General features: G+C 50.1%; 15 protein-coding genes and 1 long non-coding RNA gene across 51 annotated transcripts; 7 read left to right on the top strand and 9 right to left on the bottom strand.

Annotated features, from left to right (window-relative positions):
- Window positions 1-440: 440 nt before the first annotated feature.
- LOC122386589 lies at window positions 441-2870 on the bottom strand. Its single transcript, XR_006257405.1, has 3 exons — window positions 2639-2870; window positions 2118-2157; window positions 441-1581 (listed from the first exon to the last, which is right to left on the bottom strand). It is a non-coding gene; the product is annotated as an uncharacterized LOC122386589 (long non-coding RNA).
- Window positions 2871-30903: 28033 nt separating this feature from the next.
- Window positions 30904-32850, bottom strand: LOC122386588 (E3 ubiquitin-protein ligase SINAT3-like). The gene is made up of 2 exons (XM_043375917.1): window positions 32365-32850; window positions 30904-31796 (listed from the first exon to the last, which is right to left on the bottom strand). Exons 1-2 carry the CDS (start codon window positions 32647-32649, stop codon window positions 31635-31637), a joined length of 447 nt encoding a protein of 148 aa, XP_043231852.1. The 5' UTR covers window positions 32650-32850; the 3' UTR covers window positions 30904-31634.
- Window positions 32851-35145: 2295 nt separating this feature from the next.
- LOC122386592 (major facilitator superfamily domain-containing protein 6-like) lies at window positions 35146-49809 on the top strand. The gene is made up of 10 exons (XM_043375919.1): window positions 35146-35265; window positions 41844-41983; window positions 44973-45095; window positions 45515-46174; window positions 46406-46533; window positions 46853-46979; window positions 47248-47392; window positions 47824-47975; window positions 48440-48613; window positions 49160-49809. The coding sequence occupies exons 2-10, from the start codon at window positions 41845-41847 to the stop codon at window positions 49246-49248; spliced, it is 1737 nt and encodes a 578-aa protein (XP_043231854.1). The 5' UTR covers window positions 35146-35265; window position 41844; the 3' UTR covers window positions 49249-49809.
- A 630-nt stretch (window positions 49810-50439) lies between these two features.
- Window positions 50440-61101, bottom strand: LOC122386586 (tetraspanin-9-like). 14 transcript variants are annotated; one of them, XM_043375906.1, is made up of 4 exons: window positions 61061-61101; window positions 55342-55454; window positions 51694-52909; window positions 50440-51047 (listed from the first exon to the last, which is right to left on the bottom strand). In XM_043375906.1, the coding sequence occupies exons 3-4, from the start codon at window positions 52411-52413 to the stop codon at window positions 50946-50948; spliced, it is 822 nt and encodes a 273-aa protein (XP_043231841.1). In that variant the 5' UTR covers window positions 52414-52909; window positions 55342-55454; window positions 61061-61101; the 3' UTR covers window positions 50440-50945. The 14 variants fall into 14 exon arrangements, with proteins under 14 accessions (XP_043231841.1, XP_043231839.1, XP_043231846.1 ...); XM_043375904.1 differs by having other exon boundaries at window positions 61004-61096; XM_043375911.1 differs by having other exon boundaries at window positions 51694-52685; window positions 61061-61087.
- On the top strand, window positions 59004-59420 carry LOC122386591 (tetraspanin-9-like). The gene has a single exon (XM_043375918.1). The coding sequence runs from the start codon at window positions 59004-59006 to the stop codon at window positions 59418-59420; it is 417 nt and encodes a 138-aa protein (XP_043231853.1).
- LOC122386585 (serine/threonine-protein phosphatase 5-like) lies at window positions 60139-67687 on the top strand. 5 transcript variants are annotated; one of them, XM_043375898.1, is made up of 9 exons: window positions 60139-60183; window positions 63068-63143; window positions 63444-63685; window positions 64043-64193; window positions 64757-64878; window positions 65230-65500; window positions 66112-66562; window positions 66950-67031; window positions 67336-67687. In XM_043375898.1, the coding sequence occupies exons 1-9, from the start codon at window positions 60154-60156 to the stop codon at window positions 67393-67395; spliced, it is 1485 nt and encodes a 494-aa protein (XP_043231833.1). In that variant the 5' UTR covers window positions 60139-60153; the 3' UTR covers window positions 67396-67687. The 5 variants fall into 5 exon arrangements, with proteins under 5 accessions (XP_043231833.1, XP_043231836.1, XP_043231835.1 ...); XM_043375901.1 differs by lacking the exon at window positions 60139-60183 and adding an exon at window positions 61361-61402; XM_043375900.1 differs by lacking the exon at window positions 60139-60183 and adding an exon at window positions 61411-61443.
- A 15809-nt stretch (window positions 67688-83496) lies between these two features.
- On the bottom strand, window positions 83497-91876 carry LOC122386573 (serine/threonine-protein phosphatase 5-like). 3 transcript variants are annotated; one of them, XM_043375865.1, is made up of 9 exons: window positions 91597-91876; window positions 88041-88116; window positions 87499-87740; window positions 86991-87141; window positions 86306-86427; window positions 85684-85954; window positions 84622-85072; window positions 84153-84234; window positions 83497-83848 (listed from the first exon to the last, which is right to left on the bottom strand). In XM_043375865.1, exons 1-9 carry the CDS (start codon window positions 91612-91614, stop codon window positions 83789-83791), a joined length of 1473 nt encoding a protein of 490 aa, XP_043231800.1. In that variant the 5' UTR covers window positions 91615-91876; the 3' UTR covers window positions 83497-83788. The 3 variants fall into 3 exon arrangements, with proteins under 3 accessions (XP_043231800.1, XP_043231802.1, XP_043231801.1); XM_043375867.1 differs by lacking the exon at window positions 91597-91876 and adding an exon at window positions 89740-89772; XM_043375866.1 differs by lacking the exon at window positions 91597-91876 and adding an exon at window positions 89468-89571.
- A 277-nt stretch (window positions 91877-92153) lies between these two features.
- Window positions 92154-94952, top strand: LOC122386574 (probable 39S ribosomal protein L49, mitochondrial). Of its 4 annotated transcripts, none has more exons than XM_043375868.1 (5): window positions 92154-92241; window positions 92540-92623; window positions 92932-93103; window positions 93585-93709; window positions 94500-94952. In XM_043375868.1, the coding sequence occupies exons 2-5, from the start codon at window positions 92561-92563 to the stop codon at window positions 94644-94646; spliced, it is 507 nt and encodes a 168-aa protein (XP_043231803.1). In that variant the 5' UTR covers window positions 92154-92241; window positions 92540-92560; the 3' UTR covers window positions 94647-94952. The 4 variants fall into 4 exon arrangements, with proteins under 4 accessions (XP_043231803.1, XP_043231804.1, XP_043231806.1 ...); XM_043375869.1 differs by lacking the exon at window positions 92154-92241 and adding an exon at window positions 92285-92337; XM_043375871.1 differs by lacking the exon at window positions 92154-92241 and adding an exon at window positions 92330-92372.
- Window positions 94953-95069: 117 nt separating this feature from the next.
- On the bottom strand, window positions 95070-110330 carry LOC122386572 (UTP--glucose-1-phosphate uridylyltransferase-like). Of its 3 annotated transcripts, none has more exons than XM_043375862.1 (12): window positions 110214-110330; window positions 109371-109428; window positions 101057-101191; window positions 99680-99970; window positions 99191-99396; window positions 98686-98792; window positions 98206-98324; window positions 97731-97869; window positions 96789-96926; window positions 96319-96485; window positions 95879-95983; window positions 95070-95494 (listed from the first exon to the last, which is right to left on the bottom strand). In XM_043375862.1, the coding sequence occupies exons 2-12, from the start codon at window positions 109392-109394 to the stop codon at window positions 95387-95389; spliced, it is 1539 nt and encodes a 512-aa protein (XP_043231797.1). In that variant the 5' UTR covers window positions 109395-109428; window positions 110214-110330; the 3' UTR covers window positions 95070-95386. The 3 variants fall into 3 exon arrangements, with proteins under 3 accessions (XP_043231797.1, XP_043231798.1, XP_043231799.1); XM_043375863.1 differs by lacking the exon at window positions 110214-110330 and adding an exon at window positions 109969-110113; XM_043375864.1 differs by lacking the exons at window positions 109371-109428; window positions 110214-110330 and adding an exon at window positions 104192-104278.
- An 8684-nt stretch (window positions 110331-119014) lies between these two features.
- LOC122386571 (metastasis-associated protein MTA3-like) lies at window positions 119015-127878 on the top strand. Its single transcript, XM_043375860.1, has 13 exons — window positions 119015-119427; window positions 119705-119772; window positions 119917-120010; window positions 120640-120827; window positions 121392-121618; window positions 121880-122180; window positions 122365-122581; window positions 122909-123013; window positions 123477-123740; window positions 124123-124350; window positions 124654-124749; window positions 125440-125572; window positions 127606-127878. The coding sequence occupies exons 1-12, from the start codon at window positions 119400-119402 to the stop codon at window positions 125508-125510; spliced, it is 1887 nt and encodes a 628-aa protein (XP_043231795.1). The 5' UTR covers window positions 119015-119399; the 3' UTR covers window positions 125511-125572; window positions 127606-127878.
- A 20410-nt stretch (window positions 127879-148288) lies between these two features.
- Window positions 148289-155430, bottom strand: LOC122386568 (TAF6-like RNA polymerase II p300/CBP-associated factor-associated factor 65 kDa subunit 6L). 2 transcript variants are annotated; one of them, XM_043375855.1, is made up of 9 exons: window positions 155143-155430; window positions 153710-153934; window positions 153189-153432; window positions 152658-152800; window positions 152040-152219; window positions 151538-151654; window positions 150911-151062; window positions 150411-150525; window positions 148289-149477 (listed from the first exon to the last, which is right to left on the bottom strand). In XM_043375855.1, the coding sequence occupies exons 2-9, from the start codon at window positions 153914-153916 to the stop codon at window positions 148938-148940; spliced, it is 1698 nt and encodes a 565-aa protein (XP_043231790.1). In that variant the 5' UTR covers window positions 153917-153934; window positions 155143-155430; the 3' UTR covers window positions 148289-148937. The 2 variants fall into 2 exon arrangements, with proteins under 2 accessions (XP_043231790.1, XP_043231791.1); XM_043375856.1 differs by lacking the exon at window positions 155143-155430 and adding an exon at window positions 154092-154168.
- Window positions 155431-156138: 708 nt separating this feature from the next.
- Window positions 156139-214991, bottom strand: LOC122386570 (dynein heavy chain, cytoplasmic-like). Of its 4 annotated transcripts, XR_006257402.1 has the most exons (77): window positions 214899-214991; window positions 213185-213484; window positions 212677-212776; window positions 212196-212369; window positions 211787-211913; window positions 211152-211280; window positions 210700-210886; window positions 210149-210369; window positions 209707-209828; window positions 209235-209499; window positions 208259-208443; window positions 207673-207932; window positions 207224-207462; window positions 206771-206905; window positions 206215-206417; window positions 205712-205867; window positions 200502-200619; window positions 200175-200327; window positions 199639-199755; window positions 199168-199289; window positions 198703-198886; window positions 198248-198361; window positions 197736-197952; window positions 197229-197440; window positions 196677-196871; window positions 196164-196373; window positions 195666-195812; window positions 195193-195365; window positions 194782-194949; window positions 194284-194449; window positions 192950-193135; window positions 192396-192635; window positions 191728-192090; window positions 191324-191447; window positions 190873-191110; window positions 190387-190570; window positions 189930-190076; window positions 189550-189615; window positions 189156-189188; window positions 187677-187775; window positions 187179-187315; window positions 186740-186917; window positions 186187-186393; window positions 185498-185866; window positions 185031-185190; window positions 184609-184796; window positions 183922-184080; window positions 183434-183550; window positions 182854-183047; window positions 182193-182454; window positions 176435-176626; window positions 175958-176138; window positions 175393-175637; window positions 174849-175057; window positions 174382-174541; window positions 173802-174003; window positions 173258-173453; window positions 172867-172984; window positions 172475-172582; window positions 172167-172274; window positions 171507-171836; window positions 170975-171139; window positions 170436-170582; window positions 169866-170016; window positions 169368-169579; window positions 168855-169037; window positions 168295-168521; window positions 167778-167937; window positions 167139-167431; window positions 166816-166908; window positions 166457-166577; window positions 163661-163855; window positions 162231-162536; window positions 161605-161928; window positions 158632-158829; window positions 157352-158329; window positions 156139-156297 (listed from the first exon to the last, which is right to left on the bottom strand). XR_006257402.1 is itself a non-coding variant. In XM_043375857.1 (76 exons), exons 2-76 carry the CDS (start codon window positions 213426-213428, stop codon window positions 157898-157900), a joined length of 13950 nt encoding a protein of 4649 aa, XP_043231792.1. In that variant the 5' UTR covers window positions 213429-213484; window positions 214899-214991; the 3' UTR covers window positions 156139-157897. The 4 variants fall into 4 exon arrangements, 3 of the variants coding, with proteins under 3 accessions (XP_043231792.1, XP_043231793.1, XP_043231794.1); XM_043375857.1 differs by having other exon boundaries at window positions 156139-158329; XM_043375858.1 differs by lacking the exon at window positions 189156-189188 and having other exon boundaries at window positions 156139-158329.
- A 2370-nt stretch (window positions 214992-217361) lies between these two features.
- LOC122386584 (zinc finger CCCH domain-containing protein 14-like) lies at window positions 217362-229208 on the top strand. 6 transcript variants are annotated; one of them, XM_043375891.1, is made up of 15 exons: window positions 217362-217402; window positions 219678-219800; window positions 220143-220304; window positions 220517-221155; window positions 221558-221892; window positions 222198-222473; window positions 223447-223741; window positions 224153-224284; window positions 224645-224759; window positions 225056-225256; window positions 225617-225840; window positions 226204-226348; window positions 226560-226714; window positions 227460-227551; window positions 227916-229208. In XM_043375891.1, exons 2-15 carry the CDS (start codon window positions 219719-219721, stop codon window positions 228027-228029), a joined length of 2967 nt encoding a protein of 988 aa, XP_043231826.1. In that variant the 5' UTR covers window positions 217362-217402; window positions 219678-219718; the 3' UTR covers window positions 228030-229208. The 6 variants fall into 6 exon arrangements, with proteins under 6 accessions (XP_043231826.1, XP_043231828.1, XP_043231825.1 ...); XM_043375890.1 differs by having other exon boundaries at window positions 217381-217455; XM_043375893.1 differs by lacking the exon at window positions 225056-225256 and having other exon boundaries at window positions 217371-217455.
- A 925-nt stretch (window positions 229209-230133) lies between these two features.
- Window positions 230134-242845, top strand: LOC122386582. Of its 3 annotated transcripts, none has more exons than XM_043375888.1 (16): window positions 230134-230251; window positions 230532-230721; window positions 233671-233888; window positions 234167-234342; window positions 234638-234799; window positions 235321-235503; window positions 235791-235955; window positions 236267-236691; window positions 236961-237102; window positions 237402-237493; window positions 237771-237886; window positions 238311-238499; window positions 239765-239812; window positions 240268-240392; window positions 240736-240933; window positions 241268-242845. In XM_043375888.1, exons 2-16 carry the CDS (start codon window positions 230621-230623, stop codon window positions 242057-242059), a joined length of 3132 nt encoding a protein of 1043 aa, XP_043231823.1. In that variant the 5' UTR covers window positions 230134-230251; window positions 230532-230620; the 3' UTR covers window positions 242060-242845. The 3 variants fall into 3 exon arrangements, with proteins under 3 accessions (XP_043231823.1, XP_043231822.1, XP_043231824.1); XM_043375889.1 differs by having other exon boundaries at window positions 230153-230251; window positions 230532-230795; XM_043375887.1 differs by lacking the exon at window positions 230532-230721.
- An 809-nt stretch (window positions 242846-243654) lies between these two features.
- Window positions 243655-245972, bottom strand: LOC122386581 (sulfotransferase 1E1-like). Its single transcript, XM_043375886.1, has 4 exons — window positions 245869-245972; window positions 245327-245637; window positions 244685-244970; window positions 243655-244371 (listed from the first exon to the last, which is right to left on the bottom strand). Exons 2-4 carry the CDS (start codon window positions 245635-245637, stop codon window positions 243937-243939), a joined length of 1032 nt encoding a protein of 343 aa, XP_043231821.1. The 5' UTR covers window positions 245869-245972; the 3' UTR covers window positions 243655-243936.
- Window positions 245973-247904: 1932 nt separating this feature from the next.
- On the bottom strand, window positions 247905-262101 carry LOC122386580 (neogenin-like). The gene is made up of 9 exons (XM_043375885.1): window positions 262032-262101; window positions 261527-261614; window positions 254532-254828; window positions 251622-251775; window positions 250947-251083; window positions 250441-250622; window positions 249718-250051; window positions 249179-249394; window positions 247905-249065 (listed from the first exon to the last, which is right to left on the bottom strand). Exons 2-9 carry the CDS (start codon window positions 261588-261590, stop codon window positions 248551-248553), a joined length of 1899 nt encoding a protein of 632 aa, XP_043231820.1. The 5' UTR covers window positions 261591-261614; window positions 262032-262101; the 3' UTR covers window positions 247905-248550.
- Window positions 262102-266645: the final 4544 nt, after the last annotated feature.

Below are 266645 nucleotides of genomic sequence, written 5' to 3'. Positions count from 1 at the left end.
TTTGGTGCATTCGCCAACGACCCGTCGTGAAAACGGCTATTAGTGTGTTTGGCGGTGACTTCTTCACACCAACCATTTGCAAAGCTGCCCCATGATACTCAGTCATTATTTGAGTTATTTGGTATCAGGTTTAGTTCAAGTATCAAGTATTAGTTGTTTATCTTACTTTATAGTCATTCATCTGCTTCATGCATATCTATCATTTTGTACCAGTTATTCGGCCGTTAGAGGGCAGACAGGAACTTTATCGTTTCCTCTCCGCGTCCGCTCTTTGATGACGTGAACCGTTCTAAACAGCCCCGGCTCCACATGGCTTGAGCTCATACCATGGGATAACTAATTGGCACGCTGTCCGACGAATTATCATTCCATAACGCGTTAGTGAGCTGAGATCAAAAGATAGGCATTACAGTCGGAACCAAAATATGGAAAAGTCATCATAAAGTGCACATTTGATATATTGCCAAGTGCAAACTACGACCAAAATGGCATGCAATAAAACATTTTTGAGACGCAAGCACCATTGGTATGTAACATTGATTAACCCGTGTACCGACACAAACGCGGAAAAACTACCACCGCCAACTAAACTGAATATATGTAGGTATAGGTAGGTAAGGAAGGCGAAAGAAAAAGACGTCAAACTACATAGCAGACAACAGGTGTAAGTCCCCAAAGCAAAAAAAAAACTTCCAATCTCCTACTCCTCCTTCCTCGCCCTTCCTTCATGGTCTTCTTCTTTTTTCTAGTCTTCTTCCCTTTCCCATCTCCTCCTTTCACTGCTTCTCACTCCTTTCTCTTCCTCTTCTCCATATATCATCGTCGCTAGATCGCATGTCATTTTTTTGTCTTATGCAACATTAGGGGCTTCCTTTATAGATAATGACAACGTTACCCAGAAGTGCAGTTTTTACATTAATGGTAAAAAGAAATAGATTCAAGATGTGGCTATTCTGTGAGCAGCCAAACTGATTACGTTAAATGACAAATGTAAAAGAAGATGAGTAAAAAGTATTAGACGAAATTGGGCTACACAATTTTTGCCATCCAACTTTCAGTCAAGATATCTACAGATATAGATATCTGTTAAAGACATTAATATCCCATAAGGACACCAAAGAAGAGTCATTATTTCGGAAGCGTTATCCCAAGTCCAACTAAGCACAGCAGGTCCGCGTATGACAAAGGGTAAGATAGATGAAATCGCAGCGGTAAACATACCACTTGCCATCGGCGGCAGAAACATACGCGCAGTTATCGCAGTTATACGGCTCGCATCCGCTAAGGTTTGGCTGATCCTCATGCCAGTTGGTGTAGGCTGGAGCAGAGCCGTCAGAGGTGACGAAGGAATCCAGCGTCGTCGTGCCCCGGAGTCCGATCCGGCACCCAAGGAGCTGGACGTCACACACTCAGCACACTGGTTCTCGGCAGCGGAGGTGGGGAGCGCCACTTCGGCACCCAGGCTGGCACAGAGCGACACTGCGTCGGCGTAGGAGATGAGAGAGGAGTTCTCGTAGCGCCAGCAGCTGCCGCCGCAGAGGGTGAACCCCTCTGGACAAACGCACGTGTCAGCGTCGTTATCTGAAAAGGAACAGGGGTACGCATGAGCTATAACTTTGTGTGTGTGGGGTGTGTGTGTGGGGGGGGGGGGGGTGTGTGTGGTGTGTGTGTGTGTAGTCCGTCTGTTATATGGCCTTGGTCCGTCTGTGAAGGCCTTAGCGAAGATGCAAGACGAGCATTGATAATAAAAACAATTTAAGATAAGTAAACTTTGTACCGGACTATACATAGTAGCCTTATAGGAGATAAGAGGGATTTTCTTGAAAACGGGTACCTTTAGGTCTGTATTAGTATGTACATGTATTACCTGTGCCTGTATTAGTTCCCGTATTAGTAAAGTAATCTTGCCCCTAGGTACAACCACCGGTAGATAAACGGCGCATAACTTTGATTTTGAATGAAAGCTTGAATATAACCGGCTTATGTCTGTCACCAGAGGACAAACACATTCTAACCGAATGTTGTGGAGTATGAACCAGCATCAACGCAAAACCATTACCTCTGCGTACTAGCGACACTTGACATTACGTTTGTGACCCACATTCATAGGTACTCACCATTACATTCCTTGGTGTCATTATAATTGCACGCGGCCTCCTGAAACAAATACATATATTGTGTTTGTCATACATGCCCAATAATTTTTTCAAGGAAAAGGAGCAAATCTGCCGTAATGTTACTTATATACATCATTGCAATGTGAGTATGCATAATGGTTGTTGGAAGGTCCCAATTAGAAGGGATGGATGAACAATACCAATTTAACACATTAGTCACAGTATAGTTTCTATCGACCGTGGCAGAAAGATGGAGCGAGTGACCTCACTTATCCATTGCCTCACACTCATGCTCCGGGATGCTCACACCAAGAGGTACGGTAGGATCTGAATGTTCATTCAATGGAGCTGAACAGTGAACTATAGCAAATATAGGCAGTTCATTATTACTTGAAGTTTTTATACTGTAAGCAGTGCACAAATTAGAGATTTATTAGCAGTGGCTGTTGCTTGGCGGGACTAATACGTTCAGGTCAATTAGTTCATACATAAACATGGTTCATCACTGAACATGACGTTACCTCGCTGCTGCTGCCGCTCTCCTCGCTGCTTTTTTCTCCCCCTCCGTGGCAGCCGTAGGCGTGTCCTCGACCTCTTCCGCAGCCTCGACCAGCCTCTACCGCTAACATCAAAACAGAACCCAAAAGAACGGCAATGAGAGCAGATCTGAAACTCATCATGGTAAAATAAGAGAGATGTTTAGACAAAACCGACTATTTGGACTGTGTCGTACTGAAGTGGAGCCTCAGCTGTGCCACTGTGCAGCTCTGCGCTTCTTTTATATCTGTCTGTCCTTCTCGGGTCAGCGGGTATGTACTGCACAGTATGCGATATGCGACAATACTGTGTCCGGTCAAATGTCCAGGTCACGCTGGTTAATTTGTGAAAGAATGGACCATGAAAGCCATGAATGCTGCAAACGGCCGATTGTGAGAATCTAGGATACACGTGGAGTGGGGCCCGGGGGGTAGGGGATGGGGAAGGGGTCGAGTTGGGGGGGGGGGTCTTTGGGTCCGTTTTGGGTGGGGACAGATTAACGAGTCGGATGGGAGGAGCTGGTGTTGGAGGTTGTAGCAGGCATTAGAACAGTTTTTCACAAGAGGTGTCACAGGTGTGCGCGAATTTTTTTTTTTAGCCCGCTGCCAGTGTTTCAGAATCAGTTTGAGGTATAGTTATATAAGAATTAAGTTATACCTACCAAGGCGATAAATACCAAGTGGCGTCACGAGAAATTACGCGCAGGCTGGCTGCCATCATGATGTAAACACTTACGGTAGTTGAAAAGCATTTATGAGATAATATTATGCAGAGGCGGATCCAGCTCAGAGTTTTTGGGGGGGAGGGCAAACCATAACAATTTATCGATTCTTTCCATGCATCGTCCATAGGCGTAATGTTAAAATTATGCCGTTTGGGGGGGGGCAAATGCCCATTTTGCCCCCCCCCCTGGATCCGCCACTGATATTATGCATACAAATTATATTGTTTCGTTTAAGCGTTCCCGAACTTTACGAAAAAAATACTCCCAAAACAACAAATTTATTCAAATGGTTTCCTCAGAAAAGGTACACAATTCACACGATCACGTCACCGAAACCGAACAGGCAGGTATGCTAGTGACTACGGCCTGAATTATTCAAGATTTGTGTATAAAATCTATGTACTCATGCTTAATACACCGGTGACAGGGTAACCATGGCACCGTTATCAATATTAAGTTTCAAAGCAATGGAACTGACGATAAAGCTGCAGCGCGACCATTTGCTTTTTTCTTGAGTTGTGGTCAACCGTTATCTGATGACTTGGTCTTAGTTGACCCGGTAGCCAAAACTATGTATGTAATATTTTCAGGCTATGAGAAATAATTAAATGCTTAAGCGCCCAAAACAATGACGCTAAATGTCACTATTCTTAATAACACATTCAAAACAACGGGAAGGAACGTATTTAAACACCTCTAGCAGGGCATGGTTAAATTCAATAAATTCGCCATTCGCTGGGCGTCAAAACCTTCAACATGCTTAATTTTAGTGATAATCAGGTTAAATTAAGAGGAAAATAGCAAGTGGGCCGTATCCTCCCCTTGACTCGGGCTTAAACTAACATATGATATGTCTGATTGCTTAGTTAACCCGCGCCCTGTTGGGGGAAGGGGAGGGGCGAAACAGGCCCCCCTCTCTGTGCTTTCGATATCTGCTAAAGTGTTGCAGATTACATTGTAGTCAATCTTTCAAGACCTTTCCAAGCACCAACTTTACACCTTGTGAGCAAAAATTTTATAACGGGCTATGACAGGTTGACCACAAATGACGTCAGAATGACGTCATGTTCTGTCATTTTGTCTCTTCAAAACAGGTTTACGAGAAGAGCTGTCACACTCAGGCCTACAGTTTTGAAGGCACAGAAACATGTTTAGCACAAAAAAGTTGTGGAATTATCAGTGCCACAAAAGTTGCAATCTCGCTATTTTTTCCTATTTTTTTGCTTTAGATTTTGACCTCAAAAGTTGAATAACATATTTTTTTAGATATAATACCCTATGATTTACGACAAAAAAAAAATACAGTAGGTACAAACGAACAGACGGACTGTGCTAGAGCGGGCTTCAACCTGAGGGGGTCGCTAATCGGAGCATTCGCCCTAAAACTGATAAAGACACACATCCACGATACATATTTTTCGGTATGTACAGTCCACAGCAGAAGTAATGTGGGGTTTCAGTCATGGGTATGTTCTGCTTCTGAAGCTTAGGAACGATTAGCCAGACTACAATGAAACTTTGAATGTAGCTTATATGTATCGTCACCCTTGCAGCTGCAACTTTAGCTATTGACATCTTCTTTTCGATCACTCCGCATTAACCCGCGCCCCGTAGGGGGGGCCGAAACGCCCCCCCCCCCCTGTCCTTTTCGGTCGATATCTCCTAAACCGCTTCAGATATCGCCACCAAACTTTCAGGACCCCTCCGGGCATCAATTTTACACATTGTGACCAAAAATTTTTCCACAGGCTATGATAGGTTGGCCACAAATGACGTCAGAATGACGTCATGTTCTGTCATTTTCGACCGAATAAAGACCTTCGCGAGAAGACCTGTCAGGCCTACAGCTTTGAAGCTACAGAAAAATGATCAAGACATGAAAGGTGTAGAATTGACAGGGCTACAAAACTGCTGTCTCGGATTTTTGAAATTTTTGAGTTTTGAACCCCAAAAATCAAAAAAACATTTTTTTGGATATATTAGCCAAAAAATCCAAAAAGTTTTTTGAGTTTAAAAAAACGGAATATATGTGATAGTACCTACCGTCTTCTATCTACATACCGAATTTCAGATCGATACCTCGTTTTTTGGCCAAGTTATAGCGAAAAAAAACTTCAAAATTGATGACGTCAAATTTTCAAACTCAATTTTTTGCAGTTCTAGACCTCGTAGAGCAAAACAAAGACCACCATTAGACTCCCCGTGACAAGCTGCATCGAATAGATACCCATTTTATGCAAAAATATCAACTTTGAAATTTGACCTTATTTGACCTGACCTTGACCTGACCTTCACCAAAACGTGACCTAGGCTGGCCCCAAAGGCTGCCTAACCCACATAATCGCATTTGTCATGTAAAATGGACCATAAAACATGTATCACACGACACTTTCATATTGTGATCCCGGTGACCTGACCTCGCTGTGACCTGACCTGGTATCAGTGACCTCAGATAGCAAAGTATGTGTTTGACGAACAATGTACCATCGATGGTTTTCAATAAATTACCAATTAACTCGATTTCACAACACATTTCTTGAAATGCCTGTGAACGGTGAAAATCTGACCTTTGACCTGACCTGTGACGTCATCGGTTTGACCTAGGTCAATGAAATTTGGTCACAAGGTAGTTCCCGGGTGGGGCTATCGAACGCCGTTTGAATTTTGAAAATCGGCCGGTAACTTTCCGAGATCTTAGGGGGGGCCGAAACGCCCCCCCCCCCCCCTACGGGTGGTAGGGTCCGCCGGTAGCCCTACGGGGCGCGGGTTAAACAATCGCCAGTCAAAGCCAGCCGTTGAGATTGGTAAAACCCTACATTACTTTAGCGGTGGGCTGTACATTTGCTTCCTGGTCAGGTGATGTCACCGAACTGTGATTCGGTGGGTGTGACGATTTGGACCGAAGGTAACCTGCAGAAACCTTCGTGAAAAAAAAATGCGCAGGCTGCTCAGTAAGAAGAAGTAAGTATACGTGCATTCCAAGTTTATCTCATTCTTAGAATTAAGTGGTTGAAGGTGCATATAGGTACATGTAGCTACATAGTACATATGTCATATAGGTATGTAATATGTATCTTTCTTACTTCTAAATACGTCTTTAAGTTGACATCAAATGTGAATATTCACAGCAAATATGTATGTACTGTTCTGACTTCTGTATAGCTATGATATTCCTATCATGCGCATTAACATCTGCGCAGTTGGACTCATCTCTCTGTAGCATTCCATATTTTACGACTGATCTCATTACGAAACAATGTACCATATAGAATGCATCAGATTGAATCAAGCTTCCGCTGCCGCTCAGTCATATTGCACGGCTCTGAAAACGGAAACGTTCTCGCTGACGGCATGTTCATTGTTCATTGTTTGCTCCGCGCATCCACCTATATATTCAAACATTTTTTCCTACCGATGTCATGAGAGACACACCCCTGCGCAGCTATGAGCTGCGCTGAGGCCGCCTTCCGTTTGCCAGCCGTGTTCTATATGTATACCTACTTAGAGTGTGAAAACTTTCAAACAATAATGAATTGCATATGTTCTATAGTTGGGCTGCATTGAATGAACATTCAGAACCTTCTGTACCTCTTGGTGCGAGCAGCCCGGAGCTATAAATAGGGATGAGTGAGGTCGATCGTTCCATCTTTCTGCCAAAAACTATCCTGTGACTACTCGTAACGTGTTCAATTGTTATATGTTTAATATCCATTAATCTAGATTGAGACTTTCTAACAACCGTTCTGCATACTCACATTGCAATGAAAGTAACATAGGTACAGCAGATTTTTTTTTTTTTTTTGAAACGATATTGACAGGGCATGTATAACAAACTCAATATACCTGTGTATTTTTTCAGGAGGTCGCGTGCAACTACAATGATACCAAGGAATGTAATGGTGAGTGCCTTTGATTGTGGGCTACAGAGTGTCATATGTCGCTATGGTATAGTAGGTTGTGGAGGCAATGGTTTTGCGTTCATGCTCGTTCATACGCCATAGGATTCGGTTAGAACATGTTTAACTGTTTATCCCTTGGTGATAGATAAAATAAGGACCGGTTCCTTTTATGCTTATCTTCAAAATCAGTGTTATAGCCGTTAATTTAACGTGGTAAATGTTGATACCTAGATAAGTACCTATTTTCATGAAAAAAAAATAACGCTCAATTCCTATGAGGCTCCTTGGAGTTTCGTCACGAAGGTAACTTATGTATATTTAAAGGTAGTGTGCCACCTTTGAAAGATTTCCCATTTTATTTTTCCTAGGATAAGAAGCTTCTGTTTTTACCTAATATCGCAAAAAAAGCAAAAATGGGCCTGGAATAGTGCCTTTTTCGCCTAAAAGTTTATCGGTTTTTCGATATGTATAACAACTGTAGTGGGCTGACCTGCAAACAGGCGTCGGCAACAATCGCGAATGGGGCGCACATGTGACAATAAGCAAAGGTCATTATACAGTTACGACGTACGGGAATGAGTTATCAGCTGTCTAATCGTAGACAACACAATGTCGAATTTAAACTGTAAGCCTGTATTGGTATTGTTTCTTTAATTTGGCTGTCCAACATTAACACGCGCACTGCAGGGGGGGTTGTTTTCAACCCCCCCTGTGGTTTTTTCGCAAATCGCGAGAAAACGGCGGCGCGTAGCGCCGCCAAATTTTGCATACCTGTTCTCCCAACTTTTGCACACCTTGAGTAAAATTTTGACCCCAGGTGACCTATGGTCAGGTCACCAGGTCAGGTCAAGTGACCCTACCTCGAAACGTAAATTTCGAAGTTTGCAATCCCACCAAGCCCACAGTTGTTGAGATATGATCTTGAAACCCACAGGAAATAGTAAAGTCATCACGAGCTACAACTTGTATATCTCGGAATTTTTATATCGATGACCTAAGGTCAGGTCATTTTTGCGACCGGCCCATTATAAGTCAATGGGAGAAATTTCAACTTACTCTGAATGCCATCCTATGACTTCAATACGCTCAGGATCATAGTATTACAGGTCCCTGTTGGTGATTTCACCGAAACATATCACTTATGACCTTTGGAAGGAGATCTCCAGGTCATCTTAGGTCACCTGAGGTCACCAGCTGTTTTTCTTCAATAACTTGAGATTGAATAGAGATAGAGACTCCGTTCGACGTTTATCGTGTTTTTCTCGTCAATGCGGATCGAATGATATGCAACATGACCTATTTCGGTCAGGTCATGACCTTGACCTGAGGTCAATTTTTCAACTTGACCTTTCGAGGTCATATTATATATCATTCGATGCGCCTTGACGAGCTAAGAACGATGGCGTTCGAATCGATCCTCTGTCTTGTGTGCAAGACAAGTTATTCAAGAAAAACTACCGCGAAATTCCTGTTGTGAAAATCGTAGCATTTTATCTTCGGTGACCTCTGGTGACCTCGTTTTTTACCTGACCCAAAAATGATCTTAGTATTTCTTGTAGATCTCATCTCAACCTATCCAACGCCGTTTACCGCTTGTCGCTACGTTGCGCCGTTTTTGAGATCTCAGGGGGGTTGTTTTCAACCCCCCCCCCCCCCCTGCAGTTCGTGTTCGGCTCAGACCCGCTGCAGTGCGCGTGTTAATTTATGGTTTGAAATATTATTTTATGTAAAATAATTGATATGAAACAGCCGTCTCTAAAGTTATGACCCCATTTCACCACACGCAAGTGGCAGAAATGACAATGATCAGCTGACGCATTTTTCTTGGCCGAAGTCAGAGCGCGCGGCCCGACGCACCACCACCGCACCACAAAGTATGAGCAGAAGCCGCGCCCAAAGCCAGGGCCCCGGTAACGTGAGGTAGCCGAGTCGGGGCAGCGTGCGCTGACCCAAGCCGGGGCCGCAGCTTTGGGCGCGGTCTACCGCATCCCCGCGGGCAGCCCCGGGCTATCACATGACACCGGGAGGACGCGCGGCCCCGGCTTGGGTGGGTGGCTATCAAAGCATACAAAAGTGCAGCGTACAATCCTCAAAGCATACAAAATCGTAACATACAACGCGCAAAACCTACAAAACAGGCCAGGTAGGGGACAGTCCAAACGTACAAAAGCGCAGCGTACAAAATTCCAACGTACTAAAGTTAACCGTCCAATGGGTAAAGCGTACAAAAGCAAATCAAACAATGCTCAGAACGTACAAAATTGGAACGTACAATGGCAGATCAAACAAACGCGTAACATACAAAATTGCAACCTACAAAACGAGATGATCGTATCATACAAAATCGCATCGTCTAAAATCGGAAGGTACAAAATGCCTCTGGTTGATGCCGGGTGAATTGATATTTAACGAGTCAGCCACCAGATGGGGTAATGGTGCTGTGGCAGTGGTTTTTTGGAAGCCACCAGGAAATAGAGTGGAATGCCACTAAGTCCCTTAGAAACACGATACTCTGGACGCTGCACCGGCCGGCTATCGACGCTGCGGGCGGTCGGAGGGTGCCGAGGGGAATGGTTCCGAGCAGGCGGGAACACGATACCTCTGAACGCTGCACCGGCCGACTATCGACGCTGCGGGTGCCGCGGGGACCGGTGCCGAGCAGGCGACGAGGAGAAGCGGGCATTAAGACCGGGAGATATATATTATATTGGCGGGTGTGCATATGTAGGTAAATGAGGTATGCAACACCTTTATCCTTGATCACACCCCCCTACCCACGCCCTGCTGGGGGGGCTGTTTGAACAACCCCTCTGGTTTCTCGCGAATATCTAAAAAACGGCGGCTCAGGATGCCACCGTGTTTTGCACACCTTATATCATAATAAGGTGATATAAGGTGGTCATATATCATATCATATATCATAATGATATGATATATGATAATGGTCATATCATAACCATTATGATATAAGGTCATATCATAACCTTATATCATAATGGTCATATCATAACCTTGGATGACCAAAGTCATCCAAGGTCAGGTCACCATATCACTTCAAGTGACCTTACTACATGAAAAGTTTCAATGCCTGTCACAGCTACATCGAGTGGCTGATCACTTTGAAACTTTGAGCAACTGATAAAACAACAGTATATATGTTACAGGCAATGTGTGGAATTAGGCATTCAATAGAATGCCTGACCGACCAGGCATTCTATAGAATCCCTACTATGGACGTCAAACCCCTTGAGACCCCACTTTTTTGCGATAATTTTTAAATGCGTCATCTCTCGTTGACAATATTCTGGCAATGTGTGTTTCAGAACCTGCCGAAACTTTTATTACTAAGATATTTTGACGCCAAACGATTATAAAAGGTACTTCTCATTCACTCGTAATGTTAAATTTCACGGAACGAATCTGCTGTTTGGGTAGAGGCTACGCGCTCATGGGGCGGGGCCACGTAATGACGTCAGCGCTAAGCTCCGCCCTACCCCTCCGGCGCTCCTTGCCCGGCGACCGGTCACTCGCGTCTCTCGCTCCATTCAGGCTTGATGGTGGGCGGTAGCTGGTAGCGGTAGCGGGCGCTGGTAGATGACATTAAGAGCAGATGGCGCTGGTGGCGGGGCTCGAGTGTGGCCAAGCGCAAGCCTCTGCCCGGGCCTGAATTGACCTTAGCATTACGAGTGAATGAGAAGTACCTTTCATAATCGTTTGGCGTCAAAATACCTTAGTAATAAAAGTTTCGGCAGGTTCTGAAACACACATTGCCAGAATATTGTCAACGAGAGATGACGCATTTAAAAATTATCGCAAAAAAGTGGGGCCTCAAGGGGTTTGACGTCCATAGTAGGTATTCTATAGAATGCCTGAACCACCAGGCATTCTATAGAATCCCTAGGCATTCTAGAGAATGCCTGATTTTCAGGCATTCTAGAGAATGCCTGATTTTCAGGCATTCTATAGAATGCCTAGGAAATACACGTATCTTTCCAACAATTTAGTGTAGGTTGTATAAGATTATGAGCACAGACCGATATGTACATTATTATTTTCTGCCTGGCTACCTTTCGGTCAGCTATTATAGTTCGTTTTTTTTTCAAAAGGACGCTGGCTCAAAGTTCAATATCGAAGCTCTCACGTGAGTTTGGGCAGCTTCAGTGTCTGGCCAATAATTTCTTACCGAAAAAATAATCGATTTCAAATTGTGCACGGTAAGTAGCTGGAAATTGTTTCTTAAAAATGAACATACTATGATGACGTCAATGGTGGCAGCAGACACCCAAATGTCCGTGCAATGGGACAAGTGTCAACGAATTTGGGTGAAACTTAGTTTTTCACTGTTGCCGAGCTTATAAACGAGTAAGTGGTTCCGTCCATGATAGTTATAAGTTACATTGCAATACATGTTCGACAGCATGACGTCACCACTGTTCTCATATCTGGTTCCAAAACGCACATATGGAAATTATCGGGAAGAAATCACATGTTAAAATTAGTCGACGTTCGATTTTCTCAGGTTCAGTTTTTGCTCGTTTTGCTCGCTAAAACACGTGCTTGTTCGAAAAACATACTTGGAGCCAGCGTCCTTTTGAAAAAAAACGAACTATAATGTTCATTCAGTCAAATGTTCATTCATTCATTCATGTTCATTCAGTGAAATTTTCCGGTCAGGTATTCAATCTAACCCTATTAGGTCAAATTGTAGATTATTTTTCAGGTTTTCATTCTGAGAGTAGGTACATAGTATTTATCTTAACGCTAGAAAGACGATGGTGGTAATGTCAATATCGGAAACGCTTTTGGTAAAAAAGTTGCACAGAAAAAAGTTTGGTAAATCGTCCATTTTTGAGGGTGTTTGCCCTCTTAATGTCGAACGATCGATTTAGGTCAAACTGGAGAAAACAACTACGAGCCAAAAATGGCCAAAAATTTGCCTGACCTAAAAATGGCTTAGCTATTTGTTTTAGATTTGGCATCCTTTCGAACACTGCCAAAGCATTACTGGTGTAAAATTTCGTAATTTTGACGACCATTCGAACACCGCATGGCCCAGAAGTCAAGCTGGAAGGGGAGATTGAACAACACTTTATCCGGCTCTTGTTACGGCCGGGCCACCGCCCGGACGTGGAGTAGAATAATAAGCCATTTATTCAGGTTATTCCCTGACATTACAGTGTAGGTTGAGCTGTCCATTTATATTGAGAGTCGTTACACGAAGTGCTTATGACGACATAAGATGTGACCTTTTGCTATATTCTTCATCTTCATTTCTAACATCAGAACAAAGCCATCGTCATTCGCAATCACTTTCGATTCAAGCCTACGTTCCACCCACCCAGCCAACACTCTACTAGTGCAGCTTCGTATCTGTAGCAACATAACCCTCCGAGCGATAACCGTTTAAGCGACTGGTTGACCTGTCCCTTGCGCCGTGGCCCTCCCGCGCCAACGGGATTGGATCAGTTGCTGTTTGCGGCGCGCCATTTGGTGGTCGGCATAGCCCAATTTCTCCCTCGCTTCCTCTCATCTCATTGCCCTGAAATGGTGTAAGGTGACGACCGACCTAGGCCAACAAAGAAAATTAGGTAAACAAATAGCATTACCGCCACTAACCCCTAAATTTCGAAGTGTTGTTTCGGAAAATCAAAATACTTAGGCATTCTATAGAATGCCTGGGAGCATTCTATAGAATGCCTGGGAGCTTAAGCCAGGCATTCTATAGAATGCCTAAGCAGTCAGGGATTCTATAGAATGCCTAGGGATTCTATATTCATATGTGAGCCAACCACTTTTTGAGTGGTTAACCTAGCAAACATTGTAAATGTGTTCAATAGGATGTTTACAGTGAGGGTTGAACTTGAAAAGACGATGGGATGGGACCGCGGCCGGAATTAGCGCGACATTGGTGGATTTGCCGCCCTTTCCCAAACTGAGTTAGAATGTTCCACGTAGTTCAGAAATGTCCATGGACCACGAATCTGCAAATATTTTTCATCCATGGTGTACAGCGTCCGCGCCACATCAGCCCAAATACAAATGTGACAAGCATCGTAGACCCGTTTTCGTACGGAGAAAAGTAGCAGCTAATGTAGGTAAGAAAAAATATATATTAGACGCCTTTATCAATATTTTCGGGTTCTAACCTGATAGTTTAGACTATGGGCTTCACGATGGAAAGAAAAACTTATAGCGGAATATATAAATACGCTTCAAATGTTAACCCTCGCATGTGTAGGGGGGGGGGGGGGTCGGATGGACCCCCCCATGGTTTTTCGCGAATAACTCGCGTAAAAAGCGGCCGATCGCGACGAAACTTTCAGTACCCTCACATTGATCAATTTTACACCTACCCTGAAAATTTCATGACCCTGACCCAAATGCCTTTGACCTGTGACCTCTTTTCCGAGACCATGTTTGGCCGGAATCGCGATTCTGCGTATGTCGGCTCGCATTAGACGCGCGTTTGCAAGCTTTTCGTGGTTTCAAACGTTCAAACATGTGATTTGATGTTGCTTCCATGCATTAGGGTGGGTGTCAAGGTCACCTGAAGGTCAGGTCAGGTCATTGACCTTTGGTGACCTCGGGTGACCTCGGTTCACTTTTTCGAGCTGTACATGTTTCTAGGCTAGTTTTTGGAGCTGAATTCGAATTTAGCAACCATTTGAACATTTACGAAGTAGTTTTGGTGCCTTCGTAACATGCTACGAAGCTTTCAGAGGCGGTTGACACGTACTACGAATACCCGTCACGACGCCTACTGGTTGACCTGACCTGACCTGACCCGACCTGGTCTAAATGCTTAAAGACATCATCTGTGATCAAAACTAACACGATATTCGTGATCAGCACCCCGAAAAACCCCTTAGCAGCCACACTTTACGACTTTCTAACAGGTCCCGATTTTCCCGACTTTGGGTCATTGACCTGACCTGGAAGGTCACCCAATGACCTAGGACCTTAAAATTGGGTATCATCGGCTTCCTCTCGTCACGGGCAACACGCTCGTTTTTTCCGCGAAGCTCTAGCTCGATCAGGGGCCAAACGGCAAGGGGGGGGTCCAACCGACCCCCCCCCCCCTACACATTAGAAGCTGGCAAACGCCGCACACATGCGAGGGTTAAGTTTTTAGGTGCTTTTAAAATTGTGAGTTAATTTTACTGTTATAAAAATTCTAGAATGCCGATATAAAAGGTCCCGTTAGGTCGCGCTCTTCTTTTATCAATATGGTCTTTACCGATCAATTGGCTTTCAGAAAATGTATAATTTAGCTGCTTCAGCCTGCTACATCGAAAATGAGGGGCATTTTTGTTTTTACTTCAGGTCGCCGGCGCTGGCCGTGCGCGGTTACCACGAGCCGGCCGGAACCTGGGAGTAACAGATCCTCCTAGGAGTCGAGCAAGGTTGCCAAGTGCCAACTATACTTAATCCTCGCCGGCCGACAAACACGCTGGCGATAGAGAGCTGAAACTTGGCATACCTGACCTTTGATTCAAGCCGAATCTTTTAACACCAACCGCATTTTTGGGTCAGGTCAGGTCACTGACCTATGACGTCATAAAAGAACCTCTGCACGGTCTTCAGATGTCGCAGCTTCGCAACGCCCTCACTGCCAGAGGAGATGTCACAGGGAAATGAAACTTGCAGGATCTAGTATCCATTATGAGTCTCACGATTTGTATATCTCGGATTTTTCCTAAAGGTCATATGAGGTCAGTTTATTTTCGTGACCTCACCATTATAATATAAGTCAATGGGGAAAAATGAAAACTGCTATTCTGGCGCCGGGAACGATCTCCAACTATCTCAAGCACACAGAATCGTGATTTGATGCACTCTTTGCAAGGTTAGATGCGTCACTTTTGCAATGTTGACCTTGTGTGACGTCATTTATGACGTCATCAAGGTCATATTAGTTTTTCGTCAATAACTCTTGATCAAATTAAGCTAGCGAGTCGCGAAAGCCACCAATGGACTCAGGAAGACCTGCCGAATCGAATTATATGCGACATGACCTCTTTCGACCAACTTCGTGACCTAGGGGTGCTGACCTGACCTTGACCTGAGGTCAACACCCTAAGTTGACCTGACCCGAACAAAAAGTATATCATTCGACGCGCCTGAGCGAGGCGAACACGATGCTGCCAAAATCGCGGCTCTGCGGCCGTTTTTTGCGAAGTGTTTCACCAAAAAATGAACCGTACCTTGGGGCACTTGACCTGACCTCAGAGGTCACTGGTTGACCTTGGACCTTAAAATCGGGTACCAATCTCTGCGTTTCGTAACGGCGCATACGCTCGTTTTTTTCCGCGACGCACTAGCTCCACCAGGGGCGAAACGGCGAGGGGGGTCGTACCCGCCCCCCCCCCCTCGGCCGGCGCGTATGTAGAAAACCAATAGGTCCGGCGAGGGTTAAGTTTTGTCCGGAAATATCCGTACCTGCTATCGGAGTGTCTGATACACTTTTTTGACCCTCACTTAATTTGTTATATAGTCCATCAGGCTATCAGATTCCCATCATGGTTTTGGTGGCTACATTATTTGCTTATCGGAATTTCCGGTGCCGTCATGACTTGACCTGGCAGGTGATGCCATCTGATCACGTGACCGAACCGAGTCGAGGTCAACGCAGTTCAACTGATTAATTAATTAATTAATTTATTTATTTATTTATTTATTAAATGACTATTCATTATTTAATCAAATTTACCAGAAATTGCTTCGGAAGTACACCGACTACCATTTGTATGATTCTATCATCCCTTTCATGTGAAAAGCGGGCACGAAACACGAAAAAGTACCGATGTCGCGCTAATTCTCGCTCCGGTCCCATTGTGCATTGTGAGAAATAGTTTAAGTGCCTATGCTACATATTTTGCGACCGATACCCCCTGAACCCGATTACGAATCGCTGACGAAGTTTTGTAAATACAATTTGAAAGCTCCGACCCGAACGATTTCTTGTGGAGTAAAGCTCTCATTCACTTATTACATTAACGTTGGCGTCGCCGGTGCCTGCGTGGTGCGATGAGACTGAACTGAGGGGCCGGACCTACCCGTCTCTTACCTCGGTATCCGGGAGGATTTGGCGTAGTGCGGCCTCGACCTCCGCCAGCTCCTATGGCGTGTGTTCCAGCTCTCCCTAGCTGAAAGACGCCGGAGTTGACGGAAGGAGACAAAGGAAAATTAAGAAAGAAAAAAAACGAAAAACATGAGCGGCCGCCGTCTGACGTGCCAGTCACGCACTGGAGGCGCCCGGCGGCCGGCGCAGTGTCCTCGCCAGGCCGGGCGGGCTGTGTTTGCATACCCGACCGCTGGCGCTTATCTAGCCTCCAATTGGCGCCCGCACCCTCTGTGGCCGGCTCCCTCATATGCCGGGCACCTCCAGGAAACGGGGGGCCGGTTGCACCTCTAACGCCAAGCGTTAATGTATTTTGCACGGAACTGACGTGAAAAGACCATTAACAAACTCCACAGTCCACATCATGTCCTTAAGTGTTACTAAGCTGTTGGTGGCGGTAAACACCCATTTGGATGTCGGCGGTGACGCCTAATGGTTGAGCTGACCTGACCCGACCTACCCAAAATGCATGGATACCTACATCGTCTTTGATCAAAACTAGCACGAAATTCGAAATCAGAACCCCGAAAAACTCCATAACAACCTCACTTTAAAAAGTTAAAATAGGCCACGATTTCCCTGACTTTTAAGTCATTTACCCGAATTGAAAGGCCAACTAATGACCGGCGATTTTAAAATCGGGTAATCGGCTTCCTTTGGTTACGGGTAGGACATTCATGTTTTCGCGAAGCTATAGTTCGGTTAGGGACTGAACGATTGGGGATCCAACAGAATTCCCCCCCCCCCCCCCAATATATGCTAGCGGCTGAAAACGCGGTCACGGAAGGGGTTTCAAAGAGCATACAAACACATAAGTCCTTAATCCTCGCCCGTACTGGTGTTTTGTCAGCCGCGAACGTATATGGGGGGGGGGGTCCGTTGGACACCCCTTTGCCGTTCGGTCCCAGATCAATTCCCTTGGCCCTTGGTTCTTTGGTAATTTCTCGTTATTACTTTACTTACGATCATGCTGAATATATTTGTTACATTGATCTTTCTCGTACGACCAATAACGTACTCGTACTATAAAATGGATGTCACCAATCACCATCAAGTTATACGCCAAAATGTGGGTACCCATAAAACATGTCATATTACACGATATAGCCAACTTTGATTTTCGAGGATATGCTCTTACCTGGATGACCTAACCTGACCTGACATTGACCTTGACCTGACCTATGCTTAGGTGATCCCTGCTTAAATCTGACGCTTGTGTAGCACTCAGATGAAAAATTGTGCACAATCCTGGCAGAGTTTGTTACCAGAGACGCCCAGTTCGAGGTTTAAAGTCAATGCTATTAAAAGCCTAATTTCAGGTGTTTGAAAATAATGTTGAACCGACCTGTGACCTCGGAACTCCACTTGAAGGTACTCATCAGAAGCATCTCGTCGCGTTATTTTGTTTGCTGCCTCGCCCGTTTCGCTGCGCCTCGAGCTATGGGCTATGGGCTATGGGTTCTCGAGCTATGGGCTGGGAAAGTTTACCCCCCCTCCCACCCCCACCCAGCAAGTAGTGTGTGGCGAAATACTCAAGCAACTGCCGGGTTAACCCTCGCCCGTATTGGTGTTTTGCCAACCTCGAACGTATAGGGGGGGGGGGGGTCCGTTGGACCGCCCCCCCCCCTTGCCGTTTGGCCCCTGATCGAGCTAGAGCTTCGAGAAAAAAAAAACAAGCGTGCTGCTCGTGACGAGAGGAAGCCGGGGTGATACCCAATTTTAAGGTCCTAGGTCATTGGTTGACTTTCCAGGTCAGGTGAATGACCCACATGTCTGGAAAATCGGGACCTGTTAGGACATCGTAAAGTGAGGTTGATAAGGGGTTTTTCGGGGTGCTGATCACAAATTTCATGTTAGTTTTGATCACAGATGATGTATTAACCCTCGCCGGCACAGGGGGGGGGGGGTTGATGCAATCCCCCTAAGGTTTTTCGCGAATAACTCACGTAAAAAGCGGCTGATCGCGACGGAACTTTCAGTACCCTCGCATTGATCAATTTTACGCCTACCCTGAAAATTTCATGACCCTGACCCAAATGACCATTGACCTGTGACCTCTTTTCCGAGACCATGTTTGGCCGGAATCGCGATTCGGCGTATGTCGGCTCGCATTAGCCGCGCGTTTGCAAGCTTTTCGTGGTTTCAAACGTTCAAACATGTGATTTGATGTTGCTCCCATACATTAGGGTGGGTGTCAAGGTCACCTGAAGGTCAGGTGAGGTCATTGACCTTTGCTGACCTCGGGTGACCTCGGTTCACTTTTTCGACTTTTACATGTTTCTAGGCTAGTTGTTGGAGCTGAATTCGAATTTAGCAACCATTTGAACATTTACGAAGTAGTTTTGGTGCCTTCGTAACCTGTTACGAAGCTGTCAGAGGCGGTTGACACGTATTACGAATACCCGTCACAACCCCTACCGGTTGACCTGACCTGACCTGACCCAACCTGGTCTAAATGCTTGAAGACATCATTTCTGATCAAAACTAACACGATATTCGTGATCAGCACCCCGGAAAACCACATAGCAGCCACACTTTACGACTTTCTAACAGGTCCCGATTTTCCTTTTGAACCTAGGTCATAAAAGGTCAATGGCCTGACCTGACCTTCAGGTGACCTTGACACCCACCATAATGCATGGGACCAACATCATATCACATGTTTGAATGCTTGAAACCGCAAAAAATACTGCAAACTCGCGTCTAATACGAGCCGACATACGCCGAATCGCGATTCCGGCCAAACATGGTCTCGAAAAATAGGCCACAGGTCAAGGTTCATTTGGGACAGGGTCATGAAATTTTAAGGGTAGGTGTACAATTGATTGACTCGACAGTACTGAAAGTTTCATCGCGATCGATCGCTTTTTACGCGAGTTATTCGCGAAAGACCATGGGGGTGGGGGTCCGTTCGACCCCCCCCCCCCTATATGGGCGAGGGTTAAGTCATTTAAATTTCTTTTGCAGTTTTCAATTTAATTTACGAATTATGTTCCGGCAGCTATGGTCAAAATAAGCAGAATGCAGCTCAATGTACTAAGCGCCACTCCGTTCTCCGGCCCGCAGAGAGCGGGAATGTAAGTCAGGCACGGCCTTGGACGTTTCCTCTGGGGCCGCGCCGTCTGCCGAGGGAGGGGAGACCTTGCCCAGTCTGAGGGAGGGGGACGACGGCGCCACCGGGACGCCCCGTCGCTCCGAGACCGGCGCTCACTGTATAAACAAGCAAAAAACGCTGGCCGTGCAAAGCTTGGCTGTGCTTTGACAGAGGAGACACCTAGCGGAATATTTCGTAACTACGCAAACTTCTAACAAAGATGTCGCTTGAAGCGCAGTTGAGATTGTAGGTTTTGATCCAACTGAAAATTGACATCTCAAGGACGACGAAATGATGTAAATTTATATGAAATGGTTTTGTATGATGCGTACTTTGATTAATGCCATTAATTTTCCACTGCCTTTTTGTGTGAAACGATTTTGTACCTTGCGATTTTGTATGACACAATTTTGTATGCTGCGCTTTTGTATGTTTTGACTGTCCCCTACCCGGCCTGTTTTGTAGGTTTTGCGCGTTGTATGTTACGATTCTGTATGTTTTGATGATTGTATGATAAGATTTTGTATGCTTTGATATGGAGCCGGCTTGGGTCAGCGCACGCTGCCCCGACTCGGCTATTTCACGTTACCGGGGCCCTGGCTTTGGGCGCGGTCTACCGCACCACCTAACAGGCGTGTTCGAAACCGCAGGAGATGATGATGAACGGGTTTATCGAAACTTGATTGGATGAGCATATCGGTAATAGCGATTTCAGTGTGTGCATTTATTGTTCATAGTGGTGTGAAATGTGGTTGGGGTACGACCGACAACCCGTCGGGGCGAATTTCGCACTGGGGTACTCAAAATTTGAAGAATTTAAGACGTTTCCATGAGTTTTGAAGGTATGGATAAGTTCTAAAAATCCGGTTCTCCTTATCTGGGCCATTAACTCCATACGGTCCAGGAAAGCTGGCACACTACCTTTAATTGTCTTTTCATTTTGAGTGTTAATCTTGTGCTGTATTTAAAGGTAGATTTATGCGTACCCCTGTTCCGTTTCAGATAACGACGCTGACACGTGCGTTTGTCCAGAGGGGTTCACTCTCTGCAGCGGCAGCTGCTGGCGCTACGAGAACTCCTCTCTCATCTCCTACGCCGACGCAGTGTCGCTCTGTGCCGGCCTGGGTGCCGAGGTGGCGCTCCCCACATCCGCTGCCGAGAACCAGTGCGCTGAATGTGTGACGTCCAGCTCCCTGGGTGCCTGGATCGGACTCCGAGGCACCACGACGCTGGATTCCTTCGTCACCTCTGACGGCTCTGCTTCAGCCTACACCAACTGGCATGAGGATCAGCCAAACCTTAGCGGATGCGAGCCGTATAACTGCGATAACTGCGCGTATGTTTCTGCCGCCGATGGCAAGTGGTATGTTTACCGCTGCGATTTCAGCTATTTTACCCTTTGTCACAGTAATCGCCACGCACTTTCAGAATGTGGATCGCGCATGATTGTTAAATACAATACAATGCAATACGCGGACCTGCTGTGCTTAGTTGGACTTGGGCTAACGCTTTTGAAACAATGGCTCTCCTTTATTGAGTGTATCAACACTTTGTTGAGATAAATGTGGTCTAATACTTTGTGAGGCCTTACGCCATAGCTTTTATATTTATCAAGTTATACAGGTAGCTTTTGTCAAATTGTCAGGGAACTCAGATTTGTTTTTCATTAGAAAAACACAATTCTAACGAGCAGTGTTTTAACTATTGACAACAAACATTCGGTTATTATTTGCTGCTTACAGATATTAACACAATTTTAGGCTATTCCTTATCAAATTTTCGATAAAAACAGCACTTCCGGGTAACTGTCATTATCTTTAGCATAGATAACAGTAGAACTAACGGAGATCTAACAGGAGATCAGTGATCTTTCTGTTATCTATATCATCGATGCCTTATTGTTATGTATGTCCTTAGGAATAGGTATATGAAGGTGATGTTGCATAGGACGGAAAATGATGGCTTGCGATCTATCATGATAAGGGGAGAAGTGAAAGGGAAAAGAGGGAGAATCAGTGGAAAAAGGAGATAAGAAGACGAATAAAAAAGACCATGAAGAAAAAGCGAGGAAGATGGAGTTGGATGGAAGATGAATGGAGAAGGGGATTGGAAATAATTTTTTGTGATGGGGATTTACATCTGGTGTCTGTTAAGTTGTTTGAAGTCTTTTTCTTTCGCCTTCTTTATCTAATATCTACCCCACCTTATTTGCAGTTTAGTCTGGCGGTCGGGTTGTTGTTGTTTTAGTGTTTTTTGCTTTTGTGTTAGTACACGGGTTCATCAATCATGCATAGTCAATGGGGCTTGCGTTTTGAGAAAAAAAATGTATGGCATGCCATCTTTGGTCGCAGTTTGCGGTTGGAAATATAAATCAAATATGCAATTGATGATTAATATTCAATATTTTGGTTCCGGACTAAGATGCCTATCTTTCTGTTGAGGTTTATTTGCCATTTGGTCTACAGTGCAGCGATATTTCTATCTCGCACTGCTCCGAGATGCAAAGATAAAAATTTATTACCTTTGCATCCCTCTGAGATGCAAAGATAGAGCCTCGAGGGTTCATAGCTAAAAATGAAGAGTTCAAGCATGCTCCAATAACTGAACCATTTTGACTGATGGTTGTTTGTGTATGAATGCTAGTAATTGAAAACAAACTAGATGAATACATTTGGATATAATATTTTACTTTATCAATAATAAACCTCTACATAGAAAGATATAGGATTCCCTATGGCTCACTCGTGGAAGATCGGTTATCTTTTCCTTTCGCGTTCCAGAAAAAAACCTCGCTCCTTCGTCGCTCGTTTTTTCAGTAACCCGCTTGGAAAAGATATCCTTATCTTCCACTCGGAGCCATGAAGAAGCCTCTATATCATTTAATCTCGGCTCACCAACGGGTTGTCTGGAATGACACCTCGCCAAACAACGTGCCAATTAGTAGCCAATGCAATGAGCTCAAGCCATGGGAGCCGGAAAAGGCTGTATAAACAGTGGCGGCGGAACACCTTCAATCAAGGGTTGGGGGCACTGCCAACTTTTGGTCCCATTATTTCTATGCAACGCCTATAGGGCTAATGTTAAAATGCCAAAATCAAAGGGGGCACGGTGCCCCGGTGCCCTCCCCCCGTTCCACCACCTATGTGTATAAAACGGTTTATGTCATCAAAGGGTGGAGGCCGGAGGGGCAACGATAATATATCCGTATGCCGTCTTACGTCCGAATACCTGTCACAAAATAATCGATGTGCATGGGCTAGGTGAATAATAATGAAATTAGATTCAGGGCGCGGGTTAAAGTGATCTATGACTACGTCACGATCCGCTCACGATTCAATGATGCTTTCCACGTAATGAAACTGTCATTAAAATATTTTAACCCTCGCCCGTATTGGTGTTTTTTTTCCAGCCGCGAACGTATAAGGGGGGGGGGGGTCCGTTGGACCCCCCTTGCCGTTTCGCCCCTGATCGAGCTAGAGCTTCGCGGAAAAAACGAGCGTGTTGCCAGTGACGAGAGAAAGCCGATGATGCCACATTTTAAGGTCCTATGTCATTGGTTGACCTTGCAGGTCAGGTCAATGACCCAAAAGTCGGGGAAATCGGGACCTGTGAGAACGTCGTAAAGTGTGGCTGCTATGGGGTTTTTCGGGGTGCTGATCACGAATATCATGTTAGGTTTGATCACAGATGATGTCTTCATGCATTTAGGCCAGGTCGGGTCAGGTCAGGTCAGGTCAACCAGTAAGGGTATTCGTAGTAGGTGGCAACCGCCTCTGACAGCTTCGTAACAGGTAACGAAGGCACCAAAACTACTTCGTAAATGTGCATATGGTTGCTAAATTCGAATTCAGCTCCAAAAACTGGCCTAGAAACATGTAAATCTCGAAAAAGTGAACCGAGGTCATCAAAGGTCAATGACCTGACCTGACCTTCAGGTGACCTTGACACCCACCCTAATGCATGGGGGCAACATCATATCACATGTTTGAATGCTTGAAACCACGAAAAGACTGCAAACGCGCGGCTAATGCGAGCCGACATACGCCGAATCGCGATTCCGGCCAAACATGGTCTCGAAAAGTAGGTCACAGGTCAAAGGTCATTTAGGTCAGGGTCATGAAATTTTCAGGGTAGGTGTAAAATTGATGAACGCGAGGGTACTGAAAGTTTCGTCGCGATCGGCCGCTTTTTACGCGAGTTATTCGCGAAAAACCATGGGGGGGGTCCGTTCGACCCCCCCCCCTGAGGAAGCCGGGGGGGGTCCGTTCGACCCCCCCCCCCTATACGGGCGAGGGTTAACCCTTGCGGGCCGGGGGGGGCGTTTTTCACCCCCTGGCGAATATTTGCGATAGCTCCCAAACACTTAGAGATAGGAAAGCGAAACTTTCAGGACCCTTTTCTCCCGTCAATTTGACATCTTGTGAAGTAAAAAAATTGGATCTAGCCCCCTTGATGACGTCACAGGGTCGATTTTACTAGACCCCTGCACGGCAAACTTCGGCGTCACAGACGCGAACTTCAAATAGCTGCAAAAATTGAGTTTTAGAGATAAGACAAATTACGAGCACGATTGTGTAGCGTTTGACCTAGAGAAAAATAGAAAAATATTTTTGGTGACCTGAGGTCAGAGGTCAGGTCAACGACCACGAAATGTGGTTTTAGTTTTTCGCAAAAACTTCGAAAAAATGGCCCTTGAGTGCGAATGCGATGGCAGAGGTACCATCGCATTCGCCTTGTCAAGCCGCGTCGAATGATATACATTTTGTTTGGAAAAAATCAACTTTTATGTTGACCTCATGAAGCCTCGAATGACCTTTGGTTGACCTTGACACATGAAAGGTCGTTTATAATGGATTCGTACCCGCTGATCACGAATCTGGCATCTATTTTTCTCTAATCCTTCATTTAGAGCCTCCGGATGGCAAAATTGTCTTATTTATAATTACTAACTTGAATCAGTGAAATAGCCTCTAGCAAGGATACTCTTCTGTGGCCTTGACCTCTGAGCAGCCTTGCATCGTAAGCGAATCACAAATAGGGATCTGATAAGCGTCAAAACATTTCAAAACATCCTGGAACTTAGCACGCAAGATGTACGAAAAAGTGCAAAGTTTGAGGTCAATTTTGAGCATGACCTTAACCTTGATCTTTGATTTTGAGCACATTTTCGGAATCCTCAGATTCTCTTCTTTCGTTTGACACCCAATTTTGCCGGTTGTATGTACCTATCCTGCTGTCCTCTAAAACGCTTACTTTGAGATCACTACACATGTGCCGGTTTTTGCCTTTGACCTTGACCTCTGACCTTGAAAATTTACCTGAGGTCAAACATTTTAGGTGCTTTAGGATTGTCTCGTAAGGACCTTTCGTTTGGTATCGCTTTTGTTTCCGTAGCTCCCTTATTTACGGAGTTAGACAGGGGGGGGGGCAAAAACGCCCCCCGGGCTGCGGTGGTTGGGATTACCCGCTGGGCCCGGCTGGGTTAAGAATGCTGCATTAGGACGCTGCATAGCAATTCACTTCAAAGTGTTACGTACGGAAAAAAGAACTTTTCAGCGGCTGTAAACCCAAAGCGTCTGTTCGGCATCGGGCAGGCTGAAACAGCGCCACGCGCGGCAAGTCTTAGAACGAAAGATTCAACCGTCTGTTACTAGGTATCGCTAGTATAGACAGCTCATCTTTTGGTAGCTGAGGTAGAATTGTTCATCGGGAGGCCCTCCCCCCTCCCTCTGACTCCCCTTCATTTATTTATTTGTGGAGCGTCCATATCAACCTGTATTAATGCCTTAGTTTGTCATGATTCCGAAAAAACTTGTGGTTTTGAAACGCTCACGAAAAGCACGAGGCACTTATAACTTCAACTGCTCTGTAACAGTGAGAATATATATTCATTGTATGACAGTTTGACGTTTGTGAAAAGCGATATGTGTTCACATTATCGCTTTTCACAATATATATTTCACCCTCGCCCGCACATGCCATTTTCCCATCCTAGAACGCACATGGGGTGGTTGCCATCCCCCCCGCGCCATTTCGCTCCTGTTGGAGATAGAGCTTAGCGGTAAAGACCAAAAATATTCTTTGGGAAGAGACAAATCTAATGATACCCAGTTTTACCTTCTCAGGTCAGTCATTGACCTTCCAGGTCAGGTCAAACTAAAAAATGCTGCTGTTTTGGGTCACCGTTGGATATCAAGTGCGCTGCTTATCATACCTGTATAGGTACCGATGACGATGCTGTTTTCTGGTGCCAAGCCAGCTAGAAGCTCTTTGTCACACTACTCGACCAGATTTTTGCTGCTGAGGTCATTTCAGGTCAAGTAAGGTCAAGGTCAATTATATGTGTTTGTATGTCTGTGTGTGTCTGTGTGTATACTGATGTGTGCACCGATGGTTTTTGTGTCCATATTACATGAAATCATGATCTGAGAAGCCTTTACCAAAAAATGCAGTCAAATAACTTCACAAAAAGTAGATTCAGCTTGCCTAAAACGCAATTATCTTAGATGACCTAGGTTGACCTTGACCCTGACCTTGACACCTGTACATCGTCGAGCAACATGTTCCATGATAGGAGGGAGATAAGACTGGCAAAAAAGGCCGAAATCAAGGTGTCAAAAGCTCACAAGGCCCATGGCAAACGCAAGATGTTGGGAATTGGCCATTTGGGTCATGACATGACCTGAAAAACAAGGTCATATCTCCGAAACCAAAAATCACGGAAACTTGAAATTTTCAGTGGACATCAAGAAAGGATAGAGGAGCCGCTATACGAAAAATCAGCCTTCTAGCTCTAAAAATGTTGAGTGCAGAGCAGAAAGACTACCTGGGGGGGGTGGCAACCAACCACCCTCCCCCCCCCCCCCCATGTGCGGGCGAGGGTTAACCCTCGCATGTGCGCGGCGTTTTCCAGCTTCTAATGTGTAGGGGGGGGGGGGTCGGTTGGACCCCTCCTTGCCGTTTGGCCCCTGATCGAGCTAGAGCTTCGCGGAAAAAACGAGCGTGTTGCCCGTGACCAGAGGAAGCCGATGATACCCAATTTTAAGGTCCTAGGTCATTGGTTGACCTTCCAGGTCAGGTCAATGACCCAAAGTCGGGAAAATCGGGACCTATTAGAAAGTCGTAAAGTGTGGCTGCTAAGGGGTTTTTCGGGGTGCTGATCACGAATATCGTGTTAGTTTTGATCAGAGATGATGTCTTTAAGCATTTAGACCAGGTCGGGTCAGGTCAGGTCAGGTCAACCAGTAGGCGTCGTGACGGGTATTCGTAGTACGTGTCAACCGCCTCTGACAGCTTCGTAACATGCTACGAAGGCACCAAAACTACTTCGTAAATGTTCAAATGGTTGCTAAATTCGAATTCAGCTCCAAAAACTAGCCTAGAAACATGTAAAACTCGAAAAAGTGAACCGAGGTCACCCGAGGTCACCAAAGGTCAATGACCTGACCTGACCTGCAGATGATCTTGACACCCACCCTAATGCATGGGAGCAACATCAAATCACATGTTTGAACGTTTGAAACCACGAAAAGCTTGCAAACGCACGGCTAATGCGAGCCGACGTACGCCGAATCGCGATTCCGGCCAAACATGGTCTCGGAAAAGAGGTCACAGGTCAAAGGCCATTTGGGTCAGGGTCATGAAATTTTCAGGGTAGGTGTAAAATTGATCAATGCGAGGGTACTGAAAGTTTCGTCGCGATCGGCCGCTTTTTACGCGAGTTATTCGCGAAAAACCATGGGGGGGTCCATCCGACCCCCCCCCTACACATGCGAGGGTTAACCTGACCCAAGGTCACCATTATGAAGAGAAACAATAGATAGAAGTTGTTAACAGTTAACACTAATGTTTTTATGCAACAGGCTGTTACCTGCACCAAGTTTCAAACTTATCACAGAAAAACTACCATCTCCTATTATTGTCACAATCTCAAATTTCATAGAAGCAAAGCTATAGCCACCGAAGTAACGTAATAATTTAGTAATTAAAAAATCATCGGCCGTTTTAGAGTGCATGCGGATACAGGAATGCAATCATATCTCTGGGCCCTCCGCAGACGAAACCGTCGCCGGAACCGTCTGCTATGGTTATCGGAGGACCGCCCGCGCCGGGCTCTCACTGTTCGGCACATTATTCCGGCCGTGCGGCGCCTATGGTCGGGCCGGATGTTGACATAATAGGCCATCACAGCAGTGGCACGGGGCCGTGGAACTGACACTGCTCTCCATAATCAAGTCAGTCCAACGGCAGCTTTGTATTTGTAGCAAGTTGCATTTCGAAGCGCTCTGGCTGACATCAGCTTTAGGTATGCAAGGGAGGACAATGGACATGGCTCCTGTCAGCTGCTGTGAGTGCTGGTGTGCAGGGGAGGACGTGGCTGTGGCTGCCGGTATGTGAGGACATGGCTGCACAGTGCACATTGGCTGCCGGTATACGAGATGAAATGGCTGCACATTAGATGCTCTCATCTGCTAGTACGGGAGGGAACGGCTGCAGATTGGCTGCAGTCGGCTACCGGTACGGGAGGCAATCATGCAATGGCTGCAGATTAGCTGCCTTCAACTGCCCGCATGGGAGTAAATGGTTGAACATCGACTGCCGTCAGCTGCCGGCGCGCCGTAGCGAGTCCGCTGCGCTGGCACACGGCACTGTCGCCCGCCGGATGGAGCTTCTGTCAGAGCCGCCCCAGCTCGAGCTGGCCAACTGCCCTGTCATTGGACGTGCTCGTGTCACAGGGGTCGGTATACGGGTCACTGCTTGCGTCACAGGGGTCGGTATACGGGTCACTGCTGGTATTACAGAGGGTCGGTATACGGCCCACTGCTGGCATTATGCAGGGGGTCGGTATTGGGTGACTGCTAGTATTACAGGGGCTAAGGGTCATTGCTGGTTTTGCAGGGGGCGGTACACGGGTCACTTCGGGGCTTTATATATACATGCCACCATGGTATTACAGTGTGCCAGTAGAGGGTCAATAATGTCACTTTAGGTCATATGGATCGCAGTTGTTACAGGGAGCCAGTATATGGGTCACTTAAGTATCACAGTGGTGTCTGCTTACGGGTTATGGAAGTTACAGTGGGGTACAGGCATTCATCTTCCTTACCACATTTTATTTCCTCCGTTGCTGAAGTGCATGTCAATTGTCGAGTCCCTTGGTTTTCAATGCCAACACTATGACCCTGACTTGGATGCGTCCTCGCCATTACTCACTTGCCGTGGCTCCCATCAGACATCTTGGACTATGTGATGCACCATCGCCCGTCAGAGATGGCACGAGTGACAGCGGCGCGGCTGCCGGAGTGAGGTTCCCGCCCCTCCTCTCTCCCTCTCTCTCTCTCTCTCTCTCTCTCTCTCTCTCTCTCTCTCTCTCTCTCTCTCTCTCTCTCTCTCTCTCTCCACGACTCTACTCTCTTCCTCTGTCCTGTTCTGTCATGCCCCGTCTCTCCTCTTTGTCTCATCCCCTCAGGGCCACGTCAGATGGTGGTCATAGCCGGTGTCACTGTGTCACCTGTCACGAGATAGCCCGTCACCCATCATCAGTTGGTCCGTCACCCGACATAGGCCAGTCAGCAACCTTTTATCAGATGGTCTGTCATCTCTTGTCCCTCATTCCTATGTTTGTTTGTTTTTAAAGCCGTGTACCTATTTGTGTTGTATTTTTCTGTCATCTGCAGTTAACCGCCACTCGTCCCCCACCATCCGCCATCCATTATCCATCATACATCATACATTATCAGTCATACATCATCCGCTATCCGTCTTTCATCATCCAGCGTCAGTCATCCATTACCTGACACTGTGACAGAGCTTCCCATCCGGCACCATAACGAGACTCCCCGCCAGAAGCCGGCTGATCGACATATGGCTATTGCCGGGCCGTTTATTTTCTCTGAAAGGTCATGCAATTTTACGTCGCAAAATAAACGATGTCCGAATTCACAACAAACGTTCCATAGCTATTAAACTGGCAGCTTCCTGCTTGGATTAGGATGATGACTGTTTTCCAGATGGTGGCGTGACGGGCCGGCTGAACGCAATGACGCTCACCTAGTCGTCTCATTCGCTCGCTTCATTTGACTGATAACTTTATGTGATAATGTGCCAACTCCACACTTGTCTCCCAGGAGAGACTCGTAGGAGTCAGCGCAAGAAAAACAAGGCAGAATAGAAGCTAGGCTCACGGGTCACAAGGCTACGTGTCACAAGTCATCAACAACGACAGCGACAACAACAACAACAACAACAACGACTCTCAGAAGACCAACACTGCACCAGATGCCGTCCTCTAGGAGACAGCTATGTAACAGTGCCGATATCGACGCGCTACTGTCACCAGTGACAGGCTGTGGTGACAGTTCTCCGGACTGTGATAGCCGTGGGTGACAGCCACCAGCCCCGGTGGGCCACTAGCCAACAGAGCGGACCGTGTGCGTATTTACGTGTCGTGTGTCCAATTGGTTAGACGGCCGTGACCTGCGGAGAAAAGTCGATATAGAAGACGCAGCAGTGACACCGGAGGGAGAGAGAGGGGGAGGGAGAGAGAGAGAGAGAGAGAGAGAGAGAGAGAGAGAGAGAGAGAGAGAGAGAGAGAGAGAGAGAGAGAGAGAGAGAGAGAGAGAGAGAGAGAGAGAGACAGACAGAGACAGAGACAGACAGAGAGAGAGAGAGAGAGGAGCGGCAGGGTGCAGAGAAGAGGAGTCAACCACAGAATGTAGACTGCTGACTGCTGAGTATATGGTGTTTGATGTGTAAGCATTATGATAATCGGCATTCGCAGTTTTCTGCAGCATGGAAAACAAGGAGAGGCGTGCGATCCGTCACTGAGGTATGGGTGAACGTACTTCTGAGGGAAAGAGGACATGTTTGCGATCGACTCTTACAATGGATAGAATAGGGAGAGAAATTTTAAAAGGAAAGAATAGAATGAGTATCGTGGCATTTGGAGAAGGTCGCGTCGAGTCAGCGCAGTCCCTATGTCACCGTCACCGGGTGCCCTCTGTGTGCAGGTTGCAGAACGCCCTGCCACCGAGATTGAGAGCCTGACATGGTGCCAACTTAAACACGACTCTCCCAGCCCCCCCCCCCTCCCTCCGCTCCGTCCTCATCCCTTCTGGCGCTGTCAACCCAGGTGGCCTTCCAGAAACAGCGGTCATACCGTTTATTGGCGTTTAGCGTTCATAGGCTACTGTAGGTAAAGGCTTTTCACCGTTGTTAATTGCAAATATATGGCTTTGTTCGTTTATAAGCTGTATTTGCAACGGTTTGCAAACAGATGAACATGTGGAATGAAAGACAATAAACCTGAAACAAATAAATGTTTGTCTTAATGCATTTCAGCCATGTTTGACTGAAGGCTGAAGTTGCCTTTCTTCGTCTACGCCCGGACCGGGGCTTCCATAAACAGGACAGGCACAAAAACTGTTTCCTTTATTTTAGTAGAACGCGGCTTATTGAAACACAGATATAAGGTCAAGGTACTGTTATAACAGCGATACCGACACACGCTCTTCATCGTCCATACGTCGGTGATCACTGGCGCTCGCCTAAACTAAAAATACGCTCAAGTACGGCCCTCTCGGTTGGCATCAAATACAGCTACCAGCACCGGTCCCCACTGGCTACCTTCATACGGGAGGATGTTCAGTAATGTTTTAGCGAAAGTCGGCGGAAAAAAGGAGAGACTGGCGTGGCTCTACTAGGAGGCAGGATTCCACCAGCATTCACGTGGAAACGCCTTTTCAACAGTGTGCGATGGTGAATGCATGCAGGGTCGCTGCACCTTTGCTTTGTACTAATCAACCATTCATTTAGATACATTTGCTACTCTGACAGGACGTTTCCATGGTCCATACTATACACACTATCATATGCACCACAATATGCAACATTCAGTGCACAATATACAGCTATTGAGAACACTGTGGCTACATCTCACGAGATGTAAAGAGCGCAAAGCTTTTAACATGACACATGACAAAGAGGCATGCGACAAAGATAAAACATAATCACACCGCTAAGTCGAGTCAAGGCGAATGGGCGATCTCACGAAAACGCATCACTTGCGATATAGGCGGAGTATGACAAAGTACACGCCACCATTTATTTCCCAATTTAGTATCGGCTGGCGTATGTAAGGCGGTCAGTGGGGTCGGAAGGAGCACTGACGCACGTGGGCAGCCATCTCCTGTAGACAGAGCACGGTAGCGCAGCCGTGCTCGTGGTATTCGCAGTGGATCGGCCGGAAGTCGCACACGCTCTCGTGGTGGGGCTTCTCCTTGAGTAGCACCAGCTCTGCGCAGCCCTGTAACGACCCGGAAAACAATGACGGATAGTGGCAGGACACCGGGAAATGGAATGGAGACGGCGTCCGACCAGCAACGGGGAACAAAACAAATATTCGAATACGCAAATAGTGATGACACCAGCGCAAGAAGTTTAATGTTGTTTGTAATGGTATTTGCGTTTAAGCACAAAGCACGCAGACAGCTTATTTTTCGAGCTGCGCGATTCGATTCGAACTATCGACCAGCATTTTTTGTCACTCGTTAGGCATTTCATGCTCTTTTCTAAAAAAAAACATACGCAAAGCGGCAACTATACAATGCGACATCTGCACCTATGTATCTGCACCTAAATGCTATGATAGTATGAAAATCGGCACAGTGATAAGAAGTATTCGCAGCTAAGTAATAGCTAAAAAAAATACCAGACAACGTGTTTGATTCAATGTCACCTCTTACTTTTACCGTGACTTTAAAACTGGAAACTTTATGACCCAACAGTAAAACAAAAAAAAATAGGAAAATTAGAGAAACGTGGCAATTGTACAGACGAACTAAATATACGATGACATAGCGACTGATACCCACCTTTCTCGCGTGTTGGCAGGGGAACTTGATGAGCTGGCTCATCTGCTCCATCATTATGTTGGTCTGGTTGGTGACAGCTTGTTTACAGAGCGGGCACACTCCGCGCACCCGGGGCCTGCACGCGCCGCACAGTGGGTGGCCTTTCTTGCACTGGGGGATCGGCGGCCGCAGGAAATCGCTACACACTGGACAGGTGAACAGCTTCAGCAGGGCCGGGTAGTCGACCGGAGGGCTCGGACGGGCCGGAGACACGCTGCCGTTCACCGGAGTGCCGTTCTGAGCCATCGGAGACGTCGGGACGGCGGGATTTTAGAGGCTCCAACGGACACCGCTGGGCTGATCTTCACTCACTGGTCCTCAGCAAGTCAGCTACCTAGCTGGTTCTGTGAGGGGCTGAGCTTAGTGACTGCTTATTGCATGTGAATATGTATGCCTGATCTTCATTCAGTACGACACACTGACGCGCTCTGCAGCGGTCCCAACACTGACGGACCGAGCGGCCGACGGTGACACAAACCCCCCGAGGCTATAGTTGGGGTCACGTGACCATCCGACGGGGACCACCGACGCCGCTGGCTGCCGCACCGAGCGGCTGTCGCAAACGACGCGGCCAGAGACGGGCGACGGGCGTGCCAGGGTCACCGTTTTGGGCTCATGTTCGGAGAGAGAGAAAGAGAGAGAGAGAGAGAGAGAGAGAGAGAGAGAGAGAGAGAGAGAGAGAGAGAGAGAGAGAGAGAGAGAGAGAGAGAGAGAGAGAGAGAGAGAGAGAAGGGGGAGGGAGAGAGACGAAGAGAAGAAGAAAGAGGCTGTGCTTCATAAGGCTAGATTTTTCTTCAAATAGTTAAGTCAGGACCACCGCAGGATTGTATTTACCTTAGTTTAAAGCAGACTGCTATATTCTAATTTTCCGGTGCAATTCAATAGTAGTTAAGCTGCATTTTGATTTCAAAGTTAACGGTGCACATCATCAATTATGCCTCATGGACTATTTCACACAATAAATCAAATCAACTGTTATGTAACAGAGAAGTTAGATTGCATAAGTCATGCACATTAATGACATCCGCTTCCAAGAGCTCATTGAGCGTATGATTGTTGATTTAGCTATGATCTGACAGAGACAGCTATTATTGTACCGGAAGCTGCTGATGAATTGGGCTTTGGCAGGCTGCCGACTGATCAGAGCGTTGTGAGTTCAACATAAAATATACACCAGTAGGCATAAAATATATGTACCAGTAGGCATGCACTAGACAGTGATCGTGAGGCTGTACGCCGTATATTGCCAGTAACCTCGCCGTTGTTATGGAGAACACTTGAATGAGATTAAATCTAATGGGCTATTTTGTGTTAAGTAGTGGTGTATATCTGTTTCAACACTACCTTATATGAAAGGTATGTCCAGCATCACGTTACGTTTCTCTGATTAATGCAGGGCTCCAGTCCAACAGTAGTCCTTGAATAATCGGTCGCCAGCCGTGCGCACGTGTGTCTCGGAATTAGACGATGAAAGTTTAATGTCGGCACCTCTATTGTTATCAGCGTTATTGTTAGACCTCGGCAAAGGCTGCGTGCACCCATCCAAAGTCAAGGAGGGGGGGGGGCAGTAAGTCGCAGGTACATATGCGTTTAAGTATACTGCGTCATGTTAGATAAAGTCAAACTTGCCCAGCGATACCAATTAAATCACGGAAATCCAGCGGAGCTCAATGCCTAAATAGCTGAGCATTTGTTGGAAAGTCCGATTGATCGTATGTAAAGGAATCAAAGCACCCTAGGTCATTAATCTAAAACAAATAAATCCGAACTGCGTGAAGCCATGGCTGGGTTGTTTCGAAAAATATATACGAGTGTGACGATCTACTGACGATAAACGACTTTTAACGACTGAAGCAACTGCAAGCCAAACCAGGGTGCTCTCACGACAAAAGCACTGTCACGCTTACAGAAGTGGTTATTTAGTATGGGCAGACACAAAAGTACGCGAGGAGGAGCTTGAACACATACCTCGGTATACAGAGGCTTATATTCGACATGTCTGCATGGTCTCTCACAGCCAGAACCCGTGTCTCCCTGAGGCCTTACAGCACAAAATATGCAATATGCAATACGCGTGTTTGGAGGACTTGGTAGTTACTATGCTCTCGCCTTCCTGCATGGTTTGCTTCGGTACAATTAGCTAAAATGCTACAGATATATCCAAGTAATAGAATCACATCACATTAATTTAGAGATCGTTGACATGTCGTGAATCTAAAGAATATCAAATAACAGCGAATGTTACGTTTTACTGAAACGAGATGAAGTCTGTTAATTAACTACTTACGAAATTATTAAATAGAAAAAAGCTCATTAAGCACGGTGCAAGACGATATTCTGTGTACATTTAGTGTTGACAAAACATTAATATTTACCTCTTATATTTACCTTTGAAAGTGACCAAAAATACCCCGATGATTTTAAGACATAGGACTAAATGACATTAATTCATATAACACAAGCTCGTCGTTACGAAAAAGCTGGCATTATAAAACTATTGCTTAATAATAGGCAGATTTTAGAATTATATTGCAGCATCTATTTGTTACAGCTGCCCCTGCGCTGTCAGAAAAAATATCTCGAAAAATATAAAAGCGCAACATACCATGTCACCCCTTGTCTTACGATGTCCTGAGTTGCTGCACCGTCTGAAGGCCACTGAGTGCTCCGGGAAGTGTTGGAGGGCTGCGTGAGGTCGGCGTTAAGAAGGTGTCGGGGAGGGGGCAAAGCGCGGGGCACCGGCGGCGCTCGGGGGCGGAGCGAGACGTCCACATATCGCTCCTCACTCCTGTGACCGCGGCAGAGGAGGACGGCGCGCCGGGTTCAGCCGAGAGATTTCCTTCAGGTTACGTCATAAAACAGGTGGGTGCGAGGTGGATCTTCTTAATGGGCTGATGCGAGGCGAGAATCTGATGAAATTGACTTTATCTGCGGTAGGTTTACTAAACCGTGAGCGAGTAGCATCGAAATTTATTGGCTGAATCAATTGGCTTATTTGGGGCTTTCCCTTCTCCCACTGCGTCTGAAATTGACAAAATTGTGGCGTATTCCGCGCAAAGAATGAAATCCCAACAACTGTTATCGGAAAAGTGTGTTTTAAATTGCACAGAAACTCATAAAATGCGAAATTCAAACACTGGAATTAAAGTTAAGTGTCTGATGTACTGGTACAATTAATTCAAATTATCTTCGATCACTTCTCAATAAATGGAGCAGTGGATTGTTCTTATATTTAGTTAGCGTCAGGCTGTATATAACTACTATACTAAAATTAGAATACCAAAATATATTTAAATCAATTTCCGGTCGTACCCACTATCATGCAATCTGCAGTTATTTAGATCTTTAGTCTGTTCTTCCCGCTGCAGTGAGGCAGTCGTACGGGTTTCCGTTCGACGTACCGCCGTACACCCGTGTACGACGGCACAGTATCCTACACAGTGAATTCAGCGTCCATATGCGTGTGACGTTTTTACAATGTCCTGTAACAATGTTGATGAGCTGTTTGGGAGTATGATTAGCATGAATTGGAGGAAATTCTTGTCGCTTAGTTTCATATATCTATATTACTATTCCAACAGAATCCGTCTGTGAGTCTGTCTGTCTGTGTGTCCGCACGCCGTGTAGTAGGTTCAATTAACCTCGCCTACAGGGCAGACGGTACGGCACAGGGGGCTGAAATTTGCACACCTTATAGGTGACAGAACGGGTCAACGCCTTTTCTAGGTTCCGACTCGCTGGGGTGCACGGTTCGCGCGTGGGGCGCGCCGGAAGAACGCCAATGAAATTTTGATCGGTTCGTAGATCTTCATTGAGAGCCGGGGTCGACAAACTTTGTGAGCTAAATGCATGCCGATCGGTGGCGGGTGCCTCGCATTGGCGGATGGGCAAGTTTTTAATTTGAATATAAAGTGGCGAGAGATTGTGTAGATTTTCGTTGAATGGCAACAGTTTGTGATAGGAATTTACAAATGCACCGCGTTTGTCGCAATGCGCCACAATTATCTGAGGGCGTCATTTTTGCCGCAAATCGCACAGTTTTGTCGAATATGGTTCGATATGGGTGCAATTTGGTGCAAAGATGCATGCTCAGTCACCGGGTGAAAATGCGCCGCGTTTGCCGGAATGCGCCACAATTATCTCAGGGCGTCATTTTTGCCGCAAATCGCACAGTTTTGTCAAATATGGTCCGATATGGGTGCAATTTGGTGCCAAGATACATGCTCAATCGCCGGGTGAAAATGCGCCGCGTTTGCCGCAATGCGCCACATATGCCACAAAGCGCCATTTCCGACAAATACGATTAAGCGTAATGGAATGGCACGAATAGGGGCAGGGCTGGGAACACTTTAAGTCTGATATTTTGGTACTGATTGGATCCAATTATTCTGTGACCTGACATGACCCGGCGGTGTTGGTAGGGGTAGGGGTAGGGTAGTGGTAGGGGTAGGGTAGGGGTAGGGGTAGTGGTAGGAGTAGTAGTAGGGGCAGGGGTAGTGGTAGGGGTAGTAGTAGTGGTAGGGGTAGTAGTAGGGGTAGTGGTAGGGGGTAGTGGTAGGGGTAGGAGTATGGGTAGTAGTAGTGGTAGGGGTAGGGGTAGATGTAGTGGTAGGGGTAGGGGTAGGGGTAGTGGTAGGGGTAGTGGTAGGGGTAGTGGTAGAGGTAGGGGTAGGGGTAGGAGTAGGGGTAGGGGTAGTGGTGGAGGCAAAAGCAGAACAGTGGCCCGGGCTGATCCCAGCTGGACGAGAGGTGACCTATGTGACCTGGCCTGACCCAACGTGACCGGGGCTGACCCCTTTGACCCGTATTGACCCCGTATCACCCAAATTTCATCCAACAACGCCCTCAGAACAGTTCTTTTTTAAATTCTCTTCACATTTCCGTCCATATCTATGCTTCTAGACGACACATCGATTTGAATCGAACACCATTCGAAAGCAAATTGGCTGGTGCCGCAATTTTTTCCTACCACGCAGCAAAGCAAGTGGCGCAGCCGCTTGTCTATACTACTATTTGAACAGGATCCATCTGTCTGTTTGTCTGTCCGCCACGCCGTGTAGTGGGTTCAATTTAGCCGGCCTACAGGGCAGACGGTATATCGTAGGGGGTTGAAAGTTGCACACCTTCTAGGTGACAGAGCGGGTCAGCGCCTTTTCTAGGTTTCCACTCGCTGGGATGCACGGTTTGCGCGTGGGGCGCGCTGGAAGAACGCCAATGAAATTTTGATCGGTTCGTAGATCTTCATTGAGAGCCGGGGTCGACAAACTTTGTGAGCTAAATGCATGCCGATCGGCGGCGGGTGCTTCGCATCGAAGGATGGTGAAATTGATTTTGATAAATGGTGGCGAAAATATGTGTTGATTTTCGTTCAATGGAAACAGTTTGTGATACAGTTATAAAAACGCACCGCGTTTGCCGCAATGCGTCACATTGGTCACAAGGCGCCATTTTTGCCGCAAATCGCACAGTTTTGTCAAATATAGTCCGATATGGGTGCAATTTGGTGCCAAGATGCATGCTCAATCGCCGGGTGACAATGCGCCGCGTTTGTCGCAATGCGCCACATATGCCAAAAAGCGCCATTTCCGACAAATACGATTAAGCGTAATGGAATGGCACGAATAGGGGCAGTGCTGGGAACACTTTAAGTCTGATATTTTAGTACTGATTGGATCCAATTATTCTGTGACCTGACATGACCCAGCGGTGTTGGTAGGGGTAGGGGTAGGGGTAGTGGTAGGGTAGTGGTAGGGGTAGTGGTAGGGGTAGTGGTAGGGGTAGTGGTAGGGGTAGTGGTAGGGGTAGGGTAGTGTTAGGGGTAGGGGTAGGGGTAGGGGTAGTGGTAGGAGTAGTAGTAGGGGTAGGGGATTGGTAGGGATAGTAGTAGTGGTAGGGGTAGTAGTAGGGATAGTAGTAGGGGTAGTGGTAGGGGTAGGAGTATGGGTAGTGGTAGGGGTAGGGGTAGATGTAGTGGTAGGGGTAGTGGTAGGGGTAGGGTAGTGTTAGGGGTAGGGGTAGGGGTAGGGGTAGTGGTAGGAGTAGTAGTAGGGGTAGGGGACTGGTAGGGATAGCAGTAGTGGTAGGGGTAGTAGTAGGGGTAGTGGTAGGGGTAGGAGTATGGGTAGTAGTAGTGGTAGGGGTAGATGTAGTGGTAGGGGTAGTGGTAGGGTAGTGTTAGGGGTAGGGGTAGGGGTAGTGGTAGGAGTAGTAGTAGGGGTAGGGGACTGGTAGGGATAGCAGTAGTGGTAGGGGTAGTAGTAGGGGTAGTGGTAGGAGTAGGAGTATGGGTAGTAGTAGTGGTAGGGGTAGGGGTAGATGTAGTGGTAGGGGTAGAGGTAGAGGTAGGGGTAGGGGTAGGGGTAGTGGTAGGGGTAGTGGTAGGGGTAGGGGTAGGGGTAGGGGTAGTGGTGGAGGCAAAAGCAGAACAGTGGCCCGGGCTGATCCCAGCGGACGAGAGGTGACCTATGTGACTTGGCCTGACCCAAAGTGACCGGGGCTGACCCCTTTGACCCGTCTTGACCCCGTATCACCCAAGTTTCATCCAAAAACGCCCTCAGAACAGTTCTTTTTTTAATTCTCTTCACATTTCCGTCCATATCTATGCTTCTAGACGACACATCGACATGAATCAAACACCATTCGAAAGCAAATTGGCTGGTGCCGCAATTTTTTCCTACCACGCAGCAAAGCAAGTGGCGCAGCCGCTTGTCTAACTTACTATTTGAACAGGATCCATCTGTCTGTTTGTTTGTCCGCCACGTCGTGTAGTGGGTTCAATTTAGCCGGCCTACAGGGCAGACGGTATATCGTAGGGGGTTGAAATTTGCACACCTTATAGGTGACAGAGCGGGTCAGTGCCTTTTCTAGGTTTCGGCTCGCTGGGGTGCACGGTTCGCGCGTGGGGCGCGCCGGAAGAACGCCAATGAAATTTTGATCGGTTCGTAGATCTTCATTGAGAGCCGGAGTCGACGACCTTTGTGAGCTAAATGCATGCCGATCGGTGGCGAGTACCTCGCATTGGCGGATAGGCAAGTTATTAATTTGAATGAAAAGTGGCGAAAAAATGTGTAGATCTTTCGTTCAATGGGAACAGTTTGCGATAAGAGTTTACAAATGCACCGAGTTTGCCGCAATGCGTCACATTGGTCACAAGGCGCCATTTTTGCCGCAGCTCGCACAGTTTTGTCAAATATGGTCCAATATGGGTGCAATTTGGTGCCAAGATACATGCTCAATCGCCGGGTGAAAATGCGCCGCGTTTGTCGCAATGCGCCACATATGCCACAAAACGCCATTTCCGACAAATACGATTAAGCGTAATGGAATGGCACGAATAGGGGCAGGGCTGGGAACACTTAAAGTCTGATATTTTAGTACTGATTGGATCCAATTATTCTGTGACCTGACATGACCCGGCGGTGTTGGTAGGGGTAGGGGTAGGGGTAGTGGTAGGGGTAGTGGTAGGGGTAGTGTAGTGGTAGCGGTAGGGGTAGGGGTAGTGGTAGGAGTAGTAGTAAGGGTAGGGATAGTGGTAGGGGTAGTAGTAGGGGTAGTAGTAGGGGTAGTAGTAGGGGTAGTGGTAGGGGTAGTGGTAGGGGTAGGAGTATGGGTAGTAGTAGTGGTAGGGGTATGGGTAGATGTAGTGGTAGGGGTAGGGGTAGGGGTAGTGGTAGGGGTAGTGGTAGGGGTAGTGGTAGGGGTAGTGGTAGGGGTAGTGGTAGGGGTAGGGGTAGTGGTAGGGGTAGGGGTAGTGGTGGAGGCAAAAGCAGAACAGTGGCCCGGGCTGATCCCAGCGGACGAGAGGTGACCTATATGACCTGGCCTGACCCAAAGTGACCGGGGCTGACCCCTTTGACCCGTCTTGACCCCGTATCACCCAAATTTCATCCAACAACGCCCTCAGAGCAGTTCTTTTTTCAAAATTTTCTCTTTACATTTCCGTCCATATCTCCGCTTCTAGACGACACATCGACGTAAATCAAACACCATTCGAAAGCAAATTAGCTGGTGCCGCTTTTTCTCTACCACGCAGCAAAGCAAGTGGCGCAGCCGCTTGTCTATATTACTATTTGAGGAGGGTGCGTCTGTCCGTTACCGAGGTCCCGACTTGGCGGTGCTTTGCGTGGACTACAGGCCAGACCGTTGCACCTAGCCCGGTGAAATTTGCACAACTTATAGATCAAGGATGCGCGACGTGCCTTTGAGGGGTCTCAGCTCGATTGGATTGATAGGGAGCGCGTGGCGCGTGCTCAAAAAGTGCAAATTCGCGTCATAGACTTTACATGTATAAATCGGATTGCGAAATCGGGCGAAAACGGCTAATTTTGGCCGACACGGGTCCAGTTCCCGTGCAATATCTTGGTGACCAGGGGTCCGACCGGCACGGGGAAAACAGCATCGTGTACAGAATTGAACGGGCTATTGAATGGTGTGCAATGCAGAGGATAGCACGCGCCACGTGCACCGGAGAGGGCACTTTTATTTGAAAAATTGCGGTTTTTGAGGGATTTTGGAATTAATTTTATTTTTAGGTGACCGTTAAACGGAGCGAGTTGGAACAACGCCTGTTGGCAAGAGAAATGTACCGCCTCTCATGGGAAAATTGTGAAAAGCTGATTGATCCAATTCAAGGTGGTACGAATCACGGGAGAAAATGGTGTTTGTCAATTTTGTGCCACTTTGTTTATCAAACTGGTTTTACTCCATAATCTGATATCTTTGGCAGTTAAAAATGGCACCGTTGGAAAGAGCATTCAATTCTGTCCAAGGTTCAGTCTTCACTTTTGCAGGATGAGCAACAGTATTCTTAAAAATGTTAATGTTCCAAACCATTACATTGTCATTTTTAGCGAAATTCATCGATGGCCCTCAAAAGACTTCACGCCAGTTTTCGAATCATTTTAAGCAGAACGCATGATAATACGACACGGGCACCTCGATGCGATGTATCTTTGTTTTATTACAAAATGCTTGGCCGTGAAAAAGCAATCGAACGAAATGGATACCAATCAAATCGACACAGACCAATCCAATACCCACGGGTCAAAAACAACCATTCTTTGCGTTGCGGAGCACGCGGGTAACCCTAGTTTATGCTGTTTCTGATATATCGACACTGGCAGTAGGTATGCACGCGTAGAGTCTTCTTAATACCAGTTCGTTTACATGCATACAGCTAAATAAAACTTATCACCGGGATCTTAGTATATATAGTGTCGTGATAACCATGTATGCCTACTGTGTAGGTACTAGGTAGGTATATACCGCCACAATGTCCCTTATCTCTGTGAGGTCTGAATAATACCGTCCCATTCCAATGCAGTCTTCCATCTGTTGTTGTTCTGTGTTATAAATGGCATGATCTCCTCTCTGGACGATCTGACCTGCTTCTCTCGCCCCGACTCCGACCTGACCTGACACCACTGTCGTTTTCGCTATAGGATGGGAGCCACGGCTGAGGGCAACGGCGTGGCTGAGGCCAATGGGAACAGCGGCCAGCCGCCGGCGCCGCCACGCAAGTGGTATCACATCAACAAACAGTTTATGCCCATCAAACTCATCTACTTCTGCTGCCATGCCGGTAAGAGAGAATACCTTTTGGTAGTTAAGGGTACACACACACAAATAATCCACAATGCGCCTAAAATGCACCTTGGAATAAGTTTAACATTCAGTGTGGTACCAAATGCTAGCCAGAACTCTCCCCCTGTACATACATAGCACATAAGCAACCAAGGAGCGGCACTGCCACGTGCCTTGCCCGGGAGCATTGCTCCTGTGGTTCTATCTTTAGAGCTAATATTATCGTTTGAACGTACAAGAGGATAGGTACACAGTACACACGCAGAGCACACACTTAACGACGGAGGTGTTGTATCACTTATCACTCAATCAAATGTTAGACGCAGCGACGCCTAAACATCATAAGTAAACAATGACAAAAATTGATGAGCGAAAAGATGAATCGACTTTTTCACTCATTTATGCACAGAGTAGAAATTTAGAAAACGGTTACATTAAAACGAGTAACTGATTAAAAGAAAACGCATCAGAGTTAAACATACCTACTTAACTTGCATATTCCATTTCTCTGTCGGTTCAGCCACAGTTTTTTTTTTTACAATAGACCTGGTATGCCCTGAGACCTACCATTAAAGGGACCCTCCCACCTTAACATTAGATTTGAGTTGAGATAGCCAAATTGGTGGCCATGGCCTGAAAATACCGGTTTGGGCACTCACAACATCGAAAAACGCTTTAATTCGGAGATATCGAATTTCAAACTTGCAGTTTTCGGATTCTAAGGGGCTAATGCATTGGCATGCCCCCTTAGAATTTGTGACGTCAGCGGAGATCTAACGATTTTAAATCTTTTACTAAAACGTTTGGTAGCACGCGGTGGTATATGCTGCTTTGCGCGCAACAAATGCCGCACTTTCAAATAAAGTCGCTAGGAACAGCGGAGATCCCAAAAAGTAAACAAAAGTAAAAGTCTAATATCTTGAAAACCGGTGAATATTTTTCGATGAAATTTGGTAGATATTCGTTTTTGCTCTTTCTGAACCGAGCGACATCACTTTCATGCCAATTCATTAAATTTTTTGAAGGTGGGAGGGTCCCTTTAATTTTAGTATTTTACCAATGGCAAAAGCAAAAATGACTTCCCCTCCCCCCTAAAAATAGCCACTAGAGCCTTACCAATTAATTTCAAAATGCCACACCGGTGACTTCAACTGAAGGACGAAAGCTGAAAGTAATGAAATCCGAGCGTGTAAAGATATTGTGAAGCAGATATCTTGTGGCGCAGAGGTCTCGTGGCGCAGATATCTTGTCTCGAGTGTGTGCGTGTGGCCCGTCACTATACAGACCGAAGGGATATGTTGGCGCATCGATAACATGGTTTTGCCGTTCGGTGGCGGAAGCGGGGTCCGTGTCCGCCAACAGTGGGGTGCTCCTCTCCGATCACACTCTCCTCTCCACCCTGTGACCTTGGTCTGGACATGTGTCCTCTCTCTCTCTCTCTCTCTCTCTCTCTCTCTCTCTCTCTCTCTCTCTCTCTCTCTCTCTCTCTCTCTCTCTCTCTCTCTCTCTCTCTCTCTCTCTCTCTCTCTCTCTCTCTCTCTCCCCGCGCCACCCAGGGTGACAGATTGCGGTGACACGAGCCGGCCTACCGGAGGTGCTGTAACAGCGTGCCTCGCCACGGGGGGCGGAGGCGCGCCCACCCGCCCCCTGCGCTACTCGGCGTGTCAGGGGTGTCCGCCATCAGCCATCCCCCGCTGTTTGTCAGTGACTTCCACAGCAACACACCAGTGTCCTCCGAGAGAGACAATGGTTACATAGCTGACGACCTCGAGTGAAAACTAAGATAGAGGATAGGGCGAGGTACGACACTACATGCAGGCACACGTAGGTGTACCCACTTGCGCACACACAGGCACCCGTGCCCCTTCCGCTTCCTGTGCCCCTTCAACGAACACACTGTGATGGCGTTTCAGCTATCTTCGATCGGGAGCAGGACGAAGCGTGCAATCCATGACATATCAAAACTAAACTAAACGCTTATTTCGGCTTACATGCCGCTCACGCATATGTTTATGTGCCGTAACTTCCCATTTTATAATGCAAAATAAAACATAAAATACAGAATATCGAATAGGTAAATCCCAATATAAGCAGCTCTTGTGTCTGCTTCATTGCTATGATTGGTTTGCTTTTGGGGATTCGACTTTTTATTACGCATCAGTCGCCCGTATAGGTGTGGACATAAAGGCAATATTTTGAAGACATAATCATCATCAGCGCAAAATGCAAGTCATTGCACCGGTTGTCTTCTATTGATATTGCTTCACCGTCATCACAGCACATTAGACACTGGTCTGTGCCTGCTTCCGGAGTAGTGGGATCTATCGTCTCTACTTACCTTAAAGATGTCTCAAGTCTCGTTTGAATAACCAAACCATTAGTCACATGGATAGATGACGATGCATAATTCATTCTCCGCTGAAGTTGTCCATCATTTGACAGCAAAAGATGCAACGTCATCTGACACTTGAGACAAATGAAAATGCGTGCTTCTTTTTTGTGACGCCCGTTGACACCTAAACTGGAGGCTCCTGACACCCACTCATCTGTGGCTTCAGCGAGACGTCCTAACAGCATTACGTTATTTCACATAGTCATGATTTAAGCCTCCATTTTATGAAATATGATTATGGCTTTTTATATTTTTCTGCGTTTTCTTATAATTTTCATATACCTATCTACATAACTTGTACATAACAAATGCACCTATAATCAAATGACTTAATGGCAGTTCTTAATTCTTAAGAACTCAAGGTTAAAGGTATAGGTATCTAATTTATCATGAACTCATTCACGAGGTCCAGTTAAACAGCAGTATAGGTAAAATCCAGCTCTTGTTATCAATTTACATCCGTACCTAAATAGATAAATTGTCGCGTAACCGTATATAAAATAGGTACCGCTACAGCCCCTACCGACAATACATATGCCTGTGGAGCGGCGGTCGTTTCAAAGTCTAACTGACCTGTGGATGTTCGTGTTGGCAGCCGGGATCTCGATCCTGCCGCTGCTGACGCTGCACATGACGTCCATCGGGCTGACGTTCGCTGACGTCGCCCAGGTCTACCTCTTCATGCCCGTGGCCAGCTTCCTGGGACCTCCCGTCATCGGTGAGACTTTGGAGTGTGGAGTGTGGGGGACTTGGAAGAATGTGAAGGAGCTGGGGAGACATGGGAATGGAGAAAGCATGGGTTCTGGGGAGACATTTGTAATCGAATTGAAATAGGGCATCGGTGAGACATGAGAAAACGGAAAGACGTGGAACGTCGCGTCGGTGGGAAACACTTCTCGCTGGAAGGACTGTTTTTATTGGAAATTGACTTTCTACCTCAATATTTATTCGTCAAACATCAATATTTCGACACGCTGCGTGCCTTTAGAGCAGGTAGGCAGAAGGCAGCAGGCACTGTAATGTTAGTGATCAAGCTGGAAGGCAAAGGTAGGTCAGGCGACTGAGTCACTGTTGAGTCTCTGCTGAGTCTCTGCTGAATCGCTATTGAGTCGTAACTAAGTCTTTCTCTTCCGGCAGGCTTTCTAGCGGATCGCACGGGCCGAATTCGCGACCTGTACATCGGCTGTCTGGTGATGCACTGTGTGTTCCACCACGCGTTGCTGTTCGTTCCACCGAGTCCACACACCACACCCGAGGCCCTGGCCGCCTCTGCCAACGGCACCGCGCTGTCCTGCACCGACTGGCCGCCGCCCAGCTGTGCCAACCTCACCCGCAGTCTCCACTGTCACCTGGAGTGTCCGCCCGACTCCGAAGGGGAGCTGCTCGCCTGCCCGGCCGGCGACAGCTGCCTGTCGGTCGGCGCAGCTGCCGAGCTGGTGCTGCAGCTGGGTGCTGACGGCTGCCAGCTGCCGGCACTGCTGACCGACAACGTCACGGAGCTGGAGCTGGCGCACGCGGAGCTCAGCTGCCCGGACGGGTGTCGGCTCGAGTGCGCGCCCGGCGATGAACTGCCCATCTCGGACCGGACCACCTACTGGACCTACTTCTTCCTGCGGCTGGCGGCCACGTTCTTCCTGGCACCGGCCTTCACGCTGCTCGACGCCACGTGTTTAGCGGTGGTGAAGGAGTTCCGCTCGCCCGGACAGAACTTTGGACGCCAGAGAGTCGGAGGTATCATTGCCAGCGTGATCATGCCTCCGCTGGTCGGCGCCATTATCGATGCCGTCAGCACCCCCGGTGAGTCAACGACCAAAGCTTTTGTTGTAACTATTTGCACCGAGGCTGGTCAGGGAAGAAATGCTGAATATATGTGCCTAATATATTATTTGCATCGCGTACTTCATTTGTCATTTATACTCGTACCTACTAAGCAAGCATTCAAAAAAGAACCGAGCGATGCAGGCTCTTGACTTGTGTCCTCTAACTCGCTCTCACCCGTTTTTCGCCTGCACCGTCTGCATCCCTCAGGCGCGACCGACTACAGCCCGGCGTTTTACGCGATGGAGATCTGCATGGTCCTCACCATAGTGACCATCTTCGTGTTCCACCTACACGTCTCCTTGCCGGAGAAGGCACACATCGGGCAACTGTTCAAGGTGCGGTGCGGCTACGGTCCATATGCACAACTCACTTGTGCGATAGATATGCATGGTTGTAACCCGATAGCACATCATTGGGAGTACCTATGTGTATATTATAATGCATAGGTATATAAGTCACATATATAATTCAAGCATAGGTACCTGGGTAATAGTCGATTTGTTTTATCAACATTACATGTAGGAACCCACTGATCATACTGATCACTGATGTGCCTAAAACATGAAGTGCTTACTTCTCGTTGCAACTGATAATCTTTGGTCGTCGTCGTCATCCTGCCTTGACTTGAGATGAGCAAACGTCGATTTCTTTCAGGTTTTACGGCGTCCAGAAGCTCTCGTCTTTATTCTTGTGGTGGCCATCTTGGGTTCAATGTGGGGATTCCTGGAGAGTTTCTTATTCGTCTTCCTGAAGAAACTTAAAGCTCCTACCTACATGCTCGGTGAGACCAAGTCTGTATGTCGTGGTAATTAAATTGTTCGCATTAAAACCGACAAGGGATGTAGGCAGCGGCGAAGGGAACATAAAATTCCATCATAAGCTTCTGTGGGCTGCAGCTCACGATTGACTGTTGTCTACAATCCCATGTTTTACAGCCATCAGCCGTTCGGTGTTCTGTTGTACCTATAAGGCATGTTTCCCGTCCCCTCTCATGTTTCGCTTTATACCTACCGTCCGGTCCCAGTTCTGACACTGCGCGTGCTGAGCAGGGCTGACGATGACGGTGGCCGGCCTGGCCTCGATCCCTGCCAACTGGTGGTCTGATGCCATCTGTAGCCGGATCGGACACATCAACATCCTCATCATCTCCTTCTTCGGCTACCTGGCGCGCTACGTCGGCTACTCGTACATCCGGTGAGCCATCAGTCTCGGAACCTCAGTCCGACAGGCGTCACAGGCGGGTGGCCGGGACGGTGCACCGGACAATGGGTGTCCGCAGTGTTCAAGGGCGTTATTGATTCGTGACAGTGTGGTTGTTGGATAAGATTAATGACTTACGTAGAGCTCCATAGACTACTCAATATCATAGACTTCCGTCACTCCATAGACTACTCAGTAATACAGTAGTCTATGCTACCTCACAATCGTTCCCTAGCGGTGACTTCTTGAAGTATTGTTAGGTAGGTGCCTGTTCTTTGCGAAATAAATTGTGTACAGGATTTGACAGCAAACTCAGAATCATGCTCCACACCTCGTCCCCTTTGCCGCCTGAGACCGTTTGATATGCCGATATTTGCCATCTGATAGACTGTGAGGCTGACCATGCTGGATCCTGCTGCCGACAGCAACCCGTGGCTAGCCTTCCCGTTCGAGCTGCTAGAAGTGGCCACTACCCATCTGATGTGGAACAGTGCTGCTACCTACGCAGGCCAGCTGGCGCCACCAGGGCTGCTGGCCACGCTGACAGGCTTCGCCGGAGCCCTTCACTACAGCTTCGGTACGAAGAACCGAACACTAAGCAGAACAGTGGAAAAAAATGCAAACATAAGATCCACTGTTGGATTAGACTCCATCCAGCTTCGCTTCATGGCTATAAGCAAAAACATGTACCTACCTGCTGGAATCTGGATGCTGGCATTGATGAAGCCTAGGTAGAACTGCTCTGACCATAGCAGGTTCAACTCACTGGCCCTGCAGAATCGAGCATGTGACGATGTTGAGTTTAGTACGAAAAACATGCATACCTAACTATACGTTTTTCTGAAATATAATTAGTACAATCGGCCGCTAAATCATTATCCTTTCCATATAATATAATACTTCCATTAAAAGCATCTTTTCTTACCGTCCTTTAGGAAAAAGCAGTCTTGTTTCGGATAACTTCAAGGCTATGATAAGTTCATTACGTGCAGATGACCGTTCGCGGCTGACCGCTGCGCCCGCTCCCCCGCTGCCGGTCAGGCCGCGGTATTGGCAGCTTCCTGGGCGGCTACCTGATGGCGCTGTTCGGCCCCGTGATCGCCATGCGCTCCATGGGTGTGGCCAGCGGCGTGTGCGGCGTCCTCTACGCCCTGGCCTTCTACGGCTGTCTGCGCGGTCACATGACCCGCCGCGAGCTGCGACAGCGACAGAAAGGTACGGTGTGCACTCTGTTCATGTTTGAAGGTACGCTGTGCCGCGGGTTGGCTCGCCGATCGGGCTGTGAGCCGTTCCCGGGTCCCTGTTAGCGGTGTTCCCCGGTCGCTGTCGCTGGTAGAGCTGTCCTCAGGCAAGGGTAGCCAGTAACAGTTACTGGTCCCCAGCAGGGTATATAGAACAACGTCCTCAGCGTCCCTGAAGGCGGTCCTTCTCGACCCAAGGGCCTCTCACCGAGTGAGCTGTCCCGTTGGGTCCCTGAATTCGTAACTCCTGGCTCCCTGAAGGCGGCCCCTCCCGACCCAAGGGTCCCTCACCGAGTGAACTGTCTCACTGGGTCTCTGAAGGCAGTCCCTCCCGAGTTCCCACCCATGGGTCCCTCACCGTGTGGGCTGTCTCATTGGGTCCCTGGAGGCGGTCCCTCCCGATCCATCGTTCCCTCACCGAGCGAGCTGTCCATTGGGTTCCTTCAGGCGGTTCCTTTCGACTCGAAGTCCCTCCCAGTCCCTTCATCTCTGCCTAACGGCTTGGTGTCCTACTCGGCAGCACTGACTCGACAACAGTCGGAGAAGTTCGGAGAGGGTCCACACGAGATGGCCGCGATGCTGGAAGAAGTTGGCATGGCAGCTAAATGAGGTCAGCGCGGATTCGCCGGCGATGGAGACTGGCTGGCCATCTAACCAGACTGGCTGGCCTGTGCCGTGTGCGTCATTTGAAAGTGCGTTATTTTCAGTTGGCTGCCCAGCGTACAGCTCGAGGCTAAATAACCTTTCAGCCCATGCATGAATGCAATTGCGTGCTGCCCGGTGCATTGTTGCAGCATAGCTCAATGTATCAAAGTGGCGCTGCTGGTGAGATTGCACACTTACAAGCTAGCACGCAATGTGAGGTATTAGTTACGAATGCGTAACGATGTTTGGTAAGAATGGGCGCTGCTGATGACGGGACGGCGCGGCCGTCTGCAGCCCAAGTTACTCTCTGGCGTCTAACGTACGCACTAGGAAAGGCCCTGAGTGAGGCAGCGCCGCTCGTAGCTCAATCACGAATGCACCGGGTAGCTGTCGGATAGGATTCCCAGTTTTCACTAACATAATAGACATATAGAGCTGGCGACATGAACCTTTAAATGGTCAAACGCCTGGTTGCGCTCCCTTTTCTTTGCATATACAAATGCCCCTTTTAATGATCCAAGTTCATCTCCAAGTGTGTGAATGTAGGCACTATTCCTAGAAGGCATCATTAATAGGCATTCGATGCGCAAGATGTCAAATGTAACACTCATCAGTCATCATTCTGGTGCCCTGTTACTATCGGAGTTGCAGCGTCTAGCGCTCCAACGTCTAACCCTGCTCATCCATCTACATTCATGCATATTTTAGATAGAAATAAACAGATGAGTGGAACATTGAGTGTTTGGCACGAGTAGCTCGTCACGCGCAAGTGTGACGTTCAATATGTGTTTGTTTTGTTGGGTTAGGTCCTTTCGGTCTGAAAAGACCATTGCAGAGCCGGAAGGATGATAGGAATTAGGGGGTGGCATTGGTCTGGGCGAGCCCTCTGGTGAGTTGCCGGGACTGAGCCCGTCCAGAGGACAGGCCGAGCAGACCCCAAGCACTCAGCACACCCGGCTACGGGCGTCCTCGGCTTACGGGCAACCCCGCGTGGGATAAAGTTGCCCGTCCAACCCGGATCAGGGGGTTGAGACGTGGAGGAGAAGGATTTGACTATTCTGACTTCTGACGGAAATGACGGAACGGTGACGACGTTCAATGTGTGTACCATCACTTTGCATGAGTGTGCGAAATAAGTATTTGCGAGTATCACGCTTGTAGTATGTTCGAAGCATTTGTATTGCTATGGATCACAGCGATGGTCAAGTTCCTATTCACATCACGTGAGACTCAACCCATCCCACCGCCTCTTCTGTCCATCCCACCTTCCCAGGCCCGGAAAAAATCGTGAAAACAATTTTTTGAACCACATAACCGACTGGGGTTATTCCTCACATAAGATCAGCTAAGGTGTTCATTAGGTATAATATAAAGAACGCCAAAATATCAATTTAAGCCAATATGAACTCAGAGCTGAACATAACACCGACATCAAAATTGTGCATCAACTAAAAAGAAATAGGTAGATATTTCCTCGAAATCAAAGAAGCCAGTATGATCTAGCAGTAGGTATACCTACATTCAGTGCCTGGTTTGTAGGCATACCTACATATATGCATGTCTAGTATGTAGGCACTATATGGCTATATATACAATATGCCAAAAGTCCAACCTGCTGACCGGAATCAGCATTCAACCTTCTGCCGATCGCATCGACGTCGTTAGTACGTGCCCCGGTAGTAACGGCCTCGAAGCCTGGGCTTGAAGCGCCAGTTGTTGGGGTTCAACTGATTGGCGTGGTTGTCGAGATCCGCCTGCGTATGCTGGAAAAAGACGTGAAACACAGGTCAGTAAATAACCAATAATCATGGTGAACAGACCTCAAAGCCAGACCTGGCCCTGTGTCGATAAGAGATAAGACTGAGAGCAGGCGAGGACATAAGGTCGAGTGACTGATCTGTGCCAGTATCTTACAATGCTAGCACGCTTTGTTTTGAACTGCACCGGGCCACGACGGCCTCTTTATGGGGTCAAGGAGAAATAACCAACGTCGCAGACACTGGTCCAAGGGTTCCTCGACCCTTATAGTTACTCCGGCCTCCGACCGCGCCAGGTAGCATCAGGTCGAATCGCAAATCTTGAATCCTTGAACTCAGCTCACCAAAATGATCGAATGTTCAAATGGGTGCCCCACGTTTTTTTTTTCTTCAATTGCCTGTCCCTATATGGTTGACCTTCAAGACGGACAAGTGTGAACAACTCAAAAATGAATCTTCAAATAATTAGGTTAATTGTAAACTTTTATTTACGATTGTGATACTTTTATTACGGTTACGATTATTTACGGTTATTTAAATCACGATTATTGACGGCCGGCGACGCATAATTAGGAATGTTCATTGTTCATGTCTTGATTTAATCACACATAGGTAACATTTTATATCGTAAAATAAACGGGAATGTCCTTACCCCGGCGATAAGCGGTTCAGTCGTCGATGTATCTGCGTGGCTGTCGCCAGATGCTGCGCTGCATAGCGTCACGGTGATCAGCAACATCAGGCTGGCGGTAGCCGTGGCCAGCGCCACGGACCAGCGCCTCTGGCCGGCCACCAGCGCCTGCACGGCCGGCGCACAGCCGGCGCTGAACGCGCCCTCCGCGGAGCTGCAGTTGGCCACCGCGGCCCGCTCGCAGCAAGAGTCCGGCACCGTGTCGTTGCCGAGCACTGGCGCCCAGTCGGCGGCGCCGCTGGGTCCACAGCAGCGCAGCGCTCGCTGCACGTGGTCCCAGTCGCGCGCGATGGACGACTTGTTCCGGTACTGCTCCAGCGAGGCGTTCATGGTAGCGGTGACGTGGTCCAGCGTCCCGCCGGCAGGTTCACCAGTGATGTCATCCAGACGAGCAGCCACGAAAAAGAACGCCAGCAGCAGTAGCATGCCGGCGAGCAGCAGCTTAGACTGGCACGACAGCAGGATGAGCAGCAGTAGCAGCAGGCCGGCGCCGCCAAACACGGTCGTCCAGACGTCGCTCGACACACAGAAGTCTGCCCAGATACACTGCCCGCCGTCCAGTCGGGCCACGGCCAGAGCCTCGGTGTCGGCGAGCCGGCTCACCCCGACCCCCAGCAGGGTGCCGGACATCGCCAGCACAGACACGGACAAAAGCGTCACGCAGCAGCAGCCGCACCCCATCGTGGCTGGTCGCGCCGGCGCAGAGCCACCTGCCACTGAGCTTCAACGGGCCGATAGGTGCAGGAAGGTCATCCGCTATCTGTCGCGCTATCTGGCTGGACTTGCTATCGTATCTGTCTCATGTCTGATGTCCCACTGTCTGGCTGTTGCTATCCACCGCGCGGACAGCACGGTCTTCCCACTCAACCCGGCACGGAAGGGGCAGCCGAGTACACGGGCAGGCGAAGGAGCGCCAGGGCCGACCGCACTGGTCCGGGGGGCGGAATCAGAAGCTGCTCGGGCAGGGACATTGCTACGTCGGCACGGTGCTACGTTTCCCGGTCATGACAGCTCATAGAGGAAGACTGAGCTATTTTCTGATGACTTTTTCAGCAGTGACTAGCGGCATCGTACCCTTCAATGAAAATTGAATAACCCTGAACCCGCCCCCCCCCCCCCCCGCTCGATCAAGGCCAAGGGCACAGCTCAGGCATACCCGACCTCTTCCCCTGGCAACCTGCCGGCGGAAAAATATGACTTTAATCACACCACTTTCCCGAACTTTTCTGTTACCATTTAATCCCACGATATGCAAGAGCATAGACAACAGTAGAATGGCAAGATGCAACAATATTAATCGTTCGAGGGCGGATACAGTTGTAGCAAAACAAAAAAAAATTTGCACAGCTCTATTCCTTGAATAATTCTCATCAACGCCTTATTCCTAGTTAAGCGAATTAGTCCACCCTGGTTGAATAAATAAGGCGATTTCGCCAAAAGGTCACGGAATCCCGACCGAAAACGGCCGCGCTCAACTTTAACCCGCTCCCCACTGGGGTCTGCGTAACACGCCCTACTGGGGGGGGGGGGCTATTCATAGCCCCCCTCCTAGCTCCGAAACTACTGGGCCGATCGTCAAAATTCAAACGGCGTCTGATAGCCCCGGAAAAACTGCCGAGCGAGACCTAATTTCATTGACCTCAAGGTCACAGATAACGTCACAGGTCAGGTCAAAGTAAAAATTATTAGCATTTTGGCTTCTTCACGTTTTGGGCTCTGGCCGCCGTCTTACAAGTCATATCAGGCTCATTTTTGGTTCACACACTCGTAAACAGATGCTCTAGATACTCTGAGGGTATCAAACTTGTACTTTGATTTTCAGGTCAAGGTCAGGTCATCACAGGTCACGAAAATATTATATCATCCGTCGGTCACGTGACACATGTTTTATGGTCCATTTAGGCCAAAAATTTCGAATTTGATGTCGTCTGTGTCATTCGAGGTCATTTTGAGTCAAATTTAGCTTAGGTCAGGTCACTTTCAGGTCCAAAAAGGTCAAATTTTGAAGTTAAAATTTTTCAACAAAGGTGTCTATTGGATGCGGTTTGAGCTCAGGAACACGATGGTGCTATTTATATTGGCGTACGATGTGAAATTCGTGCTGAAAAAAAAAATTGATTTGAAAAATTAATAATTATTAATTTTTTGCAATAATGCGTATAACTTGGCCATATTTGAAGATATTTAGCTAAACTTGCTAGAGTTAGTCATAATAATGCGTTCTATCACATATATTCCGGGTTTTTCGAAAAGTCAAAAAAAAATGAAAAAAATGTAAAAATAAAAATTTTGAATTTTATTATATAAAATTTTCGAAATTTTTCAATATTTCGAAAAACCGAGATAGCAGTTTGATAGCGCAGTCTATTCTGAGTCCTCTCATGCAAAGAAATTGGATCTAGCTTAAAAACTGAGCTCTTGGGAGCGATTGCCGTGGTTCAATGTTTTGCGTCGAAATCGGCCGCTCATGACGTCACTCTGACGTCATTTCCGGCCGACCTATGGTAGGTACGAAGTTCAAATTTTGACAATTGATGCAGCCGAAGGTACTGAAAGTTTGGCGTCGATACGTCAAGCGGTTTGGAAGTTATTGCAGAAAAACGGGAGGGGGCTATAAATAGCCCCCCCCAGTGGGGCGCGGGTTAAGGGCATGTAGATTGGGCGGATAGGGTTTCCCAGGTATTGGCTTCAAAACAACGAATTCGGCTCCCGCATGCGTCCAAGTGATCCGCCTCGTTCCTAGTTAAGCTCTAATTAGATCAAGTGACTCATAAGGAGCGAAAAAGCGACAAAAAGCATTGATTTCCCTATGGCGGCGGGCTGGCGGGTTCCCATACGGCGCACCGGCTATTTCCACTTTTGATACACCAAGAATCTTGGACACACCATGGACACGAGACGGCACAAAGCTTGTCACGCCAGCTTGACGTTCAAAGAATGTTCATTGTTCAATGACCACTGAACATGCGTGTGTGAGATGAGCGTTTGGAAGTACCGCGCAGCGCGCTCGTAGACTATTCGACGCATTTTTATCGCTGCGGATCGCGGAGTTCCTATATTGACACTACGTGAGAGCGAGACTACCCATGTCACCGCCTCTTCTTGCCATCCCATGCGGTCCCACCTTCCCAGGTCCGGGAAAAATAGTGGAAACAATTTAGTAAACCATAGAGGGGACTAGGATTATTCCTCGCACAATATCAGCTAGGGTATTAGTATTAACTATCCAAAACACCAAATTTGGGCATCATATGACGGTGACCAACATCGCACTGCGCATCGCAAAACAAATATCTGACATCTTCTCGAAGTCAAATAATAAATATCCCGTTATAGCCTGTACCGATACGGTGCCTGGTAAGCAAGCATGAAGTGGCTGCAATACAAAGGACACAGGCGGCGGAACGGGGAGGGCACCGGGGCACCGTGCCCCCCTTTGATTTTGGCATTTTAACATTAGCCCAACATTAGCCCTATGGGCGTTGCGTGGAAAGAATGGGACCACAAGTCGGCAGTGCCCCTCCCCCCCCTTAATTGAAGGTGTTCCGCCGCTACCAAGGCCGTATATAGGGCCGCTACTGACAAAGCAAGCCAGTCATTAGTCGTAACCTGCTGACGAACGATCTCAAAGGTGGCGTTCACCGGCCGCGAAGCTTGGGCTTGAAGCGCCAGTTGTTGGGATTCAACTGGTTGGCGTGGTTGTCGAGATCCGCCTGCGTGCGCTGGAAAAATACAAAAACAAATTTCACATCATTGTGAACCGACATCAAAGACAGGTCAGGTACAAATAAGAGGGGACCCGTCGAGGGGAGGTAGAGTGGCTTATCCGAAGTCCGAACCATTACTAGCTCTATTAGGGGCTTGAATGTAGTGAGCATGGAATGCCGACACGAGGTGGGAGGGGAGGGGCAGAGGGGTGAGTAGAGACCCGAGGCGTGGCGCGGGGAAGGACATGAGAGCGGCCCGAGTCAAGAGGGGAGGGGACCGGGCCGAGGCCGAGCCCAGATAAGGCACTCACATTACACAGAGGGAGGGAGAGGTAGCACGCTTTGTTTTGCACTGCACCGGGCCACAATCGCTCCGTGATCGGGCGAGGTAGAAATAACGAACGTCGCAGGCACTGCTCCAAGCAAAGCCGTCGTCTTGTTGGGTTCCTGGAGTCTGGAGCCCTAGTCACTCCGGCCAGATAGCATTAGATCGAGTCACAATCTTGATCTCGCATGTCCATAAAGTTAGCGTCGTATTCGTATTCGGATTCAAATTCGAGTAATGATTTCGCTCAAAATTGGCATACAGATAGCCCATGGCACGCTGAGTTCGAAAATGGTGACCTTTTTTTCCTAGGTCAAACCGTTTGACCTTGAGAGGTCAAAATACTGCGTACCCTGTAGAATCTTTGTTTATGGTCCGATTTGAAAAATTCGACCACCAGTGTGTTTGTCTCATCGAGAAGCAGTAGCACATTCAAAAAATCCGAGGTCAAGGTCATAGGTCAAGGTCAAGGTCACTTAAAACGTTAATTTTAGTCCCCGTACCCTGTAGAATCTTTGTTTATGGTCCGATTTGAAAATTTCGGCCACCACCGTGTTCGTCTCATCGAGAAGCAGTAGCACATTTGAAAAAATCCGAGGTTAAAGTCATAGGTCAAGGTCAAGGTCACTTTAAACGTTAATTTACGTTAAAGCGTCCTCTCCGTGGCCGAGTGGATAAAAGCGCCGGAGTTCGCCGCTTAGCCGGAAGTGAGAGCCCGGTTCAAGCCCCGGTGCGGGCGGCCACATTTAGCTCCTACGTGTAATGGCGTGCGTGTCTGTGGCAGGGGCCGCACAGAAGCCAGGTAACGTGAGTGAGCGGAGAGGACCGTGTCCAGTCGTTAGGGCACGTTAAACGTTCGGACAAAATTCTGCCATACAACTGGAATTGCGCGATCGGGTGGTGGGATTAGGGTCAGCACAACAAGCTATGCTTAGTGCGGGCTCTGATTCCTCAAATCCACCCATTCAGCCGTTCGGACTAAATTTATAAAAAAAAAAATAGTCCCCGTGCCCTGTAGAATCTTTGTTTATGGTCCAATTTGAAAATTTCGGACACCACTGTGTTCGTCTCATCGAGAAGCAGTAGCACATTTGAAAAAATCCGAGGTCAAGGTCATAGGTCAAGGTCAAGGTCACTTTAAACGTTAATTTTAGTCCCCGTACCCTGTAGAATCTTTGTTTATGGTCCGATTTAAAAATTTCGGCCACCACTGTGTTCGTCTCATCGAGAAGCAGTAGCACATTCGAAAAAATCCGAGGTCAAGGTCATAGGTCAAGGTCAAGGTCACTTTAAACGTTAATTTTAGTCCCCGTACCCTGTAGAATCTTTGTTTATGGTCCGATTTAAAAATTTCGGCCACCACTGTGTTCGTCTCATCGAGAAGCAGTAGCACATTCGAAAAAAAATCCGAGGTCAAGGTCATAGGTCAAGGTCAAGGTCACTTTAAACGTTAATTTCAGTCCCCGTACCCTGTAGAATCTTTGTTTATGGTCCGATTTGAAAATTTCGGCCACCACTGTGTTCGTCTCATCGAGAAGCAGTAGCACATTTGAAAAAATCCGAGTTCAAGGTCATAGGTCAAGGTCAAGGTCACTTTAAACGTTAATTTTAGTCCCCGTACCCTATAAAATCTTCATTTTCGGCCACCACTGTGTTCGTCTCATCGAGAAGCAGTAGCACATTCGAAAAAATCCGAGGTCAATGTCATAGGTCAAGGTCAAGGTCACTTTAAACGTTAATTTTAGTCCCCGTACCCTGTAGAATCTTTGTTTATGGTCCGATTTGAAAATTTCGGCCACCACTGTGTTCGTCTCATCGAGAAGCAGTAGGAAATTTGAAAAAAATCCGAGGTCAAGGTCATAGGTCAAGGTCAAGGTCACTTTAAACGTTAATTTTAGTCCCCGTACCCTGTAGAATTGTAGAATCTTTGTTTATGGTCCGATTTGAAAATTTCGGCCACCACTGTGTTCGTCTCAGAAGCAGTAGCACATTCGAAAAAATCTGAGGTCAAGGTCATAGGTCATAGGCGTCACCAGACATTTTCGGTTGGGGGGGCAAAATCAAGTTTTGTGTTAAATCTTGCCTTTCCCCAGCCGTTACTCACTCGTTTTACATATCATTCGACGCGCAATGGTGCGAGGAATCCGATGGTGACAAAGTTTTCATTCTAGCTATAGCATGTATTTTTTTACAAAAAAAAATCAAAATTTTGAAATTTCTGAACAAAAACGACCGTTAGAATTACACTGAGTGGCTGCGATTGCCGACGCACTGCAGAGGGCCCCTGTGCAGACTCTCGTCGCTCATGATCATTACCCAGAAGAAGGTGAAAAACGCTCCATTTGAATCGGATCACCTCGCTAAAACCTCCATTCACGCATGCATGCCGAGGTTTTACGTGAAATGCATAGGGCTTATCCCAGCCGCCGATTGTAGCTTAGAATTGGGCATTCGGCGGAGACTGAGAGAGAATGTCGGAAGTGTGAATCGGAAGTACATCATTCATCCTTGCTGCAGTGAGAAGAAGTGTTTTGTTCACTCGAGTGTGAACAAAAAGTTTCTGGTTTTTCGAGTGAAGGGAAGCGCTGCAAACGCGACCAAAAATATTTAACGGAACCAAAAGTTACGCACGGCATAGCGGCAAGGGATCCCTTAGAGATAGGATTGCGACTTCCAGGCCATTTCAGGCCACTCAGGGTCAGTGTGGACAGTCAGAAGCCTGCTTAGGTTCCCGGAGATCGGCGTGGGTCACCCCAAACATTTACGTGTATGTGGTGCTTTAGGGCTTTCCGAGCCTAAGGTGGGCCCGGAAAGCCCTTTAGGGCACACGAGCTTTCAGAAGCCAGTGTGGGCGGCGGGCGCTAAGAGACTAGGCCCAGGGTGAGCCTGGAGCCCTCGAATAACAGTGTGAACCGTCGGGGTCTGTGTCGAATCCTACGTTGGTAGGAGGACATAAGAAACATGTGTTGCGGCCCTCAGAGGGACACGTGAGTTGTGACCCCTCAGATGCCGGGTTGGGGTCAGTAAAGTCTGTCGCCTCAAAAGTTCGGCTGAACTATCATAGGCCAGTTGAGGTTTTCAAAAATTTTCGAAGGCATCCTCAAAGATTCGTGTTGCCCTTCAGAGGTCTACGTATGTATAATGTCCTCAAAGATCCCTGTATGGGCCCTCTAGAGAACATGGACACCAGTGAGACTCTCAGAGGCCGGTTTGGGACGCTGGACCACGTCACCGCTACCATGAACGCCTCGCTGGAGCAGTACCGGAACAACTCGTCCACGGCGCGCGACTGGGACCACGTGCAGCGAGCGCTGCGCTGCTGCGGACCAACCGGCGCCGCCGACTGGGCGCCAGTGCTCGGCAACGGCACGGTGCCCGACTCGTGCTGCGAGCGGGCCGCGGCGGCCAACTGCAGCGGCGCAGAGGGCTCGTTCAGCGCCGGCTGTGCGCCGGCCGTGCAGGCGCTGGTGGCTGGCCAGAGGCGCTGGTCCGTGGCGCTGGCCACGGCTACCGCCAGCCTGCTACTGCTGCTTATCATCGTGATGCTGAGCGGCGCAGTGTGTGACGGTGACGTAGAGTCACAGGCACCACTGATCGTCAGGGTAAGGAGGGACATTCCCGTTAATTTTACGATGCGAGATGCCATGTTTGTTTAAATCAGGATATCAACATTCCTCCCTAATCAATGTCCATAAAGTTAGCGTCGTATTCGTATTCGGATTCAAATTCGAGTAATGATTTCGCTCAAAATTGGCATACAGATAGCCCATGGCACGCTGAGTTCGAAAATGGTGACCTTTTTTTCCTAGGTCAAACCGTTTGACCTTGAGAGGTCAAAATACCGCGTACCCTGTAGAATCTTTGTTTATGGTCCGATTTGAAAAATTCGACCACCAGTGTATTCGTCTCATCGAGAAGCAGTAGCACATTCAAAAAAATCCGAGGTCAAGGTCATAGTTCAAGGTCAATGTCACTTTAAAAATCGCCGTACCCTATAAAATCTTCATTTTTGGAGCTATCCGAAAATTTCGGCCACCACTGTGTTCGTCTCATCGAGAAGCAGTAGCACATTTGAAAAAATCCGAGGTCAAGGTCATAGGTCAAGGTCAAGGTCACTTTAAACGTTAATTTTAGTCCCCGTACCCTGTAGAATCTTTGTTTATGGTCCGAGTTAAAAATTTCGGCCACCACTGTGTTCATCTCATCGAGAAGCAGTAGCACATTCGAAAAAATCCGAGGTCAAGGCAGATAGGCAACAATAACTTGCAGGAATACATCATTTATCTTTCTATTATTCTCATTTAGTGGTATCCTCAGCACCACAACAGATACCTATAGCATTGTTGTACTTTACCTTCACTACATTTGATAACAATTCACAATTTTTAAATGTCAAGAATACAAAAACTGAAGCAGCAGGTAAAAACCATATAATAAATATAAAAGCACTACAACAATGATAATTAGGGGTTTGAAAATTTCATTTTGCCATTTTACACAAATACTGATTGTTTAGTATGCCATTCATGATACAAAAATAACATACAGTGTGATTTCCTCAAAACAGCTTTTACGTGATGGACAGTGGCTCTGTCTTTTTCCCATTCACAAGGTCAAAGGGACAATTTCTTAGTTTTGAGGTAACACTTTTTGCAAACCTACCACATTTTTCTACCTTTTTAAATAAAAATCTCACCGTCATGGGCCTTTTTTCAACCGTAACGATACATTTGAAGTCAAAAGTGTACCAAAATGAATCAAAAAATTGATTCCATGCCCATATTTGGTCATGGCTCCTCCCACCAGAATCAAATTATTGATGCCTCCATATTTTGATTCCAAAAGTCTAGTTTGCCCAACTGATTTGTGGTAAATGGTAATGTCATTTGTTTTGAAGCTTTGTTTTTGGCAGTGGCTCGTTCGTCTGTTCTACGCAATGCTTGTGCTATGACAACCAGAGTACACTGATAGTTTACACTGCACAGTGGCTCATAGTGAACATAGGACATGCACTGTGCACTAGTTATGATTGAGGCGACCTCTGCAAAGCATGGCAATGAGTCTATGAGTTGCATCAGCCAGGGTGACAAGTCTGCACCAGCTACACCAACCAAGCTGGAAAGCTTCATGAGCATGTACCAAACAAGTCCATATATTCTGCTTGAAATTGGTTTCTGATGATAGAAACTGCATTTAAAACAGCAATTACTCCCTTTCCGGCTCTCTGTGTTTCAAGTACCTAATTAGGTAGCTCTAAAGGCTGAGCTACACTACGCGTGACCGTCCAGGAAATTACGTGCGTGATCTGCAGATCTGTGATTGCGAGACTCCCTTGACATCGGTTTCTGCGTTTTTCCAGAATTTCCGTGAATTATTTTATGCTGACGTAATAATAACAACTAATAAATGTTTTCGCAACAAACGCTTACCTAAGTTTGCTACCTTCTATACTATTTCATCAATAATAAATTCATTAGGTAAATAAAACATCAAAAACACATGAAAATTAAAGAAACAATTATCATTTACGTCACTTGGAGGATTCATACGGTGCGCCACCAAGTGCGCCAACAGCTGTCTCATATCACGCAATCACGCAGATTCTGCAAAAAAGTTCGTAGCTCTGAACTTAATATCGGTACGGAACATCCTGACCGTCCTGACTATCCGGCATTTCCTGTACTGAACGTCCGGCATTTCCTTGACTGAATCTGCGTGACCCCAGTGTAGCCGACCCTGTGTATTTCCTATCAGCTGAACTTGACCTGCGTACCAATTTTCTGCAAAACCCGCAAACTCGCAGATCACGGACGTAGGATCCCGCATAGTGTAGCTAGACCTTGACACTAAAATATAATGACAATGATCATGCTGGAGCAGTAGTTCAGCACAAGTGTCTTGTCACAGCCCTCGCAAAATCTGCACCACTGACCATGGCTGTGGAGTCGGAGGTCTGTCGGAGTCGACGGTTCTGCCCGGAGTCGGAGTTAACTCCGCATGGCTCACTATCCGTCATGCCCTGCACCTGTTTGCTTGATACTATGCTCGTTGACCTTTCGAAATTCAAATTTTGTTGTAGAAAGGCCATAGGTAGGTATTCCTGTTTTGGACGAGCGTTTTCAGCGAAAGCAGAAGGCGGCGGATTCTTTAGGACCTGCTTTGAATTCTGCATGCTGTTTATAAAGCATATTTGCGATTCAAGGCCCTGGAAGGCACAAAGGATCTTTTCCAGCAAAATAAAAACATCTCCATTATGAACTCTATTATCATGATACGGACTGTAAGGAAAACGTCCGTAGTCAGAGTCCGACTCCGACTCAGAGAGTCGGAGTCGGAGACGGAATCGATTTTGAAGCCGGAGTCAGAGTCGGAGTCACCCGAAAATCCATCGACTCCGCAGCACTGCCACGTCTGGTAATCCATGGTAAATCCGTAAAAAAGCACTGTAAATTCCGGAAAACTGTGCGACATCTCTAAGTCCGCAGCAAATTGCGCATAGGCAGATTGCCGGTGCGCCTCCGAGATCTCGTCAACGCTACCATGTTATGCAGTCTGGTCATTGGTCGGATGATAGGGGTGGGACGTGCATAAGAAGCTCCGCTTAGTGTGGGCTTCAACTCAATTCATCCATCCAAACATCTGGTCTAAATTTATTACTTATTTGGCCCTGACTGGGCTACGGCGGAACAAGCGCACAGTGGCAGTGCGGAGTAGGCACCAGGCTCTCTTATCGTCTTATCACTGGTGGACTAGCGCTTTTTATCGGTACGGCCGGCATTTGAGTAATCGGAAGGGGGGGGGGGGGGCATGTCGGTAACAGCGTCCTCTGATGCCTGGGTAGAAGCCTGAGAAAGGATCAGTGGCCTGATCTAACCTAAACCAACCTAATCGAAGCTCACGTGCAACACCACTTGCACTTCTATTGCTTTTGGTACTCAAACTTTCCGATTTTCATTTATCTTCATGAAGACGACTTTGCAACATGCTCTCCGAAGTCCGATGAGTGTCCGGTCGCCGTATGTGGGCTAAAGATCACATGATCGTATGCCCTCAGAATGAAAAAGTACAATCGAATGAACCTTAGCATCTACCACAAACATGTGGCTCAAGCTTCGTTGTTTGATTTCGACAAACTTTCGTCAGCATGTATTTTGGAGCCATGAACCAAGGAACCAGAATTACAACCCTCAAAGGCGCTTGGCTCTACATGGCTCTACCATGTCTTTAGGCATCTAATCTGGATTTTTTTTTGTCATCAAACCCGTTAAAAATGCTTTTGATAGATTCCCTGTTCCTTTCACAGACATCTACAAAGTCAGACGAAGATAGAAAAGCGGAGGCAGAGGCATTTAAAACTCAAGCAAATGAACGTTTTACTGGTAAGTCGGGGCACACGAACATGCTTACTTTGGCTTAGCTCATGGAAGAGACAAAACTTCAGTGTTTTGTCACGTAAGTAATGATAGTGTTCCACTTTTCAGAGCAACACTTTATTTTACTTCACCATGTGCTTGTTTTTCAAATCGCAGCAGATTCATTTTATCATGGCTAACAGGGGAGAAACTGTCCTTTCAAGCCTCGGCAGTTGTCCCAGGATTCCCTTGCATTGCCTGACCTGACCGAAAGCAATTGACCTGGTAATCCCCGTCATCGTCCTGACCTGCGTTCTCCACCGGCAGCGGAGTGCTATGAAGAGGCGATCGACTTGTACACGAAGGCGATCGAGCTGTGTCCGAACAGCCACGTGTACCACGCCAACCGAAGCGCCGCACACCTCCGACTGGAGAACTTTGGCTACGCGCTGACGGACGCGTCGCGAGCCATCGAGCTCGATAAGACCTACGTCAAAGGCTACTACCGGCGTGCCGCCTCCTACATGGGCATGGGAAAGTGGAAACAGGCCGAACGGGACTTTGAGAGCGTGAGTAGAATACAGATCGTCGGCGGTGGCTGTGGCGTTGGCCGTGAATGATCCGTAGAAGGAGGGCCATGCGGAGTGCATAATACAGGCATGCTTTAGACCTACTGTACTTACACCACAAACACTGGGTTAAAATAGCATGAATAGTCTCAGAAAGGTAACTCAAACGTCAGTTTTACCCGTGCTTTTTATCACACCCGTTAAATTATAATCAGTCCAATGTGTGTAACGCAGAGCCACGATGTGCAGGCGCAGGCTGTGAGTAACAAATGACCAGACTCCACACACTGTGCGCTCCCTATCATGAGACGGCCGTCGCGTGTCCACCCACTCACCGCCCTCACGGATCTTCCCCAGGTGGTGAAGGCACGACCACGGGACAAGGACGCGCGAGAAAAGTACAACAAGTGCCGGACCATCGTGAACCGACTGCGGTTCGAACGCGCCATCGCGGTAGACGATGAGCCCCAGAAGACGGTCGCCGAACTGATAAACATCGAGTCGATGAGTGAGTGGGCATCTCCCTGTGGTGTGGGGTGTATAGTGTCATGGCTTGGTGAAAATGTGACTGAAACTATCCCTTAGATTTCAGGAAGGAGAGTAGGCCATCAATTCATTCAACTTGTCCTTGTGGCCGCCTCCATATTCTGCCTTGGACCGGCGGCCTAGATCCCTCCGTTGACGCCAGCTGCCGCTTTTCACCGCTGGGACGGCGGGTTCAGTCCTCCTAGACATTGACAGGCCCTGGATAGTCGCCTGTTGGTGGCGGGGTGTGGCCCCTCTCTAGACATTGTCAGGCTCGGGGACGGTGGCCTGTGTCCCCTTTCAGACCCGGGTGGGATCGGGACAGCGGACTGTGTCCTTCCCTAGATTTTAGCCGCGGGCCCTAGTCTGCCGTAATGGGACACCGAGCCGTGCCCCATGATTAGGCAGGCGGGCTGGGAGCGGCGGACTGTGTGTATGTCCCTTTTCAGACACGGGCGAGATCGGGGCGGTGGGTTGTGCCCCTCCTTAGATAGGTGGTTCGGGGCGGCGGCCTCTGTTGCTGACCGTCGCGACCTCTGCCGACAGCGATCGAGGATGACTACGCCGGTCCGTCACTACAGGACGGAAAGGTCACACCCGAGTTCATGGTCGAACTCATGTCCTGGTTCAAAGACCAGAAACTATTGCACACCAAGTATGCCTTCAAGGTATGTTCCGACACCGGTGGAAGGCCTAGGCACGCTGATAGTTTTCCTTATAGTGAACCTAGCCGTTATGACAGATTGTGGTATCTTTGTCGCTATGACATGAGATACGTTGTGTAGCTGGAAGGGTTTCTTACTGCAGTGTTAACTTACGGGGACCACAGTAATGGACAGCCAATGCAGACTTCACGGTTCAGTCTATTCACACTTGATAATGAAGCGTTGTACTTCATTATCGGTGAACTTTGACCGCCCATGCGCTGAGGGGTGGAACCGAAGCTGCTTAGAGATAATGTTCAGACCGACTGACCCGCGGTACCGTATGAAAACAGCCGCCCCCACTGCTCGCCGCAGATCCTGCTGGACATGAAGGAGTACCTGGTGAAGCAGCCCTCGCTGGTGGACGTCTCGATTCCGGCCGAGAGCAAGTTCACCGTGTGCGGCGACGTACACGGACAGTACTACGACTTGTTGAACATCTTCAAACTGAACGGCGTGCCGTCCGAAACAAACCCGTACCTGTTCAATGGGGACTTTGTCGACCGGGGATCGTTCTCCGTCGAGTGCATCCTGACGCTGTTCGGTTTCAAGCTGCTGTACCCCAACCACTTCTTCATGTCCAGAGGTGAGACTGGCTGGAGGGCGTCCATGGCTATTCGGCAGTCGGGATGTACAGAAACGTAGCTCACACATTCATTTAGTGTGTTCGGTTGAGCGAGGTTGTCAGTCTTAGTACATAAGTGTAAGCTGTAACAGTGTGGATATTGCTGCTAGCTTCTGTCCCTGGTTTATTCGCTTTTGGTGGAGCCTTTCATTAGCTTATGAGCTCACGACCTAGGTTATAAATTATCAATCATTATACGGCTGTAATATTTGGTGACAGATAAATATCGGTCCTCTACGTCAGCTCACACTGTCTTTTTTGCCGACCGCGTCGTTGGTTATTAGTATTCAGTGTTTATGTGACGGATTATTGCCATTATCTCGGGGTATACCTACTAGCTGGGTGTCGGATCAGCTGGCACCTTCTGAGTTTTACGTCTTTGTCCTGTATCCCTGCTCTCTGCCTGTGTCTTACGTCCGTTGGTGCGCCTTATCTGTGTTTGTGTTCTTTGTTTGTGTTTTTAGCCTGTAACCTGTGCCCGCACTCCGCGACCTGTGTCCTGTGTCCGTACCCTTTTTCCGCACATTCCTTGTGACCTGGCCAGACCTGACCTATCTCTATTCTTCCGCCAGGTAACCACGAGAGTGAGACCATGAACCAGATGTACGGGTTTGTCGGCGAGGTGAGCGCCAAATACTCGTCCCGGATGGCAGAGCTGTTCACCGAGGTGTACAACTGGCTGCCGCTCTGTCACGTGCTGAACGGACGCGTGTTCGTCACGCACGGCGGACTGTTCTCGCGTGACGGCGTAACGCTGGACGAGCTGCGCGCGGTAGAGCGCGGCCGTCAGCCGCCCGAGGAGGGTCTTATGTGCGAGCTGCTGTGGTCGGACCCGCAGCCGCAGCCCGGCAGAGGTCCGTCCAAACGCGGCGTGGGCTGCCAGTTCGGCCCCGACGTGACGGCCGAGTTCTGCGGGACCAACGGACTCGACTATGTGATCCGGTCACACGAAGTCAAGGCCGAGGGCTATGAGGTGTCACACGGTGGAAAGTGCATCACCGTCTTCTCAGCGCCAAACTACTGGTGAGCGGCGCTGGGGGTCGTACAGGGCTGCTCGACAGGGTGCTGATTCCACATTGATGGAGTAGTGTGGTAAATAGATTCAGTGTAGGTGGAGAATGGTACGCTTTTCAACCCATGTATCGCACCCTTCATTGGTCTTTGGGGTGTTGCTGACAGGTCTTAGCTTGTTCGTTCATTGAATTGCCAAGCTTTGTCTCAAATTTATTTAGTTTATCGCATTGTTTTATAAAAAGAAGATATTCAAATAACTGGCTCGTTCCAAACTCAAGCTAGATCGATTTAATCGGCATCTTGCTCGGAGTTTACGATTGTTTCATAAATATTCCTAAGATCGGAGTTTATTCCTTTTTAAGTCTGGTGACCTCAAACGGCGCTTTTTCTTTCCAGTGACACAATGAACAACAAGGGCGCATTTATCACGTTAACTGGAGGAGATATGACCCCAAAGTACACTACCTACGAGGCTGTGGTAAGCTGCAGACTATTCTCACGAACTTTGTTTGCTTCTTGCTTATACCGTGTAGCTTCTTCAAGCATCCCAGATATCACTTCTGAAGGGATCTGCTTTAATCGAATCGATCGAAAAGCTAAATGGAACCTTCTCGTTTGCGTTCACCTAGTCGTGTTTGCAGAGCGATTCTTTTTGTTTACGACACGTCGTGATGACGTATCAATTGCTGAAAGTCGACAATGAAAGATAAATAATATAGAACAAGTCCCACCTCGCTCCACCCCATCTGAACTTTCCACTGACACCCTCTCCCCCCTTTCAGCCGCATCCGAACGTGAAGCCTATGGCGTACGCCAACTCACTGATGAGCATGTTCGTGTAACGGAGGTCGCCCTAGTCGCTGAGGACGCCGAGCTGGGTCTCGGCTCGGCCGGTGCCGGGCCAGCCGTGCTCGGCACGCGCTCTCCCGGGGCGCGCCGCCCGCGCGGCCGCTCAACCCTCGTTCAAAGTGTGTGACGCGCGCGATCGCCGACGGTTGTCGTATCTGGCCGTCCTGAGCGGCCGACCGGCGGCGCCAGAGTGTGATGACTGCAATGCCGTATCGTGTCTGTATTGTACCGAGGTAGGCGCAGCGCCAGAGGGCGCCGCAATACAATGACCCAGCCCGTACTCCATCTCAGGGTTGTCGAGGATCGGGTGGGAAGGGCTCTTTCGGGCCCTGGGGGATGTGGACAGTACAGTGGACACTGGCACAGTCGGGACAGTGGACACTTGAACAGGCGGGAGACTCGAGAACATTCTGACATCTGGCGGGAGGGACCGGTCCTTCCACTCAATGGCGAGACGTGTCGCGTGATGCAATGTCGAACGCGAGACGTTCATGAATCATGCACACACATTGCTTTCTTCGTCAATTTGATCTCTTTCAACCTCATTGTTTAGGTTTCAACTGTTGCTCAGGCGGTAATATTGAAACGTCAGCATTTGCATTCCTAGCTTGACGCGATCAGTTAGGGCATTTTTCCGGCGACGATCCTATTTGATGCTGCCTTTACGATCGATGATCAGTGATCACTGACCATCAGTAAAAGCCGGACACTTGCGGCAAAAATTGGCGCATCACCATACAATACCTGAATTCTGAGTCGCGATCCATTTGCTACGATTACCTTCACTTCTGTTTCGGCGTTTAGGAGAGGGGGGGGGGGGGGGGAAGTCATACACTCGCGAATATTTTTACTTGTTTCTGCATTTATGCAGGAAGGGGTGTAAGCCATACTCGCAGGATTTGGCCATGATTCCGTGCACGCCCCGTTATTCTGCCCCTACCCTCGCCCTCCTGTCCCTCCCCGCCTTCACCGGCGCTGATCTCAGCCTCCCTGTGCCGCCGGTGCGCCATTAGACGGGGAATTCCCGGACCCGGCCGGAGCGTCTGAAGTTGAACGCTGCAGTTTGTGGGCCGCAGGGCAGCGGCGGCGGGAGCGCTCTCTGGCCTGGGGGCTATAAACGTTGTTTTCTCATGTTTTCCCTCATGATGCCTCTTGCGTATCGTAGGATAAAATGATAACAGAAGAGTTGGGGAAAGTGGTGTGATGATAGTCATATTTTTTGCTGCCACGTTGCCAGGGGGAGCGGTCAGGTGTGCTTGGGGTGTGCCGATGGTCTCAATCGGACGGGGACGCGGACCTGAGTTCGCCCCTGGACCAGCGCGGTCGGCCCTGGCGCTCCGCCGCCTGTACTCCATGCCAATGCCCCTTCCGTGCCGGGCACCGTCCGGTCCGCCCCGACTGCGGCAGCGCAGTTGGAGAGCGGGTTCAGTGGGGAGTGTCTGCGCTCTCCGCGCGGTGGATAACCCAACATCGGGACCTCAGACACATACGATAGCAAGTTCAGCCAGATAACGCGACAGATAGCGGGAGACCTTCCAAGTTCTAACACCATTCGGCCCGTTGAAGCTCAGTGGCAGGTAGCTCTGCGCCGGCGCGACCAGCCGCGATGGGGTGCTGCTGCGTGTTTTTGTTGTCCGTGTCGCTACTGGCGATGTCCGGCACCCTGCTGGGGGTCGGGGTCAGCCGGCTCGCCGACACCGAGGCGCTGGCCGTGGCGCGGCTGGACGGCGGGCAGTGTATCTGGATCTCCGTGAACTTAGCGACGTATACGTATACGTATTCAGCGACGAATTCCAAATCACTTCAGATTCATGGCATGGGTTAAGTTGACCATGCTGAACACGAATATGACATTTATTTTAACTTTTGAGCTGATCGTCATGGTTAAAATCCGGTTTAAATGACAGGGAACCGCATAACGTCGCGAAAATCAAAACCCACGAATTCCAAAGTATATGCAAAATGTAAAGCTCATCTAGATCTAACGTCCGTGGAAGAATCCAAGCTCGTTGCTCAACTCCTTCATGGTTAAAATCCGGTTTAAATGACGGGGAACCGCATAACGTCGCGAAAATAAAAACCCACGAAATCCAAAGTATGTGCAAAATGTAGAGCTCATCCAGATCTAACGTCCGTGGAAGAATCCAAGTTCATGGCTCAACGCCTTCATGGTTAAAATCCGGTTTAAATGACGGGGAACCGCATAACGTCGCGAAAATAAAAACCAACGAATTCCAAAGTATGTGCAAAATGTAGAGCTCATCGAGATCTAACGTCCGTGGAAGAATCCAAGCTCGTGGCTCTTTAACTTCATGGTTAAAATCCGGTTTAAATGACGGGGAACCGCATAACGTCGCGAAAATAAAAACCCACGAATTCCAAAGTATGTGCAAAATGTAGAGTTGATCCAGATCTAACGTCCGTGGAAGAATCCAAGTTCGTGGCTCTTTAACTTCATGGTTAATATCTGGTTTAAATGACGGGGAACCGCATAACGTCGCGAAAATAAAAACCCACGAATTCCAAAGTAAGTGCAAAATGTAGAGCTCATCCAGATCTAACGTCCGTTAAAGAAACCAAGTTCGTGGCTCTTTAACTTCATGGTTAATATCTGGTTTGAATGACGGGGAACCGCATAACGTCGCGAAAATAAAAACCCACGAATTCCAAAGTATATGCAAAATGTAGAGCTCATCCAGATCTAACGTCCGTGGAAGAATCCAAGCTCGTGGCTCAACGCCTTGATGGTTAAAATCCGGTTTAAATGACGGGGAACCGCATAACGTCGCGAAAATAAAAACCCACGAATTCCAAAGCATGTGCAAAATGTAGAGCTCATCCAGATCTAACGTCCGTGGAAGAATCCAAGCTCGTGGCTCTTTAACTTCATGGTTAAAATCTGGTTTAAATGACGGGGAACCGCATAACGTCGCGAAAATAAAAACCCACGAATTCTTAAGAATATGCAAAATGTGGAGCTCATCCAGATCTAACGTCCGTGGAAGAATCCAAGCTCGTTGCTCAACGCCTTCATGGTTAAAATCCGGTTTAAATGACGGGGAACCACATAACGTCGCGAAAATAAAAACCCACGAATTCCAAAGTATGTGCAAAATGTAGAGCTCATCCAGATCTAACGTCCGTGGAAGAATCCAAGTTCATTGCTCAACGCCTTCATGGTTAAAATCCGGTTTAAATGACGGGGAACCGCATAACGTCGCGAAAATAAAAACCCACGAATTCCAAAGTATATGCAAAATGTAAAGCTCATCTAGATCTAACGTCCGTGGAAGAATCCAAGCTCGTTGCTCAACTCCTTCATGGTTAAAATCCGGTTTAAATGACGGGGAACCGCATAACGTCGCGAAAATAAAAACCCACGAATTCCAAAGTATGTGCAAAATGTAGAGCTCATCCAGATCTAACGTCCGTGGAAGAATCCAAGTTCATGGCTCAACGCCTTCATGGTTAAAATCCGGTTTAAATGACGGGGAACCGCATAACGTCGCGAAAATAAAAACCAACGAATTCCAAAGTATGTGCAAAATGTAGAGCTCATCGAGATCTAACGTCCGTGGAAGAATCCAAGCTCGTGGCTCTTTAACTTCATGGTTAAAATCCGGTTTAAATGACGGGGAACCGCATAACGTCGCGAAAATAAAAACCCACGAATTCCAAAGTATGTGCAAAATGTAGAGTTGATCCAGATCTAACGTCCGTGGAAGAATCCAAGTTCGTGGCTCTTTAACTTCATGGTTAATATCTGGTTTAAATGACGGGGAACCGCATAACGTCGCGAAAATAAAAACCCACGAATTCCAAAGTATGTGCAAAATGTAGAGCTCATCCAGATCTAACGTCCGTGGAAGAATCCAAGTTCATTGCTCAACGCCTTCATGGTTAAATTCCGGTTTAAATGACGGGGAACCGCATAACGTCGCGGAAATAAAAACCCACGAATTCCAAAGTATGTGCAAAATGTAGAGCTGATCCAGATCTAACGTCCGTGGAAGAATCCAAGCTCGTGGCTCAACGCCTTCATGGTTAAAATCCGGTTTAAATGACGGGGAACCGCATAACGTCGCGAAATTAAAAACCCACGAATTCCAAAGTATGTGCAAAATGTAGAGCTCATCTAGATCTAACGTCCGTGGAAGAATCCAAGCTCGTGGCTCAACGCCTTCATGGTTAAAACCCGGTTTAAATGACGGGGAACCGCATAACGTCGCGAAAATAAAAACCCACGAATTCCAAAGTATATGCAAAATGTAGAGCTCATCCAGATCTAACGTCCGTGGAAGAATCCAAGCTCGTTGCTCAACGCCTTCATGGTTAAAATCTGGTTTAAATGACCGGGCACCGCATAACGTCGCGAAGATAAAAACCCACGAATTCCAAAGTATGTGCAAAATGTAGAGCTCATCCAGATCTAACGTCCGTGGAAGAATCCAAGTTCATGGCTCAACGCCTTCATGGTTAAAATCCGGTTTAAATGACGGGGAACCGCATAACGTCGCGAAAATAAAAACCCACGAATTCCAAAGTATGTGCAAAATGTAGAGCTCATCGAGATCTAACGTCCGTGGAAGAATCCAAGCTCGTGGCTCTTTAACTTCATGGTTAAAATCCGGTTTAAATGACGGGGAACCGCATAACGTCGCGAAAATAAAAACCCACGAATTCCAAAGTATTTGCAAAATGTAGAGCTGATCCAGATCTAACGTCCGTGGAAGAATCCAAGTTCGTGGCTCTTTAACTTCATGGTTAATATCTGGTTTAAATGACGGGGAACCGCATAACGTCGCGAAAATAAAAACCCACGAATTCCAAAGTAAGTGCAAAATGTAGAGCTCATCCAGATCTAACGTCCGTTAAAGAAACCAAGTTCGTGGCTCTTTAACTTCATGGTTAATATCTGGTTTGAATGACGGGGAACCGCATAACGTCGCGAAAATAAAAACCCACGAATTCCAAAATATATGCAAAATGTAGAGCTCATCCAGATCTAACGTCCGTGGAAGAATCCAAGCTCGTGGCTCAACGCCTTGATGGTTAAAATCCGGTTTAAATGACGGGGAACCGCATAACGTCGCGAAAATAAAAACCCACGAATTCCAAAGCATGTGCAAAATGTAGAGCTCATCCAGATCTAACGTCCGTGGAAGAATCCAAGCTCGTGGCTCTTTAACTTCATGGTAAAAATCTGGTTTAAGTGACGGGGAACCGCATAACGTCGCGAAAATAAAAACCCACGAATTCTTAAGTATATGCAAAATGTGGAGCTCATCCAGATCTAACGTCCGTGGAAGAATCCAAGCTCGTGGCTCAACGCCTTCATGGTTAAAATCTGGTTTAAATGACGGGGAACCGCATAACGTCGCGAAGATAAAAACCCACGAATTCCAAAGTATGTGCAAAATGTAACGCTCATCCAGATCTAACGTCCGTGGAAGAATCCAAGTTCATGGCTCAACGCCTTCATGGTTAAAATCCGGTTTAAATGACGGGGAACCGCATAACGTCACGAAAATAAAAACCCACGAATTCCAAAGTATGTGGAAAATGTAGAGCTCATCGAGATCTAACGTCCGTGGAAGAATCCAAGCTCGTGGCTCTTTAACTTCATGGTTAAAATCCGGTTAAAATGACGGGGAACCGCATAACGTCGCGAAAATAAAAACCCACGAATTCCAAAGTATGTGCAAAATGTAGAGCTGATCCAGATCTAACGTCCGTGGAAGAATCCAAGTTCGTGGCTGTTTAACTTCATGGTTAATATCTGGTTTAAATGACGGGGAACCGCATAACGTCGCGAAAATAAAAACCCACGAATTCCAAAATAAGTGCAAAATGTAGAGCTCATCCAGATCTAACGTCCGTGGAAGAAACCAAGTTCGTGGCTCTTTAACTTCATGGTTAATATCTGGTTTGAATGACAGGGAACCGCATAACGTCGCGAAAATAAAAACCCACGAATTCCAAAGTATATGCAAAATGTAGAGCTCATCCAGATCTAACGTCCGTGGAAGAATCCAAGCTCGTGGCTCAACGCCTTGATGGTTAAAATCCGGTTTAAATGACGGGGAACCGCATAACGTCGCGAAAATAAAAACCCACGAATTCCAATGCATGTGCAAAATGTAGAGCTCATCCAGATCTAACGTCCGTGGAAGAATCCAAGCTCGTGGCTCTTTAACTTCATGGTTAAAATCTGGTTTAAATGACGGGGAACCGCATAACGTCGCGAAAATAAAAACCCACGAATTCTTAAGTATATGCAAAATGTGGAGCTCATCCAGATCTAACGTCCGTGGAAGAATCCAAGCTCGTTGCTCAACGCCTTCATGGTTAAAATCCGGTTTAAATGACGGGGAACCGCATAACGTCGCGAAAATAAAAACCCACGAATTACAAGGTATGTGCAAAAAGTAGAGCTCCTCCAGATCTAACGTCCATGGAAGAATCCAAGTTAGTTGCTCAACGCCTTCATGGTTAAAATCCGGTTTAAATGACGGGGAACCGCATAACGTCGCGAAAATAAAAACCCACGAATTCCAAAGTATGTGCAAAATGTAGAGCTGATCCAGATCTAACGTCCGTGAAAGAATCCAAGTTCGTGGCTGTTGAACTTCATGGTTAATATCTGGTTTAAATGACGGGGAACCGCATAACGTCGCGAAAATAAAAACCCACGAATTCCAAAGTAAGTGCAAAATGTAGAGCTCATCCAGATCTAACGTGCGTGGAAGAAACCAAGTTCGTGGCTTTTTAACTTCATGGTTAATATCTGGTTTGAATGACGGGGAACCGCATAACGTCGCGAAAATAGAAACCCACGAATTCCAAAGTATATACAAAATGTAGAGCTCATCCAGATCTAAGGTCCGTGGAAGAATCCAAGCTCGTGGCTCAACGCTTTCATGGTTAAAATCCGGTTTAAATGACGGGGAACCGCATAACGTCGCGAAAATAAAAACCCACGAAATCCAAAGTATGTGCAAAATGTCGAGCTCATCCAGATCTAACGTCCGTGGAAGAATCCAAGCTCGTGGCTCTTTAACTTCATGGTTAATATCTGGTTTAAATGACGGGGAACCGCATAACGTCGCGAAAATAAAAACCCACGAATTCTTAAGTATATGCAAAATGTAGAGCTCATCCAGATCTAACGTCCGTGGAAGAATCCAAGCTCGTGGCTCAAGGCCTTCATGGTTAAAATCCGGTTTAAATGACTGGGAACCGCATAACGTCGCGAAAATAAAAACCCACGAATTCCAAAGTATGTGCAAAATGTAGAGCTGATCCAGATCTAACGTCCGTGGAAGAATCCAAGTTCGTGGCTCTTTAACTTCATGGTTAATATCTGGTTTAAGTGACGGGGATCCGCATAACGTCGCGAAAATAAAACCCACGAATTTCAAAGTAAGTGCAAAATGTAGAGCTCATCCAGATCTAACGTCCGTGGAAGAAACCAAGTTCGTGGCTCTTTAACTTCATGGTTAATATCTGGTTTGAATGACGGGGAATCGCATAACGTCGCGAAAATAAAAACCCACGAATTCCAAAGTATATGCAAAATGTAGAGCTCATCCAGATCTAACGTCCGTGGAAGAATCCAAGCTCGTGGCTCAACGCCTTCATGGTTCCCCGTCATTTAAACCGGATTTTAACCATGAAGGCGTTGAGCCACGAGCTTGGATTCTTCCACGGACGTTAGATTTGGATGAGCTCTACATTTTCCATATACTTTGGAATTCGTGGGTTTTTATTTTCGCGACGTTATGCGGTTCCCCGTCATTTAAACCAGATATTAACCATGAAGTTAAAGAGCCACGAACTTAGTTTCTTACACGGACGCTAGATCTGGATGAGCTCTACATTTTGCACATACTTTGGAATTCGTGGGTTCTTATTTTCGCGACGTTATGCGGTTCCCCGTCATTTAAACCAGATATTAACCATGAAGTTAAAGAGCCACGAACTTGGTTTCTTCCTCGGACGCTAGATCTGGATAAGCTCTACATTTTGCATATACTTTGGAATTCGTGGGTTTTTATTTTCGCGACGTTATGCGGTTCCCCGTCATTTAAACCAGATTTTAACCATGAAGGCGTTGAGCCACGAGCTTGGATTTTTCCACGGACGTTAGATCTGAATGAGCTCTACATTTTGAACATACTTTAAAATTCGTGGGTTTTTATTTTCGCAACGTTATGCGGTTCCCCGTCATTTAAACCGGATTTTAACCATGAAGGCGTTGAGCCACGAGCTTGGATTCTTCCACGGACGTTAGATTTGGATGAGCTCTACATTTTGCACATACTTTGGAATTCGTGGGTTTTTATTTTCGCGACGTTATGCGGTTCCCCGTCATTTAAACCGGATTTTAACCATGAAGGCGTTGATCCACGAGCTTGGATTCTTCCACGGACGTTAGATCTGGATAAGCTCTACATTTTGCACATATTTTGGAATTCGTGGGTTTTTATTTTCGTGACGTTATGCGGTTCCCCGTCATTTAAACCAGATATTAACCATGAAGTTAAAGAGCCACGACCTTGGATTCTGCCACGGACGTTAGATCTGGATGAGCTCTACATTTTGCACATATTTTGGAATTCGTGGGTTTTTATTTTCGCGACGTTATGCGGTTCCCCGTCAATTAAACCGGATTTTAACCATGAAGTTAAAGAGCCACGAGCTTGGATTCTGCCACGGACGTTAGATCTGAATGAGCTCTACATTTTGCACATACTTTGGAATTCGTGTGTTTTTATTTTCGCGACGTTATGCGGTTCCCCGTCATTTAAACCGGATTTTAACCATGAAGGCGTTGAGCCACGAGCTTGGATTCTTTCACGGACGTTAGATCTTAATGAGCTCTATATTTTGCATATATTTTGGAATTCGTGGGTTTTTATTTTCGCGACGTTATGCGGTTCCCCGTCATTTAAACCGGATTTTGACCATGAAGTTAAAGAGCCACGAGCTTGGATTCTGCCACGGACGTTAGATCTGGATGAGCTCTACATTTTGCATATACTTTGAAATTCGTGGGTTTTTATTTTCGCGACGTTATGCGGTTCCCCGTCATTTAAACCGGATTTTAACCATGAAGGCGTTGAGCCACGAGCTTGGATTCTTCCACGGACGTTAGATCTTAATGAGCTCTACATTTTGCATATACTTTGGAATTCGTGGGTTTTTATTTTCGCGACGTTATGCGGTTCCCCGTCATTTAAACCCGGATTTTAACCATGAAGGCGTTGAGCCACGAGCTTGGATTCTTCCACGGACGTTAGATCTGGATGAGCCCTACATTTTGCACAATTTTTGGATTTCGTGGGTTTTTATTTTCGCGACGTTATGCGGTTCCCCGTCATTTAAACCCGGATTTTAACCATAAAGGCGTTGAGCCACGAGCTTGGATTCTTCCACGGACGTTAGATCTGGATGAGCCCTACATTTTGCACAATTTTTGGATTTCGTGGGTTTTTATTTTCGCGACGTTATGAGGTTCCCCGTCATTTAAACCGGATTTTAACCATGAAGGCAATGAGCCACGAATTTGGATTCTTCCACGGACGTTAGATCTGGATGAGCTCTACATTTTGCACATACTTTGGAATTCGTTGGTTTTTATTTTCGCGACGTTATGCGGTTCCCCGTCATATAAACCAGATATTTACCATGAAGTTTAAGAGCCACGAACTTGGATTCTTCCACGGATGTTAGATCTGGATGAGCTCTACATTTTGCACATACTTTGGAATTTGTGGGTTTTTATTCTCGCGACGTTATGCGGTTCCCCGTCATTTAAACCGGATTTTAACCATGAAGTTAAAGAGCCACGAGCTTGGATTCTTCCACGGACGTTAGATCTCGATGAGCTCTACATTTTGCACATACTTTGGAATTCGTGGGTTTTTATTTTCGCGACGTTATGAGGTTCCCCGTCATTTAAACCGGATTTTAACCATGAAGGCGTTGAGCCACGAGGTTAGATTCTTCCACGGACGTTAGATCTGGATGAGCTCTACATTTTGCACATACTTTGGAATTCGTGGGTTTTTATTTTCGTGACGTTATGCGGTTCCCCGTCAATTAAACCGGATTTTAACCATGAAGTTAAAGAGCCACGAGCTTGGATTCTTCCACGGACGTTAGATCTCGATGAGCTCTACATTTTGCACATACTTTGGAATTCGTAGGTTTTTATTTTCGCGACGTTATGCGGTTCCCCGTCATTTAAACCAGATATTAACCATGAAGTTAAAGAGCCACGAACTTGGATTCTTCCACGGACGTTAGATCTGGATCAGCTCTACATTTTGCAAATACTTTGGAATTCGTGGGTTTTTATTTTCGCGACGTTATGCGGTTCCCCGTCATTTAAACCGGATTTTAACCATGAAGTTAAAGAGCCACGAGCTTGGATTCTTCCACGGACGTTAGATCTCGATGAGCTCTACATTTTGCACATACTTTGGAATTCGTGGGTTTTTATTTTCGCGACGTTATGCGGTTCCCCGTCATTTAAACCGGATTTTAACCATGAAGGCGTTGAGCCATGAACTTGGATTCTTCCACGGACGTTAGATCTGGATGAGCTCTACATTTTGCACATACTTTGGAATTCGTGGGTTTTTATCTTCGCGACGTTATGCGGTGCCCGGTCATTTAAACCAGATTTTAACCATGAAGGCGTTGAGCAACGAGCTTGGATTCTTCCACGGACGTTAGATCTGGATGAGCTCTACATTTTGCATATACTTTGGAATTCGTGGGTTTTTATTTTCGCGACGTTATGCGGTTCCCCGTCATTTAAACCGGGTTTTAACCATGAAGGCGTTGAGCCACGAGCTTGGATTCTTCCACGGACGTTAGATCTAGATGAGCTCTACATTTTGCACATACTTTGGAATTCGTGGGTTTTTAATTTCGCGACGTTATGCGGTTCCCCGTCATTTAAACCGGATTTTAACCATGAAGGCGTTGAGCCACGAGCTTGGATTCTTCCACGGACGTTAGATCTGGATCAGCTCTACATTTTGCACATACTTTGGAATTCGTGGGTTTTTATTTCCGCGACGTTATGCGGTTCCCCGTCATTTAAACCGGAATTTAACCATGAAGGCGTTGAGCAATGAACTTGGATTCTTCCACGGACGTTAGATCTGGATGAGCTCTACATTTTGCACATACTTTGGAATTCGTGGGTTTTTATTTTCGCGACGTTATGCGGTTCCCCGTCATTTAAACCAGATATTAACCATGAAGTTAAAGAGCCACGAACTTGGATTCTTCCACGGACGTTAGATCTGGATCAACTCTACATTTTGCACATACTTTGGAATTCGTGGGTTTTTATTTTCGCGACGTTATGCGGTTCCCCGTCATTTAAACCGGATTTTAACCATGAAGTTAAAGAGCCACGAGCTTGGATTCTTCCACGGACGTTAGATCTCGATGAGCTCTACATTTTGCACATACTTTGGAATTCGTTGGTTTTTATTTTCGCGACGTTATGCGGTTCCCCGTCATTTAAACCGGATTTTAACCATGAAGGCGTTGAGCCATGAACTTGGATTCTTCCACGGACGTTAGATCTGGATGAGCTCTACATTTTGCACATACTTTGGAATTCGTGGGTTTTTATTTTCGCGACGTTATGCGGTTCCCCGTCATTTAAACCGGATTTTAACCATGAAGGAGTTGAGCAACGAGCTTGGATTCTTCCACGGACGTTAGATCTAGATGAGCTTTACATTTTGCATATACTTTGGAATTCGTGGGTTTTTATTTTCGCGACGTTATGCGGTTCCCCGTCATTTAAACCGGATTTTAACCATGAAGGCGTTGAGCAATGAACTTGGATTCTTCCACGGACGTTAGATCTGGATGAGCTCTACATTTTGCACATACTTTGGAATTCGTGGGTTTTTATTTTCGCGACGTTATGTGGTTCCCCGTCATTTAAACCGGATTTTAACCATGAAGGCGTTGAGCAACGAGCTTGGATTCTTCCACGGACGTTAGATCTGGATGAGCTCCACATTTTGCATATTCTTAAGAATTCGTGGGTTTTTATTTTCGCGACGTTATGCGGTTCCCCGTCATTTAAACCAGATTTTAACCATGAAGTTAAAGAGCCACGAGCTTGGATTCTTCCACGGACGTTAGATCTGGATGAGCTCTACATTTTGCACATGCTTTGGAATTCGTGGGTTTTTATTTTCGCGACGTTATGCGGTTCCCCGTCATTTAAACCGGATTTTAACCATCAAGGCGTTGAGCCACGAGCTTGGATTCTTCCACGGACGTTAGATCTGGATGAGCTCTACATTTTGCATATACTTTGGAATTCGTGGGTTTTTATTTTCGCGACGTTATGCGGTTCCCCGTCATTCAAACCAGATATTAACCATGAAGTTAAAGAGCCACGAACTTGGTTTCTTTAACGGACGTTAGATCTGGATGAGCTCTACATTTTGCACTTACTTTGGAATTCGTGGGTTTTTATTTTCGCGACGTTATGCGGTTCCCCGTCATTTAAACCAGATATTAACCATGAAGTTAAAGAGCCACGAACTTGGATTCTTCCACGGACGTTAGATCTGGATCAACTCTACATTTTGCACATACTTTGGAATTCGTGGGTTTTTATTTTCGCGACGTTATTCGGTTCCCCGTCATTTAAACCGGATTTTAACCATGAAGTTAAAGAGCCACGAGCTTGGATTCTTCCACGGACGTTAGATCTCGATGAGCTCTACATTTTGCACATACTTTGGAATTCGTTGGTTTTTATTTTCGCGACGTTATGCGGTTCCCCGTCATTTAAACCGGATTTTAACCATGAAGGCGTTGAGCCATGAACTTGGATTCTTCCACGGACGTTAGATCTGGATGAGCTCTACATTTTGCACATACTTTGGATTTCGTGGGTTTTTATTTTCGCGACGTTATGCGGTTCCCCGTCATTTAAACCGGATTTTAACCATGAAGGAGTTGAGCAACGAGCTTGGATTCTTCCACGGACGTTAGATCTAGATGAGCTTTACATTTTGCATATACTTTGGAATTCGTGGGTTTTGATTTTCGCGACGTTATGCGGTTCCCTGTCATTTAAACCGGATTTTAACCATGACGATCAGCTCAAAAGTTAAAATAAATGTCATATTCGTGTTCAGCATGGTCAACTTAACCCATGCCATGAATCTGAAGTGATTTGGAATTCGTCGCTGAATACGTACAGGGTGTCCCAGAATTACCCGGACATTGTTAATTAGCGTATAAAATAAGGCAAACATGATTGCGCTTTTTTCTTTTTATCGTCCTATAGTCAACTAGGGTGGCTGTGAAATAGCACATGCAATAGATATGCTTGTTACAAGATCAGCCGATAATGATTGAAAATGCCAGCCATTGCTGGTCTCAGTTGTTTTACGGCTCTCCCGAAACTGGGTGAAGGCCTGTTTTCTTTGACCTGTTGCCGGAGGATAATACGATCATATAAGATAAACTTAACATCAAAGTGTTCCCAGGTCATAAGGCATTATCCCCCAAAACAAAAATTGCTGCCTACACCACTTTTGCCGCGTTTTTTACATCTGAAGTGGAGAAGCTCCATGTCTGAACATGGCGGGACCTTTGGCTTCCAACAGATTTGGTTTCCAAAACAAACCCGTTCATGGCCATTTGGTTTACGGCATCCAGTTTTTTTACTGGTAGAATATTACCGCAGTAGTACTCTGTGCTAACGGCTGTCGTTGGGCCATCATATCAAGCCGAATGAGTGCACGGTGGCTCAAAATGTCTCACAATTTGATTTTCGACGGGTGCCTGGCCGTCTCTGCTGTTGGGGCGTTGTAGCCATCTGACGTTCACACACGCCTTTTTCGGGCGGTTCAAATGACAGAATACCTTCGTTAGACCACAAAGTGTGCTTCAACATAATTTTTTGTTGTATATGTTATATTTTTGGGATGAATTGTAGTGATTTTCGCTGCTTTTCCCGTAGTTTTCGCATATTTTTCGGGCGAGGGACCCCAAATTCCAAAATTTTGCGAAGATAGTGGTGGAAAGTAGACTGATGTTCTTTAGATAATCCTGATCTATCGTTTAACTAGTTTTTAGCTGGATCAGTGACGTTTGTTGTCCATGACAAGCAACCACCCGTTTGACAACTGGTGCATGGCCCTTTTTGGCCGAGCCCAAGCTTGTCAATCAGGTTTATCTCTTGCTCTCTCTGGCTTCGTTAGCTGATATAATTGCGCTTTGCTCAATCCTAACTGCTTGCAGATGAGCTGCTGAAGCTCTCCAGCAAAAACCATGCCGAAAGTCCGTTTACAAAGTTGAAAACGGGAGTTGATTCACCATGGTTGCCTATTAGTGGCTTAAGCTGAAAACGGAAAAGGACTACTCTTACTTGACTCTGGATAATACTTGACTCGAGTCGTTACCGGTCACCAAAAGCACACAGTCCCCAAGCTCGATAGCTAAGGGATATCTTATAAAAGTATGATGCTTGTATATCATTAGAATCGAGCGCAATCGTACTTTTAGCCAGAAAATAAATGTCCGGGTAATTCTGGGACACCCTGTATACGTATACGTCGCTAAGTTCACGGAGATCCAGATACACTGCCCGCCGTCCAGCCGCGCCACGGCCAGCGCCTCGGTGTCGGCGAGCCGGCTGACCCCGACCCCCAGCAGGGTGCCGGACATCGCCAGTAGCGACACGGACAACAAAAACACGCAGCAGCACCCCATCGCGGCTGGTCGCGCCGGCGCAGAGCTACCTGCCACTGAGCTTCAACGGGCCGAATGGTGTTAGAACTTGGAAGGTCTCCCGCTATCTGTCGCGTTATCTGGCTGAACTTGCTATCGTATGTGTCTGAGGTCCCGATGTTGGGTTATCCACCGCGCGGAGAGCGCAGACACTCCCCACTGAACCCGCTCTCCAACTGCGCTGCCGCAGTCGGGGCGGACCGGACGGTGCCCGGCACGGAAGGGGCATTGGCATGGAGTACAGGCGGCGGAGCGCCAGGGCCGACCGCGCTGGTCCAGGGGCGAACTCAGGTCCGCGTCCCCGTCCGATTGAGACCATCGGCACACCCCAAGCACACCTGACCGCTCCCCCTGGCAACGTGGCAGCAAAAAATATGACTATCATCACACCACTTTCCCCAACTCTTCTGTTATCATTTTATCCTACGATACGCAAGAGGCATCATGAGGGAAAACATGAGAAAACAACGTTTATAGCCCCCAGGCCAGAGAGCGCTCCCGCCGCCGCTGCCCTGCGGCCCACAAACTGCAGCGTTCAACTTCAGACGCTCCGGCCGGGTCCGGGAATTCCCCGTCTAATGGCGCACCGGCGGCACAGGGAGGCTGAGATCAGCGCCGGTGAAGGCGGGGAGGGACAGGAGGGCGAGGGTAGGGGCAGAATAACGGGGCGTGCACGGAATCATGGCCAAATCCTGCGAGTATGGCTTACACCCCTTCCTGCATAAATGCAGAAACAAGTAAAAATATTCGCGAGTGTATGACTTCCCCCCCCCCCCCCTCTCCTAAACGCCGAAACAGAAGTGAAGGTAATCGTAGCAAATGGATCGCGACTCAGAATTCAGGTATTGTATGGTGATGCGCCAATTTTTGCCGCAAGTGTCCGGCTTTTACTGATGGTCAGTGATCACTGATCATCGATCGTAAAGGCAGCATCAAATAGGATCGTCGCCGGAAAAATGCCCTAACTGATCGCGTCAAGCTAGGAATGCAAATGCTGACGTTTCAATATTACCGCCTGAGCAACAGTTGAAACCTAAACAATGAGGTTGAAAGAGATCAAATTGACGAAGAAAGCAATGTGTGTGCATGATTCATGAACGTCTCGCGTTCGACATTGCATCACGCGACACGTCTCGCCATTGAGTGGAAGGACCGGTCCCTCCCGCCAGATGTCAGAATGTTCTCGAGTCTCCCGCCTGTTCAAGTGTCCACTGTCCCGACTGTGCCAGTGTCCACTGTACTGTCCACATCCCCCAGGGCCCGAAAGAGCCCTTCCCACCCGATCCTCGACAACCCTGAGATGGAGTACGGGCTGGGTCATTGTATTGCGGCGCCCTCTGGCGCTGCGCCTACCTCGGTACAATACAGACACGATACGGCATTGCAGTCATCACACTCTGGCGCCGCCGGTCGGCCGCTCAGGACGGCCAGATACGACAACCGTCGGCGATCGCGCGCGTCACACACTTTGAACGAGGGTTGAGCGGCCGCGCGGGCGGCGCGCCCCGGGAGAGCGCGTGCCGAGCACGGCTGGCCCGGCACCGGCCGAGCCGAGACCCAGCTCGGCGTCCTCAGCGACTAGGGCGACCTCCGTTACACGAACATGCTCATCAGTGAGTTGGCGTACGCCATAGGCTTCACGTTCGGATGCGGCTGAAAGGGGGGAGAGGGTGTCAGTGGAAAGTTCAGATGGGGTGGAGCGAGGTGGGACTTGTTCTATATTATTTATCTTTCATTGTCGACTTTCAGCAATTGATACGTCATCACGACGTGTCGTAAACAAAAAGAATCGCTCTGCAAACACGACTAGGTGAACGCAAACGAGAAGGTTCCATTTAGCTTTTCGATCGATTCGATTAAAGCAGATCCCTTCAGAAGTGATATCTGGGATGCTTGAAGAAGCTACACGGTATAAGCAAGAAGCAAACAAAGTTCGTGAGAATAGTCTGCAGCTTACCACAGCCTCGTAGGTAGTGTACTTTGGGGTCATATCTCCTCCAGTTAACGTGATAAATGCGCCCTTGTTGTTCATTGTGTCACTGGAAAGAAAAAGCGCCGTTTGAGGTCACCAGACTTAAAAAGGAATAAACTCCGATCTTAGGAATATTTATGAAACAATCGTAAACTCCGAGCAAGATGCCGATTAAATCGATCTAGCTTGAGTTTGGAACGAGCCAGTTATTTGAATATCTTCTTTTTATAAAACAATGCGATAAACTAAATAAATTTGAGACAAAGCTTGGCAATTCAATGAACGAACAAGCTAAGACCTGTCAGCAACACCCCAAAGACCAATGAAGGGTGCGATACATGGGTTGAAAAGCGTACCATTCTCCACCTACACTGAATCTATTTACCACACTACTCCATCAATGTGGAATCAGCACCCTGTCGAGCAGCCCTGTACGACCCCCAGCGCCGCTCACCAGTAGTTTGGCGCTGAGAAGACGGTGATGCACTTTCCACCGTGTGACACCTCATAGCCCTCGGCCTTGACTTCGTGTGACCGGATCACATAGTCGAGTCCGTTGGTCCCGCAGAACTCGGCCGTCACGTCGGGGCCGAACTGGCAGCCCACGCCGCGTTTGGACGGACCTCTGCCGGGCTGCGGCTGCGGGTCCGACCACAGCAGCTCGCACATAAGACCCTCCTCGGGCGGCTGACGGCCGCGCTCTACCGCGCGCAGCTCGTCCAGCGTTACGCCGTCACGCGAGAACAGTCCGCCGTGCGTGACGAACACGCGTCCGTTCAGCACGTGACAGAGCGGCAGCCAGTTGTACACCTCGGTGAACAGCTCTGCCATCCGGGACGAGTATTTGGCGCTCACCTCGCCGACAAACCCGTACATCTGGTTCATGGTCTCACTCTCGTGGTTACCTGGCGGAAGAATAGAGATAGGTCAGGTCTGGCCAGGTCACAAGGAATGTGCGGAAAAAGGGTACGGACACAGGACACAGGTCGCGGAGTGCGGGCACAGGTTACAGGCTAAAAACACAAACAAAGAACACAAACACAGATAAGGCGCACCAACGGACGTAAGACACAGGCAGAGAGCAGGGATACAGGACAAAGACGTAAAACTCAGAAGGTGCCAGCTGATCCGACACCCAGCTAGTAGGTATACCCCGAGATAATGGCAATAATCCGTCACATAAACACTGAATACTAATAACCAACGACGCGGTCGGCAAAAAAGACAGTGTGAGCTGACGTAGAGGACCGATATTTATCTGTCACCAAATATTACAGCCGTATAATGATTGATAATTTATAACCTAGGTCGTGAGCTCATAAGCTAATGAAAGGCTCCACCAAAAGCGAATAAACCAGGGACAGAAGCTAGCAGCAATATCCACACTGTTACAGCTTACACTTATGTACTAAGACTGACAACCTCGCTCAACCGAACACACTAAATGAATGTGTGAGCTACGTTTCTGTACATCCCGACTGCCGAATAGCCATGGACGCCCTCCAGCCAGTCTCACCTCTGGACATGAAGAAGTGGTTGGGGTACAGCAGCTTGAAACCGAACAGCGTCAGGATGCACTCGACGGAGAACGATCCCCGGTCGACAAAGTCCCCATTGAACAGGTACGGGTTTGTTTCGGACGGCACGCCGTTCAGTTTGAAGATGTTCAACAAGTCGTAGTACTGTCCGTGTACGTCGCCGCACACGGTGAACTTGCTCTCGGCCGGAATCGAGACGTCCACCAGCGAGGGCTGCTTCACCAGGTACTCCTTCATGTCCAGCAGGATCTGCGGCGAGCAGTGGGGGCGGCTGTTTTCATACGGTACCGCGGGTCAGTCGGTCTGAACATTATCTCTAAGCAGCTTCGGTTCCACCCCTCAGCGCATGGGCGGTCAAAGTTCACCGATAATGAAGTACAACGCTTCATTATCAAGTGTGAATAGACTGAACCGTGAAGTCTGCATTGGCTGTCCATTACTGTGGTCCCCGTAAGTTAACACTGCAGTAAGAAACCCTTCCAGCTACACAACGTATCTCATGTCATAGCGACAAAGATACCACAATCTGTCATAACGGCTAGGTTCACTATAAGGAAAACTATCAGCGTGCCTAGGCCTTCCACCGGTGTCGGAACATACCTTGAAGGCATACTTGGTGTGCAATAGTTTCTGGTCTTTGAACCAGGACATGAGTTCGACCATGAACTCGGGTGTGACCTTTCCGTCCTGTAGTGACGGACCGGCGTAGTCATCCTCGATCGCTGTCGGCAGAGGTCGCGACGGTCAGCAACAGAGGCCGCCGCCCCGAACCACCTATCTAAGGAGGGGCACAACCCACCGCCCCGATCTCGCCCGTGTCTGAAAAGGGACATACACACAGTCCGCCGCTCCCAGCCCGCCTGCCTAATCATGGGGCACGGCTCGGTGTCCCATTACGGCAGACTAGGGCCCGCGGCTAAAATCTAGGGAAGGACACAGTCCGCTGTCCCGATCCCACCCGGGTCTGAAAGGGGACACAGGCCACCGTCCCCGAGCCTGACAATGTCTAGAGAGGGGCCACACCCCGCCACCAACAGGCGACTATCCAGGGCCTGTCAATGTCTAGGAGGACTGAACCCGCCGTCCCAGCGGTGAAAAGCGGCAGCTGGCGTCAACGGAGGGATCTAGGCCGCCGGTCCAAGGCAGAATATGGAGGCGGCCACAAGGACAAGTTGAATGAATTGATGGCCTACTCTCCTTCCTGAAATCTAAGGGATAGTTTCAGTCACATTTTCACCAAGCCATGACACTATACACCCCACACCACAGGGAGATGCCCACTCACTCATCGACTCGATGTTTATCAGTTCGGCGACCGTCTTCTGGGGCTCATCGTCTACCGCGATGGCGCGTTCGAACCGCAGTCGGTTCACGATGGTCCGGCACTTGTTGTACTTTTCTCGCGCGTCCTTGTCCCGTGGTCGTGCCTTCACCACCTGGGGAAGATCCGTGAGGGCGGTGAGTGGGTGGACACGCGACGGCCGTCTCATGATAGGGAGCGCACAGTGTGTGGAGTCTGGTCATTTGTTACTCACAGCCTGCGCCTGCACATCGTGGCTCTGCGTTACACACATTGGACTGATTATAATTTAACGGGTGTGATAAAAAGCACGGGTAAAACTGACGTTTGAGTTACCTTTCTGAGACTATTCATGCTATTTTAACCCAGTGTTTGTGGTGTAAGTACAGTAGGTCTAAAGCATGCCTGTATTATGCACTCCGCATGGCCCTCCTTCTACGGATCATTCACGGCCAACGCCACAGCCACCGCCGACGATCTGTATTCTACTCACGCTCTCAAAGTCCCGTTCGGCCTGTTTCCACTTTCCCATGCCCATGTAGGAGGCGGCACGCCGGTAGTAGCCTTTGACGTAGGTCTTATCGAGCTCGATGGCTCGCGACGCGTCCGTCAGCGCGTAGCCAAAGTTCTCCAGTCGGAGGTGTGCGGCGCTTCGGTTGGCGTGGTACACGTGGCTGTTCGGACACAGCTCGATCGCCTTCGTGTACAAGTCGATCGCCTCTTCATAGCACTCCGCTGCCGGTGGAGAACGCAGGTCAGGACGATGACGGGGATTACCAGGTCAATTGCTTTCGGTCAGGTCAGGCAATGCAAGGGAATCCTGGGACAACTGCCGAGGCTTGAAAGGACAGTTTCTCCCCTGTTAGCCATGATAAAATGAATCTGCTGCGATTTGAAAAACAAGCACATGGTGAAGTAAAATAAAGTGTTGCTCTGAAAAGTGGAACACTATCATTACTTACGTGACAAAACACTGAAGTTTTGTCTCTTCCATGAGCTAAGCCAAAGTAAGCATGTTCGTGTGCCCCGACTTACCAGTAAAACGTTCATTTGCTTGAGTTTTAAATGCCTCTGCCTCCGCTTTTCTATCTTCGTCTGACTTTGTAGATGTCTGTGAAAGGAACAGGGAATCTATCAAAAGCATTTTTAACGGGTTTGATGACAAAAAAAAATCCAGATTAGATGCCTAAAGACATGGTAGAGCCATGTAGAGCCAAGCGCCTTTGAGGGTTGTAATTCTGGTTCCTTGGTTCATGGCTCCAAAATACATGCTGACGAAAGTTTGTCGAAATCAAACAACGAAGCTTGAGCCACATGTTTGTGGTAGATGCTAAGGTTCATTCGATTGTACTTTTTCATTCTGAGGGCATACGATCATGTGATCTTTAGCCCACATACGGCGACCGGACACTCATCGGACTTCGGAGAGCATGTTGCAAAGTCGTCTTCATGAAGATAAATGAAAATCGGAAAGTTTGAGTACCAAAAGCAATAGAAGTGCAAGTGGTGTTGCACGTGAGCTTCGATTAGGTTGGTTTAGGTTAGATCAGGCCACTGATCCTTTCTCAGGCTTCTACCCAGGCATCAGAGGACGCTGTTACCGACATGCCCCCCCCCCCCCTTCCGATTACTCAAATGCCGGCCGTACCGATAAAAAGCGCTAGTCCACCAGTGATAAGACGATAAGAGAGCCTGGTGCCTACTCCGCACTGCCACTGTGCGCTTGTTCCGCCGTAGCCCAGTCAGGGCCAAATAAGTAATAAATTTAGACCAGATGTTTGGATGGATGAATTGAGTTGAAGCCCACACTAAGCGGAGCTTCTTATGCACGTCCCACCCCTATCATCCGACCAATGACCAGACTGCATAACATGGTAGCGTTGACGAGATCTCGGAGGCGCACCGGCAATCTGCCTATGCGCAATTTGCTGCGGACTTAGAGATGTCGCACAGTTTTCCGGAATTTACAGTGCTTTTTTACGGATTTACCATGGATTACCAGACGTGGCAGTGCTGCGGAGTCGATGGATTTTCGGGTGACTCCGACTCTGACTCCGGCTTCAAAATCGATTCCGTCTCCGACTCCGACTCTCTGAGTCGGAGTCGGACTCTGACTACGGACGTTTTCCTTACAGTCCGTATCATGATAATAGAGTTCATAATGGAGATGTTTTTATTTTGCTGGAAAAGATCCTTTGTGCCTTCCAGGGCCTTGAATCGCAAATATGCTTTATAAACAGCATGCAGAATTCAAAGCAGGTCCTAAAGAATCCGCCGCCTTCTGCTTTCGCTGAAAACGCTCGTCCAAAACAGGAATACCTACCTATGGCCTTTCTACAACAAAATTTGAATTTCGAAAGGTCAACGAGCATAGTATCAAGCAAACAGGTGCAGGGCATGACGGATAGTGAGCCATGCGGAGTTAACTCCGACTCCGGGCAGAACCGTCGACTCCGACAGACCTCCGACTCCACAGCCATGGTCAGTGGTGCAGATTTTGCGAGGGCTGTGACAAGACACTTGTGCTGAACTACTGCTCCAGCATGATCATTGTCATTATATTTTAGTGTCAAGGTCTAGCTACACTATGCGGGATCCTACGTCCGTGATCTGCGAGTTTGCGGGTTTTGCAGAAAATTGGTACGCAGGTCAAGTTCAGCTGATAGGAAATACACAGGGTCGGCTACACTGGGGTCACGCAGATTCAGTCAAGGAAATGCCGGACGTTCAGTACAGGAAATGCCGGATAGTCAGGACGGTCAGGATGTTCCGTACCGATATTAAGTTCAGAGCTACGAACTTTTTTGCAGAATCTGCGTGATTGCGTGATATGAGACAGCTGTTGGCGCACTTGGTGGCGCACCGTATGAATCCTCCAAGTGACGTAAATGATAATTGTTTCTTTAATTTTCATGTGTTTTTGATGTTTTATTTACCTAATGAATTTATTATTGATGAAATAGTATAGAAGGTAGCAAACTTAGGTAAGCGTTTGTTGCGAAAACATTTATTAGTTGTTATTATTACGTCAGCATAAAATAATTCACGGAAATTCTGGAAAAACGCAGAAACCGATGTCAAGGGAGTCTCGCAATCACAGATCTGCAGATCACGCACGTAATTTCCTGGACGGTCACGCGTAGTGTAGCTCAGCCTTTAGAGCTACCTAATTAGGTACTTGAAACACAGAGAGCCGGAAAGGGAGTAATTGCTGTTTTAAATGCAGTTTCTATCATCAGAAACCAATTTCAAGCAGAATATATGGACTTGTTTGGTACATGCTCATGAAGCTTTCCAGCTTGGTTGGTGTAGCTGGTGCAGACTTGTCACCCTGGCTGATGCAACTCATAGACTCATTGCCATGCTTTGCAGAGGTCGCCTCAATCATAACTAGTGCACAGTGCATGTCCTATGTTCACTATGAGCCACTGTGCAGTGTAAACTATCAGTGTACTCTGGTTGTCATAGCACAAGCATTGCGTAGAACAGACGAACGAGCCACTGCCAAAAACAAAGCTTCAAAACAAATGACATTACCATTTACCACAAATCAGTTGGGCAAACTAGACTTTTGGAATCAAAATATGGAGGCATCAATAATTTGATTCTGGTGGGAGGAGCCATGACCAAATATGGGCATGGAATCAATTTTTTGATTCATTTTGGTACACTTTTGACTTCAAATGTATCGTTACGGTTGAAAAAAGGCCCATGACGGTGAGATTTTTATTTAAAAAGGTAGAAAAATGTGGTAGGTTTGCAAAAAGTGTTACCTCAAAACTAAGAAATTGTCCCTTTGACCTTGTGAATGGGAAAAAGACAGAGCCACTGTCCATCACGTAAAAGCTGTTTTGAGGAAATCACACTGTATGTTATTTTTGTATCATGAATGGCATACTAAACAATCAGTATTTGTGTAAAATGGCAAAATGAAATTTTCAAACCCCTAATTATCATTGTTGTAGTGCTTTTATATTTATTATATGGTTTTTACCTGCTGCTTCAGTTTTTGTATTCTTGACATTTAAAAATTGTGAATTGTTATCAAATGTAGTGAAGGTAAAGTACAACAATGCTATAGGTATCTGTTGTGGTGCTGAGGATACCACTAAATGAGAATAATAGAAAGATAAATGATGTATTCCTGCAAGTTATTGTTGCCTATCTGTTAACATTACCTGTGAATCAAAATAATGATTAGCCAGCTGATGGGGAATCAATATTATGATTATCTGTTTAAAGTGAATCAATTCCTTGATTGCCTTTCACTACCTATAGAATTCAAATTGTTATGATAGGAGCAATATTATTTTGCTTAGGAGATAGTTCCAGCATTTCTGTTCAAGATCAGGCATGCTCCTTCTTGAAACACTCTCTTATTTTTATGTGATTGGTAAGTTAGAAATGGTCTGCATTTATGCCCAAATATGGTCATAAGGAATCAATCTTTTGATGCCTCCATATTTTGATTCCAAAGGTCTAGTTTGCCCAACTGAAATATAAACTATACAATCATCAATGGATCATTTTCATCAATATGCAAAGCTCAAGTGGAAATGAAACAAAATTATCTTTAATTCAAATTACTCACGTGGTCCTGGTCAGGCATCGTCGCTGCTTCAACTTGTTTCACAAACCACCATCAAACATAACAATCAAACTGTATGCGTTAAAAAAGATGCTTAGCGAAAACGAAACAAAAAACGAAAGGCTGTTGGTACTTATTCTCCAGCAGTGACAGCAGACAGAATCCGCTGGTCCCAAGTCCGCGGACTTTTCCCCACTCCGATAAAAAGCCAATAAATGCCTGCCGATAACCGCGCAGACGAGGTGACAAACAAATCACGATTAGCCGATGATAAGAGCAATCAGAGTTACTATTTCCTGCCGCTAGGAGCGCTAAATAACATGTTTTTATGAGATTTTACAAGTATTTGTTTGCAATTCTCACCAAATAATTTGTTTCTATTGAAAAAGATGACTTCAATCAATTTAGTTCCATCAAATTTAAATATAAAGTCTGTAAAACCGTTTGAATCTATGCTACACAAAAGTTATTTTACTTCTTGATATCCTTAGCTAAACCCAGCCAGTGACACCAACATTTTAGACAAATATCACGCAAATAGGACAAAGTATCTCTGTTCGTTGACTTACGCTTATGAAAGTACAGAGGTCAAATGATGACTGAAGGCGAATCATTGGCGAGTGCATGGGTTCATTTTCCCGCAAACTGGTAAGAAAGAACACAATATTCATAGCATTCTCCATCCACATCTGCACAGCTCCTTCAAGGTTCGGCGCCTTGCTTGCTCCTCGGGCTCCTCCTCGGGTAATTCAATTTCAGCCAGAATTCAGCAGGATTGGGTAGATGTGTGACAGGGACTTGTGTTTGTTATCTTGGATAATATGTTTGACTCATAGTACAGTTGATGGAATATATATTGAGCTATAAGAAGAGAAATTGGAAAGGTTTTTCAAGGTCAATAAGAGTTAAATGACATTTTCTTCACTATAAATTGATTTTCTTTCAGATTTGCTCCTAAGCATTTGTCATGTTTTTAACGCACACAGTCAGGAGACTGGTAAATGCTCCTGCCAGTCATCGACTATGCTTGGTAAGCTGCATTTTAATTATTTTCATACAAATGATCAGAGCAAAAGTATTAATCTCAATAAAGGCACATTTTGCATGTTGATACTTTTTTGCATTCCTGCCTTTCACATTTTCTAATAATTACAATGCTTAGCAAGTCATAGTATCACATAGTACATTACATACATGCTTTGTGAATTATTTTTAACTTCAAATCTATTCATCTTGCAGCTCACATAGCTCAAGCTGCCTCCAGCCTACATTACAGGCTACACCTGTCCTATGTGTCTGCTCTCCTATGCCTAATATGTCTGTGTATCTGCCGGCTAGGCGCGGCGGCTGCTGCACGTCCGCCACGAGCCACCGCCTCCGGCAGAGGCGCTGCCAGCTGTGGAGCCGGTGGATGTTGACTGGAGCCACGTAGAGCGGCTGCTGCCGCGCCGAACGGTTCCCACGCCCACCGACAAAGCGGCCTACCCGTCCGGCTGGACACCTCAGCGAGGTGAGGTCACGGCCGCCGACCGGCAGAGGTCACCGGTCACAAGGAATGGAACGGAAAACAACCGCCCAGAACTCAGTTCAGCTTAGGAATGTCGTGTGCCATGTAGTGTACGTAGCTTATCAGCTCTAGTCTTTGCAGCGACGTAAGCAGTTACGCTGCTTACGTTGCGTTGGGCTCGTTTTATTCGTTAAAATGTGTAGTATGTACCGATTGGGCTGGCACATCGCCTTTCTTTCACGGCTCACGTCACAAACACGCCACTCCCATTATTGTTTGTTTCCGTATTTTTTGCCGCACACCTGCTTCCCGCCGCTGTACTCTTAAACTGGCACCGCTAACACTCTTCACTAGCTCTTACCCGTCCCCAGCCTACCTTTCCATCGCCACATGCCCGACATGCCGTCTCAGCCACCCGGTCTTAGGTCGTGGCCGCCGATCTCCCTACTAACGAGCTGACCCCACCCCCTCCCCCCACCGACAGGTAACCCGTCACTTCCATACTCGGTCCGCCGATCAGTGAACCACATGTTGCCAGTCTACCTGCGCATCATGGAGGATGGCGTCAAACGGCTCACTGTGGTGCGCAACGTCCGTGGAGATATCTGGGTACGAAGGGAAATGTATCTGGACGCGTAAAAAGATACCTTTATTCTGAGTACAGAGGGAAATGTATCTGGGTGCATAGGGAGATATATTCTGGGCACGGAGTGAAATGTATCTGGGTGAATAGAAAGATGTCTGGGCACGAAGGGAGGTCTGGGTGCATCGAGCTATTTGGATACGGAGGCAGCCATCTCGGAACGGAGGGAAAGATCTGGGAACGGTGGGCCGTGGGAGGGAAGATAACTGCCTTGAAGAGAGACATCAGGGTTCCGGGAAAATGAAAGGGTACGAAGGGAGATATGAAACGGTACGGAAGTGTTACTGCAGGAGGCATTCTGGTAGGTACAGCCCACCTCTAAAGTAATGTGCGGTTTTATCAATTTCAACAGATGGCTTCGACTGACGATTTCTAAATACGGAGTGATCCAGGAGTAGACAGCATAAGATAAACTTGCAGCTGAAAGGATGACGAAACATGTAAGCTTCATTCCAAGTTTCATTGTAGTCGGGCAAATTGTTCCTAAGAGACAGATACAAAGCATAACCACGACTGATACCGCTTATTACTTCTGCGGTGGACTGTACGTGCGAGAGATGACAGCTACGCCAGAGGGTATCTATTTATGGTAGGGTTGTGCTGGTCGTGATGTATTGATGACCCAAACTCAAACGAAGTGTTGTGGTGGAGATATGCGATCCTTCCTCTGGCCAGATGACCTAATGACCTCCCTTCCCCAACTCTCGTCTCTTCAGAAGTTGTTTGGTGTTTTAATAAGGTGCTTTCCCTCCTCAGAAGTTGCACGACGAGCTGAAGCGACACCTGGAGGAGGCCAACAGCCGCTACATCGCCTCGCGTGTCAACGAGGTCTCCCTCTACGTCCAGTTCAAGGGGGAGTACGTGCAGCAGGTCAAGGACTGGCTGAGAGAGCGAGGACTGTGAATGACGAGAGATAAAACCCCATCCAGAGACTGAGGGAGACGGAGTGAGAAAAGTGCCGGTGTCTTCAGTCAGGTTTCGTGTGTGAAAAGGGTGAATGAGCATTGTGAGCCATGCCTGGTTTCGCTTTTTTTTTAAGCGCCGCCAAAAGATACGAATTGTCACCGACGTGTTTAGGGGAGCCTTGTGAAGAATATGCTTTGTGGAAGCTGATGTCCATCTACATTCACTAACTGGTACTGTTTGAGTTCGCATCATAGGTGGTATGTCGTGAGCAAAGCGTCCAATAAATGTATGCGTGTATATGAACATGTAAATTTCGTACGGATACATTTGCAGACTAAATCCCCTTATCCATGACTATCCACTGATTATATTCTGACACTCATCCGCCGCCACCCGATCCACAAAATCCACTCCACTGCGTACCATTAGAGAGCGCGTATATTCATTCACCCTGCATACGAGCCTGCTACACACTCTTGTTAAACACACTGTTATGTACACAATATAGCGTGGCGGGATGGCATCATCCCTAGTCTAAAACCCGGGGCAGTCCCGCGCCTGTGTGCGCGCACATAGTCCCAGGTCACCCTTCTGAGCGGGACTGGCCTATAGATTCCATCTGAACCGACGAACCGACGGCTGAGGTTCGGGCAGGGCGCGGCGGGCGCCTACATTGCACGTGGGGGAGGGGCGGTGGCCGGTTAGCGGACGGCCGGCGGGGGAGGAAGCGGGGGCGGCTAGTGGTCGAGGATGCGCAGGTTGCCCGAGATGACTTTGTTCTCGAGCCGCGCGCCGTCCGGGATGTCGATCCGGTCCCCGTGGTTGGCCACGATAATCACCGCGCCCTGCGAGAAGGGGAAGGGCAAACGGCGGTCAGAGAGCAGCAACGAGTAGCCGGCAGCAACGGTCCCAACCAACACCTACCCACCCAAGTCCGGTAGGCAACTGTCAGCCAAAATAATTCCTATACTCATGCCGATCTCGTTGTGTTGGCCAAATTCAGTGCTAACAGAATGAGCTAAGAATACAGCATATTACACGACTAAGTAGTTCATGCAATGAATATGAATACAATGCCATCATCTCAGCTTTACTAACAACTATAGAGTGGAAACAAAACTAGCCTATCTTTCCGTTTTCAAACCCATGATTTCGGTTACTCAGTTGACCAGGAAGCTGTGTGCACCCAACAAGCTGAGGATTCATTGTATAACCGACGGAGTACTGACCCGCAGAGCGATTCCCCGTCCGAAGGTGACGTCTCCGGATACTGTCAGGTGATCCAGCTCCATGATGTCAGGGATCGAGGCGAACCGCTTCAGAAACTCGGCCACCTGATAAACAGGAGCACAGAACGACGCGTGTAACAGCGACGCAAGACAGTTTACACACAGTCATTGCTCACAGCACACGCGACATTAGTGTTATAGTTGTTACGTCATTGGCCAGAAGCATGCAATGATAGGTACATGATTATGACAGTTGCAGTGTTAAGACACACCACATGATGCTTATATGATGACAGTGATGACAGTGACAGTGACAAAGTTATGACATGATACTAAAAGACATACATCACACACTACCACGGTTACGAACATCGCTTATTCCTAGCATCCCACAACAGAAATAATCAGCCCACGTCCCCCATCCCTGTCCGCTCCCTGACCTTGGCGAAGTGGTTAGGCCCGAGTTTGACGAGCGGCGTGGTGGTGAATTGTCTCAGCGGCGACATGACCAAGGTGCCCTCCTGCAGCGTGTAGAGGTTCGACATGACCAGCAGCAGGTCGTCCGTCTTCTTCACCGGCAGGAAGCGCCGCCGGGGCACGTTGATGCCTGCAGGACGAACGGGGTGTAAATATGAGGCCGGGCGGGAAAAACGTAACGCACCGTCAAAGCGACACAAGACCCATCCCGTCACCAATGTGCATACGCCGACCCAGAATGCGATTCCGTTAGCTTCCTATTGTAGCATAATCCCTACCCTATACCTAAACCAAAGCTAAGTCAACCGCATCTTCCATAATACCCACCACACGCAAGAACAATCCTCCTCATGTAACCCTTTGACTCCCTTTCGTCTCCTTGCTCGTAGCGCTCCCTCGCGCGTTCACTTGCGACACCCTCCCGTCCCCCTACCTGTGGCCCCGTTGAAGCATTTCATGGCGGCACCGACGGCCGTCTCCAGCTGAATGACGTTGGTGCCGTTCGGCAGCGTCTTGGGGTTGACGATGATCTCCATGGTCAGCAGCTCCTGCTCCAACACCCGCTTCATCGCTGCCGGAGGGGGACGGCAGGTTAGACGTCAGGATAGCCAGGAGCGCTACTCACATCGGCACTCAGCCTTTTACGGGCAGTGAGGGATTGAGAAACATTGTTGATAAGAATGAAGCTTGAGGTACTAGAAATAAGTCTAAGAATGAAGCTTGAGTTAATGAAAGTACGTCTTGAAATAAGTATTATAAGTATCCTAGCGTATGTACAAATTTAGACAGCACTGTGTCCTGCTTGTAATCGGCCATGACACTCTTTGGTCTGACATTTCAAAGAAAGCCGAGCCGCCGACACCGAGCCCGGCCGTGGCCCAGACATTAAAAGGCTAAAGCCGTGACCCCCGCGGGCCCACGTGTCGATCATACTGGATTCGGAGCCGCAGCCTGGCCCAGAGGCACTCGTGTTACGTTACTATCAGGGCACAGGTGTCTTCTATCCGGGGCGAAGCGTGGTTGACGTATCGGTGATTCAGCCGTCGGAAAGGCAAGAGAGTAGACGCTCCTTTGTGATATCAGGCAATTCTCCGTATGATGTTGCAGCAATATTCTTACTGATTGATCTTATCTTTGCATGATTCGGCGGTTTATTTTTATCGTAGATAAAGTACATCCTCGTGACGAAGCTTCTTTGATTATAGCCGGATTTATACCACTTGTAAAAGTGGGTGTGTTGAAAGTCTCTCACTTGGGATACCTTATCAATAAGACGACCGCTTACTCTTATGACTGAGCGCAAACATGACCGATAACCTTTCCGCAAAAATAAGAACGGAATCAGTGGAGTAAACCGCAACGAACCAGGGTTTACCTTTGAGGTTAATCCACAAATTGTTGGTGTTGAATATCCGGAACTTTTTGACCGACTTGAACTCATCGACATGTTCCTTGGGGACCTGTGCGATCTCGAGCAGTCGTACCTTCTTCATGTACTCGCAGAGCGTTCCTCCCTGGGGACGGGAGAAAAGATGTTAGTTAGGAAAAGATGGCATGACTTATCTAGATGTCATACAAGCGGAGAAAGAAAGACGGTTACGGGGCAGCCTTGGGTACAAACTATCACTGATAAACACATAATCGCACAACACATAGTTGCACACTCATCAGTTTTCATGTGTGCTAAATCTCTGATGAAAATATACAGTCAATTTCTTATCGAAATCGGCGCAGCAAACGCTTGATATATTTTTAGAATCACCATAACGAAGTCACAAACGACCATGCGACTTCCACGAGCCAAGCATTACTGCTGACGGAGAGAAAGGTAATGGGAAGAGCATCCGTACCTTGATATCGGCCCGCGTCTTGTCGGTAACCTCCATGAGGAACTCACAGTGCAGCTCCCCGGAGGGCGGGTTCAGCAGGGAGTTGAGGATCGACCGGTCCACGGTGGCGCCCAGATTATCTGTGAGCGATACACGCACACGGAGTTCGTCAGTGACCGGTCGGGCGGAGAGTGACGGGGCGGCTCACGTCTGCATGGACATTGATCAGCTGCTGGGACTGTGTGCTGCGACAATCGCGACAACGCAACTCTCATGCGTGTAACGGCTTCTTATGCGACTCTCTCACACAACTTCCTATGTATAGCTTATCATGTTTATATCCATTATCCACAATCATTCCCATGCCCTGGTACATCTATATGCTTGGCAGAAGACGAACAGGCCGAGAGAGGACTTTCACAGAACCCACATGGAGGAAATTCATAGCTTTGTGGAGTTTAAAGCTAATGTGTTAAGCCATCAGTCCGGAGCGAGTCGTACCTATGTTGGATATGAAGACATACTCTCGTCCCTCGTCGATGAACTGTTTGAGCAGGCCGGAGTTCTGGAACGACTGGTAAAAGTCGCCGTGACCGGGCGGGTACCACCTGAGGGGAGGAGAGAAAGAGCGTGGTCAGGGTAAACCAGGCTCAGCGGATTGCGGAAGGGTCGACTACTAGCAGGTCCTTCGACTATACCCGCAGTCCGCACTGCTGATGAAATATCTGCCACTTGCACTGACACATCGTCACTGACATTGACACTGATACACCGAGACTGACACGCAGGCACAAATAGATGACATAGACACTGGCAGACACTGACAACGCAAACACTGACAGACGACACACCAATATTGAAACTCCCCCATCATCATCGTTACTAATACTGACATGCGACACCGACTATGACACCCTCATCGACACTGACACACTGACACGTCCAGCTGCAACACCCTCCCACCCACGCCCACTCCACCTCCCTCTGACCCGCCCGCCCAACTCACGCCTCCGGATCGTCGTTGGTGTTCATGGTCTTGGCCACGGGTGTGAGCGTCTCCCGGTTGATCCGCGGGTACTGGCTCTGGTTGAACGTGTATATCTTCACGTTGAAGCCGGTGTACTTCCGCAGCACCTTCTGCGTGTCCTCGTCCGTGTTGAAGGAGTTCATCAACACCAGGGGCACCTTGCAGTTGTAGGTGTTGTTCAGGTGCTGTCCGATAGCGAAACGGGAGAGAACAGGTCAGTGCTCGGGCTTATCACACGGGTCAAGACTCAAGGGTCAATCTCAAAGAGCAGGCAGTGCTGAAGCTAGACTGTCACAAGAGCAGTTTCCAGAGAGTAGACAGCCCAGTGATTCCGTATAAAAGCCTGTCTGGAGACGGGTGGTAGCAACCAGTCCCGGCCTCAGCTCACTTATCCAGACCCCATTCACTTCGCAAATACCCAACCCCCTCACTTCACCCTCACCTCACTTATCCCTCACCCCTGCTCACCTCAATCTGCTGAATGGTCAGGTCGAGGAACGTTAAATCGTTCCGCACCGCGATCAGCGACTTGGGTCCCTGACATCCCATGGACGTGCCCAGGCCACCGTTCAGCTTTACCACCACCAGTTTATTGAGCTGGTCTTTGATCTGGTCCGCTGACGGCTCCGTCAGACTGTCGTACGATCGAATGGTGCCGTCGGTGATGGGCAGGATGTTGTCCCACACCATCTGGGGTCCCTTCTCGAGGATAAACCGAGAAAACAGCCGCTGGAAGCCGTCCATCTGCGACCGGTAGTCCTGGGGGCGGGTAGTGGTGGTCAAATTATGAGTACTGGGATCGGTAGTCCTGGGGGCGGGCAGTGGTGGTCAAATTGTGGGTAATGGGACTGGTAGTCTTGGGGGCGGAGAGTAGTGGTGATTAAATAGTGGGTACTGGGATCGGTAATCCTGGGGGCGGGTAGAGATGGCCAAATTGCAGGTGTTGGGATCGATGCTTGTTAGAGCCAAATCGTAATCAGTTGTGAGAACTGGAATAGATTATCATGGGAGCACATAGCAATGATCAATGGTAAGTACTGCAACCAGCGCTCCTGGGAGCAGATACTAATAGTCAATACGGGAGTTTTCGTGAGCAAGCGGATGGTAATGGCCAATGGTCAATGGTACGAGCATGACCTTCGGCTCTGGTGTTTGGTGGACGGGGTGCCGGCAGGGGCGTTTATCCTTTAAGCCGTTGGTCTTATCGTGCCTAAAGGTGATCTGAATGGCTAGGTCAGGTGGCTGGTTTCATCAGTCCCGGGGCTGGATTACATCAACAAACAGTGTTCACGGCAGATCACACACCGGACACCTAAAGGGGCCCGCTATAACGATAGGGAGTTACCGTTCTAACAGGGGTTCATCAAACAGACTCAATGGGAGAGGTCGTAAGAAGGACAAACGTTACATTGAAGCACCCGTGACCCCTCCAAGAACCCCACATCCTTCAGATAATCTGACGACATTGCTTGGTACATCATTTTTATCACTCCGGTATATCTGATTCGAGTGTGAGTGCCGTGTGTATTTGTGACGTGGGCACGACCACCGAGAGTAGCCACTTGAGGATGGAGAGGCCGGTCATCCCAATCCATGAAAGTCCTAAGACTCAGATTAGTCACCAATTCTCACATCATCCAATACCAATCACAACGTCCACCGCCGCCCCTCCGAACGTCTAATTCTAGAACGCCTACCAGTTTATAAATTCAAATATCTTCCCTTCTAGACACCGGTAGTCGGTAAATCAGTCTCTGTCTAGTGTGCCTTCTTCCACACCGCCCCAGCTACCATCACGCCGAAGATGTAACTACCCACCCCCGCGTTCTCCCTCGCAGAACTCACCTCCCTCAAGCCCTCGGGAACTGTCATCATGAGCTTATCCAGCTCTGTGCCCATCCGGATCTGGGCATCGCGCTTGGTGAGCTCCTTGAAGGCGGTGGCGCCCGAGCCGGAGCCCGTCCGGCGGTGGCCGAAAACCTGAACAGAGAGAGGTGTCAGTACAGGAACACAGAAAAGAGTTCAGCACAGGGGTCACAGCAGGGATATAGACGGTGCAGCCATAAGGGGGCTACCAAAGCGACCGTAACGACCACAGAGCACAGTACAGCACGAAACTGCATCTGGTGGCCAGAGAACACAGGGTAGGTACGAACAGGTGGAACCACGTGTGACAAGAAAAAAAAACTGAACACTCACACAGCCATAGCTACACCAACTCCATACGTGCGCATTATTACCGGAGAGGATCTCGGCACAGGTGTAGAAACGCGTTCTCACTAACGCAGGCGGAATTGCGGGAAAAACATCCCCATCAGCAAACTGGCGCGCAGTGTAACACACCACGCCGGACATTGCGTGTTACACAATGCACAGTATTGTGAATTGTGACGTGGCTGAACAAACGTCAGAAGTAGAGGTGTGACAAACTGCTGATAATCCATCGGTTCTAAGCCAGTACCGGCAGATCTGATAGTACTACATACATCGTGCAGCACAGTTCAGTAACAAATATCGGAATACTGCCGGTAGTTGCAGGAAACTGGCCGATGAGGAACATTTTGTCATTATCGGAATAGCTACGTATTGCCACTGCGTGAAAATTGAGGCAATAAGTCATTATCGGCATTTCATTATACCGGTCAGCGCAAGTTGCACCATTAATCAGCATCCTGCTGAGCCAATGTGGGTACATATATAAATTATGAATACAAGCCACGATTGGCTTATGTCATAACATGTCTACGGTATTTTGGCATCGCTTCGCATTCATCAAAGCCACGATGCCCATTGGCCTATATTTCAAACTACAACAGGCAATGTCGCATCGCACAAATACTATCATACAGAAGTTGAGCCCCACGTTCCAGATTCGCTCAGATCCCGGTCCCCAGTCACTGTCGGCTTCTCCCCTACCGTCAGCAGCAGATCCCAGTGAGACGGGTCCCACGTGGAGCTGATACACTGCGCTGCAGGCTGCCGTTACATGCAGCCGGGGAGGGGAGGTGGCTAAAAACCCAGCAGGCCGCTGTCGACAGGTGCAGAGAGCTACACGGGCAACACGGGAGCGGCACAGCTGGCCGAAACTCCTCCCCTCGACGGCTGTCAGACACAGCCCCCCCCCTTCTATCCCTCACAGAAGCAGCTGTAACAATGGCTATACTACTGGATGATTGTGACACCCAGGCCAGGTGAGGTCAGATCGGGCCGAGCTGTTCTCAGTGCCGCTCGTTCAACCCAATCACGCAGTGAGTCGCCGTTCAGGATCATAGTTCCGTATGCTAATAGAGTTTGCACAGCCAGCAGCACATACCAGGCCAGTACCATCAAACAATGTCTGCCGGCCCGGCGACTGCGCGTGGCCAGTCACCAGCGTCTCCAGGCAGGATAGCCGCCCGCTCGTCCGACCCGTGGCCTTGATGACCAGGCCAGGTCCGCGTGGCACGGGAGGCGCCTGTCGTACGACCAGAGGCGTCGATTGATGGACTGACACCGTGTCCAGACGAGAGCGACCCAGGCCAGGCGCACGCCGCACAAATATACAGGCGGGACGAGCGCTGCCGGCGAGCCGCATGGACTCCGGACCACCAACCGCCCCACATGGCACACTGACCGAGGTCAGTTGCTGGTCTGACAGAATATTGTCTCCAACCGACAGACAGTAGATTCTTAACCGTATGAACCAACCCGACCAATAGGCAGCCCAATCATACGGTCTTTTAGACAGTCCAGCAAGCATTTCAGGCAGGTAGGCACAGTTTTCTATCTCACTGACAGCCTATAGGCTCGGTTCCACCGAGCACCAGTGACATCCTACCGTCACTAATCGTCATCATTCACCAATCGCTCCCGACAGGGACATGGTCCTATCCAGGGTCGGCCGCTGACCCGCACCGCTCCAGCCACCGGATGGACGGCCCGGGAGTTTAATCTAGCATACCAATCGCCGGTCCTGACGCTGCCGCCGGCCACATGACCGTCGAGAGTGGGCGCACCGCCGTCCGCGTACTACGCAGTGCGTGCGCGCAGCCGGTCAGCCACCGTCGCTACTCAAGGTCCAACGGGGGCATAGCAGTGGCCGGTCAATCACCGCCACTAATCACGGATCAGCTGAGGTCACAGACGGTGTCGGGATGCGACGGGCGCTAAGCGAAGCAATTAGCGCGAGGTTTCGGGGGATGATCACTTAAAGAGGGAAAGACGAAGAAAAAAAATGCGATATTTTATTAGCTCATCTTTGAAGTAGATTTGTATGTTCAACCATAAAAGTTATGAGGACCAAAAATCACAAGGGCGGTCTAGACATCAAAAGCACGAACGAATGTTGGACTAAGCCGAACTTTGGTCTTTAGAATTGTGGGGTCACGCTGTTGTAAGAAGCGCTGAACACCATCGGGGAGCAGCCTGCAGTTGCACACGTGTGACTCGCGAAACGCATGAGTGTCCACTGTCCCTTGTCACTCACTCTGCCAAAGGAGGAATAGTGAAGGTAAGCAGACCCCAAAAGCGACCCCCGACGCCGGCTAGCATCACACCTGATCAGAAGCTACAACAAAAGCTGGAAGTTTGACGAACAACATGAGGAGCCACCCAAGCCGACGTCCATGCTTGGAAACTCACCTGATAGGAACTGGCATGGAGTCCCGCGTCGATGCTCACGGTACACTGTGAGTTAGTATCCTCGCCGAGACGGGAGTTAATATCGTCGGTGAATCGAGAGTTAGCAGCTTTCTTAGGCGGTGAGTTAGTGGCGGAGATGCGTTGGGAGTTGACAGCCATGGAGAACCCGGAGTTAGTATTGTCGGCGAGTGGCAAGTGAGTGCCCTCGGCAGGTTGCAAGTTAGTAGCCTCCGTGATTTGGGAGCTAGTATTTTCGGCGGGTTGGGAGATCTCGCCATCAGCGATTGACGAGTTAGCAGCCTCGAGTGACGAGTTATCACTCTCAGCGTCTGTCGTCCCTGTGCCGGCCCGGTTACTCACAGAGTGTGCCGGCATGATGACCACGCGAACAGACGGCGCTAATGGCACAGCTCCGGAGACACCTCCACACACCTCGACAGCGCGTGCGACTGTGGCCCACCGCCGCCCCGTCGCGTCGGCCGTGCGGTATCTACATACTAGTGGTGCAAACATCGAGCCCCATAGAGCCCGCGTAAGGTTCAGTTCGAAACGAGCCTCCGTCCGAATTACCGGTGCTCATCACTTGCGGGTAAACTTTTTTTCGTGAGAATCCTAGAGGATGTACGACAAAAATATTGACCGCAATCAATACCACAAACAGGTCGGTGTTGACTGAAAATAGGGATGAGGACTTGCGGAGATAACTGACGAATTATATGTTGAATGTATCGAATACAGAGACAGACTGATATTAACCCAAAGTTTTATGGTAAAATCGATCTGCTAAGCTGCGTCGAATCTTGTAGGTTCCCTTTACCACCGAGGAAAAACGGATCAAACAAAACGGCATGACTATGACGAATCAGGACAGAATCGACCAGCTGTCCCAAACCTGCTGACAATGTCTCACAAAACCCAAGTGTTTTCTTTCAATACATGCACAGGTGTACTCACAGCCTTACTTAGCCGTCTGAACGTCTTTCCGCCAGTAACACCTTTTACCCTATTGTTTTTGGCGCTTATAGCGTGTGCGGGATATCGCTGGAAAGGACACGACACGGCTGACTTCAACCAGCTGACCCAGGTGCGACAGACTGTCATCGTAAATCAGCAGACGTCAGAAGTGGAACTTCAACTAAGAGCCATTGGAGGCGAGTCACTAATAAGCCAGACTCCAGCCGTCAACTAGCAGTCAAGCAGCCATCAGCCGGCAACTACCGTCCGCCAGCCACCAACCACCAGACAACAACTGTCATCCACCAGTCATCAGCCGTCATCCACCAGCTGTCCATCACAGTCAGTCAGTCACAGAAATCACAGAAATGACAGTCACAGAAATGAGAAATCATCAGTCATCTGCCAGCCATCGGACCGATCGCCGACAGAGGGCCTCCGAGGTGCGTTTGTCTGTTTGTCTAAGGCGGAGCTGTCCAGAGTCCGGCAATGGTGGCGGATCGCGCGAGGGTGGCACACCAGAGTCCTGCCACCCGCGAGGTCGGTATTGGCACACGAGAGTAGTCTGACCAGCGAGGTCGGCAGATCAGTGGTATTGGAAGAGCAGGACCGTCAGATCAGGACCGTGAGACCACGACCGTCAGAAGAGCGCTGCCGCTGTCAGACGAGGACCATGAGGCGGATATTTTCAGACCAGAACAGTGCGGTCAGGGCCGTGAACTAGGACTGTTCTACGTTTTTCCAGCGGTACCGGCAGACCAGTAAGAACGGAGGATCATCGAACGTCTGCCTCTGCTCTTAAGGTCGTCTTTGAACAGGTGAGTAGGCTCAACACAGGGAATGTTCAGAAGCGTAAGACTAATGTCTGGGCAAAGCTTAGTGTGCTAATTGAAGCCGTTTACGCGTGTCTTAGCTGTGTCTCCTGTCAACCGACCAAACAGCCTTTCAGGTTAATTTGCGCACAAAATGAGCTGCTGTCCAACACCACTAAGGCCAAAGCAGATTTCCGGCTCCGGTCTCCCTGCTCCAACCCATCGCCAGCATATTGCGCAGGACCCATCCAGGCTGGAGAGTCCTCCAAGATAAACTGACAGCATGATGAATGATAGGATGAGCAGAGAATGGATTGTACCGGGATAGGGGCGCCCTAGGAAAGGCCGAAATGCTTTACCAGACGAGCAAGATGGCAATGTCCTGAAACCAGGCGTCGCCGGCGGCGACATCTACAATGCTATTAGCAGTCTGCAGTAACTGGTAGTTGCATCACCCGCTACCAGGTGGTCAGAAGACGCCGCAAGGGCGATGAACCGTCCATTTACCATCGTCCAGTTCGGCTACTCTGGGGCCGTGGGGGCGGTGCCCCCACAACTTTAACCCGCGCCCTGCTGGGGGTCCTGGATTTCCACGCCCTGCTGGGGGGGGTGTTTGAACACCCCCCCTTGTAACTCGGCTCCTGGGCCACGTAGCGATACGCGGAAGGCGGCGTTCGAAAGAGCGTAAAAAATAATGACGAAATCACTTCGGTCAATTTTTTGGTCAGGTCAAAGGTCAGGTCACCAGAGGTCATTGAAGGCAAAATTTCGCCGATTTCCAGGTCGAATGTCGAAAATTTCCAAGAAGCCAACGCATAACTCGGGAACCAATAGAGCTACAGCGCCGCGGAAAAGCGCATTCGATAGCCCTATTAACGCCCTTTCTGAGTAATTCTCTCAGATTTGACCTAACGTCAATGGTTTTGCCTGCAGGGGGCAAAAACTGCAAAAATAGCCGATTTTTTTTAAAACAGTTTTTCTGCAATAACTTTTGACCCAAGCCTTGTACGAGCTTACTTTTACCGGCATCGTGTTCCTCTCGTCAAGACGCATCGAATGAACTATAACTTGACCTTGAAAGGTCAACTTGAAAATTTGACCTCAGGTCAAGGTCATGACCTGACCGGAAAGGGTCATGTTGCATATCAGTCGATCCGTATCGTCGAGCTTAACACATCTAAGGCGTTTTCATCGCTCTAGCATGCCTCTATCAAAAGTTATTTGCGAAAAACTGTTAGATACCATTCGTGACCTAAGATGACCTCAGGGCATAAACAAAGGTCACGGACACCATTTTTAAGTTCAGTGTGTCTAAACCACTTGTAATTCGGTGTTTGGGAGTGTTTATAATGTCTTTCATCCAAAAGAGGCGCATTTCAATTTTCTCCCATTGACTTATAATGGGGAGGTCGCAAAATTGACCTGACCTTAGGTCATCGATATCAAAATTCTGAGATATGCATTTTGTACATGCTATTGCTCTTAGCAATCGCTGAAAGTTTCAAAGCGATCGGTCACTCGGTGTAGCTATGACAGACATTGAAAGTTTTTATGAGGTGAGGTCACTTCAAGTGACCTGGTGACCTGACCTTGAATGACCTTGGTCTGAAATTTTCACAACATGTGTAGAATTGATGTATGATAAGGTGTACCAAAAACGGCGGCGCTCCGCGCCGCCGTTTTTGAGATATTCGCGAAAAACCACAAGGGGGGGTGTTCAAACACCCCCCCCCCAGCAGGGCGCGGGTTAAGACGAAATATCGCACTTTTTTGCAAATGTTTTCTTTTTTGATGAAAAGGCCAAGGGATGAAAAATAAGTGGCCTAAAGCCAGTGAGAAAACTAGATTTGGGGAACCCTAGGTCGATCTCAATTTATTATGGCGTAAACACCCCCCCCCCCCCCCCCCCAGTCTGAAAGTAGTTCCCGCGGGCCGCGCCCCTGCGGCAGCCGGCACCTGACTGTCCAAGTGTTCAGGGCCCATTCTCATTTCTCACCAATCTCGTCATCAGCGTGGGCCAATACGTATGATAGGTAAATATTTATCATCATTAGGTAGGTATGTGGCTTAACTTGAGCGCTTTTACAAGAAACCTTAAACTTGAGCAGGTAATTCCGACGATTAAGAGAGCTCGGGATCGCCTACTTGTAAACCCATCTTATAGTTACCCGTCTTATCCATCCGTCTATCCATCCACCCTTCTTCGAAAGTTTGTATACTGTATAGCATTATTTGATCTATCCCATTCAGAACGTCCAGGTTCAGACGTTACATCGGCCATCAGCTGATAGCTTGGTCTTTGCATGGCAGCCTTCTATCGATCAGCCTTTGGCATAAAGCCACATTGACTGAACTCAGGCACAATTTGGCACGAACTCTACCGAGTCACATTTTCAGAAGTCTCTGCAAAAAAAAAAAACTATTAAATTGGCGCGAAGATGTCTGGCACTGCCGGAAATGCCTAACCAAACCTAACGGGAGATCCCACATGCAGCAATCACGCGATCTGCAGCCACCACTCGCTGTTTATAATTTATATCACGCCACCGCGCTGGCACGTCGGCCGGTCAGTCTGATCACGCGCTGCCCCTCCCCCACCCCTCCCCGTTCATGGGGGCCGGTTGGCCGGCGGCCTGGGCGGGGCACTCGGCGCCAACCGAACCGGCCACCGGTCAATGCCATCCGACGGGGGAAGGGAGGGGAGGGGGACGGCCAACTACGCAATAGGGGGTGAGACGCAGTCCGTCGACCAGACTACCGTCGGCGGAATACGGACCATGACATTGACCTTTGACCTGACATCCGGACTGTTGTGATATCATGATACCTTGATGCCGTGTCAAAGTGATACCGGGTGACCGCGATACCGTCGAGGCATCGTGGCACCACAGCTGAGGCCAACGTGACCTGTCATCTAAGGTTACTGACACATGTCATCTTAGGTCACCGTAGCCTGTCACTGGGTTGGGGTTAACAAGGCACGTCACCTAACGCTGTGAGCCTGACACCTGATGTTTAACGTGACCTGACACCTATCCCTTGGCATTGTGACCTGTCACCTGACCCGAGGTCACCGCTATCTGAAAACTAACGGGTGTTAACGGCGCCGGACGCAAGCGGGCTGTCACATCTCAATCCTGCTCAAGCGACTAAAAAAATGAGCGTTGGAAATCGGCTCATGGTTTTCAGACTCAAACGAGACTAAATATTTATCTTATGACCTCGAGTAACCAAGACAACGTCATGCACTTGTTACATAACACTTTTACCGTACCAGAAAGGGACGGACAGCGAGAAACGGGCTGTAATTGAGGCATTAGTCCTTGATCTCCTTTACACAGGACAGGTGACATTTGACCAAAATTTGCACATTGTGACAAAATCATATAGCAAATGGCTTGGAATGCCTGAAGCTGAGTCCATAATCACCTGATGTTTTATCCCCCAAAAAGCACATGCTTTAGTCCTAAAGGAAGTTCATACCAATGCCAACTTCTAGCAAGTACCATGTTTATGTCATGGATGTTTCAGAGACATGTCATTCCTGAGCATGGCATAGATCAACATGGCAAAAGTCAACTTATCAACCTTGGTGAATTGACTTTCCCCATAGCAATAGTGTCAAGAAATAGGTAATTGGGATGCAAGATTGAGATGTGACATCATTCATGCACAAGATACAGCAGAATTATCTACAGCCTAAGTGTCATCTAAGAAATGCAGCTACTCACTTATAAAAAATGTGTTTTTAAATCATTAAATGTTTTATTTACCTTTGCTTCCCCTTCAGATCCCATGACTTCTTGTGATATTGGCTGATTTGACTGTTTCCTGAAAAGAAGATAAAAAATACTGTATCAGCTCAGCTATTCAACAGTTTTTTCAATTCTTTGATAATCCATGATTGCAAGACATGTACAATAATTATGCATTATGCAGGTGAACAGAAACTTGACAATTGTCAAAATAATAATTGCATTATAGCATATTAAGAACAGCATCAGCAGGTTATAAGTGGACTGGTTTGTTCCAGTTCAATAGGTTTCAGCTATCACAATCATCATTAAAAATCTACAGATTTGTTTTTTTCCCAAGCAAACCATGAAACTATACCTAGTGATGGATATCATGTTTACCATGGTAATGCTATTTGATGAAGGCACATGAGCAATTAGGTACCTATCAATAACGCAGTGTTGTCATCACATTAAATGGCAATTAAGCATGATCAATCATGTGACAAGTTGAATTTATCATTACTAGGCATGCAGAAGCCTAGGCAAGTAAGGTAATTAAAAGATCGAGGATGCCTCACATGCCGAGCTATACCCATGACTCAAGGCTGTATCAGTATGGATATACCTCACCCACCAGCCATAGGTATGAAGATCAACACAATTCAAAGTTGTAGGATTATTATCACAAATTGCTGGGAAAGAAAGACATTTCTAAAGCTATTATTTAATGCCATAAAAACATTAAAACACTATCTTGAATTTTTTGTAGGATGGAACTAATTACTAAATTAAGATCAAGATGAAACCATTTGATTGAGACTGAACCTTTCAACTTTAACTTATCCTTTGGCTCGATAGGTCGAGAAATTCTGAGCTTACCTGATCAATCACACAACCCGAACCTGAACCAGCGGGACTCTCGGTGACCCTCCGGCCCGCCCCCACCAGTGACCTCCACCCGCGACCTTCACTCAAGCATATTTACGTCTGGACAACGAGTTGCGGGGAAAAGTGCTGATTGTGTTGCAGTTTTAGGAGCCGGTGATTAGGCTGGATTTTTGGGTTACTTTTTCGTTCCGATTCATGTATTTCATAGTGTTTGGCTTTTGAATATTTTAGTTCTTTCAGATAAATATTACTTGCCTTACAACTTTTGTAAAAACATTTCATTTTTTTATAAGCCGACGTTCAGAGTCCTAAAAATACATCACCACTACAATCATTGTAAACAAACAAATGGAGCACCACTTGGCTCTGTTCCAAGGCCATTTTTTAGTTTATCTGGTGGTTTTCTTGCTCTTGTACGTTGTTTTGTTGGATGTTTTGAATCCCTTAAGATTGACTTATATCAATATCATATTTAAGAAGCATGTTGACTGAAAACAATCTTGATCTGAAGTATCCAGGAGGCTGACAGAGGTCCTGACTATTGAGCAATATCAATATCAGGTTGAACAAGTTATGAAATTTTGGTTGATAAACGCAAGTTGATCGGGCTCATATATCAGCAAGAAAAAGTAAAATTAAAAGAGCTTATTGTCCAAAAACAAGCTATAATATTGCAGACCTTAGAGCAATACTGAAGAGCACGCTGAGCAGGATCATGCCAGAAAATGTTGACTGATGAGCGCATATTGATGTATTGGCATGAATATTGAATGATAACTTACAACAGCAAGATAAATTAGTGATAACTATCAAGTTAAAATCTAGAATAAATGGACTTGGGCAGTTTTACTATGCTTAGATGCTAAGCAGATTGTAATGTGCATCAGGTACTCAGTGTCTGGCAAATGAAACATGCGATCATTCCATTGCTACTGGAGGAGAAAGCTTGGATCACTAAATCCACTTTATGTTGATTTTGATGTTAATCATCATCACTGTATTTTCTGAAAAAAGGATTGTAGTAAAATTGTCAATGTGACAATCCATGCAACGATGTGATCATATTATGTGTTCATAGTCATTCGTGATAGTCATTATTGGTCCAATATACAATGGCAAAGCTCTCAGTCTCAGCGTTTCTTCCTGTGGATGGCCAGCAGTGACTCAGAGCTTAGAAGTATTAGTTTTCTTCACAGGGCTGGGATAAAAAGCACTGAGGGTAATCTTCCACCAAGGAACTCTACTTTGACATGGTATGAGATGTAGGCACAAGTAGGTAGGTGCTCAGTTCCTATAGTCAGTAGTTGTGTAGGTATGTTTAGCCGGGTTAGCTTAGATCAGATTGTTAGTTTTTTATTTGCCAAATGTCCATAAAAATGTGACCTGAGCAATGAGCATACCTGAACCTGACTAACCTGACAGCTGACCTAACCTCAATCATCACACATATTTGCAGCCTACCCAAGACCTGCATGGCAGTAGCACCCAGTTATAGGTAGGAACTCACCCTAACTCAATCTTACCTGCTAACCTTTAACTTGCCAAAAGTTAGCTCACATTGCCAAGCTGTGTCCAGGGAAACAGTCAACTGAGGAACTGGCTCATTGGGTGGCTGGTGTGAGTCTGTGAATTTAAAGTGTTTCTTCTCTGAAGCTGCTCTGCACTGCTGTAGCCTGTATGTCATGTTAGATGCTCAGAAAATGTGGGAAATGATTACTAAGCTACTTTAGTGCTTTGTCAATGCTCGAGACATGAACAAGTTTACAAGTACAGATCCTGCAGGGTACAGCTATGAGTTAGGTGCTAGGTGAGTATGTTATGTGAATGTGCTGTTCCCTGTTTGACCGTAAGTATACAAACAAGCACAGGGTCACATTTATATTCAATCTCCACATAAACATACAACAAAAACGGCCATAGCCTAACCCCGAACACACCACAGATAACTTAGGTAAGCCTTTGAAGGCACAAAAATGTTTTGATTAACAGGACAGGTTTACAATATATCCTCTGTCCTTGGGGGATCTTGCTGCCAAGTTGAGGTATGATGACTGAACTTCAGGATTGATCAACCTTTTCTTAGCCACTGCTTACATACGAGAAAGACCAAATGCTTGTTTGTTTTGATTTACAGGACATGTATACAATATATCCTCTGTCCTTGGGGGATCTTGCTGCCAAGTTGAGGTACGATGACTGAACTTCAGGATTGATCAACTTTTTCTTAGCCACTGCTTATAAACGAGAAAGACCAAATGCTTGTTTGTAAACTGCGTTGAAAATTTAATGATCCACCTTCAATTCTGACATGAAGGCACAAATGAAATAGTTCCCTCTCCTTTTGGAATACACAAAGCAAAATATTTAATAAATTTTAGTGGATGGACTAGTGCAATTAGCATAGCCTTCCCTCAAATTAACTTCTGGCACTGTTGATGAATTACACTGACGCTTATTCGCTTCATATTTTGTAACAAACGCGCTAAAACTGCAATATAACAGCACTATATGCTTCTTGACAAAATGCAATAGTATTAAAAATTTAGCCCTGATGGCATTCATTCTTGGTGGAAACGTAATTACAAAATATTTTGTAGTAACTATTAAATTCCGGCCGAAAACAGTGCACGGTTTCAAAAAGAATCATTCCAATGACGGTCCATTCTTGCGGTCCTCAAATCGCCACTATTTCCGGCCTCTCCAACGCAACTCGTTGTCCAGACGTAAATATGCTTCACTCAAGGCCCTAAAACATAAGGTTGGACGGACGAAGTTTTCTACCAAAAATGTACTAGAATAGCGTACGAGTCAAAGCTATTTCCGTTGTTTCTTTACAAATATGTCGGAAACAAGCTTTTTCTGTAATAAATCATTATTTCGAAGTTAAGCAACCAGTTGCTATAAATTCGATAAGCAAACACTTATTTTCTATATAAAAGCCTAGCTTATATAGTCCAACTCTAGTTGAATAATCAAGTAGCTACTAAATTTTCCAGATGCGACACATATTGCGCACTTCAGACAAGTGCGTTGCTAAGGCGTTGCTAAGGACTCTTTCGCATGTTTTGCTGCGAAGCAAGGCCCCTGCGAAGTTTTTGTTATGAAGTGAGGGAAGTGAGATGGAGAGGCTATTTGATATTTTCTTCTGGTTTTCTAGGACCGTCGCAATTATTTAACTTGACATAGTCTTCTTGCTTTTTATCCGAGGCTTTTTCAATAATTGGTAGATTCTATCGTGGAAATAAAAGGGCCAGCAGGCCACATGGGTTAATGCAAGTCGACTGAGAGTGAAATAAAAGGTAGAAGTGTCTGTTCCATTAGAAATTTAATGTGATGTGATGGAACATGAAGCAACAAGATCAGACGCAAGAACCACCAAATAAGAACCCAGAACCAGCAAGCGCTATGCCATCAAGAGCAGCCATGGTAACGTTTGATTAGCTTTCAGAAAACCTTGGAACTAGACGCCAGACGGTGAGCAATCAAGACATCTTACAAGACCAGTAGTTACTTGAAAACGAGAGCCGCCAGGAAAATCAGTAGATACTTCAATGGCAACACATTTCAACATCTATCTAGCAATGATTTGCACCAGCGAGGTGCTAATGCTATCATTGTGTTTTGTGTCTGTATCCCTAACTGCTTAAAAAATATTTGTCAATAAATAAACAAACAAATAATGCGCCTTTTTCTACTGAAAGTAAGTCCTCCAAGTGGCAAGGGATGAATAATAGAAGGTACCTAATTAATTGCCATCTATTCATTCAATTTATAAATTATAAAGCATAGGCAATTCAGGGCATCGATCGGCAGCGCCCTTACTGCATGGCACTGCAGATCGTCCATGGGTTTCTTGATGACTCCGACTCTGACTCAGACTTTCAAACATCAACTCTGACTTTGATTTCAAATGTCGGCTCTGACCGACTCCGACTCCACAGCCCTAGCAGGTCTGCGGAGGCAATGGATTTTTGGTGACTCCGACTCCGACTCTGGCTTTCAAAATCGACTCTGACTCTGACTCTGGTCAGAACTGTCGACTCGGACCGACTACAACTCCGACTACGGAACCCTGAAAGGTCTGCGGAGGGGATCGAATTTCGGTGACTGACTCAGACTCCAGCTTATAAAATCGACTCTGACTCTGACTCGACGACTCAGGTCAGAACTGTCAACTCCGACCGACTTCATGACTCCGACTCTGAAGCCCTACTGGCAGCCAAGGCCCTATATACCTGGCAGCTATCACGCCAGGGAGCTGCAAATCATATGTTCCGTGGCGGTTTATGGCATTAAAGTCGATAATGCGGCTGAATCGCACTATGAAACACCCTTATTGGCTGCAAGAACCACGAAAGTTAGCGCATCACCACTGGAAAACGTGACAAGATATCGATTAATTGACCCTGGATTTGGATAAATGACATGTTGATGATCATATTAGCACACATTTACATTATCATCTATCTCAAGGTTGCCCTCCAGGGCCCAGTTTCACCAAGCTCTGTTTGGGGTAGTTTCGGCGAAACTACCCCAAACCAGTTTCACCAAATGGGGTAGGTTCTGATTGGCCACTTCCAAACTACCCCATGGGGCAGTTCTTATTTTACCCCAAATTTGCCATGCAAACAGATGCTCACGGTCCGTGAGCATCTGAACAAGCCCATCAATCAGCTGTTTGCCGGCAATTCTACCCCAAATATCCGACCAAAATTACGGCTGACATTCGTGGGGTAATCTGTGAATATGATACGAATTGCGAGCAAGAATTGACAGTAAAATAGTAATAAGAACATATTTTATTGAAGTCCAATCACCTGCCATGTTTGAGTATGCATTATTCATAGCATAGGTACTTCAAGTTTCATCCAAATATTTTACTGCATGTAGCCTGCACCACCTATGCTTGTGATCTGCATTGCAACACCCAAAAGAAGCATTATAGATGTCGCCCATAGCTGAATGCCAGGATTTTTACTTTTTTAACTATTTAAGGTTTTCCTTCAACAGTGACCTTGAATACCGGATGAGGAAGCCTTGAAATATAAACAATAAAAATGCACATTCTTCACGGTGGTTACATGCTGACGATGTGTCTTGTTGAAATGATCATAGTACTTCAACTTGTGTGATCTATTCAAATTATCATTCGAGGTATCATATGCCTTACGGTCAATGTGCAAATATCCAGCAAATGTCAAGACGCCAACAACTGAAATCAAAATAAAAATGCCGTACCTAAATCAGCAAGAGAATGTCGTGCATAACTAGGTAATTCTTATTAGAAATAAAAAGCATATGGTGCAAGTAATTCGTAATAAGCAGTTGTTAAAAATACCAGGCCAAGTGGATTCGATACTTTCCATATCTATTTTTTTATTTTTGTCGCTGTTGTGCATATCTCAATAAAGTTGCGTTAAATGTGCCGTGCATCTGTAGGTACTGTATGTATTTGGTAATGCACATTAGAAATAAAAGCATCTGGTGCAAAAGATTCGTAGTTAAAAGTCGTCAAAAATACCAAGAAATGTGTATTCGATACTATTATAGTAAAACATGCACTAATTTACTAAAACATTCTAATTATGAAACACTAAACATCTAATCTAATCTAAAAAAACATCTATTTTAAACTTCTAATCAGGGGCGGTCGCAGACTTGGAGTTTGGGGGGGCCAACTTGGCAAAGGGGCCCCTGCGCTGACCCGGGGGGCCCGGTGCTAGCTTAAAGGGGCCCACGGGCGTAGTGCACACGGGTGCAGAAACCTAAGCCATGGCCGGTGAAGCGGGGGGGGGGGGTAGGCAGCGGCACCCGAGCGGAGGCTCATTGAGAGCTTTGAGGGTGCACCATGTCGAAAAGGTACCGAAAAGTGCATTTTGAAGCATTGATTATGCCAATAATTCACGCAACTGTGAATGGACTACCGCAAAAATAAAGCAGGCTAACTTTGCAATTTTCTTTGCAAAAAAAAACTTTGCCATTTTTTAAGATCATCGTGCTAAAACTTTTATCAGTGGCTCATCGGTATCTGTTCACACATGTGTTCCGACTCCCGTTTAATCTTTTTTTTCACTTGAGCACAAATGCAAATTTTGAAGACCATTACAGTAGCAAATGCTTCGAAAGACGGATAGTGGGCAAAATATCCTAAATTTGTCGTGCTGCATGGAAAGTAGTGTTGCTGAGGAAAGGGGGTTTTGTTCCAGATTATTGTGGATGCAGAATACATTGTCTGCACTCACTGCAGAATTATTGTTGGTGCAACTGCGCCCACTGCACCCATGGTTCCTACACTTATGGGCCCATCGATAGCGCTTCGGCGATACCTATCGCCTAGAGGCTGCAATGGGGCCCTTAGAGTACGGTGTCAGACCCCCAGAGGCCGGCGTTGGACTCAAGGGTCTGTGAAGGGCCTCAAAGGCCCCAGGTAGGGCCCCAGAGGCTGATGTGGGCCTTCATAAGCAAGTGCGTGACGCCCAAAGGTAAGGCTTGAGCCCCCCAGAGAACATAATAGGGCCATCAGTGGCCGGTGTAGAGACCTCATAGGCCAGTTTGCGGGCCCCTCAGAGGCTAGTGTGGGGCCTCAGGTGTCGCTATGAGGCACTTAAAGACCGGTATGGGTCCTCAGAAGCCGGCATCGATCCTTCAGAAGCCAGTACGGGGCCCTCAGAGGCACATGAGGGCAGTTTCGGTCCCAGAGAAATGGGACCATCAGAGGCCGGTGTGGGTCGTGGGACCTTTAGAGGCTAGTTTGGGCTCTTAGGGGCCAGTTTAGAGCTCTCAGAGACCAGTACAGGGCCTGCAAAGGGCAGTTTGAGACCATCAGAGACCGAATTGGGCACTCAGAGGCTAATATGGGTTCTTACAGGCCAGCATGGAGCCCTCAGAGGTTAGGGTGGGGCCCTAAAAGACCGACATGGGCCGGCTTTGGACCCCAGAGGCCAGAAGAGGGCCCTCAAAGGCCAAGATGGGCCCTCAGACTAAGCCGATGCGGGCCCTTAGAGGCCGGCATCAGGTCTTCAGAAGCCCGTGCGGGGCCCTCAGAGGCTAAGGTGGGTCCTTACAGGCCAACACGGGCCCTCAGAGGTCAGTGTGGGGCCCTAAAAGACCGGCATGGGCCGGCGTTGGACCCCAGAGGCCAACAGAAGGCCCTCAAAGGCCAAGATGGGCCCGCAGAAGCCGATGCTGACCCTTAGAGGCCGGCATCGGGTCTTCAGAATCCAGTGTGGGGCCCATAGAGGCTAATGTGTATCCTTACAGGCCAGCATGGGCCCTCAGAGGTCAGTGTGGGGCCCTAAAAGACCGGCATGGGCCGGCGTTGGACCCCAGAGGCCAGCGGAGGGCCCTCAAAGGCCAAGATGGGCCCTCAGACGCCGATGCGGGCCCTGAGCGGCCGGCATTGGGTCATCAGAATCCAGTGCGGGGGGCCCTTAGAGGCTAATGTGGGTCCTTACAGGCCAGCATGGGCCCTTAGAGGTCAGTGTGGGGCCCTAAAAGGCCGGTATGGGCCGGCGTTGGACCCCAGAGACCGGCGGAGGGCCCTCAAAGGCCAAGATGGGCCCCCAGAGGCCGATGCTGGCTCGACATCGGGTCTTCAGAATCCAGTGCGGGGCCCTCAGAGACACTTAAAGGCTAGTCTTGGGACTCGAGAGACAGAAATGAGGCCACCAGAGGCCGGTGTGAAGCTCTCAGACGCCGGTTGGGCCCCTGAGGCCGGTTTAGGGGCCCTCAAAGGCCAGTGGAGGGCCCTCAGAGGTCAATACGGGTCCTCAGCGGTCAATGTGGACGCTTGACCGCCACTGAAGGGCCCTCAGAGGTCAGTGTAGGACCCTCAAAGACTGGTATGGGAGCTGTTAATAGCTGGCGTGGGTTTCTCGAGCCTCGTGACAATCGAATACGGGCCAGGGCCCCATACGGCCATGGGGGCCCATCGGTTGTTTGGGGGGGGCCAAATGATATGATGGCCCCCCCTGATTTGCCTTTGGGGGGGGCCATGGCCCTGATGGCCCCCCCCCCCTGCGACCGCCACTGCTTCTAATATAAACATCAAATTTACTAAAACACTAATTAATTTTAAAACATTCGATACTATTCGATAATAAAACATGCCTTTGTTCTGTAACCTATCCATCAAGATTCGCGGTTGTGCATTGCATTCCTTTCTCAATAAAGTTTTGAATCTTGGAAACTGAGGTGCCATTGTGCCATCGTTACCAAGGTGATTGGTAGACAAATACAAGAAGCCAAATCAAATGTGTTCTTCATTTCACGCCGTCGTGAAATGAAATTCTCGACCAATCAAAACGTTCCGTTGTTTTGCTGATGCTGCTTGCTTAGCAAACATTCACAAGAGACGCCGAAACTACCCCATGGGGGTAGTTTGAGCTGGTGAAACTGGATTTTACCCCATGGGGCAGAATGGAAATCTACCCCATGCCGAAATTACCCCACTTGGTGAAACTGGGCCCAGGCGGCTCTAAACTATGGCAATTTCCCTATCTTCAACATGTAAATGCCCTCGGGCGTCCTCGTGGTGACGTAGGCATGGGAGTGCCAGTTTGGTAGGAACTAGACTTCGACGCCCCCTGCCTTCACTCACTCCACTCGTGGATGGGATTTGTTTATAGAGATGGTAAAACTGATGATTTTGTCAAAAAACATCATTCGAAACTCACCCTAAGTTCCAAATCATATACAAGAAAGGGGAGCTAACATGGGACCAAAAATATTTGTGAAAACAAATAAGAAACATCTAAGCTGAAAAAGCAAGGTTGATTGTTTATTAGTGGTATTTACAGCTCTATAAAATTTATTTACAAAATTGACGCTCGAGATTCGAAATATACGCACGCAAGTTTTGTTGCTGCCGGAGTCCCATAGCACTGTTGTTGCATGTTTATGTTGATGTGCATGGCGTGCATGGGAAGGGAGCCTGAGCGTGTTTTTATTAGTTTGTATACTATATACCTTGGTGCCTCCTGGGTGGGCTAGCACAAGGCAGTATGGCTAGCATGTATAAAGTTTGACGTATGTGCAGCGCGCATCTTGGCGCCCTAACTCTTCAACAACAACAAAAACAACAACAACAACAACAGCGCGCATCTTGCCAAAGGCGTGTGAAGTGCAGTGTCCTACTTTTGATTTCAGCTTTGTTTTAAGTTTGTATCGGTGGCAACAATGAGTTCAAGCTTGTATCAAGCTGGAGGTAAGTGCCGACTCACCATTGTGATTGGGCTTGTTTGTGGTGACACTGCAGAAGACATTATTTTCTTGTTTCTTCCTAATTTTCATTGCTTTCAAGTTTCAATTCCTATGTAATTTTTTCATTTCATTTTTTAGAGTTTTGTATAACTTAAACTTAACATTTCATTTTCTTGAGCATTTCGAATTCTTGTAATGAAAATATGGATATTATAATGAGATTGGCCCCTTGATTCAAAATATTTATCAACACTTTACAGACAAAGGTATGCCTTTTACAGATTATGTTTACATTGAGACATCATCTACGACCCCATACCAGATTCGGCGGATAGAAGATTTTAAGCTGGTGAGTGTGGAGTGGTGACTGGTGAGCCATAACTGTCAATTCAATTAATATGAGACATTTGTCTTGTTTGTATTACATTATAACACTGGTGTGTGACCTGAAAACATGTGAGCTATTAAGAACCTGTCCCTCCATGCTTTACAGGGAGCTGAGGGCCCTGTGGAGGCCAAAGTGACATGTGTCTACCGCAGGACCAATCTGCCACCCTCCCTCATCTCACTGGCAGACACACTCCATGGTAGATGATGGTTTGTGCATCTATTAGAAATTTTAAATTTTTGAAGATAAGATACCTACCTACCTAATAAAGGCCCTGTGCTGAAGCTCTTCAGTTTCATTTGGTGTGTGAATGATTTGGTATGATTTTGATGACAGGCAGCACCTGATCACTGATCAGTATGTATAGAGGATGCCCTAATCAGATTGCAACCAAAGTTCAGTGGTGTGATTTGTTTAGTCTTGTCTAAGGCAGGCATTTGAACCATAGCCCTCACCTGTTTTGTGATCAGTTGTTTCATTGGTTGATATCTTGTGCCCTTGGGTGGTGTTTGCTTTTGGGGTTGACACATTGTGATCGGTGGTTGTGTATCGTGAGTTACAAAGCCATGTAAATGCATTGTAAAATATGTGCTGTTGTTTCGGCTGGTCGAGCGGTAGAGCATTACCGTCATACAAGGGAACCGTGGGTTACGGTAAATCGAGTGTTGAATATGGCGCCACGGCGGCTGGCCGGCCAGTCAGATCTTGCGGCGTGTAGGTACGTGTCGAGACAATACATATAGTGTATATTTTTACCAAACCTTGGGATATCGCTGATAGTTCTTGCATTCGATGTTGCTGTCACTGACCGATCCGTGACTCCCGCAGCCGCTGACGTGTGGCCGGGCGGTGAGCCGACCGGTCGTGAGGGCGCTTTGCGCCGTCACCTGTCCCGGCAGCGCGAGCTGTTCCCGTCCCGTCAGACAGAGTTGGTGCCGGTGACCCGGATCCGCGGCCGCTGTTCGGTGGGCCTGCTGAGCGGTGCCGAGCAGCCGCACCACTACCTGGAAAAGGAGGTGAGGGACTTTGCCTGCCACTTTCTGGATAGTACATAATTATACTACCGCCATCCGGATGCAGCACTTTAATGGTCCGACACTATCTGAACATGGTGCAGGTCGACTGGCTCACTGGCCACTGCCTACTATTTAGATCTAGCAGGAAGCAGAGAGAATGCCGTTACTGACGAATTTCCCACACTCGAGCAAGTGGAGATGCATTCGAAATCCCAACACACCCAGCCGCGACAAGTCTGACACTACCCGACTGCCCTCCGCCGGCGCGACCCCACCCGACCTCGCCTCACAATCACGTGGTCAGCGGCCGACCAATCACCACGTGGGACCGCGCAGCACGGCACCGCCCGGTAGGCTGTACCGCCATACATTGTGTCGGTCGGGTCGGAAAGCCGACAGCAGACAGCTGAGCTGATTCGCCTTATACATTGTGACATCGTACATAAGACATTACTGAATCATAGTTATGACTCTCATTCGTCCGGAGCATCTACCTCATAAGCAAAATACCAACGAACAAACAAACATTTCAACACGCGGTGACGGAAGCTCCGTTCCTTCCAGAACTCGTTCTACTACTGTCTGCTGTTCGATCCGGCTCAGCGCAGTCTTGTGGCGGACCGTGGGGAGATCAGGGTCGGGGAGGAGTACCAGGCGGCATCTCCAGCAGACCGCTGCCCCCTCCGGCCCGGAGAGCCGGACCTGGAGAGAGCCGAGCCACTGGAGACGCTGCTCTGGACTCCGGGGCGGATCGACGACGCTGAGGTGGACACCTTCCTCAGGCTGGCTCGGTAAGAAGTCGCCGCTGTGGGCTGATGGACTGACCTGACCTGATATGATCTGATTTGCCCCGTTCCTATCTTCTCTGACCTCTGACCTTGCCCATGCCCAATCTGACCCAACCCCAACTAAACTGGCTAACATTATGCGCCAAAGGCAGATGATTGACTTTGTTTTACCATGAATGACCTGCAATATGCGAACTAAGATAGGGGAATCTGAAAGCCCGACCCACTTCCTCCCCAATCTGACCGCCCTCTTCTCCTTCACAGCTCAGTGGGCACCCTGGCACGCGCCCTGGACCCCTCAGTGACCGGTCGGTGCGGCGCCAGTCTCCACTTAGCCGCGGCCGCTGCCGGCCGGGACGCCACCACCCAGCACGCGCTGGACGCGCTCCACGCGGCCGACTACCGCCTTCCAGCAGCTCTCTCCGGACTTGTGGCCGGTCGCCGAGCAGAGCGGCTGACGCTGTGCCGTGATCAGCTGGATGCCTGGACGGTCTCCGAGGCACAGCTGTTTGAGAAGGCTATGAACAAGTGTGGAAAGGCGTTCGGCGATATTCGACGGGATTTTGTGAGTAGCTGGGATGTGACTTTTTTTAGCGAAGGTGGTTGCTAGTTGGCGAATTTTTGTGTGGCTAGCGCAAACACTGGAATGTCAAAACGTGTGTCGATGTTACTCTTTCTTTAAGCAGAGACGAATCTTGATTCGTCGGTCTTCCTCTTAGATCTCCGTAAAAACCCCCTCTCGCCCTCAGCTCCCATGGAAGAGCACTGCCCAGCTGGTAGAGTACTACTACCTATGGAAGACCGCCGACCGCTACCTACGCCGGCGACTAACCAAGGCGGCGGCGGCGTCTGGCCGACCGATCCGCCTCCTGCTGCCCGACTGTGGCCGCTGGGAGGGAGCGGAGGGCGGGCAGATGTCACCCGACCGGGGCCACGCAGGGGGACCCGCCTGCGCCGGCTGCTCCGGTGAGAGACGGGGTCAGGGCGCGGCAGCGGCGGGGTCACGCGGAGATGTACACTCTGGGAGGATGGCGGACGGTGGCGTGCCAAAGGCGGATTTGAGTATGGTTGGAGGGTCAGGGCAGGTCTGTCAGACTCAGGGTATGGTCGGTTTCAGATCACAGTAGGAGTGTCAAGCCAGGCGAATCCGGTGACATACCTCTCAGGGGTGATGTCGACACTTCATACTGTCTGACGACCATCTGTGTGTATTGGTGTATGAATGTCGTGCTCGGTATACTCCTACGCAGCCCTGTTCTCTGACCAGTGACCACCGTTTGTGTGTCTCCACAGCCAGCCGGGCGTCTCGCTGGTTCGCCTGGGGCTGGAGGCGGCTCTGCGGTCCGTGCTGGCTCCACTGGCGGCGCTACGGAGGTCTGCGGCGCCCCCCTACCCGTGGTCAGTTTATGGCTCTCCCTACCGTGTCAGTTTACCGACCCGCCCACCCGCGGTCATTTTGTTGGCCCTGTCAATAATGTGATTAGGTTATAGACTTCATCAATTACCGACTTCAGCAGCTGTTTGGTGTTAACAGACTCCTCTATCTCGCTCAGCTTATATACTCGCATTTCCCTAACCGCGGTCAATTTAGTGAATCCGCCTACCCGCGTTCGGTTTATTTGCTGTTTGCTACCCCAATAATGTGGTCAGTTGATGGACCCAACCCGAAGCGACTTTACCGACGTCCCCACTTTATGCTCAGTTTATAGACTTGCACCAATAATCGTCGTCAGTTTACCCACTTCAGTTTGCTAACTCTTCATCCTCTGGTCAGTTTACTCAGTGTCTGTTGGAGTCAGCTTACCAACTCTAGAAAATGTGGCTAATTGACCCACTCTCATGGTTCTCTGTCTCCCTACAGATGCTTATGCCTCTGCTACCGAGCGGCGGCCGCTCCGGCCGCCCCCGCCCATCCCTCGGCCTCCGGCGGCAGTTCGGACCGGCTGCGCTCGGCGCCGACCGGATGCGGCGGCAGTGGGTCGCGGCCTCGCGCTGCCTACCTTCCAGGTTCGACCGCCGCCGCTGCTGCTGCTGGCTCGTCGGCTGTGCGCGGCGCGTCTGAGACTGAGGAGGCTGGCACGCTGTCCTCTGAGGGCGGTCAGCGGGCCGGCGACGCAGGCGCAGTGTACGTAAGGGGGGAGCAGCCTGGGGTATGGCGGAACGCTTATAACTGGGAAGGGAGTACCTGATAGGCCTATGTATAGACGAATGAGGGATGTATGGGCGCTCTAGGGAGAGATACACACCGAAGGTGTATTTACCGGGACTCGGGAGAGATGTCTCTCTACCGGGGGAGAGGGGACTTCGGCTCCTATTGGCTGGCCTGTGCTCAAATTAGACTAGTATACGCAGAGTTTGGGTATACCAGCGTAGCCTTTTTTCTTGCTCTTCTTGGGCCGAGATGCCATGTGTGACTATTGATAATTACTGCAGTCGCCAGTGTCTTGTGTTCGTAGGCCAGTGCCGGGTCCTGACTCCTGACGCCATCCTTGTCTCTCTTTCCGCAGGTCTGCAGCTGCTCTCGGAGCTCTCAGAAGAGGAGCTGGAGCGACTGGCGGCGGCAGGGGGTGGAGCGGGCTCGTCTGCCGCCCGCCGCCGCCGGCGCTGTCGGACAGAACGTCTCCTTCCGCTGAGGACCGGCCAGTCCGCGCCCTCGGCCCCCGGCTGGCCGGTGGCAGGGGAGCGGGCGCCGCCGCCGGTCCGAGAGGCGTTTCCCCGTCCGCCGAAGGCGCCTGGTGAGTGGGTAGAGTGGCTGGTCATAATGGCAGTGATTGATCCAACCCGACTGGACTGACAGGCGGCCTGGGAGTTCACTGTGAGGCGGTCCTCAGCTGGTTGGTTGTGTCTTCAGTTATATTTACGATATTCAGTGCTCACTTCTAGCTGTTGGTTCGAAGGTTCTGTAAAGATACCTATTGTATGACCAGTGACTCCGTCGCGTTGTGATAACGTTTGTGACAAATCGCCCCAGACCACACAGCAGCAGAGCCGCTTGCCGCCTGACGTGTGTCATCATTGCTTACTCCCCTGTCCGACAGATGGCAGTATCATCTACACCCCAGTACGCAGCCGGCCGCCGACTGCCGCCGGTCGACTCCGCGGACTCTCTCTGGACAGCCCCTCAGCTCTCCCCGGTGAGAGAATAGTATACAGTCTAGTATCAGTCTAGTATCGGTGAGAGTCTAGTGTATGTGATCATCAGTGGTTTCGATAGCCCTTATATAGCGGTTCTGCGAGTCTGAATAGCCCGCTTATTTGGTCTCATCACACATTCATGCACCAGCTAGTCACTAGTGTCTGATGATTTGCAAGTAAGTTCACCGTTCCGTGCTTCTATCCTCAGGATACAGAAATCCTTCTCCTCCACGCCGCAACCCCCTTCCGGGCTGAACAGGCAACTTTATCCCATGCGGGCTGCTCCCTTGGAGCGGCACGGCTGCTCCCGAGGGAGCGCACCCCGTAGCCGGGTGCAGCGAGTACCTTGGGGCTGGGTGGCCCGTCCTCTGGACGGGCTCAGCCCCGGCGACTCACTAGGGTGCCTGCCCAGACCAATGTCTCCCCCTATATCCTATCATCCTCCCGGCTCTGAAATGGTCTCATTGGACCGAAAGAGCATAACCCAACAAAACAAAAAACAAACAAGCAAGTTTATTTATTTATTTGAAATGTTCACTGCGTATTTGATGGTCGGACTACGCATCGGAACTGAAGGTGAATAAATCGCGGGAAAAGAAGGTGCTGATATCTGCTACATAAAATGGCAACATCCCGTGGACGGAGCGGGAGAACGGAATTGAAGACCTCTACGCCTCCGTGTGTTTCAGGTTCGCCGGTGTTGCGGGTGCGTCGGCCCTCCATCTCCCAGACTGCTCACCGGCGCAGCTCGGCCAGCTAACGGCCCGGCCGGCTGGGATGGTCAGGAGCAGGCGTCATTGGTACAGCAGACGGAATGTGGAGGTGAGTTATCGGACCTCTGACACGTGGCCTGGATCTCTAATGCAGCTAGTGACCTGAGGAGGTCAGTCGATGAGTTTCCACCTGGACTGAGGTTAATCATTTGTCTTAGTTCCTCACTAAGGTCGATAACATGGATAATATCTGATTGGGGATGATGGCAAGCAATAGCTTATGATCTCGACTGGGGTCTATCCCTTCTGACTTCTGAGGTGCCCGTTGTTGTACGGCGGGGGTAACAGCTCCTCTCCTGTTCGCTCCTAAGTCCTGTTCCAGCCTGCCTAGCTGTGGGCTTGCCGGTGCCGTGGGCTTGCCAGTGTCATCCCGGGGTCACGTGCTCTCAGCATGACACTGACAGTGGCAGTCGATTGATGACCCTCGGGAGACTATCAATATCCAGTACCCACCATGGACAATAACAAACAACGTTATATAAGTCGCAACAATGCGCCAACGTGTCTCCGCCGTGCTTTCATTAGAAGCCTTATCTGCTGGCCCAGTCATCCGTGGTGTCATCTCTTTGATTAGAACTCAAAGCACCTTATAGCAGCTAAGGTGCTTGAGTACCAGCTGCGCAGATCCTGACATTCTGACCGTCTGATCTTGGCGTTCTAGGTATATGGCGGAGTTGAGGGGGACGTGTGATTGCTCTCATAGACGGACATGGTCTTCCCCGTTCACTGGTTTAATTTTGGCTGTATTGCGTCTGCCTTATGATGTCTCAGATCATGTTTCCAGCATGAGTAAACCATGAGCGTCAAAGCGGTTCGAATCGGTACCCTCCTCCTCCCCCCTACCTCCTCCCCATTAAGAGTCATACAATTCCTCGATTCTTATCAGTATTACCCTCTGCATAGATCATCAAAACTTTAAGCACGATAATAGTTTGCATGTTTTGTAATGCAATGCATCGACAGTTATAAATTGCTATTATTCACAGGCTGAGCCATTATTTTCTATTAGTTCATTCCCATTTATCACGTTCAAGGCTAATGTGCCGTTCAAGCGTTTGACATTGGAATGTGCTTCCTGCGCTGCATCTTCCTTGGAATTATCTGAAGAGGTCTAGGGAATCCTCCTGTGGGCCGTGAACGTAACCACAGCGGCACATGGATAATCTAATAAATGCTACTAGCGATTCCGAATACTGAACCGTCATTAACATTTCTTGCGTCAGAACATTGGCTTCCACTACCAATCTGAAGTCTCCGCCCCCATCCATCCCTCCCTTCGACGGTAGGTATCGTATCGATCTCCCAGACCACTGCCGCCCCCGCCCCCGCCACCCGCCAGCGCGGGGCGACGCGTAGTAGGCGGCTGGCGGCGCCGACTGCGTAGTTCGCATTCTGCAACCGACGATGACCTGCACCGTTGCAGCGAGCCCGCACGCACTGACCTTCCCTCCCCTCTGCTCCTTGTGCCTGCACCTGCGCACTGTACGGGTGGGAGGGGGGGGGGGGGTAGTCTGATGAATGAGTTTACGACGGCCTGCCGTAACTGGACCCATAAGGCATTAGTTCTTGGGTCAGGGAGGTTGGCCTGTGCCACGTGCTTAATTAATGGCTTCCAAACGCTGCCGGAATCTGAATTCTGAATTGAATAATCAAACTTATGTCTTATGTCCAACTAAGAGGACGTGTTTTATTCAGTTGAATTAGTTCTGGTCCTAAAAGTGGATGCTTGGGTCAGGACTCACGACGATCAATGACTTCAGACGTCCGCAACCAGATGATGCAGTTCGGGGAGAGGGACTGTGGCTCGTGTGGCTATAGACAATGTGATGCTATCTGTAAGATATCTGATACCTGGAAAGCTACTCCCCTTAAGCCTTGCCGTCATTATTCGGCACAGCTAATCACTGCTTCTGGCTTGTCATGCGGTAGGTACCCTTTCCACCCCATCCTTCCCAAATAACCCAGCGCCTGGCGCCACACTATCCCAAGCTGACCCTCCCCGCAGGCTGTGCAGTGTGCATTGTGCTTAGATCCTCCCAGCATCGCATCCCAGTGTCATGACTACTGTCTGCTTTGTTCCAGGACTGATAACGTGGCTGACGTCACGGCACCGGCCCGGCGTATGTGACGTCATAGCAACGTCACAGCCTGAGATGGATCGGTTCGGGACTGGCTCTAAATGGCACTTCTACAGGCCATGGCATGCCAGGCCAGGTCAGTCACTCGGGCTGCTGCCATGCTGGTGCTCAGAGGTCGCTCATTTTGATATAAGAGAGGAACAACCACGTCTTACCACCGTGTATTTATTACCTTTTTACCATATGTGACTGATGATAATAAAATTCTGATAATCTGTATCGTCCAATGTTGATTACTATTGACGGCTGATACAAATAGTCATAATGCACACTGCGTATTTTGTGTTAGATGACGGACGAACTCTCACGATAAAACTCTCACGATTCGAAAGGCCAGAGGCGCTTGAATTGTGCGATTATAACTTTTTACGATTTTTATCGCTATAAGGCTGATGCACAAGGCCGTATCTGCTCCAACCAATCCGCCGTGACCTCTCATCCCACCGGTATCACCCTGGTATGAAATGTGTCAGTCATACTCTGCAGGAGACAACTAACCTCTCCCCTCCCCTCCTCTTCCCTCCCTCGCCGTGTGTGGCAGACCAAATTCCCCGTCACCTCTCGATCAGTCGAACATGTATCAACGTGCTACGGTCCGTCTCCAACGATAACAAACACCGTAGTCATGGTCCGAACGGGATGCGATCGCGTCATGTCCGCGCCGGGAGTGTCGTCACATCACGGTTCAAGTGGGATATTCCGCCTCGGTGGGGTGACGCGCCGGGTCACGCATGCTGTCCCGTCACGTCACGAGGGTTACTTTGTGGACCTCATGATCTCATGAACTGCGGCGTTGGAGCGAACCTTTTCTGACGCCCAGGCCGCCAGACATCTATTGATCGGCTTCCCTGGGGCTTCAGGCTCGATCGGGCTCGACCGCCTCGGTTGGGAGAGAGTGCCGATTTACTGGTCAACTAACTGGCCAACTTGGGTGTAAGCTTAGCCAGAGGGGCTAGCAACGGGTAAAAATACCTTCCTGAAACGGTTATTAGACATTGACGCGCGGAAATGAGGTGAAAGGCCGTCGTTTCGGCTCGTCGTTTTATGACGTTATGATGCTATTATGGCTGTGTTGCTGACGTCAGTTGTCACTATGTGGGAGTGACGGGGTGGGGCAAGGTATGCAGAGGTCAGGGGTCACCGCCGCTGCTGCCGGCCCATCCGGTGGTTTTCCACTGCCTTCCTCCTCCCCCCCCCCCCCCCCGTCCACCGGGACCAGAGATATGGGCGTGGCACGGTCGGCGGCCCACCGCGTGTCAGACACTCCCCGTCGTACTCGCTGTTTCCCCAGCGAGTGGGCGGCGTCTCTCAGCCTCTCAGACCGCGGCCGCACCCTCTGACCGTGGCGGTCAGGGGCGAGTCAGTGAGTCGTGACACGCCGTGACTCCGTGTTTACGTTCGCGGCCTCCTCGTGGCTCGTCGGGTCGATGTCGCTCCGAGGAGAGCTCTGATTGGTCGGCGCGCGGCAGCTCCTCCGCTCTCCACCAATCAGAGGCCGGTCCGGTACCGTCGGCGGTCATCGATTTCTGTCGTGTGGCTGACGTAGGCGGCAGAGTCTGCCGACAGCAGTCACGGCGTAAGGTGAGACACGGACCGCGCCCCAGTCAGTGCCGAGCTGATCCACACCGCGAGAGACAGACAGACGGACCACCGAGTGAGGCACAACACCAGTCATGGCGTTTATGGTACCTGTGGTGAAGAAGGAGTGGGACATATACGGCAGTAGCGCCAAGAGCCGGCGAGAGCACGGCGCCCGCTCGGCGCGCAGTCGGACCACCTCTGAGAGCAGCCAGGCGTTCAGCCGCGGCCCCAGCTTCGGCAGCCGGCCGCCGGGCAGCTCGCTCTCCTGCTCTCCTGCCGTCGACGGATGGCCGGCGCGCTACCAGAGCCGCTCCTCGTCGCGGGGCTCGAACCTCTCTCAGACGGCGTGTTCGCCCCCGAACCGGCTGGTGCCTCCCGCTCGGCGACGCAGCAGCCAGCAGGCGGCCGCCGGCAGCCCCTCGCAGAGCGCGCCCGGCTCCTTCTCCGGCTTCCACCATAAGGTGATGGACCGCATGATGCGCGCCCTCCACATGGGTGAGCGGGAAGATTCGCGGAAAGCCTGACAATCAAAGCAGGCGGCGGTGGCGGCGTCCGCTCCCTCCGGGAAGCGGCTGTCCGCTGCCGCCGCACCGTCCGCGGCCGCGACCACCACCGCCGCCGCCGCAACCACCACCGCCGCAGCTGCCGACGAGGAGGATCCTGACTCTGCAGAGGAGGCTCAGGAGCAGGAGGACGCCTCGCCGCCGGACAGCGCGAGCGTGTCTCCCACAGAGGAGAGCGCCGTCTCTCCCAGCGAGGAGTGCACGGAGGACTTGTCGCACGTGATCCTCCAATAGCCGGTGGCGGTGTGCGCGCGGCGCCGGGGCCTAGCCTCGCCGCCGCCTGCTGCGGTGGACGGGAGCGTGATGGACGCGGCGTTGGAAGGCTGTGAGTGGTGTAGAGGGACAGTTACTGGCTCAGCCAGTGCGGGTGTCGCCCCAGGCGGAGTTAATGGAGGCGAGGAGATGCCGCCCGCGTCCTACGGCAAGTACTGGTGTAAGCTGTTGAGTTGGTGTTTGCCTGAATGGATCGCGTCCCGCTGCGCTCGTGCTAGTTTTGTTGCAATGTTTGACGCTGCGTGGCAGTTTCAAAGTTTATGCGTGTTGCGATTTGCGAGCGAGTTTGTTTTTGTTTTGACCAAAGCGTGCTGTTGATACTATGTGCGTATGTGTTTTTATGACCATGACATGATCATTGATCACAATTGTCAACAGGCCATACATAATAAACCAAATCCAAGAACCTAGCTATCTGGCTGCTGTTTCAGTTGTATGGAGTCAGCCGTCCGTCTATCGAAGCACTTAAACTCCGTATCGTCGGGCGGCACGTGCCAGGGGTGTATCGGGCCTCCGTCGGCTCCGACAGCGTGGGTCGTTGTCGCCGACGCCCCTAGTCACGTGACTTGGCGGTCCCGTCGGCGGCGGCGGCGGCTGGCGGTGGGCCAGGTATCGATCGCCGGCGACCAACTGGCGGCAACGGGCCCGGGCCCGGTGCGCAGACAGCGCTGACCTTGGCTGAGGTCATGGCAAGTCTAAAGATGGCACAGATGCCAGGGGAGACGGTTTTGGCAAACCGTCTTGCTGTGGTCGGTATTGAAGGATTGTGATCGACGTGTGTAGGGTAGTCGGTGGCTATAGCAAATAATTTCAAGTATATTTCTTCGGCTTTTAGTACAGGATAAAAGAAGGGTACTTGGTCAATTTATTCTCCATGCGATTAGTCGTGGTGAAGCATGGGGATCGGCAGTTTTTTTTTTTCAGACCTCCATTCGACCCCGACCGCCGACTTAGGTTCGAATACCCGTAATCCTAACACCGCTTTTAGCTGAGGAAGGTAGGCTGTGACCCGAGACCTCTGACCTATGACCTGTTAGTTGTTACCTGTGCTCTCTGACCTCCAGACCTGTGACCTGGTTGCAGTGAGTGGCTATCATGCTGCGCTGCGCAAAGCATTGCATCGATCTTGATAGCCCGGCTGATAAAATGGCACGCCACGCCACAGAACGTTCGGTTTCATCATCCGATATGATGAAAAGAATGAATGGCGCAAGCAATATCGTTAACAAACAATCGTTGATCAACGTGGTTGTACTATTCTACGAGTTTTGTTTTGATCTTGGCTTCATTGAGTGATTCGTAGAACTGTATCAAGAGTTGGATGATGTACCTATCGCGTGGAAAGTGACATACTTGTACTGCGCCATTTCCTTCCATTTCAGAGACGGTGATTTCTTCCTTCGCCTCCTCATTTATTGTCTAACGTCCTTGCCTGGAAAAGAGACCAGTTCCTACTTTTACTGTGTTTTATTTTTTAGGAGGCGAGCGGACTGCCTAAATAATCGTCCAGTGACCTATGGGCGCTAGTAGGCAACTGGCAACAGGTGAGATAGCATGGCAAGATCGACATATCGTTGAGAGACGGCCACTATTTCGCCGTGACACAGTGCTTTGTTACATCAAAATATTTTAATACATGTTAAATAATTTCAACGGACATGGTCGAACGTTCTGGAGCGTTGCAACACGACCTTCTGTGAAGTGGCCACGTGAGATCGCTCCACTTCACCCCCGAAAACCATATCGAGTGGCTGGGCCCCCTGCTCGACACATTTTATCGTCCTATCGGCCGGCACTCATCGCATCAACTAGGACGCAGCAAATGAATGGGCTCATTATTGGCACGGGTGGTTGAGGACCTATTGAAATGTGTAATCTACGATTGAGCTAGGTAGGTGAGAGGAGGGAAGATGTGGAATTTTCCCAACCGGGATGTCACTTTTCTGGTCGGAAAATTTATGATAAGATTGTCTCTTTGTCTGCGGGAGAGAACTCTCAAGTCTCAACTCGTCATACATTGGGCAGTGGCCTGACCTCTCAAACGCCCCCCGCTGGGGAGGAGAGGTGCGGCTGAGCCCACTTGTCAGTCGTGAGACTGGAGCGCACTTCCGACGGCCGGGCGTCGATGATAGCGGCTATCGAGCCTGCAGAATATTGCGCAGGCTTAGCTGAAGTGTGGCGACTCGGAGGTCGTTCCAATGCGTCTGCAAGATAAGTCTGTCGCCTGATGCGCGTCACGGCCTGTCACGGGATCGCGATGTAATCTGTAATCATCCTGATGAGTTTTGTGCTTCATTTGGTGTTGTGCTCGTATCCTAGCAGCAGCGACATACCTGCATCGCTGAGTCGCGATGGATGATATCCTAGTGGATACAAATAGATGCCGTGGATGCAGTGAATTGCGGCAATTACGTGTGTGTGGTATTTGCAGATCATGTCAACACAAGAGACGTCACTGAATCGAGGTGTGACAGAGGCTCGCGCTGAGTTCTCGAGGGAAATCATTGCCTCATCTCGCCACGCGTCTTGTGTTGATGTTGCCTTCCCTGTCTCGTCTCGTTCGTCTCGTTCGTATCGCCCCTGCCTCCGTTTATACATATTGTCACCTGAAATCATTTCCCGCATACATTTTCTTTCTACCTGCAGGCGGCGCGCCCTTCTCAACTCCAAAGCTGCACCCTCTCCTGCCAACATCACGCTGTGGTCATGTGATCCTCCGTGCTCCGGCTACCTGACCCCCCCCCCCCCCCCCCCCAGTGACTCCAGACTTCCGTGTTCGCGTCGGATTCAGAGACTGCCTGGACCAGCCTGTACTGCCCCGGGGCGGGAAGGGGTGGTGCCGGCGGCGTCGGCTGAGGCTGCTCGTGGATGATGCAACGCTCCAACGGGGAGGGGAGGGGTATGGGTGTGGTATGGAGCGGGGCACCTCGTAGTGGACGCCGCCGGGGACTGTCGCTCGATTTTTGATCCATTCAGTATCCGGCTTGTGCCGGTCAGTACCTGACGTCGCGAGGGCAAGCAGGACGTCCAATATCGACGCGGGATTCATTATCAGCCACTAGCCAGGGTAGGCTATTAGAGTCGAGGTTACCTTACGATTGTTCATTATTGGCGGTCTATTTTAGTGAGGGATGGGAGGGTAGTTGATTGTATTGCGCCTTGGACTGGCCTGCGTCTTCGTCGCGAGATTGCGATCTGCGCGTCCGCCGGGGTCATCGGTTTAGTGGCGTTGGCACGGGCCTGGGCAGCCGCTCCGTTGACGTCTGAGCTGGCCCAGCGCTGACTGTGGTCTGGCCCAGCGCTGACTGCTGACCTGGCCCCAGCGCTGACATTGACCTGGCCTCAGCGCTGACTGCAAGTCTGGCCCAGCGCTGACACTTGACCTGGCCCCAGCGCTGATTACTGGGCGGCCAGCAGTGTGACCTCTACCGCGTCGGTGTGGATATCCTGTATATCCAGTAGTAGGTACTAATGTTATCTCGCTTTAAAGGGAGATTATGACCTTTTTCCACAAAATCTGAGTTAGGACCATTTTCTGACAAAACACAACAAGTTATAATGTAAATTAAAACCATTTTGCTCAATTCGGTACCTTGCCGCAAATATCTCAACTTGAAGTCACGTTAGCGGGGAGCGCTGAAAATGACCGTTGAATAAGTACTTACATCACTTTTTGGTACTTGCATGTAATTTTGTAAAATGAGCGTATTCATTACATTTGATCTTCATCACATCTAGTTAGTTAATGGTCGTCTATAGTGCCTTCAAAAGATATTCATGGTTTGGGGGTGGTTTATGTCTAAATTTACGCAACTATTTTTCCTGTTCATCATCTGTCGCCATATGCTGCTATTTTAGTAGCAACGACTCAATTTTGAATCGGTCCCGCCGACTGCACAATAAAAGAAGATAGATACAACACTTTTGCGGCATCACTGAAAAACTTATGCAGTACTGTTATCAAAATTATCATAACACCGTTCGACAAACCTGAAGTCTTTTTGAAATAAATATGCTTGTATTTTTCGCTTCAGGCTCTGAGGCCAAAATAATGAATTTCGTAGTCGCAATCGCAAGATTTGGCTGCGTTTCTGGCGCATGCCGTTCATTTGTGGCGCAAAATAATACTTGGAAACAAAGAAGAGTAGGCACTATGTACCCCCGAATTAGAGTCTAATTAATTCTAAACCGAATTAACTCTAATTCAAATTAGAATCCTTACAACCAAGCAACGACAAGGCGATAACATAAACAAAAACCCAAGCGTCGCTGTTTGAAACAAAAGCGCCATATACTGCGACTTTTTTTTATAGAGAAGGACAACGCATTTCGGTGGGTGTTACCACGGACGTATAAATAAACTGGACTGACGATCCCAATGGACCTCCTATGGAAGATAGTGAAGCCGACAAGGCGCCATTTTACGTTGCCAAAAACCCGTGCTCTGAAAGGTCTACGAACCATCACAATTGGAATTGCGTCTAAACGGATGATCGGATCGAGATGCTGGTGGTACCGTTCGATGGGTAATGCTTTGAGGCAGGTGATGATGCATGACACAGGTCATTCGGTGTCACGTGGCGCGTGCCACGTGCCGACAAAGTCGGGAAGGGCAAAAACCTTTAAGCGACGCTCCAAATTAAACGGTGGACGGCACAGGTGCCAAATTCACAGGTCACATGTCCCGGTGTTTGACCATTACCATATGGTATGCTCGGCAGCAGGGGGTGCGGAATGCACGCGCCAGGGGCGAAAAACATGTTTTGAGGATGCATCCTCCGATTCCGGAAAACCTTGACCTAGGCACACCAAATTTGGCACACCGACACTACTGGACGAGCGCTTTAAGGCGCTGTGCAAATAGATGTGCTGGGGTACACGGTGCACGTGCTGTGCACGTGCAAACCTTTTGATGTTGCACTCTGTGTCACATATACGGGCAGAGCGGGTAGCGCTAGCAAGCTCAAAGTGCCAAATTTACACAGGCCACCCATAATGCATTCCAGCATAGTTTTTGAGCATATCTATCTCCTGGTGGACCCCAAAGGTGCGCTCTGCACGTGCAAAAAATTATCCGCGCCGGGCGGTGGGCATGCTTGGACACCCCATGTAGGTTTATGTAAATATCTCGAAAACGGCGTGGTGGAGCGCCGCCGTTTTTAGCACACTCTTTCATGAATCTTTTTCACACATGCTGCATAACTTTCAGACCCAGGTCACTCAAGGTTAGTTCACCAGGTTACGTCCAAGTGGCCTTACCTTAGGAAAAGTTATAATGCCCGTCATAGCTACACAGACTGAACAATCGGTCTAAAACGTTGGCCTATAGTCGATGGTCGATAGTCGATGGTCGATGGCCACCTATGGTTGATGATGACGACAACAACAACGTTCGTCGGTCCCCCTGGTCGGCTCACCATTTAGGTGCTGATTCATTTGAAAATGGGAGATGATATCACTTTTGCCTACTCCAGTAGGTACCCATCGGCCATCACCCTCACGTGAGGCAAAGGACACAAAACATAGACGAGCGGTGTCGCCTGAAGAAGTTCGTTATGTGCTGGCAATAGCTAGTACCACAGTTTGATAAACAAATCACCAATTATCTCAAAGCAAGAATTGAGAGTAACCGCAGATTGTTTGATACGGTCTTTAAAACGGCAAACCATTTCTTTTGTCAAATTCGGGCTCCAAAACTTTTAGCTACCCAGCAACGCAAATTTACGCTACCATCGCCCGATAGCTCAGCATAGGCATCTTTGTTTCCACGTTGTTTGCGCCTGTAGTGATACTGTACCGCAATACAGGGCTGGGAAACATCCTCGGTGTGTCACCATTGGGAGTTGGAGACCAACAATTTGTCACCATGGGTTTGTCACCAATTCCATGCCTTCAAGCGCTAAAATACGAACAATTCAAGATTTTATGACGATTCTAGAACTTCAATAGACATTGATTGCACAATTACGTCACCAATGCGCAGCATCTCATATGTAAGAAAAATTTCAAACAATGACTTTTTAATGTCTCACGGCTGCAGATGTGATGTTCGCTAGAATGTTCATGTTACTCACACAAAAAAAAGCGCATCGAAGCATCTGCAACGTATACAACTGACCAATATTTACGGTGCACGCCTCCATGGGCGTTTCCAATCGAAACACCGAAACCGAAAGCATCCGGGCGATGAAAGGGTGTCGGCTACTGTTTGAAGCCGACGTAGTGAAATAGGTGAAATAAACGAGAGAAAAGCAGCTTTAAGGGCGCTCGTAATTATATCTAAAGTTTCACAACTCTTGAGGAGAGTGAATCTCGTCAACAAATCTTGAAGTGCAGCATTGCATAATGGCAATTTCCGCAATTATTATAGGTACACCACGATGTAATGAATGCGAAATCCCTGCTTCATATGAGCCAAAGGAAGCTTCATAAAGGAGCTTCATATAACCAAAGGAACACTACAACCCATCAATTTAGGAAACAACATGCCTCAAGAGAACATCATACGAAAGTGCAGAAAAGGGCAATAATATCACTTTTTGTCAAGCTGAATTGCCCCTATTGATTCTGTTCATCTTTCCGGCCTGTCCCCACCAGACTGGAAAACACCCTTGCAATACGCCGGACGCCCGTGAGGCCCTCATGCGCTGAAATTCGGCGCAAGGGATTTTGCGCATAAGTTTCTACTTTCTGCACGATTTGCGCCGAAAGTTGGGTGCCTATTTGTGCCAAAATTAAGCCACTTATATTTAACCCTATTAGTGGCAGGCTCCTGGCTACCCCATATTAGTGGCAGGGGGGGGGGCTGTTTACGACCCCCCCTTGATATCTCGAGATCTAACGGGCCGATTTTCAAAATTCAAACGGCATTCGATTTCGCTCAACGAGATCTACATTTCTAAAAAAAATAAAATTAAAAAATGTCAATAAGGGGGTAGAGGGGGGTAAAAACGGGCAAATTGCAGATACATTTAGACTGTTTATCACGGCCAGGTTTCTGAACCAATCTTAACGCAACTTTTGCCGATCGATAGAGAATGAACCAGGAATTCACATGGATCCTAAAAATATGCATTTTCAAAAATCATAGGCGGATACAGATCATTGAGATTGGGGGTACACAAAAAGTATAGTAAATAAGGTTTTTGTTGGTACTGTTTCTAAAAAGGGTGGCAATGGTCTTGTTATGTTACAATTTTCTCATGAGAGAACGACTAAAATTGTATTGGTCATGCATAGGCGGTGTCAGGGCACCTATGTTGGGAGGTAAAAAATAACCCCCCTTTTTGGACGCCTGGATCCGCCTATTATAGCAAAAACGTGTCAAAAGAGGATGCACAATAACTTTGTATATGTTATCACATGATACCTTTCATTCACTGTTCGTAAAACTGGTGCAGCATCGTGATCTTCGCTAAAATGACGCTTCACGAATAGGACCCCCCAATTCCCAGTGCTCTGGAGCCGCCCCTGGTAAAGTTATGAACTTGAAATTTTCAGGGAATGTGCCCAATTTAGTTTTAGGAAAAGTCAGAAAATTTCAGCATCGTAGCTTCAGCGGTTTCGGAGATATTCCCGAAAAACCTGAGGGGTGGATAAAAACAACCCCCCCCCCCCCCCTGCCACTAATAGGGTTAAAGCACGTGTGCAAATCTACCGACTAAGCCTATATCAACCAGACAGAGCGTCCCGGAGCCTTGAGCGCTCTCCCATGTTTGAACGTCTGAATCAACTAGTGGACCCAACACCACAATACGTGTAGCGCACTGTATCGTGCCGTGGAACAAGGTTCAGGCCAGAAGTTCCAGGGCCACAAAAATCGGCGGAGCGGTGTGTTCGAGGCTGGCATGGGCGTCAGCGAGGGCTGGGCAGCGGAGCAGCACGTGCTCCAGCACATCAGCCTCTTCTCGGCACTCGGCGCAAAGCGCGACGGGCACCGCTTGTCCGGGCACTGCTGGTACGCCGCGGAGGGGAGACAGCCGACCAGGGCCCGCCCTCACCAGGTGCACCGAAACGGCATCCTCCCGGTCGGTGTCCTCCCGATCCTCTCCGGGGATGGGGAGTGGCAGCGTGCTAGCTAGAAGTGGCTTGAATGGTAACTCGGACCAGTTGTCGCGCCATTTGACGCGAGGCCGCACGATGAACCACCCGGGTCAGCGAGCGGGCGTCCGAGGGCAGGGCGGCCCCTTGTTTCGCCTCGATCCCGCAATAGGCAGAAACTTGGGCAGGAACCCACTGCAGGATTACTTCACGCCCCTCGGCGATGTTCAACAAGGTCTCCCATACCTATCTCAGCGCTGAGGGTGGAGGCCTCACTTGGGCGGCCGCTCCTCCACTAGAGGTGTCAATTTCAGAAAACCTTTGTCCAAAGTCCATCCAATGTCCAATGCTTACGTCGATTGTCCGTCCAAAAATGTCCAAGCCAGCCATTTGTCCAAAGATGTCCGACACCTACGCAATAGTTTACACTCAACACTGTTATTTAATTTGCTTTTCATTTACCGTTACAAGCTCAAAAGTGTTAATCATATCGAAAGCTGAGCTTTCTTATAGCCAATCAATGTTAAACACGACTACTTTTTAAAAATGTTGAGGTGTAGCAAGCAATTGTCCAAAGTTGTCCAAAGCCTGCTGCCATTGTCCAACCGAATTCCGAATCGGACATTGGACAAAATCGGAATTCCGAAGATTCAAGTTCCGATTGACACCACTATCCTCCACTGAGTACTCAGGGCGGCTCGTGAGTCGGAGCACGCGACGACGTGAGTCGGAGCATGGAGGACGTCTCGTCCCGAACAGACGTCCCGAGCCTCTCCAGAGCCGCCCGCGGGGCGAATGTGCTGCTAGATCGACCAGCGTGCCGAAAATTTCGGTGAACGCCATTCGCCGAAAAATTATGCGGCCGCCCTGCGCCAAAAATTTCAGCGGCCGCCATGCGCTGAATCCAGCGTACCTATGCGAAGTTACGCCGGACGTGCGCTAAAAATTTTCGGGGCAATCTCGCCACTACGCCGGACATATTCGGCTTAACTTGTACTTTTTCCGGTCTGGTATCCACAATTATTGGCCATGATATTTGTTGGCAAATGAATCAATGAATAAATACCTACCATGTTTATTAAATGTGAGCTATTTGAAAATTTGTCACTTTCTGCCTAACTTATCAATAAAGGGTGCATATATTATACAATGCATCACTGATGCAGTGTCTAGGTGGTGAATTGAAAATATAAAAAGATGCAGGCTGGGAGATTAAGGTCCTTTGTGGCACACCAAGCCCACTGCCTACCCAGCCATACATAGGGCTATACCTATCTAGTTTTACTTTTTGCACCCTCTAAAAACTGGAGAAATTGAGAAAATAAAGATATTAAAGGAAATAAACCATCCTCCTTAGCTTGAAAAAAGAAACCACACAATACTAAGAACACTTTTTTACACAAAATATTTCTACATTACACCTGACCACATGTTGATTCAGGTAAGGTTAGGTTACATTAGGTAAGCTTAGGTCAGCTTAGATTAGGTTTTGTTGTTTTTGCTTGAGGTGTAGCTGTTTTTAAGGAGTGAATGATTATGTGAACAAGTTCCTAGGTTGATATATGGCTTGTGATAAAATGGTGTGGTTTTTATTGAATTTTGAGCAGCCAGCAGTGAGGACAACCTAATGGTGCATCCGATGGGTGGAACTAAAAGCTAAGAAGAAGAAGAAGAAGATGAGCCTAGGCTAGGGTGCAAAAAGGCAATTTCACCATGCAAAGGAAAAATGCATAGTCCATGAAATGCATTCAATGGATTGATACTCCCTCAACATGTAACTTCAAAAGAATTCCGCGAGTAAATTTATCAGGGATGCGGAGCCGTGGAAATTTCAGACGGCTCCGGCTCCGGCTCCGGCTCCGGAGAAAAAAATCGGCTCCGGCTCCGGCTCCGGCTCCGGGTGAAATGTTATGGCGGCTCCGGCTCCGGCTCCGGCTCCGAGTAAAATGGTCCGGCTCCGGCGGCTCCGGCTCCGGCGGCTCCGGCTCCGACTCAGTACATCCCCTACGCAATCAATTAAATACGGGTGGAAGAAAAATTGGATTGGTTATACGCGTTACTCTTTGCCATGACCGGCTCACCGCGTCCCCGCGCAAACGCACCTCGGAGAGAACTGGCAGAACAAAGGGCTAGGAAGCGATGGCATTGGAAACGCAGTCGCCGCGAATCGGAGTTCAGTGAACCATCGTAAGCTGACACCCGTCTCGGCTGCATTGGGGGGTGAGGGGTGGGGGGTGTGTGGGATGAGACGGTGCTGGGAGTCGCAGTCCACGGCACTGGTTTGAAAACAATGGCCGTCACCTGATGACTGGTCCTCATGTTCTGGGGATGCAGTAGACGTGGGGGGGGGGGGGGGGGGGAAGAGCAAACAGGAAGTTGTTTGCGTACTGTGGGATACTGGGGATATTCGGATTTTTTCATTCACTTGATGGCCCATGACGTAAGTACCATATGTTTTACTGCCTTGTACTGTCAAACCGAACTAGGTCAATTATTTTTTCCTCTTCAAAAAATAAAAAGGAGCCGGAGTCGCCCCCTTTTTTGGCGGCTCCGGCTCCGGCTCCGGCTCCGGGCTATATTGTTTCACGGCTCCGGCTCCGGCTCCGGCTCCGGGCAAAATATGCCGGCTCCGGCGGCTCCGGCTCCGACTCCGGCTCCGGCTCCGCATCCCTGAAATTTATCCATTCCACAATTTGCCACATTTCCAGAAAACCAACAAATTTGGAAATTTTGTAAAGAAACTTTTAAAAGGAAAAACATTTTTGGGTATTTTTATGATGTGCGAATGAACTAGCAGAAGCTTGATCTAGCATCATTATAAAATCAATTGGGCTTTGGGTAGGTAGGTACTTTAAACCACCAAGGTAAGTAGTGTACGTATCTCAGACTGATGGGAGAAAATGTAATATCAAGACAACTAGATTTCAAAGTTCATTTTTGTTTTTGGAGGATATTAACTGACATATCAATATCATGAGGCTGATGACATCATAGTGCCTAGTGGAGTGAGTACCCAATGTGTCATCAGTGCAGGGATTACACTGCCATCAATTTTTTTTATATTTGACTGGTTTTCCTCCTGGTGGCCATCCCAACACATATTTGGCTCCTTGAAAAAAGCTGGGTTACAGCTCACCCAACTTGAACTCACCCCACCAAGAAACGTAGATTGTGATGGGCCGCTGACTTGATGAAATAAGGCGCTTATTCTGGTCCAGTCACAGATAAATCAAAAAGGACAAATCACAAGTACCTAATCTGGCAAGGCCGTATCAAAAACGCATCAACTCGCACGCTTGCCTCAAACGCTTCTTATTGTTACTTCGGTTACTTCTATTGCTATTCAAAAAATTTGCCAAGGCCATCTATAGAGCAAAGCAAAACGCTGTTCTGTTTGTCCGTACGCAGTAATTTCCGCCTCGCGGACCAATGAGCGTTGGTGACAGAATGGCGACAAATGGTGACTGTGTCACCATTGCATTGCGTTAGCATGGGACCGCACTGGCTCGTTTCTCAGCCGGACCACTTTGCTTACGTGAGAGTTTTGCTGATTCTGCTCATAGAACACATATGGAGCTCAAACGTTGAGGGACGGTAGAGATGCAACTTTTGACAAAGAAATGTAGAGATGCAAGTAGAAGGTAAAACAAATGCATGCTGCTACTTGCTCGCGTGTTACAGGCCCTACGCAAGATGCAGTCAACATGAGTATGCGACAAGAATGCAGCCTCTCAGTCACAATTTTTGTCACCGGGCACATCATATTTTGTCACCATTTACAATGGCACAATGGCAGCTTTTTTCAGCCCTGCCGCAATAACCATTATCTTCATCTTTCACCCATAGATGGCAGTAGCAGAGCGCCTGCATCTATGCTGTGCCGCAGTGCTTTTACAATACGAACTTAGCATTGAGCAAGCGCGGTGTAATACGATTATGTGGTGGCCTGGACCGGTGACCGCGGCCATAAGAAATGGCTCCAACTTGACTGAGTAGCGGTAAATCAGCATCTGATATTAAGTTATTATTACGAGACCATGTTTGGCCGGAATCGTGATTCGGCGTACGTCGGCGCGCACTAGCAGCGCGTTTGCTGTCTTTTCGTGGTTTCAAGCGTTCAAACACGTGTTGTGATGTTGGTCACATGCAATATGGTGATTGGTGGGCGTCAAGGTCACGTGAAAATTAGGTCAAGGTCACTGACCTTTAATGACCTTGGTTCACCTTTTCGAGTTTTACATGTTTCTAGGACAGTTTTTGGAGCTGATTTGATTTCGAATTTAGCATTCAGTTCAACATTTAAGAAGTTATAGTTTTAGTGCATTCGCAACATGTTACGACGCCATCAGTGGTGGTGGACACCTACTATGGATATTGGATAAGCTACTTTACTATGGATAAGATACTTTACTATGGATAAGATACTTTACGTATACCTATATGGTGCTCTTAATAATCGCCGCCAACGTTTTAGACCGATTGTTCAGTCTGTGTAGCTATGACGGGCATTATAACTTTTCCTAAGGTAAGGCCACTTGGACGTAACCTGGTGACCTAACCTTGAGTGACCTGGGTCTGAAAGTTATGCAGCATGCGTGAAAAAGATGCATGAAAGGGTGTGCTAAAAACGGCGGCGCTCCACTGCGCCGTTTTCGAGATATATTTACATAAACCTACATGGGGTGTCCAAGCATCCCCACCGCCCGGCGCGGATAATTTTTTGCACGTGCAGAGCGCACCTTTGGGGTCCACCAGGAGATAGATATGCTCAATAACTATGCTGGAATGCATTCTGGGTGGCCTGTGTAAATTTGGCACTTTGAGCTTGCCAGCGCTACCCGCCCTACCCGCATGTGTGACACAGAGTGCAACATCAAAAGGTTTGCACGTGCACAGCACGTGCACCGTGTACCCAAGCACGCCTATTTATACAGCACCTTAAAGCGCGTGTCCATCTGTGTCAGTGTACCAAATTTGGTGTGCCTAGGTCAAGGTTTTCCGGAATCGGAGGATGCATCCTCAAAACATGTTTTTCGCCCCTGGCGCGTGCAATCCGCACCCCCTGCTGCCGAGCATACCATATGGTAATGGTCAAACACCGGGACATGTGACCTGTGAATTTGGCACCTGTGCCGTCCACGGTTTAATTTGGAGCGTCGCTTAAAAGTTTTTGCCCTTCCCGACTTTGTCGGCACGTGGCACGCGCCACGTGACACCGAATGACCTGTGTCATGCATCATCACCTGCCTCAAAGCATTACCCATCGAACGGTACCACCAGCATCTCGATCCGATCATCCGTTTAGACGCAATTCCAATTGTAATGGTTCGATGACCTTTCAGAGCATGGGTTTTTGGCAACGTAAAATGGCGCCTTGTCGGCTTCACCTGAATGGAGGTGGTTGCGGGTCCAGTTTAATTATACGTTCGTGGGTGTTACAAGTACTGCAAGTACTGCTTCTTTTTTGCAAAAATAAAAACCTTTTTCACATACGAAAATGTGCTAGGAAATTTTCATATTTTATAGAAACTACAGTAGAAATAGTATAGATGTTGAGTAATTTTTATTTAAGAAAAAAGAAAGCTCATTATCTCCCTTTAACGTGCTCACTGCTTACTTTGCAGCTATATCTTCCAGCTACACGTATAACTGGGATTTATGGTGATAACATGAACAGGAATTCTGTTACGAAGACGGTTAGCAGTCCTGGCTGCAGGCCCCAGCCGGTATTCGTTATCGGCTAGCTGACCTCCCCCGGCTATAAAACAGACCCCGAACTGCTACTGAAGCACAGAAACGAACCGGACCTGGCTGAGCCGGCCCAAAACCAGCCAACAATGGTCCGACCATTTTAGACCACTAAAGGGTCACGCGGTTCAGCTCGCGGTTCAGCTGCGACGAATTCCATTCACTGCATTCTGCGCCTCGGGTCCTGGGCGCTGCCAACGGCAATAAACTGGCGGCTAAGGGCGCGGTGATCTCACTGCGATATCAGTTCGCTGCTGCGTCGCCGACGTCTGTCAACGACAGGCCTGCGCACGGTAGTGTAGTGTCTAGTGCGCTCCTGCCCGCTTGTCTTTGTTTTAGCCGATGTGTGAAACTATGAACAATAAACATGTTCGTAGATCCATCGGTCCATCCCTCCTGCAGTGCCAGAGTAAGACTATTGTCTTTCTTTGGACAGCCAACCAGTGTATTCCTGTTTCTAGCCGGGTCAGCGCCGGTTCCCTGCAGCCGGAAGCGATAGCTGACTGCTGACTGCTGAGTGCCGTACCCGTCCCGTACCCTAACGCCTCGTGACTCGGCCATGCGATATATCAGGCCTCTCGGCTCCGACCCTGCTCCGCGGCTAAAGTTACACCTGCAATCGTAGACCGACTCGAAAGATAGCGAAAGCGATACCATTTCCTCGTCCTTGAGTCAGCATGACAAGCATCGTCGATGTCGGAACTTTTGAATGAGGATTAGCATGAAGAGTTGAGAGTTGGCATGCATTTGCAGTTCGTTAACATTCAGTGTTTATGCATCCACACGACACTGGAGAATGAAATGACATAACGGTTTTGTCGACCTCGAGTATCTTGTAACTTAGCTCAGGGCCACCAGTGCCTTCCAAAGGTCTTCAGAAACGGGACCGTTTGAGAGAAGCTGTCGGGCTAGGGGTGTGAGTAGTCGTGATGGTCTGATCACTGATGTGTAGGTGTGAATCGAGGGTCGCTTTGAAAGGAAACGCCTGGAGGAGCCTGTTGGATTGAGAGTTGTATAGGCCCAAAGAATAAACCGAGCTGCTGTCGCTGCCGAGTGCTGAAAGCGGTCCTCATGAGCTCATGAAAAGAGACGGAGCGGGTGAGGCACTCAAGAGTACCTAGAGTATTAGCGGGTTCGGTTTGATGTAGTCCACTGGGGTGAACCCAGCCAGCAATTTTGCTCCGGGCCCAAGCAGGCTCAAGTGCGGATTGCCCGAGATTTTTAGTCGGGCTAAAGTCGGCTAGGGCTTGGGCTAAAGTCGGCGTATGACACAAATACGCCGACTAAAGCCCATGCTCTGCCGGAGGTATGCCCGCTCTGCGAGCTCCGGACAGCCGTAGTTTAGCCCTAGTTGAGCGACGATTGGGGTTAGCCCGATTTAAGCCCGAGCAGTGAATCCATTTATATAATGGAGATTACTCTGGGCCCGAGCGGGCTGAACTCCGGCAAGCCCACTCTGTGTGCCCTGTCTATCCCGACTTAAGCCATAGAAGTGAATGGGGTTTATACATTGCAAACTGCTGTGGCTTTCCTCGGGTTCGGCTCGAGTGATGGCTCCTGTTTTCTCAAGTCTCGACTTGACTTCATCTTGCTTTTGCTTCACACTGGATCAAGTAGCAAGGAGCAGCCAATGCACTTTCAGCAGGTTGTGCGGTTTCAATTCAATGCATATTTAAAATTGTTACGGTCACTCATATGCTCTGTTAACCGGTCATCGAGGCTCGAGCATTGCAAAAGGAAAGTAGTGGTTGACTTTGATTGAATGTATATTTCAAACGACTACAGACACGTCAAATGAAACACAAATACATGAAACAGTTGACTGCAAACTGCAGCAGTAATATGGTATGAGTCATGAAAAAACGCCATCAAAACTATAAAACAATCACAAGGCCCGCTAGCCTCCCTCCCCGTTCATAATACTTGGTTAAACACTCAACTGAAAGCATAAAGTAAGGACAGCAAGTAATCGCTCATAAGACATATAGCAATAAGCAAACAATCGTTTATAAGGAACTTCACTCTGGTGAATGGGAGCTTTGGAGGCGTCTGGCTCCTCCACACACACACATCTGCAGTAGGTGGTCGGCCAGCTTTCGGCGCAGTTTCCGTATATGTAGGTATACCTACAATTATAAGTAGGCAGTTTCCGCTAAACCACTTGGCGAGGGCGATTGCGGCGTCCACCCGGTCCTGGTTTGTATAACTATTCCATTTTTTGGAACCATTTGCTCTAATGGTACGTACCTGAAAAAGAGATTAATTGGTTTAATTTACATTGCATGTTTGCTTGAAAAATAACTTATTGATGCATTAATACTGTAAAAACACTTCTCATTGATCCGTATAAAATGTTCATTTGATTTTAAATGCGGACAGAGAATGAGCGTGCTCGGTGATAAGTAGATAAATATTTGTGTTTTGTATTTCATTTTCCTGGGTCAGAAGTGATGGTATTTCACAAAGATGTAAAGGCACGGAATGCAGCTTTTCTGAGCGAGGGTATAAGTCGCCAGGCTGAACAGCTATTCAGCTTCATGTTTGATGGCGTCAAACTCAGTCAAAATCATGACGTTTACATACGATCAAGCGCACCATTCAATACACTTACCTACCGTAAAACTCCATGCCAGTCCACTTGATAAGAGCAGTGAGCACTATCCCTTCTTCGCGCTGTCACACTCGTCCAAACATCAACCACCAAATGCTCCAACACCGGTGTGTCGTTTCGTCGCACAGCGCACAGACTCACAAACGCTGCACATGACTGGCGCAGAACTGCGCATGCGCGAACAGCCGAACAAGTATGGCTAAGCTCCGGCTTTACTCCAGTTAGCCGAAGGACACAGCCAGCTTGATCAGCCCGCGCTCCGCCCAAGTTAAGCCTGTTTTGGATGCGCGGGCAGATGTCGGGCTGAGCTACTGCTATCCGCACGTGGGCATAGCTGCGGCATGCCCCAGCTCAGCCCTAGTAAAAAATACATTGGTTTTGATCAAAGTGGGCAAATCCAAGCTAAGCCCAAGCTGCCCGACGCCTGCCACAGTTCAGCCCAAGCGAATTGCTGGCTGGGAAGCCCCACACTCCTCGTCGGTCGGCTCGGGTTCCGTCCGTGCCGTGTAAGGGTCAGCTCGGTGTGGTTCACCGGGACCCATCCTCCCCGAACGTCGGCTCGGGTTCCATGGGTGTGGTCGGCCGGCTAGCTTAGTTTCGGCCGGTCGCCAGTCTGCTCAGGTTCGGCCAGTGTGCTTTACCGGTTAGCTCGAATCCGGTCGCTGCGGCCGATCCTTCCCGGGGTATCAGCTCGACTTCGATGGGACGTGGGTAGGGCTCAGTTTAGGTCGGGGCAGCTCACAGGAGGCCACTCTCGGCGGTCGGCTGGTAACAGGGCGTGTCTCCGGCCTCCGCGGGATAAAAATAAACACCGACCGGTCTGCAGCTTCTATTAGTGAAGTAATCTTGGCAGCGACCGGCGCCGAGCTGGTCGACCGCGCGGACTCAAAGTTGGGGTGGGATGCTTAGCTGAGGGGGGAGCTGAGCCTAGCTGGGTGGGGCACCTTCTGGAGGAAAGTTACTTGGGATAAATAACCAATTAGACATTGATGGTCACTGAGAAGAATGGGGAGGGGGGTAGGTTATGCTGGGAGGTAGGTATGCCCTTTTCAGGACTGACGCTTTGCCAACTTTCCTTCAAAAGCGTGCTAACGGCGCTGAACAGAGTGGGCACTATACTAGGCCGCACTAGTCTTCCAGTTTCCCTGCAGTCCTTAAAACCCTCTGATGTCTTTTCGCCGACCGCCTTCCGCCACTTGGGCCCATGTCCCATTTCCGTGCCGTCCCGCCCGTAACCGATGCGTTGCGGCACAGTATAACTTCAGGCACCCACTACTAGCGCCATCTATGGACGAAACTGACAACTAGGCGGCGCGCCAGCTTTTGAGTCGCGCATTATCGCCCGAATTCACGCATGTTTACGAACAGCTTTGGTAGTGTGGAAGCGTGGCTCTAAGCTGTAGTTCAGACTACAGGACTGTAGATTCAGACTGTAGGACGCTGATTGTGTAGTGGCTCATTATGCTAGAGCGTTTTGTAATGACGCGTAATAATGAGCGCACAATGACCCCGCAGGCTGGCGACGCGCCCTAAAACCCCCGCGAACACAGCGCTTTGCAATACGCAACTGCAGGTAAGGTAATAACTTAATCCTTATCAGCAGTTTAACTCGTAATTCTAATGCATTCTATTTGCATTCACAAATCGTAAACAGTATGTATACTCATAGGTGGCAAATAACTCCGACTAATTACTTACTTTCCCAAGTACCGGGGAATCTGCCTCAATTGCATTGTCCTTGCGAAATTACAAAACCCTCCTCGCCTGCGGGCTGTCGCGCAATAACTCACCCACATTGACACGATCCAGTACACAATCGCTGCATATGTATTCAAGGCATACAGTGCAAATGGCTTGTCATGCCTTAGGCATACTGCAAGGGACCCGCTGCTCTGTTGGCATGCTCAGAACAGTCGACACTCGCCGAGATACGCAGATACGACGAAACACACCTTAAACGGCTCCAATTCCTAACAAACTTACAGAAAACCCGGCTCTGTAGCACACAAATCACTTGCGGTCGTCGGGCGATGGAAAGAACTTCCTGGCACTTGCAGAACACACGATACTGGTGGCACTGGGAAACCACGCTCTACAAAAGGTACAGGCGCACGATGAGAGCGCGCCGTAGCGTCGGAACATTAGTGACTGTTGTCAAACAGCCTTACCACGGACGGCCAGCCGATCCGAGGAGCAAAACAGATATGATACGCATACCCTCGTATCGGGAGCTCTGGGAGTGAGGATAACCAACGACAGGGTCAGTCCTGGACTTCAGTCAAGCAGCCACGGCAGTATTGAGTCCTCTGAGAACCAGCGAGGACAGGCAGCCAAACACTAGTTAGAGGATGCCAGTCACGTGGACGGAGTGAGCCCCTCCAACCGTCTATCACACACGCACACACACGTCACGTACACATCCACTCAATAAATACTATCCTAGCGCCGGCGGCGGCGGGGTCAGAGAAACGTGTCCAGCCGACCGGAGCGATGCACGTGCGTCCCGCCGGCCGGCCAGCGCCGCAGACCGCCGCGCCGCGGCCGCGCGTCCCGGGACGCCTGCGAGGCGATCGGGTGCGAGCGGGGGAATTGGACACGACGCAGCAGGTGCTCCGGCAGCGGCGAGGCGCCGATGAAGCTGAAGTAGATGGTGGGGAAGCGCTGCCGCAGCGGCGCGCCCTGGAAGACGGCGGCGCGCGGCGGCAGCGGCCGTCGCCGGGCAGGTGGGACGCGGACCAGCTGGAGCCAGGCGCCGCGCGGCCGGCGGCTGCCCGGCGGCCACAGCCCCGCGCAGCCGCCGACCGGTGCTGGTGGAGGAGGGGGCGGCCGACGGGCGGCCAGCGTGGCCACACAGGAGGCCGGCGGCGGCGCGGCGGCCAGGCCGTCACACAGGTCTGCCCAGAGTTGGTATATGAACAGCGGCGGCGGACCGGGGCCGGCCGAGTCCGGGTCATCAGCGAACTCCAGCGCCTTGTGACGCAGGTAGTGCTGAATGGCCAGCTGGAACAAACGGACAGATAAATTATAAGTAAAGATCGCGGATTGTAGCTAGTGCAGGCAGACCAACACTCATGACTGCTAAAGAAACAAATTATTGAAATAACAACCGCATTCATGCAAGGATAACCTGAACACCACGCTGTAATAACGGCTAGAGATATTTTCCAGATAACCACGATTTTAACAGCCATGGTCCGAGACATTCTTCCAGAAAACGCGGTTTAACAGCTGACCAATGGAAAGAAAAAATCCTGCCACAGCCAAAGGCGCTCATGAGCACGCCACCAAATGACAAACTATCGTCTATAGGCACCCGCCGTTCCATAAACAGGAGGCAGGTGGAGACATACCGTCAGGCAATGTCGCCACAGGGGCCAGCCGTCCCGCCCGAAATCGATAGCAGCCACATTAGCCCGTAAATTATCCAAAGGAATGCCGCTCTGCTTCATTCATAAATCTGTGAGTTCCTCGAGGTTTCGGAACACAGCCAAATATGCATTTGGAAGTAGTTACGAGTACGCCTAACATAAAAACTGCAGTCATGAAATACTGAAACCTTACCAAGCGACCGATTTCTAACACCTGAGCGGAAACAGCCCGCAGCAAGCTTCGCAACCCAGCGTGCCGTGAGTGCAGGTGTCCCCACTGTCTGCCCCACTAGGACGTCAGGTAGAAATCAATATTATGAGTTCCATTCACCAGGCCAGACCAGGTGGTCAGCACGGGACGGTCGGCTGACCTTCCAGGCAGCGCCCTCTGCACACGGCAGCGACAACGCGGACCGGGTAAAGATGTCGCCCCCTGGATATAGCGACACAGGGACTGATTTAGAATATAGAGACGGGGCAAGTTAGCTCAGACCTTTCAAATATCACCGATATTGACCCATGACAATTGTCTATGCGTTTTTATGGAAAAGGGCGGAGCGCTTACCGCCAGTGCCGCCTGCACTCGCATGGCGTCCATCCGCGTGGGCAGGTCGAGCTGGGGCGCGCTCAGCACCTCCTGCATGGCCGGCACGTACTGCGGCAGCAGCGGACATAGGTACCTGGGAATCGGGAGGACGTGTGCGTCAGTTATACAGAGGCAGCAGCGGACACAGGGAGTAGTAAAGTAATCTTGGACACAGGTACCTGGGAGCCGCGCAAAGGGTGTCAGTTATACACTTCACTACTGAGCAGCACAGCGGATACGCTTACATGCGATACAGGGGGGCAGGGGAAGCAGTCATACCGCATGTAACTGATCTCAGCATAGCCCCTTGCGACTGACCCTAGCATTACCTATACGACTACGCCGATCTCGGCACTACCCAAGGTGAGCGACCTCAGTACGACCTATGTTACCCTCAAGTATGATCCAGAACGACCTCAGCTGACTGACTCCAGCACCGCCCTAGGCCACTGAACCCAGGGTAACCCCCGGCTACTGACCTCAGTATGGCCTCTGGCCCCATGTAGGTGAGCGCGGTGATGGCTCCGTACTGCTGCCGCAGGATCCGCCGTCGGTCCTGTACCACGTCGTGGAGGGTCCGGGCGATCTGCTCGGGCAGCTGGTTCACCGGCGTGGTCCACTTGTGTACCAGCTGAAGGGCGACAGAGGGGTCAGCGGGGTCTTTAGGTGTAGAACGGATGAATCTAGCACAGACAGCGTACTGACTTGAGTAACTAGCGTGACTAACTCACGTAGGTACAGGGAAGTGTTAATACAGACAGCGCCGGTGCAACGGAGAATTGACGCCAGCTCGGACCTAGTTCAGGGTACGCTACTGGCAGGTGTCATCCCCACTCACGGAAATGGTAATATATATTTAAATCGGGCGAGAGCAAGTTTCAGCGTTAGTGTCATCACACCTGAGTACCTGACGCCAATCCTAGGTCATCCAAACCAGTCAGTACGAGCTCCGCACACCCGCTGCACCACCACCGTTATAGTTTTTTTTTTCAGAGACCGTCCCAGTAACGCAGAGCACACCTGCAGTGATGTCACTCAAAGACTGAATTAGTGACGTAGTCATAACAATGACATCCGGCAGAGACCGGCGATCGCTGGCGCCTCACCTGAGCCAGAAGGCGCGCCGAGAACTCCTTGACACAGATGGCGTCCACCAACGGATCAGGCGCCTTCTGCTGGCCCTCGATGGCGCAAAACACCAGCGCACTGGCAATGTGGTTCAGCTGGCGGCACAGAAACACACAGGGAGGTCAGATGGGGTCGCACGGCTGCGGTGCAGGTTGGCGTCTCAACTACCTAAAATATCCCCTGTGTCTGCATTCACAGTCAACATTTACTTCTACCCTGGGGTAGATACCTCGAGGTATAAGCCAATTGGTAATTGGTATTAAGTATTCACTAAGAAATCGAGCCCGTCGCGGGTAAATGCCTCTACGGCATCAAGTTCGGAATAACAGAACCCCAAAAATGGCCCGGTACCCTCAATTCATATCCTAACCCACAACTCGCGTTTGTGAATACAGGCACTGGACGTAGGCCGACTGGGTCACACCGGACTCCTGAACCACTCTCACGTTGGGTTTGCCCGAGCCCTTTAACCTCACTCACGTTGGGTTTACAGCCGAGGTTGAGCGATGTGTTCCGGGTGAGCGCCTGGAGCGCGCGCAGCAGCCGGTGCAGCCAGGCGGGTCGGGCCGTCAGGTGTCGGATGGCCTGCAGCAGGCAGCGCAGCAGGTGCGGCAGCAGCGGCGCCAGCCGGCCAGACGTCTCCAGGTCGTGCAGCGCCATCTGGACGGTAGGAGGGGGAGGGAGGGAGGTGAGCGACTTCTGAGGGGGCGGAGGGGTAGGTGAGCGGTGGCAGGGGCACGCCAGACAGGGGACGATTTGTAACCACCAAATATGATATAAGTGCTTCATTATAGGGACGCGGAAGGTGTAGGAAGGTTCTTGGGAAGATCATTCATCATGCATGACAGCTCAACAAAGTCGGCAACAAAGCCAAAGCATGAGTAAAAATGCAACATGGATGACGTATGAAAGACGTACGTACACTGAAACGTCTCGTTTATCCTTCAAGAATAAATTAAATCATCGTCACAAACCGCAGCAAAAGCATGTTCAAACACTGTATGCACCTACTCAACCACCAAAAATCAACTCTACTTTGATTTTACTTTGTACTTTGCTCGGTATAGCCGTGCAGCGATTGGAACGCGTTCGACCTACCTGCAGCAGCTCCAGGTTCGAGCCGAACAGCGCGCGGGTCGTCTGCTCGTAGTAGTCGAGCTCGACGGCATTCAGACCGCCGACCGGCCGGTCGGGGTCCGGCTTTACGTCCGGGTTCCGACCCTCGACCACCAGCCAGCGCACTGAGGAGACGGTAAGCAGTCAGATGTCTGTTGACAGGGAGACAGTCAGATAGCAAAAACAGACGCGGTGCCGACAGCCTCCAGTGCAGCCAGCGTCCAGCGTCAAGTCCAGCGCGCTATCAGCACGGAAGAGGCAGTGACTGTGATAGTGGCCGACAGTTACTGTAGAAGGTCGCACTAAGGGTCTATTGATCAATGTCACAATTGTCCCAACACTGCGTTTTCATGTTAAAAAAGTGATATTACAAGATCGATAAATCTCCGCCACTATTTACAAAGTTACTTCAAACACTAATAGCCTCACTCTCGCCTCTGAGGGTCACCTTAGTCGGTCATACCTGAGAGCGTCGGCTCGGCGGGCGGCGGTACCTGAAAGTGGCGGTCGTACCTGAGAGCGGCGGCTCGGCGGGCGGCGCCGGCGGCGGCGGGTCGGCGCTCAGCGCCAGCTGCGCCAGGTCACAGTCGCGCTGTTCGGCCACCCACAGACCGGCGTCGGACAGCGGCAGCAGCGCCAGCGGCCGGCGCGTGCTGTGGCCCAGCACCGGCGGCGCGCCGTACCAGCGCAGCGCGCGCGTCATGTCCGAGTGGGTCAGACGGCGCCGGCCCGAGTGGCGCATCAGCCGCGCCGCCGACTGTGGAGCAGAGCGGGGAAGGGCATGGTGAAGACTGAACACAGGGGTAGGTGGTAAGTGGTCAGGTAGCACAAATGTCACACTACACAGGAAAGGTAACTACTGATACCAATCAGTGCACTCAATCAATAACTACCTGAATATAAACAGCTCAACAGATGCAATATGCTAATCACATCAGTTGACCACTTCATCAGATGTCACAGGAAACATACTGACTGATATCCAACAGTCCAGAACTGACTGAATTAACATCTACTGATCAACTGGTACTCACATGGGTCAACTCCCGGATCCTATAGCAAACATCCTGATTGAGGGCATCTGCGGCTTCCTGGGTTAATCCAGAAACACCAGGATTGCTGCCATCCAGTGATTCAAAGGCTGTCCTGATGAACTCATCAGTGAGGATTGCATAGCCAGTGTCTGGATCAGTATCTGGCTCTTTCTTCACGGAACCATCCTCCCTGCCTTCGCCACTCATTGTGGGTTGTTGCTACATCTGTCAAAACATTGAATGTCATTTTTGAAGTAAAGTAAAGTAAGGGGCAGCTTCAATCCTTATGGTATTAAACATTATCATAAAAATAGTAACAAACAGCAGCATACTGAGTCAAATGCATGTATAAAAAGTGTAGCCAATTCATATTTACTCTTACCATATGCACATAAGAGTTCTGAACTACCACTTTTGCACTTTAAGCTATCTTCATTTGACAAAGATGATGCAATGCATATCAAAATCACATGGTTATCCAATATGAACCAATAATTTTTCTTGAATACCTCGCATATTTTATGGAAGGCTAGTTAATAATTTTCTGGATATAATGTATATTGATATTGCAGTTGCACACATAATATACATTAACATAACATAAAAATAATGTCTTGTAAGTGGCCAGCCTCAAGCCTGAGTCAGTTATCTTTCCTGGTACTGTGTTGGACTGTCTCAGCCAGTCCAGTGGACAGCACTCAGCAGCCAGAGGGCTGTTCTAGGGCCCTGTGTGTGGTAGGACCATACACAGACTCCAAGCTCCACCCACTACCCCTATGTCTAATGTCATCCTTCCGTCATTACACACCGACACAGCAACCTCTGTGGCCAGTCCGGACCGACCAGTATTGGCTGTGTGCGGTCCACTTCAGGCAGCCGTGTGAAGTCATACCAACTACCCCTCCCCTACCCCCATGCCTGCTGCACACGTCACACACTGCAGTGCTCTCACCAGTTTGCAGTGCGCCCTGTGAATAGCCCTCAGGATAATTGAACTGACTGAACTCATAAATATAAGGCCCTCATCTTTAACTCTTAATACGTAATTTTGAAGGAAAATTACAGAGATCAATTACAAGTTTTGCCTCTCGTTTAAACAAAAATTAAAGGTGACCCTGCCTTAGCACACAGAAAATATGAACTGAATTTTGTTTTTACCTTTGAACTTGAACTCTCAACCATTTGTGCACATAAAGTGGAGTATACAACACCAGGCATCAATATGATACTGGGACTAGGGTTAAGACTAAGTCCCCTATAGATTCATCATTCAGATAATACAATTTCAGTGAAAACTTCTTATAATTTCAGTCCAATCAACGCCCACCCTGACCCCCGATCGTCTATCCGCGTTCCGCATGTGCAGACTGCAGGCAAGTATAAATGAGATTTCAGGAAACAAATTTCTAACAAACCAACAGCAACGTACCCACCTACTTATCGATCTTCCGATCTTTTTCTCAAATATTTTGAAAATTACACAAACTTCGCTCGCAAAATAACAATAATTGTCAAACGTTTGGCACAATATTTGGGACGAGCAACTTTCGGACACTTCAACAAAACGTTTTCATCATGTGATTTTTTTAAAGTTTACAATATTATTTGTGTCATAATAATAGCATGTTTTTTTTAGTAACTTTTATTTTTGAACATTTAAAAACTAAAAAATTACATCTAGAACGTATTTGCGCAGATATTTTGTAAATTTTGCTCGTGAGGCTGACTATCACGTGACTTAAGCAGTGCCATTGTGCCAGTAGTTATCCCAAGTTATCCTTTCCTTGCGCACAACGTTTTGCGCCACATTTCAGTTATTATGCCGCGAACAGACAATGAATGCCGTTACTAATTGTTTTCTTAGGTATATTAAGTTCAATCAGTCGTTCAATCGGTTCAATCGACGCGCGGCGACTTCAATCAGTGCAAAAATCATACAAAAGCGCCTCTGTTTTGATTAATGACAAAGTTAAAGGAGGTCGAAGTTCTTGTTAACTAAGGAGTGGGAATGGTAAGGACCTATTTTCAGTACGGACTTCCAATCTCTAAAATAGCGATTGAAATGGCATGGAATCAATACATACAGTAGCGGCGGAACACCCTCAATTAAGGCGGGGCACTGCCGACTTTTGGTCCCATTCTTTCCATGCAACGCCCATAGGGCTAATGTTAAATTGCCAAAATCAAAGGGGGGCACGGTGCCCCGGTGCCCTCCCCGTTCCGCCGCCTATAAATACATACCTATGATTAGGAGAGACATTTCGTTACAAAACATGACTTGACACCTCCCTTGTGTTTGTTAATTGGGGTTTGTGGCACGTCGACTGCAAAAGTCATGTCGCGCTTATAACATTAGTGTATTAACGCCCACTGGGCACTGACACCTCCCTCATTCAAGTACTGTCCAGAGTTCGAGCCCACTACAAAAATCTGCGAATTTCTAACGTATATTTTTCCAGCAATATGGGGAAATGATATTTCAGCAGGGTTCAGACCCATCATGCAGAAGAAAAACTGCCAGAAACCTCTCTAAACAACCGCACACCGAAAGCCATTTTAATCACTGAACTGAGACAATAAGCTGCTATTAGTAAGAAAATTAACCTCACTCTCATTCTATCTAAAAGTAAATTCCGGATTCGAAATAAAACAAACTTTTTGAGAAGCTTTCGGCATTGCGCCATCATCAGCTCTGGAGTTTTATTCGCAAACATTTGAGAAAATATGCATTCGGGCTGATAGTTTTGTCTGCAGTTATTTCATCCAGTACTTCCTTCATATTATATAACAGTTGGCGGCGCAAGAACATTTCGTTACACACATGCATGTACTTAGATCGACATCGTATCAAATAAACATCGTATAAGTTAACATCAAATAAACCTCGTATCGTATCGTGCATCATTCTTTTGAACAGATTCTTTTGAACACATAGGAGGCCCAGATATTGTGAAGTAAAACACCTTAAATACATTCATCACACAAACATACAGCGAAAAAAACAAACAAACACATACAACATACAAATAGGACATACACCTTGCAAACAGTCGATCGATGTCGATCAGTCTGTCAGGCTCAGGTACCACGCCGTATCAAAGACCACGATGAGGTTTGTGTGTTAAGGGTAGGTTTCAGATCACGAATGTATATTGATTCCCAAATCTTTCTGTCTGGACCGTCTTTGGAGACATGCAAAATTTGGATCGAGATGTTGTCGCTGCCCAGCTGAATATCTGGATGTTTGGTTTGATGGAAGCCAAAGGGAGTGTCTTCTTTTCTGTTTCTAGCATCTCTGATGTGCTCGTTGTACCTGAGCCTGACAGAGTCGATGTCGATCTAAGTACATGCATGTGTGTAACGAAATGTTCTTGCGCCGCCAACTGTTATATAATATGAAGGAAGTACTGGATGAAATAACTGCAGACAAAACTATCAGCCCGAATGCATATTTTCTCAAATGTTTGCGAATAAAACTCCAGAGCTGATGATGGCGCAATGCCGAAAGCTTCTCAAAAAGTTTGTTTTATTTCGAATCCGGAATTTACTTTTAGATAGAATGAGAGTGAGGTTAATTTTCTTACTATTTGTTACAATGTCTCTCAAGTTAGCGTTGAAACATATTCAAGAATAAGCTGCTATGTTAAATCACAAGGAAATATCACCAAGCATTGACTGTGCAGAATGAAACATAAAGTAATCCAAAAGTCGGTGACTCGGGTACTAGGATACGAACAGGAACATCTTAAAGACAAAAGCGAGACTCTCACACCGATATAATGCTCGTTAGAGTGCAAGATGCACAATAGACCCATTAACAACACAATAACCATTAAAAGACCACGACCGGAAGCATGTACCGACAGAACTATCTTAGATAAACATTTCAACATGCGCCAAAATAACACCTTCGATACACTGCCGGACCGTACATTTCGTGCCAAAGGCGCACATTGAATCGAGTGCAGTCATACGGGTTTACTTTGCCGAGGTGCGATACATGTAGCGAAGTCGGCATCTATAGTCTGGTAGTTGGGTTAAAAGAGTGTAGGTAGCCTAGTGGAAGCCGATAAGGTGCGATCAGTGTTATCAGTAACTGGGTAGGTCCGCCTACGTATGTCATATCCAGTGTCTTGTCGCCGGTGGTGAGACCGCCCGGGTGAAGTTCGTTTCATCCCGACAAGGCCACTAGTTGAGGTTGGTGGAGGCGACCAGTGCCACGCCGCGCTCGTAGAAGCTGTGCTCGGACTGCTGGCCGGCCACGGGCAGGTCGACCGTGAAGAGCAGCTCGGCGCGCGTGGCGTTCAGGTAGACGGGCAGCGTGATGTAGCGCTGCTGCGGGTCGCGCGTCTCGCCGCGCGCCCAGGTCAGCTGTACCTGTGGCAGCTCCGTCTGTATAGTAGTCGTCAGGTGGAGCTGGTTGTCGCGGCACAGCGCGCCCTGCAGCTTCAGGCCGCGCAGCGACATGCTGCCCGGCTCGACGGCGGCGTCCGCCTCGGTGACGGTGACGCGCAGGTGGAGCTCCTCGAGGGACCAGCTGTTGGCCTGAGCCACGCACTGGCGCGTGGCAGTGACGTACGCCTCCGGGTTGAACAGGCCGCCCAGCCAGATCTGCTGCGCCTGCAGAGGACAGCGGCGGGACGGGAGGGTCAGTAAAGTCGACTGGCGGGAGGTGAGCAGACTGTACGGCGTATCCTCGGCCACGGCGGTTCTAACAAGCTACTCACTTAATTTTGCGTTCGTTCTCATGCTAGCTCATTAAGGCAAGGCTTCCATTTTCAACGAACTGAAAATATCCCCTACACCATCCATCCATACTGTCTTCCTCACCCGTCAGTCACTAATTATGTAACATACTCCCCTTCCCTGAGTATTCAACACCCACGGTTTATACTACCCAGTACCCAAAGTCTGCCACTCACCTTAAGCGCTCCGGCGCCCTGCTGCGCCACGCTGGAGCTGATGGTGTGCAGCTGTTTGACGCGCTGCGCGAAGTCGGTCACCCACTGGATGACTGTGGTGGTGGCGGGCACCTTGTACTGCCGCCAGCTGGCCGGGATCACGCCGCGCACCAGCTCAGCCACCATGGTACGGTGGTAGTTGGTCTGCTTCTTGGTGCCCTGCACGGAAAGCGAGAAAGGGAGGGGTTAGAACTTAGAATGCTGTTTGGAGCTGATGAAACACCAACCAGACCACCAGACCAGACAATTAATCGAGCAATCAGAGATAAACTGGGAACGGGTCTCAGTAGTCTCATAACGTTTGTCGTAGATAAATAAGTGATTTGATATTCATAACTAAACGCTTTCACACAATCCCGTACCGTACCTCAAGCCCACCATGACATTCAGTCTCGTTCTTGGGATCAGCTTTCTGTCTCACCTCCCAGCCATCACACACCCCACCCCATCTCGCAATCTTCATTCTCCCTCCCTCCTCCCTACCTCCCCGCCCTCTCCCGTCGCCTCACCACCTTCTTCTTCTTCTTTTGCACCTCACCCGCCGTCCCCCTAGGGGGACGACGGCGCAGGCGGGTCGACCGGAGGGTCGGTCCGCCCGACAGCCCGGATGAATTCAATCACCAACGGCGCCGGTCCGCCGAGGACGTCCCCCAGGCTCGGGTTGAGTCCCCAGCGGCGGCGCCGCGCAGCCTCGTAGGCCGGACAGTCGGTCAGCAGGTGGGCCGCGCTGTCCGGCTCGCCGCACGCAGGGCAAGCCGCGTCCACCGCCAGGCCAAGGCGGTGGGCGACGTCCCGCGTGAGCGGCGATGCGCCCGTCCGCAGCTGGGAGAGGGTACATGCCTCCCAGCGGGACAGGTCGTTGTGGCCCGGTGTGGGCGCCGGGTGGGGGTGGGACGCTCTTGTTCTCGCGTCGACCATCGTCCCCACCCGGCGCCCGATCGCGCTTCTGGCGCTGGCGAAGTCGATTTGGACGTCCGGCTGCTCCGCAGCGGCCGCTTCACCGGCCAGCTGGTCGGCGTGTTCGTTTCCGTCCAGACCAGCATGCCCCGGCACCCACTGGAGGGTGACGGTGGTGCAGGACATATTTTAAGGCACTTACTGCGTCCCATTTTGGGACGCAGCCCCCTCGCCTTGGGACGTAGCCCCTGCTAATTTGACCCACTGCGTCCCTGCCCTGTCCGGTTCCCTGACCTGTGCCCTGCTGTCTGCCCTGACCTGTACCCGGTCTTCCCTCTAAAATGTCCTGTGCCATGCCCTGCAACCTGCCGTGCCCTACTTCCTGCCCTCCTCAGTGCCCTACTCTGTTCCTTGCCCTGTGCCCTTAGTCGTAGCACGTGCCCTCTGCTCAACTTTGGGATGCAGTAAAAATTTGTTAAAATATGCCCTGCGGTGGTGCCACGCTCGCTGAGGGTGTGTAGGCACTCCCAGATGTCGGCGGCCAGGGCGGTCACCTGGCCGGCCGGTCCCCTTTGGAGCTGCTGCAGGCCGGACTTGGAGTCGGTTAAAAGGCGGACTGCGCGGACGGACTCCCGGTCTTCTTCAGGTAGGGAGGTTATCACAGCCAGTGCTTCCCTGATGGCGGTAAGCTCGGCACGCAGGCTGCTGCACACTGCGCCGGCCGGGGCCCTGATACGTTCCTCACGGCCAAGGCAGTGGAGCTGGATCAGCGCGCCCGCGCCGCCACATGTCGTCCCCTCTCTCGCCGACCCGTCCGACCAGATGGTGACGTCTGCGGGCGGCAGGAGCTCTATGGCCCGGAGCGCCGCCTCTCTGCGCTTGTCGGGGGGGTCTGTGCGACGCGTGGGCGCGGGCAGGTCCACCACAAAGTGGGCGGGGGTCCTCTCCACTGTCCAGGGCGGCCGGCACTGGTACAGCGCCAGTGGTTCAGTTGGCAGCTGCTTTAGCCCGGCTTCGTCGGCGATCCACCGGCCCACCCGCCTGAGACACGGCTTCTTGGTGAGCACCGCGTCCTCGTCGGGCGGCTTCGGTGGCGGCCTCCGCGCCGCCTCTGCCTGCGTGCAGTCTCTCCGCCATGCCAGGTGGGCTCGGTACTCCAGCCGGGGCCGCACCTCCTTCTCCAGGAGGGTCCTGGCAGGGTCGAGTGCGGGGAGTCTGGCGAGGCGCTGGCACTCCTGTCCGGCCAGCTGCTTCGCGCGCAACGACAGTGGCGGGAGGTCGGCTTCGGCGAGCAGGGCGTCCGTGCGAGTCAGACGGATGCAGCCGGTGATGAGGCGAGCACACTTGTTCTGTTCGGCCTCCAGTCGCTCCCTGACGGACGGCGCTGCATGTGTGCCAACTACGGCGGCGCCGTAGTCGAACAGCGCTCGCACGTAGCCGATGTAGGCGGTCCGGAGAGTGCGACGGTGGCTGCCCCATGTCTTTCCTGCCATCGCCTGCAGACATCGTCTTCGTCGGGCCATCTTCGCCTTCAGGTCGGCGACGTGTTCAGCAAAGGTCAGCTGCGGATCGAACTTGATGCCGAGGAAGGTCGGGTGTACGGTGGCGGTGATCTCCTGTCCGTGGAGCTTCAGATTTGGCCGGACTCTTCCTCGCTGTTGTTTGGGGTCGAGCGAGAAGAGGGTGCTCGTGCACTTGGAGACGCTGGGCGTCACCTTCCACCGCGTCAGCCAAGTGCCGATGCTGTCCAGACACGGCTGGAGGTGGGCGTCGCACTCTTCCGGCGTGCGGGCGTCGGCCAGTAGCGCCACGTCGTCCGCGAACAGGGATCGCGACACGCCCTCCGGTAGGCCCTCGTCGATGTCATTGACGTAGATGAGCCATAGGAGGGGTGCCAAGACACTTCCTTGCGGGAGGCCCTCCTTGAAGACACGCGAGTCCGACTGGGCAGCTCCCCATCGGACTCTAGCACGGCGGTCGGAGCAGCAGGGCCTCACCACCTCCCTTTACCTCCCCATCCCTCTCCCGTCGCCTCACCTCGCAGATGGCGATGATGTCTCGGATGTCGTTCTGCACCAGCGACAGCAGCTTGGCGCCGATGTTGACCTCGCGCTCGAAGTAGCGGTAGAGCGGGTCGCGGATGTTGTCCACCGTGCGCCGCAGAGTCTGCAGCTGAGAGGGCAGCAGCTGACTCCAAGTCCTGCCGCTGTTGTGCAGCACGCGCATCCAGGCCGGCCGCGCGTCCGCCTGCCGCTTCTCCGCCTCGCGCTCGTCCACGTAGGCCGCCTCGCCGTCATCCTCGAGGAGTTGCATCCGGAGCAGAGAGGCCACCATGTCTGTGCCGCGAGTGGTCAGCAGCAGCTGGGGATAGAACGTGCGGTTGGTAGTGTCGTAAGCAGATGAGACCATGTCCATTCTATGCTGCGCATTGTCAACAGAAACGAGAGCTCGAAATCAGCCATTGGGGATCTCCTAAAGCACGTCCGTAAAATCCTAAAATGAATATTTTAAGGACGCCTTGAATATGCCACTCTCCCTTAAATTCAGACTCACTCACACACGCCTGAATGCACACCGTTTAAACTGAATTCCCTGCACTCCAGTAAAAGGAAATCATCTTCCCTCATGTCATCTACATTCTACATCCTCCCCTACCGCCGTACCTTTTCAGCGTTGTTGGGCAGTCCGAGCCAGGCGGGCGTCTGTCGATCCGACAGCTGCTCCACCCACTGCAGAAACTGGTCGCGACGAATACCCTCCGGCATGCCGATATCCTTCCCGTCCGGACCGGCGCCGGCCACCAGGGCGAACTCGGCGTCGAAGCTGGCCGGCGTGAACAGCTTGTCCAGGAAGCTGGAGAGCAGGCGCTGGTCGAACTCGTTGTCGATCTTTCCACCGTAGATGCACTGCGAGAGGAGCGTCTGCAGCGCCGACCAGGGCACCTTCTCCGGCGGCAGGTTCGTGCGGCCCTGTCACACGGGTCAGGGCAGGGTCAGAAGGGGGCCAGATCGGGACGGGGGAGTCAGACAGATAACGGCTGGAAACGGGGACGGCGAGATCAGGGAGGGGAACGGCGAGGATCAAACAGGGGATATTCGTGGTGGGGCAGGCACATTATGCGGTTTGGTGGGCACATATGCGGTGGAATAGCGGTGTTGCCAGACAGCGAAGCAGGGCGCACTTTGCCCCGGTTCCGTAACATAAAGGCGCCTCTCAGGTGTTGCGTAGACCATATTGATAATATCCCCACGATCAGGAAGGCCACCGAAAATCTGTCGACAGCCGTCAAGAAGTGTATTCCCAGCATTGCGCGGTACTGTGACATTGGTCAAAAGAAGATTCAGACTACGATTTTTTCTTAGGAAACTCCAGACAGCCCCATCAATGAAGGAACGTCCCAGCGAGGAAAGCTAAAAAAATGCAGAGGCAGAAGATCAGCTTAATGTTTGACCCCAAGAAAGAGTGAGTACAGAATAGAGAAAACGCCCAAACACAACCAAACTCCAATTAGCCAGCTCAGAAAACTTGTCTTACCCGTAACCCTAGCACGGATTGGCCGATACTAGAAAGGCCACTAAGGTTAGAATCAGTCGTCACTCGTCAGTCCACTCTCCTCAGTTAATGAGGCACTTATCAGTATCTCCGAGATCAGTCGGTCAGTCGGTGAGGATTCAGCGGAAAACACAGCGCTCAGGAGAGTCAGTCCGTCGATCAGCATCTCTGACAGTAAGATATTTAGTCTGTCTCTTATTTCCCGTCAGCACCCGTCAGCCAGCAGCAGCTCATCAAATAGCCCCGCTCCCGCACTCAGACACAAACCACTTACGGACTTGGCCCCGCCCTCGCTGGAGATCTATAACACGGAGCAGGGCGAAGCGGTGATATTCGGGGTTCTGATCTTCGTCAAAGCTTCTTAGTCGTGAAGCCGACTGCACACAGAGCGATAACTTTTGCACACATCGTCCTATTTCTTTGAAAGCATGAAAATCGGAAGACCAAATAACCCCTTAATCTATTTTGCTTCCGTTAGTATATTATAGCAGTCTCGTAACCGTAGTCATCCCATCTGCCTCTCCCTTCCCACCAAACTCACCATAGCCGTAGCCTCTATCCAGGTGTCGAGCGTATCGCAGGCCACGCGCAGGTCGGATTCGTTGAACTCGTATCCCTTGGACCATCCGAGCGGCGCGTACCGGAGCCGCTCCTGGACAACGGCGTGGAACCAGGCCAGCAGGAAGTAGATGCGCGCCCGCTCTGAGGGAGGCTTCATCATCCGCGCCGCCGGCACCTGGCGGAGGAGGGAGGGGGGTAGGTTAGATAGGGTCAGAGGGAGGGGGGTCGTCGATGTTGTGAGGGGAGGGTGAGGATAGCGCATAATGGTTAAACGACTCAACCAATGAAGCGTCGGTACCTAAGTCTATTTACCCCGCTAGATCCATACCCAGCAACATGAAAATAATTTATCAGGAACAGTCCACGAGGCCAACAGAAAAGGGAGATACCTTCAATGCCAGTACGATGTTTACCTTAAGTATTTACCTTAAGCAAAGGTCATTAGGTACCCTTTCGAGTAATCAGACCCTTTACTCAAGAGATGCCTCCTCTTCTTCTGACGAAGACGAGTAGGCTGCCATGCTAGGCGAGACCATACATTGATGGCCGCGATGATCATTAGTATGAGAACTTGTAGTTGAACTTTTCAGGGTGGTCCTTCCATTCCTTCCCCAGTCTGTACTTGAACACATCGACATTTGGAGCATCGATGGTGTGGGTTGACAGCTTGTTCCATGTCTGAGTTACTCGTGCCGCAAAGAAGGCTTTTCTGGGTCCCAATTGATGCTGAACTTGAAGTTTTTGATCGTGACCTCGGGTGACACGGCTGAGAGAGTTCTTGAACATGCTGTTGTGACAACACGGGCACTCTCTTTGGAAGTCCACCTTGTCGAAGCCTTTCAAAATTTTGAAGGTCTCGATGATGTCCGACCGTTTCCGTCGGAATTCCCGAGTAGGTAAATTAAGGCTCCTGAGGCGATCTGAATATGAAAGGTGAGACAGTCCGTTCACCAGCCGTGTTGCCCGCCGCTGCACCTGTTCGAGTGCATCTTTGTCCTTTTTGAACTTGGGACTCCATATAACAGTTGCATACTCGAGGTGGGGCCTGACAATGCTTTTGTACAAGGCTTTGAAAATGTCGCTGTCAATGTTTGCAAAGGTATGCTTGATTGCACCAAGAATTCTATTGGCCTTGTTAATCTGGTTAGTGACATGTTTTGAGAAGGATAGCTTCATGTCTATAGTGACTCCCAGGTCCTTTTCCTCACAGACTGCTTCAAGGGTATGTTTGCCTCCACCCATAGTTGTCATGGTATACTCACTTCCAGGATTTGTTGGTCCTAGATGCATGACCTTGCACTTGAGTGGATGAAAGATCATCTGCATTGTTTTTGCCCAATCTTGCAAAGAGTTGATGTCCTCTTGCAGATTGTGAAGTTCACCATCGCGCTCGTTGATGACTTGGTAGACCTTGGTATCGTCCGCAAACATAGAGATATGACAATTTAAGAGGTCGGGAACATCACAGACAAACATGGAAAACAAGAGAGGCCCGAGCACTGAGCCTTGCGGCACTCCACTTGTTACATACTCCCAGTCTGAGAGTGATCCATTGACGTTCACTCTTTGCCGCCTGCCTGTTAGAAAACTCCTTATCCACTGATGAGTCTTTGCATTCACCCCTAGAGCCTGGACCTGGGCTAGAAGCCGTTCATGGGGCACAGTGTCGAACGCTTTGGCATAGTCCAGAAACACAACATCCACTGGTAAGCTGTGGCTTAGCGCTTCCGTCCAAATATCAAGAGCTTCCAGTAGGTTTGTGACTGTAGATTTCCCTGTGATGAAACCATGTTGTTGGCGAGCGATAAGATTGTTTGTCTTCAGATGAGCGATGATGTCCTCGCATATGATCCTCTCCAGAATCTTGCATAATATTGATGTCAGTGACACTGGTCGGTAGTTCGCGGGATCACTTTTGTCGCCTTTTTTAAAGATTGGCGTGACGGTGGCCACCTTCCATTGCCGTGGAACTTCTCCAGTTTCAATACTTTTACAGAACAGAGATGTGATGGGTGTCGCAAGTTGGTCAGCAAGTTCGTGCAAAACACGAGGGTGCATGTTGTCGGGGCCTGGCGATTTATCAATCTTCAGTGTTTTCAGCTTGGCATGGACTCGCTGAACAGTTATCGCAACTTGCATCTCTGCCTCCAAAGGCTTTGGAGCTAGCGTTGGGATCGATGACTTGTCTTCCTTTGTGAAAACGCTTGCGTACTGATGATTCAATATATCAGCCTTGTGCTTGTCGTTAGTTGCCAGTTCACCATTAGCACTACGCAAGTCCGAGATACCACATTTTGATTTCCTGCGACGGTTGACGTAGTTCCAAAACACTTTGTGATTTCCTTTGACTTCTTTAGCCAGCTTCGACTCGAATTCTCGCCTTGCTTTCCTGGTCGCGTGGGTAGCTTCATTTCTTGCCTTGACATAACTTTCGTAATCATTACTGTCCTTGGTGTTCAGAAAACGAACCCAAGCGTGATGTTTTTTCTTCACCATTCTAAGAGCACTCCGATTCATCCACAGGGGATTTCCTCTTTTCGCTTTCTTGTTGGTGTCCAGCTTGGGCACGTACCTATCCATTAAATCCGTGATCGTTTGTTCAAGCGTATCTGCCATCTCATGCACAGATTTGCCTTCGATGTTTGAGTGGCTAGTAAGTCCAAGCATCACAGGCCGGAGTCCTCTTACTAATAAGACTGTCTGATTGATAAGGTAAGACTGTCAAATCGGTCTAATTTCTGGCACACCTCACCACATCCAATCTCCGCTCACATACCGAGCTGAATGTGCGCAGCAGGTTGGCGCGAATGCCCGGCGGCGGCTCGAACACCAGAATACGGCCGGCCCGCAGCAGGTTCACCGGGATCTTGGGACTGATTTCCATCGTCAGGAACAGCCTGGAAGAAAGCGAGGAAACGGGTGTCAGCTGTTCCACTACAACCATAAAAATTGTGTGCAATATAAAAAAATACATTGATGATTCTAGTCGTATCGCTGTACTAATTGCAATAATTCACTCTTCAGTATTCAAGCAACGGCAAGAAATGTTAAGTTGGCTAATCAATACCCTTCACGATCAGATTGGTGTATTTATCGATCTTACGTCAAGTCTCTCAGATCCCCGCCTTGATTTACCTGAAGTTGGCGTTGGGCTGCAGGGTGTGCAGCTTTTTCTCCAGCTGCACCAGCCACGAGGCAGCCAAGTGAACGTTCTTGAGCATCACCCACCTGTGCGAAGGGAAAACATAACGAGTCTAACTTTTCTCAAATGACTTCACGGCATCACACAAAGAGAAATGGAGGGGAACCAGGGGAACTCGGTGAGCCCGAAAAATGCGTTCAATGCACTACAAGGTGAAGAACAAGCTCTCATGACTCCCATGACTTGACGGCCTTGCTGCCCACGCTGAATCTCCATCCTCCCCTTTCTCTCTTTCCCTTCCATCTCCCACTCTCACCGTCCAGTCTTGACGGCCGAGTTGATGGCCTTGTCGGCCTGGCTGAATCCCTCCGCCGAGCCGATGGCGATACTGGTCACCGGCCTGCCGAGCTCTGCAGCCAGATCGTCCACCCGTCCGGACGCGTCGTAACCAGACACTGAGCAGAGCAGCACGGGCGCGCTCGGGCGCACCTCCGACTCGACGATGTGCGCCAGGTCGAGCTCACGCTCGGCGTCCGGCATAAAGCGTTCGCCGAACACGGCGTCCACCAGCTGATGGCCGGCGGCCAGCACCCGGTCCGGACGGAACGTCTGTGGGAGGGGAGGGGGAGATGGTGATTATTTGAGGGGGGCGGGGCGCGCCATCAGATACCGAGTCATTTCGCATGGTGGGAGATGAGATATATGTTGGTGTGGAGGGACTACTCGGGCGGCACCCGGCTCGCGTCATAGTGGAAAACGGTCAGTGTTACTGTTGGGTCATAACTCATATCTAACAGAGTGGACACCTAGGATTAGATCGTCGACCAGGCTGAAGCTCCAAACCCAACGGACAACTTTGTACCGATCGCTCGACCACCTGACCGTGCATACATATCCGCATGACGCATCCCATCTGATCCAGTCACCCTCATCCTTTCTGCGTTCCCTAGCGCACCTGAATCATGAGCAGCCGATGCATGGCCACTGCGGCCGGCGCCGTGACCGTCTCCTCATTCCAGACGGCCGGCACGCTGAGCTCCGCGGTGGCCGCCTGGAGCCACTCCTGGAACGGAGCCGTGCCCACGTGGTCGGCCAGCTCCGAGAACGCCGGCAGTCTGTGTAGAAGAGGGGGTTGTCAGGCTCAGACGGCTTGGCGAAGAGGCGGGACGGCTAGATTGATACGGACATCTTTAAGTACATCAATATTCGACGGCATATAATTATTTACCCCCATTCAATGTTCCATGATGAAATGATGGGGGCAATTATATGTAGGTATGCAGCAGCCCAGTCAACAATCGGCACTTTTTATGCAGTGTGCATGCTTTGGAGATCACTTCCCGAATTAATTACTAACTCCTTCCATTCTCCCAGCTCCTTCAACACGCCTTATTCTGCCCTTTCTCTGACCCACTATTATTATCTCATCCTTCCTTTCCTTTCCTCCCTCTCTCCCCGTCCCCGAGTCTCACCGCTGCGCCAGTCGGAGCATGTTCTCGGCCTGCTCGTCAGTCAGCCCGGTGCGGTTGGCCGGCTTCTGCGTCACGATGCCCTCCTTGCCGCGGATCAGGAAGTCGAACTCGGCGTCTAGGTCACCGGCCGGCCCGGTGGCGCCCCGCAGACGGATACGGGCCAGTAGGAGCGCCAGGGTGAGGCGGTGCTGGTGGGCCATGCCGCGGGCCACCCGGTTGTAGCACACCTGGCGGGTGGGGGGTTAGGTCAGAAATCAGACCGACGAAATTGAGACGGACTGATGTCGAAAGTAAAAAAATAAGGTTTCCATGCGAGTTATTCCGTGTGTCTGGAATGGAGGCGCAGTGATGAGCTTAGCTTTCAAGATTCATAAAATAGGTAAATCTGCAAGAAATGTCAAGAACGACACTTCGTGTGATGAGCCGGCATATCGATTGCCAGCAGCGCAATACCCGTCAGTAGTCGCTGATCAGCGGCCAGCAAGATCCACCGACCACACCAGCTACCTGCCACCGTACTAGTCACCCCAACCGCGACCCTACCCAAAACCATAACTCACGGAGAAGAGCGCCTGTGTGATAATGTTGAGTCTCTCGGCCGAGTCGGTCTTGCCCTCGAGCGCCGGGTTGGTGGCCGGCGTGAGCACACAGCTAAACACATCCAGGAAGAACTGCAGCGAGAACTGGTACAGGAAGTGGATCTGGTGCAACGACTCCAGCATGAAGTAGATGCTGCTGCACGCCTGTAGGGAGAAGAGAGAGTGGGATGTCAGTCATATGAAACTCGTACCACCTGAACTTCCACTGAGACGAGTTTGCTTTCCACTGTAACGTTAGTCTTCGATAATTATTAGCTGATTTGTTTCCGTCATAAACAGTTTCGTATCATCGTCTTTAATTCTGTTCGACGTCGTAACATATAAAATTGTATGACGTAATATTCTAGGTACGCACTTACATCTACATCAGCAGTGGGAAAAAGACTACCACTTATTTCCACCCAAATCCCTAGCGGGCTTTTAGAACGACCATTCTCACGACTCCCCCACATCCGTCCGCCCGTTCGTCCTCACCTGTGCCAGCGGCATATACTGGTGCGAGACGGTGTCGATCTCGGCGATCACCTTGTCCGTCTCCTCCACCTTGCTAGTGATCTCGGCCGCCTCCTTCTTCAGCGTCTCCAGCGTGGTGATGACGCTGTCGTCGTCCAGAATCTTACCCTTGGCATCGTTCAGAGCCTGAAGTAGCGACTTCTCCAGGTGGCGCAGACGCAGATGGAACTCGCCTGAGATTTGATAACGAGCAAGAATGTCAGAACGGTGTGACAGAAAATCAAGCATCAAAAGTCATGTGTAGACCGTACACGCTGACGTCTTGCAAGGAGTGATAGCATGTGACACACAAGCATTTTATCCATTTCAATTATCTCCCACTTATTTATAGTCTTTCGTTAGTGAGTCGACCCTAGATCCCACTATCAACAGAAGCAGCGGGTGTTTGGCGGTTTTACGTCACTGTTTGATGGCTCCCGATCCCCCCACCAGCCCGTCATGCCGCTAGTCCCTTCGTACCCTGCAGTTTGAGCAGATCGGAGCGTTTCTCGTCGATGTCAGGCCGCTCGGCCTTCAGCACCTGGTTCAGACACTGCGACTGCAGACTGCTGCGGGTTACCGTGAAGTTGACGAACGTCACCCGAGAACAGATGTCGGCAGGGAACTCCACCTGGGAGCAGAGAGACAGGTCATAGGTCAGGTCAGGTCAGGTCAGATGGGATTTGGGAGCGATGGAGGACTATACAGAAGTAAAATGACGCGTAAATGGCACCAGGGACGTACAGATGGCATCCAGTAGCCAAAGGTCCACAAGCCGCTGGTGCAGCTGTCCATCCGTATCACCAGTTGGTGATTGTGCAGCAGAGTACAGCACTGCTCTACGCACCACCCCGCTTCCCGCTCAACATCAACGCCGGGTTCAAGATCGAGTCACAGATTTCGATAGAGTTACGACATTACGCTACTCTTCTTCATCTACCACCCTGCCAGGTCTTCATCATTATTTTATCGCAAACCACATTCTCCTCATACTTTCCCTTAGTGACCGGCCACGCCATCGGGTGCTCCCTCCTCTCTTTGCCTCCTTACCGTCGGGTCCCGTGTCGACAGGAAGATGGTGAACGTGGGCGACAGATCGATATCCTGGTCACCGAGTGTCACCAGCACACGGCCGCCGGTCCGGCGCAGCTCGCGGTTCAGCACAGGGTTCAGAATCGGGTCGTAGTTCTCCACATCCTGGCGGTGCACAGGTGGCGTCAGACGGCTGTGACATTCACCAGAAAAGATGTGAAAGCTTTCATCGAGCAATAAAAGTTGATAAAGGGGGCTGAATTTGATACACAGCACCACTGGTAGGTCATATCAGCAAAACATTAACACCGTTCCCATCTCAGACAAAAAAATAAATATCGTCACCGTCCCGTTAAGGTCAACACAATGCAATAAAACGGCTCCACACTCACAACTGCATTTAGCCTGACAGTAAAATAGCTCAATCATTGCCTCAATGAGCAACACTGTAAATCAGTCGATCATGCAGTGGTCCCCATGACTGAAGCACCAGCTCCCCATATCTCTCGACATCGTCCTCTCTGAGCCCCCAGCGGCATCAGTCCCGCGACTCATACCTGGACCAGCAGCGGGTTACCGAAGCGCAGCGCGCTCTCCAGGTTCTTCCGGAAACTGTCGTCCAGGAAGCTGGTCTTGGTGATCTTCTTGCCGGCGAACTCCTTCATGATAAACTCGGTGGCTTGGCCCGACGGGTCGATGATGAGCGGGTAACGGTTGAAGCGCTGCAGTGCGGCAGGGTAGCGTCAGCTCAAAATCACATTAAAACGAAAGGCGCTGTTTGGCATAGACTAGCAACTAGAGGGGTAGTTACTCGTGAATTTCATCAAATCGCTACAAAATTGTGTGCTTCAATAAATGAAAACAATATGGCCCGCGCATTTGTGATGAATTACGCGTGGCAATACCAAGCCTCCATCTAAAAAATCTCAGCAAATTAGCACCGCTCTTCACTTGCTCAAGCACCATGACTCACTCTAGTTGACGCACTCGACTTCTCTGATTCCCACATTCGCATGTAAAACCTTCACAGTATAGGTTCACAACGATACACCATCCTTCAGCAGCCACCCTGCTCCACCGCCACCTCACCTCCAGCATGATGGCGTTCTCGGTGCAGAGGTCATCCGTGGGCAGCGAGTTGGCCTGCCAGCGCAGCCTCTCGTCCGGATTACTCAGATATTCGGTCCGCGCCAGGTCTGGCCTGTACTGCACAGCGGCCTGCTGCAGGTGGGCGCACCAGTTACTGAACAGACTCTGTCGGAGCTGCTGGTCAAAGTAGCCGGCGTACGCCAGGAAGGCGGCAGAGAGGAGCACGTCGCCGACGATGGTGAGCATCTGTGAGCGGAATGTCTCACTGGTGGCCAGCCACCGCTCTCGCTCGATGCTGAGGGATTTCAGCAGCGCCATGGAACGGTCCACCTGCGGAGGAGAGGGAGAGGGAAGGGGTGAGTCAGTGGGGTGGGCGGAACGAGATGTCAAATGAAGAACGGAAGAAGTATATTGCGTCAGGTTATATTGCAAGAAAGCCAGGACGTGTCCTACAAGAAAGTCTACGAAAACATGACTGTTCGGAAACGATTTCAGCCTTCAGGCATGCGCTATTTATACGGAAACCCCATTTCCTTTCAATCACTTGAATTCCTGTTGAATGCAAGCGACATTTCACAACACGATAGCTAATTAGACGCAACCAAGCCACCACCTTTTCAAGAGACGTGATCAGAGTCGACAGGTCTTCGTCTGACTCACCTTGGCCTGAACGCTGGCCAGGTCGGTTTTGATAGCCTGGGCCTGGGCGATCAGCACGGCGTACTCCTCCTTGTAGCTGGCGATCGAGTGCTCCAGTTTCTCTATCACCTGGTGACGCGAACAAAACAAACTAGTTATGGCGGAGCAAACTCCAGGGTTGCCCCCTCCACATATACACGCATTCATCACATTTGTTTACCGTGCCATCTGTACAAAACCCGTCCAACTCTGGCACCCTGACGTTTCACGCAGACCAGTATAAGTCTCCTGACAACTTCTCGGAGCATTTCGCTCCCATGATTACCCACCTTGATGATCTCCTGAGCCTTGTGTTTGTTCTCGTCGGCCTGGGACTCGAGCGACTTGAGCTCGTTCCTCAGCGGATCCACACGCTTCAGCATGTCGGCGTAGTTGATCTGAAACGACGGGTTAACAGCGGGTCAACGCACGGACGAATGGCTGAACAGCGGATGCCGAGTAAGTGAAGTAGAAAATTTCATGTTCATCTTGTCGCGAGTGACGACTGCACAAAACGACAGCCGTCTCTGTCTCGCAAAATAACCATCTGTACCTAAACTGACTATGCCACCCTTGACAAGCGTCATCTTCAATCAAGAGACATGTCAATACGACCACCAGCAGCAAAATGTGCAGTGTCGGTAGTGTTCAGTTACAGTTCGTCATTTCCCCAACCTCGTACCTGAGCGATGGCCCACTTGACCATGGGACCACAGGCCGTCGACGCGTTGTTGATCTTGGCAAAGTTGTAGTCGGGGTTGGAGAGGAACTTCTTACGCATCTTATCCCGGGTGCTGTCACTATAAAAAGAGAAAAACAAACCAATGATCAGCGCAAAAGTTGGTGCTACTTGTCATTACACTCCAATGAAGGCAGATTTAAACCGGCACTGTTTAAAATATCTCCACACTTCATCAATCATTTGGTTTGATCGCACCGATCGCACATTGATTATCTGATAAACTACACAAACTAAAATATGGATTGTAGACATTGTAGACAAGACATACCGTTTGTTTCTTCATTGGGGTTGAGAATCTTAAGACACCTAACTCCAGACAGCGCCAACTCACGTGATGTTTTCAGTGCTGTAGTTGACGATACTCGGGATGAAGCTGTCCTTCATGAGGATGCCTCGGATGGCCTTCCAGTCCGACGTCTCCTCTCCCAGGAATAGACAGATGGACTCGAGCGCCAGTCGTACCATTGGCGGCGGGGCGCTCATGGAACGCAGCTCCACCAGGTTCTGCTTCTTGATCGACTTTACAGCTGCACGGCACGAGAGAGGAATTAGTGCCAGGGGGCCGGTGCGTGTGGTAGTGAGGGGGGGGGGAGAGGCAGCAAAGGCAGTGCGCACAAATTGGCAGACGAAAATTAGCAATTGAATCATAAATGCCGGAAATAGTCACCTCCCCAGAGCTGAACGCAGCACAATGAGAGAATGTTCAACAATCACCCATCGGACTCATCAGATCAGATGAGAGCGGATTTTCTCGGGACGTTGGCTTTTCAAAGCCATCCCATCAATTTGTGTTGATATCAAACTCAACCATCACAAGTCAGAGTCCAGTAAGAACGTCGCTCTTCCTCTGTCCGTATCTCTCTCCATGCTCTCACCGTTCTGGGCCTCGATGACGGCTGGCTCGACGCCGGCCAGCTCGGAGACGACGCTCTCGCGTTTGACGGCAATCTCCTTCTCCTGCAGCTCGAGCTGCGCCTGCACCTCCTGCGAGTGCACCTTCTGCCGCTCGGCCTCCTGCTGGTCCAGCACCATCTGCTTCAGCTTCTGGTTGGCAGCCTCGTTCTTCTGGTGCAGCTCCTGCGGGAGGAAACAGGGTGACGTGTGATGAAGATGGTGTGTCGAAGGATATTTGTACGAGATCACGCAAAATTTCCACCGGTGGTGGACTTTTTAACGCCCGGCGTTCAGTTATACTCATTGTTGTGATTCATCAGTTGCTTTTGCCTTGCTTGTTTTTATAGTAGGACGTTTCTCACGTACCTATCTCACGTTTTTCTTGGTACACAAAAGCTTTTCTCTTTCTCCTCTGTCGGTAGAAGCAAACTTAGCTGAGCTGCTGAGGCCACATTTTTACGATATTAGAAAAGACACGCTGTTCACTATCCCGAATCGCATCAAAAAGTCACTGCACCCGTCCTCACCTCCCGTCATCCGGCCACGCTATCCCCGCCGTACCTGCGATTTGACGGCGAGCGATTTCTGCATCTCCTCCACCTGTTCCACGGTCTCTGCGATCTTGTTCAGTCCGACGTTCAGGTGCAGCTGCTGCTCCTCCAAGTCGGCCCGCTTCTCGTTGTACAACTTCACAAAGTGGTTGATGAAGTCCAGGTAGTGGCTGGGGGGAGGAAATGACGACAAGCGATGTGAACAGTAATTCGAAAGATAAACGCTGGGTCCAGTTTGCGACACGATGAGAATTAATATGCATGTTTCTATACCCACACCAAAAAAAGCAATAATTCCCAACTGCAACCCTTCAGTCTGTCAACAGTTTGTGATGAAGGCCCGACCACGCCCGACCACACTTATGAATGTGGTGTGATGGCGGTGATGTGCTGGTCACTGGTCAGCCTACCCCTCCTCTTCCTCCATTAACTGCTATCTAGTCGCACTAGTGCGCGGCTGTTTCCTCCTCCACTTACCGCGGTGTGATGGCGGTGGTGCGCTGGCCCCGCTTCGCCAGTCGCTGGTTCGCGCGGTGCAGCGATTGGTGCACGTGTACGAACGCGTTCACGATGGCATCACGGTGTGTGGGCGGGTTCGGCAGCTCGTCGTACGCCACGGGGAAGTAGTCGGGCGGTGACCAGTTGGCCCGGTCCAGGTCCACGCGGCTCGTGAACTCACGGCCCACCTGCGGGAAGGAAACAGGTACAGTAATAGCCAGAAAATGACAGTCCCATTTTATTGACACACACCATTTACAGGTTACATTTAATTTTGACAGCGTATTTTTCATTATGAATTATGATTTACATTGACAATACTGATGATAGTCGAAAGAATCGCACCGGTTACCAGGACATTAAAAATGCTTCTTGTCTCTTGGACTGACAACAACACACCGAATGCAATCCCTTTGGTATCATTTTAAAATAACTGTCGCCGGCCAGTACGGCCTTTTAGTCCCCGCCTGTGCGCCTCCAACACTGACACAACCTCCATCGTTGGCAGAATATGGTCACCCACCTGGAAGAAGGCGCCGTTGCTCCAGTCACCGAACCAGTTGAGCACGCAGCGGTTGAACAGCGCCGGAGACGTGGCCGCCCGATCCTTCAGACCCTCCGAGCTCGGGTTCATTGTGAACACCACGTGCAGGTTACGCATCACCTGACTGGTGAACCACTTGTAGAGCTCCTCGTTGGAGTCCAGCATCAGACCGTCTCGCTGCGAGCCCTCCTTGCACTGGGTCATCAGCGCTGACGCCTCGTCACCTGGTGGCAGCAACGACGAACGGACACAATCAGAAAATAAAACGGTTTCACTAAGCTATGCTGACACATTCAGCAAATTTGAACAGCCTTGGCGGTATAGACTAAGTTTGATTTACGGTAAATCTCGGAAAACGCTACCTAGAATCAAGCAGGAGCTCGCATCGAGAATGAAACACTATTAGAATCAAACATCAAATTAAGTTAAGAATCAAACTGAAACCTCATTTCCTCCCCCAGTGCAGCACCGATCACTATTCACTCTAGCCTCCCTCTACCATTAACAAATAACCGCTTATCTTTACGGGCCGGTGCCAACTCACCCTCGAAGAGTCCGGGCACCTCGCCGTTCGCCAGCAGCGTGTTCATCCGCTCCAGGAAGCTCGAGTCGAGCATGTTGCTCTCGTCCAGGATGAAGCAGATCTTCTCACCCTTACAGCCCGAGCGTCGCAGCACAGTTCGCAGGTCCTCGTCAAAGTCCTCGCCCGTGTACTTGTTGTGCACCTGAGAAACGAGTAAAGTTTTGTGAAAAAGGCGTTCGGGGTAGATATTGTTTTCAAGTGTATACATTCAGGGAGTGAAAAGAAATGCGAGCAATTTTAAAATTGGCCGTTTTAAATGAACAAAAATAGTTGCACATCAAAACAGTCAAGATGTCGTTCCACCCTTTCCGAGTTTAGAACCATGCGCAGCGCTTTGTGGAAAGTTGAATTTACAAGTTGTTTGCAGGGATAGTAGAAAGCAACTTGCAGCACCAGCTACATCCCACAGTCCCTTCAGTTCGATTCCCACACGCCCACCTTGATCTGGAACACGGACAGTCCGTTCATCCAGGCGACGAATCTGGAGAGCGTGGTCTTTCCGGCGCCGCTGACACCGATCAGCAGCAGGTGGCCCTGCGGCTGCCGGTAGATCCGATCGATGCGCAGCACGTGATCCAGCACCTCGTTGAACAGCACCAGCGGCACGTCCAGCTCCTCCTCGTAGAACACCTGAAGGGAGAGGAGGGGCACAGTGTTAACGGCATGCTCACTTTGTAGAATGCCTGGTAGCGATGGATAGTCAGAGACGGCATTTACGGCACGCCTAAGTGCTCCTATGCCCACAGTGTAACCTGATGGTGCGCGACATTGTGGACGTGGGAAGGTTAGAAATGACATCTGTGGTAAGTCCAGCTCCTTTATAAACACTTCTAGAAAGAAGAACGGAGGCCAGACGTAGATACTGTGGCGGTCACACTTCGGCCTCCCCTCACTGTGCGCGCGCGACCGCCCCTGCGCGTGACCGGACGATCATCCGACCGCCAGCTGACCTTGCCCCGGGGCACTGGAGGTCACAACCCCGTCCCGCTCCGCGCGGGCCAGCGCCGCACGGACGCGGCAGTTATCGACGAGTGCTCGGTGAGTGAACGCAACACGTGGTGGCAGCGGAAAACTGCAACGGAGCCATGGCTATGGCGAAGAATTACCGTTTACCGGAATTTGACGGCAGTGGTAATGTAAAAACGTGGATCAGCAAGATAGAAGTGATTGCCCGTGCTTGCAACTGGGACAGTTCAAAACCGGAACAGAAGACCTCCAGCGATTTCAGTGACGAAACTACGGCGGTGATGGCGCTCCCGGCGATCACCGGTCGGGCATTCGACTTCGCGATGCGCCTCTCCGACGGCGACAGGAACAGCTGGAAGAAACTGTGCGAGAAGTTGAATGCCGAGTTCGACTCTCCCGGACTCGCTGTTCAGTACGCGCTGGAGTTTCATCAGCGTATTCGCAGGCCCGGCGAATCACTGGCGACGTTCCTGTACGATCTGGAAACGTTGTGTGCTCGCGCCTACCCCGAGTGGGAGGACGCCACATACCGCCAGCGGCTGGTGAAAGATCGGTTTCTGATGGGCATCGGAGAAAAGTCGAGGAAACACATACTTTCGTTCTACCAACCAACGTGGTCGACAGAGACGGTTCTCCTGGAGGCGAGAAAGCTGGAGCAGATCGAGACGTCAACGGGAGGCGGCGCATCTGTGGGGGCCGTCCATGGTGCCCCGAGAGGGGAACAGTCGGACGCGTGGAGTACCGGCTCTCAACCTCAGCCCAGCGAGACTTCGGTGCTGTCGGCGCTGTCCGACAAGATCCAGATGCTGGAGGAGCAGATGCAGGCATGTCGAGTATTCCGTCCCAGCCGCGACTACAACCGCTCGTCCCGTTCGTCCAACAGGCGCCGAACATCGAGCCGTCGGAGGGAGGAGGGCTGCTTCAACTGCGGTGAACTCTCCCACTGGCGCTCTGACTGTCCGTACCAACGCCCAGCAGACCGGCGGTCGGGAAACGGGAACGGACCGAGGAGGATGTGAGCCGCCGCTCCTCGGTCCCCGCTGTAGTAGCCTCTTCTAGGGTGGCTCGGACGACTCCGCTGATCCGGGGCGCCATCGACGGCGTCCGCGTCACGTGGCTTGCTGACACTGGCAGTGACGTCACGTTCGTCACCAGCAGCTGCCCGGCGGTAGGGTGCAAAGCGTTCCGACCCCTCGTGCACCCTGCATCGGCACCGGTGACTATTGATGGCACGCCGTTGAAGGTGAGGGGGACTGTTGATGCAACCGTCGAGTGTGGTCACCTGCCGCCGCGGCGTCACACGGTACTGATTGTTGACAGTGTGAACACCGAATGCGTCCTCGGCAATGACTTCTTGTCCCTGTATGGCGAGGTGGCGCTCGACTTCGTGCACATGACTATGCGACTGACAGAGAACTCGACGGCCGACAGGCGTGTGACCGGCGGACGCAGCCTCGGCGAGAGGGCGGTGGTACCCGGCGGCCCAGCTGCAGTTGCGGCTATGGAGAGCCGCGACGCTGGCGGCCCAGCCGCGGCCGGTGCACCGGCTACCGACGGACACCCAGTCGAGCTCACCGCGGACGTCACCATCCCCGCGGCGTCTGAGGTTCTGCTGGCGGGCAGAGTGCGGGCCGACACTGCATGTGCACCCGGGCAGCACATCACCTTGGTCGAGGACAGCAAGTTCACACGACGCTACGGGAACAGCCTCTGCGTCTCGAGCTCTGTGGACGTCATCAGGACAGACAGCGCTGTTCAGTTGCGGCTGTGTAACCCGGGTCGAAGTGCAGTGAAGTTGTACAAGTCGTGCACTGTCGCCCGATGTGTCGGCTACGCGGATCCGCCGACAGTGCGTGCCTCGCCGCTGAGCGATCTCAGCCGGGAGGAAAGGGAGGCAAGAGAGCGACAGCTGGAAGACATGGTCCGCAGCAAGGTCGCCGAGTCGGATGTGACGGACGAGCAGCGCCGTGCCCTGGCGGCGGTCCTGCTGCGACGCAACGGCGCGTTCTCCGTACGGGGAGAGGTCGGTATGTGCGACCTGGTGAAGCACCGCATACGTCTGAAGGACCAGCATCAGCTGCCCATCCGGATACCCCCGCGCAGAACCGACTGGGAGACCCGACGGAAGACCGAAGAGTTCTGTGAGGACCTAATGCGGAAAGGACTCATCCGCAGAAGCCACAGCCCGTGGAGCGCGCCCGTCGTCATGTGCAAGAAGAAGGACGGTAGCAGTCGGCTCACCATCGACTACCGAGGCCTCAACAAAGTGACCGAGTTCGACGCACACCCGCTGGTCCGGATCGACGACGCCCTGGACTGTCTGCAGAACAACAGCTTCTTCACCACACTGGACCTGGCCAGCGGATACTGGCAGTTCAAGATGGACGAGCGTGACATCGAGAAGACAGCGTTCTCGACCCACAGCGGCCATTACGAGTGGCTGAGGATGCCCATGGGGCAGAAGAACTCAGGCGCAACGCTGCAGATGGCGCTCCAGATGCTTCTGGCGGACTCGAACTGGCTATACACCCTGTCGTACGTGGACGATGTCATCCTATGGTCGAAGGACTTCGACACGCACCTGAAACGACTGGACGACATCCTGGGGAGATTCGTGGACGCCAATCTGCTCTTGAAGCTGGGGAAGTGTAGTTTCGCCAAGAAGGAGGTACGCTACCTGGGGTACCTCGTGACCCAGGACGGCATCCGCCCTGATCCAGACAAGCTCAAGGCCGTAAGCGACTACCCGACGCCAGCATCGCACGAGGAGCTTCAGAGGTTCATCGGTCTGACATCCTACTATCGGCGCTTCTGTCCCAAGTACGCCGACATGGCCAAGCCGCTGCTGAGACTGTTGGAGAGGAAGGCAGACCGTACTTTCAAGAACGGCTTCAGATGGACTACAGAGTGTGACAGTGCGTTCCAACAACTGAGAGGCGTTCTGGTGACTGCGCCAGTCCTGGCGTATCCCAAGATGGACAGCGACTTCGAGCTGACGACTGATGCCTCCGATGTTGGGATCTCTGCGATCCTGTCTCAGAATGGCCGGCCCGTCGCGTTTGCCAGCCGAGTGTTGGCAAAGGCCGAACGTAACTACTCGACCACGGAGAAGGAGTGTCTTGGACTGGTCTGGGCCGTGGAACACTTCAGGGTCTACATCTACGGGAGGCGTTGCGTGCTCAGAACGGATCACAACCCACTGCTGGCTCTCGCCACCTCCAACAAGCTGAAGGGACGTCTCGCCAGGTGGGCTCTGAAGCTGTCTGAGTTCGAGCTCGACATCCAACACGTCGCCGGGAAGTCCATTCCCCATGCCGACGCGCTGTCCCGTGCGCCGGTCAGCGCCGTGCGTCTGACAGACACGGCTCTGGTGACACCGGAGGAGCAGGAGCGGGACGAGGCTCTGCGCTGTGTCAAGGACGGCATCGCGATCGGCAGGCTCGCCCAGACCGTTCCGGAAGGAGCACGACGGCTTTGGAGGAGAAGAGACGCGTTGAAGATCGAAGCCGGACTACTGATCAACAGATACAGGTGCCGCGGCCGAGAGCGCGAGCAAGTTGTCGTGCCGGCACACCTGGTGCCGGCTGTGCTGAGGCTGGCGCATGATGACCCCATGTCTGGCCATCAAGGAGGGAGGCGCACTCTGGAAAGGGTAAGAGACCGGTTCTTCTGGGTCACGATGACTGCGGATGTCTCCGACTGGTGCCGTTCCTGTCAGGTGTGTCTCCAGGTGAAGCAGCCAGACCAGCGCGACAAGGCCCCACATCAGCCGTTGCCTGTTCCGCTGCGGCCGTGGGACTTCGTGTCAGTTGACATCTGCGGACCATTCTCGCCCAGTCGGAGGGGTAACAAGTACATACTCGTTGTCACAGATCAGGCAACGAAGTGGACGGAAGCGTTCCCGATGGAGCGTCAGGACGCCGAGAGCGTGTGCAAGGTCCTCATGGATGAGATCATCTGTCGCTTCGGCGCCATGCGTCAGATCCACTCAGACCAAGGGAAGCAGTTTGAGTCTGAGCTCTTCCGCATGCTGTGTGCAAGGTTCGGCATCCAGAAAAGTCGGACAACTCCCCATCATCCACAAGGAAACCCGCAAGCGGAACGGTTCATGAGAACACTCGGCAACATGCTCCGGTCCTACGTGTCGACAAATCACGCTGACTGGGATGCACGGCTCCCGGAGGTCATGGCGGCTTACCGGACAAGCGTACATGAAACAACGGGACAGACTCCACATATGCTGCTGCTCGGCTATGAGGCCACGACTCCAACAGATCTCGCGGCAGGTCGCGCCCGAGATGACAGCCAGATAGCATCACGCCTCCAAGAACTGGACGAGCTGCGCCATGAGGTGAAGGAGAAGGTGGAGTCCAGCAGGCGCGCCTACAGCCAGAAACAGACCGTCAGGTTCAGTCAGCACGCCCCGGGGGACCTCGTCATGGTGTCAAACCTGAACAGGAAGGTAGGCGTCAGTCCGAAGCTGTCCAACAAGTGGATAGGACCGTTCGAGGTTCTCCAGTTGAAGAGCGAAGTGACCTACCGAGTGAGGGAAGTAGACGGCAGGAGGCGGTCTATGATCGTGCACCACGACCGCCTGCGTGCCTGTCCAGTGAGGCCTGACCGACTGCTCTCTGAGAACTGCAGCTCGGACGCCGGCACCCTGGCCCCCGTCCTGCCGGCGCCGGCGCCTGCACGTCGGGCTGACGAGACCCGCCCGGACTCGTTCGTGGACCTGGCCGTGGAAGACCTGCGTCATGGCGCGGTACCGGACGGTTCTCACGGACCGAGGGCTGCTGAGGATGAGCCCACCGAGGAGCCTGCTGAATCTGAGACCTGCTCCCCGCCGCAGCTGAACCGCTACCCGCTGCGAAACCGCAACGAGCCTGATCGGCTCACCTACACGAAGATGTAGCTGGAAGTGGGGAGGGAGGTGTGTGGCGGTCACACTTCGGCCTCCCCTCACTGTGCGCGCGCGACCGCCCCTGCGCGTGACCGGACGATCATCCGACCGCCAGCTGACCTTGCCCCGGGGCACTGGAGGTCACAACCCCGTCCCGCTCCGCGCGGGCCAGCGCCGCACGGACGCGGCAGTTATCGACGAGTGCTCGGTGAGTGAACGCAACAATACAATAACCGACGTACGGACGTCATGGGCCCGGTGCGACAGAGGCAGAGGATGTGAAAGAGGTTTAGGGTGTTGACGACCCCACCGTCACTCTACCCCACTGACCTTGAGCCTGGCCTTGACGTAGTCCCTGAGCTCCTCCTGGTCGACGGGCACGTAGTCCTTGGAGAGCCAGTTGGAGTAGAGGATGGGCCGCTTCAGCGCCGCCTCCTTATTGATGTTGGGGAAGTGCCGGAGGGCCACCTGGTCCACGTGCTCGTTGGTCCAGGTCCGCTCCTCGTCGTGGACGAGTCGGTCCTGGAAGAGGCGCAGCGCCTCGTGCGCCCACAGTCGGACCAGATCCTCCACGGTGGCCGCCTCCATCGGCCTGATAGGGAAAGACGGGGAAACATGTCAGACATGGGGCAATACAGGGAGTCAGACGCGCTTTGATCAGGTGACCAGATCTCAGTCGATGAGGGAGGGACACATAATCAGACAAATATACAGTACAACCTAGAGGTTAAGGTGAGAGGTCACAGTTAGATCAGAGGATGGAATGAAGGTTAGACAGTAAGGCTGACGCCCAAGCTGGCACGTAGATATTCGACAAATTACTGCTTACTGCACAGAATGCGCCTCTGGCAGTCGCGTACCGATACCCAGCCATAACCTCAGTTCCTCACTATACCTTCTTTCTTTTCAGCTCCTCCCTAAGGGAGGAGAAGCCTTCCCTAAGGGAAGGCTTCCCTTCCTCCCTCGTTCTATCCCTCCCCCTCACACCCACCTGATGGCCTCACAGATGCCTCGCACCCATCGCGTCATCTCTCGCGGTGAGTAGACGTAGTGCGGCTGCATATCCTGCGTGAACCGCTGCTGGGAGCGCAGGTAGAACTCGACCATGGCAGATGTGAGAGGCTCGGCGTACGTCTTCAGTGCCGGCTGCATCCGCAGCATGGCCCGGTTGAACGTGCCGTAGATCTGGGAGGAGCGATGATGGGGATGGTGAGGTGGGCGTAGTGAGGCTGACAAGAGGTGTGAAACAGTGCGCAGTCATGAAAGAAGTAGCCACATTTTTATCAGAGTCTGTTTATTAATACACTTCATGGTCATGACGAACTTGATACAGGGATGGACGGAGGATCCTGTTGTTCCTGAAGAAGTTGTTCATCCTGCTGATAAGGATATTGAGCTATTGGCTTCAAATTAGTAAGATGGTCAACTGAATGAAAAAAAACGAATGACACAAAGGAAGGGCCCAGAGACTCCTCCAAATGTGTCGCGTCCTTCCAAGACACGCCCCATCCATCCAGTATTGGATCTGGAGACCCCCAACAGCACTGACAGCCCGGCGGCGCGTCTCTGACCTGTTTGAGTGACGTCTCTCCGGGGTAGTCGACGTACACGACCGGTACGTGGCGCAGCAGTCGGTGGGAGAGCGGCTTCCGTCCCGGGTCCGTCGGCGGGTTACACGCGCCCACAAACTGGACAAAAGAGGAGGAGCAGAGTTAGACAGGCACAGTGGTATATTGGGAGCGTGTGATTCAGAGAATCAGGTAGCTGGCCGTCTGAAGAAGTAAGCATACCGATTGGTGAACGAAGCAACCACATCGAAGATATCCACATTTTTAGAAAGACTGGAAGCAATGCCTCCCATTTAGAGTTCGTGGATTGAAATAAACGACAAAAAGAGCAATCAGTCAAGCAACAACGAAACCTCATACACAAAGACAGTTATATTCAGAGCTGGCCCGATGACCAAATGAGCAGCAAAGCCTCCTCACTATTCAAACTTCCCATCCATCCACCAGGCCACCAGCTGGAAACCCCGTTCCTCGCCCCTCCCCCGACTGACCTGGATCCTTTCCAGTCTGATCCAGGTCTGGTCGGAGGTGCGGTAGAAGCCGCCGTGCTCCACCATCTGCCTGAGGAAGCTGATGACGCGCTGGGTGCCGTACTGATCCATATCTGGCAGGTTAATCTCGTCACAGAACACCACCAGCCACTTGCCGAGCTGCGGAGAGGCGAGCAACGTCAGTCGGGTGCGGTCACAGAGGAGGGTGGCTTGGGGAAGGTAAGAACACCACCAGCCACTTGCCCAGCTGCGGGGATGGCGGTGGAGAGCCGGGGAGACGTCAGTCACGGGGCGGGCGCTGTCAAAGGGCACAGGAGGGAAGGTTGGGAAGGGTTAGAACACCACCAGCCACTTGCCCAGCTGGGGGGACGGCCGACAGTCAGAGATGACGCACAAGGGAAGGCTGGGGTGAGGGCGGATCGGAACATGGCACACCGACTCGATACATTCAAATGTAGATGAGCGAAAAAAAATGCAGCAATGAGATACGCCTATCAAATACTACAATGATAAAACGAGTTATTTGGCAAATAAAGCACAGCAATATGCGCTAAAAATGACTGGAAGAAGCTGAACAACATAGAACACTATGAAGAGACCCTGCTTCATTATTCATTCCATCCGTCTTCTCTATCCTCCCTTCTTAGAATCCCCACTCCCACCCATCCTTTCCCACCCGATTCTCACAAGGATGGGCGACAGGACGACGCCGTTGGGCGTCTTCCTGTACTCGCAGTAGTGATCGAACGTCTTCAGGAGCAGCTCGGGTGTGGTGGCTGAGGAGAAGTTGAGACCCACCACCTCCAGATCGGGCAGCGCGCGCAGAGCCGAGAACAGCGTCATCGTCTTACCGGAGCCGGGCGGGCCGCACAGCACTGAAATACCACGGGTCATGTCATGTCAGAACAGCGTCATCACAGGTTAAACTAGCAGCTAGACTTGACCATACCCTTGTCATGAAAGCCATTTTCAGTAAAATAAAAATAATAATGCATTACTCAAGCACTGGGTCGCATTTAAGCCATCCCCGCCCTTCCATCCAGGTAACATGACAGCCCTCGCCTTCCACTTTAACCACCCCGCTCGCCTCTGTCTCTCTTTTCACGTACCCAGCGGTTTGTGCTCTGCCAGCCAGGTGTAGAGTAGCGCCTCGTGTCGAACCGTGTCCACCGTGGGGATGACCAGGTCGGGCGCCGCCACCATGTGCGTCTCCACCTCGATCTGCGGCACCCGGGCCGACCAGGGCGTCCAGTCGCCCTGCACCGTGATCTGTAAGGGGGAAGGAAGGGAGAAACGTTAGAAATGGGTCAGTTTCGTGAGCAACGGGTCACCAAGGATGATAAAATGGGACAAAATGGCATGAGGCCGGTGTCATAAAAGGCCTCCGGTGTAAACTTCTGTATGAGCGTTACAGATGGAACACGAATAAATAGAGCGAACGTAAATTAAGCCAGATTACGAAAAAATGGCCGTATGTTGACCCACATCTGTCGAACCATCCGCGCTGTCTCACCTTTTACTCAGCATTCCAATCACACCCCTGACAGTCTCAGAATTCCACCCAATCCCAGCTCACCTCGTAGTCGATGATGCTGCCCGTGCCCGCCGGCAGCGGGATGGTCGTGCTGCCGCGGATAAACTCGCCCAGCTGGTCGCGCGTCTTCAGCTTCCCGTCTCCGGCGAAGCTCCAGAGGAGCGCGTGCACCAGCGAGCGTGGCACATACGCCTCCAGTTGGTCGGGAGTCAGCGGGAAGTCCGGGTGCTGCGCGTTGTACTGCAGCAGGTTACGGCACGACTGGTTCAGCATTGAGAACAGTGAGGAGAGAGCCCGCAGACGAGTGAAGTCCATCACGTGCTCGAGACCGCGCGCGAACTCGAGGCACTTGACGACCAGTCCGTCTGAGGTGAGGTGCTGCTGCAGCAGGGTGGCCACCTCGCGCTGCAGCTGTGGACGGACGGATAGATGATAGTCAAGGGCGGTGGTGACGACAGAAGTACTTGTGGAGGGTAGATGACAGCGGCTGCAGTGCGCCACAGGTCTATATCGAATTTGATTCAGATTGATGTTTCATTATTCGATCAGTCATGACTTGCCAAACGTCTTTCAGCTTATGGATCATTCGACATGCCATCTCGATACACAAGATTCATGACTTTACATAACATAAAATAATTGGCCACTGTGGTTAGAACATGCAGCTGAAATGATTGGTGTGCGTCACACATCACTGACTGAAAGATCGACTGCTTCTCACGCGCTCTTACCTGCAGCGCCGGGCTGACGGCGTCCTCCTTCTCACTGGCGGCCACGGCGGCCGCGCGCCGCTCCTCCTCCCCCTCCTCCAGGGGCACGTGCCGCAGACGTGACAGGTAGTTCTCGAAGATCATCTCCGTGGTGAGAACGTCCTCAGAGAACCAGACCATGCCGCAGCGCGACACGGTGGCCGGCGTGGCGTACTGCAGGTCCTGGACCTGAGGGAGGGCGGACGGCGCGGGTCAGAACCGGGCAGATACCATCGAAAATTGTCAAGTGGATCCTGGTTCAATCATTAAAACGCAGTATTCATGTGACGGTAACGAATATATAAGCATGACGTGCCTATCTTTCAAGTCAGCTGACGTTATCACTCACAAAAAGTCTTCACAATCGCGTCTGACCACAATCCCTTATCTTTCCATTTACACGATTTCCTTATTCTGCGCCTGCCAACCGAGACGACGCTAGGATACCAACGTCGTTTGCTAAAGTAAAGCTCCGAGTTAACACGTTACACACCAGCTTTATCCCTCCTTCTCCGGTCGCAGAGTAGTTTCTCACCTCGAACATGATGCGGACGTTGGGCGGGATGGAGAGCCGCTCGCCGTTGGGCAGCGTCAGTAGCTTGGTGTTGTCCAGCAGACTGTTGAGGTTCTCCACCCACTCCGGGTCCACGTCGCCGTCAAAGATGATCCACTGACGTTTGTCCAGCTCGCCGCGCACGTTGTCGATGATTTTCCTGTGTGTGACATCGAGTGAAACGTCAGCTTACAGCCCAGGGCAGTACGAAAAGCCGCAATGAAAAGGCAATCAGGCGCAGTGGTTCATGCTCAGATACCGCAGTATCAAGATAGCAGTCTTCACGATGCCGTAACTAAATGATTATTGCGGTATCTCCACGACGACGGCACCCAAGGCGCAGCTTGTGGTTCCCGTGCACACTGTATATCATTACCCAGTAAAGCACTTTTCCTATCACCCAGCATGATTCCCAGCCAACCTGAGGGTGTGCGTGAAAAGACCATCGTTCCACTCTCGCGTGTTGGGGTCGAGCACACCGTACAGCGCCTCCTTGGAGATGGCCTTGGGATCGATGACGTGAGCCACGCCCTCGACACCCTCCAGTCGCTCCAGAGCCTGGTGAGACGGGCGGACGGGGATCAAACAACAGTCAGGGTCCGTGGAGGTCTTCAAGCACCTCTAACATTGAAATCTACCACAGGCACTGTGCCCGTGGTAGGAGAGAACGCAGCAGGAGACAGACTGCAGCAGAAGCCGGATGTTTCATTAGAAAGATACCAATGTTACAAGATTATTACACCGCCACATTTGAGTCAGATGACTTCTAGTCTGCGTGACATACGGTACCTGGTAGGTATACAGTAAATGAAACGAAGAGACTAATCATACTGAGCAACCAGCTATCATACGATACATACACTACTCCAGAGCCCCGAAGCCTGTCCAGCACCGCAGCGCGTGCGTTGACAGCTCTTACCTTGAGAAGTACGCGCCAGGCGCAGGATTTTCCGCTGCCGCTGGGTCCAACCATCATCAGGCCGTGGTGCAGCTGGGTGATCTGGTACAGCTGCAACACCTGTATTGAGACACACGGATAGGTCAGGGTGGTTGGTCACAGGCGGTCACAGCACCCGTAGAGGTACACGCAGAGGCCTCAGAGTAGATCACTGGATGTCATCACGTCACTGAGAAGCCCCCAAAATGAGGAGCCCAAAAAGGAAGATTTTCACTCAAGAGGAACACCAGACGGGAGGGGGGAGGCAGGTCAGCGATTAAGTCGGAACTACAGGCTTGCGCTTCTCGTCGGGAACTCAGTGAGCCAAAGACTAGTCTATGAATCACGTGTGGAGTCTTCAACGAGCACACGGCCTCCGCAACGCACTCCTGGAGCCTCAGACATTCAGACAGTTACATAACGATGATGTGATTACCAGAGGACAGAAAGGCGACGATAGAGAGCGGTCGGTAAAGAGCAACGTTCAAAAAAAAAAATACTTAGCGATCCGAGATATCATCATTAAACATTTGAATAATTGATAAAAAAATGTCACCCCTCCATTACAAAGGGAGCCACAATATAATGTACGGTCGCATTCGAAGAGGTAGGAAGGTGATGCAAACACAAAATTGTCAAATTAATAATCCGTGCACAAAACATCTAACAAACAAATGTCAGAAAGGTCTTTAATAAGTCAGTTCATTCATAGCAAGCACCAGACTCGTGTCGCAATCGTCTTCATTAAAGCATCACAGAAATCAAGGAAAACAGCACGGTTAAGTTTCAAACGTGGGTTCCAGCTGGTAGCCTAAGTTCCGCCACCGATACCAATTGAGGCACGTAGCATGGCATTGCTGGCGGGACAAGACGACGGTTATCATGCCAAACATCGAGGTTTTGGGCTGGCCAGTGTCCCAAAATCAGCGCCGGTGAGCTAAGAAGGACTCTGAGGTGAAGCCTTCTTATCTCATACTTAAGTTCTATTCTAGCATCAAGATGTTCCTACATCGGTAGGTTACTCCATGGTGTCCTGTCCAATGATTTCGTTTCGTCCTCAAATTGAACATCGTTTCGGGACACTGTCAAGAAGAGAGACATGGTCCTGCCAGTGCCTATTCAGAAGCTGGATGGAAACATCATCTCTTTTCCAGTTCCCTAAAAGGGCGAGTAGCACAGACACGGAGAGATCTGCCAGGGCAGTTATAGCAGCCAGTCCGTTACGGCAGCATGCCCGCTAGCACTCCGAGGCGCCTGACTACTCAGTAATTGCAAGCAGGCTCTGTTAGAGGCCGCCTGCCGCGTGCGCCGCGACCGTCAACATGCGCGTTATCTCCGACCTCAGCCGCGGTATAGCGCGCTGGCTCAGGCGCACAGTTAGACACCGCTCTGGCACTGCTGGAGGCATGGAAGCGGTTACGAAGAGGGCATGCGGCCGCCGCCGCCGCACAGGGCATTTACCTTGTCCAGCCATGTTTCGCCGGCATACGCCTGCTGCGTAGGACAATACAGATACGTCAGGGCACGTATGGGGCATAGGGACATCCGGGGACCCGCAAGAACTACATACAGTCCGCAGCTGAGCGTATACCCATCCCCGTGACAATCATCTGGTCTCACGTCATAACGCATTAACGTGAGACCAGATGAAAACCGCACACTACCAATATTGGATAACGGTCAGAATATGGTACAGGCACTGCTAAGAGCGACGGAGGTCGAGGCGAGACTAACTCTTTGACTGTACGTGACTACAGCCGGTAGTTCAATCCGCAGCCCTGAGCTGGGCGTGGATTTAAACTTCTCCACATAAGCCCTACACTGCCAGGCCGCTGGTGCTGGGCTCGAGTCTCACCTTTTCCACCCATCCGGCGCCGGCCTCCTCTCCCTCTCCGAACGACAGGTAATGTTCGGCGCACACCTGAGGTGCACAGTCCAACAGAACAGCGTCAGATGACGAAAACTGACACATGAACATTAAAAATATTGTTTCAGAATATCGACCTATAAATCCCTTCATCACAGCCTTAGTTAAAGGCACCATATTTTGAGATTCATAGCCTTTCATCACAATATAACCTAATCCTAAGATAGATTCAGCGAATAAGCTAGACGACAATCCTGTTGCGCAAGTGGCTAAACGTCACGACCATTATCAGCTCTCGTATTCCCGGTCTCTTTTCCTCGCGTAACTGGCGAATCGCCGTTTCCCTCCCCGACCGTTCTATTACTGACCTGTCTGATGTGTTTTTTGAGCTCTCCCATATCTGCGCGCTGGTACTCGATGCCGGGGAAGACGTCCGAGAGCAGCGAAAACAGCAGCGGGATGTCCTCGGCCACCAGCTTGGGCACCATCGTCTCACACACCGACTGGATCAGGATCTGAACGAGGGAGGCTCGTCAAATTAGCCGCACGAAACCCCAATATCGGCACAGACTGGATTGATGGTTGGGTGAGGCATTAGTATCAGACCGCTACCGTGTACAACAGGACCCTTCAGAATCAGTTCGAAATATGAGGTTGGGTAGTGGGACACTCATTTTATCATGCTGATATTTTCAGATCACTCAGCCGTAAACTAGATCCAGCACTTAATCTCCCACGCCTCTGCAACCACCCCGCTAACAGTCTCCCAACTGCGGCTGAAGCTCTCCATTCCCTTCCTCCCCATCTAACTCCGCCCAGCCATACCTCCTGCTCGGGCAGGTTCTCGGCGATGTTGGCCTCATCCACCGGCTGGTTGGCCGCCGCCAGGTTCTTCTTGATGAACGTGATACGGTCGCGCTTCACGGTACCCGCGCTGCCCAGGACAGACTTCAGCGCACGGAGGCTGAAGTCGTAGTGCTTCTGACGTGACAGCTGCTCGTCGCACAGCCTAAGGGATGGACGGGGGAGGAAACATATGCTCATAGCGTAGTCTCGAATCGCCTGATAAGGACGGATACTGAATCATAAACGAATCTGTACTGGCAATAGAAAACATGTGGAAGTCACTCGCGGAATTATATATCAAAACGTGAAATAAGGTTTCATTCATCCATATATCTAGCTCGAGCTTCCTTTATCGTAGCAAAAAATCCGGACCCGCCGTTCAATGCATTCGCCAGTCTCGGAAGTCAGTACTTTAATTCTATCATCCACGCAAACTTTCCCTTGCTCAATCACCGTCCCACGCACCTGAAGAAGGGCACGATTTTGTTGGCGAGTCGCTCGGCCGTCCGGTAGCCCTGCGAGAAGAGGGTGACCTCAGCAATCAGACCGAGGTCGGGCCGCGTCATGGCCAGCGACCTGAACAGCTTCTTCAGGTTGTCGGGCAGGTTGGAGCGGCCCGCATAGCCGGGGTTCATTGTGATGAAGATGGCGATCTGGGGGTTGACGGTGGTCTGACGGCCCACCAGCTCGATCGACTGCACCGCTGTGGGCGGAACAGGGGGGGGGGAGGGTCAGTGGGGGGGAAGGCACGGGCGGCAGCCGGATATGGTTAGCAGTGCAAACAACAGAATGGCGGACTGACGAGCAATCTAAGCAAAAGAAAAGATACGTGTTTCCATGAAAATGTGGCATATCCATTGCATATCTGCCTTTATTAGTCTAGTAAAAATCCCGATCACTAGCATGGTTGGCTTACCTTTGTCCTTGGACTCTTCCTGCGCCTTGAGCGCCTCCTGGATGGTCTGAATCTGCTGCGACACCGCCGACAGCATGCGCTCCTCCAGACGGTTGAACTCGTCGAAACAGCCCCAGGCGCCCACCTAAAACGGATCAGCGTCAGACGGGTCAGAGCGAAGGACTGCACTGGGAGGAAGCAGCCAAGGGCAGAAAGGGTAAGAAGGCGGTGTGCCACAGATACTTGAGTTCTGCAAAATATAACTTCACAATCAATGCATTGGAAGCAAATTTTGGTGAACAACTTTGAAACATTCCATCCGATCCAGCTTATTCCCATTCCCATTTCCCCAAGTGGTATTCAGGTTTCCCCGTATCCTAGCTCGACTCTCCTCCTCCTCCCCCCCCCTCGCTATTATCACGCACCTGGCAGAGACCGAGCAGGATGCGACCCATCGCCTGCACGTCAAAGTTCTCGTCGCAGTTGAAGACGAGCACGAATTTGCCCAGCTGGTTTCCGAGCGCCTTCACCGACTCAGTCTTTCCCGTACCGGCCGGACCGAAGGGCGACCCGCCCAGCTTGGCCTCGAGGGCCTGCGCCATAGTCAGGTAGCAGCGGTCCGTGAGGGGCGTCTGGACGAGTCGCTCCTGCACACCGAGGTACTCGAAGCCGTACTGGAAGCGCGCGTTGGCCATGTGGATGCTGAGCTGTCGCAGCGGGTCGGGCTGCTTGCCGTCCCAGTAGCAGCGCATACAGCGCAGCCATTCGAACGACTTGGGAGAGTCCACCTGAAGGGAGGGACAGGGGGGAGGTAATTAGTTGGCGAGAGGGCGAGACCAGAAAATGTTCTTGGCGGTCACGCCAGAGACTGATGCATGACAATCATGGTGAGAAGTAGATGCAACTGTCTTGGAACACGAGCAAATGCAATGCTGGTCAAAAAGCCAGTCTTGAAGTAAAATAACCAACAAATATCGCAAAATAAGAGGCGAAACTGTCATGAAACTTTGTCAGTCATCAAGCAAATTCCGTCAGTTGTATCAGCCGATAACCAAAGCATCTTTCAACTATGTGAGGATAACATGGTACTCACCTTGCTTTTGACGAGCGCACGAGTCACTGTTCGTTTGTGTACGAACTCGTTGATGAGGTGTTCGAGTTTGACGCGCCGCAGCGGCGGCTGGTCCTGCAGCACCGAGTCGGCCAGCATGGCCAGCATCTCCTCGACGCGCTGCAGGACGGCGGGCAGGGCAGTGGAGGGAGATCCGCCGCCCAGCGCCGCCTCCAGCTCCTCGGTCCACCAGATCTGCACGGCCAGCACCACCAGCTGGGCCTGCGGGGCGCGGGGGGGGGGGGGCCGTCAGCAGGGGCTCGCTTGGGGGGAAGTTAGAGCGTAACAACCAAGAGGCTTTACGCACCCGTACGGTTAGCAAGTTCGTTGTTTGTTTGAATCTCGAGTATCATAAAGGGACAGACTCAACTGATGCCTAACGCATATTCCCATCTGACAACCGGCTTATAGATGATTGTGATTATTTTTTATGCTTCAAATATCCACTATAAAACCCAACTGAAAATATATTGTATCACACCACATCCCTAGCTCCCCCCCCCCCTCCTCAGCCCCTTCAGCCACCCGTAACGCACCTGGTACTGGTCGCACCACTCCATGAAGGCTCCGGTGGATCCCTTCTCGGTCATCCAGGCGCGCAGTCCGACGATGGCCCTGCCCAGACCGGTGGCCAGTGTGTTCATCATGTGCCGCTCCACGGCGCTCAGCCACTCGTTGATCTTGGGGTGGTCGGCGATCACAATCGGCTTCTCGAAGATCAGCTGTAATGGGGAGAAGAGGTGTAGCGGTGGGGAATATTGATCCAAAAGACACATACGAAATTTGAACGTAAAGCTGATCCGATAGCTAAGAAATTCGTGAGATAATCTGAGCAGAGATTGATTTGTCAATTAAAAGGAGCCTCGTACCTGCACCCATACTGTACAATCAAAATCAAACAGGAAGCTTTTGCATGACCAAAGCATTACAGCACGCAATGTCTAAAAATCAGCGGGACCGGCGTACAGACTGGATGACTGAAAGCGAAATATGGTCAAAAGAAGTCTCATCACGCTCACACCACAAGCCACGTACAGCGACACCCTCAGGACGGAAGCAGCTGAAGCAACTGTGGAAAAGTCGCTCCAAAACCAAGCTGACGTAACCCGGTAGCGTTAACGGTACAAAGCCAGTGCAGACAAACGAAGCGAGTGAGACCTAAGCGATAAAAATGTGAGCCAAGCCGGCAAAAAGCACAGCGAGGCATGTGACGATTATGAGGATGGACGACTGATTCAAAACTGACTCAAGCCAGGCTGGCCGAAGGCCGACCCAAGCCGACTCAAGCCAAGCCGGCAGACAGTTGAGCCAAGTTTTAGTCAGGCTGGTGAATAGTGAAGCCAGTATAAGCCAGGCTGGTGGACACTGGACATTATGACCGTTTCAAGCCAGGACATGGGGCCGATTGAAGCTGGGCTGGCGGACATGTGACAGCGGGTGCGGCAGATACCACCGCGTTCACTTACAATCTGGACGGAGACAGCGAGGGCCGGATGAAAAGAGCGCGGTCTCAGCACGGACCAAACCAACATTGGCCCCATACAAGACAACTACCCCGTGTCCCCGTCTTTATTTTACCCGCCAGCGCAGCTCAACGAGCCTCGAAAGTTTGTAGGAGCAGACTTCAGCTACTGGGCGCAAGAGAAAGACTCGGGCAAATGCAATGGCAGTGTAAGGTGAGACGAAAAACGCATAAGGTGGCGCGCTTTAGACTTCCGAGATCTTTTACAAGTGTTCTTTAAAAACGGGCTAGTATCTCCAAAGATAGACAACCCAACCGCACTCCCCACCAACTTCACGCCTTTCCTCCCTCACACACACGCCTCCCTTTTCCTCTCTCCCTCGCCGTCCCCTTCGTCCCCGCACCCACCTCCTCTCCCTCCTTGGAGGCCACGCCGCGGATCTCCGTGTTCTCCTCGTTCAGCAGGATCGCCGCGATGCCGGCGAACATCTTCTTGAAGTGCTTCTGCAGACGCGGGATGTTCTTGCTGTTGCCGATGATCTCCAGCAGGTCCTCGTCACCCACAAAGTAGAACCTGACGTGAGCAAGCGAGGTCAGTAAGACCCGGGAGCTCAGTCAAAGGACAGGTTTCAATGTAGTTGGTATGCCCTTAAAATATATGGGGCGAGGAGAACTGAATGTTTAAGCGTGAGGTTGCATAGATTGAATCAACGGAGACAACTTAATAGCAGGTCGACTGTGGCCACAGTGCCTTTATATTGAGTCCGTGACGTTACAACCAATTTCGTTCCCAGAATCACCGCAAGGCGGAAGACCTTCCTGACCTCTCCCCGCGGTAGCGCGATGCCCTCTCTAACCTTCTCCCGGATCTAACTCAGTGCCTCTTCAGACACCTCCTTATCTCACCTGGGGAAGCTGGAGCGCTCCCTCTCCAGGTACTCTCCGAGCGCCTTCTGGATCTTCCCCAGCAGGTCGGCCAGCCGCTCCAGTGAGCGCATCACACCCTGGATGTTGAGCACGTCCAGTACCATCGGCGACTTGGACACCTTCTTCATCAGAGTCAGGAACTCGGTGCTGGAGAGAGAGCAGACGTCCAGCGTCAGAAAATCAACGAAGGAACAGAAGATGGTGACCGCAACGTATTCAGCGTCATCAACTTGGTGCTGCTGAGAACAGCGTCTAGTAGTCAGATAGGTGTCTAAGAAGGAGTCTATTAGACTCAATGGTGACCAGAAAATCAACAATTACTACCGGTCGAGTTTTATGTAAGAAATGACGTAACTAATCGGGCACCACTGACACCAGCCGCATCCTCACCTGATGCTGGCGAAGCGCGACGTCTCGACGGGCAGCAGCGTCTTGATGTCGGAGCTGCCGGAGAAGATGCCTTCCAGGTAGACCCAGCGGCGCTGCACCACGATCCAGACGTCGAACGTGGCGTCCACGCGGTTCAGCTTCTCCTCCCACGACACGGCGTCCTCCTCAAACACCTGGCGACAACGGGATGGGTGATACTTTGAGGGTACACCGTAACCAGGATTTCAGTGATGCTACGGTCGGTGCATGTTCCTGTCACTTACGTGGTGAAGATGCTTGGTGAATTGCCACTTGGTGAATCTGTTTGCGATTTGTTGCATCACGGCCGTATTTGCAATGGTATGGAGAACTCAATCAAAAGCCAAATACCTCAAAAATTGTTTTCTATCAATGTCTAGAGCGCCTTCACGCCTAGTTTAAACGGTTGATCGGATAAATCAGCACCCAAACACAGCAGTGTCCGACTTCCATACCTTGTAGTAGGGCGACAGTTTCATGGCGGCGAGCGAGTTGATGTGCTCCTTGACCTTGGTGAAGAGGTCGTCCCAGCCGCGGATCAGCTTGCACTTGTTCTGGTAGTTGATGAGCTCCAACTGGTACGTCTGCCAGCAGTCGCGCACCTGCACGAGCGAGAAAACGTCGTCAGAAAGGAGGTAAGTAGATGTGAGAGCGGAGCGAGGGCAGCTCCACTTAGGACGTGGGAGAAGATCCGCAAGAACTCAACAGACAACCAATGACAGCGAAAGATGGAATGAGAGCCGTTATATGAGTGACATGTGTTTTGTTGGTAGACTCTGGTCAATCACTTTCAGATGCACCGAACATGCCACACATATGGACCGATGCATTGTCTCCATCGCCATTTAATGCAGCCTGCGAGGGAGCACTTCTATTCGCTGAACAGGATTACTTCATTAAACCCCAACATCTGACTCTGTTACTCGAGAATTTGTCCGTCTCTCCGAACTGACCTGCTTGAGGAACTCCTCCAGGGCCATCTCTCCCTGGGCCACCAGGATCACATCCTTGACGACGTGTTCGTTTTTCAGCAGGTCCACGTCCCAGACCTGACCCAGGGTGAGCTCCGAGAGCACCCAGCGCACCCTCAGCTGGCGCTGCAGCTGCTTCCAGTGCCGCTCCTTCAGCGCGTCCGACTTCAGCTCCACGATCAACATGTTCACCTGAAAACGGAGCGGATATGGGGTGTTACCGGTGGACAACGGAGGTGTAGGCGAATGAAACGGACACATATCAATGGAGACATTACAGTTACTGGAAATGATACAATTATTATCACACACAAACACAACCAATATTAAAAAACGTTCGTATCACAAGAAAAAAGTACACATAAAAGGTTATTCATTTTATAAAGCGAGGTACAAAGATGATGAGTTTCGACATTTTGAAGGCCGGGCTATAAATTCTGTAAGTCATTATAGTGTGACGTATGTTCTTCTGGCAACGTCACGCTGCGGCCGTACCTTGGCGTATCCCTGGAGCACCTTCTTGACGTACTCGTAGCTGCTGTACTGCCTCAGCCGTGTGGGCAGCTCCTTCAACTGCGTGAGCAGTGCGTCCAGCTGCTGGCGCAGCTTCCTGGGCTGCACGCTCAGCCACGGCTTCTCCTTCATCTCGTCCAGCTGCTCCCAGATCTTGCTCAGCTCCGACCACACGCCCTGAGGAATGGAGCCGCAAAGTGGATGGTGAGAGCGAGGTTATACTCAGCTATGTGTACGTACATAGATACCGACAGTAATTAAGTGCGGCTTCCCCTAAACTTTGTTCAAAGTTCATCCATTTATTATTGTCCGGCAGATCTGATCTTCAGAAATTTCGCTCTTTTATAAATCTACCAACAAACCAACCCAGGCCGACACTATTTCCTCACGATACATCCCTTCTAGACTTCTCTAATATTCCACCATGCAACTCTCTCATATTCTATCCCTTCCACCATATTAATACATCACAGTCAACTCTTTCCCATCCTACTCCCCGTTACCCTCCCCCTTCCACCCATCTCCCTCACAAACCTTGAGGTCGTGCAGCTCCTCGAACGCCACGGCGAGCCGGTCGTCGGCGGCTGAGGCCACCACGTCGCCGAGCTCGAGCGCTTCCTTGGCGCGGCTCACGTTGTCCCGCTCCTCCTTCAGTCGCTGCAGTCGCGCCTCGGACAGCTGCAGCTGCTGCAGCGCGTCCGCCGGCTTCAGGTGGCCCTCCACCGGCTTCTGCTTCTCCCACTCATCTGCAGAGGGGGAGAAGGGGGAGGATTAGAGTTAATATCTGGTGCGGGTGGGGTGAGAGCCTTCACAACGTTGGGGCCAGAGGCCGCAATATTGTCAGGAAACAAAAAACGCGACCTAAAACATGCGCATTTAGAAAGGACCACACCATCGTTCGGAAACTACGAGAGATGACACGATTCGATTGTCACCCAGACAACCTTCACCCGAAGTTCCTCCTTCAAACAATTAACCAATTATTCCTAACCATAGCACTGGTCATTACGTCACTCTCTGAATCCCCTCCCTCTTACTCACTGAGATAGTCGTTGGTGCGCGTCTCGACCACCTTGTCCTCGGCCACAATCTTCATCTGCAGGCTGGCCACCTGCGCCTGGATGCTCGAGTCCTTGCGCTTGATGATCTCGTTGAAGGCGCCCCACTCGCCCTCGATGTTGTCCACGTGGAGCCAGTTCTGCGGGAACTGGTAGCGGTGCCTCTCCAGGATCCGCTGGCCGTCCTTGTACATCTCCACCTGGGGGAAGGCAGGGAGGTGGTGGGATTGTAGATTTGGGATTGTAATGAAAACAGGCGAAGACGTAAGCAATAGTTGGCTACAGATATAAAATGGGCGACCTAAACATCGGGTCTCAGCTCTCGCGATGACCACCTAGGACGATTTAGAAATGCAATCACTAGCTGCTGCTGCGAAGATATTTAATATTTCTTTCTAAACACATCTGTATAAGTCTCCATGAGAAACCTGACATCTGCCATCCAGCCGTCATGACTTGTTCTCTCTGCTGGCTACGGCAGACTGAGTGTCTCACCTCCTTCTCCCACTGTTTCATCTGGCGCTTCAGCGACTGCACGTAGGTGATGAAGGTGACGGCGTCGGACGTGCTGGCCGCGTCGATACTCTGCAGCTCCATGTCGCCGCGAGACTGACGAGAAAAAGATGAAAATTTGAGTCAGTTAACGAGGTAAATGTATCAACGTAAGCTAATAACACACGGTCAATGCATTCGTCGAAGCTACGCCAGACAAGGTTAACCAGACAAGAGGTTCTGAGCTGCTAGGCAACAATTAGTGATCAAGCTATTTAGTAAGCCCAATCAAACGACAAAGAAGCCTCCTCCCATTAAATACATTTTGGCCATCGGACCCTTGACTGATGACCTGCAGATTCCCTCTCACCCACTCACCCAGGGCTGAATTCATGTTCCACCGTTGCGTATCCTCACGATATCGAGCCCTACCCTTACTCTGAAGTCCCCGCCCTTACCTTGGAGACAGTGGCGTGGAACTTGCTCATGTGTCCGCCGAGCAGCGAGCCGAACTTGCTGAGCACGTCCTTGTGGATGGCGTCGTACTTCAGCGACACCTTGCTCTGCACCTTGCCGTAGTCGATGATGACCGGGCCGAACGAGCGGCGAGTCTCCGAGGTGTCGAACGTGGCCCGGCGCTTTCTGGGGGACGCGACAAGGGGGCAGCTCAGACACAGGGGTCAGGGAGGCGAGGCATTGGGGAGCGCAGACAGTAGGAACTCTACGCTAAAAGGCGTAATGCTGTAACTAATGAATGGAACAAAAAAGAATTAATTTAATTCAACGGGTATATTCTATAGCAAAGTCGTTTCTTCCATACATCCAGATTTTCTTCGTCATCTTTCCTGCATCCCCCTCCACCTTAACCCCTCTCTGCATCGTATATATCCCCTCCCACCCCCCACCCCCCTCGGCTTTCTCACTTCATCTCCTCGGCGCAGGCCATCCAGGCCCCGATGTCGTCACCCAGCCGACCGAAGATGAGGTCACTGTTCAGATCCCACAGCTTCTGGTACGACAGCCACTCGCCCACGTAGCTGTTGATCTGCGAGACAGAACGGGGGTTGTAAGTGACGGCCGTAACTGAACGAAACAAATCAACCACGAAAGTAATTCAACAGAACAAAGAACAGCATAAATATTACGGTCGTTGCCAGTTTCGGTCAAAACACTAATGAAGACATACGTGCATATACATATGTGCTATGAAGATTGCATAAAGCATAGTGGATATGATAAGGTGGCGATCAATGTACATATTTTGGATTTAATTGCTACGTTTATTTGCAATTCTAGGACTAGATATCTAGACTAGCTCAATTTACCTATCAGCGCAACATGTCGGAGCGTGTTCTATATTGGGTTGCCGTCATGAAGCATTCAATATTACGCACCTGTTTGAAGATGTTCTCCATTGCCTCGTAGGCGGCCGAGGTGACCGCCTTGAAATCTGGCATCTTCTTCAGCAGGCCCTTGTAGCTGGTCGGAGCGTCACTCTTGGTCACTCCCACCTAAAAAAGCGGGAACAGCGTGTAAACAGACTTACGGTGAAGTGGTGGCAGCATTGTGACGTAGTGGACTAAGGTTATTCAAACGGCCACTCGAGAACTTGACGGTTTTATCGAATACAAGTCAGAAATGACCGATACCGCCTCCATTACGTATATTGATGATTGGGTCCAGTGGAACTACAGCTGACCCGGCATCCTGAACTCAGTACATTCATGGCTGTGACCTAGCTTATATTAGTGCCAGCTGAATGCTGACCTGACTAGCCTATGGTCGCCTGAGATCAGGAGCTAGTTGGTTCTGCTTTCTTCGGCACTGTCATCTCTCATTGATCGGACATTGTTTATACGAATATTCTGCTATCCTATTTTCGCCTTGTCATCTCTCCTCTCCCCAGCTGCAGACGGAATGTCAGCCTCACCTGGTATCGGCTGGACTGGATGCGGCTCAGAGTGATGATGATGTTTTGCCAGGCGAACATCTGCTGCAGCATCTGGCTGCGCGCCTCCTGTACGGCCGGGTACAGGTGCAGGTTGTTGTACGTGATGCGCAGCTCGTGGACGATCTCCGTGATCTGTCAGATGGGAGTGTCACTGTCAGCGTTAGAGTAGCTACGGATGCATGGTAAAGAGACGTCAGGGCGAGGAAGAGCGCATTTTTTAAGCGCTAGTAATAGAGCTCGGGAGTACTATGAAGTCTGCCGCTGGTCAGCTGTTTACTCGAGGTTGTTGTCCCGTTTTTTACTCACCACCGGCTCGCCGCCCGGTTTGCTGACGGGTACCACGGGCTCCGTGTCCATGCTCGTGTCGACGTCCTCCTTTTTGCCCTCCAGCGCCGCCGTCCACGCCTTGATGCCCGCCTGCAGTCTGCGGGAAGACGCGGAACGCGCTTAGCACTCCCGACAAGTGACAGCATAAATCATATTGAGTGACACTGAATACTGAGACGTTCATATACTTTGATGAGGAAGAAATGTACAAAAATAGTGCTTACTTTAGCGAGTCTTAAACGTTTGTTGTGATGCCAAAGTTATAGTTTATGTAATAGAATTGTGTTATGAATTAGTAGAACGTAGCGTGCCTTGTGTGTGTATTGTGCGTGTGTGCTTATGACCGTGTTTGTGTGGGCGCGCCGAGGCCGTGGGACCGGCGGGCCGCATTTCCTGCGCCTGCGGCGCTAGTTTTATGGCGCACAGCTGTGTGTGCACTGTGGACCGCCGGCCGGGCTCGGACGCGCGGCCGCAGTTGGCGCCGCGACACGATGACGTAAGGAATACAGCGTGTGAGAGGTGGCTCGGTTTTCTACAAGCTATTTCGGCTTTGTGTGAGAGACAGAGAGTAAGAGCCATGAAGGACGAGAAAAGTGCGCCTGAGAGTGGAGTGAAGCCGGCGAGTACGGCGGACGCTGCAGCCGATCTCCGACTCATACCTGAGTTCGACGGAGCGACTCAGCCTGTCACAGAGTGGCTGGAGAAGGTGGAGCTGGTGTGCCGTCTACGTGGCATCGACGCGCTGCACGTCGTCGTTCCCCTCCGCCTAACTGGCGGGGCGTTCGCTGTCTATCAGCAGCTGGACGAGCAGGACAAGGCTGGCTACGAGACCATCAAAAATGGCCTGATTTCGGCTTTCGCAGAGGATAAGTTTGACGCCTATGACCGGTTTGAGAAGATGAAGCTCCGTCGAGGTGAGCCGGTGGATGTCTTCGTTGCAGAGCTGCGTCGCCTGTCCGGCCTGTTTGGCGGTATGTCAGACGGCGGCCTAGCCTGCGCGTTCGTGGCAAAACTGCCGGAGACCACCCGCCGTGTGCTTCGTGCAGGAAGCCGCGTCGAAAGCATGACGCTGAGCGAGCTAATCAGCCGGGCCCGAGCTGTGCTCGCCGATGAAGAAGAGACTGCCATGGCAGGAGCGACGGGAGCAGCAGCGCGGACGTCGGCGGCGCCACCCCGCGTGACCTGTCACTCATGCGGACAGCCCAACCACCTGTCGCGGGATTGTCTCGCTGCTCGCGGTCAGCGGGAGCGCGGCGGGGCCCGCGGCGGTCGGCGCAGTGTGCGCTGCTTCCGCTGCAACCGGCCCGGTCATATCGCCTCGTCCTGTCCGGAAAACGACGGCGGAGAGGAGGGCTCGGCGCCAGCCTCCTCTCCCGGTCTCCAGTGAGCGGGGCGCTGCCCGTTATGCGAGTATCGGTGGACGGCGCCACCTGTGACTTTCCCTATTCCAGTTGGATGCTTCGTGGGTAGTTGGCGGGGTCGGCGTGGTTCTGTCCCCTGCTGGCTGTGTTAGTGGATCCATGATTTATTATCTTGTTAAATTATGTTGCAATTGTTTAGCTTTGGAGAGGCGCCTCGACTTAAGCGTTAGCTTTTGCGCCGATCCGCCATGTAAACGTGCTTGCATTTGTCAATGAGACAATAAAATACTTGTGTGTGTGTGTGACGCCCTGCTGGACACGGGATGCAGCTTGTGTGTAGCGCACGTGTCGGTGTGTCGAAATTGGAATCGAGACGCAGTGAGCGTGATGACGGTGAGCGGTGACCGATACTGGTGCGAGGGAACGGGTGTCGTGGAGGTGCGATCGCAATCTGGCGAATCGGTATCAGTGCGCGTGCTTGTGGTGTCACGGAAGCCGCTGGGCTTTGAGTTTATCCTGGGGATGAACGGCGTGAGTGCACTGGGTGGCGTGACGGTGAGTGCGGAGAACCATGTGAGGTTCGGAGCTGAAACGACCGGGGTGGCGGCGGTGGCCGAGAGACGGGTGCCCGAGACGGCGCCGGCGGCAGCAGGGGCGGCGGCGGTGGCCGAGAGACGGGCGCCCGATACGGCGCCGGCGGCAGCTGGGACGGCGGCGGTGGCTGAGAGACGGGTGCCTGAGGCGGCGCCCGTGGCAGCTGAGACGGCGGCACTGGCCGAGTCGACTGCACCCACCGAGGCGGCGGAATCTGGGTCAGCGGCAATTGGGGCCCTGACAGTGACCGAGACGCGGGCAATGGCGGCGCCGGAGGCGGCGGCGGGTATATGGCGCGAGGAGGAGAAGGACTTTATTGTGAGCTACGATGAGAGCCAGAAAAAGTGGTCTGTGCAATTGAAATGGTGTGGGGATGAGCCAGGACAGTTGTTCAACAAAGCGGAGGAGTACTCAATACCATCAGAGGCCAGGCAGGAGTATGAGCGACAGCTCACAAAGTGGGTGACAAACGGATGGCTTGTTCCCTATGACGAGCGTGTCCACGGACAGGCAAAGGGCACAATACCGCTGATGGCGGTGATTCAGCCGAACAAAGACAAAGTGCGCCCGGTCATGGACTTCAGAGAGCTGAATGAGTATTTGGACTCGCATACGGCTGCCGCAGACGTGTGTAGTGAGAAAATTCGCGAGTGGCGCCGGTTCGGACGGAACGTGTCGCTTCTGGATCTCAAAGACGCCTACCTGCAGGTGCATGTGAGCGAGTCTCTGTGGCCCTACCAGACTGTTGTGTTTCAGGGCAAAAGGTGGTGTCTGACGAGACTAGGGTTTGGAATCGGCTGTGCGCCGCTGGTGATGAAAAAAGTGCTCAGCATGGCTCTCGGGCTGGACCAGAGAATAGACAGCGCGACATCCTCCTACGTCGATGACATATTTGTGAATGAGGAGGTCGCCACCGCAGCTGAAGTGAAGGCCCATCTCGAGAACCATGGCTTGGACTGCAAAGCGCCAGAAAGTGTGATCGATGGTGCCCGTGTGCTTGGCCTAAGGGTCTGGGGGGAGCGAGACGGGCTGTTCTGGAGGCGTGACAGAACCGACATCAGCCCGCCCCCTAAACTGACGAGACGGGCAGTCTTCTCTCTGTGCGGACGACTCACCAGTCTTGTTCCTGTGGCCGGCTGGCTCCGCGTGGCCGCGTCATATCTGAAGAGGCGTGTCACCGCTGTGTCCAGTGGATGGGATGACGAGGTCACTGACCCGGAGCTCTGTGCAATGGTCATTGAGATGGTGGAGCGTGTGAACACATCTGACCCCGCGCGGGGCCGGTGGGATGTCTCTGGAGACGGCGGAGGTGTGGTGTGGGTCGATGCCAGCTCCCTCGCCATCGGGGCCGTGCTGGAGATCAACGACTGCGTCGTTGAAGACGCCTGCTGGCTGCGGAAGAGCTCGGACACCCACATCAATCTCGCAGAGCTAGATGCTGTGATTCGAGGGCTCAATCTGGCACTGTCCTGGAATTTGAAGAATGTGACGATCATGACCGACTCGCGAACCGTCTATCACTGGCTGTCCGACGTCCTGTCTGGCAGAGCCCGTGTAAAAACCAAGGCAGCGAGCGAGATGCTAATTCGGAGACGTCTTGAGACAGTGAAGAAGCTGGGTGAAGAATATGCCATGCAACTCTGCGTGAAATTCGTCCCATCGGCTGAGAACCGGGCCGACGCGCTCACGAGAGTGCCAAAAAAGTGGCTGACCCCGCAGGGCGCGTCGATGGTGTGCGGTGCCGTCGTCACAGAGCCCGACATCGCACGGATTCACCACACCAGCGGCCATCCTGGCATCACACGAACCCTGAGACTATGCAGGAGGCAGAGCTCTGACGTCACCAGAGCTCAGGTGCGTGCCGTGATCCGCCAGTGTCAGGCGTGCCAATCGGTCGACCCTGCGCCGCAGCGCTGGGTGCGCGGCACGCTAGGGGTGAACGAGTGCTGGGAAAGAGTGAGCATGGACGTCTGCCACGCCGACAATCAACTCTACCTGACCCTAGTGGATTGTGGGCCGTCTCGCTACGCGATCTGGAGGCGCCTAAAGCGACAGGACGCTGAGAGTGTCATCGCGCAGCTCGAGTCAATCTTCCTGGAGCGAGGCGCTCCCACTGAGCTGCTGACGGATAACTATCCATCGTTTCGAAGTGCCGTGTTCAATGAGTTCGTCAGTCGGTGGGGAGTCTCCGTTCGATACCGAGCAGCTCATGTCCCGTCCGGTAACGGCATCTCGGAGCGCAACCACCGCTCCATCAAAACGTTAGCGGCCAGAAAGAAGTGTTCAGTGGTGGAGGCGGTGTATCGCTATAACGTGATGCCACGCGCGGAGGATCAGAGCTCCAGCCCCATGGAAACGCTGTTTAATTACCGAGTGAAAGTCCCAGATGTAGACGCGCCAGCTGATGCCGATATCAGCCGCTTTACGGTCGGGGACAAGGTGTGGGTCAGGGACCCGAGCCGCCGCTGTGACGTGGCCAGTTCACTTGGGACGGTGAGCCGTATTGTGTCTGTACAGTGTGTTGAGGTGGATGGAGTGCCGCGCCATGTGCGGGACCTGAGGCTGGCCGTTCTCCCACAGCCGGCCGAGGGCAGGAGTCCGCCGATCAGTGAGAGTGACGACGAGGGCGCCCCAATTATCTTTTATGAGCAGCGTGTCACTCCCGACGCTGCGGCTCGAGGCGAGTCGGAGGGGGCCTCGCACGATGGCGACGAGTCGGCAGCTGCTCGCAGGAGCACGCGGGAGCGGCGTCCCGCTACACTGACGCAGTATGGTGATTTATAAATCAGGGGGGAGTGTAATAGAATTGTGTTATGAATTAGTAGAACGTAGCGTGCCTTGTGTGTGTATTGTGCGTGTGTGCTTATGACCGTGTTTGTGTGGGCGCGCCGAGGCCGTGGGACCGGCGGGCCGCATTTCCTGCGCCTGCGGCGCTAGTTTTATGGCGCACAGCTGTGTGTGCACTGTGGACCGCCGGCCGGGCTCGGGCGCGCGGCCGCAGTTGGCGCCGCGACACGATGACGTAAGGAATACAGCGTGTGAGAGGTGGCTCGGTTTTCTACAGTTTACTTGACTTCCTCGCCTCCTACTTTTATAAGTCGCGATAAGTGATCCTGACACTGGCGAAATGGGAAATTCATCCCGGCCCCTACCAACCATATTCGTACAAAGGCACAATATTTTATCTGCACTCTTTGCCCATACTTCTCTCCCACCTCCAATAGCTCTACGCACCTGCTGGCGAGTCGCTCCTCGATGGCCTCGTCGAGCCGGGAGACCCAGGTGCCCAGGTTGCTGTACTGGTGCAGACTGAGGTCGTCGATGGCCTTCTGGATCTTGTTCAGGATGTCGGCGAACGTGGCATGCGAGTACGGACACGACTCCAGCAGTCTGTCGGGATGGGGTCACATAGAGATTATGCATCGCTTCATGTGGCGCGACCCTTACCTGAATAGAACGAGAGTATCTGGCGCCAAGTTAACAGTTACTTTAAAAAAAAAAAAATCAAAATGGTTGGACATTGATAAACAAATTTAGATGAACACTTTTATTGATTTCCAGAAATAAAATTGATCCACAAATATTAGTGTAAAAATATAAAAACTAATAGCACCGTAGCCTGATTGAACAATTTAAATGGCTAGTCCCTTCTTCAACAATTCTGAGCACATCGGCCATGCCGACACCCGAGAGCATCGTCTCCAGCAGCTGCAGTAGGCATCCAGCAGTCCACGCACCTGATGTCCATGTCGATCTGGTCCTGGATGACCAGCAGGTCGTCCACCATCTCCTGGAAGTTGAAGGTGGCGTCGGCGAAGCGCTGCACGTACGGGTCCAGCTTGTAGGACTCCCAGACCAGCTGGGTGCCCTCTGCGATCAGAGACTGGGCGTCTCGCCGCAGGCCGGCCACCAGCAGCTGCACGCTCGGACGGTCGTCCATCTGAGGGCGGCGTCAGAGAGCGGTCAGAGAGTGTGCGATGTGGGGTCAGACAGAAGGTGGGACAGCTATGAGCTAGACACGCGAGGCAGAGGAGCGGGGCAGACAGAAAGTCGCATAACGGTAAGCTTACTCAACGAGAAGTAATGTGAGGTTAAATAACTAAATGAGCTTTCTCAAAACAATTTCAGCTAAAATGATGCAAGTAAGTCCTCACAAAGCATTGCAATGAGCAGCCAGATATAAACTTAACCAAAGCCTCAAACCATGCATTATTTATCTCTTTGAGCCTCGCCCTCCATACGCGGCCCAGACACCAGCTCCCTCAATTCGCACCATCCTCCTGCCTGTCTCACCTTCTCCAGGGTCCGTTCGTAGGTCCTCACGCTCTCGATGAGCGAGATGGCGAACGGATACAGCTGGTTGGCCGTGTGCGCCTTGTTGACGATGGCCAGTGGCACGCGGAAACCGAGACACTTGAGGTTGCGCACCTGTGGACAAGTGGCAAAGGGTGTGATAGAGCCGCGGAACAGGCGACAACGACGGTAGAATGGACATAAGGCACGGTGATCAGGCGATGAATGGACAGCAGCAAGCCACCAGATTCATGGTGGTGGTAATTCAGAAATGTTGTACGTTTTTGCTCCACCGTACTGCCTAGATTAAGTTGTCTCCACAATGATCACCTCCAACAGTGTACTTTCAAATGAACACCTCAGCTGTAGACGCCGCTGTCTTAACACAAAAGTTCGCGCAGCCTTTCGATATGATTACCCAGCCCTCAGACAAGACCGCAGCGACAGACCCACCTCCTTGCTGAGTGTGATGATCTCCGGCAGGAAGTTGACCTTCAGCTTGAGCAGGTTGCCCTTCCCGGAGCGACTGCGCTGCGTCTCGATCGTGAAGATGCGGCCCGACACGCCCAGGTTGCGCGCCTGCACCTTCTTGGCCCAGTCCTCGAAAATCTCGGCCGTGTTCAGCTTGACGCGGAAGCTGTCGCTGTCGCCCTTCAGCTTCTGTCCTTCGACGTGGTTCTCCCAGCCCTTGCCTGTTGAGTGCGAGACGCGGCAGTCAGCAAAGCATGGGGAAGGACAGCACTGAGTTTGGGATGGCGTGACAGGCTACAAATTTCGAATCAGACCTGCACCACTGCAGCAGCATTAGCCAAGGCCTCACGAGTCCTGCCAACCCCACCCTCCGACTCAAGGCTGAGTAAGCATTTCCCCGGCCCGAATCCCCCTCCCCTTCGACCACTCACCGAGCACATCTTCGACGCGTTTCATGTAGGTGCCGAGCTGGCGGTCGATCTGTTTGGCCCACAGAATGGACCCGGACACGGGCGGGATATCTCGCACCTGGCTCATGCGGCACGCCTTGCTGTGTGGGTACTGGACCTTGAACTTCTCATGGAGCGACTCGATGTCCTCTTTGACGCGCGTGATGAGCTGTGTCTGGTACTCTCGGATCGCGCCGCGGATGTGCGGACGCACGAACAGCGCATTGAACCGTGAAAAGATACTGACGGATGGAAAAAGGTGTCAGCGGGTACTCTTGAAATGACAAGCCAGAACACTGATGTGGGAAGAGATGAGAGCGATAATAAAGGCAAGAAACTCAGGCAGCTCCAGTTCGAAAGAACCGTATATGGTGGGCATTAGTACACACCACAAAGTGATATTGCGACTGAATTTACACACATCACTTGCGCTGTTTCACATATCGCTGAAAACTCAGACACACTTTACATGTCCACTGCACTAAGTAAACCAGTACTATCCTCAGCTGTATCGGTCCCCGTTCTGCCACCACCCCGTCGGCCCGACCATTCCCACGCCGCCACTCACCGGAACATCTCGTTGGCGTTTTTGGCGGTGCCCAGCTGGTCTCGAAGCCGGGCGGTGATGCGCGCCTCCACGCGGTCAATGCGCTCGTCGTACCGGCGCAGCGCCGCCTCCCACGCCTCGCTGCCCTCCTTACCGATGTCCAGGGAGTCCACGTCCTTCACCTGCTCGTAAGCCAGCTGTACCTCCTGGGGAGCGAAGACAGGGATGTCTTAAGCCCTTGAGCGATCTCAATGCGTGCATGGCTGATGCCCAGTGACCTGGGATGGCTGTCCGCGCGTAACATGTACTTATACCATGTGCTGACCCTATTGAAACGTATGCTGGTCACTGCGCAGCCCGAGTCAATCGCGAGTAGAATAGTGCATAGACGTGACGTACATCAGCAAGCCACAAGACAGATAGATATTGCTACATGTGCCCAGAATCAAATCGGAGTCCGGGAGGAGACGATTCCTCTTTACCGCCGTGACAACTTTTAATAGCCTACCACCGGCGATGTGTGACCTGAACCTGCGCGCGTTCAAGGCAGAGTTGCGCCGGCACTTGTTGCGACAACAGGCGGCCGACCGTTAGCAATACTTCATGACGACACGTTTGTGAGAGAGTGACTGCGAACGAAAGTCTGTCTGTGTGCGTGCGTGCGTATGTTTTTCCCACGACACCCATCATTTTATATTGCGACCCTGGTTCAGGAATAGCCATTTTTGTGGAATGAGCCTACGATGTCAAATAAATAAATAAATAAATAAATAGATGCCAATCGTTCAAGGAAATGACGACATGTCTTATCAGTTTTATAACATTCACTTCTGGTTCAAATTGACAGAAAAGTTATGTCGTTTGACTTCACAACATGACTCAATTATAAGTAGTGTATAAAAAAACACGTCGTACACCAGCTATGCACACAAACGTCTACTTATGCCTACAATCATTCACCTAATCACTAGCAACCCCGACTCCTTCTATTCCGTACCTCGATGGCGTTGGCGTCAGCTGCGTCTAGTGACATGGGCTGCGGCTGGGGCTCTCCAGTCCCGGCGCCGGCCGTAACCGCCGCCTGGTCGGCCGCCGAGGGGCGCTGCACGGCCGGACGGAGCACCCGCACAATGACCGTCCGCAGCTGCTCGTGCTGGCGGCGGAACTTGCGCATCTGCTCCATGCGCGCCTGGAGACGTTTGTGGGACGGCTGCACGCGCCACGTCATCTTCATGTGCTCCTGCTTTTTCTTCATCAGGTCGCTGATAGAAGCCGAGGTGTGTGTTAGAGCAAGGACAGTCTCTCAGCAATTAACGACATAATATGGCGTGAGTTCGGGAAACTAAGAATAAATCGCCATGCTAGAAGCAATGCATGGCGTAAAGAGACTTGATGAAACGTATATCGAAAAGTCATCGCAGTCCAAAAACATCAACTTCTGTCTGAAAATTGACTTCGACCGTACTCACCGAAGTAGCCCCTGCAGTTTGTCGTACTCGTCGTCCCAACAGGTGAACACCTCGAAACACTGCGCCATCAGCTTCTCGAACTCGTCAAAGTTCACCTGCATCATGCGCCGGGTGCCCAGGATCTGTGGAAGACGAACAGGTGGTGGATGATGCACTGGTGGTATCACATGGATAAAACGCGTGATAAATTATAAAACACTTGATGCCATTTTGGAGAGTTACGGAGGTCGAAATGCACGGCAGAGATAAACAAGTTATGACTGCAAATCTAACGGTAGCAGACACTTGATAAAAACCAAACGTTTCCAAAAACATCATCAGCTTGTATCGTAAATATAACGCGTCACCAAACATTTCACAACACCCATTCCTTTCCATAAGACTGTAACGTTTTTTTATTTTCGATGTCCCTAGGCCCAGACACGACTGCCCCGCCACCCACCTTGAGCAGTTGGTTCATCAGGTCGCGGGAGATGGCCTCCACCAATCGCAGCGCGCGCACCAGCGGGTACTTGGTGTTGCGGATCTTGCGCAGGTGGTGGAACACATTGCGCAGAGCCGTGCGCAGTCGGTCCAGCTCAGTGGAGGCGAGCAGCTCGTTCAGAGGGAAGTCCTTCATCAGCGGGTTGTAGTCGTTGACGGTGGCCAGCGCCTGCTTCAGACCTGGTTACGAGGCAGAGGTGTGAGTTAATACGCGGAAGAGGGCAGAGGTTGCAAAAAGTGTCTCAGCTATAGTACCGAGCTACCTTCAGCAAAATATCTCGTCTCGCGGATAAAATATAATGAACTTATTAATGGAACGCATATTTGATATTTTGTGACCAGCTACCAGAAAATCAAATGAAAAGTATTGGTTACCAGCTCTGAAATTACTCCTGATAGATGACTGTGTGACCCGAACCTACTTGATGAAATCAGCCAACACTGAAGTGAAATACATCCCATCGTCCTCCGATCCTCATAATCCCCGTCCACCAGGCCGCGCCGCCGTACCGGTGTCGGCGTCAAAGCTGATGGTGGCGTGGAAGCGTTTTCCGTGCCGGAGCACGTCCAGCGTGAGCGCCACCTCCAGGCTGTCGCGCTTCTCCTGAATGCGCAGCAGGGCCCGCTCCAGGTTCAGCCAGAAGCTGATCTCCTGCAGCGCTGTGCCCGAGGCCGGGTCGCGGTCCAGACGGGTCACCTGAAGGGCAGAGGTCAAGGTCAGTCGGATTAAATGCTCACCTGACGGGCAAAGGTCGAGATAAGATTATGAAGTCAAATGGGATGAGAGCTACCTATTCAGGTGTGTCATGATTCATGATTGATCAATGATCATGCACTAATAGATTGCTAGCACTTCAGCAATCATCACAAAGTTCAGGTCGCGTACTTCACACTTGCCCGACAAAATACGCGTAAGCATTGCTAAATCCGTACACATCTCGTAAACCTTCGGCACCGCGCACCTTCTGTATCTCCCTGATCCAGCGGTTGACGCCGTTTTGCAGCTGGTTGAAGAAGCTCGAGTCGTCCAGCTTCTCACCAAAGTCCGCCACCTGCGGTTTCCGGCCCTCGTCGGCGCATTTCTTGATCACCTGCCGAAGACCGAGAAGACATCACTGAAATGTTTGAGTGAGTTTGGATCGGACGTATGCATTATATTTCATACGGAAAATGCGCGGGCATTGGGCAAACTCAGGTCTCACCCCTGAGCAGTACGGTATCAGGGTGTCTGGTTAGAGTTTATTGATCCGCGGGCGAGACGTGGCCCGACGCGATGAGAGCCGCTGCCTCTGCGCTTTTTCCGACGCTTGGCAGCTGTGACCGGTGGCGGTCGACGATCAATAGCTGAGCGTTCTGACGTAACCGTGGAGGTATGACAAGTGTTCTGCTTTACCTGTCTGAATGCATGACGTCAGCTGTATTTCGCCGCAGCTGTGGAGGGGTGTATTACCTGGGCCACGGCGGGGTGAGCCTGCAGGGTGATCTCGGGAGTGTCAGTGGTATTATGTCTCTCTGTATTACCTGGGACACGGCGGGGTGGACCTGCAGGGTACCTAATCTCGGGAGCGTCAGTAGTCTTTATGTCTCTGTGTATTACCTGAGCCACAGCGGGGTGGACCTGCAGGGTGATCTCGGGGATGTCGATGTTCTGTTGCAGATGCAGAAGGCCCATCTCCAGCTCGGCAATCTTCTTCTCCACCGCCGGCGCCATCTTGTCGCCGTCCCTGTCACACACAAAGAATGGGAGCCGGTGTCAGTCCATGGTTGCGTGTGTTGGACTCGAGCGCCGCATATTCCGACAGACCAAACATTCGAGGCATAGTTAGTGCAAGATATTCCATTCATCCACACGCACAAACGCACATAAAAAAAAAATCACAAGCTTCACTTTATCCTAGCTAAGTTCGGACAAGATCACCCTTTCAACGAGGAACAGCGATATCCGTATTTCGTGCGCCCCGTTCCCTAAATATTACCGGTGACTCCCAACATCCCTGGTCACTCGCCTGTCGCCCTTGCCGGACTCCTTGACGTACGACTTGAAGAACGGCGAGACGGCGCTACTGATGAGCGTGTGCAGCGTCTCGTACGGCGACCCCTCGTTCAGCGTAGTCATCAGCAGCTGGGAGGTGAGTGGCTTCTCGGCCTCCAGCACGGCGCCACGCTTCACCAGCACCAGGCTGCGGCAGGACGGATGTCAGGGGTCTGTGTGTGCCAGTTTGTACCCCGTCGGAGTGACTAACAATGAGAAGGAAAGGCTTGAGTTCTGATAGTCAGATTAAGATGGGATAGCGAGTCTTGAGGCGCATGCGTTCACGAAAAATGCATTGTGTAATATACTTGTGGCTGCATTTATATTTAATTTTGCGAGTTTCGCAGTCTTTGTGAGATGTTAATGACCATATACACTCACACACTCGCGATAATCACCGAGCACCCTGCCAATCGTCACTGCATGATCTCACCACTCGCTCAATCATCAGTTACCTGTTCATCTTGGCATTGGTGAAGTGGACCTGATTGGAGATGAGGTACTGCACCAGCTCCCTCTCATCCTCCTCCTGGCCCTCGGACTCCTCGTCAGCATCTGAACGTGATAACAGCGTTTATGTAATCAGACTGGGAAACCTACCTACATTAGATAGCAAACTACACACTGAATTAGGTCGGGTTAAAGTGAGAAACCGATTCACGCCCTTTCCGCGCTCGCCTTCTGTCGCGATGCGACTACGGCTTGCAAGTTGGTGACAGTGGTCGAATTACGGGCCAAGTGGGTAATCTTGCCGTCTGTCCGAAATATGCAAGACAAACAGCTTTCGTATCCGAGCCATTGCAATAGTACAGGCTTAAACCATTAACCTAGACCAGCTCGGTTCTAATCGATCTCGCGACGAGGTTATTCTCCTTTTCCCAAAACACAAAATCTTACTCTAATCCCATGGTCTAGCCCAGCGGCCACAATTCTGTGTCTGCCTGTCCGCAGTGCGCGACTCACCTTTAGAAGAGACGCGCTCGATGAGCAGAGAGCGCGTCTGCGGGTCGGATATAAACTTCTTGATACACTCCACATTCAGACGATCGTCGAGCGCCTGCTGCAGCGCACGCGGCAGCGTCGGCGCCTCCTCCAGGAGGACGCCGGCGGCGCGGCGCACATGTTCACACACGAGCCCGACGTCGGCCAGCGCGACGGCGTCATCGGCGGCCATCTCGCCGCGACTGTCGTCGGCCGAGTCCGTCATGGCAGCGGCGCTCCGTCGCCCCGCCCGAGCTCAGACTGACGGGCCGGCGGAAAACACTGTGGGGAGAAGCGGAGAGGGTGATGGTCACCAGCTGGTGGGTGACTTGTAATGGAGTATAATGGGCAGTCAGGGGTAGAGAGACTAACGAATGACGAGTCGGGCTCTGAATAGTCTGCCTGAACTTGCTACAGGATTATCCCATTAGTCAAGCAAAATGAGAATTGAGACTAATAGAATGTGAAAAGTTAACATGAATATTGTGGTGCTTGTTAGCAGAGAAGCATTGACACTTTGCGCCTCAGGATCTTAAAACTGCACCCTGGAAATCTGTGACAGAGACAAAGAACAAGTCCAGATGATGAGGGGGAGGGGACAACAAATGAATAGCAAGGTAGTGCTGCGAATCATCAACTTAGGCAACTGTGGTAACTGGTGTGGTACACCTAAGGCGAATGGCAGCAGCAGGGATGAACTGGCAGCCCAGCCAGAAACTCAGTCAGTCTGCAAGTCAATAAGGCTTAAAACTAGGCTAAAAGACTTTGATTCAGACTTTTGGCTTAAACACATTGATCCCCTGTGGGATTAAACTGACCAAATGCATCTATCTTTTCCATCTTTTGTCTGGTTTCATATAACTAGCTTTTGCCAGTGGATCTCAATTCTGGATCCTAAGCTTCAATGCTTCAGCAGAAATAGAAAAACATGACTATCATCACAAATATTTGAAAACTGAATTGGACAGTAAACTCAGCTTACTGCTTCTTCTCTCAGTTGGAGCCAACAAATTGTTGAATACTTAAGCCATATGTGAATTATTAATTCATGATAAAGTAAAACCAACTAATGATCTACCACTGATCTACAGTGGAGGGTAAATGCATATATATGTCAACAAGCATTTCAGCCCAGATTTTAAATGTTTTTGTTGAGCTGTTTTTGTTAGGACAAAAGCTGAATCAAAGATCAAGTCTGAACTGCCCGGCATGGACACCTGCCGTCACTGTCTTCTCCATCTACCAATGCTTGATGACAGCAGAGTCCAGACCTGCCACTCAACAGCCCATTTTTTCAAAACCTGATATGGTAAGGAAAGGAAAACTGCTGAATTTTCCTCAAGGCTGGTAATGAGACTTGACGATGAAGATTTACATGCCTTTGTCCATGCACATTGCACACAACAGAAAAGACACAGCAAAGTTGTGCCTTAAAAAGTAAAAACTAGCAGCGCTGTGCATTCCATGCATGCTTCACTTCTTATCAAATATAACTGGTAGCCACTGATCAATATAAAACAATCAGTGCTAGAAACGCACTACCTATTCGATCGATGACTCATCGAATCGCCCGGCCGGCACGGCCACGCCCCGGATCAACTGTCTCCTTTCAGCACAAAAAAAGCTCAAAGAGCCTCCTGAAATCTCGTTGCAGTCAATTCAACACTTTTCAATTCATTGCCGGTTCTAAACTGACCTGATAAGCTGTCAGAAAATAGCCGAAATGTTTCAAACATGGGCCATCTACGGATCACGACAGCCTCAACCCGCTCCAGCGGAGACCAAGGCGGAGACGCAAATGGACGAAATGGAACTAATGGGAAATGAACAAGCCAAGGATGGAACAAATGGGCAAGAGCGCGCAAATACTTCTGAGAAGAAATATAGTGATTTGACGTCATCGGTTGAAAATTGATTCCACTCTTTTGATGATACTTCCGCAAAACAATGAAAAATTAGCAATCTACACGTACTTTTTTCATTTTTAAAACTTACAAAAGTCATTTTAAAAGTTATTGAACGAAAATAAATTAGTCCTTATTCCATTATTTTTTAAAGCTTATGACGTCATTTTAATGTTCAATCCATTTTCTACTCATAAAGACGAAGTTCCCTTACATGCGCCATTCTGAAGCAGGGGGGCGACACGGCTATTCGCGCAATGTATTCGTTTATGGGCCGCGCGGGGCCTCGCGATGACGCGGCTGGAGGCAACTGCTCAGCGCGCTAGGATACTTCTGGCGGGGCCGGGCGCTGAATGGTGTGCAATGAATGGGTTATGGTCGGGCAGACAGAGATGAGGCATTGAATTTGAATTGACATCAGCAATCGGGTGGGGAAGGAGAGCATTTCTAATCGAGCTTGGGATGGGGAAAGCCGAAAATATCACGATCGGCTCATAGCTCCGACAGGGCCGGGTGCTGTACCATGTGTAGTATATTTAGGCGGGCAGACAGAGATGAGTTATTGGATTTAAATTCACCTTACCATCGGTTTCTGGTGAGGTTTGAAGACGTCTTTAGTCAAGCTCGGAGTGGGGCAACGGCCACTGGCGGATCCAGGGGAAGGCATTTGGGGCAAATGTCTTCCCCAACAACCAGGGCAGCGCCCGAAATCGATTTTCGAGAATAAATGAAAACTTCACAACTTTTCTGAGGAAATGTTGGTTAATCACACCGCACAGGCCACAGCAGTGCGCAAGGAATCGAAATCCGAGTTTTTTAAATTAATTCCGAGAAACCTTTTTGGGGTAAGCCCCCGCAGTGTCCAATACCGCTTCCTGGATCCGCCAGTTGTGAATAAGTCACGGTCGATACCGAGCTTCGGCGGGACCAGGCGCTGTACACGTTGTTCTTTGAATGAAGAGGTGGACAGACACCTAGCCCCACATCCTACTGCTATGCCCGTGCTTCTGTGGGTGAAGCACTAAAGCATCACGGAATCCCAGAGGACCTGCGAGTCGACGAGGTGGCCGCTTTGGCCGCCGGGTACTGCAGCTCCCTGGAGTTGCCTGGGACCGATGGCAAAACAACAGCTCCGGCGGTGCCCCTATGGGCCGTAGTAATTAGTGAATTCCCGTAATGTAGAGATCATATCCTCAATGATCTCCATTACCATTTTATATTCCTAAACAATATGACAGACCAATTATGCTTGCCTACGTTCAGGCATTACCTCTGATGGTCATACGCCCAGTACAACATGTGTTGTCTGTCAAACAACAATCGACGACAGGATCCCTTCTCATCATCTCTTAAGCCATCGGTTGTCAATTCACCCACCCCGTTTCCCTAAAAATAGACGGTCAGATTCGGCCTGGGTCCTTACAACCCCTCTAAATTCGCCAGAGACGGGATCGGATCGCCGTTATTGCACCCGTCTTCGTGTCTTAAATACTATGACAGCTTCGACCACGGACGTCGGACGTGGTGATCATTCCACGAATGTACGCACCATCCAGGCCTAGGATGCATCGAGGTTTAAAGGGACCCTCCCACCTTAACATTAGATTTGAGTTGAGATAGCCAAAATGGGGTCCCTGGCTCACAATTACCTGTTTCGGCACTCACAACATCGATAAATGCCTTAAATCGGAAATATTGAATTTCAAAATTGCAGCATTTTGATTCAGAGGGGCTAATGCATAGGAATACCCCTCTGAATGTGTGACGTCAGCGCAGATATCTAACGATTTTTAAATGTTTGACTAAAACGTTTTGTAGCACGCGGTGGTAAATGCTGCTTTGCGCGCAACAAATGCCGCACTTTCAAATAAAGTCGCTATAGGAACAGCGGAGATCCCAAAAAGTAAACAAAAGTAAAAGTCTAATATCTTGAAAACCGGTGAATATTTTTCGATGAAATTTGGTAGATATTCGTTTTTGCTCTTTCTGAACCGAGCGACATCACTTTCATGCCAATTCATTTACTTTTTTGAAGGTGGGAGGGTCTCCTTAAAAGGATGCAGTCTGTAGATCAATCAACAAACAATGGTGGTATGCAACCACTTTAAAATATCTCCCTCGCTCCCGCAACGTTCCAACGCCCCTCCGTTATGCATTCGCCCTGTGTGTCCGCCGAGCCGGCTTGCCTCCAATGACGTCATCGGCCGGCCGGCGGCGTTCAAGGTCAAACTGCTGGTGTCCTTACCTGGAGTTCTATAGCCTTGTTCTGAAGCTGCAAGTGCATATTCTTATAAACGTTCCAATATTTTTTATTTTTAGTTGGGCGCGGTCGAGAAAAAACGCATAAAAGTCAATTTTGATTGAAAATTCGTTTATTACAGCCATATTACAGCAACCTAGCACACTGATGGCTATGGGAATTGGGATAGCGTTTTGTTGCAACCTGCATTGCTTTTTGGTTTTCCTTTTTTATTTTTCCGGCAACTCTGAAAGCTATTTCACTTTGACCTGTAAAATTTAGATTCTTTACGCTGGAAAATATTATTCATTGATCATTTTAGCTCTGTTTTTCCTCCTCTCCAAGTGTTCAGTTCTCCAAGTTGTTCAGAGTTGCTTTTTTTTTTAAATTCAGTAGGCGGAACTATGGTCAAGCGTACCCATTTTCGGGAACGCATTTTCGTTCCCATGTTTGGGAACGATAAACCCAAATATGGGAACGCCATGTAGGCATTATTTAAAACAAGAAAAAGAACTGTTAAATGACGTCCAAAAAATATAAAACGATCGTGAACCGCCTGATAGTTGTCTCAATATTGTTGGGAAAGAGTTTGATATTGTAAGGCCCATCGTAGTTTCAAATCGTTCCCCTATTTCTAAAGCAGTCCATCACCCGGGCCGCGAGCCCAAATTTGGGAACGCTGTCGTACACTGGCGCTGCAAGCGTTCCTTATTATGGGAACGGCGTACCCAAAATTGGGAACGATTTCACCGACGCCTTTCAGGGGCTCTTTTCATTAACAAGCATCACGTCCAACGCCGCAAATTATTGTTAACGCAACAATCATCAGATGACCTTTCCGGCAAGACCGTTGCATGTTTCGCCCGGTCTTCTGCGCTTTTATTCCCGTCGATCTCGCAGCGGGCACGCCCCCCTCTGCAGGATTACGTAATCCACAACGCTCAGCGATGTTCAACAAGGTCTTCCATACCTATATCCACCGTCCGCGCCGAGGGTGGAGACATGTCAAGCACCTGTCTGCTAATCACCGAGAGTTGACGAGCACAAGAAGTATCCAAAAATGGGAACGCTGAATATGTTACACCCTCAAAACACCTAGTCCCAATGAAAATCTAGTTTTTTCCTTTCTTAATGAGTGTAAGTGGCAAAAGGCCTGGTAGGATGGGCACGACGTATGATCGAAATCAGCATAAAAATTATAAATAAGCCACACAGAGCGACCTATATCAGAGAAATTCCCCCAACCGATCATGCTTAGAAACGCCGAAGACAAAAACCACGCTCATGACACTGCTTATAAAACAACGCTAAACAGCTAGCATCCAAATAAAATATGTCTTTCAGGGCTGATAAAATACAGCTGAATGATTTTAAACCACTGAAACTGAGTTTACAACAGTAGTTCGGTAAAATCACTGACGTTCCACGCGGTCGATCGCCCCGACACCAAATGTCAACAATATTACCTCGGGACTGTCCGCGTGTTCGCTTGCATATGTCATCATCTGGTGTCGCTAGAATGAAACTTCATAACCAGGCGAAAATTATTATACTTGACCTCAAAATGTAAAAAATGCTTCATTTTCCTTAAACTTGCATGTTAAATGTCGTATAACCCATATTTCCACCATTCTGTCATTTTTAAAAAATCATTAAAAATATCATTCCACGGTCAATTTCCTTGTTCCACGGTCAGATTAAAGATAACTTTATGGAGATTTAGTAGATACTTAAATCAGCGTGCACTTTTTTGAGACGTGATGCACTTTTGAGTTTTAGTGGGCGAACGGCCGAAAAATTGCCTTCCGTTCTCATAAATGGGAACGCCCGTTCCCATATTTGGGAACTCCGTTCCCAAAAATGGGAACGTTCCTATATTTGGGTACTCATGACCATAGTTCCGCCTACTGAATTATGAGCTCTGTTCGCACCCTGTTTATTTATCAGCAGGCTGCGACCATGCTGCTGCTTCTTGGCTCCTCATTGGTCAAATTCAAATGGTCTATTCATTAGGCCAATGAGAGGCCAAGCCGCGCCAGCAATAACTTCCTTATTTGGGGAAAACCGACAGCACGCTGGTATAAAAACCGACCGAACAGGGCCCTGCATTAATCCATATTGTTAATTGTAGTTTTACACAGTATACATATTTCAATGTGGGAGCTAATTGTATCAGTATGTTTGATGCTAACATTCAGCTCATTGATTATTGCTGACATCACAGCTTAACTTTTCTTGCTAGTTCTCTTGTTAGTTATTTTGCTGAAGTGTCCCTGAATTATTTCCTTCGCGTAATGTTCCAAAAACTTACATTCACCTCGCTTTTTTATAGGTTTTTTGCTGAACACAAGGAAACCATTGTTAAGTATCAAAATGGATTACCTTGGTGCTGAAATTAGTAAGAAGATCAAAAGTGCTATAAGGGCAAAGCTGGTAGAGCTTGGAGTTTATGTCGGTGAGTATTTTTGCTCATATATTGGAGTGGATTAAATATTTAGGTACTATTCTGTGCCCTGCAGTCTGCATGATACTATACCTGAGACTTTTCTGCCTTTTAGGTATTCAAAAAGGTGTGGGAGTATCATGAAAAGTTAAGAGAGACATAATGAATTGAATGTACAAGATCTAAAGGCTTATGCTATTTGTTTGAGCAGCATTGTAGGTCAGGCTGATGTTTTGCTCTTGTTCCTGATGACTAAATGTGTCATTACCTGCAAAAGATAGGCCATCAGACAGTGAGATGTTGCTCTGATGTCCCCTGAGTAATGCATATGTCTCATTTTGTTTTGTTTTTCAGATGATGAGTTGCCAGACTACATTATGGTGCTGGTGGCCAACAAGAAAACCAAGAGTCAGATGGAGCGTGACCTGACCCTCTTCCTGAGTGACCACACAGTAGCCTTTGTTCAGTGGCTTCAGGAAGTGCTGGACAAGCTACAGACCATCACACTGGCTAAAGGTAGGCCAATGTATTGAATGTCTGTATGTAACAGCAGTCATGTTTTACTCACTTTATTACCAATTTGAGACTTGGCTAACAATTAGCATCAGCTAGCCTACATAGCTAATAATTGGCTAACCATAGGTATTAGGTGGTAGAAGTTGGCTTCTGATGTCATCCAGGCTCACTGGGATAAGAGGCACCTTTGTAATCAAATCATTCATTTTCAGACAAAGAAGAGGAAGAAAAGAGTGTCACTAAAAGTAGTTCAACCAAGGAGAGGGAGAAGAAAAGAAAATCTTCAGAGGTAGGCTCAGAATCTGCCAAAAAGGTCAAATCAGATGATCCCAAGGAGAAGGATCGCAAACGCTCAAGTGGTGAATCTCACAAAGCCAAAAAGGACAAAGAGAACAAGAATGCTGACAAGGAAAGCAAGCATGTAGACAAGGAAAGCAAACGCACAGGCAAAGAAAGCAAACACGCCGACAAAAGCACCAAGCACTCTGACGCTACTCCCGCCAAAAAGAAGGACGATTCGCGCTCCAAATTGCGCGAATCCCGCGAACGCCGCACGGCCGAGGAGAAGTCAACACGCGAGCGGGCCGCTCCTCCAGCGAAGGCGGCCGACTCCGGCGGCGGCGCGCGGTCGTCCCGCTCGTCTCAGTCTCTGGAGCGAGAGAGCGGGGCGGAGGGTCGCAGTCAGCGCCGCCGTGGAGTCCAGCAGGCTGCGGCGGACAGTAAGAAGCACCCGCGCGTCTTTGCGCCGGTGAAGCCCACCACTGCCACGGCCGCTGCTGCCGCTGCCGCAGCGTCACCACCGCCGGAGGAGGAGGAGGATCAGGATGTGCTCAATCTGAGCGCCGAGGAAGGTGGGTGTGTCAACTGTCGGCCAGACGGATGTGTTCATGTTGTAATGCTGCATGGAGTGTTACCATTTAAAGTTCACCATTTTTATGCAACTGGTATTTTCTTTCATGGCTCCCATCGCTTGCCTGCAATTTTGAAGCAGAATAGTTATCAACAAGCGGCTGCGCCACTTGCTTCGCGGCGTGGTGGTAAAATGCGCAGCAGTCCATTTGCTTTCGAATGGTGTTTGATTCATACAGATGAGTCGTCTGGAAACAGATATAGAGTAAAACGTGCAGAGGAATTTTTTGAAAAAAAGAACTGTTTTAAGGGCTTACATTCTGACCAAACATTAATCAAATACGATCGCGATCAAAATTACGATGCACACTATTTCACCTGCGTCTCTGTCTTGCTATTCACAGATGAACTGGTGAAGGAGCCTGCGCCAGTGGTGGTGGCCGCTCGCCAGCAGCCGGCCGCCGCACCGTCTCGCCCTCAGGCCGCCGCCGCCCCCCGCCAGCAGTCGGTTAAACCTACACCGGTCGTCTCCGTCGCCGCCCCGAAAACTGCGACCGTCCGGCCGGCCTCCTCGGGAGCCTCTGGAGCCTCGGGCGGCGGTCTGAGGGTGGTGAACCTACGGGAGGAGGCCGGCATGTTCGGCAGGAGGGTGGTGACTGAGGAGGCGCCCCCGGTCCGCCGCCGGTCTCGGTCCCGCTCGCCGGTCAGACGGCGGGAGGTCAAGGTCGCTGAGACAGAGGTGAGCTGTGCGCTGCTAACCTGGCTGGGTCGTCTTTTTTATAAATTTTCACGTCTTTATACTTATTTGTCAGTGAGTGTTTATTATCAGCTGTCTCTGTTTGTGTTTCTGTCCATGTCTCTTGGATCTCTCTGTTTATGTAATATGTATCTCTCCATTGTCTTATTTTCGGACGAAGACTATTGCATCATCGTCGTAATAATGTTGTATTCCTCAGCCATTGCTCTGCCTCTCGCTCTCCACGAATCTATCTCCCTCTAAAGTCTAACCAGCCCTTCTCTGCCCCCCTATCCCCCCGCCCGCAGTCTCGAGTTGTGCGGCGCGGCCCCCAGTCCACGGTCGGCGCTGTCGTCTCGCGGGAGGTGGATGACACAGAATACGACCCTCTAAACCCGGCGGTCGGCGCCGTGGCCAGCACGGTACGCGTCACCGAGCGGCCGCGCCGGCCGGCCAACCAGCAGCCGCGTCCCACGCTACTGCTAAAGGCCATGAGGGACGCGCAGCGCTCCACCGTGGCGTCCGTCCGACCGTTTCTGGTCCGGCCGCAGGAGTCGACCAAACCGCAGCGTAATGCCAACAAGGTGTGTTGGGGGAGGCGGAGGGTTGTAGTGGTCGATGATCTGCGTCCGTTTTTGGATGTGTGTATGGGCTTGTAGGTCGAGGCGATTGTGTCTGTTTTTTTTTTTTTTTGCCCGCACTGTTGAAGGTATGTCACCAGTATAACGCCTTTTGGGGCGACTAACGGAGCGAGCGAGAGGGTGGGCCTCGCACGTGCGAAATCGCGAGGGGGTACCTCCAGCTGACTTGTGCACGGCACCCTACTAACCGGTCTCTAGCGATGTGCCAAATTTGAGCACAATCGGCCCAGCCGCTCTCGAGATCTGGAAGCGGCACCCTGCACGTGCGCACGTGCAAAATGGGTCCCAACTGACTTGTGCACGGCACCCTACTAACCGGTCCCTAACCATGTACCAAATTTGAGCGCAATCGGTCCAGCCGTTCTCGAGATCTGGAATCGACCCCTGCACGTGCGCACGTGCAGCAGCACCCCAACTCTGGCACATAGATATGCATTGCCTAGTGGATGCCTACCTACATGCCAACTTTCAGCGCAATCGGCCTAGTAGTTACCGAGATATTGCAACTATTACAAAAGTGACACCTCTTCGTTTTCCACGTGGCACGTGCATAAGGGGTCACCCACATGCATCGGGAATAGTCCAATACTTGGTAGAAGGAATGAAGCTACCCTACAAAAATTACCGCGTGTAAATCGGTCAAGTGGTTGCTGAGATATAAGCGTCGCAAAAGCGTGACCACGGCCGGCCGGCCGGCCGGCCGCTCATACTCAGAAATTTCCGTTAATCTAAGGAAAGACTACGCTCGCTTCGCTCGCTCCGTAATCAAGCTTACTTTATCACCATTTTCCGTTTATCTTTTGTGCTCGTTGAGCGTGAAGACCGTCATTTCCTATGTCGTGGCTTTCTTTGACCGTCGTTAGCCGTGCGTACCATTCCTCCTTATTCTGACCGGCCTTCTCTGCCCCGTTTACAGCGTGATACCCGTGAGCTCTACACAGCCGGTCTGATGAGCCGACAGCGCCGGCCGCCGGTCTCCGCCCCACCCACCACCGCCTCCGATACGGGCGCACCGCGGGCCGTGCAGGCGCGCAGTCAGCGCAGCGGCTCGCCCGAACAGATTGCCATCACAGTGCGTAACTCGCCGCTTGGCACGGAGGCGGAGCCGGAGACGGCGGTGGAGCCGACGGGGAGGTCCGGCCGCCGGCGCCGGCGCCGCTCGCGACAGACTAAGAGTCCGCCGCCGCCGCGGCCCGACACGCCGCCCGCAGGTGGGTGGGATACTGGGGGATGTAGAGGGGTGGGATTAGATTTGGCGTGCATTGATTGATCATTGATGGTGTCCTGTGTCCCGGTGTTCTATTAGTCGCTGAGACTACATGCTGGTGTTCAATGACTTTTGGGCAGGCCAGGGATTGTTGTGTATCGATATGGCCTGAATTTTTACGATTTCCTTGGGCTTATTGGACGCTTGAATGCAATTTTGCGAGGATCATATTAAGAACTACATCCGGGGATAGCCAGAGGCAATGCGTAAGGGAAAGGGGAATTGCTCGTTAGCAATTGACCTGACCTATCGATAAGCTGTCTACATATAAGCTCCGGCTTCCAATGCACTATCAAAATGTTACTTTCTCTCCGCATAGACTTTGACCATATGTTCTCACTACTCCACCGAGCAGAGCCGGTGAAGGAGGCAGCCATGGAGGAGGACGGGGAGGACCCGGCCGGCTCCCCGGACCAGCCGTCCTCGGACGACGAGGACACGGTTCACGTCACCATCGGCAAGGTCAAGGCCCACCCGCAGCGCGCAGGTACGAATACGTCTTGCAGATGGCGGGGGGATGGCAAAAGTTGGAGCGCCACTGATCGAAGTGATCGCCCGAGCTGGAAGTCCATGGTGATTGTTTGGGAGCCGATTTGGGTTGGAGGCTCGTGATTTTATAGTAAGAATGGAGCTAATGCAGCAGCTACAGTCTACACCTTTGTTTTCCTTCGTTGACATTCGGCATTGAGATTAAGATAGTGAAGCTGAAATGGCCCACTAAGTGCTTTCTGAAATTACGTTTTGTCAGAAGCTAGGTGATGCCGCCTCACACAAATGTAAGTTAACTTGTGGCCCAAATTATGATCCCACCTGTGACCTGACCTCTGCCTCCGTCCCGTACCCTCAGAGCCGCCGGCCGAGACACCCGAGTACCGTCCGACGCCGGTGCTGGCCTCCGTGGATGATATATCTGCCATTGTACACGCCGTGGCCGACCGCATCAAAAACCCGCCGCCCCAGACGTACGTACCGCGAGGGAAGCTGACACGGTCGTGTATGCGTGTCGCAGTTTAGTTAAACCCAATTGTTATGAGATCATTTGTGTTCACATTTGGGTATTTTCGCCTGATTTCCTCCATGGAAATGCACATGCACAAACGTGTATGTCGTGATTCAGAACCGCGTCTGTTCACAAACTACAAATAATCGTAGTCAAGAAAATCTTGTGATGAGCAACACCGTCTTGTGTGTATCACATTGCCACCATCATCATCCATCCTTCTCCCTCTCCTGACCACCCTCTCCCCACCATATTCAGCCCTCCAGTCTCCGCGGCGTCACTCCGTCCCGGCCCGTCCAGACCCCACCTCTCTCGCTCCGCCCCCGCTCGGGACGGACGGACTCGGGAGAGAGGCCGATCCCCACCGCCAGAGGAGAGGAGGGTCGCCAGGCGAGACTCCCGGTCATCCTCGCCCGCTCCTCTGTCCCTGCCGAGGGCCCGACGGAAGAGGAGGCGGCGGTACGCACAACTGATGATTTTTGTGTTTTTATCCGATTGTGATTCATAGTGAAAGGACGTATGTGGTAGGCCTGCATTATTTATCTTTTTTGTAATTTTCTTGTCTCTGATCCCTCGTTACTGAATAAATCACTTTATGTTCATCGTTGAGTGTAATCAGTTGCAGCTCTTGTGAAACGTTTTTATCATTCGAACTGGCTGTTAAGTGTATTTTCTTTTACTCATAGAACCTAGTCATTTACCCAAATTGCGCCTTCACACTGCATCACGTCTCTTATACCCCACATAGTTATCTGTATTGTTGTTACAACCTTTCCCTATTCTCCCTCTAACCCACCTCCCTCCCCTACATTTTCACAGCGAGCGCCCATCCAGCCCTACGTTCGTAGTCACGATGACGGGTCTGGGCGCGTCTCGGTTCGCCCGCTCGATCGACTCGGACGGCGCGCTGGGGGCCGAGGACCCTCCCGCCGCCGAGGGGGTGGTTATAGAAGAGGAGGAGGAAGAGGAAGAAGAGGAGCTGGAGGAGGAGGACCTGCGCGCCCAGCTGCTGGAGGACAGGGCGCGCAAACGCGCTCATCCTGGTGAGAGTCGGGCGGCGGTGAGTGGGAGGGGGTGTGATGGTTTGTCCCGTTTTGCATATATTTACATATGTGATCTGGCCCGTCGTGGTAGACGAACTGAACGGCCTTTGCTCACGTATCAGAATATATTCAGAAGGAAGGGTGGGTCACGTAGAGGAGTAGATGGAGGAGTGGAACTGTAAACCAGATGAGGAGTGGGACTGTAGATGTTGTATATCTTTTGGGTATCTTATGCCGTTTTTTCTTACTTTGTGACCGTCCTGGCCATATGACTGACCTGCAGCTCCCCACCTGCCCCAGGTGTGTCTGACATGTGAACCTTCCCCTCTGAGTTCTGACCAGTCTCCTCTGTTCCGTCGGCAGTGATCGCACCTCCAGCTCAGGACCCGGAGCCGGCGCCGCCAGCAGCTCCGGCTCCCAAACAGGGCACCACCACGCGCTGCCGGTTCTGGCCCAACTGTAAAGTGGGCCCTGGCTGCGCCTTCCACCATCCCACCGTGCCCTGCAAGTGAGTTATCGCCGTGAGCTGATGTGTTTTTATGAATGCCAGAAATGCTTACTTTCGTGTGTGCTGTGGGGGGGGGGGAGTTGAAGAGTTTGAGGATTTAGTAATGAATATTAATTCCTGGAAATTATTATTCTGGATTGTTGAATATCATCTACATTGGAGACCAGGACACGAGTCGATATAACCAATCCGTTCCGCGTTTCTCCGTCAGGACGTTCCCGGCGTGCAAGTTCGGCGACGCGTGTCTGTACATCCACCCTCCTTGCAAGTTTGACGGCAGCTGCACCCGATCGGACTGTCGGTTCAGCCACAGTGCGCCACGGCCGGCACTGGCCACCGCCGCCGCCGCGCCCGTCGCAGCGTTCGGTAAGCGAGGGAGAGGGAGGCAGGGAAGGGGAGAACGGGAGGGGAGACGTGAACTAAGGGAGGTACGGGAGGGAAGGCTGGACGTGCAGTGATGAGCTGTCTTTAGCGTGGTTGGCATATCTGGTATGTTTTTTGTAAATTTAGTCCAAACCTGGATTGGAAGGATTCACAAGGACAGAGCCCCCGCTAAGCGAAGCTTGTTGCGTTGGCCCTGCCCTCTACCCTCCGATCGCGCCACTCCGGTTCTATGGCCGAATTTAGAGTCCAAAGTTTATCGTGCGCACAAAGCCGCACACGGCCGGTCCCCTCACTGACTTCGCCTGGCTACGGCCTGCCACCAACCGCAACCATACCTTCAGGAGGCCCATAAACGTCAAGCGCCCGTCGCGCTTCGAACCCGGACTGTTGTAACCGGGAGCGCCAGCTGGTCTCACCACGCGGAGTCCAACGCTCTACCGACTGTGCTACGGAACCGACTGTTTTGTTTATGTTTATGTTTATAACGTTTCCTGGTGCATTTCGCTTCTCACATTTTACTGGGCAAAAAAAAAAAATAACCTGAAAAAGACTAAGCACCATGGATACGAAGCAGTGCTTTCGGAACCTCGGCATTATTGCCTCAGCTGACTGCGAAAGAGCCCTCGGGCTGATGACGTCACAGTCGGCCCATCGGCAAGGCGTCTATATTTATAACCTCGAGTGACGCCGGTCTAAACCACTGTTTCTTCTCTCTCTCTCTCACCAGGTGGCAGTGCGGCGCGACAGGGCTCGATCACTGCCGAGTGTCGATTCTTCCCCAACTGCAACAACCCGACGTGTCCGTATATCCACCCCAAGGTGAGCGTTTGGTTACATTGTTATCTTGCACAGTGTTTTATCGTGGGCCGTCATGGTTGTCTTGGTATCATGGGGCCTCATGGTTATTGATGGCGTGGGTTCGCCGTTCGCCCTGCCTCGCTGAGGCTGGGTTATCGGACCGCTTTCGACACAGGATTGGTTCGGGAGGGATACAGGGTGTAACAAGTATCAGTGACAGGACAGACGTTTATTTTTTATGTGGTCTGTTTGGAAAGCCTAGTAGGAACTCAATGTTATTTGTGAATGAATGACTCTTTAGCTCTGTGCCGACCTCTCCCTCAGGTCCTTCTGCTCTCTGCCCTAAATCTAACCTAACCCATCCTCCCGTGTGCCTCTGTTACAGATGTGCCGGTATGGCGAGGCGTGTACCAACGCCTCCTGCCTGTTCGCACACCCCAGTCCCGCACTGGGCGGCGGCAGACCGCAGTTCAAATGGGTCGCGCGCGGCGCCATCTGAGCCGCACGGTGACGTCACGATTCGGTCAACGATGACGTCATGCGTCACCGATGACGTATCAGCTAGTCGGCTGTGGGAGCGACGCGGCCAGCGCGGACCGCGGGGTCGTGATCGCCTCAGGGTGTGGGGGTGGGGTCACTGCGGGTCCCTGCCGGTCGGCGCCTGAGCTACGGCCTTCTCAGCGTGATGTGGACCCCTGTGGACAGTGTGGATTGGTGGACAGTGTGGATCCCAGTGGACAGCGTGGACTCCAGTGGACGGTGTGGATGTGGAAACGTGGACAGATGAGAGGGCTAGTATCACGCGGATACCGTTTGGTGTTGAGTGGGTGTCAGTTTCGCGAATGATATGATCATCACTTCTCGTTCGACTATACTTTGAGAGCTGAGGTTGGGAGTTTCGCTGAGAGTTTCGCTGAGTGATGGGTGATTTCCGTCAAACCGTCCCCGTTACCATGTCGGACATAGGCAGCCGACTGGTCGCTATCTTCATGATGATTGGCTGTAAGTGAGTTCTCCAAGATGCGTTACCGAACGGCTATGGAATAGGGCGAGCGAGGGAGTAGTGGGGATGTCACTTGGGCGCCGATGTTTGGTTAGGGAAACGCACAGGGATACCGATCCACCGTTGATCTGTGGTGGGTTTTCTGCGCTGAAGCTGACGTTTGTGTAAGAATGGGTCAATGGTGCGGTGTTGGCACCGCGGCAGTTCCTTGGGAGTGGCCAGCGAACACTTGTCGTCACATTCTGTGAATTCGTCAGGTAATTCCGGTACTTAGCGGTCTGAGTGTGTGATTTCCCGTGCGAGAAAGTTCTGTAGTTGTTTTTGTGTGTTTGTCGTTTTTCTTTGGATAAGCTTTTGGTATCAATTTGTATTCTTTTGGTGGGGCAGAGATGCTCTACATCATTACCTCGATCTTCTCAGACTACCTAACTCATCTACGCTTGGATTTCGTTCATTGTAATTCCTCAGTCGGTGTTTATGGCTTCTCGAATGCTGATCAATGACATGACATTTGTGTTCCTTCTTCTTCCAGAAAAGGATAACTACGTTTCCTTATACCCATATATGTATATTTCATTGTGTTAGACACTTAACTTTGATGTTGAAAGATAATCCGGTAGCCCATGGAGAAATTGTATCGTTGAAAAGTTCCGAAAATATGAACTGTTTTGCAGATTTAGCGTTCTGGTGCTTATCGAGCCTGTCAAACACAGCGAGTGTCACGACGATGCCGACAAACGCATCTGGAACACAAACTGGCTACCGAGCCCGTGAAACACTACTTCCAAACAACACTAATAGGCCGTCACGAATGACTGAGGTGCCCGCACGCTGGGTGGAGTTATCAGGTGGATGTTTCGGCCCGCGGATGGGGTGCTTGATTGGGTGTCGAGCACCACTCACGAGACCCTTTTGTGGTTGTAGGGGTCGGATAGGTCAGCCAGAGGCCATGGAAGGGATTTGGGCGGATGGGTCCGCCGTCCGGAAACTGGGAATGAGGCCTTTCGAGGTAGACCCAAGGTGGAGCCGCGGTATTGAGAATGCTTGGACCCCGGCAACTTGCAAGATGACTATAGGCTGCAAGATTGCGCGTGACCTCGTCCCTGCTGGAATTAAGCACGCGGAGCCCGTTGGCGGCCTCATCCTGTCGCCAAGTCCAGGGATATTGTTCAAAACCATCCCAGTGCTTTTAGCACCGTGCATGCGTACCACGAGAGGTCGGGCCGCTCAGGGAAAGCTCATTTAGGGCATTGAGCTCAATAGCAAGCTCAGGTTCGAGCTGGTGAAAAGGGAGGGTGAACAAGGGAGGAAGGAGCACCCACCACGGAGGGGCCGGGATGCAGCAGAGGCCTTCACCTTGGGGTGGGGGAGGCCAAGGCCCAAGAGGAGGCGAGGGTGGAAGATAAGTGCTTTAATCGCGCGAACCTGGCGGAGTAAGTTTAAAGCATAATTAGCTTTTTAGTATTTTGCATTTTGCTGCATTCAATTTGTAACAAATTACCACAATAAAATAATTATATATTTGTGTTGAATCCATTAGGGCAAAAAAGTAACGTTAAAATCAATTATTCAAAATTAATTTATAGGTGGGGCTGCCTTCACCTTTCAATAAACCAAACCATTAAAAATTGCGTGACGCTTGGTGTGGACGGCGGTCAATGGTTCCGTTTATTTTGTAATATTTTTGGATCAAAGTTGCCGATCATCCATAAATTGTGGTAAGATTAGAAGAAGATTTTGTATTTTATCTTCGAGTTTAATATTCATTCTTTTGTGGAGGATTCATTAGAGTAAATTGCTGTTGGTGTTCTTACTGAGCCGAATGTGGCGCATCACCGCGGTTTTTCAGCTTGTTTTAAATTTTCTTTGAAGATTTTGGAGAATTATCGACAGAAAAGTATTGGAAATTTTGTTAAGTACTCAATTGTTTCAATAATTTAAAATGCCTTTTTGTGTCAAATTTGTAAATGCTGGTTTATTTCTGTCCACTTTTTTCAGACGTTTAGTGTTGGCTGTCGGACAATGCTGACAAGTTGGATTGGATAGTGTCATTTTCAATTATTCTTCAATAATGTGTTAAATTTTTCATGAGGCTGAGAAGTCTGGAGTGCCTCACTCACTGCGTGATCATTTGGTATTCTTACCTGGTATTCTTACCTGGTGGGGTTTCCTCCACCTCGCAGCTCAGGTCAGGCAAGGGATGAGGTAGAAGGAAACCCGTGTACAAAGGGACACGCCAGTTTTCAAGATGAACAATGCTTGGTAATGCTTGTTATAAAAATGGAATGTAAAAAAAAGTTGGCAAAGGATGTATCAGTTGGGCAAACTAGACTTTTGGAATCAAAATATGGAGGCATCAATAATTTGATTCTGGTGGGAGGAGCCATGACCAAATATGGGCATGGAATCAATTTTTTGATTCATTTTGGTACACATTTGACTTCAAATGTATCGTTACGGTCGAAAAAAAGGCCCATGACGGTGAGATTTTTCTTTAAAAAGGTAGAAAAATGTGGTAGGTTTGCAAAAAGTGTTACCTCAAAACTAAGAAATTGTCCCTTTGGCCTTGTGAATGGGAAAAAGACAGAGGCACTGTCCATCACGTAAAAGCTGTTTTGAGGAAATCACACTGTATGTTATTTTTGTATCATGAATCACATTCTAAACAATCAGTATTTGTGTAAAATGGCAAAATGAAATTTTTAAACCCCTTATTATCATTGTTATAGTGCTTTTATATTTATTATATTGTTTTTACCTGTTGCTTCAGTTTTTGTATTCTTGACATTTAAAAATTGTGAATTGTTATCAAATGTAGTGAAGGTAAAGTACAACAATGCTATAGGTATCTGTTGTGGTGCTGAGGATACCACTAAATGAGAATAATAGCAAGATAAATGCTGTATTCTTGCGAGTCATTGTTGCCTATCTGTTAACATTACCTGTGAATCAAAATAATGATTAGCCAGCTGATGGGGAATCAATATTATGATTATCTGTTTAAAGTGAATCAATTCCTTGATTGCCTTTTACTACCTATAGAATTCAAATTGTTATGATAGGAGCAATATTATTTTGCTTAGGAGATAGTTCCAGCATTTCTGTTCAAGATCAGGCATGCTCCTTCTTGAAACACTCTCTTATTTTTATGTGATTGGTAAGTTAGAAATGGTCTGCATTTATGCCCAAATATGGTCATAAGGAATCAATCTTTTGATGCCTCCATATTTTGATTCCAAAGGTCTAGTTTGCCCAACTGGTTTAGAATTTGAGTATTCACATGCCGATGTAGTCAGCATAGTTTTTTTACAATTGTATTCTTGTAGCATAGCTTTTAAAAAGTTAAGGCAAAACATGTGGTTGATTGTTACCAGCACAGTTTTCATCAGGATTCAGTTAAAAATGCATTTTTGGCCTTGAATTCTGATGATGAGCTCAGAGTTGTGAATCAAATAATGAATAACCATCTTTTTGTGCCCAAGCTTTTTTGAAATCTATAAGGATAAGGCTTCAATTCTTTCAAAACATAATCCTAGCACAGCTAGTCTCTAAGAAACCTGAAAAATATGACTTATGAGCATGGAATGAAAGTTCCTACCTACATACACTAAGGATGTGTTAGAAACTTTCAATATTTTTTGATGATTTTCACACATAAAACAGTAGTGTTAGACACTGCCACCTATCGCCACCAACACTTAACCCTACCCAACCACCCTACCTACCCATGAAGACAAACTGCTATTAGCAATGATAAATTGCACCTATCTTATTCCCCTCCATCTTGGCTCAAGACTGTCTTTTTTATACCTCTTCAATTTTTATTTTTATCACTCTCATTGATTCTCTGTTTGTCTGTCTGCCTCCCTGTCTCTGTGTCTGTCTCTTAGTTTAGTCTGTCTGTTTGCCTCAGCTGTCTGTCTTAATATCCATCTTTCTCAGTTTTTTTGTCTCTCCATCTTTCTCTGCCTCTGTCTGTTTGTCTCTTCACTTTTTTTTACTCATCTCTCTCTCTCTCTCTCTCTCTCTCTCTCTCTCTCTCTCTCTCTCTCTCTCTCTCTCTCTCTCTCTCTCTCTCTCTCTCTCTCTCTCTCTCTCTCTCTCTCTCTCTCTCTCTCTCTCTCTCTCTCTCTCTCTCTCTCTCTCTCTCTCTCTCTCTCTCTCTCTCTCTCTCTCTCTCTCTCTCTCTCTCTCTCTCGCTCTCGCTCTCGCTCTCGCTCTCGCTCTCGCTCTCGCTCTCGCTCTCGCTCTCGCTCTCGCTCTCGCTCTCGCTCTCGCTCTCGCTCTCGCTCTCGCTCTCGCTCTCGCTCTCGCTCTCGCTCTCGCTCTCGCTCTCGCTCTCGCTCTCTCTCTCTCTCTCTCTCTCTCTCTCTCTCTCTCTCTCTCTCTCTCTCTCTCTCTCTCTCTCTCTCTCTCTCTCTCTCTCTCTCGCTCTCGCTCTCGCTCTCTCTCTCTCTCTCTCTCTCTCTCTCTCTCTCTCTCTCTCTCTTTCTTTCACTCTCTCACTCACTCTCTCCCTCTCCCTCCCTCCCTGCAGATTGCAGAGTGAAGATCAAAGTGATGGGGTGGGATATTATTAGGGTTGACTGCCTGGGAAATGAGTGGTTGCTTTTTTCAAAGTGGGATGGAGTGGACAAAAAAATGCATATCAATATATTGGCAAATCTCTGCAAGAAACAAAGAATGAGGGACATGGACTTTATCACCTTTTGACATAACTTGCTGAGTCATAGAAATGAAGCTGCTGCTGTAAAGAGATGTCAGATGAAAGAGAAGTAGTGGGATGAAGTATGAACATTTCACAATGCAGAACTGGTGCCCCAAACATTTGTGATGGAATCAACGGAAGGCTGAGCCCACTGTGGTGGATGTCTTACTGACCCCACTCATTTGCAAACAATACCTTGCTATTTGAAAAAAGCTGATGATAAATGATCTTTCTCATGTTGTAATGCAATTGTCACAATGTTTTTACAGACCTGCAAGAGCATCATCTGGTACAGCCTGAATTTATTTGTCGACTGCTGGCCGGCAGCTATTTCGGGCTGCTGTGATGCTTCTAACCTAGTTCATTTACGTATGTGCCAGTCAACCATTTTTTTGCCTGCTTCCTGACCGCCGTCTCTCTCCCTGGCAGAGGCCACCCCCTCACCCCAGTCGGCCGGATGAGTGGCGGCCAGCGTGTGTTCCTGGTGGATGGCCAGGCCGTGTACCTGGAGGGCGATGGGGACGTCACGGAGGATGTGCTGCAGCAGGCGCTGTCTCAGCTGGCCACTGGAGGGACGCAGCCCGCGGCGGCAGCAGAGGAGGAGCCGGAGAGCGAGGCCGACACGCCGAAGGCCGACCAGACCATGGGTGAGCTGCGCCGAGTAGCGGGCTGGTTGTGTTTTGTTGTGTGGCGCGGGGTTCTGCCTAGCTTAGTGTGTTCTTTAGGCATCTGATGATTATTTCAGCTGGATAAATAGTTATTTTGTTTGTATCAAGATGCAATGTCAGCTATGCAATCAGCTATGCGTTGGGTGGTTACAGCAACTTATCGAAAGTGCTAATTTGTTGAAGTATTTGCATGCATTTTAGCATGTGAACTTCGGCGTTTTCGTCACCCTGACACTCCCTTTGTGTGTGGCCCGCAGACTCTGAGGAGGGCATCGTCCTGAACGCGGGCGAGGACGGAGACGAGCAGGAGGGCGTGCTGGCCATCCTGCAGGACGAGACGGGTCAGCAGCAGACGGTCCGACTGACCCCCGACCAGGCGGCCGCGCTCGGTATCGACTACGAGCAGCTAGTGGCCGCCGCCGCCGCCGGAGAGGTGCGTGGGAGAGGAACAAGGTGGGAGGGTGGTAGAGGTAAAATCACTGCTAGGTGGCACAAGATGTATTTTCAATTGATCGGTTATTAGGTAGGTAGATGCTGAATTGACGTTAAACCATTCGTCGTTGGTAATTGTTTGTGAAAGTAGCGTGAACGCTGTTATTTCCTTGATTTGTACATATTGAAACTTGCAGCATATTCTCTCAGTAGTTCTGTTAATTCATACAGTAACGACTTCCGTCCGCAAATCATTGTTCCACATCCCTCAACCACCCCGCCGCTCTCCACCCCAGGAGGAGGCGGCCGCCACTCCGGGTGAGCCGGCGGCGGCCTCCGAGTCGGCGCCGGCCGAGCAGACGTCGGCCCAGGAGGTGGCCTCACTGGCCACGTCCGTGGTCCTCGACCTGAACGAGTCGCGGCCCAGCCTGGTCAACCAGTCCCAGGGTGGCGACAAGGTGAGCTGCAAGGGAGTCATTATTTCGAAGCAGGGCTGCGGAGTCGGAGTCGGAGTCGGAGTCGGTCGGAGTCGACAGTTGTGACCGGAGTCGGAGTCGGAGTCGGAGTCGATTTTAGAAACCCGAGCCGGAGTCGGAGTCGGAGTCACCGAAAATCTGTCGACTCCGCAGCCCTGCTAGGTCTGCGGAGTCGGAGTCGGGAGTTGGAGTCGGTCGGAGTCGACAATTCTGCCCGGAGTCGGAGTCGGAGTCGGAACTGGTTTTTGAATGCCGGAGTCGGAGTCGGAGTCGGAGTCGCCGAAAATCCATCGATTCCGCAGCCCTGTTTCGAAGTTTTATGTACGGCTAATATTCTAAGAGGATCATAGTCTTGCATTTTGTAGCATAATTGTTTGTTCTCATAGTGCTCGCTGTCGTTTTTTTCTAACGATCACAACTTTGTGTTCATTAGCTGTCAATATCTCTCCAGCCAACATCTCCCCTTATATCACGTCCCCATCTAACTTTCCCTCCCTACCCAGGTGACGTACACGTTCGAGGTGGTGGACAAGGACGCGGCAGCGGGGACCGGCTCCGGTCAGCGGTCGGCCCCCGCCGGACAGCAGACCGGTCTGCTCACCAAGGCGCGCGACATCATGGTGCCCCGCGTGCGGACCGGTGACGCCCGGCAGATTCAGCAGCAGATCCACAAGACGGCCGCGCAGGTGGGGTGACTGCGAACGAGACAAGAAAAGAGGAGGGGTCATTGTTGTGGTAGCTGGAACGAGGGAGTGTATAATAATTGAGGAGGGCAGTGGATTGCCTGAGGCGTGGTGATTACCAGTGGAACAGAAATCGGAGTTCAGAGTGGATGTAGGCTTTACTTGTCTTTAAGCTATTTCAGCCAGACATTTTACAGCGCTGTTAGATCGTTTACTCAATCGGTGGCCATGCGAAAACTCCAATCTGTCAACTTGACCTGCCAGGCCATGACATGCCTTCCGCCACGCAGGTATTGCGTACCAACACTCCATCCGCCCCGGTGCCGCGGGACCCGATCACTGGCGGCTACATATCACCGGCCACACTGAAAAAGGGCCCGGTCTACAACACGGGGCCGAATGCGCAGCAGAACAACCGGCGGACGATCATCAACACGGCCAGCACCGTGCAGCAGGTTGGTGGAAGGACTCGGCTAGTCGCTCATCAGGACGATAAAATGGGGCAGTGAGGCTGACTGGTAGGGCTCCTCAGGGCGTTCCAAGGACGCAGCCATGAGCCACGTTACAGGAGTCAGTCAGTCCTCGAGTCTATGGTAGTGAGGGTTCGCTTGAGTTGATTGGCGATGACTTTATTTGTCCGATATTTTCCGAGTTTCGTCATTTCCGTAGGCGCTGAAGAGGCTCATGTACACGACTCCGCCTTCATTGTCTTGTCACCCACACCCCCAGGCCTCTGACGCCTCCCCCCCCCCACCCCCTCTCACAGAAGGCCCAGTCGTCGGCCTCGGCCTCGATGCCCACCGTATCGGCCACCTCGGTATCTGGCGACCCGTCTGCCGCGGACCCGGACGAAGACGTGGACGACCTGCCCGTCATCTTGACGCCCGTCTCGGGCTCGGAGCCTCTCCCCGACTACATCGAGCCGCGGCCCGGCATGAAGATCCTGGTGCGGCCCCTGGACATGGCGAGCGTCGGCGGCGGCGACGGGCCGGCGCCCGCGCGGCCAGTCGGTTCGTCCGATAACCCCATCCAGCTGGTGCAACAGGGCAACACGTTCAAGTCGCTGCAGCCGCTGAGTCATGAGCAGCTGAAGCAGATAGCCAGTGTGCTGCAGCAGAGCAGGCTGAATGTGCCCAGCAACTCCAAGAACAGCCTGTATGATGCCGATACCAACACGAGGATCGTCTACAGGTGGGTCGTAGTGGAACTAGAAAACCAACTAGGGAATGTGCTTTGGTTGAGTGAAGAACAGTAATATCTCAACAGATGCGATCAGTTACGATTAATCAAGAATCGTTACAAACGAATTTAAACGATTACGAACAAATCGTTCGACCAACCAACCTCAAGCTTCGCCAATTTATTTGGCGATCCGTCAAATGGTCGTCATTTTTAACAGAGTGGGGTGGCCTGCTGTGTCACCTCTCGCTAACTCTCCCTCCATTTCCCGTCTATCACAGGGTGGTATATCCTGAAGACGTAGGTCGTGGCGGCGGCCGCGGTCGGGGTCGGCGGGGCCGGGGTCGCGGTCGTGGCAGCCGGGGCAGCTACACCAGGAAGGCGGACGATGCCGACGTCGACTGGTCACCGGAGCTCAGCAGGGTACGTCAGACTACATGGGGGATAGATGAAGGTTTGTCTGGCTGAGTGCTAGGCGCTGATGAAACGAACACACCGGGGACTGGATGTCGGGATTTTATGCCTGCGGGGCGAATTAAATCATATTTTGGATGAAGTAGTTTGTAGAAGTCGTCAAAGAGGGCGGGGATGGTCGTCTGGTGTGTCGTTTATTGTTTGTTTCTTGTTTTACTCTGTGATCGCACTCGGAATGGTTGTGAGGACTCATGAGGTAACAATAAGCTGTTAACTGTGAATTTGTCGTTTGTCTCTGGTATGAGAAGGCGGAGCGGAAGCGTCTGGCCACTAAGACTCGGACGGGCCGGGTCTCCAAGCCGCCCAAACACATGGTCAAGGACTACAGGCGCTTACACAGGTCAGTGCAATAGCTTGAGCAAGAACACGGTAAATTGCCCACCCGACTGGTAGGTTATTCAACCGGAAACGAATCTACCGCTTGGTCCATTTGAGATGAAGACGTAGCAGGGGACGGTCGCTGTGCGTCTACCGTAGTCAAACGAGTGTGGGACGGGACGCATAGTTGTCATAGACAGGTCTGTTGATATGCGTACTTTTCATTACCGTGAAATGCTCATCAATTTGTCCGGTGCTGGTAATTTCCATAATATACCGACGCGCCCCGTTGTTTCCAGGCTGGATTTTAACGAGCCGGACCTGGACGATTCGGACGGCGGATATTCGGAGTGGGACGAGGCGGCCGGTGGCGGGGACGACGAGCTGACCCAGGACAGCACTGAGCTCAGCAACGGTAACGGCCGAGCAGGGAAGATACGGGTCTCTAACACGGACTGGCAGGATGCGGGTCTCTACACGGGCTGGGAGGACACGGTTCTCTAACACGGGCTGGCAGGACACGGGTCTCTAACACGGGCTGGCAGGACACGGGTCTCTAACACGGGCTGGCAGAATACGGGTCTCTAACGCCGGCTGGGAGGAATGAGGATAGAACTGCTCGCAGATCAGTCAGCCGGCACACGCTTTTGTTAAATCGATATGGTTCGGTGAGCTATGAAGCTAGAAGTTCTGTAACATATAGCTAATTTTTGTTTCTTTTTTATTATTGAACTTCTTTTACTCAGTCTCCAGCTGTGATACTGGACGTTTGCGCTAGAGAAATGTTAATTTTTACATCCCACCGTGTCCTGTTCACTCACTTCTTTTCTCGCTGTCAGACGCGTCGGCGGCGGGCTCGGACCGACTGGAGGCCTCGCTCAGCACTCCGGCGTCCGAGTCCAAACCCAAGCGCACCCTGCACCAGGCCATCCGCGAGCGGTTCACGTGCCGCACGTGCAACACGCTCTTCATCGGCTACATGCGGCTCGAGGGACACTTTGCCAAGTTCCCCGACCACGAGCGGCCGCGTAAGTACGATTGGCTAGTGACTATGGAGTGGTGCCTTCCCCGGCGGTCCATAATGTACCGATAAAGCACAATATGGAGACCTTTCTCAATGTGAAAAATGTTTTGTTAAAGGAGGATATTTCGAAGGGCTGAGCTGCTAGAACACTATGACCACAGCCAGCTGTATGTACTGAGTGGGGTATCGGTATTCTTAGGTCAGCTGAAGACCACCGTTCTGAGACGTTCCTGAGATCCAATGATTACGAGCGAGCGAGCGCAGCGAGCGAAGTGAGTCTTTTCAATATAACGGAAAAATCTCAGTATGAGCGGCCCGGCCCGGCCCGGCCTGTAACGCTTTTGAGAGGCTTATATCTCAGCAACCGCTGGACTGATTGGCCTGCGGTCTTTTTTGTTGGGTAGCCCCATCCCTTCTACCCCGTAATTGACTACTTTTGATACATCTCAGTGACCGTCGTGGCACGTGCCACGTGAAAAGTCAAGGGTGTTCAAGCTGTTTTGCAAAAGTAGTGATTTTGAGAGGCTCATATCTCAGCAGCCGCTTGGGCGATTGACTTGCGGTAATTTTTATAGGGTAGCAGCATCCCTTCTACCCAAAATAGGATACTCTCGATGCATGTGGGTCACCCCCAGTGCACGTGCAAAATACAACAATAAGAGATGCCAAATTTGTTCCCATTTCAGTAACTCGGTAACTCTGGGGCGATTTCGCTGAAACTTAGCATACAGGTAGGCACCCACCAGGCAATGCATTCCCATGTGTTGCGGTTAGGGTGCTACTGCACGTGCGCACGTGGGCAGTAATCGCCACGCCATGTGTGGATCGCCCATGATCGTAAATACAAATACAAATACACGTGCAGGGGGCGTTTCCAGATCTCGAGAACGGCTGGGCCAATTGCGCTCAAATTTGGTACACGGTTTGGGACCAGTTAGTAGGGTGCCGTGCAAAAGTCATTTTGGACCCCGTTTGCACGTGCGCACGTGCAGAATGCCGCTTCCAGATCTCAGGAACGGCTGGGCCGATTGCGTTCAAATTTGGCACACCGCTAGCGACCAGTTAGAAGGGTGCTTTGCGCAAGCCCGTTGGAAGCACCCTCTCGCCCTTCCGCACGTGCAGGGCTCACTATCTCGCTCGCTCGTTCTTCGCCCAAAAGGCGTTTTACTGGTTATTTTCAGTTTCGTTTCGCGCACTGCATGTTTCTTATGATATCGACATTTGACATGGCTCTGGGTGCCTTCTAACGACGCTGTTTTTTGTTTACAGCGTACGTACCTCCGAAGGGCGGCACTCCGTTCCACAACTACCATGCCGGTGAGTGAGACCTGCAAAGATGTGGAAGAAGACGGTCCATTTTTACCGAGGGGCGCTACATTACACTTATGAGTCAGAACTGCGGGTGATTACGCCCCCTGGGTCCTAATTTCTTTAAGCTTGAGGTCCAGGGACTTCAAGCTGCCTTATTGTCAAGCTACCTGATAGCCGATATCTTAAGATACCGGGTATCTTATTGTCAAGTGTCTCGATTCTTGATTTGTTTATACGGAACACAGCGATTTTGATATTCTATGCTTTTGCTTTGGCAACTATGGGCACTGCACACCAAACTCCCATCACATCGCAACGTTCACCGGCTCCTTTAGTGTGATCTTGCTTCATAAAAGCTCTTGTGTTTCTGGCTGCACGTATCACTGAGAACACCGATCTGCCCCGACCGACCACCCCGCCAGCCTGCGCCCCTCTGACAGTGCGCTCTGGTCGTGTTGCAGGCTCCAACCCGAGAGGTGCCCGCGGCAGGGGCCGGGGCCGGGGCAGAGGCCGGCCGCCACGCCATGCCTACGGTTATACACCGGTGTCGGCTGGACCCAGCGCCAAACGGCTGCGGCTAGAGGAGGTGAATGGAGGTTAAGTGGGGCGCGGGACATGGTAGTGTGGCCGGCAGACTGCTGCTTATAGTGAGAGATACATTTTTTGCAATTATTCAATGGGACAGCGAGGATGTGAACTTTGTCAAAGCGTTGCCGAAATCAACAGGCTAAACTCCTCAAGTTAGGGAAATTGTATTGTACTGATCTTTAAGCAAGGCGTTTGAATCGCTGAATTATGTAAATTAACTATCCTTATTGGATTGCCTATTTGGCCTTATCTTGAGACACTATAATATGAACTTACACTCGCTGCTCCAAACCCTTAGTGCGCCCAGTTCCATGACGTCCCCCCCCCCCCCCCCCCCACAGCCGGAGTTTCCGGCCGCGCGGCTGGTCTCCCAGCTGGAGGCGGCCGCCGGCGGCAGCGTACACCGGCTCTGTGACAGTATGTCAGCAGTGCTGGACCAGTTCAGGGAGCGTGTCCGCTCGGCTGTGACCCCCCTGCCGGCCCGGCAGCGGATAGGGGTGACCGCCACCAGTCGAGCCGTGGATGGACCCGTGCTGAAGGTACGGGGTGGCGATAGAGCACGGGGTTGGCAGGTGGAGAGGGGGTAAAACGAGGGCTGGTGAGGAGAGGTAAGGAGGAAAGGATACGAATAAAATCACGGATGGGGATCATACCGATAGAGGAGAGAATGTATGCCGAAATAATTCATTTTGAGTACTCGTTTCCTTGAGAGACGTCTTGAGAGGCGTCTTATGTACGGTTTGCGTTTTGCAACGAAATTTAGGTATAGCCGTGTGGATAAGATCGCTGCCTCCACCGGCTTGCACTTTCATGTAGGACGTAGGTTTTCATGTAGTTCTCCCGTTGAGTCAGAGTCCGTTCTGCTGGTTTCAGGTGGACGAGGAGCGCGCGTCGCTGACTGGCCTGCCGCTGGGCACCTACGTGCTCTGGCCCGTGGCCCCGGAGCCCGACGACGACCCAGGCGAGTCCATGGGTGATGTGGGGGAGGACGCCGCCGACTCCCCGGCTCCCGCTGAGCCGGCCTCCGTTGCGTCCCCGTCGGCGGCCGCCGCGCTGGGTGAGGCTGTGATGGCCGCAGTGTCAGACGAGGGGTCGCCGCCGGCGGCCGAACACTCAGAACAGGCCTCGCCGAAGGGAGCGACGGCTGGAGGGGAGGCGACGGAGGCGGGTGTAGACGACACACCGGTGACAGTGAAGACGGAGGACTCAGAGCCGGTGGAAGAGGCCAGCACGGCGCCGAACCCGGAGCCGGCCCCGCCGGTGGAGAAGGACGTTCTCTCCGCGGCTGAGCTCTCGCAGGTAGCCCTCTCTGCCACTGAGGGCGCTCACATCCCTCCCCCAGCCGCCGAGAGCGCGCACATGCCGCCCCCGGCTGATGTGAACGCGCCCGTGCCGCTACCGTCGGAGCCGCCGCCGGCGCCGCTGCCAACTACCAACGGCGGAACGCTGCCGCTCTCGGACTCCGAGGCCGCACACCGGGCCGTCTCTGACGTACTGGATGAGTTTGTGGATGGTCTAGTGGACGCGCCTGAGTACCCATTCACCGGGGAGCCAGTGTCGGAGATCGATTCGACGCAGCTACAGCTGAAGATTACGGAAACGGAGACGTTGGCGACGACGGCGACGGGTAACGGTGACATGCCTTTGGTGGGAGATGATCGGTAGTGGTGGTGTGAAACCGTCCAGCATTCTCATCCATACTCTCTGTCACACATCGTCGTGCGCTTTCATGCGTTCCCATACGTCGTCTATCATTCAGGCCGTTAGACGGTGCCCGGTAGTGATCTACCTTTCCGCCAGTGATGTATCAAGAGGCTAGTCGCCAGCTATGGCGGCCGATGTAAGGACCAGGGATCTCTCAGCCGTTGCTGTGAGCCTCCATTGCCTTTTTGTGCGTGAGTGTTCGAAAGTGTACGCTGTGACTGTGAATACCTCGCTGGCTCGCGTGTGCTCCTGCCAGGCAAGGAGTCTGTGCGGGCTCCCAGTTCAGAGACACATTGGGACAGACATGATGGACTTGAACTGCGGAACAGTCATTCTGCAAGCTGTTGATGACGTTATTCCCACAGTATTTCTCATATTCTCATGCAGGGATCATCCGAACGCATGATTACTCAAACGATCACCTACCCATCCTCGCTACTTTCGAGGAAAACTTGACGAGGGATATTTTCGGTCGCCGTTCCATGCTCGCTTCAGTGGACGAAAGATGAGCTATTCCATGTCTATTTCCATGGATGTTTCCCTCATTGAGCCTGTCGCGTAGAAGATGTGATTTGTCGCAGTACAATCCAACGAGTCATTGTTGGGGGCATATCACTGTGTTACCGCGCTTCGGATTTGTGAATATCTTGCGAGCTTGGCATTCCGGTGCGATTCTGCCTTGTGAGGTTGTGCTTCGTGTTTGTTTTTGAGTTGAGAATCGTTTTATATAAAGTGAAATTTGACTAATGGTGTGTATCTGATGGGATAAAACAAATAAGTCTTATTTAAGAAAAGGCTGTGCAAATGTGAATCATAACCGTCGTGTCCGTAGCTATCAGAGTGGAGGAAACTCATAATCCTCGACCTTGCATGCCAATTTCTTTCATGTGATGAGTATTTCCTACAGTTTTGCAGACATCCCTAGACGTTACAGTGCTCATATCACAGCTTCCCTCTTCAATATGACACCTGTTGAGTACTGGCCTATGTATTTATCACGGGTGATATTGGATATGGCAAGACCGCCGTCCCACATTGGACCATCTGATCTCGACTTTCTGCCCCGTCACGGTGTATCGTGAGGCCGATACCGGTATCGGAAGGTCAGATAACGTGCTCTCAAGTCCCCTCGTACGGACACGCCGTCTCCGGGGCGATGTCAAGTGTCGGGACTGCCTGCCCCGCCTCGATAGCGACATCGATAGGGGCCGAGGACAGTGGGCCTGTTAGTGATCCGAGGAGCGCGTGTACTCGATTAGTAATCTCTGAACTCGGTCACTTTTGGCGTTGGAGCGATATGGGCTAGCGACTGGCGCTTAAATGGCACTCAGCTCCGATACCACCTCTCGAGAATGTGGAATGGTTTTCAGCGATGGCTGGGAGTCGCGTAAAATGGATATTGGCATTCTCTCAGCCTCACATATGATATGTACTTTCTTTATTTAGTTGCACTCAAATTCAGCAGCGTTGTATTTTTCTGTCAACTTTGTTTTTCGTCACGAATGGCCGGTCACACTGTTTGCATCAGTTTGTAGAAACTAGAAAGCCTCCCAAGCTAACTTCACCCGTCGTTTATTCATAGGTACGAACGGAACGTAACAACTAACACACAATATACAGAGGAGTATTCCTGCCGGGACTAGGCCCATTCTAGCCACGACCCGATATGGTTTTGTAAGAGTATCAAGAGAGGTTGCTGTCTCACAGACCTTGACCGGCTGCCCCTGCCCGCCTTGGTCATTAATGAGGTTCGGTACTGGCTAAGTCCTTCCTGGCACCTTTGCGGCTCTTTCAGGAGATTTGACTTGACGGCGCAGACCGTTTGGTAACATCTGCCCTCAATCCTGCTGATCAAGCTCAGTAACAAACTTGAGATCGGTGCCCTTCAGTTTCTGTTCGAGCCACTTGTCGAACTTTTCCGTCATCTCGGGCGTGAAGTGGTTCTTCCAGTCGCCCGTCTTGCCCTTCCTGATGAAGTTGCCACGGTCCTTGTGCATCACACCCTGCAGCTTGAAGTGCTCCATGTTGACGTACGGGTTCTTCTTGAAGTTGTCGATGTGCAGGTGCTCGGCCAGCTTGTTCACCTGCTCCTCCGAATAGTCCTTACCGAGGAACTTGGCCACCTTGCGGATCTGCGACTTGAGGTCGCGCTTCATGTCCTCGTAGAAGATGAAGCACATGTTGGGGTGGTGTCGCAGGTTCCAGGCCTCGATCATGTGATCGATGCACGGGTTCAGCTTGATGTTGCCGTCCATGAAGTGCTGCATGAAGAGCTGGAAAAGTGAAGGAGGTTAGCGGGCAAAGTGAATGGTTGATTGCCTTGTAAAATTGATGGAAAGATGAACCGACGTAAGATTCAATCGATATTAATCGACCCGTATATCGTTAAGTAGGTCTTTCTGATGAAGACGAGGAAGTTCAAAAAAATGTAGGAATAATTTCTCTCAGGCACCTACATCTTTACCTGCATTTTGTCAATATTTGTCTAACCTTTTATCGATCGAAAATTATGTACGAGTAACATGCACAAATGGCGACCATTATTTCGGAGTTTGCAAGGCCATTCATTGGCTTGTCGGTACAGACCTCCAGGTTTCCGGTGAAGCCGTGCGTGGCCATGAGCCGGTTGTGGTTGTAGTAGGAGACACACACATCCTTGGGGTTCCTGGCCACGTACACCACCTTGCAGACGTCCAGGAGACGTGGGTTGTTCATCGACAGCGGCAGGTGCGACTTGACGAAGCGGCGCGCGCCCGTGTGCGCGTTGCCGGCCATCGAGTTGGTAGTGATGGTTCGCTTCTCCGGGTCCGCGGGCAGGAACTTCCTGATGCCGTCCTTGTCGACGATGGCGGGCGCCTCCGGGTACAGCCACCTGTGGGATAAGAAACGGTCATCCTTCGGGCCAGTACGGCTAGTCGGTCTCTGGAGGTTTAGTTAACATTTACAAGAGTGAAATGAATTGACGGCTGGTGTCGACTCTTGAGTTGAAACCAGTGAACGAATTGAAAATAAATGTTGAACATGTTTAGCTGAACTACCCTGGCGCGTATTTTCTTCCAAGTAACGAAGTGGTTGTGCTTCCAGACTCAGGCACTCGGTTCTGGTGTTTTTTTTTTCTTCCAGTCATCTTATTGAGCAAACTGTCCTCCCGGTCACCCGTTGTTTTCAGCCTGATCTTTACACTCCAGCCGGGTCTCTCCCCCCCCCCCCAATATCCGCAGTGCTCACCTGTTGGGCAAGAGCGGCGTCTTGGCGCCCTCATAGTCGAGATCATTAGCCAGCAGCCAGATCATCTCCTGGGCCCAGGTGGTACCGCTCTTGGGCGGCGTCATGATCCACACATCTCGCTCCTCCAGCGGGTAGTTGTAAATGTCCTCGAGGAGGTCGTCGGTCACCTTGCCCATCAGCTTGAAGCCCCAGTGGTTGCAGGCGGCCAGGCCGCTCGGCGTGCCCTCGAAGTCGCGCTTCATCTGCTCCTGAAGCTCGCCCTGCAGCGGGCGGATCTTGTACGGGTACGCCAGCCGCTTCTCCTGAGACATCTGGGGAAATGGGACGGTATATTGTAAGCGTCATCTTCATCGTCATCATCATCATCATCATCATCATCATCATTCCGACCTCCCGTCCACAACAGACTACCGTAGGTACTGCTAATGTAAGATTTGGTTATTTCAGTTTCATTTTCAGTTTTATTTAGTCATTTCAGTTATAGCCCACTCAGCATATTCCCAGGAAAATATCTAGCTGCAGTTATATGTCAGTAAGCTCACCTTGTCGTTTTTAGTAGTGCCGGCCGGTCTAAGAGCACCTGTCCCGCCACTCCGCCCTCTCTCGGTACCTGTGTGACACCTCTGACTCTGCCGTCCCGGCCCGGGCAGTCTAGTGCCGCCGATATGATAATATGCATACCACGTGACTTCATGGGCACGGCTATGCACAGAGCACGTGACCGCTGTGGGCCATAGACGGCTCTCAGTCGAGAGGAGCTGATAGGTGGGAACAAAAGCGAGATTAGAAGTTTAGGTTCGTGTCACCTTTGCCCTGATGCTGGGTAAAACCGTATGAGTGGCTTTTGTCACATAAGTGTAATACTTTTATACTGAAATTTAAATATGTAGGTACTTACTGCTTATGCTTAATATGTAATGTAAATATGCAAGTGCAAGTAGGTAGTCAGGTATATGACATGATAGTGTATATCATAACGGCTCGTACTATCACGGATTTGATTTCTATCGGGCTGCCGTCCACACGCGTTGAAAAAGTCACGCCTCTCCAAGCGACGTATATTGGTTATCTGCCCGCAGTAAGGTGGCAACCAGCAACACCACATTAGTAATTACCGATGCAAGGCATGTTAACAATTAACAAATCAAATTTACTTGCAAGCCCGTTCAGGAACGACGCAGGATCCGACCTGGTAACCCGTCGTTGCAGTATGTTATGGGGACCAGGCGGAGGCCGCGTTTGGATTTCAATCAATGGAAAAGAGGCTTTTTACGGGATGTATCAACATTTAGCACAAGACGGCCTTGAAGATGGCCTCAGATCTCTAAAATGCATCTGATTGATATTCGGTATAACGTTAGAAGTGGCGCTATTTTACGCATCACCGTCCTTCAGCGTTGATGGTTCCATGCAGTCGGCTGCTGTGCCGGAGGGCTGCCGTGCTGTGCGGGTCAGTCTAACAGTACGGCGCTCGTCTGTCCTGCGGCACAGCCTGTCAGCCTATCCCCCAGGCTACGAGCTTGGCTCCGCGGGCGGCGTTCTGGTGCGATTGTTGGGTGGTAAATACCGGGTGGCCCAAAAAAACGTTCCCAACTTTAAATCAATATTTCTCAGAAAGTGATAAAGATACAACATTGAAACTTCCAATAGTCAATGCGGCATATATTTTCAGTAAATGGTATGATTTTTATGTTATTCGGTCAATTACTTTTTAAATGGTTCGTGTTTCTAGCATGCCATGTAAAAATTACTTTTTTGCTCAGATTTTTACTAAAAGATATGAGTGAACGGGCCACTTCCATCTCGGCACCACGGCCTGCAGCCATGACTGCTACTGGCAACTAGTCTCGTTGATGGTTCAGGCCTCAGGGTGACACATTCCCTCTAGCTTTTTTTCCTTATTCGGTCGATAACTAGTTGATCTTCTTGAAGGGAGGGCGATCAGCAGTAACCCATGCACCGTGCCACTCCTGCTCGAAACAGGACTTGTTAAAACAAATGGCATCCATTAACACTATTTTGGCTCAGTATTTGAATATTTGGCACATAAGTGGGAAAAAATATTTAAAATAACAACACACGTTCTGGTTTCATTCACGTGTTCTATTTTTTCATTCTTTTTTCGAACATGGTACGTCTAAGCCAATCATTACTGCCGTTCAACATCGGCAAAAAAAGCAAAAACGTGTTACTTAATTCAACATAAGATTGCTGGCTTGAAAATGATGTTACAGTGTTATAATTTGGGATATCAATGCGCAAAGAAGTGACGCTACCTTGATGAAAATTTTGGCTCGTTATTTGCACTCGAATTTGAGATATAGGCCTCCAAAGTTCGGAACGTTTTTTTTGGGCCACCCGGTATGCGCATGAGCGTGACGATGGCAGTTTCGTGATATTCGAGGTTCGTTGTGTGAAGTTTATATATCGCGATGTTCGTATCTAAACAATATTTTTCGTAACTTGTATGTAGTACCTAGTGATACCTAGTGATATAGATACAGGGGGCATGCAATGAGACGGTCATAAACCTCCCCCTTTCAAAAAAAAAAAACAAAGAAGCAAACGATTTGCATCCAGCACTGTCCAACTGTATTATATAGATTCACATCTTGCATTCCATTGAACATGATGAGATGGACACCTTATTCCGATGTCCAGTCCACGGACCAGCAACAACGTTTGGCCTAAAGCTGGTCATTGCTAGCGCCGTTAGCACGATATATATTTATAGTACTCTGGCACGATCACTTGCTTCACATTATCGTAAGACATCGCCTCACTATAGAGCTCTTTTAACTTTGGCAAACAATTGAATTGCCCTTTTATACTACCGAAAAGTGAAACGCTTGATTCTACCTATCGCATTTCGACCATAAGTGGAACGTGAATGGAAACGTTAAAAAGACTTTCTACAGTATAACATGATAGCAGAATTGGATAAAAAAAAATGTTTCTATACTGCATGTAAAACTGAAAGTCGTCACAACAACCCGGCGATATGTTTGCGATGGCTGATTCGAACGTGCTGTCCTGTCCGTCTATTTATCGTGGTAGAGTTCCATTCACAATTATTCGTATCACCCTGCGTTACACGCACGCTTTTTTATGTAACACTGCACTCGGCTAGGCACCTATGGCGCCCAACAAGCTCACTTTGTTATGCGTGTCGGGCTGTCCACACATAAAACACAACTTATCCCGCCAACACAGCACCAGAAAGCTCAGTATCTGGCTGAAGCTCGTTTGTTGTCCTGGCTCGGACCTCCCGCAGAGCTCGGTCCGTAAAAGCTGCTTCCCTCCTCTCTGTAGATGTCGCGCCGGTCAGCCGAGACCGGGCCCTCGCCTATAAACGACAGGCGTCCCTGGTGTGAGCCTGCCGCGCAACTCTCACCGCCTCTGCGAGAGGGGTCACCCAGCAGCGGCTGGTAGGCGTCCCGTGGCACCCCCTGGTGCTCCCTGACCCTCCACAAGGGATCGGTATGTCCCCGCGTGCCCGGCTGGCACTCGAAGGGGAAGACACCGCAGGCCATGACCTCTGCGGTGTCGTCCTCCACTCCCTGCCGAGGAGCGGTGACCCTGATGACGTCACCGTTCTGTGATGTCACTCTGTGTGGTCGGCTGTAGCGAGCTGAACAGTCGGAGCTCCTGCCGCTGCCTCTGGTGGAGAACACGCCGAAGGAGGAGGTGGAGATGTCGCGGGATTTGCGACACGAGTCCATCCACGAGTCGTCGCTGCCTGAAAGACGAACACAGGGCTATAAGAGCACGAGCATGGCTATGGGTTCATAGGCAAACTGGTAGCGCTCGATCACCATCCATCCTGTCCATTTTCGCCCTCCACCGACTCACCCGTCTGCAATAACGCCGTGGTAGCGTACGGTGTCGGCGACGGTACGCTGTCCACGAGCCCTCGGCCCCGACCTCCCGTGCCGGTAGGCGGATTTCGGTCGCTCTCGGTCCGTCTGCCGGTCAGCTCGGCACTCCACACACTGCCCTCCATCCAAGAGGCCGGTCGGACCGAGCTGGGCAGCAGCGAGACGCCATCACGTCGCTTCTCGTCCGATTCTGGTGGACAGAGAGGGGTGAAAGATGACCGTCAGTACTCAGTTGTGTTGGAGAGGAAGGAGGATGGGGAAGTAGAGAGACGGGTCATCTTGCGATGCGCCTAGGCTTTCATTCTTTTGCTGAGAACGGCTAGATTGCGACTCTCCAACATCTCAAGGCACGACTGTCCTCCCATGTCCCAACAGAACGTCACTCTGACCTGAGTCCCGTCCACACCTCCAATATGGTTGACGTTGATCCAGCGCTGACCCGAAGCTACCGACCCAGCTTCGCACCCCTGACCCTCTTTCCTTGTGACCTTGTCCAACCCATCCCATTCTCACCTGACTGCTGTTTCCTGCGCACCCGTCTGACCCATCCACTGATGGCCAGACCGCTCAGTGTCAGCAGGACCAGGGTCGACACGGCAGCGGCTAGCCAGATGTGACCCGCCGGGGGCCGGCGAGGTCCTCCCGCCGGCACCGGGGCCAGGTCAGAGGTCAGGTCACCGTCCGGGCCGGGCGGCGGCAGGTCCAGGGAGACGGGCGGGGAGAGGGGAGGAGCGGCATCCGGCAGCTGCAGGGTGACCGGAGGAGAGGGCACGCTCTCCCCTCCCGGGGACACAGAGGTCACCCAGATGGTGTAGGTGGCGCCGGTGGTCAGGTTTGACAGCGTCACCTGCGAATGGGTCATGTCAGGTCAACCAGGGCCGTGTCAGGTCAGCCATGGTAGTGCCTATATATTGAAGTATTTAGCGTTGCGGTTCAATGTTTCGAGCTACTGGCGTGCTTGTGGTTTGGCTATCCAGTCTCAGTAATGCTTAGCGTGACTTACATATTTTGGGGGTTACTTCTAGCTATCTCTCTTGCTGCAATTATCAGAATCATGTTTAAGTAAGCATAATAATTCGCATTATGCTGTAATGCCCTTCTCGGGACTGAGCTCGTATCATCCGCTTGCTCTCATTTTACGTCATAATACGATCAACTCCAAACCGGAATGGAATCTCATTCCAGTGTGATTACAAGTCCATGTGATTAGTGGTCGTCTTCGCTCGTCCGTCTTACCTGAGAGGTGTTGGCGTCAGCCCTCAGTCGACTCCGATGACCCGCCTCTGACCTGGCGTACACCTGGTACCCCTCGGGCTGCAGAGGGGTCATCGCGGGGTCACCGGTCACCTCCCAGGTCACCAGGGCTGACCTCCCGTCCGCGGGGACCGCCGTGACATTGGCCGGAGGAGGCGGCAACTCTGTGAAAGGGAACGAACATGTCCGGTGATTTGTCCGCCCTGTGCTGTCTTTGTTGCTTGTATCGTATCTAAAATGAATGACGAATGAATGACGACGCTAGGACGCGATAGGAAACCCCGGCTCTCCATTTTCTATGGTGACAGCACAATACTGACGGAATACAGCCCCTTATGATTGATTATGACAAAGTCTTCTTTGTAACATTGCTTCCACTGAAAAGCCTGTCTCAGCTCCTCCTGAAAGCCACAGGCCCACCCTCACTGTTTTATCCATGAAATCACGGTATTTAAGATCCCGTGTCTTAGCCTCTGAAGTTCTCTTACCGCTGACGGCAAGCTGTGCAGGTCGGGAGCGTCTCTTCATCCCGGCGTAGTTCTTGGCCACGCACCAGTAGGTGCCCGTGTCACTCAGGGTGACGTTCGGTATGACCAGGTCACCCTCTCCGGCCAGCGAGAACCGGCTGCGGAGGAACAATCAAGCACAGAGTTAGCTTATCTCCCGCGGTGATACGCATCGGCGACATTGAGGGAGGATGGCGGAGGACGTTTAATTCCGGCTTCGGATGCCTGGGCGCGAGAGACTGTGACCCAAGACAACAACATTGATTCCGGCTATCGGTGCTTAGATAATTTTAATCCGACACTCCGGATGCTGATAAAAGATTTGTCTTAAAGTGCCGTTCTTTTAAGAAAACAGCATACGAGTATTTACTTATTCTTTCAACGGTTTGATCATTTAGTGTCTGTCGCTTGAAGCTTCTCGGTACAGTTTTGTAAACAGCTCGATTGTGTACGTTAACTCTGGTTCGTAAACGTCAGACGTATACAAGATCCACTGATGGAAAGCGCTGATGTATGGGATCGATTGACGTCTGAGATGACGTGTCCGTCTGCCTCTCTCTCTCTCTCTCCCTCTCTCTCTCTCCCTCTCTCCCCCCCTCTCTCTCTCTCTCTCTCTCTCTCTCTCTCTCTCTCTCTCTCTCTCTCTCCCTCTCTCACCTGTGAGGCTCGTTGAAGTCGACCTGTGAGTAATCCTTGATCCACCCCACAGTCGGTGGTGGATCGCCCTTGGGTGGGGAGCAGCGCAGAGTCACCCGTGACCCCACGCTGACCTCTGTGTCCTGGGGCGAGACGCGAAACTCCTCCCGCAAAACTGGGGGCATGAGGGGTCGAGTCAGGTCACATACAAGGAACTTTTTACATAGTAACTATAGAAGCAAAAATATTCGTGTTCATTTAGCATTTCATATCAATTATCAAACTCAAGTAATGATAAATGCAGATAGATATTTTACAAAAGTAAATGAAGCGAACGTACGTCTAAATCGACCGAAGTCCGATCGCATTATCTGATATTGATTTCCACACATCAAGCATCCCTAATAGCGATTTCATGTTCGACGTCTTCTTTTGTCAAGAAGTTTCAGAACTTCATAGTTCCTAATGATATTCTTTCACAGAACGAAGAAAGTTTATTCGCTGCGACTGATTTCTGGAGCGCACTGTGTTTTCCCATTTTTCAATATGGCCAGTCTTTCAGAATATCCATATCCGCACCAATGACTTCAAGTGCGCGTGAAAATCCAATATCCTCTCGTCTCCTTCCAATCGAAAGCACCCTAAGAAAAACATCCGCCGGTGCGAAATCGCCGAAAAGTCGGATCGTCGACGGCGGGCCAGTCTGCGGTAAAAACGAGCGGTCCGGCCGGCGGCGTCACCGCCGATGTGACGACTACCGGGGCCGTAACGAACGGCTCCGTCAGCGCCGCGCGCGGCCCCATCGCTCCTCCTGTCCTCCAATTAGCGGCTGTGTTTGAGGCGGCGAGTGGCGCGGCCCGTGCGCCGTTTTTGTCGACGACAGGTGCCGCGGACGGGACGGTGTCCCTGGCTAAGTAATGGCAGTGCTCGCCGTGTGACCGGTAATAGGGGGCGGGGTCGGAACCGACCAACTGGGAATGTCACTGAATGCGCACGGTCCTCGGTGCGAACTTTTTGTCTCCACTCCGTCGCGGGTCGTTCGTTGCGTCGAGAGGAACCGTCAATAGCGATTCTATAGATCTCCCGGCAGCGGCCGGGCGCAGAAAATGTGATTTGGCTGAAGCTTTTGCGAAAAGAAAGCTCGAGCTTGGTTCGGACGGAGATGGAGAGAGCTTAGCGCGGATCGGCGCGGTGCTTGTCTCGTCTGCGCCGGGACTGTCGACCCACCGGCCATTCGGCGATCCAGCGCGTCCCGGTGGCGTTTGACGCTGTTTTGAACGTCTGAGAAGCATCGCAAACATTGCAAACACCGTCTATTTCTCGTCGCTGACAGCGGGTAAAACTATGTTTGTGCTGGCTTCTGCCCTGCTCCAGATCCTGTTTTAGATGCATTAAAGGCGACCTTCCATTTTCTTTATCTTAATTTGAACTGCCGCCTTGCTGACGTGAACATTCTTTGCGTGCACGTCTAGATTCTGCCGATTAAAGAGGATTCCACCAACCGCAAATAGGATGTCCTTGTGTGGCCTTGCATCTCTACATGATGCCACCAGTGACCGTTTCCTCTCGCTATTTTGGTCTTGTTTTTGTCTCTCCGAATGCCCTCTCCGCTAGCGAGCGAGTTTAAATGTGCGGAGTTGGATGCAGCATGGTTTGACCCGATTCCCAGTCGGCAGACGATCGGCATTCGTGGCTCGTCTGCGGCCACTCGAGATTCGGAACTTCTGAGTGAACTGGGAAACGGGTAAACGGCGAAGTACATAGAAACTGTTTAAAACTATCATGCCGGCACGGATTTTCTGTGAACATGTGCTCTTTTCTACTTCAAGCAAAGCAATGTTGCTGTGCTATGCAATCTCCATGCTAATTACTGATATAGCTCTATACATGTTGCTGTCGATGTACGTAATTGACTAATAGATGACTAATAGACCCTTTAGATTTATTGATTTTATCCCCGTCATACCGTAGATAATGATCTGAGATTATTGTATGTTTATTGTTTACAGACCCTCGCATAATGTCGGCATAACCCTCGCATCTCGCAATAATGCCAATGAACTGAATGCAACTTTATATATGTATGTAGTAAGGCAACATTCAATAGCACCCTCCCTTGCTGTCTTTTCCGTGATTAGTCCGCAGGTGCCTGACTCGCGTGTTTACGCTTCTTGGATTTTGATTAATCCCTCCCCTTCAGCACCATACTCTTTTGACATCCACGCTTCGATTCTGCCACAACTACTCCATTTGGCTAAGCACGCCTTTCATCAGTTGGAATGGCAAAAATCCGCGCCGGGACTACTCCCATCAGCGTGCAGCCTACTGTCATAATATTGTCTCTCGGCCGCTAATGCAACAGCGGCGGCTCGCACAAAACAGGCCGCTGCCGCGGTTCGCCGCTGCGCTAATGTTGACGGCAGCCGAGAGAGCGAACATTCAGACCGAGTATTCAGCGGGCCAGAGATGAGCTCAGCCAGCTCATTACGCGTCCATTATGGCTCGTTTCGGACGGACGGGCCGCGGACGTGGCTTGGAGGAGGATGGTAAACCGACTCCGCTAACATTGAAACTGGTTATGGTCCGGGCAGAGGATTTCATCCTTCTGGGATGGAGGCTTTGTCTGGCCTTTGCTCGTTTTCTAAAGCAAAGTCTTAGAGAAACTAGTAAGGCATGTTCATTGTTCGTAACGATGAAACGATGAATTAAATGTTTATGAGAGCAATGTGTTTCCAAAGGATGACGCTCCTTAATTATGCTAATACGAGTAATACACTTAACTCAGCTCGCCCTAGGGGCTATAGGAATCCTCGTCTCACTCCCCACGGGCCACGACTGACTTGCGGTAGTTAGTAAGGTGGAAGGCCTTCCTACTGATCCCACCCGTCCCCTGTCCTGTCCTCTTCTCTCCTTATCCCTCTTCCCACTGACCTGCAGCAGTCAGCACCGCCTCTCTGCTGCTCGCCTCTCCTGCCCTGTTGACGGCCACACAGCGGTATCGTCCGGCATCCGCCCTCGCCACGGCCAGTACGAACAGCGACCCGCTGGGCAGGGCCACCCAGGTCGGGGAGGGCGCCTCCACAGGACGACCGTCCCGCTCCCAGTGGATGGACGGCGCTGGGGACCCGTCCGCCTTGCAGTTGAGCATTGCAGGGCTGCCCCGTGCCACTGTGGTGTCCGATGGGTGCTCGGTGATCCGGGGAGGCCGGTCACCGGAGGGCGAAGACGCTGTCGGGGAGAGGTCACAGGTCAGGGGTGTTACGACGGGTACAGACAATGACGATCGGGTGTTGTGCTATGATGTTGGGATTTATGAAAGTCACGTAAAGTAAGGCAAGGTGTCAGGTAAAAGTGACCTCGGATAAATCCTAAATGACTTTGCCACAGCGCGTGGCTGAATGCTCGTGAATGCATGATTGTGTGTGAGTGTTTAGGGAGGTGCGGGTGGGGGGTAGGGGGAGGGCTTGCGTTTGTTAGTGTTTCCGCATGTTAGCCCCTTACGTTCGTTATTTATCTCGTATTCAATGGGCGGTAATGACATGGGGTTTATCAACGATAACCAACCCGCTCGTAACTTAGATTGGATTGAATTGGACTGATGAGTGTAGTTCGACTGTTGCCCGTTTAGGGGACGGTCCGTTCTATTCGCTCTGGTTATCCCCTACCAGGCCGGCTAAACAGGAACATGATCGAATATGATCGTTATGGATAAGATAATGCGAATAAATGAATAATCGCAAATCTGCTACCAGTTAGAATGCGAAACCGCAAAATAAAATCGACGAATTGTCTCATCCTCTCCTTCTTTGTTCTCCCTTTGAACGTTAGCGAAAACATTACGAAAGTGTCTGGCCATTAGTGTCTTAAAGTTAAACTACGACCATCCCTAAATGGGTCATAAAAGCTGCAGAAACTTTTAAACGCTGAGATGATGAGTTCAAGAAACAGTGCACTTAGTTGATATCACCAGTCAAATATAAATGACTGCTCGAGCATTAGGCCATTACATCTCTGTTACGACATCGATTTAAATGATAAAAAGACAGGTTCATAGGACATTTTATTTCAACTAACACATTAGACATTACTTATGATAACTGCTGAGCAATGAACAGGGATTTGGCAAACCCTTATCTAGACGTTCTATATAACTTTGCTTTTGCTCATATTTCCATAGCTGTTTAATTGGGACTTTTTTAATAAAAAAAAAAGAAAAAGACTGTGAAAAAGACTAGGACTGTGTGCTTTGTGCGATATTTTCCTGAAAAGAAAGTTAATTGACCTTCTTAATCTGATATATTGTAGGTTTTGTCTTAATATTATCCAGCATTAAATCGCAGTGCAACGGTCCCGGGCTATTTAATCAATGTTTGGTTGTTTATTCATATCTATGTAGTTAGTTAATTACCTAGCTCATTAGAAAGGTAGCTAACGCCTGCCATTATTTGTTGGATCAAGTAAATCTGCTCTTTTCTTGTAATCCGCAACATAAATAGAGCCTGTAATTTGTAACTGACAGAATGCTTAGAAAATCCTTAGTTGTGCTTCATGACAGATATCTGCTGTCATCGTCGCCTGATCAGCTAAATTGTCAGTTTACTGGCTAAATGACGCAAATTTTCAGGCTGCGGGTTATGTCTTAGCGCTTAACTGACGAGCTTACCCTTTCTCATGAACAGAGATATCAGCAAGGTACTAACTGCTGAAACCGGCAGCTTCTGCACATTAAACCGATAAAGTGCTAGTTTCTTAGACGCCGAACGCGCACGCCTATAAATTAAAATGTTTTTATGGGATGTTACAATGATATCTGTCACTTATTCTTACAAAAGGCCTCACTCATAAGACGTTTTTACAGCCAGACCACTGACAGTACTGGCAACTAAGCGATTTAATTCCCAGACTGGTTGTTGACGTTATCATAGAATCAATAAAGCTTCTCCATCGGTTTCGAGACATCTTAAGAGCTTACGCTACCGGGTGTTTCAATAGAGCCATTTCATGTCCATAAAACAGCCTTAAACGGCATCGACCATTTTATTTGTATCTGATGTTCTTGTAGTTCAATTGTTTTCCTTGTTTCTAATTGCCCTTATTTTCCTGCCGCATATTTTACACGAACAGATGTCACATCTGCACTGTTTGTGGACCACTCCTACGTGACAGGCTGTGGAGTGCCTCTCCCGCCGCTCGCTGCTGTTGTTTTCCGTCACGTCAGTGACATCAGGTGACGTCATGTGTGTGACGGGTGACAGGGCTGAGGTGGACGGCGACACGGAATGTGTCAGAGCCGCTCACACTCAACATCTTCCGACCGTCTACCCCGTCCCCGCCCCTCCATCTGCAGCTGATTTCGTGCAGCGAGGTTCCAAATCTGACCCGACTAAACTCAACAGACAGACGGACGGAAGATGGTTGGCAGCGAGACACTCCTCCCCTTCCCCTCTCCCTCTTCCGCTAACGACTGATCCGGGTGACGCGTGACACGTGACGTGACTCATCTCCGCGGAATAAACGTTGCCGACGCGTCACATACGCCGCTGTCGGCGGTAGCTTTATCCCTACTCCCGTGCTTCTCGGAGCGCGACCGGGCGCGGCCAAACTGGATTATCCCGTCGGGCGGCGTCGGCGCGCGCTTTTTGGCCGTGTCGGCGCGCGCTTTTTGCCGTCTGTCATACACGACTGCGTCGGGAGTGATTCGCCGGAGTGACGGCGCCGCTCGTCCGTGTCGCCGCCGACGGATCGGTTCCGACGGGCGGCTCGCGATGGACGGACCGGTGATCGGAGCCAGCCGCCGGGCTGACGAGCGGCGCGCTGCAGCTGCCCCCCGGCCGTCGCGCCACTTACCGCCACCAGCGCCGCGGCCAAAGCGGCGCGCCAGAAAATGGAGCGCCCGTTGACGGCTGTGACGGCTGAACGATGGTGTTATTTCCCGGCCAGAGTGCGCTCAATCGGCGCATTTGCATTTCCCGAATTGAACGGAGCTCAGCTGATGGCTCCGGCGGCAGTTCCACGGCGAGGAATTTACGGGGATCGCTGAGCTACTCAGCTCATGTAGTTTGGAATGTCTTACATTAACGACTAATGTTCCATGAGGTTTCCGAATTTAGTTTAATTAAGTGTTCTTAGTACGTACTCGCACTTAATTAACTGGCATTAGGCGTAAGCAACTCACTAAACTGAAGCGAAGTCACGAAATAACTATAGCGGTGTATTAGCTCGACTGCTGTACCTTTGACAAGATTTTGAGACAGGCTCATTCTCCAAGATTTTTTATGTTGAGATGTACCGGTTTCAGTTGTTTGCCCCTGCACTAAGCAAAACAGTTAAAACGCTCTGCGCATGACTAAATTTTAAACACCCATTCTTTGATCCGAGTCACGAACCGCGGTGTTTGCCAGTTCCAAATTGGCATTCAGCTTTGGTTCGACTGAGCCCTGAGGTCCGCACCTGGGACCGGGCCGCTAACTCCCACCGGCCGATACCCGTGGATCGATCCTCCGGTGTAACACAGGCTGTTGGTGTAACACGTGCCGCTGGTGTAACCCGTGCCGCTGATATGACACGTGCTGTCGGTATAACCCGTGCTGTTGGTGCAACCCGCTAATGTGACCCATGCGCCGATGTAACACGTTCCGCTGGTGTAACCCGTGCCTTTGATGTAACTCGTGTCGCTAGTGTAAACGTGCGCCAATGTAACACGTGCCGCTGTGTAGCATGTACCGCTGGTGTATGTAAATACCGCTGGTGTAACCCGTGCCCCTGGTGTCATACATGCCGTTGCAGCCCATACCGCTGGTGTAACACGTGCCGACAGTGTCACACGTTCCACCTCTGTAACCGGCACTGCCCACTCTCAATTAACCGCGGAAGCTGACAGAGACAGCGGCCCACGGCACAGGTGGCAGCCTGATGACCCGGGGCTCGGTCAGAGGACCGTATTACCCACCGAGAGACTCACGGCGAGACGAGCCCAGACCGTTGCTAGGCAACGAACATAAACCGGTGTTTGATGGCCACAGGGTGTCGGAGCGTGGCCCGAAACGGCACGTCGCGGTGTGCGCGAGCTAATACGGTCCGAAAGGCCGGAGTCGCGCGGTCGGGAAAATCTCAGTACCCTCTGTCGCTAAGACAAGATGTTTGAGAATTGCTGTGTTTGTCTGATTTGTATCGATTTAGGGAAAGGTGACAAGACTCGGGACTTTTGATCATTAACTGTTATCACGTTTTAACATCTAAATGCCAGGTGCTGGTTAGAATGTAACTAGATGACTATTTCATGCGATGATTCAAGAAGGGCTGCAGCTCTTCGGCCATGAATTACGATTTACGAGTAAAGCAAGTCGTGCGCATGTTCAGGCCGCCGCTTAAGATCTCAAGAACGGCTGGGCCAATTGCGTTCATCGTTCATATTTGATAGATGATCGTTAGGAACCGATTAGCAGGAAGCCCTGCACAATTCAGTTTGGGATACCTCTTGTCACTTGCACAGATGCACGGCTCACACTGCACCACGCTCGCTCATTTGTCGCCTCTAAAGGCGTCTTTTAAGTGTATTTCAGTTCCTTCCTCTAAAACTCAACTTAGGACTTCTTATTTACCCATTAGTTTCATCATCCAGAAAAAGCTGCAAAACACTTGAATCGTCTCTTGACACTCATACACGTTATTGTCACCCCGCCAACGGCCGGAGGCGTCTCCTTCATAATGAAACCGTCGCAAAAAAATTACTCCGAGAGGACTGAAAACATTTGCATCTTTCTACTCATCTCGGAATTTAGACGTTGGTGACACCCGCGCAGAAGATTAAGACGAAAAATAAAGGCTACTGGCTTCAGCCAGCAGAGAGAAAAAAAGAATCTCTAAGCGTTTGAAGAGCCGCGCCGCGCGTAACTCAAAATTAAACGTTGAGACTGTAAAAGATACTATAAGATACTAAAAGATAAAAAAGATACTAAAAGATACTATATATAGTATAACTATATACTATTATATAGTTGATTTTCAGGAACAGACAGTACCTCGTGGAAGGAATTATGGATCTTCGCATTTACTCAGTCATATATTGTCTTTGTACGTATAATTTGCGTTAGTTTCATTTTTTCGAAACGTATGTACCTATACATGATAGGTATAGGAATATGACCCTAACTGCTTCCGAGGTTCGTCCCAATCGCTTCACAGACAAATTCCTTTTACCCAGTGAATGAGACAAAGACAACATTCAACACGTTTTTTTAGGTCGCTCTGATCCTAGCATCCATACCATCCCGACTTTAGGGTAACGACTGCTTACAAATTGTCGGTCAATGTGATAGTAGCCGACCTTGAATCGACATGCAACGCCTAACAAACAGCTATCCTTTCTGAGCTGTTTGGCGGCGAAAACTCTGTGCTGAATGTCGCAGCTGATACAGTAAAACTAAAGAAAACATCCCATAGTAAGACTTGATGTCAAATTGGTGTCGTTTTCCCGTATGAACTGCTATCTGGCTACATTGACTTCACGGCGATGTTAGGCTATAGGAAACGGCGGTGGCGTCTGTAATATCCCCAGTTCCACAAATCGATGCGTGCTACGAAAGTATCTTTTGTTCATTTTGCAAACATATTTAAACATGTGTTTGAATTGTATATTGCTGTGCTAGTTATCTAAGTTGATGTTCATAACATTTATAGTTTAATTGCCTTGGTTGTAAATAGGCTTCACGCATCGGCAAAGAGGAAAATCGGAAATTTAAGCGTTGTACCACGGTTGTACGCAACATGCAGAACAAGGTGATGATCACTGACTGTATAATAGTTTTAGCAATGGGCTGTGAGGAGAACCTTGTTAGCCGGTGCAAGAGGTAATTCACGGTTAGTTTAGGATGCCTACTTAGGTTGACATTTTCAAAACGTCCGCTATCGGCTCATTGTAATAGTCTCTAAACAAATCGAGCTTTTTGACAAAAAGTAAACTTTGGTTTTCGACCCTTGCCCTTAACTATTCTATGGATGCCATTTAATTTCCACCTTTATGCCCCTAAGGAGAGAAATGATGACTGGACCAAAAAACCCACAAGCGAATAGAGAATGCCACGTTAAAGTCATTCAAACATCTATCTGCTATCTGCCTTAATTCACTCCTCTCCACCCGTGCCAAACCTCCATACCACCACACCTCCACGTCTGGCCTTCGCTTGGGTCCCCGGCACCACGCCGTGCAAATTCCCACGCATCGGTGCATTTCCCTCAGTGGCGGCGGACTGCTGGCCACAAACAGTCTCAGTCGGCTCCTGGTCCGGCCGTGCTTCGGTTTTCAGCGGAATCCCGCTCCAGTTTAGACGACCCAACAGCAGCTGGACGATATGTGAACTTGTAAACAACTTCCTTTGTTTCTGACGGTTGTGTGATACGGTCTGATGTCAATTGAATTCCGGCATTATTTAGCTGCGATTGTTTTATTGCGAAATGCCACGCTTAACTTTTGCGTGCATGCATCGGCATTTAGTAAACCCTGCGTTTCTGCTCCATTGTGCATAACATTGCATTCTATTAAAACGTTAAAATAACAAAGGCTGTTGTAATTATCATTACTTTACAAGACTTACGATTCCATCCACATTGAAAGTGGTGGCTGGGACCGTTAATCTCTCAGGCATCGTATATAACAACAAACAGCATTCCACAATGATTGCCGCCTGTATGATCGCACATGTGCAACACGGTGCACATGAACATCAATTCGCCACCCAGCTAGCACACACGATGATCTGTGAGGTGTTTTGTGTCGGTCTCAGCGCCCCACCGTGGTTTACCGTTATTGGTTTGTTGACGCGAGTGTGGTTTGTTTTCTGTAAGCCGGCCGTGGCTGGAGGTCTGTCATCACGCCTCAGACTGCGTCACAGAGCTGAGAGCATTGTATAGACGATCCTGTCACTTACCGGAGCTGACTGTGAGGTGGCAGAGAGTCGCCACATAGAAGAACAACACAGGAGGCGCCGCCATGGTCCGGGGTGACGCCGCGCCGGGCTGCCGAGGGGCACAGTGGGGCAAGGTTTCCGATCCCGTCACGCGTGACTCGTGAGTCAGTATCTGAAGCGTTTCGCGATCAGATACTGACTCACGATCAGAACGGTATCGTTTGTAGGGAGCAAATGTCTGTCACTGGATGTCACTTCGCCACTGGTGCGATGTCACTCACACACGCATCATTGTCACTCATGCGCACCAAACAAATGTCACTAACGAGTCACAAAGTTCACCGCCAGTGCCGACCGGCCACTATTATGAACCTTCTCTTCTCCCCTCGTGTCTCGTCTCCTCGTGCGCTGCAGATGATTTGCCGTCTCCGTCTGGGACCGTCTCCAAAATCTCCTCGATTGCTCCAGTGTCCAGCTCACACACTAGCCTCCCACTCCGTGCACCGTGCCCGCTGGACTGACTAACCCGTGCCGACGGTTCGCCCGCACCGAGGGAGCCCCGCTCCGACCAGCTGCCGGTTCGGTGTCTGAACGGACACTGCACGGCCGTCCGCCGTCCGCTGCTTCCTGCCCCCCCCCCCCGTCTCCCACCCCGCCCGTGCTGGACCGGACATACTGGTGTCTTCGTCTTGGCAGAGTGCAGAGGTGGGTAAAGGTAGGGTGAGACGGTACGGTATGATACTGTCTGATGAGATATCGCTTCCGTCATTGCTGGAAATTGAAACAATTAATATAAGGTAGGTATAAAGTGCGATTCGGTTCGACATTTTATTTTACGATGCGGGTCCCTACGACACATACAGCATGGCACGGTTCTACATTTTATGTAGACGAATATTCCTGTGGAATCTTGCGATAAGGTTCGGTACGGTAAGGAGGGACACAGTACCTACAGTGCAGCTGTACGATTCGTTTCATTTGTTGACATTTATAGCACTGTCAGACATTTTACGGAACTGTCAGTGTCAGACATTTTACGGTGCTGCTCGACATTTTACGTTATTGATGATTTGACTGATTACGGTACGGTACGGTACGGAACCTTATGGTACGTTATACCGGGTCTACGACATTGTATGTATGTACGGTACACCGAGTCTACGACATTCTACGGTATCGTTCTGCTTACGGTACGAGTCTACGACATCGTACGGTACGGCACGGTCAGCTGATGACATACGGCTGGGAGCCCAACGGGGTCATTATTAGCGTAATTGGCCAACTGCAGTCTGTCATGACGCATATGGGCGCACGCGGCGACAGCATATTGCTGTGTTTGTAGGAGCATGGGTATTTTCGGCTTACAGTAAATATTCTAATGAGTGTACGTTAGATATTTATGAAGCATAAAGGCCGAGCTACACTATGCGTTTTCTGCGTGCGTTTTTTTTTTTTGCGAGTTTGCGTGATTTGCGTACCTAATATCGTTCTAGAAAGAAACGGCATCACGTTTTTGTTATATTTTTCATATAAAGTTTTAATTAATATGAAATATTTTATTAACTTTTATATGAATATTAAAGAAGTTATATTAGTAATAACATTTTTTCTAGAACGATATTACGCAAATCACGCAAACTCGCAAAAAAAAACGCACGCAGAAAACGCATAGTGTAGCCAGGCCTTTAGTCAGGGTGATGCGACTATATTGTAGTGCTGATCATATGTGTGACATTCAACCGCCGCGCTTCCACATTTGGCTCATGTGTAGGTTCACAATGCCTTCACTTCTAAATGACAGCCTTTCACGTGTATCTATGGTATCAATAAGTAAAATGCAATTAATTATTGAAAACGCTTATTAGTGTTGTTACGAAACTGCTTACAAACCAACACTTTTATAGACAAAGCGAGATTTGAAGAGCGCTGTGATGAACTCGCTGATTGGTTTCCCTTCTAAGAAAATCCATGTTAACCCTCGCCCCGTTGGGGGGGGGGGCCATTTTGGCCCCCCCCTGTGGTTTTTCCTGAATAGCAAGAAAACGGCGGCGCGCAGCGCCGCCAAATTTTCAGTACCTTCCTGGGCATCAATTTGACACCTTCACACCAAATTTCAAGTCTTAGGTCACCTTAGGTCAGGAGTTATTGAGGTCAAACTGAGGTCATGTTCGAGCAAAAATGAGCAAAAAACATGCAATCTTGAAGCGCTCATCAAATCTACAGTTATCAAGCAATTTCAAAGTTCTTTATATGGTCTAGTAGACAAAAAGCGGCGCTACAAAACTGCTATCTCGGATTTTCAAAATTTTTGGTTTTTGACCCAAAAAAATTCAAAAAATTGATTTCTTTAGAAAAACTTTGAAAAAATCCAAAATTTTTCCGAATTTCGAAAAAACCGGAATATATGTGATAGTCCCAGCGCTCTTCTATATACATACCAAATTTCAGATTGATATCTCGTTTTTTGGCCAAGTTATAGCGAAAAAGCTGTTCAAAAATGATGACGTCAAATTTTTGAACTCAATTTTTAGCAATTCTAGACAACGTACGGCAAAAAAAAAGACCACCATTGAACTCCCCGTGACGAGCTGCATCGATTCGATACCCATTTTATGCAAAAATATTAACTTTGAAATTTGACCTAATTTGACCTGACCTTGACCTGACCTTGACCTGACCTTGATCAAAACGTGATCTAAGCTGGCACCAAAGGCTGCCTGACCCATATAATCGCATTCGTCACGTAAAATGGACCATAAAACATGTATCACACGACACTTTCATATTGTGACCCCCCCGTGACCTGACCTCTGTGACCTGACCTGGTATCAGTGACCTCAAATAGCAAAATATGTGTTTGAAGAACATTTCCCCATCGATGATTTTAAATGAAATGCATTTTACTCGATTTTACAACGCATTTCTTGAAGTGCCTGTAAACGGTGAAAATTGGACCTTTGACCTGACCTGTGACGTCATCGGTTTGACCTAGGTCAATAAAATTGGGTCACAAGGTAGTTCCCCGTTGGGGCTATCCAACGCCGTTTACCGCTTGTCGCTATGTTGCGTGGTTCTCGAGATCTTAGGGGGGGGGGGCAAAATGGCCCCCCTAAGAACCGGGCGCGTTGCTCGGCAGAGCCCAACGGGGCGCGGGTTAAAGCATAAATCTTCAAAGCATCATTTTGAATTCGAGGTTTGTAGGAATATCATTGTTGATAGCACATACGAATTGTAAAAAGTTGCATTTCCATTTGTCGCAAGTAGTCTCCGTTTTCTTAACCCTCGCACGACCAGGCCATTTCTCATAACACGAACGACCAGGGGGGGGGGGGGTTGTTACGACCCCCCCCCTGGCGTTTCGAAACGGAAGGTCGTAGAGCTTAGCGGAAAAACCAACGGATTGCTCTCAACGAGATCTCGCGATTGGTGGTATATTTTTTGGTCCTAGGTCAACATTTGACCTACTTATGACCGGTCAAAGGTCAAATTTTCCGAAAAAAATCAAACTTTTTCAACTTTCCGCGGCGATTGCGGCAAAACGGTGGGAGATATCGACTTGAAACCTTCACTATCGTGTTCCTTGATCAATTCTCTATCGTTTGGTATGTATTTCGTTTCCCTAGCTCTAAAAATGGCGCGTTGGGAGCGCCGGAAGTCGGCAAGGTCACAGTCGGCGGCAGAAATTCGAAAAATCAAAATTTAAATTTTTGAAATCTGCTTGTATTTTTGGATTTGGGAGGTCCATTTGCTCCCTATAGAAGCTAATATTGCTGCATATTCCCATTGAGGTGACAAGAATTAGCAAAATAGTGGTTCGGGCGCTTTTCAAAAATAGTACCGGACGCTGTTCCTCTTGTGACGTCATAGCTCCGTGACCTGACCTGACCCGGTCAATTTTCTTGCACCACACGATAGCCAATGCTTGCCCCAACATGCATGGGAAGTTTCATCATGATCCATCAAACAATGTGGGTATCACCGGCAGAAAACCTAGGGATTCGGCGCACACGTTTGGTAACTGTCGGCCGGAGGCTGTACCTCTTATGACGTCATAACTCCGTGACCTGACATGACCCGATCAATTTTTTTCGGCAAAAGATGCGCAAAGGTTGCCCCAGAGGGTATTGAAAATTTCAGCCCGCTACGACAAGCCGTTTAGCGTGCACTTCGAAAAAAAACTCAGGGGGGGGTTGATACACCCCCCCCTAGGCGTTCTAGGGTTAATAGACTGTCCCGCAATGCACCTGTGCGCGGCGGAACATACCACGTTTATCTTTATGAACATTTTACCAATAAAAGAAGAGCTATTAGGGCCCCATTACCTGTTGTCGGTTGACACGAGACACTGAATGACTGCTTTCCATACATGCCTGCGATCGCAGGTCAGATAGTGTCCCACTTTGCGCTGTTATCCGCCGATCATAATTCATTGTGCGACTAATTTCTCGCGTGTCGCACTGGCCGTCTCCGAACCTGTCTGACCAGCTGGCTCATTCCGCCTGGCTAATGCTCAGAGCAGGACAGCTTCGCAAGACTTACACGATATGGCTATATGGTCCAGTGAGCATAGAACAGCCTCCAGAAACCTGCAACTGCCGGACAAGAACAGATAAAAGCTAAGCGCAATCCGGCGAGTCCTAATGAATGGATACTTTGGGTGGCTGGTCCGCGCCTCAAAGCTCCGTTCCTGTTAATCCGATATGTGAGCGCTGAGTGTTAAAAATGCGAAGGGACACTGAACATAGCCACGCAAGTGTCTGCAGCGCGGCTTTCGCTCACCACGGCGACAGCAGCGGCAGGTCCTCGTGTGTTCAGGGCAGATTCGAGGCGAAACGGATGGATATCAGGAATGCCGCCGCACGTGTGTCCAGAGGTGGCCTTATCTCTTATCATATCATTGGCAACTTCCAGACCGACTGATGTCGTATCTTGTTAATTCCTGTACCCTCGCAGACCTAGCCGGTTGAGTCCTGTCTGTCCCTGTTTTCGTTTAAAAAAAAAAACGCTCCCCCAAGTCCCAGGTAAGTTGGTGTCCTTGATTGTTGAATGACATCGCAATTACCTCTCATCCGACGCTGGCATAGTGGATGGACACTGGTAATGGGAACATCACAAAGCTTTCAAATCGATGCATAAAATA

This window comes from Amphibalanus amphitrite, unplaced genomic scaffold, assembly GCF_019059575.1.
Source record: "Amphibalanus amphitrite isolate SeventyFive unplaced genomic scaffold, NRLGWU_Aamphi_draft 000256F_arrow, whole genome shotgun sequence".
Taxonomy (NCBI): Eukaryota; Metazoa; Arthropoda; class Thecostraca; order Balanomorpha; family Balanidae; genus Amphibalanus; species Amphibalanus amphitrite.
Note: the sequence above shows the minus strand (reverse complement) of the source record. Positions and strands in the feature narration are given on the sequence as shown.

Coding starts and splice junctions, on each gene's coding strand:
- LOC122386591 (XM_043375918.1), top strand. CDS start 59,004: ATGAACGCCTCGCTGGAGCAGTACCGGAACAACTCGTCCACGGCGCGC.
- LOC122386580 (XM_043375885.1), bottom strand. CDS start 261,590: ATGGCGGCGCCTCCTGTGTTGTTCTTCTATGTGGCGACTCTCTGCCAC. Junction 251,776..254,531: donor GGCGGTGCTGACTGCTGCAG/GTCAGTGGGAAG, acceptor TCATGCCCCCAG/TTTTGCGGGAGGAGTTTCGC. Junction 251,084..251,621: donor GACTTCAACGAGCCTCACAG/GTGAGAGAGGGA, acceptor GTTCCTCCGCAG/CCGGTTCTCGCTGGCCGGAG.
- LOC122386574 (XM_043375868.1), top strand. CDS start 92,561: ATGTTTTTAACGCACACAGTCAGGAGACTGGTAAATGCTCCTGCCAGT. Junction 92,624..92,931: donor CCAGTCATCGACTATGCTTG/GTAAGCTGCATT, acceptor TCTGCCGGCTAG/GCGCGGCGGCTGCTGCACGT. Junction 93,710..94,499: donor ACGTCCGTGGAGATATCTGG/GTACGAAGGGAA, acceptor TTCCCTCCTCAG/AAGTTGCACGACGAGCTGAA.
- LOC122386568 (XM_043375855.1), bottom strand. CDS start 153,916: ATGAGTGGCGAAGGCAGGGAGGATGGTTCCGTGAAGAAAGAGCCAGAT. Junction 152,220..152,657: donor CGAACCTGGAGCTGCTGCAG/GTAGGTCGAACG, acceptor CCTACCGTCCAG/ATGGCGCTGCACGACCTGGA. Junction 150,526..150,910: donor GGGCCAGAGGCCATACTGAG/GTCAGTAGCCGG, acceptor CCCGATTCCCAG/GTACCTATGTCCGCTGCTGC.
- LOC122386570 (XM_043375857.1), bottom strand. CDS start 213,428: ATGACGGACTCGGCCGACGACAGTCGCGGCGAGATGGCCGCCGATGAC. Junction 194,950..195,192: donor TCGCGCTTCGCCAGCATCAG/GTGAGGATGCGG, acceptor CTCTCTCTCCAG/CACCGAGTTCCTGACTCTGA. Junction 176,627..182,192: donor ACGTCAAGGCCAGGCTCAAG/GTCAGTGGGGTA, acceptor CTCTCCCTTCAG/GTGTTCTACGAGGAGGAGCT.
- LOC122386586 (XM_043375906.1), bottom strand. CDS start 52,413: ATGGGGTGCGGCTGCTGCTGCGTGACGCTTTTGTCCGTGTCTGTGCTG. Junction 51,048..51,693: donor CTGAACCGCTTATCGCCGGG/GTAAGGACATTC, acceptor GTCTTTTTCCAG/CATACGCAGGCGGATCTCGA.
- LOC122386572 (XM_043375862.1), bottom strand. CDS start 109,394: ATGGGATCTGAAGGGGAAGCAAAG. Junction 99,397..99,679: donor TGACCATTCAGCAGATTGAG/GTGAGCAGGGGT, acceptor GCTATCGGACAG/CACCTGAACAACACCTACAA. Junction 96,927..97,730: donor TTTGTGGATTAACCTCAAAG/GTAAACCCTGGT, acceptor CCCCTCCGGCAG/CGATGAAGCGGGTGTTGGAG.
- LOC122386588 (XM_043375917.1), bottom strand. CDS start 32,649: ATGGCTCAGAACGGCACTCCGGTGAACGGCAGCGTGTCTCCGGCCCGT. Junction 31,797..32,364: donor CCTGCCAACACGCGAGAAAG/GTGGGTATCAGT, acceptor GGGTCGTTACAG/GGCTGCGCAGAGCTGGTGCT.
- LOC122386584 (XM_043375891.1), top strand. CDS start 219,719: ATGGATTACCTTGGTGCTGAAATTAGTAAGAAGATCAAAAGTGCTATA. Junction 224,760..225,055: donor AAAAACCCGCCGCCCCAGAC/GTACGTACCGCG, acceptor CACCATATTCAG/CCCTCCAGTCTCCGCGGCGT. Junction 226,349..226,559: donor CATCCCACCGTGCCCTGCAA/GTGAGTTATCGC, acceptor TTTCTCCGTCAG/GACGTTCCCGGCGTGCAAGT.
- LOC122386592 (XM_043375919.1), top strand. CDS start 41,845: ATGGGAGCCACGGCTGAGGGCAACGGCGTGGCTGAGGCCAATGGGAAC. Junction 47,393..47,823: donor GTCGGCTACTCGTACATCCG/GTGAGCCATCAG, acceptor TGCTGCCGACAG/CAACCCGTGGCTAGCCTTCC. Junction 47,976..48,439: donor AGCCCTTCACTACAGCTTCG/GTACGAAGAACC, acceptor GCTGCCGGTCAG/GCCGCGGTATTGGCAGCTTC.
- LOC122386582 (XM_043375888.1), top strand. CDS start 230,621: ATGAGGCTGAGAAGTCTGGAGTGCCTCACTCACTGCGTGATCATTTGG. Junction 235,956..236,266: donor CGGCCAGCACCGTGCAGCAG/GTTGGTGGAAGG, acceptor CCCCTCTCACAG/AAGGCCCAGTCGTCGGCCTC. Junction 240,934..241,267: donor TGGATGGACCCGTGCTGAAG/GTACGGGGTGGC, acceptor TGCTGGTTTCAG/GTGGACGAGGAGCGCGCGTC.
- LOC122386573 (XM_043375865.1), bottom strand. Junction 87,741..88,040: donor AGCAAATGAACGTTTTACTG/GTAAGTCGGGGC, acceptor CTCCACCGGCAG/CGGAGTGCTATGAAGAGGCG. Junction 83,849..84,152: donor ACACTACCTACGAGGCTGTG/GTAAGCTGCAGA, acceptor CCCCCCTTTCAG/CCGCATCCGAACGTGAAGCC.
- LOC122386571 (XM_043375860.1), top strand. CDS start 119,400: ATGAGTTCAAGCTTGTATCAAGCTGGAG. Junction 124,351..124,653: donor CCGTCCGCCGAAGGCGCCTG/GTGAGTGGGTAG, acceptor CCTGTCCGACAG/ATGGCAGTATCATCTACACC. Junction 124,750..125,439: donor CAGCCCCTCAGCTCTCCCCG/GTGAGAGAATAG, acceptor CGTGTGTTTCAG/GTTCGCCGGTGTTGCGGGTG.
- LOC122386585 (XM_043375898.1), top strand. CDS start 60,154: ATGTCAAGAATACAAAAACTGAAGCAGCAG. Junction 64,194..64,756: donor GATAAACATCGAGTCGATGA/GTGAGTGGGCAT, acceptor CTCTGCCGACAG/CGATCGAGGATGACTACGCC. Junction 67,032..67,335: donor ACACTACCTACGAGGCTGTG/GTAAGCTGCAGA, acceptor CCCCCCTTTCAG/CCGCATCCGAACGTGAAGCC.
- LOC122386581 (XM_043375886.1), bottom strand. CDS start 245,637: ATGTCTCAGGAGAAGCGGCTGGCGTACCCGTACAAGATCCGCCCGCTG. Junction 244,971..245,326: donor ACGCCGCTCTTGCCCAACAG/GTGAGCACTGCG, acceptor CTTATCCCACAG/GTGGCTGTACCCGGAGGCGC. Junction 244,372..244,684: donor GCTTCACCGGAAACCTGGAG/GTCTGTACCGAC, acceptor TCACTTTTCCAG/CTCTTCATGCAGCACTTCAT.